Source organism: Python bivittatus, unplaced genomic scaffold (assembly GCF_059951505.1).
Source record: "Python bivittatus isolate LINGU-HERP-01145 unplaced genomic scaffold, Pbiv_v1 ctg000570_np1212, whole genome shotgun sequence".
In the NCBI taxonomy this organism is placed as follows: domain Eukaryota; kingdom Metazoa; phylum Chordata; class Lepidosauria; order Squamata; family Pythonidae; genus Python; species Python bivittatus.
In genome coordinates, this window is record NW_028277097.1 from 4,624,719 (window position 1) to 4,913,076 (window position 288,358).

Sequence of the window (288,358 nt, forward strand, 5' to 3'; positions counted from 1 at the left end):
TCTGTTTTTACTTTCCCAAGCAGACTTGGGAGAGGTTAGACTGCCTTTTCCAGGGCAGAACAAGATCTGCTGGAAAAACAATGGGATTCCCCCACCACCCCCATCCACCACCCCTTTGGCTCCATCTGTTGATTTCTTAGAGAACACTTCCAAAGGCCCATCAACTGGATATGGTGGCCTTATGCTTTTCGAAGGCTCTGTATGACCATGCAAGATTAAACCGATTTTAAACCTTTGGGAATCTTCTCTCCTTCAGTGGATTTTTTTCCTCTAAAAGTGGAGAATGATAGAGTTTTCACTGTAGATTTTTAAAAGTAGTTTTGAAGGTAGGTAGGAAGGGCATTTTGATTGCATGGTCTAGAGTAATATTCCCTTCAGAGGTGTTGAACAAGTCCCAGAAGCAGAGCTCTGCAGGGAAAAAGGAGGACCAGCCTTCCCCCACCCCGTGGTTTCCTGGTGTGTTGTGCTAAAACTTCCAACAGTCAGCATAAGAGGTTCTGATCATCCCAGCGCAATACTGGTGGGGGACGATGGGGGTTATAGTCCAACCCATCCGGAAGGCCCCAGATCCGGGGAGGCTGGAGCCTACAATACTGTGATCTCCTCTTCATCGAACGAATGGATCTAGGGGCCCCCACCTTTCCCTCCTCTCCAGTTGCTCGGCCGTTGATTCCCCCCACCCCCGCCTCCGGCTTCCCAGCCACTTTCTCTCGCATCCGCGCCGATCCCCCTTCGGGCGCCCCCGCGTCCCACCGGAAGCCAAGACAGCCCCTCGTCGTGAAGGCTCCCTCCCCCGCGGCGCTAGATCCGTTCCGCCCGCGCACCCCGCTCGGCTCGGGGCTCCGGGGCCCCCGGAACGCTTGGGCTGTGCTTGTTTCGCAGCTCCGAGCGGCCCCGAGGTTGAGAGGCTGCGGCGCTCGTCTCCTCCCTCCCGACCGAAGGTGCACGCTGAAAACAGGCTCATCGAAGGGGGGGGGGGGAGAGAAAAGGGGGCGAAGGGATGAACTGGGGTGATTGACCACCAAAACGGGGGCTGTGGGGGCAGAGCTACACCTTAGAAATCACTGCAAACGCAGGAGAGAGGAAAGAGTGGGCGGATGGAAAGACAGAGGACTTTTTCCCTCTTCGCCGTTCCGCTTGCACCGCGGCTACAAATCGGGCTCCGAGTCGGAACAGCTCCAAATATGCTTCTTTTTGTTTCTATCAATAAAGGATTGTGAAGCCCCCAGAGATTTTTCCCCTTTTGGAATATTTGTGTCGGGCGATTGGGCGGAGTGAGAGCAAGGAGCCTTTCGGGGCGTTTGGAAGTTGGATCGCGCAGATCCTTTGCCGATTCTATGGGGGGGCTCCAGCCCGCTGGAGATTTGAAAAATGTCTGATATAAGCAGTCGACGGCTATCTGTTGTCCGTCCGTCCGTCCGTCCGTCCATCATCTATTTATCTTTACACACACACACACACGTATTTGTTTTTCTATTTGTATTCCACCCCGCCTCGGTTTTAGCTGGATAGAGAGCAGGTAGGATGGAAGAAAGTTGTAGGCCTGGCTTTGGGGAACAGGAGGGTCACCTCCCCTGTAAGCGCGTCAGGTCGCCCGCCGGGAATGGGGGGTGGGGAGGGCTGCCTCTTAATTCCCTGCCATTCCCGGCCTTTGTATCCAAACAGCAGGTGCATTTGGAGGTCACTAATTGATCAATGGACCTTCCCCCTCCCCCGTTCCTCCTCCTGCGCCCCCCCCCCCCACCGCAGGCGAGAACTGGAGGTGTGTGGTTTAAACTTGGGAGCTGGAAAGATCACCTCGGGGTAGGTCGGTCGCTGTGGTGGAGCGAAAAGAAAGTACTTCGAGGCTATCTCTTACTTTTAATTCCGAATTGTTCTCGTAGCTTTGTGGAAGGATGCGCGCCTGTGGCTTTAGTTGGGCTCCACAGCTAAAAAAATATTAGCCATGGGAACCAGTTCGGGTTTGCTTCTGTTCGGCGTTCTATGTACAACCTGGCGCCTTGCTTATTTACAAATCTCTCAGAATAAGTCCTTGATAATGATAATAATGATAATAATGAAATAAAAGCTTCCCCTTTGTTTCCAGTTACCACGTATGGCTCCATCTGCCTCACATAAACGAATAATCTCGGTTGGCCCAAGCCTTAATCCATTTCTTTCTCCCCCTCCCGCATTTTTTTCCAGGGAAACTAAGCTTGGGGGGAAAGATTAATACTCTTCAAACATGGGACTAGTTCTGCTTCTACCTCCATTTTTTTTTTTAATCGACGGAGGATCACTTCACTTGAAACAGCTGCTCTTTCCTTATCTCATCTCACTGAGGATAATTTCGTAAAGGAAAGGAAACCAACGACCCCCGAACCTCCTGCCACTATTACTCTGCCAGACTAAAGTCACCTGATTCTTCCAAGACCGAAAACGGGAATCTCATCTGCAGAGAGCCGCTTTTTCCGACCGGATCTATTTGTGGACTACACCTCCCATCGCCTTCAGCCGTGGGGATGTGCGTGTGATGGAGAATGCAGTCCCAACGGTCTGGAAGCGTCAGCTCGGAGTCGGCTGGTTTACTAACCAGCTTTCTTCCTACAAACCAGTGCGGAGTTCGCGCCGAGTTACTTTTGCACGCCGCTGACTCCCAGGGCAGAGGGGCCCGAGGCGGCGAAGGATGCTTGGGCGCAGGACTGGGAACCCCTTGGCTCACCTCCAAGCCCAGTTGCAGGCTGTCGAAAATTCGTGTGTCGGCGAGTGAGGCGCCTGTCTCCCTGCGGGAAAAAACTCCCCCCTCCCGCCCCGCCGCCAAGAAGCCCCTTCGCTTGGAATCGGCAAAACTGTCCACGTTCCCTTTCTGCTCTTTTTCTTTTGTTAAAAGCTCCGCGGTCGTTTCTGTATGTATCTGTATATACATATACCTACCTACCTGCATACATACACACACACACACATATATATATACATACATACATGTGTGTACATGCATACGCGTGTCCACACTTAGGCGGAGTGGGAAAGCCTACTTCTCAATTAAAGCCGCTTTAAGAAAATAAAAGAATATATCAGTGAGTTTTCTTTCTAACCCCCCGCCGCCCCCCCCCCCCAAGCATCTTTCGTAGTTACCACCGTCACCACTGCTATTTTAATAGCTAAAGGCCGGATTCTTTTTTTTTTTTTTCCTTTAAATGGGCTCCGGTTAGGAAGAATCCGGCATGAGTTGGATTGAGCGAAATAAGATGCGGGTCTTTCGTTTCATCAATAGAATCCATTTAAGAAAACTCAGAGGAAGTTGCTTGGGACGTTGAGGGAACAGGGATGAAAGTCGGAGAACATAATTGAATATGCTCCCCCCGACCCCAAAGTTGAAGAGTTGCAGGGCTGGACCTTCTGGCAGCGGTAACCCTCCGAATTAAGACAGCACAGGGCGATGGAAATGGGCAATCAATCCTGCATCATTGTTCCGTCTTCATTTTAGTAGAATAACAATAACAATAAAGGCGAACTTTAAGAACCTGAAACAAGTTGTTAAATCATCATCGTCATCTTTGGGAGGGAAAAGAAAAGCAAGTTGAAATGAATGCCGTGGAAGCTGAAAAATCTTAGACCCGCCCCGGGCCTTGTCTTCTAAGTACCTCCATAATGAAGCGGGATAACCAGGACTTCTGCAAAGAAGATCTGGTAGAGCTTCCAGCGAGGGGGAAGCTAATTTCACTAGCTTTCTTATTTTTGTGTTATGATTTTAACCTGGAATTTTTGCTTCCGACCCTCTAGTTAATCCCCGCGCCTGGGAGAAACAGCCTCAACGTCCTCTCCCCTGGCTGAACCTTTGCAGCGTAATCCCAAATTTGTGAACAAATTTGTAAAAATCTCGAGGCCAAGGGGACTTACTCCAAGAACGTGCTCAGGGAAGTAAGAGGGTCAGGCGGCGTTTTCGCTCGGGAGGAAGCCCCACGATTTTGTCGAGATTTCGCCGGCCAGGAACTAGGAGCATAGTCGCCATGGTTCTAACGGGACTCGCAATGTTCTCTCTCCCTTCTGTTTTGCGTTTTTTAAACAGAAGCCCAGCTAAGGTTGCCCAATTCCCGCCCGCAACCCTAGAAGGAAATTCTGTTTTGCTGGGGGGGGGGAGGCAGAGATCTTCTGGCAGGGTTTTTTGGGGGGGAGAGGGATATTTGGGAAGGAGGCACAAAGTCTATAACAGATGCCCATTCGCCGGCTTTTCCCTCTCGACTCCTTCCCCCCTCCCCCATAATGTCAAACTGACTTAAGTGCTGGTTCATCCGCGTTTCTCTTTGTCCGCACCAGTTGTAAATAATGGTTTCGAGATTAGCTAATTAAGGTGCATTAATCATTGGTAGAAAGAGAATAAATCAAAATGCCTGCTCCGAATTTACAAACTCTCTCCCCCCGACACACAACCCCCGAAGGGAGAACCGCTGACTCTCTCTGGAGCGGACAAGTAAGGGTTGAAGGACCGCCAGCTGAAAAACGCCCTTATTTTCACCATCAAACTACCATCATCGTCGTCATCGAAGAATACCTACCACTTGCACGGCTAAAATCACCTGGAAAGGGGAAAGGGAAGGGGGAAACATTTTATAGTATCTGAAAAAAAGCCAAGACAATCGATGGGAAGGAAGGAAGGAAGGAAGGAAGGAAGGAAGGAAGGAAGGAAGGAAGGAAGGAAGGAAGGAAGGAAGGACTCATCCGATCTGGTTCTTGCGTTGTCCATACTTCTTACAATCCGCCTCCTCTCCGTCCCAATGCTGCTTTCCTTAAACCTGCATTTGACAGACAGTCACCATCTTGCGATCCCTTTGCCCTCAAGAAGCAAGCCTACCGTCCTCCCCACTAGCCTCTCCCTTTCTTTGTAGCCTGCCCTCCCCATTCCCGCTCGCCTCGCAGTCCGGTGTCTACATCTGACTTGTGAGGCCGCGACCGAAAGGGCGAGAAGACACGGACTTCGTCCGGCTCACTTTTGTGGATGGGGTCCGCCCAATCCGGTTCGGAGTCTCATCCAAGCTCACAGCTTGGCCAGAGAAAGCCCCCCCCCCCCGCCCCATCACCATCACCATCACCATCACCATCACCATCATCATCATCATCATCATCATGCAACAATTCCAACAATCACAGCAGCTTAAAAAGGCAGCTCTCCCCCGCTCGGTAGTTAACTTAAGCCCGGGGGAGGGGAATACCCCTCTCCTCCCCTCCGCCCTGCCCAGCCCCCCCGCCCCCCGAGACTCGCTCTTCTTGGCAGCCCCCTCGCGTATCTCCTCTGGAGCAGGAAGCGAAGAAGAGGCGAGGCTAGACGAGAGGCTGCAGCCGGACCACCAAGCGCTCGCCGCCGGTCCCTCCCTCCTTTCTGCCCCAGGCCTCCGGGCGACAGCACAATGCCAGCGGTTCTCCTGCCTTTGGCTGGGCAGCAGCCCCGCTAAGTGCAGGTGGCTCAGGCTCTGAATGCCCAGCCCGCTGAAAAGCCCAGCCGCCCCCGCTCCACCTGCTCCCCCCGCCCCCACCCGCCCGTCCGCCCGCCCGTCCTTCCTTTCTCCTGGTCAAGAACCTTGTAATTAATTTTAAGTTAGTCAAGGTACCGTATCATTAAAAACAGGGCTGGCAAAACAGCGTCAGAGACACAAGGAGGAGGGGATGGGGGTGTTGGGGGCGGAACACAGAGAGGGGAAGAGAAGGGGGGTGAAAAAGACAAGAGGGGCGATTTGCATAAAGCTTTGTCTTTTTAGCGCCTGTAGAGCTGCCAAGGGTTATAACGCTAATTGCGCAAGATCAATGGGACTATTGTTGTCCGCGGGTTTCTAGGATTTTATTTTTCAAATGGCTCTGTGTGGGGCGGGGGGGGGGGGAAGACCCCAAGTTGTAAAATCCCAGATGAGGGTGATAGGGACGAACTCTTTCTGCCATAATAGCTCTCGCGTTCATATTAAAAGAGCCGTTTTATGGGACAGGTGTTTAAAATGTGCTTCTACCAGTAAAAGAAGTGACCTTCTCCCACCCACTCTTACAAGCACAGAACATATTAAGCTTGTTTTAGATTAGGCGGGTATTTGGTGGCGGTTACAAAGTTGTGTGACAGTGCTTCTCAGCGGCTGGAATAGGTACTTCAGAGACAAAGTGGATAGATCAGAGAAGCAGTCTTAGCATAGGACACTGCTGTCCCTTAGTGGACTGAGAAGAAAATGAACAATTCTCATCTGTGGCAAAGTGAAGATGTGGCGGCCAGACTGGGAAGTGGTGCCCCACCAAGGGCTGAAGTTGGTCTGAAAAGTCAGGGAAAAACTTGTGAGCATTTAATATGCATTGCTTCACAAGAACCAGCATGAGTTTATCAAGAATACATCTCATGAAATGAATCTGATCTCATTTTACAGATCAAGTGATCAGTTTAATTGACCATGGGATGTGATGAACATAGTCTGACTTCAGCAAAGCACGAACAGGTTCTTCCATGGGATTTCAATAGACAAAATGCAAAAAGTGGGCTGGACTATGCTACCATTGTTGGATACGAAGCTGGCTGACAGACCAACCCACTAGTGTAGATTGATGGTTTCATGTCAAGCTGGAGAAGAGTGTTGAGTGGCAATGTTTATGGCTCCATTTAGGCCATGTACTGCTCAATTTATTTACAAATGACTTGGATGAGAGTTAGAAAATACAATTATCAAATGTGCCAACATCACAAAGATAGGAGGGATACCAAACACCTCAAAAGATAGTATCATGATTCAGGAGGAACTTGATTAGCTGGAACAATAGAAAGAAACGAGGAAGAGGGATTTCATCAGGGACAAAATCCAATAGGAAAAATCAAAGGCATGAATATAGGATCAAGGGACCATTCTGGACAGCAGTGCATGTGAAAAGGATCTGAGTGCCTTGGCAGATCATAAGCTGAACATGAGCCAACAGTGTGATACAGCTGCAAAAAGGTCAAGATTTACAGAAGTCATTGTTCCTCTCTAATCTGTATTGGTCAGACTATCCCTACACTACTGCATCCAATTCTTTTAGAAAGGACAATGACAAACTGGAGGATGTCCAGAAGACAGCAAACAAGACAAAAAGGGGTCTGGAAGGAAAACATTGCAAGAAAAGATTGGAGGTGCTGAGAATGCTTCACTTGAAGATCAGTAGACTGCAGGGAGTCATCTTCAGCTATCTTCAAGTGTCCAAAGTGCTGTCAGGAAGAAGATATAGAAGAACTGTATTTAAATGCTCACTAGCAGCAGTGTTTCCAGCACTACAATATCATACCTTTGGATGTGGGTAGGATGTCATAACACACATAAAAATGCTGTGATCCAAGTTTGGGGTGCCAGCCCCCCTGTACTGTGCATCATGGCAGGCAACATAGTGATCCGGGTGTCTGCTCAGTTTGGCACTATGGATTGATATGTAAACATGAATGGTTGAATGGCAATTTCAAGGTCCTGTCCTCCATGTTAATGGTTCTTTAAATCAAACCTGAATTTGGCTGCCCTTTTATGGAGTATATCTTCAACTAGAGAATTTTTCCTTGTATCATTGGAATCTTGGCTACCTTGTTGCCTTGGGAGAATTCTACAACAGGACAGATCTCAAGTTGGCTGGAGCATGTAAAGAAGGCAAGATGAGGAAGGAAGGAAAAAAGGAAGCAGGGGCGTGGTGGGGGTCAGATTAAAAAGCGAAGATGGCAACAAAGTTCACATGATTGAAGTCTCACCCTTTTTGTCACGCAACCCATGTGAAAAAAGGAAAGGGCTTTGACCATCAAGGATCAGCCACCCTTAACTCAACACCCCCCCCCCCAAAAAAAAGCTTCAGGAAAGAAGAAAGGAAGATTTATTATACATCAGTGTTTCTCAACCTTGGCAGCTTTCAGATGGGTGGATTTCATCTCCCAGAATTCCCCAGTCAGCAAAGTTGAAGTCCACTCATCTGAAAACTGCCAAGGTTGAGAAACACTGCTATATATTCATTTTGCCACTGTAAAGAATGTCTATATTTTACTGGTGTGTGTTCAAAGAATCCCACTAACACTCCTCTTCCAAAATCTTTTACTGACTGGTTGGGGTTTTGGTTCATTGGATGTGTTTCATATAAGTTCCTTGGTTTTTCATGTGCCAAAATTTTAAGCAGCCTAAGTAATAGTGATGCATCACGATTAACTGGCTTGGTGAAGCTCAACAATTCAAAAAGAGCTGCATCCTGCAGTTTAAAGCTTGGTCTTTTGACTTCTCTCTATCTGGCTATTCCTTTTCTGGATCGCTCAAAGAAGTGCCTTTATTTGGAAAGACCTGGCAAAAGATATTTTGACTCTGTCTCTGCAGAGATTTTGCTTCCTGTTGTTACCTGAAATTCATGTTAGTAACCTGAAAGAGCTGCAGCCGAGTGATGGAATGCAGTTCTGCATGCAGATAATTTGTGAATGGCTCCGGGCTGAAACCTGGTAGAGCTCCAATCACAGTGATTGCTGAACTGCTATTTTTGACATGACCCCACCCCAAAAGTGTTATCTGAACTGAAATATTTTCATTACATTTTGATTCAATTTCTATCAAATGAAACTGTTTATCCTGGTCCCATCCTTTTTTTTTTTTCCTCCTGGCTGCATCTATTTTGGGGAGTTTGGCCAAGGGTGGTTCTCAGCTCAGAAAACCTTGCATACTCTAGGTCAATGTTTCTCAACCTTGGCAACTTTAAGACCTGTGGACTTCAACTCCCAGAATTCCCCAGCCATCCTTGCTGGCTGGGGAATTCTGGGAGTTGAAGTCCACAGGTCTTAAAGTTGCCAAGGTTGAAAAACTCTGCTCTAGGTATTGTTCATACTACATTACATGGAGTAGTGGGTTGACTCAGGAACCTCGTTTATCAATCCTCCAGACAGGATAATGATCACAGGTGACTCCATAAATCCCTTCCCAGGTATCCCCAAATGCCTGAAATTGGGATATTCTTTTCTTGTGCAAGCTCACTGCCCAGTTGAGTAGCTGAACCATAATCCAAAATCCTTTGAGAATCACTCTTAAATAGACCCACCTTCATCTGCCTATATCATGCCTACAATTCAAGATCTTATATGCCTCCCTCCTGATGGTTCCACAGGTACCAGTGTGTGTCCCTTCTCCCAGATAAGATGCCCATTTTAAAAGACATGCTCAGATTTGCTTTGCAGCTTCTCAAAAGTTTTCTTCCCCTGAAAAACAGGCTTCTGTTTTTCTATCTTATTCTCTGAATGCTGGAGGAATTCTTTTAGAATTTTCTTGGGATTTTTGAGTTGACGTGATGGTTGGAAATGACAAAGCGATGCTTCTGCTGTTGTTTCTGTTTTTGGTGGTATCTCTTTCTGTCAGGCTGGGGCCTCCCTCCCAGGCTACCCACATTTTCCAATCTAAAAGAACCAGATGGATGGAATTTCCTTGTACTGTAACTTTAAATGGGAAGAAGTTTGAAAAATAACATGATGCTGTTTATGATTTTAATTTATGCTTCCCTTTTTCTAGTTTTAGATACACACACACACACACTTGGTTCTTTAACGTATTTATGGACAAACACATAAGGAATGCTTATGGCAATGTAAGAGATCTATCAGTTGGGTACATGTAGACGTACACTTTTGTAAGGAGATGATGACATCTTATTGGCTGAGAACCCAAATGATTTGCAGCCAATTTCAGATGGACTATATGATGCAATGAGGAATACAAATCTATAAATTAATGCAGCAAAATTCTGTTTGACAGAGAAAACTGATGTAATGATTGCATGTTTATTTATTTGTCAAATTTATATAGACACCCATCAAACAGTGACTCTGGGCAGCATACAGCAAAGCTAAAAATAATTAACAATAAATACCAAATAATAATTAATATTATTAATATTTAAAAACATTAAAAATTGTAAAAACAGCTAAAAGAAGAGAAATATTAGGTGAAGAGATGTTAATAATAGTATAGCCACCTCAATAATTCACCAGTCCCCTGGGGTCCCCAGGCCTGATAACTCATCCAGGTTTTGAGGGACCTGTAGAAGGATGGAAGTGATGAAGTCAGCCTCACTTCGGGGGGAGGATATTCCACAATGCAGTCACTACAACAAAAAAGGCCCACTGTTTAGGACCCCCCAAATGTAGCTTCTGAGCCGACAGGACCCGCAGTATGCCCCCTCTGCTGGATCTAGTGGGAAGGGCAGATGTAATCAGGGAGAGGTGGTCCCTCTAATAACCCAGTCCCATGCCATGTAGGGCTTTAAAGGCCAAAACCAGCACCTTGAATGGGACCCGGAAACAGACTGGTAATCAATGCAGCTTGTGGAGCAGAGGGGTGTTCTACTAGGAACACACATAACTACCCGCGCCATTGCATTTTGCACCAGCTGAAGCTTTCAGATATTCTTCAAGGGCAGCCCCATGTAGAATGCATTACAGTAGTCCAACTGGGAGGTGATTCTTGGATGACAATTGCCACACCTCCACCCCTGCCCCAAGGCCTTGGCTGATGCCATACCTGAAACCCAGCTGGGTATATCTCAGAAAGGGCCACTCTCCCTTCTGGGCCCAACCAGGTCTTGGTAATACATGCCAGGTCAGCCTTCTGATCAGCTCTTAAATCACAGATGAGGGAGGCCTTATTACAGACTGATCTGGCATTTAGAAGCAGCAGCTGAAAGCCAGGGCTCTGAAGGTTATATATAAATGGTTAAAAAAACAAAAACAAATTAGAGCAAGTAGATAAATTTGTGTCTCTTGCCTACTAAATATAGGCAAAAGGATGGAGACATTTTAAGATGCAAATGGGAAGGTAGTGAGTAGTATATGGTCTGTTGTGAGGAATGGGTATTTGTCAAAAGAAGCCAAAATGGCTGCATATATGACTGTTCCTCTGCCCACTGTTACACACGCTGCTCCCAGGTTCAGCTTATGGTCACTCACTCACACACGCACAGCCTGTTGAGGCACGCGGATCTTGTCAGCCCCCCTTGCTTTCTGCCTGGGTTTTCCAGATAGGTGCGGCTGGAGCAGACAGACACACAGCCCTGGTCAACAGCGGGGAAATAATTGGGGATACACACAAATCACTTCCAACTGAACACTGAGGCACAAGACGTTCTTTGTAATACACGGAGACCCAGTGAATTTAAAGTAACAGCAAAACTTTACTGGTTACAAGATACATTTGCTCTTCCTCATACACACACACGCACTTACACACGCACTTACCCACGTCCTTCCCAACTAGGCAGCCAGGCACTAGCTAGAGGGATGGAAGCCACCAAACCTGGATGACCAAGACGACTCCAAGTGGGCGGGCTTTGGGACCCCTTTTATCCCCAAAAGTCCTTGCTGGGTTGATTTACCTGTTGATGGGATTGGGGTGAGGGCTTCCATGTGCTCAGGCCCAACTTCCTCTTTCTGGTTCAGGTCCTTTGTTTTTTCCTTAACGACTTGCTTCCTTCTTATCTACCTCCCTGAAGGGATCTCATAGATAAGTTTCCTGGCTTTTGTCCTCTCTGCTTACTGCCTGCTTCATCTTTAGGTTATGGCAGCTTCAGCCTAGTCTCACACCACCTTGCTTTACTGAAGTGAGAGTTGATTATATCAGGAGATGCATAAATATGAACAGAATCCAGGGGCCATGTTGGAAGCAAGGATGGTTGGCTAGAACAGAAAGGTATAGTGAATGGTGGTGCTGTAAATGGGACTGTATTTTCTTTTCTTTCTGTATCTCATGCCTTTAATTTCTTTGGCTTATTTTTTCTTACTCCCTTTCTGAACTTTGTGTAACTTTCCTTACCCGAAAGGAAAAGAGTGGGACGGGAATGTATGGTCCAGAAAAGGAATCTCCTACAGGGCCAATGGATGGGCCTCTGAAAGGATTGGCATCTTGAAGAGAGCTGTCCCACCAAATGTCACGCTCAGACCGGCACTTAGTGAAGTAAGCAGATCCTCAAGCAATCTCACTCCAAGCCATTTAGAGAAGGAATGGTTAAGTAGCAATTACTCTGAGAGAACTGGCTACAGAAAGAGGTGTTCCAGCCTGGGTGAAATGTCATTCCAGTATCATGCAAGGATCACTTTTGCACAAGCTGCAACTTACAGACACTTTCAAGGGTAGCTCTGCTTAGGCTGATGGCATACAAAATGCATACCCAGGTTGGTTACACAGATTGGTTAGGTTACATATAAAAAACAAACCAAGCTTGGTTGGTTTTAACCTTGGTTAGCTGGTTTATGTGTGTGTGTGTAGTGTGAATCCAAGCTGTTTAGTTAGTTTAGGGTTCCGTGCACTGGGCAAACTCAGCAAGTGAGTTGATTCAGTAAGCAAATTAAGTGTGTTAGATAAATACAGCCACAAAGTGTGATATTTATTGAGGTGGCAGAGTCCAAAATTCAGTTTTTCCTGGCAGGGCTCTTATACCCTTAACTGCTATGTTACAGACAGATAGAACTCACTCCATGGAAGAAAAACCTCACCTGCTGAATTTCAGCCTGCCCTAACTTGTTAGAGGCACAATAGACTGTCACAGTAGCTTCTTGAACTGTATCACTGCGGACTCTAACTGAAGGGTGATAGGAATAATAGGAAAAAGAAAGAAAAGAAGACAGAACTTCATCTGAAGAAAATTTCAGTTTATTGTAACATATGCAGCCCTACACTTTTTAAAATTAAGGTTTTTGAACTTCTCAAACACAATTGTGTTTTCAAGGGTCTTTTTTTATGATTGAGAGTTAAAGAAAATCTTTGATTCTCCAGATTGTAACATGCTCAAAGAGAGAGATGCCTTCCCCTGATTGCCTGTTGTGAAGTTAGGTCGTTATCCTTCAGAAATCAGTCCGAGGGCAGCCTGATTAATAGACCGATCCATCAAAATTGCTGGCATTGGGTCAATGTCACATGGCCAGGCAGGGAGAAGGGCCATGCATTATTCACTCCTCTTGCAGAAGGGCTTCAACCACAAAAAAATGAATGCATGATGGATGGAAAGAATTGAGATCTGCGAGAGGACAAAAGACCAGGCTTCCAGTTACATATATCCTAGCATGTAAGGGGAAGAAATGACCGTCTGTCCCCCCAAAATGCATCTAGGTTTCCCCCAGGTTTATATGAACACGGAATGGGTGAGGCCAGCAATGCAGTACAACAGTGGGCAACTGACTTGGGCGTGTTGTTCAAGAGCGGAGCCTGACAGGCACTCTGTGCAACTTTACGTGTGTAAGGATGTATGCATGTATTTTTATTATGCGAAGATGATTACCATTTGGATTGGGATCTTATTGGGAAGAACCACAATTCTGTGCAAGGACATATGATCTGTCTTCAGATCAACACAGGCATTTCAACTTCAAATCAATAAATCGTGTGATGCGAAAATGACCGTGAAGAACCACAGCTGGATAGAGGAGACTTAGCGGGACCAGATGAACAAATAGTCTGTCCAAATAGAAGATGGCTTCTAATTGACTTATTATTCATGTCCTATCCAAAATAAGAAATCTTGCTGGCTAGCTGGCAAACCTGACAGAAACTTTGGATCAGGTCCTAGAGCTTTTCTTCATTTGCTACCTATTTTGGACAATAATACCATTGGTATCTAGTTTTGGCAGCAAACTGTGTAGCAAACAAAGCAAGCTGTCCAGGCCAGTCTCAGATGAGATGTGTAGTTCTACATGATCTAGAATCCCAAAAGAGGGGATGTAGATCTGTTAAAAGAGTTCTACTTTGGTACAGCATGCCATCTGTTCTCTCATATCTTATATGTGATTATGATTATAAACCTACCTTCAAAGATGAGGATAATTTCAAAATGGCTAATGTTACATGATGCATGGAGAAAAATTAAAATATTTGCACAGACTGTCCTACCCATTTTTCTGTGGGTCCCTATCCCTCTTTTTTTTTTTTTTTTTGGAATGGAGCCTTTGGCATTCTATCCAAGGCTGGATGAAGGCTTCGACCCCAAGAAAAGTCACCCACTCCTGATTTGGAGCTGACAGGAAGTAATGCACACAAGTAGGGTCTAGAATTATTTCCTGTCCATAATATATTTGATCAATCTTCCTGCTGTTAAAACTAACAGTATTGCAATACACTTTTCCTGTTACCAAGAGCCACAGCAACTCAAGTTCACCTTGCAGCCTGTTGAATCAACATAAAACCTTGAAAAGGACAAGATACCATATATATTACCATCTCCTGCTACAGTCTGTGTCATCAGTGCTGAGTGGCAATTAAAGCATCCTGCCAGGGCCAGACTGAATGAACAAACAATTCAAGCTGTCACAACAATTGTTGTATTGTTGCCAAGAAGTAATGGGCAGGCTGAGAGGTGTGTCCTCGTTCTGAGGTCTTCTGCAACATTGGAAAGACAATTTGTTTACTTGCTTCTTTATCCTAAAACTTATTTGTCACTTGTTTCTCTGAGGACTTTCAAAGGTCACCTATAGTCAATTAAAATTAAAGCATTAAAACAACTCAATGAATCAAAGTTAGAGAGGAACAACTGCAGCAACAACTGTGCAATAATTAAGAAGAAAAAGTGTTCCCATAATGCATTAATTAGCAGATTCAGCGAGTGGGCTGCTAATTAATTGATTTTAAGCTGAAAGTTTAAAATCCCATTGTGAGGTTTTCTTTTTTCTTTTTATGCTGAAAAACAAATTGGGAAAAATGGAGGCCAATTTGTAAGATCTCCTATCAGTGCTTTACACAACTCCTTTGGTTTCTGTCTGTCAGCTATTATTCCACCTGAACTCAGTCATAATCACATGTTCATCCATTTGACCATGGCAGACTGAGTCCACTTTCTGGACCTTTACAGTCACAACAGATGGCCATACCTAGATAACCTTGGATGTTCTCAAAAACACCTAAGCATACAAATCTGTTAATAAAAGAGTGACTGCTAATTTGCTGATAAAAATGAGCTTTCTGATATTCATTATATCAGAGTTATATTATAGTTGTCCAATCAATGGATAGTTATGTTCCAGGCTTAGTCTTTAGTGCAGGGGCATCCATAGGGTGGGGATCAAAGAATCAAGATGCTGACCATGATTGTGCAATAAAAGCCCCACCTCTTTTTTACAAGCACTGTATGTACAATGCACATAAAAAGAAGTGTGGTTTTGATCACGTGGTCATGGCTGCCATATTAACTTTTTTGACCCCTCCATGCAGACACTCATGCCTCAGTGGGCTATTTTTTGAGAGGTTCCTTCCCTTAGGGGACCCCCCCTCAAAGGTTTTTGTCTTGCTTTATTTTGTTTTGATACTTCTGCAGATTTTGAAGTTTGCTTCTTGTGTATGGAGGCTGTACAGTTTGGTTTCATATGCAACAGTCTTCAGATCTGAATTTTGAAAATAGAAAGGCAGCATCAAAATAAAGCAAAAGTATTCAGTATGAAGGTCAAGAGTCCACAGATCAAATGTTCTTTTCAGCCCTTAGGAAAAGAAACACAAAATGAGATCACCAGTTTTAATTTTCATTATGCATACATTAGATGTAGGCAGCTGACCAAAAATATGGGTTTAATTAATGCTTGGACAGAGACAGGATGGCCCCAATGACTAGTGCTCATAATTCCTGTTAATATCCCTTTTTGAATAGTACCTGTGTACATATTATTTGTTCATATGGAACCTCTGAACAGAAGGTCAGATGAACAGGTGAGGATGGGTGGCAACTGTGGAAGCCCCAATATTGTCTTCTTCTCCATATGTCCAACAAACAACATTTGTTATCTGAAAAAGACAGTTGCATTTCTTCTCCCTGGGATTCATATAGTGAAAAACAAAATGTTATGTATGAAGTGGTTATTGGTACAGATGTTAGAAAGTGTGAGCCAAACTCATTGTAGACCATATGGCCGGGACTAGGATCAACTTAATAAATCCCTTTGGTCACATTTGTTAGCATATGTGTACTTGTAACTACTTTTGTTACTTGTTGTGTAAGACAGAAAGGAGGTAGGAAAATGGAAAATTTGTGAGATTTTCAATCTGATTTTCAGAGTATGCAATTTGCCATGTGCTGGAATAAAAACTAGGCTTTTGATGATTATCTGCACTAACTCCTAAATGTTTGGAAAACTGCCCAGGAATAAACAACACGTGACATGTGGCTGTCTTTAGTGAGTGAACTGAATATATAAATAATGATATAAATTTTGTTTGCATGCTAGCAGACTTATTTGTTGTGGGTCTTTGCATGTGTACAGATAAACAGCTAAGAATCAGTTCTGCTTCATAACAGGGAGTTGGGGAAAGCTATTTTAGCCCTGGGGTGAAATTGGCCACCAACAAACCTGTCTGGAGCATCTGGAGAGTAGTAATATGGCCACAGCTCAAAATAGGTAGAGACAAAATAGGTAGAGACACTCACTCACTCAAAGCCATGAAGGCCTTCCACGACACACTTTCAATTCAGCCTCAAGAGGCATTTATGATGACCTCTTAGGAGCTCAAGCAGGGTCATCCTAAATGATCTTTGGAGATTGCCTGTGAATTCTAGCATTGCCAACTAGACTTGGAAGCTGAAACATCCTGGAAAGAAGGTAATGGCAAATCACCCAGGTAACACTACTAAGAAAGTATATGAATGCAGTTACAGGGATCTGAGCTCCATTTGAGGACATCTCTACATACTTCCTCTCTTCTTCCTCTCCATGCTGCATAGGAGTGTTTATCAAAAAGTGTACATCCCTGCACTCACACACACATTTATGTCTATGTCTATGTCTATGTCTATGTCTATGTCTATGTCTATGTCTATGTCTATGTCTATGTCTATGTCTATGTCTGTGTCTATGTGTATATATATATATATGTATATATGTATATATGTATGTATATATACACACATATATACATGCAGACTATACATTATAATATATATGCACACATACATATACATATACATATACACATACTGTCTACACACACATACTGTCTACACACACACACATACATATACATATACATATACATATACATATACATATACATATACATATACATATACATATGCTGTTTGATAAAATTTAATATTTGTTTTTTGCCAATCCTATCTGTAAATGCAAAGGCAGAGTTTCATCCCTTGATGCAGTTATGCTTTGCATTGAAAGTAAAGTGTAAAAGCAGTTCAATTTTTAATTAAGAGTTCTAACCAAGATGGTGATGGTATCTGTCTCTAGCCATTTTCTTTCCAAAAGGAATGGATTTAAAGCTATGTGTCTAATTTTTCCTTTCTTTTCTTTTTTTGGGGGGGGGCAGGAGGGGAATAATCTGACTAATTTGACAAGAAGCTGCAAATTTTACTGTAGCTTCGCTGTGGTTTTACTTAGCCAAGCAATGGAAAATGCATCTGCCTAAAGTGATTTGATTTTCATTTTGTCTTATTTTATCTCTCTGTTCTCCTTCTTGTTAATGAGACTTTGATCTAAAATGTATGAAAACAACACTCTGGTGGTTGCTTACAGATGGCCTTGTTACAGGCCCTTAAAACAGAGCGCATCCATGTATTTCGTGGCATCAAGAATTAGCTGCCCATCCTTCAGGCCTCTGCTGATGCTGGCCCTCCGAAAACAGGATTTGCTGGCAAAAATCAACCCGTGCATGGGCTTTTTACTCCCCTCTCTGTGAATGTGGAAACTTAATGGAGATAAAGAGTACAGTAATACAGAAATTCTAACATCTTAAGAAAACCCGCAAAATCCATCTGATGGAAGATAAGAGAGGTGAAAGAAATGATCAAACTGATTTGGGGGGCAGGATTCTGGAACTGACTGTAGTCTGAGGTGGCCAGTGTGCGCATCCGCCATCCAGCAATTTGCAGCTTCTTGCCTCTCTCATTGTGGTTAAATGCCAGGGGAAGAAATCAACAGAGAAGTTCTTCTGTGTGGCTTTTTCACATCAGGCAGCGAAGGCAGCCAGGTAGCTGCAAATTAATGAAGAGCTATAAAGCAAGAAATGCAACACCAGCACCTTCCGTCCTCTTCCATCAACACGACAATCCAACGTGTTCAGAAGAAGGGGGAGTTGCAGGTGGTTTGAGAATGAGATTTAAAAAACCAGAAGCCCGTTTTACAGGGGAAGAAAAAAAATCAGGAGAGCGGAGCACAGACATATTAATTTCCAGCCTGCTGGCTGTCTAGGACTCTAAATAATAAATTTTGAAGGGGGCAATGTGGAAGGGGCACAAAAGGAGAATTTATATCCGAGGCAGGAGGTATGTGACATGGATAAAAAAGCCAGCAAATTCTTCTGTCCTCTCAGATTGAAAAAAGAGGCTGAATGATTTGAAGAGAACTTTGGTGAGATGTTCATGAAGTATGAACTATTGTGTGTGTGTGTGTTTAATATTTGAGATATATGTGTGTCTGTGTATCTCTCTCTTTCTTGTTCTCTCTCTCTCTGTACATAAACACACACACACACACGTATATATAGATATACACTTAATTTTGAGATAATATGAAAGGCAGTACTGTATATACATTCCCAGAATAAATGTATTGTCAACCTGCAGCTTTAAGTGGCTTGGGAGAATTTGGAAGATGGAATGCATTAATTCCCAGACAAAACCTAGTTAGTTGGACATATAGCAGTTTTGTTTTTTGTTTTTAAGTGAAATGAGGCAAAGTAGTACAATTTACAAAAATTATTCCAGTTTTAGAGTCTGGCATCCTTAATGCAGAATGCAGAATTCTGTTTTTATTATTATTATTATTATTATTATTATTATTACTATTACTATTACTATTACTATTACTACTACTACTACTACTACTACTACTACTACTACTATTTAGCCCTTTTCCATAAATGTATGGAACTATCAATTCACATTTTTTATTGTTGTTATTAAATAGTCTAAGATTTTCTACTCTGTATATTAACACATTTCAGCTTCTTGGCCTTTTCCTTCTCTTAGACTTTTTGTGTAAAAGCTCCAGGAAAGAAATTTGATTTCCCATCTTTGAGGTACTTCCCAGAAAACCAAATTATTTTTTCAATATCCAGAGTCTTTTAATTTTTCCATATTTATATTTAACAGTGCTTTATAGGCAGCAGTCTAATAAAAGCAATAAAACAAATTGTCTCCAACTAACAAAGTAATAATGCCACTAATAAATATACCTATATTTTTTTAAAATATTGCTTGGCACAACTGTCTGTTTAAAAAATCTCTACTATCCACTGATAAATATGCTGAGGAGTAGATTTTTCTTGCAGTGGTCTCAATAAACATACAATAGTGATTTAAAGCAAACTGCCATAGATGGCTGTTTCCTGGCTCAGGAATCCTGTCCGTCCTGTAGCAGACAACCAAATATTTTTCTTCTGACAGACTTGTGAAAATTTTAATTCAGTGGATGGATGCCCTTAAATTATTATTGATAGGCATTTCTTGGATGATATTTTTTAAAAAATTCAAGCCTTGGAAGTTGGCAGCCTCAAGAAACCACTTTCCATTTCTGGAATTATCTTTACTGCTAATAAGGTAATGCCCTGAATCTTGAAACTCTGCCAAAGCAATTCTCCAGATCAACTTATACCTAGCAAAATTAAGGCAGAATTATTCTGAGTCTCTTACTAACACTCCTCTCCCCACCCCACCCCCTAAATCTTTTCTACAACAATCCTACTCCCTCTTCTATATTTCCAGGGTCTACTAGACATGCCATCACAAAATCTTTCCTTTAGAGTGCAGTTAACCATTTTTGGAGACTGGGGACCAGACAGATTTGGGGGGGGGGGGAGAGAGAGAGAGAGAGAGAGAGAGAGAGAGAGAGATATGTTTGCAAACCAAGGACCAAAATGTGTAGAAGGTGTATGAAGTTGCATCATGATGATAATATATTGGGTTGGGGTGGTTTATGATTTTTTTTCTGGAATTCTTTTGAGGTTTTTATCCATGTCCCTCTATTAATTCTACCTTAGACTTACTCAATAATTTCCATATATATATTCAGCCTATCTGGAAACTGAAATTCACTGGAGAAGTCAACGCTGGCTATAAGGATACAGGTGGAGCTACTGCGATTCTTGGATATTGTGGATAAGTCCCATGATTTGTGATTGGCTCATACTTCACTAGGCCTGGATACAATATACCAGGAATGAGACATCTTCCTGATGCAAGGGGCTGCACTTTATATTTTGGGGGTGCCTGAGGGCCTGCTTGTCAGGACCATGATGCAAAGGGAATATAGTCATGGCCTATATATTAGCCGAGGAAGAGTTTTATTTCTTCCACACTGAATTTTTTTTTTAAGTTAAGCCATTTTTAAAGCTTACACTACAAGTTTCATTTTGTTTTCTACATCAGAATTCTGGACGCCAATAAAACAAGATGATAACCTATAAAAATAAACATAAAGCCCCATCTGTGGCCTCCACAGTCTAGTACTTTACTCACGCTTTGGCTCCTTCCACTAAATTGTACCCTCTACCCCAAAGGGCCAGTCTTTTGAAAAAACAACAAGAAGGGGACCATTCCCACCTCAGGAGGCAAACTCTTCCACAGAAAAGGAGCTACTACCAAGCAGGCCTCCTTCTTGGCCCCCTTTCCTTGACTTTCCTGGGGAGAGGATACTCAGCCTGCCTCCTTGGCCTATGCAGAAGAGACTCATGATTCCTCCTGGTTCAGATGGTCCTGAAGGTAACAAGGACCCAAACCATAAAGGATTTTATAGGTGAGAACTGATGCCATGAACTGGACCCAGAAGCATACTGGTAACCAGTGCAGTTCCTACAAAATTCTCCTGTACTCATATTTGCCCATCAGCAAGCAAGTGGCTGCATTTTGGACCAAATAAAGCTTCCAAATTGTCCTCAAGGGCAGCCCTGTGTAGAACAAATTGCTGTTGTCCAAGCACAAGGCAACAAGGAGTGTTACCTGACCTCTTGATCCAGGGTAGGCCACAGGTGGCAGGGCAGCCAAAGCTGGGCTAAGGCCCTCCCGGCCATGACTTCCATAAGTTGAGTTAAGAGTTTTTTCTTGGTGGTCTGCCAGAAGTAGCAGTGTCTACAAGGAAAGATCTGCAAGTGAATTAGCTGGCGAAGGAACTGAAAAATGTCAAGAAAAGGAACTATGCCGGATGGACAGCCTGGAGGTGGGTGGGTGGGTAGGGGGACTAATAGGCTAGAAAAGCAGGGCCCAGGAGGGCTTGAAAATGCTCCCTGTTCTTAGAATTTCAAGTCAGCATTAGTGAAAATGATCACAAGTTGTTTTCAAGCTGCTTTTCAAGGACTAGGGAGTAGAAACAGTGGCCATGTGCAAGGACTTTCAGTCTGAAATGTTCCTGTTCAGCCTGGGAATCAGGAATTGGCTAAATGTGATGCACATGGCAGCAACAAAATGGGGGTTAATTTGGAACAAACCATGCTTCTGCAGTCTTGATTGCAGCTAGCTAAATTTGTCTGGGCTGGGGAACTAAGCAGGGTCAGGCCTGGTTAATCCAAGGAATACCAGGGCTGCAGGCTAGACTCAGAACTGAGGAAACACCCCAGAAGAAGACAGTGCAAACCCTTTCCATACAGCTGCCAAGAAAACTACCTGATGTGTCCCTGAAATCACCAGAAGTCACACCTGAGACCTTACGTTTCATTAGGCTTCTGTGGTATGTGGAAAGATGCCTTTTTCTTGCCTCACCATTCTCTTCTGATTGCAATTTCATCTCCCCTGAGGGATTTGTTTTCAGTTGAGAAAATCATACAAATATCTGTATAACACGCCTCAATGACATCTGATTTAGCAAAATTTACCATTTTCTTCTAGCCTAAGTTGGTAGGATCCAAATGATGCCAACTATTAATAGTTTAATAACTGTGTTATGCTGGAGGGAGGGAGAGAGGGAGAGAGGGAAGGAAGGAAGGAAGGAAGGAAGAAAGGAAGGAAGTAATGAAGGAAGGAAGGAAGGAAGGAAGGAAGGAAGGAAGGAAGGAAGGAAAGATTAAAAGAGGAAGAAAGAGGAAGACCATAAAATAACATTATACTGAAGGTCTATGATGGCTGTATAGAAAAGAAAACCAAAGGTTAACCTTTCATTGGGTGCTATCATTCTCATGACCTCTAATCATGGTGCTTGTCATCAAGCCCTTTTGTTTCTAATTTTTCTTTTTCCCTCAGAAGAGCACCTTGTGCTTCAGGTCAAGATCATTCAACAATCTCATGTTTCAAATTCACCAGCTGAAAAAGTGTCATGTTGTGTTAGATTTGAAGAATAGGAGGGTGCTCATCAATCAACGGTTTTGCAGGGAGCTAATCCTCACCACAGTTAGCTGATTTGGCACTCTGAATTTTGACCACTGCTATGGTCAATCACTAAGCAGTTCTTTTCAACTTCATCACCTCCCTATTCTTGTCAAGGTTCCCCCCCCCCTCATTTGGACACCTAGATAAATAAAAGAGGAAGGTGGAGGGAAAGAGGACAAAACCATCAGAGTCATAACTACTGTGGAAAATAATATAGACTCATTCATCTGTGAACTAAGTTAGCTCAACACTATTTATAACTCAGTCTTTTTAACTTGCCTTTCTATTCAAGGAGCTCTTTCAAATAGATCCTTCCAATAAAACTTTGGTAATTAGTAGGAACAATGTAATCACTGGGAGAAGAAAAATAATTGATTGGGGATATATGACTATTGTTTTCAGGTATTCGTTTGTGAAGTTACTGTTAAACTAGACTTTATAATTTGGAAAACAAATCTTTTTACTGTACTTGTATATGTAAATTTGAAAATGGGTCTTCTCACATGTCTCCAATTCATGTTCTCTTGAAGTTCCACAGTGAGAATTTGGGGGTGGGAACGGTTATTTATTTGTAGAACTCTCTTGTGAAAAAATATTAATGTTGTTTCCTGGTTATGATTTTCCATGCAACATCTGAAGGAATGTTGTGTTGAATAACAAAATATAAATGCATAAATAAACAGATATACCACATGGCTTTTATAGAAATATTTTCACATTTGTTCACACATATTGACCTTTGGTCGGGTTACATTTGATGATTGTAATAGTTTAATCAGTTAAAATGGATGATTCTTTAGCTAGAATGCTTTTATTCATCAATAACTATTCAGTAGACTGTAGTGTATAAAGTCGAGGAACTAACAGCTAGCTAACATGTTCATAATATATCTTATTTTGCCAAGATTTTTGTTCTTCAAATTCCATTCTCATTCAGGGGTGTCCATAGGGGAGTAAAAAAAAGAAATAAAAATGGCATTGTGGCCCTGTGATCAAAAGCCCACCTCTTTTTTTACCATCTTTAAAAAGGAGCAGGACTTTGATCATGTGGTTGCCAACTTAACTTTTGGACCCCTTCCCCAGGGATTTCTCTGTTCTCATTCCTCTGTCCTTAAGGATGAATTCATTAAACAACTACCTATTAAGTCACATTTGCATGTATGGTATGTCAACAGCCACTACAAATTAAATCAACTTAACTGAACTGAAGTATGTTTCAGTGGGAGTAGTTTACATTTACATTATTAAGTAAGAATAAATCAATCAGTTTGTGCATTCATGTAGTTCCATGAGTATAGAAGAGGCTATTTCAACTCTAACAATAAAAGTCAAGGACCATAATGAAGAAAAATGGGACTAAAATTAAATATAAAGAAGGCCAAATTAATGACAAGTACAATAACCAGTCTTAGAATTTACAGTGAAGATACTGAAGTGCTTCATAGCTTCTGCCTTTCAAGATCAACCATCCACAGTAGACAAACAAGCAGCCAAGAAATACGCCATAGACTAGCATTTGAAACAGCAGCTATGAAGGCCTTGGAAGTCATATGACATGATGTGTCTGTATTTACAAAAATTGGAATAGTGCAAGCCATAGTATTCCCAGTGACTCTCTATGGAAGCAAAAGTTGGACTGTGAAGAAGCAGGATAGGAAGAGTATTGACAGTGTTGGAGAAGACTCCTGAGAATACCATGGATAGCCAAGAAAACAAACAAGTGGATCATCAAATAAATCAGCCCAGAGTTCTCACTCAAGGCACAAATGATCAAGCTCAAATTATCCTACTTTGGACACGTTATGTGAAGACCCAGCTCTCTGGAGAAGGCTTAGCACTGGGAAGATGGAAGGAAAGAGAAGAGGACAACCAGCAGCAAGATGGATGAACTCAGTTACAGTGGCAATGAGTGCACCATAGGGAGTCCTGAAATCTATCTATATAGTTGCTACGAGTCGAGACCAACTTAATGGCACATATTCAATCACACAATTTCAGGCAAAGTTATTTCTGAGATACATCACTCTGCTTAGTTTATTTATCTGTGCTCATGCATTTTTAGCACATATTAAACTGCTTTGATAATTTTTAATAAATAACCATTTTAAGGAAAATGGTGTCCTCCAGAAATATATTTTCTGCATTTTGTGTTTTAACCAAGGAACCAGCATAAGCATCTTAGCCAAGGATCTTGTTCTCTGTTCTTCCAAAAGGCATGACCAGAACCAAGTTAGGAAAGAACAGAAGAACAGATTTAAATTAAGAATTAGGAAAACTTCTTAATGGTAAAAGCCATTCAGCAACAGAAGAGCCCACTCTGGGAGGTGGTATATTCTTTTCTGCATTTATAGTTGGTGGCTAGATGGCCATTTATCATGGATGCTTTAGTTAACCCTGCACTGTAGTTCCTGCCTGAGGCATACGGTTGGGCTAGATGATTTTTACAGCTGCTTCCAATTCTATAATGTCCTGATTCTGTGACCTGGACACCTTTACTGTTGTACAAACATGCCAGGAAGTTGATGTAAATCAACTCCAATCTCTTCCAAATAATCTGTTTGATTCAGATTGTCTATTTGATAACAAATGGATTGGTTAACTTAGTTCAAAGAGTCAGTTCCTTTTGGACATCTGGTCAAATCCCCCTCAAGCTTGACCTCCAGACTGAAACTTCTGTATGATTAGCCATCGGATTTGCAGGCCAGCATACTTTCTTGGACAATGTAACATTTTGGGCTGGTCCCAACTGTTCTGCTGATCCAGCGGGATGTCCAACATAGAAGAACTAAATAAAGCTTTCTATTGAAACTTAGGCAGCAGAAATCTTTAGGGCTCCTGATGTTGTATTTTGTATTATTTATTATTTATTGTCTTAGCAGCAGCTTCTGTGTTTCTCCATCTCAGATTCTTCCAACCTTGATTATATTTTTGTTGTACTTTAGAGACATCTGGGCTGCAAAAATATGGATGACCAATAAATGGCAGCAAAGAGAATTTTGTGTATATATTACTATCCCCTTTGAGACTGTTAAGAACAGGAAGTCAGATTTGGTTTGGTCAAAAAATAAAAAATGTGTGGACTACAGTGACCTCTTGTGGACAATTAACTGAATGAAACTATGCCTTACAGATACTGTAGCTGAGCGAAGTTTGAAAATTATTCCGAAGAAATATTTTGGACCCACACAAGCACAATTTCTTTTTGCTATTGATTAAATCAGCGATATATTTTTCAGGCTTCTGGATGATTCTGGAAAAAAGAAAGGAAGATATTGCTACTTTAAGAAGTTGCTCCTTAAAGTAATAGCATCTTTTAAACTGTTCAGGTTAATGTGAATCTTAAACACTGACAAAATTTTCAGACTCATGTACAAACCTGAAAAAAGAGATGGCTTTTCTAATGAATGTGAGAGATACTTTGTTTGCACAAGATCCAAAACATTGCTTCTGAATTATTTCTGAAGTGTGTATAGCTGTGGAATATTTATTTAATTGGGAATTTAAATAACTAACTTTTGTTTGGTTTCAGTTTAGTTTTGCCACTGAATGGAGAATGTAGAACAAGCATGATGCCTTTGGTTGCATTTATGGGATATATAATAATTTTGGAGGCAATTCCAGAATTATTCATAGTACAATCCATAATCCAGTCTTCCCTAATCTGTTGCTCTTTAGATGAGTTGGATTACAGCCCAAAGCATTACACCAGTGTCTCTCAACCTTGGCAACTTTAAGATGTGTGAACTTCAATTCCCAGAATTCTTCAGCCAGCATGTACATCCACACACATGCATACACAGAGGCCACTCATGCTGGCTGGGGAATTCTGGGAATTGAAGTCTGTACATCTTAAAATTGCCAAGGTTGAGAAATGCTGTATTACACAGTTACTGCTGTGCTAGCCTGGAGTCACAGGAGTTGTATCAAATGCATTAGGAGGGTCACAGATTGAGGAACATTGCCTTAATTATTGACTATGCAGAAGGTAAGTTTGTGCAAACCTCCATCACGCGATGAATATCATGTGAGAAACAGCATATGTGCAAATGGAGCTGAATGTCTTTCATGAACATGGAGATAAACACATTGTATTCTGCATATGGTAGAATATGTGCAAGAGTTAAAAACTCATTCCTGTATTCCGGATTGTCTGCAAGGTAGGATAAAAAAAGTCGAGTTGATGACCACGATGATGTGATCAAAAGTCTTCCTGTTTTTATGTGTGTCCACAGGTACACTACCTCTACACTTGTTCAAGTTATTGTGAAAAGAAATGGTAACTCAGCTTTGTTGTTGCTGTAGCTGGAACACCATGAGATCATGAGATCAAGATGACTGCATTTTGTCAAAGTTATGCTTTGAACTAAAGATAAGCCTTTTCAGGGCCAAACATTTGGAACAAACTCTCCCACAATTCTTTTGCTTTTGTATTTCATGGGATTGGCCTGATTCTTTTTCTTTTTCTCACTTCGCCACACCAGACCTGGTCATGTTCTGTCAACTTTACACAGAGTTTTGCTACTGATGGATGGACACTTCCCCTCCCATTGCTTCTTTCCATCATTCAACTGGGTTCAGAAAAATAACAAGGTAGGCAAAGCCTGCAGAGCATGGTTTCTGGAATTCTTTCTAACTACTTTACCAGCAGGGGCCCTAGGAAGCATCTGTGTATGGAACCAAGTACAGCCTCTATGTGGTGTGGGTGTGTGGGCACGCTTATATGCACCTTCTCCCCAGAAATTAATCAGGGTGTATGCATATATGTGTTGCCTCTGTATGTGTGCATGTATGTATGTGTCTGTGTCTACTGAACATTTATAAGGCTGCAGGGCCTTTTAATACAGATTAAAAGCAGATACTGTACCTAAAAAGCAACATAATAGTAAACATAACAGGGAGGAACAGACATACAGTAACCAAAACAGACACAGCACACCAGAGGGGCACACCCTGACCTATCCCAGAACCTGGGGGGAAAAACAGATTATTTAAAGTCTTACAAGTGGGATGCTATTCCAAACAGCAGGGACTGTGACAGAGAAAGCATGCTTCCAAGACCTGATCAGGTGGCATTGCTTAATGATTGAGATATGAAGCATGTCTGTTTTGTTGGGTCTTATGGGCAGGCAGAAATGCCTTGAAAAGCTTTGCAGCACCTTGAATTGCATTCAGAAGGACGTTGGTGATCTGTACGGCTCATATAGCAGAGTGTTACATCGCATATCAAGGTGTGCCCATAACTGCTCTCACGGCTGCATTCTGGACCAGCTACAGCTTCCAAATGGTCTTCAAGGACAGCTGCATTTAGAGGGCATTGCAATATCACATGCGAAGTAACCAAAGCATGAGTGTTCATGTACAGCCTTGGAGGATACTGTATATAGTTGAGAGGTAAATGCCCAGGGCTAAGAAATTAGCCACTAATAATAAGGAAAAACAATATGAGGTTTTCTGAGCCTGCCATCATCTCTTCAGTGGAAAGGGGGTACAGACAATTAATTAACGGAGAATAAAATTAAAACTGGGCTTTTGTTTTTCTGTCAGCCTAACCCAAGTAAAAAGTAGGATATTGAGAACCAAGAGGAGGTTAATGAAGTTAGCTGAGACCAAATCCAGCATTTGTCATGCATTCTAGGCCCGGTATTGTTGCAAACTGAGTTGCTGACATTGAAATTTCCTGAATGCCTCTTGCGTGGGGTGCTGTGAGAACTCTGGTGTGATGTTGACATCTTCAGGTCATTATCAGTACATTTTAGAGAGCCGCTGAGTTTCCAGCGAGCTGTTCAAAGATATGCCTTACTGATGTGGAGCCAGAACTCTTCCCTATGACAACGCCTTCTTTTCCATCGGAATATTTTCATTTTTATTTTTTTAAAAGGAACATCTCATAATGTAGGATTCTGAAGTACAATGGTCCTGTCTGGAGTCGCAGAGCCTATTAGACAGAGGTTTACTTCATAATCAGAAGTAGGCCTCAAACATCCTGCCGCACTGCAAAAGTTGTTAAAGATAACATTGCTTCCCTTGCACTGATTAAAAAAAAACAAAAAACATGAACAATGCTGTAGCATGTGAAAGGTAGCTATGACCTATGGTACAAAATATGCATTCAATGAGCTGAAACCACTGAAATGCAATTGGCTGCATGACTGACAGCTCAAAAACAATTGCCAGAGTGTACCATTATGCTGCTTTGCACAGTGCTTAGCTAATCTGTTTGTGGTTCAGCCAACCGTGCAAATTTGGCATATATTGTTTAGATATAATTCAGTGTGACGTGTAAATATGTCATGTAAAGACAGCCCATAGTTGGTGGATTTCACTTGCTGCCTGGGTATCTGTGGGGGTGGGTGGGTTAGCATGTTGGTGGCCCCAAAAGTCAGGATGGCAGCCATGACTGCACAACTGAAGCTGACATCTTGACTTTTTTGACTCTTCCCCATGGATGTCACTACTTGTTGCTGGAAATGTTTAGCCACTGATGGTTGTGAAAGGACCAGATATGGGAAATCCACAGAAACTCAAATTTCTAATGAATCCCTAAACGCTAGTAGTAGTTGTAATGTATCCTCCATGAATTTGTTCGATCTTACTTTTAAAGATATTAAAAATTGTTAGCTTGTGACTATACCTTGTGCCAGTGCATTTCTCATTTTGCAAAGGTCCTTTTTTGTTGCTCCTTACATTCTGCTTGTAGGTGTCCAACTACAGCAAATATTAAAATGCCCCTGAATTCTTCAGTGAACTTGCATTCAGCAAAAAGACACATGGTGATAATGCAGTTTGGTGGTTCTCATCTCTTGTAAATTGAGCCCAAGAAGAATAAATACAAAGCAAAATCTGTCTTATAAGAGATTTAAGTAGTATAGATTTCAAAATCAAAATCAAATAAATGAGGAAGCAGCAGTAATTGGGTAAGTGCCAAAATCAGGAAGACTAGCCAGGTAATAATGACGCATTGCACACATGAACACTTCTCTCTCTCTCTCCATCTCTCTCTCTCTCTCTCTCTCTCTCTTTCTTTTGCTAGTTTAATTTAATTGTCGTTGTCCTCTATGCCCAGAAATGCTGACATTGCAAAGGAATTGAAAAAGATTAGAGCAGAAGGTAAAGGAATCACCAGAGACCATTAGAAATTACTGGAAGAGGCTCACAGCAGGTGTTCCTCACAGATTCATTTCCAATTTTTGGAAATTAGCTGGTTTAGTCCAACAGATGGAAATAGAATGGAATCTCAAAAAGCCACAGAACCCAAAAGCCCAATATATTAAGAAATAAACAAGGGCTTCTGAAGCAGAAAAATAAGTCTTTTCAGCATGTACTGGTAAAATGAATGGCTCAATCACAAGGGAGCTTGTAGGAATAGAACTCGTGATGCCTTAATGGACTAAAAAGGTAATTCAGAATGGTAACACTGTGGATCTTAAGGAACATTGTTTCTACTGATTGGGAAAGTCATATTTGGGATAAGCATCAAAACTGAAGGTCAACCATGGACAGAAATTCAAATTCCAACATCCAAATCCTCATCTCCACACAGATTCACTCATCTGCCATTATTATTCACATTTAGATAGTGTTGCTAGATTGCTGACATGCAGTTGGGGTTTCACCATTGCAGGGGCCACGGGATTCCTCAGGGCTGGGAGTTACAAGACATTTGATCCTAATGCGCCAGTCTGGGGTAGGCTGAGCTGGAAGATGAGCTATCTCCTTGAAATGGTTAAATTGGAGATAAAAGTCTCTGCTGTCCTTTTCCATTTCCAGATGTAACTAAATGAGACCGAGCTAAACCACTTGGGTTACCAAACATATCATGTGGCAAAAAGTAATGGAGAGCATTTTATCTGAGGCCTTGTGGGTCTTTGAGGAGAATCTATGCTTTGAAGTAGTTTTGAGATCAAAGCATTGATTCAAATCAATGGGGGTAGAATGAGACTGATTTATAGGCTCCATCAAGCACAGATCTAGTCATCTGTTTCTTCTACTCAGCAAGCATGAGGTTCTCTTTCGCACAATGCCAAGCAGGCATGGATTTCATTTTTTTCTCATTGGCCAAAGATATAATTGCCTTTGAATTGAGTTTGACTCTTGCTGGTGACTACTTGGACATGTCCATGTAGTTTTATGGTATCATTGCTGCCTTCTGGAAGTTTGTTGGTTTATTGATTTGTTTGTTTTTTAAATCCCTGCTTTCGTCTGCAGCCAGTGTTTTTGTAATGGTCCCCCATACAAATGCTAACCAGGTCCGATGCAGCATTTGAGGCCCATTCAATGCTGCCACTCACCCACATTCATAGTTCTTTGATAGAAAACTAATTCCCCCAAGAATGAGCCATGTTATTGCTGACTGACACTGGATCCAGAGCATGAATCACACCATTTTGATTTTATACACCTGGAACTTACTTTATTTTCTTCCTTTTAGTGTGCATGGACACTGCGTTTTTAGATTGTTAGCAAGCCTGCAGATGGAATAAGTGTTTGTTAAGCTGGATAAAAATAAGTATGTGTGTGTATATGTATATTATATATTATTTATTTATCAAATTTACAGTACTGTGCAAAAGTTTTAGGCAGGTGTGAAAAAATGCTGTAAAGTAAGAATGCTTTCAAAAATATATATTGTAATTGTTTATGTTTATCAATTTACAAAATGCAAAGTGAGTGAACAGAAGAAAAATCTAAATCAAACCAATAGTTGGTGTGACTACCCTTTGGCTTCAAAACAGCATCAATTCTTACACTTGCACCCTTTGTAGACTTGCACAAAGTCAGGGATCTTGTAGGATTAGAGTCAGGTGTATGATTAACCAATTATACTAAGCAGGTGCTAATGATCATCAATTTCATATGTAGGTTGAAACACAGTCATTAACTGAAACAGAAACAGCTGTGTAGGAGGCTTAAAACTGGGTGAGGAACAGCCCAACTCTGCTACTATTAAGGTGAGGTTGTGGAAGACAGTTCATGTCACAGGTCATACACCATGGCAAGACTGAGCACAGCAACAAGACACAAGGTAGTTATACTGCATCAGCAAGGTCTCTCCCAGGCAAAAATTTCAAAGCAAACTGGGGTTTCAAGATGTGCTGTTCAAGCTCTTTTGAAGAAGCACAAAGAAATGGGCAACATTGAGGACTGTAGATGTAGTGGTTGGCCAAGGAAGCTTAATGCAGCAGATGGAAGACACATCATGCTTACTTCCCTTTGACACTGGAAGATGTCCAGGAGTGCCATCAGCACAGAACTGGCGGAAACCAGTTGGACCAGGTACACCCATCTATTGTCCGGAGAAGTCTGGCCAGAAATGCTCTTCATGGAAGAATTGCGGCCAAAAAGCCATACCTCTGACATGGAAACAAGGCTAAGCAACTCAACTATGCACAAAAACATAGCAACTGGGGTGCAGAAAAATGGCAGCAGGTGCTCTGATGAGTCCAAATTTGAAATATTTGTCTGTTGCAGGAGGCAGTTTATTCTCTGAAGGGCTGGAGAGTGGTACAAGAATGAGCGTCTGCAGCAACAGTGAAGCATGGTGGAGGTTCCTTGCAAGTCTGGGGCTGCACTTCTGCAAATGGAGTTGGAGATTTGGTCAGGATCAATGGTGTCCTCAATGCTGAGAAATACAGGCAGATACTTATCCATCATGCCATACCAGGGAGACATGTGATTGGCCCCAAATTTATTCTGCAGCAGGACAATGACCCCAAACATACAGCCAATGTCATTAAGAACTATCTTCAGCGTCAAGAAGAACAAGGAGTCCTGGAAGTGATGGTTTGGCCCCCACAGAGCCCTGATCTCAACATCATCGAGTCTGTCTGGGATTACATGAAGAGACAGAAGGATTTGAGGCAGCCCAAATCCAGAGATCTGTGGTTAGTTCTCCAAGATGTTTGGAACAACCTACCTGCCAAGTTCCTTCAAAAACTGTGTGCAAGTGTACCTAGAAGAATTGGTGCTGTTTTGAAGACAAAGGGTGGTCACACCAAATATTGGTTTGATTTGGGTTTTTCTTCTGTCTGCTCACTTTGCATTTTGTAAATTGATAAACATAAACAATTACAATATATATTTTTGAAAGCATTCTTACTTTACAGCATTTTTTCACACCTGCCTAAAACTTTTGCACAGTACTGTATATGGCTGCCCATCTCACAAAAAAGTGACTCTGGGCAGCGTACAACAATGAAGTAAAACAATAAATATATAAAAATAATCATTATTAAAATATAAAAAACAGGAGATAGTGAATATTAACTACAGTGATGGAGCCACCTTAAATTGTCACTGGGACCTGAGGCCTGAGAACATAGCCACATCTTGAGAGACTTCCAGAACACTAACAGGGATGGCGCTAGCCTCACTTCAGGGGGGATGTTCCATAAGGTGGGTGCAACGGCTGTTTCTTGGCCATCACTCAGATAGTTTACCGTGTCATTTGAACCAGTTTTATCTTTTATTATCCAGATAATACAGTCCAAGGGATTAATAAACACTTTTGTTACCGCCCTGAGTTAAAAAAAAAATTAAATGAAACTTGGGAAAGAGAGGAGATGTAAGACAGATGTGGTCTTCTTAATTTTCAACTTTCTGATCCACTAAGGAATCTTCTGCACAACTGGCTTATGTATAATGATACCAAGAGAAGAGGATATGTATAGCTCAGGGTTGAACTGTGGAGTCCTTCAGAAGATGTTACCTAGCCAGGTAACAAAACATTTGCAAGAAAACAACCAAGCTCAGAGAACCCCAAGGACTCCACAGTATAATGATTTTGAGTCTGTCTTAGGAGGCAAAAGCAGCTGGTGACAAAATTTGCCCAAGTATGTCTATGCAAAAAACGGCATTTTCTTCTATTTATTTCCCAGTGCTGAAATTAGGATTGCCACATCTGCTCTGCAAAAATCTAGACAGAGTTCAAATGCTGTAGCTGTTTACTGCTTTAATGACCATTTAGGGTTTGCAGCCTGATGTGGTAGCCTTATTTAAATTCCCTGAAAAAAGAAGGTATCCGTTTTCTCATGGTGGAGAAAACAGATGTAGCAAACATAATGGACCTGTCTTTTGGATGTGGCCAGGGTCAAGCCCAGCTCCTCTCTTTGCCTAATCCTATCAGACCCAAATTGACCCTCCCTGCCCCCAAGCCCCCTGCAATCCCATCTAAACCAAAGAATAGAAGCTTTGCTCATCTGCTCACAGTACAGACTGAGGGCAGCCCTAACAATGGAATTGCAGCATAGTAACAAGATGAGAAATCAGGGGCACCCCCCCGATTATCTCCCAATTCCATCTTCTTAACCATGGACTCCCCCGCGCCGCTGCCTCCCTGAATAGAAATTACCCCATGCATGCTGAGCAGGACCCACATAGCTTCCCCAAAAGTTGCCAACAAACCATATTCCTAGGATTTCCTGCCCTGTAGCCCTCAACTTCTACAAAAAAGTTGCTTCCCATTATTTCCCCTCGTTCTTGTAAAGTTGGAACCCCACAACCATTGAATAAACAGATATTTCTCCTTAGGGTTGTGCTCCGTTCTTCTGAATTTTCCACGACACACTTCAATATCTTTACTATACTAAAAGGCAGATATTCTCTTGCTATAGTTCTTTTCCTATCAAAGGTTTGTCCATCAAGAGTATGAAAAACAGAACATACACTGGTATTAAGGCTAACTGCCCTAATGATGGAGAAATAAAATTCAGGAATTTTCTTCCTTCCATTCTTTTATGATTATTGGTTTCTTTGTGTTAGGTTTTGGTCCTCCAGGATGCTGGAAAATGACAGGGGGTAATTTCCAGTTTAGTTTGCATTTGGCACACTCCCAGTCAATGGCAATGCCCAAATCGGAGCAACCGCACATGCCCCTAGGTGCAGCTAGCAAAAAAATATGTACCTTCATGTTTGTTTGTTTATTAAACATCAGCAAACTAACTGGCAAAAATGGGACAAAAAGCAAGCAAACACAGAGAAGGGCAGAGGATGTAATATTAGCAGTTTTCATTATCTGCATCTGTATCAAAAGGCATAGAACTATCCAGAACTACTGGAAATAAAACTGTGGGTAATTAGTACGGACAGTCCCAAAGGGAGTGGCCTTTGGATGTTCCAATTTTAATCCTTTTAGGTACAAACGGAAATGGAAAATAGTATATTAGGTGATCGCTTACCTGTTTTGCACCATGGCGGAAGCAGTTGGACGGGGATGAAGTATCCAACCCAGAATGCCAGTTTAATAAGAGGACCCTCCAAAACCAGTTTCAGAATTACAGCATGTGTAGACTGTTCCTTCTGTTCCTGTGTTTCCCTGCAGAGTTTTAGCTTATATGAACGGAAGCACTGATAAACAACCGAAACCAAGCCATTATGTCAGCATAAGATTGGGGGGCGGGGGGGGGGGAGTGCACAGTTTCACTGAACTGCAGGTGCGCGTGTAGAATCATAGGTTTTTAGGGTTGGGGTTTCTCTAATTCACCCCTCCCTGAACCAAGCAGCAAAGGGAAGCCCACCGCTCCCTAGACCAATGCAGAGGGCAAATGTATATATCAGATCAAGATGGCTTTTTAGGGGTATGGTGTTCTCTCTCACTCTGTGAAAGACAGTAAAAAGAAAAATATATAGAAATGGGATAATACAAATATTGCATGGGGAAGTCTGATGAATAATATAAGACTAAAAGACAGTGGAAACTGTTCCATTGGGAGAAATAAAATATCTCACTTTTATTCTTATATATCAACCTGGATTAAAACAAATATAATGATGCTTTCACAATGGTGTTTTGCTAACCCACGAGAGAATGGAAGGAACTCAGGAATGTGGTAAAATAGATATGCCCAACCAAGTATTTAATTCCAAAAGTTGGAATGAAAACAGAAACAGGCCAAGAGGGGATTTTTATAATTTCTGTTTATGCTTCCATTTTAGAAACAAGCTCGAGTCATTCAAAACAAGAATGCTTAGAATTCCATGGGGCAACATCTCCTGGCAAGAGCACAAATAACTGTTTGGTCACAGTTTTAAGTACAACTGCTAGGCACATTATATAGCATTAATTATGATGCTGTAAAGCACTTATTATTTCAGGTCATAATTTCTTCCTAAGGCTTAAATTTAATTAACAAGATTAGTCTGCTCCAGCAATTAACCTATATGCCTAATAAAGGGTGTATGGAACAAATGTTTTATCTCTGCAAAACAAAAACTGGAATGTGCTATAATTGACCAAAATGTATACAAGTAGATCGTGCAGAGAAGCAGGCAGACAGCAGTACAAACTGTAAATTGTGCAGGAGATTACTAGTCCTTTCCCTAATTTTTGTTTCTACATAAATGCAAAACCTTACATTTCTCACTATTCAGCTGCATGTTGTTGGCTAGGGCTCAGTGTTCAAGGCCACATCTGGAGTACTGTGTCTAGTTCTGGCCATCACAATACAAAAAAAGATGCTGAGGTCCTAGGAAGAGTACAGAGAAGAGCAACAAGGAAGATAAGGGCTTTGGAGGCTAAATCCTATGAAGAACGGCTGAGGGAACTGGGTATGTTTAGCTTAACCAAGAGAAGACTGAGGGAGACATGATAGCAGTCTTCCAATACTTGAAGGGCTGCCACAGGGAAAGGGCGTCAATTTATTCTCCATAGCCCCTGAGGGTAGAACAAGAAGCAATGGGTGGAAGCTCATCAGAGGGAGAACTAACCCGGAAATAAGGAGGAATTTCCTGACAGTAAGAACTATTAAACAGTGGAACAGCTTGCCTCCCAGAGTTGTGGGTGCTCCATCGCTGGAGGTTTTCAAGAAAAGATTGGACAACCATTTGTCCAAGATGGTACAAAGACTCCTGCCTTGGGCAGGGGGTTGGACTAGAAGACCTCCAAGGTTTCTTCCCATCCTGTGATTTTTTGATTCTAAGTATTTCAAAGCCTTTTTAACTTTGAGTCTGTCTTCTGAAGTCTGTCTTCCCTCCCCCCCCCCCCAAATTGTGTTGTTTGAAAATTGGATGAGCATCACTATTAACCCCTTGTCAAAGTATTTCATGAAAATGTTGAAGACCATTGGCTCAGACAGAAGCCTGGGCTACCCACTTGCTTTCCATCCCTTTAAACACAATGTGTTCAATGATTTCACTTCTGTAAATGTTCCATGACCACATATTGCACTTCTGTTCACCATTTTGAACCTCTGGACAGACTCACTTTAGAAGGGCTGGATTCAAATGACATGAAACTTAACTAGATGACCTTAGAGGAACATCATAAAAATTAATTTGAGAAAATTTACATGTTTATCTGGGGAAAACTGGGATTTCAATGTATTTAAGTGCCTTTTATGCTGTTCCTGCCAGTTCTGAAACATTTTCCCCATCAGTGGCTCTATGATTCCATTCTTTCTGGTGCTTTGGATTGACAAATGTTTCAACTGATTTACTTTAAGTTGGCTTAGGAAAACTGTTTTTATCACCTTTTGCTGCTGTCAATGGTGTTTTGTTGTATACAGCAGTAGCATGTTTTAAAATTCTATTTTCTGTGTTGTCTTGGTAAGATGAAGGATAGTATAAAGAAGTTTTCAGATTCAAATAAAATGATCAACATATTCTAGGTATTGCAATAGGAATTTACTTCTCCCCTACTGTGCATGGTGAGTCTACATCTGTAGACTGTATTCACAGTTTGATGATGGACACGAGATTCAGTCCCTCTAGAGGCAGAAGACCAGGAGATTCAATTACACTCTCCATGCATTCAAATGCTCATGTATGTCATGGGAACAGATTCATTGGGTATTTAATAGGAAAAGAGCTCACAACATGTATGGAAAAGGTCCTGGATTCTATCTCCCACATCTCTCAGTAGGATTTTTTAAAAAAGTTTTAATATAAAGAAAAAAGGTACAAAAATGGGGAGGGGAGAAAAGCAGAGCATTCAGCTTTGATCACATGGAGTAATACTGATCAGTCTTTCCATTACATTGGTAGAGAGCCAGTTCATAAGAGGAGAGTGAATATGTATCATCAGTCCAAGATTGTAAATTTGGGGTGCCACTATCGTTCCATTGTAAAAGTATTATTTTGTTTGTTATGCCCCATGCTGAATAAATACCGTTCTTTATAAAATGAGAGATACCAACTTTTGGTATATAATTCAGAATCACATTCACATTTTAAATCATCCAACTTTCCCCAAAATCTTATTAACAAACATCTAAATATTAAAGCAAAATGCAGCAATAGTGGGACAAGCCCACACCATATGCTGAAGTATTGTCTCCATTATTTTGCACTTCCAGTATAAAGAAACTGACAGCCAACCCTTTCTAAACATTCTCTAAGGTGTCCAATAAACAAGAATTTTTTTTGTTGTTGAATTAGTTTCATCCTAAAATCATTAAAAAAACACGTATTTAATGTTAAGACTCTTAACCATTGATTTGTTAATATGGGGTACTCCAACTATTTATTCCACAGTTCTTGTAAATAATCAATATCCATCTTAATAATACTCTTTCGTTTTATGTGTGCATATGCATATGTGTATACAGACACAGAGCATCTATACACTGTAAAATATGATACACACACACACACACACTGTAGATATCTGTATTGATTTTTCAGAGCTGACAGTAACTTAGGAGTTATAGGCACTGCTAATGTGTCTGCAATAAACTGGGAAATCAAAAGATGTGTTAACTGAATACACTACCATATCAGTTTGTTTATTATGTATTTGTTTATTTGTTTATTTATTACATTTCTCCCCTGCCCATCTCCCCCCAATGGGGGAACTCTGGGCGACTCACACAGAACATTAAACCCATAAATATATATAAATACATAAAACATCAATTTAAAAACATTCCTAAAAAAGGGAAGGAGAGTCCAAGAAGATGAAAAATCTGGGGCTGAAGACAGCAGGCCTCTATGGGGCTAGCCATCCCCATGCTTGAGGGATTCCCTCCCACCCCAGGCCAAGTGGCAGAACCAGGTCTTCAAGTTTGGGACAATCTAAATTCCTTTGACAATAACTTAATTTGTTTTAATTTGGCAATAAGCTTATCTAAAGTATTAATATCCATATTAGCCCAAGAATTCTTCCTCTCTCCCCAGAAAAAGATTTACCTATAATTTTTAGACTGGGATCGTACTAACATATAAACTTATCATGGGAACAAGGGCCAAAACAATAATTTCATCGCAACGTCTTTATAATATATCTTGTAGTTTTTAATGTTGCAACATCTCCCAGTGGAATGGGGAAAAGATCTCACTCTGAAAAACTGAAGAGCCCGTTACTATCTGTTGAGACAGTGCTGAGCCAGACTGACCAACAATTTGGTTTGGAATAAGGCAACTTCTATATTCAGAATAGTGGCAGTAGTGATCCAAATGTATAAAAATTAAGAAATGATGCTCAGGATTCTGAAGTATCATAGGCATACATTCAGAATCTTACTGGAGATTGATACAGTATCTCAAGCATAAAAGGAGATCCCTTGGGAGCAGCAGGCTAGAAGTTGAGCTAATGAAATGGGTTGCGTTCACACAAGGTGGTCATATGTTCATCCACACACAAACTAATTAAGGTTAAAATTAACCTAGCATAGCATGTTGTGCACCATATGCTTTGAGTATTGAGCCTGTGTGTGTGTGTGTTTTCTCAGGAGCTGGCATGCCTTGAGGTGGGGGTGGGAGTGGGGTGATGGGGCTGAACAATTGCCTCAAAATAATCCTGAAGTTCCACCAGAGTGATTTGAACATGTTCCTAGTCCTGAATTCTAGGTTGGCACATCCCAGCTTATTAAATTTGTTTTTCTTGCTGTGAGCGAGGCCTTTTTGATGTTCTTCTCCAGAATGTCTAAAACAGTGTTGTCCAAACTTGGCCACTTTAAGATGAGCGGACTTTAATTCCCAGAATTCCCCAGCCAGCATCTTAAAGTGGCCAAGTTTGGACAACACTGGTCTAAAACAAGGTTTCTCAATCCTGGACTTCAGCTGCTGGCTGGGGAATTCTGGGAGCTGAAGTCCACACATCTTAAGTGGCCAAGGTTGAGGAACACTGGTCTAAAATCAGGCTTGGCTGTGAAATGATTTGCTATGTTTTCCATATAGCACCAGATAAACAGCACATTAGAACAAAGTCATGATTTATCGAAAGTAAAATCTGCATTGGCTACAACATTATAACTGTTACAAAGCTAATAAAAGAGCTTGAATAGCCATAGAAAGCTAGTGCAGCAGAAAGTGAATATAGAAAATATTTGGCCTTAGTAATCTTTTTGGCAATATTTATAGTATGTACAAACTGTTAAATATCTGTAATAATTTAAAGACACCATAGACTAAAATTGCAGGCTCAATATGTTTTGTGCACGAAAGTCGATATGGATTTGGTGTTGTTTCTTTTCTTTTTGCTTTTGCTTTTGGAAAACAGGCTGTAGGTTTCAAATAAACAGATGATAGTAATGCTTAAATAAATAAATAAATAGCTGTGTTTTTTAAAACTCAGAGATACAGTTAATTATCTCTAAAAAAAATCATTTTATAAAGTAGAAAATGATGCAGTGGTGGTATAGAAAGGCTCCAATTTACCTGAACTGGTGGCAGCAAAAAAGGTTTGTTACCTAATTACATTTCCAAACAGTTTCATCCTCTATATTTATTCTTTTCCTAATTATTATTAGGAATGTCCTTGTCTACAAAATGCTAATACTTATCTACCCTCGTGAGCTACAAAACCTTCGTGCAAAGTATTGTAGTAAAGTCCTGTCTCCGCTTAGACAGATTTATAACTGTAAAAACTGTACAATTAACGATAGAAAAACCCATTTTCTCTTCATTTCTAAATTGAATTCTATTTCCCCTCATTCATAAGAATATCCAGGGCCACAAATTATGAATAGGAGCTGATGGTCCACCTTCTCCCTTTTTCTCCCTATTCCAGGAAAGACACAGAAAGGAGTTGCAGTGAAAAGTCCACTGTAACTTATGTCAAATCTCCGGTTTTGTGGCTCTTAATCACTGAGTCAAGCCAATGTTAAACTCTGCAGGAATGGCAAACTTACCCTAGAGTGTTTACAAACCATTTCAGCATGTAAAAACCACCAATCTTGGAACAGTTCTGCAATTATATTATTTCAAGCAAATCTCTTCAGAGCAGAAATTGACAACTTTCCTTCGCTAAAGGCCGCAACTGACCTTCAAATTGTATGTTGGAAGCTGCGCTCCATAATGTAAACTGAAGCTAAATGTAATGTAATTTAATATAATTAATGAAATACTGTTAATATAGTTACTCACCACACATTTATTTGCTACTTCTTATTGTAAAAATTACCATATGACTTTTGAGAAGATTTGTGAAGCTGCTTCCGAGGGTTTGATGATGAGTCAAAAATGCTTACTTCAGATTTAGATAGGTCTAGTAACTCCAGGCTGAAAAAAATCTGACAGTCATGATGACATAGCAGGAAAAGGGTTTAGAAAACTCTTAATTCTTTGCTTTCAAGTAGTGGTGGTTCAGATTTTTGCAGCACAGTTGTAGTAGCTCTAGTTTAGGATGATATGACTTCATAGTATTAAGCACTGGAAAGACTCCTAATTCAGGAAACATCGGAGATGCCAGCTAAGCAAGCAAGGATAAACATCCCAAAATAGCACTATACAATTGAGTACTATTTTCAGAAGTCTATGCAAGTACTTCAAGACCAGGAAGTCAATTCAGATTACTATTTAAAAGGCCTATTAAAATCATTCAAGCAAGGCTAGACTCTTCAAAACAATTTCTAGTTCCTTTCACATTCATTCACATTCACATTCATTTGCTTACCCAAACAGAGCATTATAGGGCAGCCTTCTCTTCAACTGTGTATTCTTCAGATGTAAGCAACTTTCTCCAGCTGCTTTGATTCGGGACTAGATCTATTCACTGGTGAGTTGCACCAAGTGCAGGATTGCAGCCCAAATATTAGATTGTTTTTTCATCTAAAACGGGGGAAGCAAAAATGTGACTTTTGTGTCCTTTGGCATCTTCCAGAGTGGATGGGATCAACAACCTGAGTTTTTTCTTTGTACTGAAGAAGGAGAGAAGGGGTAAACACTGGCACTTTAAGCTTCACTTTTCATTCCTTCTGAAAACCCTTCCTAAAACAGCCACTGGTCCCACCCACTCTTGGAGCATGGACATTCCACCTAAAGCAGTGTTGTGCAAACTTGGCCACTTTAAGATGAGCTGGCTGGGGAATTCTGGGAGTTGAAGTCCACTCATCTTAAAGTGGCCAAGTTTGGACAACACTGACCTAAAGCTTTGGTCAGCCTTCAAACTAATGGAAGTTACATCTCTGATCTAGAAGTAATGCATGCAATGAAGAATTCCACAAAGCCATCAGGAGAATACTTAAACCCCTTTGTAATATGCTGTATATATTTCAGTCCTCTCACAAGATTGTAGCATCTCAGCATGGACACAGCTGAATGAGCAAGGTCTTCTTAGTAGAGAATAATTTTCCACATGCAGAAAAAGCAATTTCATGTTGTGCATTATGAAGCAATATTCTTTCTGATATGTTATGTCAAGAGAACTGTATCTCATCAATAAATGCATCAGCAGCTTATGGGATCATTAAAGCAGAAGCAGCATTTTTGAAGGGCTTCTCTGTTGTAATATTTATTGAAACAAGTGGCAGTTGAGTTAGGGTGGGAGGGAGAAAAACGTTTCTATTTTTGTATAGAGGCATAGCAAACCCACTAGTAGGAATTCTAATTCAAACCCCAGCATGCTGGCTAGGGAATTCTGGGAATTGAAGTCCACACAGCTTTAAAGTTGCCAAGGTTGAGGAATACTGATCTATATTAAAGATAATAGCTCTATAACTTCCTAAAAGTGCCAGATTTGTCATAATTTCCCTGGTTCCTGTAGCTTAAATATGCTGAATGGCAAGCACAAATTCAATAGTGCTGCCCATCTCGAATTTATGCCTGACATGTAGTTGCAGAAAGCATACAAGCCTGAAGGATGCTTTTATCTCTTCTTACCTTATGCCAAAAATTCCCTGAATGTTTTAAAAGCTCTGTGCATTTGTTCAAGCTTTCATAGAAGCTATTAGTATATCTATGTGTAACTATGAGAGAAAAGTAATTACATTTTTCTGTTAGAATCTTCAACCTTGGCCATGTTGTACAAGACTGGAAACTGGGACACTGAAGCTGCAGTGTGTAATGCAACACTGGCACAGGTCAGGGAGAATTTTAGCTTCTGGGGATAGGAACAGAAGCAGAGTCCTGCTGGGTCAAATCTGCTGGCCATCCTTTTCCCACCGCAAAGCAAATGCCTCTGGGATGTCCATAACTAGGACACAGGCTGGAACCTGTGTCTGATTCTTGGTCCCCAGCATAAAAACACTATGATGGTATAAAATGTATTGCAGAGGGGGAAGCATATTATGTTTGCTCCTGATGGACAAGTTATATATAGAAGGCTCATTTTAACGATGAACTAGAATGGTGTCCTACACAAATCAACTGAGATGATTTACAAAACATAACCAAATAAGGTTCTCACTTTTGAAATGCCATCAAGACCTGGCTGTTCCAGGAAGTCTTTGCAGACTGAAGGCAGATGGTTCCTCTGCAGTGGTTGTTTATATGGCTGATAGTTTTTGTGGTGCATTATCATGTATTATTATTATTATTAGTAGTAGTATTTTGTATTGTTTTAATCTCGGATATGAAGGTGGAAATTTTGCCCATAGTCAGCTACTATTGAAGCAACCCATGTGCCTAAGCAATGAAATAAACTGTCCCCCAGCTAATTTCTTCCATCAGATCGGTAAGGTCTATGAGATGGATCGATCTTGCCCAGGTATGGTCGTGTCACTTATGTACTGTGAAATGTTTGGACATTAAACCACACCAGAGGGAGAATGCTTGGAGTAAAAGTGAAGAGGATTCTGAGTAAGCCTTTGATAGAATTTTCACAGAAGCAGTGAATGAGAAAAAGTAAACCTCTCTCTATGCTAGTATTTTCCAATTTCCTTCATAATATTGGCCTTGAAATGGAATGCTGATTTAAAATCTACAAAGCCACATATGAGGTCTTTCCTTTATGGATGCATTTTTCAATTAAATGTCATAAAGCCAGCACATGAGCAAGGGTAGAGTGCCTAGAATGAAAACCTGCTTGTTCATTACCTAATATGAATTCTTCCTTTATCCAGTCCTGAAATTTCTGATCCAGATGGCATAGTGTATTTATGAACTACACTTAAAAGGCTAACAAGTCTGTGATTACTCAGATCTCTGAGTAAAAGAGCATTATCATGCCAAAAATTAATCCCAAATACCTATGGCTATGTGAAAAATAAGAAAATGAATGAGCATGGTTGATATTGTTTTAGAAGGAACTTTAAATGATGAAGAATGAAAGCAGCAAAGAGCAGCCAAGAACTGAATCTACAGAGAAGAATATTTGAGTTACTTTTTCCTCCCACCTAAAATGGAACCAACGATTGTGAAACTTTACTAAACTGGCATTCACATACCAAATCAGCATAGGCAACTGCAGGGGGAGGGCAGGTGATGAAATGCATGTTGCAATGTCACATTACAAACTTGTACTGCTCTGCAATGCCACGACACAAGTCCAAAAGGACAAAGCTTCTATTGTGGCATCATGATTTGTCATGTTGATGTCACTATGGCTAGGAATAAATGCCAATGCAAGTAAGCTATTGTGATCCTACTTCTGATTAAGCAACTTCCAACTAGCTATTAGATTGTTTACTTAAAGCTACATATAAATTTGATAATAATTTTTTTTTAAAATATAGAGATAGAAAGAAATAAAGAATGGGAGAATTCAATGGGGGAGCGACCACACTGGTAGAGAGAAGCTTTTGTTGTTCTACAGATCTTAGTGATACCTGTTCAGTGCTAAACTTGGTGGCCCTTCTATTACAGCTATTACACTTATGGGCAGAAAAGATCATGGAAAGTGAAGAATCATGGCTGAGGATAGGGAAAGCTGCAATTATCAATATCAATCAGTGGCAGTGGTGAAATGGTGGTATAATGCACCACCAACTACTTCATCAACTTACATAGTTAGAGATACACCACATGGTGCCAACCTAGTGTCAGCAGTTGCAGCTGAATCTGCCCATTCAAACTAAGCCCATTATCCTGGGAAGGAACGATGGCCAAGATTTAGTGTAAAAGTATCTACATACGATGGTTATATGCATACAAGTTGTATTTGGTATCCAAAATTCAGTTAAGGTTGAAGGTTGTATTTGGCAATTTTTAGCAGAGGAATATCAGAAATATTCTGGTTATTAGGCAGTATAAAAGTACAGTCAAACAATCAATAAAATAAAGGTTCTAACCTAATAAAAGAAGAAAACAAAGATGAAATTGTCATTCACAAATGGCCCTCTACTGTATTCAGAAAATGTCAGAATTTTCAACTGTTTACTGGCCACATAACATGTATTTTTATAAGAGAAGATTATCGCTGGATGTACTGTTGCAAAGGTACATTGTCACTTGAATCACTTACTACTCTGTTCCCCAAATAAAGCTAGGGGCTTACTATTCATTTAATGGCTTCTATATATTATCCATGATTTATAAAGATTCATAAATATAATGCCACAGACAAAGCTGATCTGATCTAACATCATCTTAAACACATAGATGCTTCAATATAGTCAGGTTTTTTGTTGTTGTTCAGTTAAAGGTGGTATAATTAAGAGGAGAGAAAGTAAGTTATATTTACGGATATGTGAGAGGCTTAGGTACAATAATGGCATTACCCCTTCATAGTCTGTTTCACTGTTGCCCTTTTAATTCTCTGAGAAAAAAATATGGCTGAGAATATACAGTGCTATATCTGAGAACTCTCCCAGCCAGCTGTTTACCCAGCTGACCATAGCTGTATACAGATGTTTGCTAAAATAGATTTAAACTGGGAAGAGGGTCATGGATAGGCATATATCATGAAACTAAATGCTTATAAAGGTACTTTAACACTGAATGTGTAGAATTTGAAAGATGCCCTTGTATTTTATAGCCATATTTGCAATCCGGGTAGAACTGTAAGCCATTTCAACTGAATATGTCTATATTCCCTTTAAGATCTTATGCTAAATATGCCAATGTTGCTTGGATGCTGGAATGTGTGTCCCACTTTAACTCTCTCCATGTGCAGCTAGATGTTCACATACACTCCTAATAGAAAGAGGTACAAATTAATGTGGTAAATTGTTGCTACAAGTAGTCCTTGCTTAATTACGGTAATTGGGCCTGGAATTTCCATCGCTAAGCAATGCAGTCATGAAGTGTGATGTCACGTGACCATGCTGCTTGGCAATGGCAGTTCTGGCAGTCCCAGTTACTGTTGTTAAGCAAATCACCGTGGATCATTAAGCAAGGACCTCATGTGATTGCGACTTCTGACTTCCTGCAGGCTTCCCCACTGACTTTGCTTGTGGGAAGCTGGCAGGGAAGGGTTGCAAATCATGATCGTGTAACTGTGGGACCCTGTGATGGTCAGAAATCTGGACCTGCTGCCAAGCTCCCATATCACAATCACATGACTGCACGGGCACTGCGATGGCCAGAACTTTGAGGACCGGTCGTAAGTACCACTCATTCAGCGCCATCACAAGTTTGAATGGTTGCTGAACAAGTAGTCATTCAATGAGGACCAACTGTAGTTGGACAGTTTCTGCTACAACAGTTATGTTCAACTTGTTTCTTCAACCATCACTGTAGACATCAACTGAATCAGCAAACCTGCTATTCTCCTGCCTGAATGCTCCCTATATTTGACTGATGTAAAGAAATGTTATCACACATATCAGAAAATACCTGTTTCCATGGACACTATAGTCAACTGAGCACCACTGTCCTATTTATTGCACTGTCTAGTTTAATCTAATGTTTAAAAAGTCACATAACATTTAAATACGTTAAATTAATCCTGTTTTATTAAAACAAAATTAATGGCAATGACCCTTCAAAGAGAATTTCTCACTACAGATTTCCCAACTAATTACCACAGGGTTTACCAGGTGAAAGACATTTGATTAAGCCACTACTGTTTTAGTAGGCAACATCAATATTGCTATCAGCCACTTCTGCTGAATTCTGGGTTTGTTTATTCGCACTAGGAAAACGTTTATTTGAAAGCTTGTTTCCCATTAGGCTAAAACTTTGCAGACATAAATCACTGATGGTTTCGCTGGTGTCAAAAGAAAATACATAAATAATAACAACAACCCTCAGGGTGAGTGAGAACAGATGCTCAACATCTTGTTGGTTTGGTCCCAAGATGTGACTGTTTTATCCAATACAGTGAAAACAAGACAGCAAACTCAGCTCCTAATGTGGTAGAAGTTATACAGTATTCTGTTTCTCACATTCTCCTGAGGTACACGCAATATATGCAATGAGTAGCAGTCTTGGAACCTTCAGGGACATAGATTCTTCTTTGTGAATCAAGATCATTGCAAGTAGGAACACCTTCTTGTTACCTGTATACCCTGAGCATGGCAATGGATCCATGCAAACTACTGTGTGTATGTGTGGGTCTAGTTCACACAGAGATTAAAAAACGGTGATAAAAAGGGCACACATCCAAGGCTCATTAGCTACCCCATTATGCACATATATGCACACACGACATGTGCCATGTGAAACAGCTCTGCAAATATGAGGGATGTGATTTTTACCTTTTACGTATGCACAGTGAAATAGGGAAAAAAAAATCATACATCCAAAAGCATGCTTTCATTGGGAAAAAGAAAAAAAATAGTAAAACTTTGCTCTGACTTGACAATCAAAATGTATTGAGGCTTCTAGAACACTTGCATGTATTTTTAGTCACACAAATATTGCCACATGCTTGCGGGAAAAAGTCAAAGGCAGCTGAACTTTTTGAGCTATAAAAACTCAGTGCTTTGCCTATGGTAATTTGAAATTTTCATAAAGGGAGCATGGACAAGATCAGATATTAGCTAAACTCTTATGCACTGACAGGGGGTAAAAAACTGTCTTCCAAAGACTTTAAGAGAAATGTATTGATTGAATCCACCAGGAATGTTTTCTCTAAAAACTCCACCTAAAGGAATATAACCTGTAAAGGGCCAGGTACATGCCGTTATACCCATAATCGATAAACTAATGTTTAGCGTAACACATGTATGTTATGTCAATAGAACAGAAAGGCATTTTTCTTTCTTGTAACATTTTGGATCCCATACATCTTCTGCATATAGTGAAAGACTATATTACAGCTAACCTATCCACCTCATTTATTAAATTTCAAGCAACCAATTCTTATGGTGTATTAAAATGTGAATATTCTACTCATTCCATAATATCCTATCCTATGTAGTTTCCACTTTTAAAAACGAAGTAGATGACTCTCCTTTAGTCATCATACATTTAAAAATATGGATATACAATAGTATAATGATCCAATTCAAATCTTTAATATAAAAATATCAGCACAAAACTCCTTTTCAAAGTATGTTTATTGTGAACAATCAAAATTTCTGTTTAATTATCAGCTGCATTGTATCAATAGACTCTGTCTCCCTACTGTTGGTTCCTTACACCTATATATATATATATACACCTATATATATATATATATATATATATATGGATAAGAAATACTAAGTAAGAAAAAAGTATTCAAAGGGTTAACTTGTTCAGGAAAAAAAAAACAATACGTTTTTACACTATGTCTTCTTCAGTTCAAAATCCAGCTTTGAGACTGAGGAAGGCTCCCAAAACACAACAAGGAATTCAGAGGTCCTTTCAACCAGTAGCAGTTTGATTACCAATGACTCGGAGGATCTCTTTATGGATGCTTGGCTCTTGAGTGTTTATACTTGTATCGCCTACTTGGCCATCTTCATAGCTAAACAAAAACAGAAAGTGTATAGAAAAAAAGTATTTAATATTTTTAACTCTTCCATATTATGAGAGACAGTTTCAAAATTCATCCTCTTTTCTGCATGTAGCTTTTATTTTTGTTTATCTTCTATATTGGGAAGAAAAGAGAAGATGTCATGCCAGATTTTTACTTTATGACCACTGATGAAACTGGAAAACAGAGAAGCAAGGTATTATTACATCACAAATGCCTTTACTGATCACTTTGCTAAAGGACGTTGCAGTAGAGTCTGTGGGTTTTACCAGGATCCCCTGAAGAAGATGATCAGAAGGAGGAACTATCAGCAGCTACCCCAAAGGCTGTTCCAATGATTCTTGCCTTGACAATCAAGCAATGCTGGTAACAGTAACAGTTCTAGTACTAATGGGTACTAACATACTAAAGTCTACTTTATAGACTTGTGGTTTTCCAACATTCTGGTCAATGTTACTGGGGATATTCCCCATTTTTCTGTCTGTGCTTCCTAGCCAGTATGATTCTACTGTAATTTGCTTGCTTCTGAGATCCCTGATTACCCTTGGGCTGAGTGTGTAATATTAATTAAGATGAGAGGGAAATTAGGGTAACAGTTTTTTAACAGCATATGATGATAATGTTTTTTTCTCCTTGATATTTAGTCAAAGATGAAATATTGGACTAAACACTAACTACAGTTATTGTACATATTCTAAACAAATGGATTTTAAATTTTTAATCCTAGAGGGACTCTTTCAAAATCTATTAAACTTCCAAGGAACCTGTGCAAGATGCAGAGAAATTTGGTTGCATTTTAGTTCCAACTGGGTAGTAATGGAGCATTTTTTGTCCTTATTGTCATTCCATATTCACTGAAAAATATTCTTTGTTGAATATTGCCAAGAAAGATCATTAGTGGTAGAAAGCTTTCATTCAGGAAACCTTGTCGGCCATCTCAATTAAAAATTATTGAAAAGTTTCTGAAATAATTGAGTCTTCTGTGAAGGTTTAAGTTAAATTAAAAGCATGGGGGACTGGAAGATTCCTAGTAGAGGCATACATCAAATTTAGATGCACTCTGGACATCTTGCATCACCATTAGCATTTTTATCCTACCATAAATCTGAGAGCTCAGAGCAGCTTGTGCAAGCATATCCTCAGTACAGTAACCTTGTAAAATATGTTAGGCAGAGAGAGAGAATGAGAGAAAGGAGAATGACAGGCGTGCTGAGGTCCATATTTAAATAAGAACATGAACATGGAACCCCTTGATCCAAGTCAGCATCTCAATCATTAAAACAACAAAGTTACAAGTAATTTCATTATTTTAAAGAATCAAAATATAAAGGAGCCTAACTCTAACATTTTTGTACCATTTTCCCATTGAATTAGACTTCAGTTCAATACATGGACATTTCTCTTATTTTGTAGTTATTTGGTGTTTTCCCAATGGGAAAACACAAATTTCAGATTAGACTCTTGCTCAGTCAAATCAGGAGCCTCTTTTGGGGTTATTTTTTTTAAAATACATGATTGGCTCCATGCAAATGTTTTGGCTAGTGATTTTTTTCCTAGGCACAGAAGGTTTTATAAATGGAAGGGAATGTTGCTAGGTTGTTGGAGGATAATGAAAAGCAGATAGCATTCTCTGTATTTTAGCATAAAAAATAAAGTTACAATCCAGTAAAAATAATTCAGCTGAAAGACCCCAGTACGTACACAAAGAAGAATCTCGTACACACATGATCAGTGTTGGGAACTACCCATATCTCCCCATGTTTGTGCAGATCCGGTGAAGTTATCACTAAAAGGAAGAGAGAGATTTTTGGGAATGATTAATATTTGGTAATCTGATCACAATGTGATGCATTCAAAATAAAATGTATTCTAAATTCTAATAAGTGGCTGATTATCAGAATATGACATTTTAATAATTGACGTTATTAATTGCAGCCAAGACTCTTATGGGTCAATGTCAACATTGTAAACATCAACATTAAAGGCTATATAATTTGTCACTGGGTTAACGACATCATATAAAGAGCCAGTTTGGTGTAGTGGTTAAAGCGGCAGGCTCAACACTACAAGGCAATGAGTTCTAATCCCATTTTAGGCACAAGGCTGCCTGGGTGGCCTTGGGCCAGTTGCTCTCTCTCAGCCCTAGAGAGAAGGTAATGGTAAACCACTTCTGAAATCTTGCCAAGAAAACTGCAGGGTATCGCCTAGGCAGTTCCCAGGAGTCAACACTGACTATCATATGGCAGCACCTAGCTGGCCTCAACTATCTAAAAAAAGCTAGGCAGGATCAGAACTGGTCACTGCTTGGAGCAGAAACCACTAGGAAATCACACAACTACAGGTTACACTGGGAGGTTGAAAAAGAAGAGAGCGACAAACCATTATTGACAAGAAAACTACAAAGTAATATTTAGATAATCCACAGGAGTTGACTTGAGGACGTTGTTGTTATTATTATTAATGCTACATACCAGAATGAAAATAATTTGTCAGATGACAAAAAGGGCCTAAACACTAAATGGCCGCTATTTTTATTTTTATTTATTTATTTAATAGACTTGTCCCCGCCCATCTCCCCACAACGGGGGACTCTGGGCGGCTTACAACAAACTAAAATCAGAAATACATAATTAAAAGTTATAAAAACCAGACATTACAAAGATAAAAAGGCTAAAAAATCCAAGAGGCTAATAGGGGCCACACCAGGCCGCTAAGGGGCTAGCCAACCCCATTTCTGATATCCTCCCTCCCCTCCCCAGGCCAGATGGCAGAGCCAGGTCTTCAAATCCCTCCAAAAGGCCTGGAGTGAGGGGGCCTGTCTAACCTCCAGGGGCAAGATGTTCCAAAGGGCGGGGGCTACAGCAGAGAAGGCCCGCCTTCTGGACCCCGCTAATCGAAGTTCTTTTACCGCGGGGATCCGGAGCATGCCCTCTCTGTGAGATTGGCTGGGACGGGTTGAAATCGTGGGGGCAAATTCTATTGCCTAAGAATATCAGTGGGTCTATATAGGTTTAGAGAAATCATTGGAAATAAAAATAGGCAAGATACTTTGCAGGATGCCAGCCTCCCAGTTATTATTTTTAATTAAATAAACTACAAAACATCTGACAAACAAGGACAGGCAGATGGCATGGTAGAGATCAAGGATTAATGTTTCCATTACTGCTCAGATGTACCGTGCTGGAGACCTCAGAACTAACGACCGGATAGGTTACTGAGCACAGTATTTCCTGTGAAATAGTAAGATCTTTAATCTGAGTCGTATCTAATGATTGAAGTAGCATAGAGGAAGTCGATAAAATTAATCTGATACAGAATCATAGAGCTGAAATGGCCACAGAGTCCAACCATCAGCTCAGTGCAGGAATTGAAATCAAAGCATCTCAGGGTTCTGCTTGAATAAATTTAGTGAAGGCCCTCTGGGGAACAGATTCCAATGTTTTGCTGTTATGAAGATTTAAACAAAAATTCAATTAGCATCTGCTTTCTTGTATTTACATCCTTTATTTTATATCCTACATTCTGGAATGAGCTTGATATTTTTTGTGTGTGTGATGTCCTTTCAGGTATTTGAAGACAGCTATCTGACTTTCTATTCTGGTGGCTAAAAAATCCCCAGTCCTTCAGTCTCTTCTCATGGGTCATACTACAGTTTCTAGTCTTCTGATTATCACCAATTTATGTGAATCCTTAAGTGTGGTGCCCAGAACTGGACAGAATATTGATGCAATATATTAATAGAAAGCATTAACTTTTTAAAGAGTAAGTTAATAATATGCTTACGAGTACCTCCTTGATATCGCACCTCACCTTCCTGATTAGATTCAACATTGCAGTAAACATTTCCCTAATTCCTCCCTTACTTTCTGTTCTAGGTTTTCCTTTCTTTTGTTCACGGTATGCTGGATATAGCAAGTATAATGAAATACAAGCATGAATAAAAGATTTGTCAATGTATAATAGTTACACATAAAAGTACAGTCAACTAAAATAAAAAAAATCAGTGTTTTGTCTGATAACACTGATCAGTTTAAATCAGCAAAATTAACAGATTACATTTTATGTAATTCAAGATGATTTCAAGGAAATCAAATGTAATTCAGCTATGTATATTTTTTTAAAAAAGTGCTTACCTTCACATAAGGCTATGCATTTTAAGTTTCGGCTTTGCAAAAATTGAGACTGCTGCCCCTTTTTTTGTAGCTATGAAAGAAAAGAAATTGGAAGTAAATGTTATATCAAATATGTTAAAAATAGTGATAATTTACTGAACTGCACACGAAAAGAAAATGATCCAATTTTTGTTTTTAAAAAACCCTTGGTTCATGAATCATTCTTGCTGGTAACACTGATACAGTCTCTGTTGTCAAAACCACAATCATTTTTTATAATATTACTCATAACTGTTCCTTCCAGACCTTGCTCCAATAATTTAGCGAATGTCTCCAGACATTATGAGGGCTGAACAATTTCCTTAAATATATTTAAATATATACAATTCTCCTTACAGATACAATCTCATTTCAGAAGCTTTCAATATATACATATAGCTTACCAGCCAAACATGCGATAATTAAACTCTAATTATCTATTGAGTTGTATGAGTTGCTGTGTCACGAGTTGCCAAATGTATTTCTATAGAAAATCAAAATATATTAACAGGTAGAAGAATAGGAGGACAGCATGCACAAAGAAACTATGATATGTCCTTATCAAATGTCAGTGCATTGGCTTTCTGAATCTGTCCTTTCCTGCATGAGTCACCCGGTGTGAACAAGGATGCTCTGGGGGTAGATTACCACTGTATCTGGCACCTGCCTTGAGCGAGAAGAGCCATAAAAAAGAAAATGCCTTTCTGAAGTGCTTCATATATTTCTTTACCTGTAATACACTGCTGTTTTTACTGCTTGAAGCAGGCTCATCCTTAGCTGATACCTTCTGCTGTTTCTTGTTCATCCCTAAAGACATTGGATTTACATCAGACATACTGGTGCGTAAAATATGAGATGTTCCACTTCATATACATAGAGAGTGCAGACAGATATTAATGTCATTGCTGATTCTCATTTCCGGTTGCCTACAGTTGAGTACTTAAGTACGTTTACACAGGTAACAATGATGACCTAATCATACAGTATTCTAAAACCCACTTCTGTTTCTCACAAATAATGGGAAGTTGCATGCTGAGCATAGCTTAAGAACCAGTCAAAACCGGGTTGCACATCAGTTGAGCCAATCTTAAGCTCATGTGTAAAGATGGCTAAACTGTAGGATGCCGTGGAATGCTAGTCCAGCCAATTTTTTTTTGCTGGGATCTTGGAGGCTAGTTGTGTCAGAAGCATTATGTGGAAGAAATCTGTGAAACTCTTAAAATCAGAAAATGCTGCTGCTCCAGCCTATGGCTTGTGAGTGGAAGCAGATTTGCTTTACCCCAAATGAGAAAAAGATACAATGTTTGCTCACCTGGATGAAATTTACTACTTGCCTTAAAAAACAAAGGCTATTACTGCCCATTACATCAGAAAGCCCACCTGGATTTTACACCTGGCTGGGTCTTCTGTTGGAGCTAAATAGACAATTTTTAGATGGGAGGTATTTCTGTAACTAGTCTTTTGTATCAAATGTGCCAGGAGTCTCAGAAGTAAATAGCTCCCCTGCTGTCGTGAACTACTGTTTCTAGTGCCCTAGCCAATATGGCCAATATTGAGAGGGGGCAGGAATTGTACTTCAGCAAACATTTGGAATCTCAAAAATTCCTCACCTCTACTGATATTCTTGGGAGAGTAGAAAACAATCTGACATTTCTTAATTACAGCTAGAAGGTTAAGCGTAATTAGTAAGGGAGTGAAACTTGTATGAGCAGACCCCCTGAGGCATCTTGATCTTAATTCAGTCAAATAGCTCATGGGGATATAAAGGAGATCTATCCTTGGAATATAGCAGGTTTTAGAAAGCAAGCAGGCAAGCAGAATAACAGATGAGTAATTTTGGTGCTTGTAGACAAGATGACATGCCTCATGAAAATTGAGAGTTTAACTACTGGCTTCTGTTAGCTTCAGGCCCCTGTTAGTTTAATAAAGTACAGCCTTTTACCAATTTATATTATACCTAATTCATTCCAGTACATGTTTTGTATGAAGGGTACCATCTACCTAGCAAGAAATAGTTTTTGATTTGATAAACTCTATCTACCTTTCCCCCTGCCATTATCCACTTTGGAATACAGCTACTTCAGGGTTTCTCAACCTCAGCAACTTTAAAATGTGTGGACTTCGACTCTCAGAATTCCCCAGCCAACATACTGCTCCTTGACCACCTTTATTTTCCTCTTGGCATGTTTTCTTTCTAAACTTTGGCATGCTGCATATGTAGAATGAAGTTAGCACAACCTTATTCAAAATGCAGACATTTACTACCCCACTCCCTATGGTATCCCCCCACATGGACAAAGGGATTAATATACATCACCTGAGTAACCAAAAGATATGCTTGACAATGGGCTAAGGTAAATACCACTTCCAAACATTGCACCATGGAGCTGAAAGTTAAAATAAACAAAAAGCTAGTAAACTCTTCAGTTGTTGCATTTTATCAAAGGTAAACTTGCAACATGGGACTTATGCTAATCTATGCCCAGTTTTGGCTGATGGATACATTTCAATTTACAAAAGGCTTGCTATGGTGGGTATGGCCACAAAACCCCCATTTACCAGAAAGCAAAGATGGTGAGGTGCTCCTCGCCCCCCATCTGGCATCTCAAGATGATCTTTATCTTCAACTTTTAGAGCACAGGGTGCTGGATATGATGGCCACTCTATATGGTATATGGTGAATATGTTTTTACTTTAGGAAGTTATGTTGGAATGTTATGATTTTATGTTTCAGTGATTTGTGCTTTTATTTGATTACCGTGAATTGCCTAATTTGTGACCGGGGAAGCCTATACATATTGAGGAAATGATAAATAATTAAATAAATGGTGGCAGTGGGGAGGTAATTTTCACTAAGTCTTCTGTTTACTTTTCCAGACAGTACTCTAATGCAGTCCATAACAAAACTCAAGAGAGTGAAAAGGGTATCAGTTAGGTTCCTGGCAAGTTGTGCTCCCCTGAGTGTAAGCTAACTCAAAGATTCCAGCTAATAATAACAGTGATGACTACGTCAACCGAATATTCATCTTTTTGGACAACTATTCTATGAAATTGGGGATTAGGCTGTCTATGGCTTTCAAAAGACATTCATATATTTGCTACTTTTTCTTCTCCTCACTTTTTTACCTGCAGCCTTGTATTGGAAGCAACCACTAAACCATTCCTCAGGATCGAGTGCCAGTTTTCAATGTGTGATCCACTTAAATGCAAAAGAAAACACAAACAGAAATCAAAGTGAGGAAAGCAATACAATTAAAAAGCACTACCAATTAAATTAGAATGGATCTGTATCGCTATCTCTGTTGTTTGGTAAGACTGGAATTCAGTGATATCTTTATTCCTATTTTTTATACTTACTGAAATGCAAAGGTACTTCCATAAAGAGTTTTAGCAGCTCTGAAATTGGACTCTTTGGCTGGTGGACTGCTGAGCAGAAGAAACTGGTGTGGGGTGTGCATAAATTTCAATTGCTGCACAAGAACAAAAGCAGAAGAGGGGAGTTTATATCAATAACAGACTGACATTCTCATGAATTTGTCATTCTCTTCATCATTCTATGGTCCAGGCCACAGAATAATGGATTTAAATCACAGTTAGGCAGATTACCTTTGATTTAAATTTTTCTTAAAATTTAAAATTAAATTTAAAATTTGAATTTTAAGAAAAACATTTCAACAGTAAGAGCAGTTTGAGAGTGGAACCAGTTAGACAGGGAGGGGGTTATAAGCCCCCTTTCCCTGGATGTGTTCAAGAAAGAGCTAGACAACCATCTCTTTGGGACCTTCAATTCGAATCCTTCACTGAGCAAGGGCTTGGTGTAAGTAGCCCCTTCCAACTCTAATTCTATACTATTCATTAGCCACAAACTTTGGAATGCTAAGGGACAAACTATGTATAAAATTATTTTTGAAAACTCCAACAATTTGAAATTGGAATTTGACACTGAGAAAATAAAGAGTTAATCCTTTCTAGCCCACACATTTGTCTTCACTCCGCATAGATACTATTTCTTCCAAAGGACAAAATATATCCATATTTTAAGTATGGGGTTAAAAATGGAAACCTTTCAAATAAATTCCAATCGTAGATGCTAATGGTTCTAAGCAGTTTGCAACTAAAAATATGGGAAAATGCTTTTCCCTATATGTAATCATCTTGAATGGCTAACCTGGTTGTTCCAACAGTAGAGAATATACTACACTCATAATGTTACCTCACCTAGTGACAAAACATCTGTAGGAAAACAACCAGGCTCAGAGAATATAGAATCCAACTATCCTGGTTGAGCTACAATCTAAGGATGTTTATGAGGAATCAACCAGGAAAGAGTCTTTTCTACTGCTACGTCCTTGTCTCTGGAATACTGTCTCTCCAGAAACAAATCAGCACTGATTGTGTTATAGTTTAGGTACATATGGGGGGAAGAAATGCCTCAACATTGAGAGAAGATGACAGTCATTGTTTCATTGATGGCCAATGATTATGCTTTATTTTTTGTTGTCTTAGTTTACAATGTATAGTTTATATTGATTTGTATTACTGTATACCATCTGGATATATCCTGTGTTGCAGGCAGTATTGAAAGACTGATCAACTAATAATCAAATGATTATAGTTGATAAGATACAAAGGCACATAAAGGACTTCCTTGGAAGCCCACAACAACATATACAAATATGCCAGAGTTTTCTCATTCCTTTCTTATTCTTTTCTAGAAATAACTCTGGATATTTCTATTGGGATATTAGAGCTTTCCCCAGTGTTGATGCCTCTTTCTGAGTATTTTGCAAAAACAAGATTTCTGTGGGAGACCTGGGGTTGTGACATGGAAGGCTGTAATAGCAAAGCTGATAAGGGTTGGGACTTTGAGGAATATTTTTCTAGACTTGGAGAACTTCCTAGGCTAAGCAGTTCATTCTTAAAATCTGATATCATCTATATATTCAGCCAATCTTATTTTATATATAATCAAAGACTGAGCCAATCATGTGTTAGATTATCCAGCAGCACTGCAACACAGAAAAAGTTAATAATGTAAATCCTTAATAATAGCATTTAGGGAAACTTGTCATTATTGCACTCTGGTTCTTTTGAAATAGCCTAATGGGAACATAAGACCATCTTCCACAGCCTGATGATCTCCATATACTACAACTCTCATTACTTCCAGCTAGTGAATAGAACTGGCACTGAATAGTTGCAATTTTTTTAAAGATAAATTTTATTTGTATGTGAGAAAAACTGGCAATTAGTTACAAATTACTTTAAAAAAATGTAGATGCAAAAACAAATTATATTTTCCACTAAATTATTTCATACAAATATGCTTTTTCATGATCGTCATATCATGTGATTTCATGGTAATCATATCATAGCTTTATTATCTGAAGATACTGTGATATTCACAGCAACGGTCAGAAGAATTCACTTAATGGCACAGGAAAACAAAATCTATTGGTTGATAAACTAAAATCAGTATTTATTCTTCCAAAATCCTACTTGTTTTTAACATTCAACTTACCCTGTTCACAGGTAACTTCACAATATGTGATCTATTACTGGAAATAACCCTGAAATAGAGTATACGTGAAATAAAATAAGTAACAATTTTTTTCTGCTAGCCCTGAATTCCAAAAAAGTACTGTTTGGGAACCTTTCTGCACATCCCCATCCAGGATATAATGTTATGAATTCTGAAACTCTATTTTGTGTTACAATGTCCACGTGTTTATTCAATGTCCCAATCCCTCATATAGGCAAGAATGCTGAATGAGTTTTTAGAAGTTGCACATGGTCTCCCTATTACACCAATAATGTCATTATCCACTGGGCCATTATTTATGATCTTAGCTGGGAAGAACAAAATTGGGTCTTCTTCAGTTGTAGGGGATTGTGCATCCTGTTAACAAGGTATAATTTTAGCTAAGGGGTCATCATAACCTTTCAGAAATATCCTAAATGTATTAAACAGACAGTATATAAATGTATGTATGATCTTTACCACTGTAGAAGAGGATGCGCAAGTGGGTCTTGTTTGTCCATCTGCTTCTTTATTTCTAAATAAGGTGCCTAGGAAATAATAACAGTATGATTGTCATCTAAGTGATATACTGGAACCAGATACAATCTAGTGTTGATTCTGGTAATTCTACCAACCCAAAAGACACTAGATCATTTTAGCAGGTCACCTAAAGGAAAGGCTATCACTTTAAGTAAAGTCTCCCTTGAGTCAAGCTCAATTTCTAGTGACCTCATGAGCACATTCATGTAGTTTCTTTTGTAACAATGTGGAAATGGGTTGTCACTGGAACATTCTGGGATTTCTTCTGACTTCTTAGTATAGTGCACAGCCCAGGGATTTTCTGGTGATCTCCCATTCAAATACTAACTAGGTCGGAACTTTTTATGATCAATAGGCTTTTAATAGGCTGCAGTTCAAAACTCTAGCAACAGTAACACGTTTTCTTCCAGGACATATTCAGCTGCATCCCATCCCTGGGTTCTGAGTTTCTTTCCCAACTATCTTTTACAAGGCATTTTCTACTCAGTGTGGTCAGTTCTCTATGGGTGTTTTAGAAATTTTCTTGAACCTGCTTGTGCTATCTTTATTTATCAGTGGCCCCATAAGTCATAAGATGGGCAAATCTTTTTTTTTTTGCTCAGTCATCCCATTTCTAAATCAGGTTAGATTTTATTAAAGTTAGCCTCTAAATCTATATGTATTTTCATGTACATTTACCTATGTAAGGTTTTGCATAGGCATTCTTTTTCCTATATAGCATTCTACATATAATTCTATGTAGAATTTTGTTAGCCTTCTTTATTCCTCCAAGTAATTCCATGTCTGTCTGTCTGTCTGTCTGTCTGTCTGTCTGTCTGATCTATCTATCTATCTATCTATCTATCTATCTATCTATCTATCTATCTATCTATCTATCTATCTATCTATCTATCTATCTATCTATCTATCTATCTTGCCTGAATTTGCTATTAGGAATAGGACAGCACTCTTAAACACCTATCTTCACTACACAGCTTGTTCCCCAGTTAAAATCTGATAAAAATATCCTCAGATGATGACAACCCTTGGTTAGTTTAAAACCAGAAGTTGATTATCTCTTTCTCCTGCCTGTGCTAAAAGAAGAGATGGATATTTGATGTTGCTCATGAACATGAGCTAAAACCATGGTTTAACTTTAAGATAAACTGGACCACTGTGGAGACTGTTCAGAGCAATTTTATGTATAATGCTTTCCAAGCATCTAATATATACTTCTTAAGGACTGATGCCAAAACACATGGATGAACGAAATACACAACAGATTCTATCCAGGTATACATCCTTGTGATGTCTTCCCCAATAATGCTATTTCAAAATCCTCTAAAATGCCATTTAGAACATCCTTGAATAGGGTGAACTGGGGGATGGAGGGAGACTGAGAGAGAAGAGAAATTCTTTTCCAATTGGGAAGAGGAACTTCATTAGCTTCTATAGGACCAGCAGACTTATAATGTTCCTTTTCTTTCCAACTCATATATTCTGTAACTTTCCTCAAAGAAAGTGCCTCTTCCTGGTTTTCAAAAAATTGCCCATCCCGTTGCAGCTCCTGAAGCTATAAGATACTTTATTCAGAAGGGTGCATTTTTAGGAAGTTGGGGGTTACTATGGGGAGATGGGCTGATAAATCTGCACATTCACAGATATGTACTGTGACCCAATTTTAAACCTTGAGGGAATGTCACCACATTTCAGTACATCATTTTGATTGCCCAATCTGAAGAGACACATCAAATTTAGCTTCAGCAGAACTTTCAGCAGAGTCACAATATAACCCTCTTGCTTTTCCAAATGCTCTCCTGTTTCACTTAAGTGAGCAAATGCTTTTACTTGCAAAACCATCATCATCTCTGCAGCAGATTGTCACAAATCTGTATTTTTCCCTTGGCAGTTAGCTTGGCTTGTTCCTAAGAGTGCATCCGAATAAAGAACTACACAAAAATGCAGCAAGGAGTTGCTGGTCAGTGCTGCATTCCCCAGACACTGGAAACAATCTATTTACTCTCGGGCCGCCCTGCCCCTATTTTAAAAGTTCTTATGTATTGGCATGTGGTATCAATGGCACCATTCAAGCTTTATGTGCCAATGTTCTGGTTCATTGATTTTATCTTGTAACTTGTTATTTGCACAAAGATTCTTTTGATAGGCTTCCCTTGCATGTTTCTAGTAAAACAATAACAGTACCACACAATGCTGAAAACTCATAAACAGATGCATCCTACTAACAATTTAGAACACAACAATTCATTTACTTATTTATTTTACCTACCTGTGTCATTTCTCTTATGGAAGTAATACTATCCAGTGCTTTCATGACTCGGTCATAATTCTTCTTCTATGGTGAAAGAAATGAGTAGATTAATTTCCTCCAAAGCATGTTCTAAAGTATATTACGTTTCAGATATATCTCATAGAATCATAGAATTGGAAAGGTCCACTTAGTTCCTGAATCCAGGTCCCTGTTCTATGCTGGCATTCAAATTAAGGCATTCGTAACAGAATGCTGTCCAAACTTTCTGCTTGAATATATCTTGTGAAAAGGAGCCCATGACTTCTCTGAACGAATGGTTTCACTATTGCTGTAGCTATCATAACAATCTCCTATAATTTTATAAAGAACCTGAAACTTTTAGCCCCTAGAAGCAATGGTATCCATCACAAGCCATAATTATATCAAAATGATATTGTCCTTATCATGACATCATTGTGCTAATAATGCAACTGACATACTGGTGTCAACTTTTGTCATGATGTCTGAAGCAAGTATGTCAATTGCATCATTTGCACAAAGACAAATGACAATACATTTCCCCACCCTGGCTCCGCTACAAACAGCAAGATATGCTTTATCCTTTGAAACCGCATGGGGAGATATTGCTACTTTCCACTGACTTTAGAATCCACTGCTGACTGTACACCAACAGCCACCGCACCATTCCTATCTGAAGCTCAAACTGCTATCAATACAGTATGCCTATCAACCAATAGCTATAGCCCCAAACATCTGGAGATCATCTGCCTCTCCCAAGCAATGTTTTCCAGATGTTTTGGGCTGAAACTCACATTATCCCTGACAATTGGTAATGTTAACTTGGGCTAATGGAAATTCTAGTCTGAAACATCTAAAAACAGCAGATTGGCCTGATGTTGAGCACTAAAGCAAGTGGTAACTACTAACATGCACTTTGTTTAGAAACAAAAATGAATGTGAGTATATACAATGTTTTATGTATACGCCAAGTCATTTTTTTCTGTATCCAACTCTACCTTAAAGTGAGTATTTCAGAAATTAATTACTGTAGTTATTCAGGACTAGATTCTTATAGGTATATGTTTGAAAACATCCAATAGCTCAGAGGTAAGGCCCATTTCTTTTTTGCTTTTGCTCTGAAATTTTCGTTAGAAAGATTTTATGCCTTACAAATACCTTTGCTTGAGACCTTGAAGAATAAACTAAGATTGAACTAAGCCATAATGTAGTTTGCTTGGTTTTGGTTTAGTGTATTATATGAACCCAGTCACTGACATCTATAAACTGTGGCTCATGGCTTAGTTCAAATCAGAAGACTTCTGGTTCAAGCAACAAACCATGTTATGGCTTCACCACTATGTGTGAACTGAATGTTTATGAGGTTTGATAAATTAATAAACTGATATCACCTATATCTACTCCTAATTTCCATAAGGAGTGATACTATTATAAGTAACCACACAGGGTACATTTTTTTATCTGAGCCTTGATCTCAGCCATCTTCCACTGCTGTGGGAAAGGAAGGGAGCAGTGTTCTTTGCCCATATCAACACTCTTTCCCCTCGCCCCCAAAAAAGAATGATACATACCCTGGGATTAAAGGCTAGCATCTGAGGGTCATTAGGATCTACTACTGAAGGATATGGCTCAAAAATGACAACTTTCCTGGGGGATTCTAATGCAGAACGGCACATGGACACTAGTAAATCTACAACCTAGAAAGAAAAAGAAAGAAAAGGCAAAAGGAAGTTTAAAAGGAAGACTCCCCCCTCCCCCAAAATAAATGCATAAATGGTTCCCCAACAGATCTGGAACAGAACCTTGTTGAAATTTACCAGGGCTTTCAAACTGAGAATTGTACCAGCAGGACTTGTGCAAGGAAGAAGCTCCTGCTCTGTTGTCCATTGTGCTGCAGTGTCGCCACTTTGACAGCAATTCGATACGAGTGTCAAGTGACATAAAAGGGCAACAGGACTGTGCATGATTCTATAGAATTTGGCTGGTCTGGCTCCTTCATTTGAACAACCTGCTCCTTTGAGAGCAACCCATTTACCTCTTCAAATTATTAATGGCATGGTTCTGATCATTCATTCAGGGATTCAGATTATTCATTCCATGAATATACAAGGGAAAAGCCAACAGGCTTTTTCTTTCCTTCTATGTGCACACATGGCAAGTTGAGGTGGAGTCCACATGAATATAGTTGAAATTATGGGGGTTTTGTTTATGCAATTATAAACCCAATGAATGGCACTGGGTACAAAGCCCCTGTGAATGCCTGATCTGATGCAGGATCCTCATTTGCGGGTCTAGTAATGGACTGACTCATTCTGCCAGAGATAATCCAGTCCAACTCAATACCGAGAACTGAAATGAGAATGAGAAAAATATTCACTTCTCCCATAGTCAAGCATAGGAAATATATAGATGATTTTAATATTTTTCCCCAGTCAAAATGGATGAAAACTTCATAAAAGCCATAGTGTGCGAGAAAATTAATTATGCTAAAATTAATAGGTATACGTGCCAGAGATGTACTTTAAAACAGGGGAAGATTTTTAAAAAACAAAACTCTTCATAAAGTCACTATTCCAGATGTTAGATGTTCCTTAAAAGATGTTCCTAACTATGCTTGATGGTGATGCCACCCTTTGTAAATAATAATTTCCTTTTTAAAAATATTTTTATTTTATTTTAACAGACACTAATGCCCTTGCCATCTCTCAGACTTCTGCAGCTCACTCTACATGGGGCTGCCCTGGAAATTTCAGCTGGTCCAAAATGCAGTGTATGTGTGATCAGTGGTCAGTTGCAGTACTACCATATTACACCTCTGCTTCATGAGCTGTACAGGTTACCGGTAGGTTTCCAAGTGCAATTCAAGATGCTGATTGCTAACTACCAAGCCCTGTATGGCTGGAGCCCAGATATCTTGGGGACCACCTTCTCCAGTAGTTTCTGCCCGTCCTATTCAGACAACTTGGGAGCAGTTGTTTAGGATCCCTTCCTACCAGGAGGTATGGTGGGAGAGGGGCCAATGATGGATGTTCTCTATAGCAGCTCCTCTCTACTGCAGTAGCTTGCATATGTGAAAAAAATTATTGCATTTTTTGAATATGAGTTATCTATTTTTGGAATCTATGCTGGAGTAATATGCCAGTGAAAAACATCCTGTACCAGTTTTTTTTTAATGTAATATTTGCAGGGAACCTGGTATTTATTTTCCATTGGTATTCCCATTGTTGCATATCAATTGACCTGTTTAAATTCTGCATGCAATCATACAATCTTTGATTTATTCAGTTTCTGAATCACATTTCAATAACAACTTATAAATAAGCTGCAACAGATGCTCAGAATTTTGTGTTACATGTTTTTCAAATTTGGCCAAATTTCTGAGTGTTCTACCTTGTTTTTATGATTTTTTAAAAACTATACTACTTATCTGAAGATACTGAAACCAATGAGGTATTTCTAAACGTTCTAAGGAAAGTGTCTTGAAAGATTTCATCTTTGGTTTAATCTTTAATCTTGCTATCTATACAAATTATTCCCTCTTCACTAATCAAATTCTTTTGTACATTCCCCTTCATGAAAATAAATATTTACTATAGCATTGAAGCAAGGGGCAATAACTTGGACTTACTCTTTTATATTTATCACATACTTTTAGTGTACTATTTATGATCAAGTAATCTCTTATAGACTTGGTACTTCTGTTTGTATATAACCAAAATTATTTGTGCATGCCTGCAAGTCCTTCTCCTTCAATAGAGGTACCCTGATCCTATGGCAATGTGATCCAATCTGTATTTCAAGTTAAACAACTGGCTTGATAATATAGTTTGAAATGTGCTATAGCCAGTCCACCTTGTTCTTTCACATCTTGCAAAATCCTAAATTTAATCCTTTGTCTCTGGTTTGATCAAATAAAGTTAGTTGTCTCTGTCATTCATTTAATGTCTTGTTTTCAATTCTTACTGGAATCATTTGAAAGTTGATCCTTGTTAAAATATTCATTTTTTACTGTTTATATTCTTCCTAACCTGAACAAGTTTAACTTCTTCCATCTTAAGATATACAATATGCCATTCTATTTTTCCAAGTCTGTGAATAATTACTCTTGAATAAGTCATTATTATATTTTGTTAAATAATTTCCTAGGTACTTAATTGATTTAACAGTGATAGGAAACCCTGTTATTTGCTGCAAATGTTGCTTTTCCTCTTCAGGTAAATTCCATGTTATCATTTGTGCCTTGTTTTTATTAATCTGATATCCTGATACCAATCCATTTTTGTACATGCTCCATTATTAATTCTAAAAAGTCCTTTGGAAGGGTAACTCTTCAGAACAACATAATCAGCATATAATTTATGTTCTTGATTTGCCAATATGATTCCTTAAATTATCTTTCTTGCCAATGGTTTTAAAGCCAATAGAAATAAAGGAGAGAGGAGATAAGTCTGTCTTGTCCCTTTCATTATAACACATTTGGCTATAAATTTTCAGTGGATAAACTAGAGGCCTAAGAAATTAATTTGCTATACCAGGTCAGCTGCCAATGCATCTTGTGAAGCCCAGTCATACAACTTCTCAGGATAAAAGACTAAGTACTGAGATGAAACAAATGATCAAACAATCTATCTCTTCCCTCTTATTTTTTCCCAGGCCATTCTGACTGGGCTGATGAATGATAATACTGATTGGAGAGGAGGTGTGTCCATCACTGAATCCACTATCTACTCTCACAACATGGTATTTTATGTAAAAACTATTTTAATTCTCTCTCTGGCTGCTGCGCTTCCAGAGAAATGATAGGACCTTCAGCTTTGTAAAGGCTGAGATATGAAATGAAAGGCTCACATCATCATCTAGGTTTAGATTTTATCTGATAAACATCCTTATACATTCAATAAATGTTTTGAAGTGAAGAAGGTAGAGGATTCTGGCCTTCTCAGATGCATTCTTATTGAGATATGGCTGCCAGAAAGCAGTGACACTAGCTGCTTCTGTGCTGCAGGCCCTAACAAAATTAACTAACCAACTTTTCCCAGTTGGATGCTTCCCAGATAGTTTGGACAAGAATGGGTAATCTGTAAACTACGGGCTTTATGTTCTCCCCAGCATTTTACTTGTCCCCAAAAATGTTTTAAACAAGTGGAGTTTTTTTTCCCTTTTGTATTTAGCAGGCCTTGGTGGGGAGGAGTGTTAATAGATAAAATGGGTGTCTCAATCCCACAGAAGATTAATACACACCAGGTAGCACTCCAAAACACAGAAAACTCTAAAATAAATCAGGTAATTTCTCCCTTTGGGTTTTGGAGATAAAAAGGGTGCCTTTTTCCCTCATACCATTTTCTTTTGAATTTGCTTTTTGTCAAATATTGCTGGGTGAGGAAATCTGAAGCTCTTAAAAATGTGCATATATTTGTAATCTTGAGAGGGTGTAATAATAGTTTTGGTCTACAGTTAATTTTGGAATATGCTGTATTTCGTTTTTTCCTACTCAGCAATGTGTACATCATAAAATACTCATGGAATAAGTGAACGTTTTTCCCCCAGGACCACAGTAAACCTTTCTGCATGAGAAGCAGGAAAGAGTTAAAACACCTAAAGCATTGTTGCTCAGTGTGAGCATTCTCCAGATGTTTTGATTTCAACTCCCAGGACTTCCAGCAATGACCAGGTAGCCTAGGGAATGATGGGAGCTGAAGTCCCCACATCTAGAAGGTGCCCTGTAGGGAAAGGTAAATATAAAAAATGTCAAGTATAAGCAATGTCTCAATGGATGACTATGAAACCTATATGTATTAATGACAACACTTCATTAGGAAAGAGCTATTCATGCTTGTTCTTATGCCTTCCCTTTTTTAAAAAAAAAGTGAGAAAGATGATTAAGATTTGAGAGCCAAACAGAGCTTATAATAATTTATGGCTTTTATCCCAGGTATTCAGATGGATGTTCAGAAGATAATAGCAAACCGCTGCTGGATCACCAATGGATGAATAGGAAGACAGCACACTGCCTGGGATGTGGGGAAAAGCTCTAAGTACAGTTGCACTGTTATTCTCTATTTGAGATCTTCAACTCCAGTATTGAAGCAACAAGCTATGTGCCAAATATTGAATGTGGGAGTGATCCAATGCTTTTCCTATAGAGTGGGTGAAATGGATTTGGGGGCTTGGGGGTTGGTTTGAGCTTTTCTTATTTCTCTAGAATAAGTTATCTGAGCTGTTCTAAATATATCCTGCCTTCAAAATAGGGACCAGAATTTAACAGGAATACCACAAATCATTTCCTGATCTGGACAAACCACTTCCAGAAAAAGCATGAGCCAGGAACACATGGATTGCCCCCATTATGGTGGGAGAAAAGGAGCCTGACAAAGCTGGATTAGTCCTGTAAAAAATATTTCATGCATCTTTAGGAGCAACAGTGCTGTAGAAACCCATGTCTCTGTGTCTCTTCTCTAAACTCTTGGTCTTCAAAAATACTGGCTGCTTTCCTGGTTTCCAACACCTTGTTAGCAGCTTGACTTTGTCTTGTCTTATGGACAATTTTCTGGTCTCTTGTTATTCATTTGATTTCATTTTGTGAAACAGATTGGTGACTGACCTTCAGCTTCACAGACTGTCATCTGTAGCCTGTGAGTAACACCTAATGCATCCTTTGAAAAAGCATCTGATTTAATTTACAAATGTTCAGACTATGGTCATGTTCCTGATATTCACTGTCTTTAAAAAGAACAACGTAAAAGTATTCCCATTAATGTTATTAATATTCCCTCTTTTGGTTGGAGATTATGATAAAATCCTGAACAAACATCTTTGGATATGTCAGAGTACAAATGAAAACTTTCTGAAATAATTAGGAAAATCAGCAACAATCTAAGAACAAAGATTACAGTTAAAATTATTTGACTACATCATGATACTTACTGTAGCACAGAAACACCTTAAAAGGGGCCATTCAACAATTATTCAAACATTTGAAGCAGTAAACATATTTTTATTTAATGGAATGCCATGAAATGAATTCTTTAGATCACAGCCGTTCCATCTTTCTGATAACAGTTCTTTGATTTAAAATGATTCACTCAGGGAGAACATTAAAAAGAGGTATTTGATTAATGCAACCCTCTGATTCCTCCTACAGTCCCAGATGGACTCTGACTCATACCAAGGTTAGTTCTAAAATCTTTATATTCAGGCCTCTGGAGGGAAATAAAAAAGATGATTCTTTCAAAAAGTGCAATGAAAAAGAAACATCAGGGAGCAAAAAATATCTAGTCTGCCTTCCCTTCTCTCCTTTTTTCTCACTTTTCATGAATGGGCAATCTTAGTACCAACAAGGAAGTGTGGTTCAGTAGATCTGAGTACTGGATTAATTGCTGCTCCCACCCACAAGACAAGGGTATTCAAATATCTGTCTAGCCATAATATCATTGCTAGAAGGCAGTAGTGTGGAATTTGTAGCCCTTGTAATGTTGCCAGGGTCCAATTCCCATTGGTGGGAATTGTGGCACAACACTCCTGGAGAGTCACTGACTTCTCATTCCTGCTATCAACATAGATTGGGGTAGCCATAAAGCTAATACCCAGCAGCTTATCTGAAGGCTGCCAATCTGCATACTCTTGATTCCTTGACAAAACTGGTCTTGAAGAATAAAAATATGGAAGAGCTAGCACATGAAGGAAGGAAGAGGTTTTGTGTGATACTGTAAAGGGAAGCTTGGATGGAATGGTTTTAGAATGAAGTTCCTACATACTATGACTGTGCAGTGCTTTGGATTTGATCTCCAGAAAGTGCTTTGCGGAGTTACAGGAATATGAACGTAGCACCTGATCACAATACCTTAAAGTAGCTGGGTCTTTCCCAGGATCATTCAGCAGCTCAGGAAAGGGCAAGTTGCTTCAATTCACTGCAGATAAGTGCTAGGTTCCTTGCTACTACGCCCTTTGAAGCACTTTTTGGAGACTGAATCCAAATTGCTGCAGAGTCCTAATGTACACATGAGCATTTAACTAACACAAACTATCTTATACTGACAAAATACAGTTCCAAAAGAAAATCATGAAAAGTTACTTTACTTTTCATTTGCTATACCATAAAAGTTTGGCATTTTTGAAAACACCAGCTATCCTGCAAAACCAAAGTATCACAAATTTTTGGAGCTTATCAAGAGACAATAAAATAAAGCAAAATGATGTTCAAAGAGGAATGCTAACTGAATTGGCTATATAAAATAATTCATTCTTGTACAAGTAAATTATTTGATTTTACCTGAGCCCCTGTTGCAATTTCATCTGCAGCTTCATTCATCACGCCTAGAGTTTGGAAAGCAAATACACACAGTTCCCGTTCACAGACAGTTGGCTAAAAGCAAAGGGGAGAAAATGGTCATTGTTGTATTTAGCAATCTTCACCAACCTGACAGTCTACACTTGCAATGAGATTGCACTTCTTAGAATGTCTATGTAGCCTGACCAAAGTCTGGTTGGGACTCTGGGAGCTGCAATCGCAACCAAGTTGAGTAGCACCAGTTCAGGGAAATGTGTAGATCTGAAGAACTGCCCACTCATTCTCTCTCTGGGCATGTGTGCTAATTCCATGTGAAAAAAATATTCAGGTTTCTTTGCCTATGAATTCTCATTCAGTTTGATGCAAGAAAATTTGCTTTCATCATTTATTTCAAAGGGGAATACAAGTTTGATGTTATTTTTGCCTTTTTGCATTTATTTATGGATTAGGTAGCTCAAAGCTGTTTATGAGCATCCCATCTTTTATGGGACAATCACCTTTAAAGTGGTCTGCAGGCTCCCTGGCTTTCCACATTTCAGTCTAATCCCAAGAGAAGAAACCATGAGGGGCTTTTCCCATGGAGCCTTTCCAGGAGGCCTCAAAATGTTGGGAAAATGTGTAATTCTTTCCCCAGCAACTACTAGCAGTAGCATCCCTACCCCCACACCAGCAACAAGCTCAACTCAAAGATACTCCCAAGAGAATTTTTGAGAATAAGATATAAAATCCAAAAACTATTATGCAGGAAAAGAAAACATTGGAGAAATTGTAAGGCAGATTTTAGCATAGTATTAATATGTGAAATAAATCTCTGTCCTTCTTTGTGCTTCTCCCTCACATTATTTCATTCAAGTGAGTAGGGAATGAAGGCCTGTACCAGACGGCCTTACCCATGTCCTGCTACTTATATCCTCATTGCTGCTTTCTAAAAATTAGAGGATGAAAGTCTGAGGCAAGTGGTGTATTATTTCAGTTTGTTCTTCTAGTAACATTCAGAGCCCTGAATGCCCAAAGTTCTATGATGTCTAGAAACCCTGAATAGATAACACAGGCTCTCTGTTTTAGACATTTGCCATCCTATCCACTAGGTCAGGGTTCCTCAGCGTTGGCAACTTTAAGACGGGTGGACTTCAACTTCCAGAATTCAACCTCCTTGCTGGCTGGGGAATTCTGGAAGTTGAAGCCCACCCATCTTAAAGTTGCCAAGGTTGAGGAACCCTGACCTAGGTCAAGATTGCAGACACTGTACAGAGCAAATAAGGTTCCTTCTCTTCCTCATTATGTGAATGACCGAACACACCATTCTATCTTCTCTGACCCATTAATAAAAACTAATGACAAGAGAAATTGATGGATAAACTCATAAATAAATGGAATTGCTGCTTCTTACATTATTTTGTTTCCAAGCTCATGTTGAAGTTAAGACCATTGGAACACTAAGACTCCAGCAGGCACCAATACTTATTTTGCGAGCAATATTCTTGGCACCAGGAACCCTGGGAAATGCAGAACCCTATCAGGGCTCCTATTGTCAGTAAAGATAACCTGGACTACGACTCCAGCTGAAGCTTGGAATAAATGTAGACTTCATCTACAACTTTCGTTGTCGTTGCTGAGTAAAACTGGTCAAGAGACATGATCACAGCAAGAAATATATAAATTATATAAAGTAAATATAGAAAATAATGTTAACTGCAAGAATGAATGAATATATATATTCATTCATTCATTCATTCATTCATTCATTCATTCATTCATTCATTCATTCTTGCAGTTAACTTTATCTGCAAAATAAACAGGGTCACAGATAATCCTGCTGAGTTCAGGATGGGCTACTGCTGAGTTCATTTCTCAGCCATTTTTTTTTTAAAAAGAACTGTATTATATCTTACACAGAGAACTACTGAATAGTTTACCATCATGATATTTTCTATCATGATGTTTTTCATGTTACAAGGATAACCAGTGAATCAATCTTACTTTGCTCTTTGGGTCATTTTCTCTAAAGAAATGAAAACTAAACAATAGGTTGTGCTTAGCATCATACGAAATACAAAAAATATAGAAGGAATTTGCTTTTTTAAAAAATTGCTTCATGGACATGTGCCTGCATCAACAAATTTTCCAGCAGTTTTGTTTAGAACATTATGCTCCTCCTCCTCCTCCTCCTTCCAGCCTCAGTGATTGTATGATGACTATGACTGAAATATTTTTGCAGTGATGGTTTTAGAAGATCCATTATGTTTCAAGTCCAATACAGCATTGCTCATTTGATATATCTCATCTGCTATGTTACATTGAATTAGGCAGCAGATGAAGCCTAACACTATCTAATTCACTGTACCATGGCACTCTAGACCAAATGAAAGAATGTATATTAACTCCACTGGTTCTCTTGTGGCCACATTTTAGGAAAGTGGCCTTGCAGGTGATACTCCCGTATATATTTGACTGATCCACTTCAGCGGGCTCAGTCTTCAGGTTGTCAGCTAGAGGGCTGTCCATTTAACAGGACAATGAACCCAACATGTTTTACAAGCCCGGAATTATCACAGGATACTCATCCCTTCATAGACCAACCAAACCAACTGTGTTCTGTCAAACAGGCTTGTTGATCAGGAAGAGCAGAAAGCTGGGTTTCTTTTCCAATACTCTGTTTATTCACCAGTGCAAAATTTTACCTGCCAGAAATTCCTTATTATCTTTGGTGACAAGGTAAATAGTTAAAATATAGGGCTGCAACTTCACACACTGAAGCAGTGAAGGTTTATTTTTAGTGACTGTTAATATAATTGCTCTCAAAGGTGAGCAATCTGGAGGCTGCATTGTGGTGTTGTGCTCCATCTGGGGGCTGTAAAAAGACTGCCATAATATCACCAAGACTCGCATTTTTGCCTCCTTCCCCCTTTTTTGGGAGTGATTCAGGGAGGGTGTTTAAGGATAAAAATCAGTAACTTAATACCTCCAAACTTCAATATGGCAAAGGAAAGCAACAATAACAACCAAAATATTCAGTCCTCTTCATTTGTGGGGCTGTAAAAGCAAAAAATAGGTCACTGGTAGGGAGGGACATGGGGTTTATGGTCTGCATCTCTCTGCTACTGCATTCTTAACATCTTTGTTGTAAACATGTGAAGAATATGGAGCAGTGCACACAAACCTTACTCACAACATCTCCATTCTCATTGATGACATTTCTGGATAAAATATGAACATTTGAAGAAAGATTTGACATGTGTTCAGCTGAGTTTGCTTAGAAATCTTTCTACAATTGGGGGCCCTAAAAATAAAAGTTTCCTGATTGTAAGGAAGCTTCTAAGTACATTCAGGTGAACAAGCCTGGAATCTTATTTCAGGCATTCATGCCAGTGAATGAGCAAAAGTTGGAGGTAAAGGGGCAGGAGTTGGAGACACAGACACACATATATATGCATGCCTCAAGGCCTCTGCACAGTAAAAATTACATACACTTTGCTGGTTTGTAAATCAGTGCTGGTCATTGAACTGGAGAGTGTCAGGCAAAGAAGAACTTCCTACAATTTATCAAGGGAAGTGCTCAGCAAACTGGGAGTGGTCCAAGCATGGCTCTATTTCGATCTGTGATCTGTTAGAGGTGTGGAAGACTGAGGGTTTAGACAGGCTGTCAAAATATCCCTGGCATAAGAGCATAATGTTTCCCTAATTTATTGCTTCCAATTTTCCTTCATATTAAAGCCAGCCACTCAAAGCAAAAATACCATCTGAGTAAGTGAACCAGTTTATTCTATCAATTGCTCAATCCTCTTATGAAGCTCGAACAAGGAAGGCTTAAAAGATACCAATACGGCGAACATTGTCTGGCATTCTAAACTTCTCTTGATCTGTAAAGAAAATGGCATGTTCATCTTGTAGCAGATGCCTCTATCAAAGAAAGCATTTGCAATGGAGTTTAGCCTTGCAAGTATTTTAACAGTAGCCACAAATTCAAGACATGGCCATAAATAAATAAGGCAAATGGTTCCTATAAAAATAACTTATTTTGCCCTTTCTACTACAGAACTAGCATGTTTCTTCAAAGCTATTTTTCCTTTTCAGTTTTTCTTATATGGATAGAAATGTTTATGAAAGGATTCTGTTAATGAAACAGTATTCTAGCCACTTTTATTTTGTCTTTTCCCAGGGCAGGGTGACAGGGAGGAAGTGAATTGGATATACTTGTTTGACACTTTATCGATCAACCATACCCAGGGACAATGGAAGTTACAATTCAACACATCTTGTTCCGGGAGATTACTGTGTAATCATTTCCCTCTCCATTTGAAAATTGCATAACTAAAGCACTGTGCTTTGGGTGTGTGTGTATGTATAAATAAATAAAGGTAGGCAAGAAGTGTGTGTGTGTGTGTGTGTGTGTGTGTGATAGCATCACTGAAGCAATGAGCATGAAACTGAGCAAACTCAGGGAGGCAGTGAAGGACAGGAAGGCCTGGCGCAATATGGTTCATGGGGTCACGAAGAGTCGGACACGACTTAACAACAACAATATATAAAAATATAAAAATAAAAAGAAAGGTAAGCAAGAAATCTAACTGATTTATGAAAGTCTGGAATCCATCTTCTGAAAGTTCCTAATTCTAGGAGATTCAGCCAAAGTTAAACAGATCACAGAGAGATGCTGTGCATCTTACTGCCCTTTAAAATTAAATAAAAGCAGAAAGCCAAATAAAACAAGATAAAAATGATTCCGTATGTCTATTTGCCAGAATTGCATGGGATTTCAGAGGAAACTCAGAACTGCTGGGACACAGAAGAGTAAGGTAGAAAAACTGCATACAAATCTATAAGGAAACTGCCGCTCCAATCTATACCATCATTATGCCAAAACAGCATAAAACCACCTGAGCGCATAAGAGCCAAAGGCAATGAATTCAGATGGAACACTGAGATTTGCCTTCTTTCTGGCCTTGAAAGAACCCTTGGGAATGGGGATGGAAATAGTTTAAGCAAAACAAACAAATAAACAAGAAACACTGAGCCCAGATGCAATTTTGTGTAGTAGGAAACAGAAGCAAAGGGGAGTTCACTTAGCTCTTAAATGCTTTTCATTAGTATTCTCTTCCTATGTATCACATTTCATCCCAGGAAAGACTGTGCAAAGAAACAGTGAAGCTGCATGCTATCGTATTACACAATTTAAAAAAGCAAGTCACGTCATCTTGAGAAAATGGAGCCATGGGACCAAATCAGAACAGGATTGGTTCCCTGCATCTATTACTTGGTAAAATCCCTCTTTGTGTCCCTGCCCATGACTGCTATTCACCCCAGAGGTGTTGTCTGCAGTAAACAGAAATTTTAGGGGCAAAAAGGAGCTGAGGGTCAGACCCCATTCAAGCTCTTTAAGGATTTGGGGAAAATGAGCTTTTAAGAAGGATTTGGCTAAATCAGAACTGGTTCAGTGAAGGGCAGCAACAATGATCAGGGGAATGAAAAAAAAAAAGTCCTAAGGAGAAAGAGACTGCAATCTTTTGCTGGTAGAGAACCAAACACCAGTTTGTGCCAACAACTGAAAACAATGATCACTGGCAGCGAAATAAATCATATTTTGGTGACAGACAACAAAACATCATAGTAAAAAGGTCAGTATTCTACAGCTAGGGTAACCTGTAGTTTGAATCAGAGGCTTTTGATCTTATAGACCATGTTTACAGCTATTAAATTATATTGGCCCCTTTGCCAGATATATGCTGATGTCAGAACAACCGGGTTCTGTGGCATCTTTGTGAGTTTCACTGCCAATCGGCTTTAACATGAAAGAAGAAAAGTGGGCTGACATTTTGACACAAGATGGCACTGTAGAGGACGTGTCATAAATGGAAGCAAAAATCATTGTGGCAAATTTCATGGCTCCTGGTTATCAATCATTTCAAACGAGTCTTATTCCCCTAAATAAATGATTCAGAACTACTTCTGTGTGAATATTTGACTCTGTCATCTGATTTAGTTTGGACTAATTTGGTTACCTTTCATTCATGCACATAGATGTTTTCAGTGTTTGAATGGATTCAGACTGATTTAGCTTGACTGGGATGATCAAACTGGTTTGGATATATGAATTGAACTGAATCAGTCTGAACCATTGGTTTGATTCAGGTTGTTCCAGATTGTTTCGAATGTGCATCAAAGTTAACTGCCATCTTGCCTGTTTTGATCATCCCCTCCCCACTGCCCAGAGACACCACAGATGAGTCTAGTACTTATGCTTTCAACAGAGTCACTGTTGTGAGATGGGCAGCCATATAAATAGTATAAACGAACGAACAAATCAAATGGCTTGCAAAATCTCAAAAGCCAGAAGGAGAGAAGAATAGGAAAAAAACATAAAAGAAAGAGAACTTGGGGTCAAGTATTTAACTTGGTGTAGGAAGTGGATGATCCCAATGGACCATGGAGAGGGATTGGCAAGATAAAAGGGGTTTGCCAGACCATTGTCACCATGGACTCAATGTACTACATTCTTCCAACTGTATGGCTGCATTCATACAAACCACTATGCTAGACTAATGGGACAGATCTGTTTGTGAGTCACTATGTGGTAGGAAGTGAACTGTCGTCTTAACAGGTTGTGTGAACCAGGATAGTCTTGAGTCATAGTAGGCCACAGTATAGTTTATTACGTGAACACAGTGTGTTTGCTTTTTGCATGAAGAATATCCCTGACTTAAAGAGAAGGAATGCAAACCACTTCTCTAAAGTTCACCCAAAAGAGCACCCACAGGCTAGAACTAACTAATAGAGCACCTAAGTGTCTCTTCCTCTTCTTTCCCAACTCATATTTAACATCTCATAATTCCAAAGCTTCATATTACCAGAGTATATTTTCCTATTCTTACTAGTAATATTTGAATGAAGATTGCTGAAATTTTAACTATATATTCTACATGCGCTTGCACGCTCTCTCTCTCTCACTCTCTCTCTCTTGAAAGAAAATGACTGACATGTTAGAGCAGTGTTTCTCAACCTTGGCAGCTTGAAGATGTGTGGACTTCCACTCCCAGAGGGCTGGCTGGGGAATTCTGGGAGTGGAAGTCCACACACCTTCAAGCTGCCACTATTAAGAAACATTGCATTAGAGAAGCATGGGAAAGGAGCAATTAACCCATTTCTTCTGGCTGGATTCTGACTTCAAAATTGCCTTCTTCATCTTCATTTCTGCCCATGAAGGAAAAGGTATATGCACCTCCCTAGCCATAGAAAAGTAGCTACATGGCAGAGATTTTGAAAAGGAATTGGGAAGGGGGGATTATGAAGCCACTTTTCCCCTTCTTCCATTTTTTCTTCATTCCAATACGTTGCCAAAGCCACCAAAGATTAAGAAATGGAGAAGAGGGATCCAAATCTTGCTGCTCTCCCACTCACGATGGCAACAGTGACAGCTCCTGATTTTCTATTTATTTTCGTTCTTATAACTAGTTTTAATCAAGTAGTATTAGTACTTTTCCTGGTTTTATTCAATTCCTTATCTCCCTTTTATTTTTATTTATTTTTAATTTTTTTTAGTAATTAGAATTAATTTCTAAATTATTTTTAGGGGTTTTTTTTTAGTACAAGTAGTCCTCATTTAACAATCACAATAGGGATCAGAAATTCCGTTGTTAAGCGGGTGGTTGTTAGGTGAGTCATGCCCAATTCTATGACCTTTTTTGCAGCAGTCATTAAGTGAATCACCATGGTCGTTAAGTGAATCACATGGTCGTTAAGCAAATCACACGGTTCTCCATTGATTTTGCTTTCCAGAAGCTGGCTGGGAAGGTTGCAAATGGCGATCACATGACCCCAGGATGCTGCAACCATGGTAAGTACGGGTTGGTTCCCAAGCATCCAGATCGCGATCATGTGACTGCAGGTGTGCTGTGACAGTTGTAAATGAAAGGAGAGGTTGTAAGTCCCTTTGTTCAGCACCATTGTAACTTTGAACGGTCGCTAAATGAATGGTTGTTAAGTGAGGACTACCTGTAATTAGAATTAAGATTTGCGGATATCCTAGAATTTTGTACGCAATTTAAAATGCTAATGGAGGATGTGAAATTATAAAGCAAGAACAAAAAAGAACCTGAAAAGAATGATCAAAGGGAGGAACAAGCCTGAGATTCAATAGAGAGGAAATCCCAAAGAAGACAAGGCTGCAATGACTTCTAGCCAACCAAAGATAAAGACTTATTCCAGCTTAAGGACACTACATGTAACTCTCCCTCTCCCCTTGTAACCTTGGTTAATAATTCCTACCCCTCATTAGATGGGAAGTAGATGACTGCCCTTCCTCTGAAGATAAGGCTCTAATAGGAGATAGAGGGGAGGATGCCATTTATGCTGAGAATAAATTAAATGGAGACCTGGATTTGGTTGGTAAGAATTGCCTTTAACAGCTCAAATATAATCACTGCTATATTAGATCAGCTTCTGGGTGCCAATAAAAAAATAGATGAATTAAAAATCTTAATGGAAAACTACATTTCCAAATCTGTTATGAAACCAAATAGCAACTCGTATGTTTCCAAACTTACCTCTAACCCATGGACTGTACAGACTGTACAAAGATTCCCAGGTAAAGAAGCCAGTGTGGAAAAACTAATTTTGCAGAGACAGGGGATCCTGCTTCAAGTTGCTGATAGTCCTTTATATGAGGGCAAGTGGCACAACAGACCAGCAATATTACACTCCCTTTCACAGCTTCTGCGCTGTAAAGTACGCTCTAATGAGCTTACAGAAATCTCCTGGCTTCCTAGCAGGCATGGATCTAAAAGGATAATGCTAACTTTCAGGCCGTTTATTTTTCCCCAAAGTTTTCAAACTTAAGAACTTTTTAAGGAGGTTTTGTCTTCTCCCAATATGTGTTTTTTTATAACAGCTGTATCTAGCCCTTGCTAAATTCTGGGAGGAGAGCCAAACCAGCAAGGGAGGATGCTACAAGCTCTACAGTTCCTAATCACAACCATCCGCTATCTGTAAAATGGAGAACTGCTTCAATTTCAAGGTCAAAACAGGATAAACACAGGGAAAGAAATACCTTAGCTGTAATTAAAGGAAAGATACAGGTTTCAGATTACTTTCTGGAAGATGAGGAAGATTCAGCTCAGTTGTTTGCCACTTTCTCCCCAAGGAATGACAATTGATCTTAAGCAAGTTGGAAACAGTTATATCTATGTTGCAGTCAGCCACTGCTGCAACTGAGTCTCTTAACACCTTACTTCCCTCTCGTTGCTCCTCCGTGGAAATGCTACTAAGCCCAGCCTCTGAGAGCACAAAAGTCCCAATAAATTAAAAAAAGGTGTTCCAGACCAAAACTATACCAAAAATAAAAAATTAAAAAATATCCAGCTGGTCAATGTAGTGCAAATGTCACATGACTATCTGGAGGATAAGTCAGTAGCTGATGATTTATTACAACTGGCTCCCGAGGATCAGTCTGCTCTATAGTAGCGTTTCTCAACCTTGGCAGTTTGAAGATGTGTGGACTTCAACTCCCAGAATTCCCCAGCCAGGATCTTCAAGCTGCCAAGGTTGAGAAATGCTGATCTATAGAAACATTTCCATCAGCTGTCCCCAGCAACGACCCTAACCCTGACCCCACTCCCTAAATGGATGCTGTACCCACACCTTGCCATTCATTATTGCAAGTTAACTCTACCCACAGGAACCTTGAATTGGGGCAGCTTTCTGCTTTCAGCCCTCAATCTGATTCTATTTGCCCTCAAGCCCAGCAATTAGCAAATGAGAGGGATGGACTGAGTTTATTGCCACTAGCAGTAGCCGCTGGGCCCACAGACACAGAGTCTCCAGTACCAGATCAGAGTTTGCTCAACACTGATTTTTATGATAAAGAAGAACAGTCACAATTTAGAGAGGAAAGTTGAATTTTATAATAACTGTATATACGAAAACACTGATAATATTGTTCCAACTCCAGAAACAAATTGCCCAAGTCTTCATCCTCTCCTCAACTATCCCATCCAGAACATTTTGTCTCAAACTGATCTATACAAACTGTAACTTGGAATGTAGCTGGCTGGAAAGAGTCTACTGACAGAGTGATTTGGTGAGATTTCTTTCTGAATTTGAGATAATAGCTTTACAAGAAACCTGATTAGCAGAAGAGGATGACCTAGTACAATTCCCTGGTTTTCAATGCTGGTAAACCCCTGCTCAAAAATTAAAGAATCAAGGTCAAGCCTTGGGGAGCTTATGCATTCTTACTAAGGAAAAACTGCAACGGCAGAGTGAGAAATTATAGAACTGGGATAATCTGCTTCATATACTGGCCATGAAATTCAGATATAAAGATTCTGAGATTGCACTGGTAAATGTTTACATTCCACCAAATACATCCTCTTATTACCATTCTGACTATTGGATATGTTTAGAAATAATATTGGAAGAAATAATTACTTTGCATACCCAAGCCATAATCATTTTACTTGGTGAGTTTAAGGCTAAACCAGGCCAATCTCTTCACGATTTTGCTCGATATAGTGGACTCCCAAATGGTTTTTTTTGATAATCACCCACATTGGTTTTCAAGAGATATCAAAAGTAATACTGCTGGCCTATACTTGGTATCGCTGATTTTTAAGTGAAATCTTCAAATTCTAGAAGGCAAAGATAATAATGATGTATATCCATACAGCTTCCACTCAGGTCACTTGACCAGTGTGCTAGATCTCATTTGTGTATCGAAAAGTAAAGTTGACCTTTTTTCAGAGTCATTGTCTATCCAAGATTATCAGCCAGTGAGTGTGAAATTCCTAGGCCGTTTAGATTTAAGATCATATAACATGGCTGATAGGTGGGTTATATAACAAACTCAGAGGAAAGGTTTACGGTCCAAAGTAGATACCGAGGCAATACAGAAGAGCCTCCAATCAGAGAACACTATTAGTTGGGCCTTAATAGTCTAGTCCAGTGTTTCTCAACATTGGCCACTTTAACATGTCTGGACTTCAACTCCCAGAATTCTCTAGCCAGTATTTGGGGCCGGAATTTCCGTGGCTAAGCGATGTGGTAATAAAGTGTGACCGCATCACTTAGCAATGGCAATCCCTCAAGTCCCGGTTGCCATTGTTAACCAAATCCCAAAGTCGTTAGGCGAGGGAACTTTCTGCTGGCTTCCTGCAATGAAGTCAGTGGGGAAGCTGGCAGGAAGTTGCAAGTCCCAGGTGGCTTGCAAGCAGGCCAGCAAGCAGGTAAATGACTGCTGCTGGGTGCATGAGGGTGCAAGAAAGGCATGGCGCGGGTTGGGGAGGGTGCATGAGGGTGCATGGAGGTGCGCAGGGTGTGAGTGAAGCTCAGTGAAGCTCAAGGAGGGTGCACAAGAGCGCAAGGCAGGCATGGTGAGGCTTGGGGAGGGTGTGCAAGGGTGAGCAAGTAGCTGATACAGCATGAGTGCAGAGGGGTTAGGGAAGGGTGCATGGGTGGGGGAGATTTACCCCAGCGACTTGTGACTTTCCCTGCTGGCTTCCCCACTGACTTTCTGGGGAAGCTGGCAGGGAAGGTCACAAATGGCAGTCAAGTGATTGTGGGGCGCTGCAACCAGTCCTAAGTGAGAGCTGGTTGCCGAGTGCCCAGATCATGATGATATGAGTGCGGGAGTGCTGGGATGGCTGGAACTCTGAGGACCAGTCGTAACCACCATTCATTCAGCGCTGAACTGAACAAACTTCATGAATGAATTCATGAATGAATGAACTTCGAACAGTCGCTGAACAAAGGGTTGTAAGTCAAGGCGTATCTGTACATATACTACCTAAGATGCTATCTCTAAGAAGAGAATATAAGAAAATAAATAAGCAAGCAAGGAAGCTGGTTCAGTTTGGTCAGGACTTGAGCTGTTAGCAAGAACTCATAATTTGGGTATATTTTGGTGCTCTGTAGCTGGAATCCTGAAAGAACGGAGATTCACATTCAATAGACTAATCTCTGCTGAGGATTGGGAAAACTATTACCAGCACTTGTTTGCTCTCTCAGAAGCTGTTGAGAAACAGTTACTAAATAGTGATTTACTACCTAGTGAAGCTACTTCCCTCTGGCCACCAGTATTAGAAAACAAGATCAAATCTATTATAAAAGGCCTGAAGAATAATAAAGCCCCTGGTGAGGACTTTCTACTGGCCAAGCTATTCAAAAAATACCCTGACTGGTGGGCCCCTCTCTTGGCAGGTTTATTCACACATATAAATAATACCTGCCATATCCCAGTTGGGTGGAAGATGGCAATTGTAGTTTCTATATACAGAAAAGGGAATAAAAAGGATCCTAGCAATTACAGGCCCATCAGTCTAACAGATATTGTGGCTAAAATATATTCCAGGTTCCTCTTGAGTAGAGCTGAGAGCTGGGTAGCTGAAAAGTGCATTCTCGCAGAAGAACAAGCTGGCTTTAGACAGACTCAATTCACTAATGACTATTGCTTTGTCCTGAACCATCTAATTACAACATATGTCAGAAAGGCTGGCACTTTGACATGGATGAGCTGCTATGAACGTACCCTCCAAATTGCCAAGTATTTAAAGACAGAAATGCCCAAGCATCTTAGGGGGGTATTTACTTGAGCAAGATTTGAGCAGCTGGACACATGGTTAAACGTGCAAGGTTTAACCAAGTCCCTTATGATGAACGTATTTGTATTTGTGAAGCCCCTAAGACAGAGGACTTACCACATATATTACTTGAATGTCAATTGTATAAGCAAGAGAGAGAAATCAGTATCTTGGACCGGACATTAGACGAACATGTGTGGCTAGAACCCAAAAATTCCATATAATATGGCCCTTTATCTGAACAAAACAGTACAATTAACAACTGCATAAGTGGATCTGATTGGGGTAAATTGTAGGGGTGACACAGAAATATGATTTGCATTTTCTTTTACTTATGTCTTTTATTCTATTTTCTAACATGTGGTCTTATTACTGTTCTGTATTTTATATTTTGTATTCTGATATGGCCTAATGGATAATCAATAAAATATTTTTATTATATGCAAATTTTGCCAAGCTGGTCCTTGGGATATAGGAATTCAGCAGGTGGGAATTAAGGGTGTGCATTCATTTAATCCAAAAGGAGAGAGGGAAATAATAAAAGGACTCATTTTTATTTAATGTGAATCTATTGAAATTAATCAAGTACTTGAAATTAAGAAGTTCTAATGTTCCGATTTCTCTTATATTTGTAGGGTTATTTTGCTTTAGACAGAACAGGGAGGAGATCTTCCAACCCTATGCTTCTATGAAATTACTGTAAGGCACTAAGTCCAGCTTCCTGCTCAATGCAGGAATCCAAATTACACCATCCATTACAGATAGCCATTATTATTATTGGATGCCTTTTATTGCCACTAATTTCAGGGGCAATGGAGGAGTGGAAGGAAGAGTAGCTAATCCCTGCCCCAAAGTAACCTTAATGTGTAGGATGGCTTTTCTCTCACCAATCATTCCAGAATTTTAAAAATTAAAAACAATAATCAGACTAAATCCTAATTAAGAAAACATGGAGTGCATTTTAAAGCCATTTCAAAAATAACCTTAAAACAGAAAAAGTAAAGTAAAGAAAAAGTAAAGACTGCTTCTTAGCCTGGCAGTGATTAGAATGGAGGATGTGGGTCACAACTGATGCCTACCTTAGAGAAAGAGACCAAAAAATGGTATGTCTCCCAAACACTGTGCCCAGAAAAAAAAAAATCCAGCCTTTAAATATATTTCTTAATTTAATGAGTGCTACTTCTTGCCTTATCTTTGTCTCTTTTAAAGGTCAAAGCATAGGCCATTGGGTCTGTCAGTCTCTTTCTCTGGAACGACAGTGTGCTTGTCCAAATTCAAATCTATTGTAAGGTCTGGGGATGGGAAAACCATTCCCCCAGTAGCCCTTGTTTGTTTGTTTCCTTGCTTAGGTCCAGCTGTGAATTCTCAGTTCTTCAATTCCTAATCTCCTTCATTGTTATTCTGGGATTCCTTTGAAGCTGTTTATCTAAAGAGAGAGAAGGGAACAGCTAGCTCACTCGCTCTGCGATGTGCTAAGAAGCTGAAATGAGGTATCCAGCCTCCCTGAAGTTGCACTCAAAGAGCTATTCCTAATGGGCAGAAATGAAATGACTATAGCTCAGAAAGCTCTGCTTGAATAGAGATGGAAAATGGGGTGGCGAAGGCAGAAGAAGATTGAGAGCCAAGCTGTTCTAAGTCTGGATGGTCTTTCTTTGGAACAGAATGGAAGCCAGAGATTTGCAGCAGGATATTCATGAAGACCCTAAGATGCCTTATGACTGCAAGAATTTCACCAAATCTCTCTTTTCTTCTGAAAGAAAACCTGAAAGCCATTTTCCCCACTTAAGTGAAGGAAGAAAAACAGCCGAAGACATTTTCAACACGGCATTAGTGTTGAAATGTTGTAGTATTAATATTATAATATTAATATAAGATTATGAGACAGGCATTCATAATGCATTCAGTGACTGCATGTGAGGATTCTCACATAATGCGGGCTAGCCCTATCCATCCTTAAAACCTGACATATTCTTCCTTCTTCTCTGAAAAACCATCACTTAATTTTCTTCAAGGACTTGAACCAATGGGCAGGACTTGTTGCCCTCCCATGTTCTTTCAGTACATGTAGAAATGCCTCATTATTCTTATCCATAACCATGGACTGGAGATACAATTTGAGGAGGGGGGACTCTGCAGTATTTATCAAGGCTGACCCAGTGTCTATGGTGCCCATGCACCACACTACATTTCCAGAAAGTCTGGCCACATACTTAGAATCAGTGAAGCAGTCACCTTGAGGGATGGACTGAAATGGATGCCAAACTAGAGTTATGCTGCTACCAGTCCATCACACAAAACAGCCACCCAAGATGCACAAGCTCTTCTATCAGTGCTACTTTGAGAAGAACCTGGGAATGATACCTTGTGAGGTGCCCATTGTGTCTTCAATTCAAGTACTAACCAAATATGATTCTGCTTAATTTTTTCCCCACACATCTGCAAAGTTGCTAAACTGTGTATCTACAGATAGTCCCCAGGCTAAGAATGACTGGTTTAAGGATGACCCATAGTTAAGAACTGAGTTTATTGTAGCAAAATTCGAGTTAAATACACAATAGTTCAAGTTAATTGCACAATACTACTTATATGGTATTATACAATAATACTGTTCTGGCTTACATACAAATTTGACTTAAGGATAAACCTTAGGAATGGAACTCATTCTTAAACTGGGGACTACCTGTATCTAGTGTCTCAACTTATGATTTATTGCCACAGCAGAATGAAGGAACTAGCTGGGAGTTGGAAGTGACCATTACTCAGTACGTGCAAAAGTTCTAGGCTTACTCCATGGCATCTCAAATCCACAATAAAAAGACTTCAGCTGAGACAGAGTGTACATGCTTACCTTCACTGTCCTATGTTGCTACACCTAATACTAAACTGGTGCAAAAGACCTTGAGATCTGATCTTGCCTGCTCAGACAATCATTTTTCTTTTAATTTTAAATATGCATTATCTCCTTTGCCTCAAATAAGAATCACAGAATCAAAATGAAGAACATGACAAGCTTGATAAACAAAACTTTAAATCACAGCATCAGACTATGTGAATTATATGATCCTATTGTATCCTCCCCTGTAAACTTCCTAAAGGAGCACATGCACACATATCACACCAAACTATATAGTTTATTGTGAAGTTTATTTAACTTACCCTGAGCATGGGTCCATTCTGGAATACGTGTGGTTCATCACAAACCACACAATATTCGTTTAGTACTGGTATCCGCTGCTCGGCAAACTCAATTGTCTGAGAACAACAGAAAAGAGAATAATACAATCTGCTTAAAATAATTAATAAGCAGCTCAACCTCCTCCAGGTTTATGAAACTGATTTGGCATTCTGTCCTACCTGCACAAGAAAGCCATGGTCTCTTATTGGAATAGATTTTGCACCATAATTTGGCTGTTTAAAAAGAAAGAAAGACAAAAAACAGATGTAACATCAAGAATGTTGTAAGTTGAAGATGTATTAGCTTTAATATAATTTAAAGAACATAACCATGTAAACTGAACACTATTCAGTTCTCAGAGGGCATTCAGAACTATTTGCTATTTCACTGGAATTCAAATGGATCTTTTTAAGTAGCTCTCTACCCAGTGCATTCATTCATCAATATACTAGCAGAAAAAAGTTGAAAATAATTCATTTGTAAGGGGAAAAAAGTAACAACAATCTCTCCTTTTTAAATGCTGCTTCAATATTCTTAAATAATAAAACCCCAAGAGAAACTTAAAACCAATGCTGATCAGGCTGGCATTTCTGTTGCCTGGTTTCATATTGATATACAGGGTCAAAAGGGTCCTGCGCTAATACAGTACCTGCTGGTGAACTGCTGAGTAGCATAGCACATGCTTTGAATACATAAGATCCCATTCAGTGACCATCACTGTTAATTAAAGGAAGTGTAGGAAAGACTTTTAATTGAGATTTTGGAATTTCTTCCTCCAATCAAGACCATATTTGGTGACAAGAACCAGTGTCTTAATTCTTAATAAGTTTGTTCCTCATTTTCTTTCTCTTTCTTTCTGTCTGGTTCTCCATCCCTGCTGTTATTTCAGAATTACTGTGAATGTCTGGAACACCTTTTTATATTGGAGGAATACAACCTGAAGCTTCAGGGTTGCCTGTGGCTCCAAAAAAGGCTTTATATCTAATGTTAACATGATGGAAGAGGTAAAAAGTTAAATACATGAAAAGCAATCCTATTAACTGCGTGTAATTCAATTAATATTAGGGAAATTAAAGCACAATTTGATTTTGTCTAAGCTTTGCCTACTTTGGGGAAATGAATCCCTTAACAAAGTGTCACCCTTGACCTGAAAAAGCTTATTTCCTCAGCAGAGGTGAGCCCAGATCAAAAAAGCTTTAAATCAAAGTCAGCACTAGTGTGCAAGGAAAGTTCAAAGTCTCGCACAAGTTATGAGCATTTATCTGTCTCGAACAGATTTCCGAAGAGTCCACAATGAGACTTTGTCAAATGAGCTCAGTTAGGGTGGGAAACTTTGTAAAGCCTGTTCCTCTGCTTCCAAACCACAGAAGCATCCTCAGCTTTGTTCTGTGGATTAATTCTGGGAATCAAAGCTTCATAGCTCTCTCTGAGCTGTGAGCAGCCAGAGACTCAGACACAAAGAGGAGGCGGCGGCGGCGGAAGAGAAAGAAGACTATATTTTTTATGTGATTTCCTTAACTGTTTGTCCAAAAATGTTTTCTTCCCTGAAAGTGGAGCTTTTGAGACAAAGCATCAAATCCTGTAAGGAAATCACTGGGATTTATAAATTTAAATAAATATATACTGTAGAAACCCTTTTGGAAATATGTCTGACATGGGTCATTGGTCCCTATAATAACAGGCTCAACTAGTGAGTGTCAACAGAAATGTAGCTAGAACTGAGAAACAAGAGAGAGAGATCAACATGTTCAGAGAAAACCAAAGGCAGACATAACAACAACTTACACATATGAGGGCTATATCTCAATCAGCTGAACATGGTCTGTAAAATCACTTGGGGGTGGGGAGGGGAACCACAAAAAATGAGTCACGTGGGAATGAAAGGCTTCTACAGGAGGACATGATTGGATAAGAACACTTCTGTTAGGAAGTACAACATTTTGTTTAAGGTTCTTGTATTCTCTTATTTCAGTGCCTCAGAGTAATGAATTGCCTCAAGCTTGGTCCCCCCCTCCCGCAAATATAACACTACTCAGAATTTATCCAGAAATAGAATAGTAATAATGTAATTCTTGGGTCACAGCTGGTTTGAGGCTGCAAGGAGATATGGGTCAGAAGATTCTTCTAGGTATGCAGAGACAAACTATTCACTATACATCAACACTTAGGTGTGTAGTCAGAAATTTATGAGGAATTCTAGTGTGGATCACACAGAAATAATGCACCTCTAGAGAGATCCTTCCATCATCATCATCATCATCATCATCATCATCATCATCATCATCAAATCCAGACCACTGTAGTTTGCACCAAAAGCTAAACTCACTTTCTCCTAACTAGGTACTTTCCAGAGGCACTGGGACTATAAATCTGAAGATTCCCAGTCAATATGACCAATGGTTATGCTGGTTGGGAATTCTGGGAACTGCAGACCATAACAATCTTTTTCTCAATTGTTACAAATAGGAATTATATTGGTGCATGCATGCTAATAACCACTACATTCACGTATGTTTCCATTCACATATTATGTCTTATATACACTAATCACCACAAAGAAGTAATAGTTCATAGCATGAGAATTTAAAAGTTGATTGTTTGGTGTAAGTCATGACAGAGCTTATTCTATGATCATTTCTGCTTTCACTGTAGGAAAAAAAGGCAGACCATTTTATTCTCAGTACTAAAAATTTCCCATTACATTTTGTGGCATTATTTAGTATATCTTTGAGAGCTATTTCCCAGAATGTATTGTGTAGGAAACAATGCAGGGTTTCTCGACCTTGGCAACTTTTAGATGTGTGGACTTCAACTCCCAGAATTCCCCAGCCAGCATATGCCAAAAGCATTCTGGATGTACGCATTAGCGTATGACACTGATAAGTTACAGATACTAAACACAGACATGCACGCCTACCCACTGCATATAAATACTACTTGCTGAAGAATCCGCTCGTCCAGAATTGATATGTAGAACAGCACTGAATGACTGAGTCATATAGTAACACATTCCCTAATTTTACCTCCTCCAAACCCTTTCAATTATGCCCTCCAATATTTGCCAAGAACAGGAGGTTAATTTAATTCAGCAAGGTTCATCAGTATAGATCAAGGACTGGTAATTCAGATCGAGTTATATGTCATCCCTGAAACAATAATCACATAATGCCCAATGAAATTAAAATAACGTTCAAGAACGTGTACAAAGCTCACAAGCTGGGCTCTCCCATGAAATTTCAGGTCATTCATTGGCAGTGGCACCTGGACCATCATGCTGAATGGTATAGTGATACCTGAGGCTCGCAATGTTTACCAAGTCTGTGGATATGTAGAAGGGGAAAAATAAAACTTTCCAAGGTTGCGACTTTTTTAACATGATAAAGTTCCCTGAGCTTTAGCGGGATTGGACAGCACACCAAATCTATGAACAAAGACACTGACTTTCTAAGAGTTGGTTGCATCTCTGTATGCGCTTGTGTATTTAATCATTCCAAAATACGCGGGGAGGGGGGGAAAAAGCTCACAGAAGAAAACTGTTTACGCACAGCGGATGGTGATGGCGAAGATGTGGATGGTGTTAAGATACCAATAAGCCCTGAGGTAAGAGAGAGTCTCCTGCCCTCTGCTATTGTGGGTTCTTTGAAAAGTTCCATTTTAGATGATTTGGGGGCACTGGAATAACTCTTGCTGAGTAACTTGTGGTTCTTCAACCCATCTAATTCATCCATCCTAAGATTACTGGAATAAGACCTGCTTAAAAGTTTGTGGGGCTTCAAAGTACTGTTGTGCTCACATCGCATATCCCCAGAGCATGGTCTACTCAGCAGTTTGTGGGGCTTTAATGTGATGCATTCATCCTGCTTGATGGCTGCAGAGCAAGAGTGGTTCAACAGTTTGTGTGATTTAATGGTCATTGTGTGTTCAGCCCTGGGATCGCTGGACAGCGAGCGACCAAAGGTTCTGTGAGATTTTGCCACACATGAGTCCTCAGCTTTAACTGTGCTAGAACAAGTCCTCCTCAATAACTTGTGGGTTTTTGAGATACCATCTTGTTCAGGTTTCAGTTTTGATTTGTTTTTCCCACAGCCTGGTGGAGGATAACTTGGCGACCTTAAAAATAATCAGAGAGAAGAATTAATTAGAGTACAGATGGCACTAGATGACTATGAGAAACACCAGCATAAAAATGGTTTTTTCCAGGTCTGAATTGTAGCTCTTCCATATAACCACTAAATACTGTATATATGACCTGGAAATGAATGGTCTTCTTCTGTTCTTACAGTCATAGAGCACATTCAAACCAAGTGAATATAAAGAAGTATTGCTTGGCATGTAAGTATGTTTCTATGTATATACAGTTTTATCAAGTTTGATCCCAAGTTTCAACAATTAAATGATAAAAGTAGAAGCACTGGCTTTGACATAGGTTTAACACACACAGCAATGTATAGATACACACACTAACTGTGACTGGATTTGGGAAGGATACAAATGTAGGAACATCAGAAACCGTAATGTAACACACATCCCTAATGTATGGCAAATTTGTGGAACTAACTGTGATTGGATTTGGCAAGGATACAAATGTAGGAACATTAGAAACTGTAATTCACCCAGTTACCCTTATATTACATACACTGACAGGCAAACATTTTCCAGAATTTAAGATAGGAGTCTTTCTTGCATTATTTGAATATACTGAGGTGGAACTTGCTGCGTGTGAAGCAGATGGAAGATCAGGAGAAGACTGGTTTATGGTTGGTTGTGATGAGAATGGGGTCAACTGGAATCATTCTATGAATAGCAGATAAATTGGTAGTCCAAAAAATATAACGGGCACCAAATTGGAGATTTTTGGGGCAGGAAGGGTGCCTTTGAGTTAGTGTTGACTGCTAATGACTGCCTGGACTAGTCCCTGTAGTTTTCTTGGCAAGATCTTTGGAAGTGGTTTGCCATTGCCTTCTTCCTAGGGCTAAGAGAGAGTGATTGGCACAAGGTTACCCACTTGGTTTCAAGCCAAAGTCAGGACTAGAACTCATGGTCTCCCAGTTAACACTACACCAAACTGGCTCTCAAATATTTGACAGTGAATACTTGTCAAGTGCCCAACTGCAGTTTATTACTTAAACTAATTTATTAATTAAATAATAGAAATCATGTAAGCTTTCTAAATCAAACCAGTAATTCTAAGTTCATCCCTTCCTTATTAGACCAAAAATAGTAGAAAGGATAACAGAAACAAAAGTTCTGTTTGCTCATGTCTTTTGTAAACTATATTGATTACTTTATCCAACACCCATTTTCTAAAACTGATGGTGAGACACTGGCCCTATAGTTTCTTACATAACAAAGTCAATGGTGGGATTACAGTAGTGCCTTGTGGGAAAACCAAAAAGGATTTCATGGACTCAGTTAACTATCCTACAGGGGATGGAATTTCACCTAAAACAGATTCAGTCATGCATACCAATTCCACTCAGTTGACCAAGTCATATGACCATCTAAAACAGCCAGATGACCCTACTCCCCCCAAATAAAGTGTTAGAGAAGGAGGAGCTGAAAAATCAAGACTGTGATGGATCTATAATGGAATTCTGAGTCAGGGAGTAGATGTTTTTGAAGTCCAGCACAACTAGAAGAGATGAACATTCTTTTTTGTATCTTCTAAATGGGAAACCACTTTCTCCAAGTCAAGAGAGAATTAGAAAGAGGATCAAAGGCATCAAGGAGGTCCTGCCTTATCTTACTCACTGATTAATGAGAACTAAAATACACATTTCCCATTTTCAGGATTCCATAATTTAATCCCTCTCTTCTTGCCATCGACCTGACTAATGTGACTATGAAAATATAGCCTTCTGGATTATAAACTGTGGTTGGGGGCTTGACCAGTACTTACTGTCAAGGTTTGGTACCATTGATTGTATCTCTCAAATACCGATTGGCTGCAGTGGTTGCATTCCTAACCAATAGAGAAGGGGTAATGATAGTGCGAATCCTGACAGTACTCTGGGGACACAAGAGCTCATGGGAAAACCAAGCAAATCCTAGATAAAGTGTTGGGCTCTGTATTCTCAACATGGTAAGACTTTTTAAACTGAATCAGTATGATTGTGTGCTGTCAGAACCACTAAGTTAATTTGATTGTGTTAGTGACTATGTTGTGGAAGAGTGTCACTGAGGATTCCAAATAGCACTGCCATTGTCTGACTTTCAATCAATTAATCAGTAGAAAAAATGCTTATAAATTAGTATATGGATAATATAGTAGTTCCAAAAACATGATTTTAATGTTTACTTTGTAGCAGGCATAATCTTAGAAAAGAAATTCCTCATCTCTGTAAGTAAAATAGAGAGAAGGAAAGAGATGCAACTTCTAAAAGAGCACTTTCTATCTGCAGTACTGTTTATCTTTTTAAAAAATCCCTTTTTAAAAAATAAGGAATAGGTTGCCTCATTAATTGGGAACAGCTTTTCAGCTGAATGGTATTCAATTGATTAAACAATTAAATTACACAGCTGCCTTTTTTAAAACAAAAGTTTGTTAAAAAGAACAACACAAGAGAAGAAGCAAGGTGCTTCACCAATTATGCAAATCATCTATGTTCAAATATGAACAAAGCTTAATAGTTATTTCATGCTTCTGTGAATTTTCTCCATCAAGTCATAAGCAGATCTGCAACCTCCCTAAGTAGTGAGTTCTTACTAGGTGTAGCTGAAAAATTACAATCTTATTTTTTTGAAGGGTCCACTATATTTACTGTGCTGCTAATAGATCTCTGCGAGGCAGTGGGTGAAGGCCATGAAGGAAAGAAAAGGAAATTGCATGTGTGGATCTGCAGAACTTATTCTATGAAAAAAAACTGACAAAAACTATGGTGTAATTTTCTCATCAATTGATGTGTTGCATCTCTAGTCAGTGTGAATTATTTGGGGATACACACACACATTTAATAAAGGGAACTACTGAGACATTTTGGACACACAAAGTTGCATGCATTTTGAGATCTGTGAAAATAATGAATATTAAAGGATATTTTAATTGGCCCAGAATTTCTATTAGCATGGGGAATTCCAGTACATGTATACTTAAAATCAAACAGCTGGGATCCAAATAAAAGCAACTACAAAAACTGCATGCAAATTTGTTCCTTCTCAAGTCTGCAAGATGTAAAATCATGTTTTTGGAACTACTATATTATCCATATACTAATTTATAAACACTTTTTCTACTGATTAATTGATTGGAAGTCAGACAATGGCAGTGCTATTTGGAATCCTCAGTGACACTCTTCCACAACATAGTCACTAACACAATCAAACACAAATGCAAATTTGTTCCTTCTCAAGTCTGCAAGATGTTGGTCTTGTGGGTGGAGGCACGGCTGAGATCTAGATATACATATATAGATGATATAAAGATATATAGAATCTGCAACTTCTTCACAGAGTGAAACAGGAATGGGCAAATGATTATTCTTTGCATAGCATGTTCAGCCTTTGGATATGAATGATCTGCCCTCCATCAGCAGTCCACTAGGCTGAGTGGAAGATACCAAGAATGAGATTTCACCCAGTCAGCCAGGGATGCCCCCCCCCCCCCAAATTATCCCTTAAAGACTGTGGCCATCATTTGAAGAGGGGACCATTCCAATTTGGGGTGCAGAGGTCAGATTATATCAGGCATAATTTTCTAATATTGCTAATATTTATTTTATTTTAAAACAAAATCCAGAGAAATATTCACCAAATCAGAGAGGAGCAGATGGAGGTGCTTTTAACTTCCCACCCACCCCAAATACAGTACACTAGGCTTCTTCATTTTTTCTGGCACTTCCCAGGTTGATCATATTGTCACATTCTCATATAAGAATATCAGGAGAATTAAGGGAAGGAGCCTCTATTTTGCAAAGAGCCTGACATTGCTGCAAGCCTTTATCATAAATAAAAGATGGAGGGGACCTTTTGCCTATCATCATACATTTCAGAAATGAACGCAACCACCAATCACTCCTGTTGTGGTTTCTTTTTCAGGAAATGCAAAAGACTAACTGGACTTTGTTCCTTTCCTTCACCATGGATACCTTGGGAGCAAAATACCAAAATTAATTACTAGCAGGATCCATGGCAAAATTCTTTTAAATCCCTAGTTTGTTGAAAGAAATACAGTTAATCAACATGCCTGTGCTGAAAGTATGTGACAAGATTTGAATAAAACCCCTATTGCAACCCTGCCTTTTTGGGGGGCGGGGGGCAAAGCAACAAGGTATTTCCTTTTTCACTTCCTCCTACCTGCGCAATGTAGAAAAGATGTGCAGGGGAGATTTCACTTTCTTTTCTGACAGTTTTTTGTTGTGCATACTGTTTGATTTCTCTTTGCCATTTTTCCATTGCTGCGTAACAAATGTTTGCATAATTCTGCAAAATATGAAACAAACAACCACTTTGGGAAATCTGGCAGTATAGAAAATCAATCAATCAATCAATCAATCAATCAATCAATCAATCAATCAATCAATGTAGTGCATGCATACCTTACCATATTTTCAAACAGTGGAAATTAAGTCTAAAACGACAATGGGAGTCCTAGAAATCTATCTTCTATCTCAAACTGGATTCGCTTCATTGAACTGAAATGCTCCCACATTTACACTTTCCTAGTAACCGGTATCTTTAGTTTTTATCCTAGAAGCTAGTATAAAAGTATATACTTTTATCCTAGAAGCTCTTTAACACATGTACTGTATGCTCAAAGCTGTTTGCAACTCTTCCAGCAGTTGAAAAAAAGCACACAGAAAGGCAGGTGCAACAAGCATTGGAGCCCCATTTCACCACCCTTGATTTATTCTGCTGAATACGGTCTACGGGCAGCATTCTTGGAAATGATAAGGAATGGGTTTTTTACTTTCTACTCTATTCTGCAGTTCTGATATTCCCTAGAGCTTTCCCATTCAAATCCTCCCAGTTAGGATATCCCAAACCTCCACTCCAAAAAGCAGCATGGCTTCTTATTTTAGGTCTATAAATAGGGCAGGATTCATCAGATTTTCTTTTCTGTCCAAAGCATAAAATTCATAAACTCATCTTAAACTGGTCTAAAAGTCTTGGCTTCTTGTATTTTTCAAGAGACCAACTCTAAGAAATGCAACTGTGCAATTTAGGAATTGCTGATTTAGCATTTGGGTTTATTCATGTCCACTATATTTATATAGGATTGACCTTAAATACCCATTCATAAATTGTGAGAAAATAAAAAGGCAAATTATTTCAGTTAGTTACAGTCAGACAAGGCGTTCTAGTATCCAAAGATAACCATTCTTAATAATATTTAGAGAAGTGGAGAAACTACAAAACAATTTTTGTTACATAGATTATAAAAAGAAATGGTTGATGCATTTTTTTAGGGTCATCAGAAACTCTACTAGAGCTGTTAATAATTCAAAGTGCATTTGCTAGAAAACACTGTAGCCAGAAACAATACCTTACAACAAGAAGCAAATAGTTATGCATAACACATTTATGTGTCTCTTCAGCAAAACTTACTTCTTTAGCTGATGCCCCAGTCCAAATCTTTCTTTAGTAGAGATCTGAAATACATCAATGGTGGGCACTGTAGAATAGAAGAAATTGTTGAAAAAAACAGGGGCACAGACATATTCTTTAAAGCTCATTATTAATTCTACTTTATGGTATAGTTGGACAACCCATGGCTCTGGGTCACATGTGGTGTCCTAATCCTCATTTAATGATACCCAGAGCACTCCCAGATTACACTCCTAAATTTGGCAACAAAAATATCAATTTTCAGTCGCACTTTTCACTCTTTTGGGGGGAGAGAGAGATAGAGAAAGGGGAAAGCATAAATTAAGACTCTGCAAGACAAAGCGCATCCTTTTCCACACTAAACTCTTGCTGATTCACCTCCAAATGCAGGTAGTCCCCAGTTTAAGAACGAGTTCCGTTCCTTAAGATCTGTCCTTAAATCGAATTTGTAGGTAAGCCGGAACAGTAGCATCGTATAATACTGTATAAGTAGTATTGTGTAATGAACTTGAACCATTGTGTATTTCATTCAAATCACTGTGCATTTAACTCGAATTTTGCTACAACAGTCTCTGTTCTTAACTATGGGTCATCCTTAAACTGGGCGTTCTTAATCTGGAGATTACCTGTGTGATGGAAAAATAATAAAATAAAGCTGGGCACTCTCCCCCCTCCCCCTTACCTCTCCTGCAACAAACTCTTTACTCCCCCTTGCCTCTCTTTTTGCCCCCTCCCCTTGCCTCTCCTGCAATCTCCACCTCTTTCTGCCATTCTTTGTTCATGCAAAACAGGATCAGCTCCAGGCTATTGCATGACCCAAGACTGACCATGTTCCACTGCCAAAAATAGCCCTCTTAACACTATCATACTGAAACAATGGGAGGGCTATCACCTGTCTGCTTAAGGGTTTGCCATGGTTCTTATCTCACAATAGAAAAAACCATTTATCCCCTAATTAACACCTATCCAAACCTATCCTCAAACAGATCCCTCAGATTTCCAGCTTCAACCTCAAAAGTGTTTAAATTCTATCCTTTTCTATTGTTCAGGGTCCCTCTTTCTTGGAAAGCAGGCACCCAATGATCATTGCAATAAACATGGTTCTTCTCCTCAGCACTGTGCTCCTGTCTTTAGCAAAAATTCCACAACATCTGGAGTGAAAACCTTTGAACCCACCCTTCTGATAATATTCCTACATCATCAGAAACAACTCCATCGCTCCCATAAGCTGTAAAAAAAAAAAAAAAACTACAGCAAAAGTTCCACTCACTAAAGTTTTCCCACTGCTGTTATGTGGGCAGAATCAAGTATTCATTACAATTAAGGTTAATTATGTATTAGAAAGAACACTTAGAGGTGTGTGTAACAGTGAATAAAGGAAGATCCTATAGCTTCCATGCTAGCAACTTTTCCACTGGTAAGCATAGTACTTCTAGACAACTATGAGTAACCTTTGGGACTGATTTGGAATGGAATTACTTAATTGGACTTTATTCAGATAGATGCTGAATTTATTCAACTGAATTTCACACCCATCTAAAATTCCCACAGTCTTACTGCTCACAAAGCAAGAGCTCCTCTTCTCGCCACTGCTTCCATCACTAGCATAAACTTAAGAACAAGTGATGAGAATAATTTGTAATGATGTGTACAATCCATGTGCTATTCAAACCAAGCAAATTATTCTAGATTGAAACCTTGGACATAACTGGAACTCAGTTCACTATTTACCTAGGAAATTTATGTTCCAGAATCTCCCCAATTCTGATTACAGCATGAGTTGAGTGGAAGATAATTACTGGTCCCATCACAACACTGACCCCATGACCATGTCATTAACCCAAGTTCCAGTTCCCATCTTTGGGTGCCAAGCCTATTTGTTCAAAGGAGAAGAAAGAATGGCCCATGGAAATGTCCTGAGACACCTCCTCTAAACCGCACAGATAGAGAAGCCAATTTGATCCATAGTTCTCCAGTCAGAAATTACTGTAGTTGACAATTCTCCCCTCTTTTAATTATGGAAGTCTTGCTCACCAGAGGCAGAAATGGTGATGCAGAAGAACTTGCTACCTCTATCTGATTTCATTAGTTCTTAACAATATTAAGGGCACCAGCTCTTTAATTAATGTTTTAACCTGAACTTTACATGGGACTATCCAAGATGCTCACTTGTCAACTCGTCTTACTGGCTTTTCTCTTCTCTCACTGAAATCAGATCCTCTTTTCACTAAAGGTATTTTATTTGTTTTGCTGACTATACCCCTCTCTTCATACTTTGACAAAACCCTGTCTGGCTGAGATCTCTGGTGCAGAATAAAGCAGACTGCTTGTCTTTTTCCAAAGTCTTCTTCAAGACCATGCCTTTTTCACCATTATGGAACTGGGGACAAGGCAACTGCTGTTCTGACATGTGGTAAATTCTGGAGAAGGAAAGAAATGGTTAGCATTTCTTGCAGATTTTCTTGCCACACTTGGAAGATTTCTGCAAGCTAGAAAATATTTCATTTTTCTCAAGCAATCATAGGGCTTGGAAGAGAGGTGGGGATATTTATTCCCTTGGAAATAAAATGGTATTATATCTACCGAGGAAAGGAGGGCAGCTTGGTTGGTGAATCAGCCTATGACAGCAAGTCAGGCAGGAATGATCTGTATGCCTTACCATTCTCTATTTCAACCCTGCTACTGGATACAATCCAAAATCCACAGTTTTGGGGTGGATGGAAACATCTGCAAACTATGTAGATTATGCAGATTCCAAACACTGGAACTCTTTCCTACTCTTTTGCCAGTAAGGGGTTAAACAAAACAGGAAAGTGAGCTATGGGAGGAGTGCCATTTTTAGTAGTTGGCACGTTCGTACTTTTTGTGCCCATTGGACATGTCTGACATTGGATCTTGCGGAATTTTATTCAAGCCTTCCTTGGCCATAAATGAGTTTGACTTGCAGGGACATTGCCTGAAGACTTAATGTAGCTGTTGGAGAAACGAAAGGAAAGAGAGCAGAGGATACAGAAAGAAAGATAACAATAAAACAGGGCAGCCGAAGCAGAAACATTTTGTACCCATTTAGGAGTGTTTCTTTCCCTATTTTTGGGGTGTATGTATATGTGTATGTGTTGTTCAAACTGGAAAAATATTAAAGAAAAAAGACCCTCTGGTTTGTTTTTAAGGAAAAGAAGAGTCTTATAAAAGGTGGTGGGGAAGTATTAATACTGCTGGAGAGAATTAGAAGCCTGGGCTGAAAAGAGACTTAGGAAAGTGTAAAGTTTTCAAAGGCACTAGGTTAAACAAGCTGGCATTACAGAAGTCTTCTCCCTGGCTACTCTTAAGGCGAGCATTATTATATTTTTCTGCACATGTTTTTCAAATTTCTGTATCTGTGCAATAAAGTATGTTATATAATGATGGCATGTGTATGTTACATAACTGCGTTCATGATCATGGCAATAGCAATGAGGCTCTTATCCCTTGAAGAAAGCCTCAGAAGTATGAAAACAAGGCACGGGTTGGATTTCTCACAAGAAGACAGCTGATTTCTTTTATACCAGGGGGTTCTGTTTGAAAAAGTTACCAACCTTGGAAATCATAGCTAGATCATTTTAGAGAAGCTCAGTGAACACGCACTTGATGTAAAAAAAAAAAAAAAAAAATTCTTAAAATGGGTTACATATCAGCATTATTTTGCATTAGTATAATTAGCTAGTATAAATTACAATAGTTCATAAAACTTTAAAAAAACGAAACTATTAAAGAGAAGAGAGAATCATTTTACCAAGTGATGAACCTAATTATGATTCCGAAATTTTGGCTTACGGAAATTAAAATAACAGCCTATCAAAACTTAAAACTAAATGAAAAACAGTATAAAAGGGCTTATAAGGACTTTTATCTCGGCAAATATTTAAAGTGTAACTTAATTGGACCTAGTTAAGATTTTTTTTACTAAATCTCTAATACCATCTCTTGCTATTAATAGAGAACTATAATTTTCTCTCTTTATTCTTTTCTCTCCCTTGCCATATTAATATTTATAAATATATTTGTATACAAACATTATTTGCATTCTTAATTGCTTGGGTACAATTCAAATCACCATAACAACAACTGGAATAATCATCTAAGAAAAGAAAACAATAGGTGGCAATATGCAGCCTTTTTGAAGTGTTGCTGTTGTTGTTATGGAGCGATATCAAAGAACACAACCATATTTGCTGGAATATCTAGTGATTAACCCTAATTTCTGCCTCAAATAATGATACTAATAGGAAAAATTACTTGCAGTCTCAGATGATCTAATGTTATAAATTAATTTGTAATAATGTATTATATACCACAAGTGAATTATTTAGTAAAAGTGAAAATGATTACTCAAATAATTAATTAAACTGTATCACCAATTTTCAAATTGACTCATGGCAATATACTGTAAAAGATGTCCTTTGAGACAAGCTTGATTTCTAGTGACTGTATCCATGCAGTTCTCTTGGCAGGATCCATAATAATTTGCCGTTGCCTTCTTCAGGGAAGGTTTTTTTTTTTTTAAGTTTCCAAATCTAGTCCACTAGTCTTGAATTTCTGGTGGTCTCCCATCCAAGCACTAACCAGGGCCAACCCTTATTAACTTCCAAGATCAGCTAAGGTCTATAAAGTCATGTTTAGGTGGAAGACTACCAGGGAATATTAGGGGAGTTGGTTAGACTGAGAAATTGAAATATGTCTTGGAAGCAGGCAGTCATCTTTTTGTCAGCAAAAATTCATGCACATGCCAGGAAGTCCTCAAGAGTGAGTTAGTTAGCTAGCTTATTTACTTACTAAGGTTTACATGCCACTCTAATCCAAAAGGACTCTGAGTGGTTTATGTTCCTCTCTTACAATAAGGTTAAAAATCAGAGTAAACAAAGCAATTTACATTTGGAATTGAAATTATACCTACGGATCAAGCATCAAACGAAACCTCTTAGTCTTGTATATTAATGTTCCCATATAGCAGTTTACCCAGCTCCCAATTTCTAGAGCTCAATCTATTTCAAAATCTCTAGTCTCTAAATAGTATTTGTGCTGGCAGATATACTTAACCGTGGCAGCTGCAGGGCTCAGACAACCTGGGAAACCTAATCCCCTGGGATAACCTGTTCCCATTGCTGCCAAAGAAATTCCAAGGCCTCACACCATCTGGCACACAGCCACCCAGTCCATTTTTGCAAACCTCTGGCTGCTGAAAATCTGTTGTCAAGATCTGTCCTGGTTCCTGGAAAGTCTTCATGTGAACTGGATGGCCCGCGCACTGCTGCTGACTCTGAACGATATCCTCATCTCAGGGACACCTAACACCATCACCCACCTAATCCATGGCTTCAAGCACCTTTCACACTTCATGTGGCCCAGATCTCAATCTTCTCCTCTTTCTTCTCTTCTCTCTTTCTGCCTTCCAATACCCTAAAACACCGCAAACACTCTCCTTCTGCCATCCCAAACACCAAACCCTCCAAAATCACTAACATTTTCTTCATTTCCAATTGCATCCAATCTGACCCACTAACTTTTCCTGCACATTCACTGCCCTTTCAATAATTTTTACTACTCTGCTTTGCCTAGCTTCCCCTTCCAAAGCACCTTACTACTGAGCATAAGTTAAAGAATACTTTATTTTTAGATACTGCTGTATTTCAGTCTCTTTGTATTACTAATTTGTAATAAGGTACTGGTTACCACTTAGGCTGAACACAGCTGTCATTCACAGAAGCACCCCTGTATTTTTTGTTCTCTTCTCCTCTAGGATGGTATAGAGTTTAAAGAACAGGACATGGATGGGAGACACTCAGGTTCAATTTGCCTGACTGCTGGACCACTTTCACTTTCTCTCTCAGCCAACCTGCTTAACAGGGTTGTTGTTGGGATAATATTAGGGGAGAGCCTATGTAAACCTCCTTCGGCTCTCAAAGGAATGGAGGGATATCAATGAAATATTTATTTATGTACCTGCTGCACATTCATATCAATACTGCTTTAAAAACAAACTAAACAGTTTTCAGTCATGATCATGAAAACACTCCTATGTTAAATAATGATTTTAAAAAAAGAGGATAAAACCATCAAGTATTTTAAACAATGAAACAATAATTAAGGCAGCTGATATAATCAAGGCAAATAAATACATAAGTTTCTCCAAAAGCCACTCACCATGAGGACCTGCCTATTCTCTATCTGAGCTGGCACTGCTAAAGGAAATATTTGCCTCTTTTCCACAGTTAAGGCAGGATACACCAGGGCATCTTCTGACTAGGTAGGACTGTAGTTCTCTATAGTATGCAGTTCCAATGTGTGTAATAGATAAGGTTCTAGACTATTCCCAGGTAGACCGAGGTTCTAGACTCCCCACAATGACAAGAGCTTACTGGGTGACTTTGGCCCAGGCACTCTGTCCCAACTGAATGTATCCCACAGGATTAATGTTGTGAGGAGAAAGGGGAGTAAAAACAATACAAAACAAAAACAGTGAATGAGCCACTTTGACCTCCTGTACAAAAGGTAGAACATAAATCTAACAAATAAATAGCCTACATCATGTATGCCTATGAAATGTATGCATCTGAAATTTCTTCCCTTCTGCAAGAAGCAGCCAATCATATGGGGAAGGGTTTACTGAAACCTGAAACGTTTCACATTTTGTAGCATTACACAAAAGCATTCAGATCATATTCCCAGGATCCCTAGAGCTGTCAGAGCATGTTCAATGACAATAATGGAGAAGAACCTCCTCAAAGGACAGACTTGGTATATCAAGTTAGAATTCTAACCGTGCTCCCAATTCATGGCTCCGCTGGCCATAGAAAACTATGCAAGCCTGTACAGTGGTGTTAGAAGTAAAAGGAACCAATCCACGCCAATGCTTTTGAGCTTTCTTTAACCGTTCTCACTGGCACGGAAAACCAAACAGGAGGCGGTGTAGACATATCTACCATTATTGATTTTCTCAAGTAAAATAAATGACAGGCAATTCTGAGCCCTATATGCAGTCAAGAGCAGTTTTAGAATATCTGCTAAGTCTTAGACTCCCTGCATGACTCAACAATTCCTAAGGAGACAAACTGAAGTAGAAAAGGCCTTCTGGAGGGTCGAAAGTTAGAAATGGTTTGTCCTATTATTTTATAGAAAGACAATGTGATGAAGGGAAAACGCCAGCCTCCTTAAGTCCGCCACAGCTACTGACTATAAGCGCCTGTGGACTCAGGGCTGGCTAAGCCTAGAGGCTGCTTTGTGGAAAGGGCAGGCGTGGGGGTTGGAGAAGAGGGTGGAGGGAGACAGCAGATATTAGAAAACAACAGTAGCAACAAAGAGAAGCCTGTGTGGAGGAAGCACCAGCTGGAATTATCCTTATCAAGAGCTGTATAAACAGACTGTCCTGCCCTTCTATGCTGTCTGGCTGAGACCCAGCTCATTTTTCAGGCACAGAATAGAGCTGGTTTCTCATATTGGAAAGCCTTACTTAGAAAAAAAGGAAGGGGCCAGAGACTTCCGAAGAGGGGAATTGCCTTTATGCCAAGGTTGGAATGCCCACTGAGTCTGCTGGTGCAAAAGGAAGATAACCAGCCTCAAACTGCTGCAGCCTGACCCATTTTTTTCTTGGTGTGATTTTTTTTTGTGATGAAAATTACTTTTGAGTTCTTGGTTAGGACTGCTGACACTCCAAAGAGTCTGTTTTTGTTTTCAACCCTTGACCCTGAATGCTTAAGGGTCTGAGAAGAATAAACTACAGCAGGTTTTCTACATCTTTGGAGAGTCCACTATTTGTTTTCTTTTACTCCCCACCTCTCTTTCTACAAGGGATTTTGCCACAGACATTTAACCAGAAGACAACACAAAATAATGAAGTCATCACTTTTCTTTACTAGCAATCTGCTCTGATTGTTAACAACACACACATTTGATAAGCTTAGTTCTGGAGTATTACCATCTACCCACGCTATTTCTACATAGTGCTCACATGTATTAAATAATCCTTAAGAATCCAATACATCTTTTCTAAGAGTACAATTATGCACCACAATTAACTCTTATAATTGCCTTGGTGAAGAAAGCGCATCACAGACTCCATGGACAAAACTCCTCATGAAGGGATCATACAGGAGAAAGACAAATGTAACTTACCAGGGCCATTTAAGTATTGTGTGAGTGAACAGTGCAAACGCACAATTATAGGCTCTGTGCGGATTACATCCCAGGCCACTGCAATCTCTTCCTGAATCAAGAGCACAACAGAACCTGTTAGCCATTATCAGCAAGTTTACACTGGAGATTTTGTACTTCACAGCTGGCAAAGGAAATGGAGGAGCTCACCTAGGTTTCTTTCTAAACTGATTGGCCAAGGCAAGTGTTGCTGCATCAGCTGCTATCTAATATACAAAAGGTCAGTAATAACAGAAAAATGGGACTTGAACAGGAATTGCCCCCACAAATTGAAAGAAATGCCATCTTTGCATAGTCATAATAGTATAAAATTTTTGTTCAGGAAGCTCTGGTTCCCTAAGCTTCCAGAAATGAAGCGAGATTCAACAACCATCTTCCCATTTACATTTAGGAAGGGATACTTTGTACAGATATTCAGTGGTACAGTACATCCTTTGCGTGTGATAGGTTCCAAGTTCAGTTTCAAGTATCCCCAAATTGGGCTGAAAAAACATGTTTGTGACATTACAAATCACTGTAAACCAGGAGTGGGCAACCTTTCTCAACCAGGGACTAACTTAATGCTTGGGAGGGAAATAAAGGAAAGGTCCTACCACATATGTGGGCAGGGAGTCCATTCTCCTCTGGGAATTTTGGTGGGTTTTTTTTGAAAAGCTGGGTTTAGTCTATCTGAGGACTTTGATGCACTCTATATACTTTCCACCTGAATATGTTGAGAGTGCAGGATCATACCACTGATCTTTAGCCATCACCTTCAGAGGTGGCTCTGAGGGCCATAAAATAGGGGCTCAGGGACTGCACTGCAGATTGCCCACCTGTGGGGTGTAAGCAGCTAGAGGGACCAATGGTCTAACTTAGATGATACAACTTCCATCAGGAAGGTGTGAATCAGTATAAATCCAACCTACTTTACAGTCCATATTTTTATTTGCATACAGAGCTTTTGTACAAAACTTTCCCTAATGTAGTTTTTCCAACTCAATGCTCTAATATATCTTCTTAATACACATTTCTTGAATATTATTCTTTATTACATATACTTCCTTAGTGTAAGCTTTTTCTTCTTAAAAACACAACTATCCTGCTTTTGTATAGAACTTTCAGAAACATTCAGAGATGTGCTCTTTTTCAGACACAACTGGGAGAATATTTTTGTCCAAAAAAAATTATTAATTGACCCTAATTCAAGGGGTTTCACAAAGGACTTAGTTTGGGCAGATCTCACAAATTTGATTCCAAAGAAATCCAGGGCATGTTGCTTTTATAGTCCTAACCTCCACTGGATTTAACCTTTGGAAATCATCCTGCAAATATTTCCACTGAAAACAGAATCATATCCTCCCCACCCCAATGCAACAAAAATTTATGGAGTTAAAAAAGAAGGTAACTGCCTGTGAATAGTTGACTTTATATCCTGCTGAAAGACAGAGGCAGATGTTTATCAACCTTCATTATATAACCTTGTTATTAGCTTACTGTTATTAGTTTACTTACATCAAGAAAGCTAACATCAATATGCAGATCAATATCTACATCATCAATGGCTCCATATTCCCTGAAAGGAAAGAACATTATATTATATCTAAGTCTGATACTCTTACCAGCTGTCTGAAAAACGTTTGAGTAGAAATACTGTGCTTTTATAATAGTGAAGGGGTTTTGGTTTGCCAGTGGATTAGGAGAAATCGTTGCTTAGTGGTAGAACGAATGTCCTGTATGCTGCAGCTCTGATATTCATAGCCCAGCAAAACCTTGAAGAGGGTATGCTAGTGAAAATAGACAGTACTGGGCTAGATGAAGGAACAGTCAACCCTAAAGTGCACAAAGAATGAATGAGCTAAAATAATGGCATAGTCAAGCATCTCCTCCAGTATGGAAACTTTGAAAAAAAAATTATAGCCAATGGATAGTATTTGGGAATGTGGTTCCACTGAATTCAGTGTTTGCTTGATGAGTTAACATTAAGCAAACATGAGTATTTTTTTCAAGCTCCTCAATTATAAACATTGTTTAAGCTCATTTAAAGAACCAACACTGCATTCCCACAGACTTTTCATATATGAGAAAGCTGTACTTCAGAAATGATCTATCAGGAATTTAAGAGAAAAAAGAGAAAAAAAGCACACATTTGGTTCTAATGTGTGCTTAATGGCAGCCTAGAATTTATCCTCTAGAATGACTCTGGGTGGAACCAAGAGTTTTGTTCTGTTATTCTCTCAAAAGAAAGAAATAATAGCTTTTCTAACTTCCGTGACAACAGTCCTACCTACCAATTTTCAGGATAAAGGAATTCTCCCATGGAAACCACCCAATATTCTACAATTGCTAAAATACCTATCTTTTATACATAAGGAAAAGCACAGGCTTTGGATGAAAATCCACATAACATTAATTAGGCTGCAAACTTCTTAAATAGGTGGATTCATTTAGAATAGCAATATGCAGAAAACACATTCATTTTTTATCTACATCTTATGAAAGAGAAATTGCTTTTGAAATTCCATTTAAAGAAGGAAAGAACTTTGGTAAAATTCTCGTGGGTGGTCTTCTTGCATTTATTTTAGTTACAAGGCCAAGGACTGTGTGTGCGTGAGTGTCCATTGTACAATCATCTCTCTGGCAAGCTGCAGTCTTCCTGGCTTCCTCTAGTTCACTCACTGCCAAGGGAAGACACCATAAGGGAACTCCTCCAATTTGGGGGAAGGGATTAGGATATGTTGATAGCTAGGGAAGCTTCAGAAAAGAACATCACCAGCAGTTGCCTCTTCTATCATTTCTAAAAAGGAAATAAACTCAAAAGCATCAAGAGAAATTTGAAAGAAATTCTCAAGCACCCCAAAAATAAGGTAGAAAAACAGACACCTCCTTCATAACTGAAGAAAAATTTGAGAAGTTGCAGGCTGCTTTTGACACAGTATTAATTTTGAATCTTCTTACTATATTGTAGGATTTTTCAAAAAAATTCCAATCAAGAAATGGATTCACCCATTCCCAGAATGTCTGCCACAGTTACAAAACACCAATGAACCAAAAGACAAGTTGATTAAGCAGAGAGCATATTCTATCCTCTCTTCCCCAGAATTTTCTTTATTACCCCAGATTACTTTGGTTTTTGTAACATACTTCCAAACCAAGCATTGGCTGTCAAAGAAGGCCCATGTGGAGCCCAGAGTCATTCTTGTAAATACAGATGCTGCTAGCAGCTGACACTTTGTTTTGCAATGTTTCAGCTTCTCATTTATTTTTTGTAATTAAAAAAAAAAGTCCAGTAGTGCAGACAGTCTGATAAACACCAAGAAAAAGCAGTTCCTTGCCCATCTCTTGTCTAAATATAAACATCTTTATGTTACAGGACTATGTCATGGCAGATTGAAAAGCACTGCATGTTATTGATTGATGGGGTAGAGTGGGAAGTGGGAATGAGGCCTCCTACGAATGTGACCCTGGAGTAATTTACAGTGATGTCCCAGTTGCCAGACTAGGTTATGGAAGTTGGAGACTAGCAATAAAGCTGAGAATAAAAATCAATCAGTATTCAAGGGAGCATTTTTCGACCACTGGGGAAGTTAAAACACACTCACCAGTGCGCACACAAGAGTTTTTGTTTTTTTTAAAAAAAAGAAAGTGATGCTTACTCATTTATTTCTTGCAAGCCAGAAACAGCCAGCTACCTAATGAATTGAGTCTCAGAAGACAATGGAGCAGATACTAAAGAAATTAAGCACACTGATATTTTCTATAAGAAGTTACATTTACTTTCATAGTCTGCAAACCCAAAGAGAGCTTATTATGAAGCTATGTAGAGCTTTTCAGCTATAGCTGTTATTGGGATATGCAATTAAATGATTATCTTATTCATTTCCTCCTTGGACTTTAATCTCCAACATTCTGTATACCCAATGAATTTCCACTTAATTCAAACAGCATGTAATGAAAATATTTTTTTCTGTACATATTGTCTAAGGAACTGGAATGTACACTTGCAATTCAATCTGCATGTCACTGAGCAAATGGAATGAATGTTAAAGTATATTAATTTTACTTCACTAAAAGGTCTGGATAACTGGAGTGAATGTCAATGAAATAGTCTTATAAAGTTATGTTTAAAAGGTGACAATCAGATCAAGAGAAAGACAAAGGCCATAATCTGCAAGAGCATTGCAGTACATTTGAACATACAGTACATTTGGATTTCTAATGAGGACTAGTCCATTGTAAAGTATACTATAAACCTGATCCATGAGATTTAAGTGCCACATAAAGCAAGTGCAAAAAGTAATATGGGCATTATTCAAACGAGTTTTGGCAATTGTTTTTTTCCTGGCACTAATTTATTTTGGTTGATTCGTGTGGAATACAAGTGTGCAATTCGGTTCATGAATAAATGAATGTACTGTACTGTCAAGATTCTGGGCCAGCCTATACATGAGAGTTGCCAATTGCTGCAATCATGTGAAATGACACTTGGTTAAAGGAGGAAAGGCATTAACATATCAGTCTACAACAGTATGCCAAAGACGCTCAGCAGGAACTGGAACTGAAGGTGCAATCCTACGTATGCATATTACAGGGGGGAAAATCATTCTTAATCCTGCTACATCCATGATATTTGAACTACAGCTTCTAACAGCCTCAGGAAGCATGGTCAGATTCTATGAAAGGTCAATCAGCGTGATTTACAGGAACACAGCTTCCCTTCCCTCTTCTAAACTTATTTAGGATTGTAGCTTTAAACTAATCATTTAATTGTTGTTAATATATTTAGAAGTAATGAAATGACTCGCTAAGTTGGCAGTGAAGCTAAAAACAATATTTTAAGTATGAATAGCCTTAATAATAACTATTATAACAATAAAGTTCACAACACTGATCACCTAATTCAGTTTTTGCTTTTTCATCTCATCACTCCAGTAAATAATCCAAGGCATGTCTCTGAAAAACAGATTTCCCATAGAAGCCTGGAGCCAGCAACTAGGACTTTTGTGTAGCTACTTTCAGATTTAGTCTCCTATTTAAAAAGAAGAAGAAGAAGAAGAAAAACTCCAATATTCTGAGCAGCAATGAATATCTAAATCTTGTTGCTATAATTACTTCCCATAATGCTCTGATGCACAAACAGTTTGAGGCATTGTGGGACATTTAAATGGATTTTGGAGAAGTTCTGGCCAAGATAACTTTGCCCTGAATCTCTTCAGGCCTACAACCAACTCTGCCTAAATTGATTTGACTAGTTCCCATTAGGATGGCAAAATAGAAAAGATTCTGTTTCAAGTACTGCCTGGTCCAATTCCAGTTTGACTGAAAGAAAATCAGGGGCTTTGAAATGTGTCTCAAGACACTATCTAGATCACCTAGTTAGAATTTTCCGTATGAAGAAGAGAGAATTATATTTCTACTTAATTATAATTATATTTCCTTTTTTATTTATTTAATGTATATGGCTGCCCATCTCATAGCTGTATGTCCATACTTTATGCAAATATGTTCTGATTTTTGATGAAGCACTTTCTCTTTTTTGTTAATGTGTAAATGGCCAATTTATCCTCAAAAATTTTACCTTTTCTCAGTTACATAGCTATTCTTAATACTAAAAGAAAGAAATGAAAAAGAGCAAATATTTAACACCCTGAATTCATTCAAAGGATGAAGTCATTTAATAAAGGGAACCAAAGAAGTGAATTGATTAGTCAAACTGAACATACCTGAATTTATTGGGATTGACTGGGACAATAAAATGTATGTACCAGTATTTTGAAGATCTAAACTGGCTTAAATCCAATCAGATTTGGAGACTTGGACAGAACTGATTCAGATTTCTGAATCCAAACAATTTTCTGAATTCCTTTGAATCAGTTTGAATGGAATCCATTTGTACGCCCCTGATAGGAAGGTAGGTAATTAAGAAGATAGGTAATTAAATAGAGAGACAGACAGACCAACCTGAGAGATACTGCATTTGGCCCATAGATTTCTCTTACTGCTGCCAAGTCAGCTTCCAGTTGTGGATGTTTGTGAAGTTCTCCATCATAACTAACCTGCAGAGGGGGAGTGGGGTGGAAGAAAGATTTTCTTTAAGATATCACAAACTGAATAGCAAAGGAAGGTTTTCCTTCTCCAATATCTCACTTTCCTTTTCAACACCTAGTTCAAACTTGAGATTGTCTTGTCTCAAGAAGTACAATATATAAAGGGAAGCCACTTAGTCCTGCTGAATATGCCCTCCCCCATTGGAAGCTCATTCTGCTATATGGCATCTTGGAATTCTGCTCTTAAGTCCTGCCCTGGGAAACACCACTGAATTCCTTAGTAGATGAAGCCAAAATGTTAATTCTGTTTCCAACAGCACCCAGAAGGAAGAGCATAAAAAGAACATCCCTTTACTATTGTTGCTCCTGAGAAACTGTAATTCAGAGCTATACCATCTGTCAACACGGCCATTGCGTTTACTCCTCATAACAAACAAGGACAACTAGTCTTTGATTGACTATCTTCATGTAATATGTGCGACCTAAGATAGCATTTAAGAAGTCATTGTTACAAAATAATCCTACATGGAGGTCAACTTGCATGAAAAAGGCAATGGAAGCAATGGTGTATGTACAATGTTGCCCCTAAGGTTTCTGTACATGCTAGCCTGCCCTCTTTATATCTGCCCTTATCACATTTTACAGCAAGATTTTAAAAAAAAATTAATTGCTTTTGCATGAATGGAAGAAATCATCTGTATGATTACAAATCCTAGTGGTTATTGAATGCATGCAGACCTCTATTCTATTCATGAAGATGGACAGGTGCCTCCTTCAAGTCTCTTCATTCAACATGGGTCTGACAGGATGGAAACAAGTGGAACAAATCTTGCCCAAACCCAGTTTTAGTTCTGGTGTGATTATGTAATTTTAAGCTAAGTTCCTTATCTAGTATCGAATTAAGTAATATCTGCCTGGGACCTCAGAGAGCTATGAAAGTGAGAAAGGACATTCTAATGAAGATGGACAGGAGAGTCTAACCTGTCATAATGTACCTGTCCTAGAGAAGTTGCAGTGGTCACCCTTATAACTCCATTCCATAACTTTCCAGGAACATAGGAGAGAAAGGAAACAGTGATATGGTTCCCTTCTTTCAGGAGAGAAGAATGCTAAAATGGGTAGTCACTGCAACATTACCTCTCCCACATTATCTCAAATATTTTTACTGTAATGATTTGAGATGCTACCATACTGAAGAATGAATGACAACTGCAGAATTTCTGATTTCAGATTAGAATAACTAATAGTGGTGGATAACAATATGGGTAGCAAATGAGAGGAGGAAAGGGGGTTAAGTGAGATATTTAGAATGCAAATATCAGCAACCTGTTCTCTCCTGTTCTTGATGATAGAAAACCACCTGCTGGTATGGCAAATGCCCAAAAAGTATGCATTTTTTCCACAACATTCTGTGAGATACATGATGCTATTGTTATTTAAAATGTACATCGCTTTTCAAAACAGAGTTTAATATTTTTGAAACTACAACAATTGATCTAAAAACAATTGATCTATAAACAGTAAAAGGACAGAAAGTAAATATAGAGTAGTTAAACACTTTTGATGCTATATGTGTGTATGTGTTTTAAAAATTATTGTATTTTTTAATTAAAAGGCCAGAGCAGAAAAGATTGGCACCAGAAAGATAATACTAAGAATATTTTGTTATTATTATTTCATTCATCATTGAGCATAATGTATAACACTATTATAATTTGTTGTCCAACAAGCAACAGCTAGGAAACAGCACACATGGATTCTAATTTATTTTTAATTTGTATTTGCTGAATTACTACATCTATGTTTTTCATTGTCTGATTTCTTATTTCAGAAACCATATTATTCGAATCTGCTTGTGACAAAAGCAAAATATGAATGGATGCAGAACATGTTAGCATACTATGCTGATATAAATTCAGAAAGTATGTCTTTGCTTAGTATTACTTCTGGAGGAGGTATGGCAAACTGAAAACATCTCCACTAAAGTGGATCTGATGACTACAGCAAAGACCAAGGAACTGGTGAGTAGACCAGTTCCTTGTAATCTCTCTGGATGAGGAGAGGACAGGAGATCACCCACGTGGTCTGGATGGCTGCTCCTCACAAGGAGACTGCAGACCAGTGGTTTTCCATGGGTTTGAGCATCGGGAGACAAAGGGATCAGCCATCTTATTTGCAACCATGGCGGAGCCTTTTAAAGGACACTAAGTTTGCAAACCTCACTTTCTAATCACTTTTGGAAATTGCTTATTAACCATCTTAAAGCTATCAGAGACCTTTGGAACAAGAAGTCTGAAAACTCATTGGGTGAGTTTATCTTCAGCTTTGAACAACAACAACAAAAAAGTATAAGCTTAATAACTTAAAGAATTTAGAATAAACAGCAAAAAGCTAAATAAGATTTTTAACTAAGAAAGTTATAAATGGACTAAGAGTTCAGATAAATTTGGAATATTGACTTTTCCTATAAGATTCTGGAATTAACTATAAAAAATAAATAGCTTCTCATGGGAAACACACTTATTTTGGCTCTCCTGGCTATTGTATGTCATAACAATAGGTTACTTTATGATTTTAGAAACTGGACACTAGAGGGGACTAAAGATTCTAAGCAGAAGGGAAAAAAATTATAAGCCTGTTTTTGATGCCAATTAATACTGTGTCAGCCTTACCAGGTAGACCAGACAGGAAATATGACCAGATAAGCTAATTCTACTTTATTGTAAAGCTACATTAACCAAATCTTGCAAGCCTGAAAGTACAATTCTCCTGCCGTCTCCTTTACCACCCAAGAAACTAGGGAGGGTCCCTTCTGAACCTGTTGCCCCACCCATTATCCAGCTGTGGGCTATGCTCTCTCTTATCTGACTGTTCCCTAGGCAGCATCTCTTCGCCCCCTCTCCCAAAGTCTTTCCCACATACCACTACATCCTGGGACTTACAAAATAATATAAAACATTATAACATTGGAAACATTAAAGGAAAACTTTGAACAATGGAGCAAGAAATTAGTAACTACAATATCAACACTGTCAGTAACGATGTCTGCTTCTATGGATAGATTATGTCCAAAAGATGTTAATGAAGGAATGACAGATGTCAAACAAATTTTATCTGACAAGACAGAGAAAGTACTGAAGATGGAACTACAAATGGCAGGCCAAGAGAATGATTTGGAAAAGGACGCTTCATTGCATACTGTATGCAAAAGTAACTGGCTGAAGTTTTAAAAATTAAAAGGGAAATACAAATGATAAACCAAGAGATCTACAAAAGAGGCTTGTTAAAGCCTTGAAAAAATCTGTGATGGGATAAAAGAGAATTGAAGAGAAATTAAATTCTATGACAATATTTGATTGAATTAAAGATTAAAACTGTTAGATTAAAAGGAAGGGATATAAAGTTGATTTATTCAATCAAGGTTAAAATAATACTTTTTTTTTTTTTTTTGGCAAAGTTATGTAAAACTTTATGGACTTTTGCTGACACCAGGATTGAGAAGCTGATGTTTTATGGATTTGCTTATAGATAAGGGATGGGATATGGGATGAAGAAATACCTGTTTGTGACCTTATAGGGGTTGAAGAGTTACTAAATTTGTTTATGCTTGTGGTGGTGAAGGTTGTAAGTAATTTCTTTATATATTTCTTTTCCTTTATTATATTCTTTCTTTGTTCTTTTTCTTTTTTCCTGCACTTTTTATTTTTTTTTCTCTTCTCTTCTTGTATTGTAAACGAATACAAAGTTTAATTTGTATTACTTTCTAACTATTGTAATCAAAATTCTTAATAAAAATTATATTCAGAAAATGCTTAGTATTAACAAATTTCATAATCCATAACAGATACTTTGTACATCAACAGTATCCCAGGCAACCGTTCATATTTCTACTTTATGTAAATATTACCTTTTCTAATAAGTCTATTTCATAAATATGCTGTTAGCCAATGCTAAATTATCACTCATGATTTTATCTTATAGTCAAAATCAGGATCTATGATGTCAAGAAAACTTTGAATGAGATTTCTTTAAAAAAATCAATCTATTGGCATTTTAGTAGGAGACCTATATGATATAAATGGTTCTGACTGGAGGCAAAAACTATCATGCTGAAGTTGTTATATAAAAACAGAATTAAGCATTAGCAATTAAGCATTAGCTGTTCCACTTTTTCCCTAGTAGAGACCATTTCTTCCCAGTTACTTTATAGCAGCATTAAAAATTTGCATTGACTTTAATGGAGTCTGAACTGAGCTTTTAGATTCATTTGCAAAATTCCTTTAGGCCTTGTTGAAGCACGAGGGATAATGAAAGATCTATACAGTTGAATGGTACATTGCAAGTCTTCAGACTGGTATAGGGGGAAACTAGCAAGGCATCTGAAAAATTAAACAGTTGTGAACTCCTGACAGCTGTCTGCAATGTGCAGTATCATATTTTACAAAGCAACTGGATTTGCTCAAGCCCATGGAACTCAGGAGAATGCATCTGTCCAAGTAAAAGATTTCTCTTTTGGCTGATCTGCTCTTATCCATATTGAGTCTTGATTCCCAAGGACACTTACCCAAAGGATATAAGTGCCAGATTTTAATATTTTTTTCTCCCTATGTATGCTTGAATAACTGTTTCTGTTGAGTGTTTCTCATCTTTATATCCTGTGTTTCTTCCAGGAGCTCAAGATGGTATGCCTAACAATCTGTCCATTTTCCCCCACAGCAATAACCCTGTAGAGTAGGTGGGGCTGGAAGAAAATGAGTGTCCCAAAGTCACTTAATAAGTTTCTGTGGCTGAAGATGAACTTGAACCTGGGTCTCCCTGGTCCTAGTTCCATGCCTTACCTACTACACAACTCTGTAGCATGTGAGAGGAAGAAGAGGTTTGCTGTTGCATATAAGAATACCCAGTTGAGCATTCAAAAGATGAACAAAAATGCCTGGTTTCATATCAAGCCATTTCAGAGACTTTCTGACATAACAGTTCTACTGTGTGAGAGTACCAATTCAATGCTGGCAAATGCTAACAGCAGCAGTAGCAAATTTGAATGATGGAGTCCTACATCTATTCTTTGATAGATCCAAACAGCGGCATGACAATAACTGTTAACACTTTTTGTCTGGGCAAATGCAGTTTTGCTTTCATTTCCAGAAATATTATCATAATGAAAAGTGAAGTACTCAAAAAGATAAAAGGTATCTCTTTCTTGTGCCTGAAAACATTGTACTTAAAAGTGATAAACCATTAAATTGAGACATGATACAGATTTCTGGTTGTGGTTTGTGAAGGGAAAAAAAAAACATTTTTTTCTCTGAAAAACTCTGTATAGGTGACTAGCAGGAGTAAAGAAACTATCAAAGATCAAAGCTGTTTTCTTCCTTACCATCCCTGTCTTCTAATCGTTGAATTGATCATAGTCATTCATCTCTGATCTATTCAGTTCCAATAACTAAAAACACAAGACTTATTTATTGACAAAGATTGATGGATCCATCTATTTCTATTCCTATCCATTTTGCTTGGCTTTATTTTTAGATCCATTCAAACCTATTCCTACATTAATTGCAATTTTTAGAATATATTTAAATTCATGCTTATTTATGTCATTTGCTCAATATATTTCACAGAATGCAATAATATAAAGGTAACAAGACTGATTACAAAAATTAGTTTGAAAAGTGGGCCTAGAAAGGTGTTTGACAGAATTCTGATTGAAAGGGTATAAGAGGGGATAGTAAAATACTGGAAATGGAATCAGGCTTTATACTGGCAGGGATGGGTGTGGGATGCAGACCAGGTGTTCGCTTTTCAGTAGGTCACTGAGAAATGTACGAATGTGAGAAAGTTTAATGCACATTTGCTGAATAGAAGAAAATGCATGATAAAGTTGAGAGCCTTGGATTATTGAATGTTATGTGTGAATAAGGAATTGAAAGTTCTTGCTAAATGCAATAAAAGCAGTTCAGAGAAGGTAAAATATGTGTCATTATAAATTAAATGCTTAGCAAATGCTTCAACACAGAACATGGAATAAGCCAAAGCTGTGTGATGTTTAATATATTAATGGGTAAATGTATAAAAAATATTTACAATGATGTTAGAGGTGTGTTGGTTGGGGACATGTATTTGTATACATAATTTTGTATAGAAATTATGTCATGCTGTTCCTACATGACACCATGAGGAATATGAGTCTAAAAATTAATATATCAAATACCAAGGTAGTTGTGTTTGCAAGAGAAAATGGAGTGTATGATATGGGGGAAAAAACTAGATCAAATAGATGAATTTTGTGTACTTTGATAGAATGATTACAAAGATGGGAAAATGGATGGAGCAATTTTAAGATATACAAATGCTGATAGAAAGAGTGTCCTGTTGTGAAGAATGATGGCTGTGCACAAGACTGTACTTCTGTTTACTTTGTTAAGTGGAAGTGAAAATTGAGTGTGCCAGGAGAAATTTAAATGCAGCAGGAAAGGGTTATTTAAGAAGTGTGTGTGATAGAAGAAAATATGGTCAAGAATGAATGGATGATAAATGAATGTGGACTGAATACAAAAGTAAGTGATCAGTTTGAAGGTAGTACTCTGAGGTTTGGTCATATAGACAAAATGAATTATGATCATAATTTAAAGAAAACATATGAAGAAAACTGAATGGCTTGAGAAGGAGGAGAAGACTAAGAAAGTTGTGGTTTGCCTGAATTGTTGAACTGTGAGAAATTTAAAGACAAAGGCAATGAGGTGCATAGTAGAAGAACTCAGGATGATTAGCAAGGATAGAAAGGTATGGAGAGAGCTATAGTGAATTATGTTGGTGTAAACTAGATTTAATCAGATTTCCTTTCCTTTTCTCTTATTTCCTACATTTAATTTATTTTGCTCATTACTTGTTACGCTTTTTCTGAGCTTTGCATAACATTGCTCATCCTGAAAGGGAATAGCATGATGAATATGCAGTCAAGTATTTGTCTACTCAAGAGTCTCACTGAATTTAATGGAGCTGACTTCCACATAAGTGAACATTACTGTTCTGAAAATGCAATTATTTATTTTTAATAATAAAATGCAGCAGTTTTTTTTAATAATAAATACATATTGTTGTTTCAAAATGCATGTTACATGTTTATAAAATGCACTTATGACATCACAACTTTGGGAAAGCTGAGAAGCCCAAAGGACAATTATTTATGTTTGTATTTTATTATATTCCAATTTGCATGCAATCCTAAGAGGATAACTTCCAATTAATTCATTCAAAAATTCCTCAAGCATTATTAGAGATAAGCATACATTTAATTTTCTTTCTTTATTTTGATAATTGTTTTGTTCTTTTAATCTTATTTAAAAAAACATTAAAATGTTGAGCTGCCTTGGTGGGTAAGTCGATTAATAAACTATGTATACCACAACTTTCCAAAAAGTTCCCCCCAAGACAACTCTCATCCATCACCAAACCACAATCAACACCATCACAGAAACAGCAGAAAGGTAGGCTCCAACAGTGGCCTACTTAAAAAAAAAAATCCATCAGAATATTATTATTTGAACTGATTTCTGAACACTAAGGATAAGCTGGATCTCTTGAAATGAACAAAGCCTTCGCTATCTGGTGCCACTGCTGAGAAGCCCTCTACAAATACTGTATATACATGCCAAGTACAAGGAAGAATAGAGTTTCTACTAGAAAATGAAATATATTCAGGAATTTGTAGGACTGGGGGTACTCCTGGAGATATCCAGGTCCCTAAAGTCATGGAGGGAAAGTCTATATGAAGCTTGAATGGGTAATTTGATTTAACAGAGCTTCAGCTGAATCACCTCATCAAAGCAACTTCAATTTTATATTTGCAGAAGATTGAGGAGGACTGATGGTATGACACTGATGAGATTTTTCACCTCATTAAATTCTCCGTTGATAGAGCTTTTTGGGGGTGGCAAAGCTAACACTACTTTGAGTTTCAATCTGTTTCTCAGCTTCAGCCTGTGGCTACCATAAGCCCCAACTTTGTTTTCCTTCTGTGAATGGAGAGTAACATTTCTGTGAGGGTCCCACTAGCACAACTGGGAACTCAGCTCAGCTCTCAAATTTTAAATATGGGTTCCAGGCTTCTCTTAGTTTGAAATTCTGCACAACTGGGGCAGGTTCAAGTCTCGTGACAATGACTAAATGGGTGCCATTTACTGGCTCAAACTTTCATGGCTCTAAAAAAGGAGTGGGGTGGTCAGGCTACAAATGACAATGTCTCTTTGCCAGCTTTTTCCTCTGTGGATTTTCTCTGTGCCACAGTAGCCCATTGTACCATCCTGTTTGTGTTGCCTTTATTAACTAACTAAATAGCTAAGTTACACAGTACTGAGAACAAGTGAGAATTCTGACATAACCAATTTCTGCTAATGATGAGCAGAACTTTCCCCAGGAGGAATCAAGCTTGCCAACCAGCTATACTAACCTTCCTGAACATACACACACACACACACCCTGACAGTGTTCAGAGACAACAAAGTCATAAGGGCAAATCAGTTTTCATTCTTTTGAGTCCATTCTAGAATAAGCCAAACATGTACTGTCTAGCAAATCACCCCACTGAAGTTACTGATGAGAGGTGATCATCAGTACCTTGCCAGCCCTCCTGGCACACCAGAAAACCCAGTGATCAGAGGCAGCAAACTATAAGCTTGATTCAGACTTCAAGGTTCCTATAATGTAGGGGTGCTACCACGCAAGACATTCTAAGAAGGAATGTTGTGACATTAGTATGGCCAGTTTCAAAGACAGATCACTTCTGGAATGCTCACAATGGTTTGTTCTGAAGTTAGAATGGTCTGTTGGGGACCAAAGTGTTCCATATGTTTGTGACTTTTCTATCCTTCACAGATAAAAATGTAACTGCCTTTTTAAACGTTGAAATATATCTACATATTCATATACCAATGGACTTTGAATAATGCCTCTCTGAATTTTATTTTGTCATTCTGTGATTCTGAGCATGCTGCTTTCACTTATTAACATCCACCCAAAGCGTTGGAACTTGTTCCTAAGCTGAAGTGTGATGGTCAATATATGAAAAATCAGACACGTGTATTGGCATTTTAAGATTCAGATCAATGAAGGATAAGAAGATAAAACACCTTTGGCTGATTTTTAATGAATAAATATTATTTAAATGGAAAGGAGACTTCCCTAATTTTTGATCATGTACATATCTAAATTCTTAAACATGCACAAATTTTAATAGTAAACATCAAAAGCACCCTAAAGCATAGATACCACAACAGGAATCTAATTCACACTACCAACTTCTACCGTTTAGAAGGCAACTTGAGGATCACTAAGTGTCTGGGATGGTAGCTGACTGAAGTTGTAGTGTAAAACTTTTGGTGCAAAATAGCTTTTCTTTCGGAGCTCTATGCAAACACACACAAAAAACACAATTCTGTAATACAGAATGTATATAAACTGAGAACCTAGTTTATAGCAAAACCAAGACTATAATGCTACCCCACAGTTTTTTGCACAAACTGTACAGGCCCCACTAGTGATGAACAATCACCATTTGAGTACTGCAATAATGCAACTAGATTTTAAACATCCAGTTTTGATTCCCTACAAATACTGGGCCTCTAAATCTCACACAAGTGATACCATTTTTATAGATCTTCCCAATTCCATCTTAAAAGGTAACTATGAAAATACCAAGATTTTATTATCAAACTGCTACATACAGTCTCCTCTAACCTCAATCTTTATTAATATTATTTTTAAATATACTGAGGAATCAAGAAACTGGAAGGTCTTGAAAAACTCAGTTTAAAAAAAATTGTGAATTGACCTTTAATATATAGTTGATTTGGGGGATTTTTCTTATGGCCAACAAAAGTACTGTTGCCTTTAGTATTTTTAGACAATCTCTATCAGCTGGAAATTCCACTAAATTGCTAGCTGTTTTCAGAAATACTTTCTAATGACAATGCATCTTCATAAAGCAAGAATAAGCAATGCACATATTTTTGAATTCTGAACAATTCTGAAGTAGCAGAAGCTACTGTGAGCTATTATGGAAATTAGAGTCCAACTATATTGGGAAGAGTATATGTTACTGTGTAATGGTAAGAGGAAAAAAGAGAACTGCAGAGTAGGGGATGAAGACTGTCCATCTCATCATGTATAGATTGTATACTGTATTTAAATTCCATCTAGATGGCTGATCATTGTTTACCTGCCCTCCATAGTAAAACTCTTCAGAGTCGTTGTCTCCTTCTGAATCTTCTTCAACCACACTACTGTGTCTTGACTCCTGATTATAAAAAAAAGAGAATTAAGCAGGTTTTTTCTTTGTTTAAATATGTGTTGTACTGGGCTACACAGTACTCCAGATTCAAAAGCAAAAAGGTTTCGAAGTATGCAGCACTGTAACTGTAGCTCTTAAACCAAACATGTTTTCCCCCCAGGATTGCATGGCAGCTATTCTATTTATCTATAAATTGCTTCCATTTCCCAGTAATTTTCATACCTTATAATCTAATAGGTAGGTAGAGGTAAAGGTAGAGACAGAGTAGAGACAGAGGTAGAGGTACAGATACATATGAACTCTAAATCAGGGTTTGTTCATGAGCTATACCGTACTTGATTGGCAATAATCCAGTAATCCAAGTGGCTATGTTATTACTTATGTGTCAATTCTCTGAACTGTTTAGATCAGGAGTTGTAAATTGTTTTTGGCTTGAGGGAGCTGCACTTTTTTTCCTCCAAGAGCAGTTAAGCATGGCCAGGTTATGAGATGACATCACTGAATGAAGCTTGTCAAGCACGGAAGTGTGGGACTGCACTTTTTAAAGGTGATAATAGATAGTGTAAGGCTCAACACATTCATTTGGACCATTCATGTTGCCAAAATTGGACATTTTCTGCTTTCAATAAAACAATCTTAGGATGGTTTGGGAAATGCAAATGAGGTGCTTGCATCCACATATGACCCATGGACTACCCACTCCTCGTTTAAATGCTCCCACCTGAAGGAAGAGCCAAGCAGTTGAGATTAAGCAGTATGTCCCATCAAAAACATGTCTCTGTAACCACTGATGCCAACACAAAGTACATTTCATGTAAGACAAATAGGGAAACATTTCTGTTGAACAAAATCAAAGATCTTTGTAGATATGGCTTTATAGGGCAGTCTGGATCCAAAGACTAGAATGCATGGCTATGAAATCCAGATTAAACTGGTACTCCTAATAAGCTAAGGGGTTTGCCTTACGGGATTTGCCTGAATGTACTGAGGAATACAGTCATCTAAAACCTTTTGCTATAGCCTCTGGATCCCTTTCAAAAGTAGTGCTCAAATTGTAAATTTTAATGTTAGGAAGCATGAGATCATTAAATATATGAAGACATTCATATAATTCCATTTGAATTAAATTAAGACAGATTTAATATTTGTCCAGACTCTGCCAACTTTCTAGAATGCTGTGACTAAGGCTCAAAAGAATTTTTTTACCAAGATAGAACATTTAGCTCAAATAGAAAAAAATATAGGTAGTTCAGGGTTGAACTGTGGAGTCCTTGGTACTTTTTGAGCTTGGTTGCTTGCTTACAGACGTTTCATTGCCCAACTAGGTAACATCATCAGCTAATGATGTTACCTAGTCAGGTCACAAAATGTCTACGAGCAAACAACCAAGCTCAGAGAGCACCAAGGACTCCACATTTAGTTCAATATCCCCCCTGCATTTTGCTTCAGAAGGTTTTTTCGTACGTTTCTCTATGTTTTTAAGATCATTCATAAAAAATAAGCGAAGAAATCAATACATAATCAAGTAGGGATTCTCACTTCACAATCCTAGAAAAAAAATTAGCTGTTTCAAGGCATTCCAGAGAACAGCTACATGAGTGCACCCACCCATTCTGAAGCACCTCTTTGCCTTTGGATCTAAAGCACCGCACACCCTTGATTTTAACTATATTTGCTTTTAATTAAATTTAAAAGAAATAGAATTTAATTTTTATCCTGGCTGCACGCATTTTTTTTTCAGAATGGGGCCTTGGCAAACTATTCAAAGGTCAAATGTGGCCCTCAAATCAAAAAGATTTGGGAATCTGTGGCCTAGAATGATTTTTAGAAGACTTTCTTTATGGTACTGGCTATTAAATTAGGAAGCAACAGCTTCTGGGTCTACAAGCCCCCCCCCCCAATTGCTGATTATATGTAGGGATGGTGCTTATCTGTTGGTATCCATGAATGCAGCTAACATGAGACAACTATAAAAAGCTGTACCACAAAAATGTGAGCAATCTCATTTCTTCTGAAATTCTTTGGTAGGAATGAAATACAATGCCTGTAACCACAGGCCTTCAAGAAAAGCTTCAAGACTCATTTATTTTCCATGGCCTTCTGCTGAGTTGTGCTTTTTATAGAATTGTTAATGGTTGTGACTGCAACATTTGGCTTGTTAAAGTATTTTAGGGATGATAGGCTTGTTTTGTTACATCTGTATTTTTATTAACTCTATTCTTTATATTTGCATTGTTTTTATCTTTTGAGGGGCTTGAGAGGGTTTTTTTCCTTCTCATCATAAAATATGACTTAATTTTAATAAATTAAAACATATAAAATAAAATAAAAATAGCCAAGTAAATATTTTACATACTTAATGGAAAGATCTTGGAAGGAAAATTGTGTCCCTATTTATTTTTATTTGAAATATTACTAATTAGGCTGTTTTCAGATCCCTCCAGATAAGAGAAAATGCCTGTTACATCCTGCCAAATAATACATAAGATAATGAGATTTGCTAGTAGAGGTTGGTGAGGGCCACCAGTGCAGATTCTTTCTGAAAGAAATTTAATGAATTTGTGAAGATAGGTTAAAACTAGCAATGGCTACTGGTTGCAATGGCTAATTTTTACATTCAAGATCACAGATGTCTTTCATTATCAGTTGATAGGGAACAAGAAAGTCTGAACTGGTCTCTGGCTGATGGACTTTTTGCAGGCATCTAGTTGAGTGTTCACAGAAATGGATGCTGGACTAAAGAGGGCTTTGATGTTCCAATTTTCATGACTCTATAACACCACTTGTATATATTTTTGGACCATGCAGCTTTTACTTACAACAAAACTGTCAAGCATGGATGTACCCAAATGGGGGCAAATGATGACTTGCGTGGCATCTGCATGATGTGACAGGCACTTGCAGGAGATGTCTATCTGTACATAATGATGCACATACTGTAATTCTGACATCATTGCAGCTTATTACAGATGACACTACTGTCAGGGTTTCTTATTTGGATGAATTAGGGCACCTGCAGATTCCAATGAGCATAAAATTACTCTGTTCATATCACAGTGGCAGCTTGTATATGATTTAAGCAGGATACCTTGGAGGAACTTTTCTCCAGTGTTAATCTTCTTTTTGTTCTGACACTTGCAAACACGTATTACCAATTTTTAAAAAATACTGTACCTCTCCATTTTCTCTTTGTAACTTTGACTTTATAAACAAACAACAGTTGACATCACTTGTTTTTCGCAATTCTAAAAAAAAGGTAAGAAAAAATGATAAAATTAGCAGGTTACAGCATTTTTCAATGTGTGTAAATAGTTGTCATCAGTGAGAAGCTCTTCGCATTCTTGCACTGTAGATGCCAGAAATATTTGGCTTAGGCATGAGGGTCTAATGATGATCTGTGTGACAATGTATTCAAAGTGTTACAAAGACGGTTCCGATGATCTAGTAAGGAGGAGAATGTTTTCAGAAGCATTTTCATCAGAAGTGTATGTCAGCTGCCCTAATAAAAGTTTTCATTTTGTATTTTTGCAAATTCCACATTTTGTTTTCCCCACCAACTTCTGGTAACAGTGCTATTAAAAAAAGAAAGAAAGAAAGAAACACTTCTAAGAAAAGTTGCAATCTCATCTGAGTTGTATATTTTAACTATTATTCATGTGAATTAAATTAAACAAATATAATGTGACTTTTTATTTATGGACAAAAATAATGGTTATTTACTCTTGATAAGAAGTTCAAATAAAATGAATAAACTTGTGTATAAAGAGCACAGTCTATGTTTACTAGGGATAGCCTGACTGCATTATTACAAGTGTGCTGTGTTTCTTTGAAACCATTATCTTGAAAGAGGAAGACTAAGACCAAATGTATGCTTATATATGGACAACTAAAAAAGCTACTTCTCAACAATCCAGTCAAGGTTTGGGATTTTTAGTGCCTTACATTCTTAAATTTGATTTTTGCCAGGGGCATAAGTACAGCTTAGTTGAGGGTAGGTGAAGTGAAAGGACAAGGAGGATCATACCACCATTTTTCCCCCACTGCTGCAGCCCTGAGTCCCATGAAGGTCTCCCCTCATCTCCTTGGTCACCCAAGGTATGTATGCATGTATGTAAGTATGTATGTATGTATTTATCAAATTTGTATGGCTGCCCATCTTACAAAATATGACTCTAGGAGGCATACAACACTTAATTAAAAACCAATAAATATATAAAAACATTCATTATTAAAACTATAAAAAACACAAGAATAAAAGAGGATGCTGTTAACTGCAGTAAGGGAGCCATTTCATGATCTCCCTGGGACCTCCAAGCCTGAAGGCACAGCCAGGTTTTGAGAGACCTGCAGAATGTTAAGAGGTATATCTCCTTCCTACTTCAGCTTGAGCTTCTGCACCCACCCACCCCCCTCAGAAGATTCCCTGTTTCCCAGGGGCAGGAAAGCAAAGAAGAAAAAACAACTCTAGCTCATGTAATGGTCGTCTGGATTTTTGCAGCCTCTTCTTGACCCCTCATTCCTCCACAAGGTAAAAGGAAGACAGAGCGAGTAGACATAAAGAGTGTCCAGCTGTGGTTCTGAGGAAGCCTTCAGGGCCTCTGAGGGCTCTGCTTCCACTGCATATTGTTGCTGCTTTTTGTTATGGCCCACAGAGCCCCCCAATATTGTGCCACCCAAAATTCAGTGGCAAATTACCAAATAATGGTGGTGCTTTAAAAGGGGGGAGCAGCAGCAGCAACAACAACTCGTGCTAAGTTAGGCAGGTTTAGAAAAGAAAGAAAAGCAAAAAACTACTCCTAAATCCTGGCTAAAAGGAGGGGAAAATTAGCCCCACATTTCCATCCTCATCCTGGCCATGTCTGGTAACAAACTTAACGATGTTGCCTGTAATAATTTAAAATATGTAATTTCAGCCATCAAAATACTGTTCATCTTTCTTTTGGTACTCCATTCAATACAGATCACAAAACGTTCTGAGGAGTCTAGCAGAGTGAGAGGTCCTAAGACCCACCTTCTGTTTCTAGCTGGTCTACTTATTCTTAGGGTTTTTCTATACCACACCTGTCAATAGCTACCATGTGTATTGCTATGGCATATGAATACATAAATTCAGACTCTTTGTAAATCATACAAAGCAATAGGCACAAAGAATAGTTAGCATGTTTTCCCCAATCTGGTGCCCTCCAGATGTATTAAGATTACAACTCTGAGACCTCTTAGCACTGGCTGAGAGCTGACACACAAGGGAAACAAAAGGTTGTTGATAGGATTGTAGTTTAACGATCCATTTTTACTATGGCATTAGGTATGGTCTCTTCTGCCTTGATCAGCCTTAAGAAATACTGAACGTATCTTCCTTGGCTTCAGGAACCTCTGCTGGCAAAGTCTGCATAGTCCAGCTGTAGGAGAAACAAGCCACATGCTGCCCAGTGTAATAAATTAGATGATATAAAACAACATCACCTGTAGAAATTCGGTGGAAAATTACTGGAATTGGCTCTGTTGTAACTAGTACATCTTCATCATTATCTGAGCTGGACACATAGGTATTATCTGCAGTAAGAAAATGCTATATTTAATGCAAATATAAAACCATAATGAAAAATCCACAAGCACATCCCATATGTCTTTCTCTGCAAAATATCTTACGATTTCCAGTTTTTAAGGTAAAACAATTTATCTCTCTCTCTTTCTCTCCCCCTCTCCCCCATTTTTTAAGAAAGAAGACAGGAATCATATCTTGTCAAGCTAATACATCTTACACAAAAATTCCTAACTAACTTTTTATTTCTGAAAGTGGGGGACTATATCTGATTTTTCTCAATAGCAGAAATGGGTATATAAGTTCTGCCACCTTTATCTATCTATCTATCTATCTATCTATCTATCTATCTATCTATCTATCTATCTATCTATCTATCCATCCATCCATCCATCCATCCATCTACATTTATATGTCTGCCCATCTCACCATAGTGACTCTGGGTGGCTAGCAACAGTTAAAACCCAACATAATATAGACCACAGCAATAAATATACAATTCACAGCCAAGATAAAACCCTCATTCTGGATTGGAGTTTTGCTCCTACATCCTTTTTGGGCATCCTGAACCCTTTGAGAGCCTTTGAATCTCAGCCAGCATGACATGACACTATAATAACACAATGCACATTTTTTTGTGTAGAATGTTTACTATATCTTTTTTCCCAAATAGCAGAATTGATTCTAAAAACGGAAACACGTTTCTAGTCACTGTAATTACAAACTAGCCCTGGAAATCCTGAGCCTGAATCCAAAGGAAAGGGAATATGTCTTCCGCACTACTCCCAGTCATCACTTAGGACAGGAGGAAAGCTTACCCAGAGGCCTCTAAATCTTAGAGCGACAACAAGATGCAAAATGGAGGCAACAAGTAAACATCAATATTCACAGGTCTCATGGAGACCAGACCAGAGGCACGGCATTAATAAGCCAGAGTCAAAAGGGCAAGTGTTGCCTTGCCTCTGATGAATTAATGATAAAAATGTACTCAATAGTTAGTTTTATGGGTCTAGGCTGTAATCCATAACCCACTTAGTCAAGGCCTTAAACTATCTGTTTTAACTGCTCATCGATTTTCAGTCCCATTTGGAAACCTGAAAATGCTTTTTCCTAGCCTATTTCTCTTTCATGTGGCAACCATTAATTTGCTTAACCCTTCATCAGGCTATAAAAAAAACCTGAAACAAAGATGCTGATTACCTTTTATTTACTGTGACTCATCTCCACGAGGCCAGGCCGTGGCCAGTGGCAGGCAGGTGGCCATAACTAACCATTTGAATGTGTTTGTTGAAGGAGAAAGTTGTATCCTCTTCCACCCCAACCAGTGACTGATCAGTCAGAACTCCACTGTGGGGAGGTAGGAAGCAGAGAGGGTAGGCCTTGGTATAGCTCAACGTTTCTCAAACTTGGCAACTTTAAGATGTATGGACTTCAACTCCCAGAATTCCCCAGCCAGCATTGCTGGCTGGGGATTTCTGGGAGTTGAAGTCCATACATCTTAAAGATGCCTAGTTTGAGAAACACTGGCTAGCTCTTCTTTCTAATTCAGGAAGTTCAGACAGACAATTGGCTTGCCATTACTTCATGCTGTTACTCTTTGGAACTATGTTTCCTAAAGGAGTCATTGTGTTGTATAATGTATTGATTCCCAGTAATGGACCTTTTAGTCTTTGCACTGTATATTGGAAAGTATTTTTCTCCTTTTTTGGAACACTGGCTTCTATATCAAGCATATATTTAGGCAATAGATACAATAATAATTCTAGAATATGCTTGCAACATGTATTGGAAGAAGGGGGGGTGGCTGTGGAAATGACCAAAAGGCCATTTCAATCCAAGCTTTGCCAGAGCTCCCCTTCAGAGCAATGGGGTAAATCAAAGCTGCCCCCATTCTGAACCAGTGAGAATGGATTCTCCGCATGTACAAGGATTTCTGCACATGTGCAGAAATCACTCTCATCAAACAGAGATAAGGATTGGCCATACCTCAATTTTTAGCAGGGCAGGGAGCATCCCCACTATTAACACTGTGCAATCTGCACAGATCATATTCAGAGATAATATGCAACACACATGCATGTATTTTATATATACATATATAATACACATGTGTGCGCCTTCCTATTTTTACTTGCAATGATAATGATATAGATGGTACGTGTGCTACATGTATGGCTGTTTTAGTTATATATTTATTTAAATGATTTATAGAGCTGCCCATCTTACAGAACTGGTTATCATTTCCCTATTTGCAACGTGTAGGCATTTGCTTGCTTTTCAATCACTTATTCTTCTTCCTAGATATAATTTTCAGCTGATTTGAGACACTTGGGATAATTCCAAACACTACATCTATCTCTATTTAGCAGACAGAGTCCATGTTTTCTAAAGTCTATCCTTCATAAATCAGTATTCCTGCTCTAGTAGAGCTGTCATTTTGGGGGGATTATCGATCTATTGACTTGCTTAATATGATAATTAAGCTTTTGGCTAGGTATTTATTGAGGGACTGGACTGAACAGGAGAACCATTTAGCAGAGGAGGCTCGATTTAGGAAGGCTCACACCACCACAGATCTGTTCTTGGTGCTATAACATCTGATATTTAATGTCTACTTAACTACACTTCTTCCTGTACCCATCAAAAAAGAACAAGCAAAATCGCATCTTAGTCCCACTATTATTTAATCACCATTTAAACAATTTGGTAAACTACTTAAATGATTTGAACTTTCCCTCTCCTAAAGGGAGGAAAGATCAAGGATAAATCTGTTAACATATTATTATATACAGATGATGCAGCTATCCTGAATCCTGTAGGACTCAGAAGAGCCTTGAGGGCCCTCATGTAGTTCTGTGAAGAAGGAAGTTGGAAATTAATTATCAAAAACCAAAAATTATTATATTTGCTAGGAGACCTAAATTTCATACCTGGTAAATAGATGAGCATCACTGAATAAATGACATGTTTTAAGTAACTGGGAGTGGTGTTTCATTTATCTGGCAGCAGGTAAATATATACTATATACTCTGCTCATAATACCCACATTAACCGCTCTCGTGTTTTTTATGAACTAAATATGGTAATTACATTCCTGCTGCCATAAGATTTTTCAAGTAAAGACATTCCCATGGATGCTCCAGGGTGAATGCTTGTTGTTGGCTTATTTTGCTGGAGTTTATATATTGCTCCAATCCAGAAGGACTCTCTGAGTGGTTTACATTTCCCACTTTCAGTAAGAAGATTGAAAAGAAAAAGAAAAGCAGTACAATATAATAACCGTTTGCAATTACAACTGGAATTACATGAGGCTTAGGCATCCAAAGAATATTCAAACATCTAAGCACAGCCCGTAGATTAGATCCTATTCTTGACTTTAATCCATTAGAACAAGTTCAGTCCAAATTTTTAAGAGGAGATTCCAGGTTCCATGTAGTGTTAGAAATGCTTCCTTGTATTTCAAGGCTATTATAGTAAAAGTAGAACCTAAAATAGGGATAGCTATACTTAAATATTGGTTACAATTACCCTACCTCAAGGTGGGCCTGGCCCTTCTAACTTCAGAGAATAGTTTTCAACATGAATGGAAGAGGGAGCTGCTGCTGCTGCTGAAGCTGATATACTTAGGGCTAATGTCCCCTAGACAGCCAGTTTGGCGTAGTGGCTAAGGCATCAGGCTAGAAACCAGAAGACCATGAGTTCTATCCCACCTTAGGCAGAAAGCCACTTGGGTGAACTTGGGCCAGTCACTCCTTCTCAGCCCTAGGAGGCAGGCAAGGGCAAGCCAATTCTGAAATCTTGCCAAGAAAACTGCAGGGACTTGTCCAGGCAGTCACCAGGAGTCAACACTGCCTTGAAGGCACAGACACACACAAAAAAAGTCCCTTAACCTAAAGTCCTTGGTATAAGATAAGGGTTGCTTTGTGCTGAAATGGAGAATAACAGATGTGCAGCAACAGACTGACCTTGATAGGATGCCTAACCTTCTTTTTCCAGATAATCAGACAGGTGATGTACAGTTAGGAATCCTAAAAACAGAAGGGTCTTCACATTGTTGCAATTCAACATCCTCCTCTTGGCTTTTCTTTAGATGAGATAAACTAGATGCAATATCTAGAACATTTGTGCCTGATTTAAGCTGGGCAAATTTATCTGTTTAGCACGTTCATTTCTAAAGTTCATTTCTACAGAGACATCCAAAATGCCTTTATTTCTCCTAAATAGTTAAGGCTGTCAGGTCATACTATTTCTTTTTAAACTGTAAACTCCCCAGGGCCATTGAGGAGTCAGGCAGCCCAAAACTGAATGAATAAAAATAAAATAAATACTGCTCAAGCTTATTTTTATTATCAGATCTCAATTCCACAACGAAATGCAAAGTTGTCTTGTTTGGTGTTACAGCCTACAAATTCAGACTGAATAAAAAGTAGATTAGGGGATCTAACTAGAATGTCAATATTTTCTATTATTGTTGTTTAGTTATAACAGTGTTACAGTATTCTCTATTTTATATCACCCTTCTAATATTTTTGTAATTGCAAAGGGAATATACTGGAGGATTACTTCATACGGCAATGTGAACATCTCTAGCGTTATGTAACGGGGGCATTCAGTGGTGTATGGTTTTTATGACAGTATTTTATTGAATGTAATTCTCACAATTTCTATGCTTACAGTGGTCTGTCACCAAAATAAAGATTTGAACTGACGTGAATTGATTCTCTCAAAGAAATGTATTGACATTTGATGGGTGAAGTGTGGTGTTCTTGCATGCATTTACCAAAAGGCATGCATTAATGCCTTTATTTTTCATTGTATAATCCATTCTCCAATTCAGTTCAATCTCAAGGGAAGTTATGACAAGGAATTCCTCCCATTGAGCTATCTCAGCCCAGGAAGCATGGGATGAAATGAGGGAAACATCCCCCACAGAAAACAATGTTATCAGCAGGAGCACCTTCTACCACTTCCAACAAGAAAGGAATCTCAACAACAAAGGCAAATGGGGGTGAAGGGATTGGGCTCTTAATCATTCTGAGAAAGAAGGCAGAAAAACAGAAGCCTCTCTCGCAGGGCAAGAAAACGTCTAAGAAATTGCAGGGCAGTTTTCAACACGGTGTTATTTTTAACAATCCATGAAGATGAGAAATTCCCTTTTGTTCAGAGACCACATCCTTTAGTTACAGTTAGCACATTATTCCATCAGCAATAGTTGAAAGCAGAGAACATTTTTGGGGTTGGTTCTCCCCTCCCCTCCCCTTCCCCCCCCCCCCCCGTGCCTCTGTGTGCTGTTTTTATATAAAGAACTGATTCACATCAGTTCTTTACATAAAAGGCTTTTTTTTTTTTTAACACAGGCAAGCCACATTCTTTCTCTGTTGCACTGAATTCTTACATTCTCACCCTACTTAAGAAAGGAAGGCTAAAAAAGAGAAAATAAAGGGTGCAAATGAGGTGGCTAATGAAATGTGATTATCACAAAGGTAATCCTAGGGCACAGTAATAGAATTTGAAACCTCTTCTGCTGTCAGCAGCACAGAAAGTCACACTTTACCTGGGTAATCCTCAGAGACGTGCACCGAATAGGATATGCTGTTAAAAAGAAGAAAAAGATAAGGAATAACATAAGAGAAGCAGAGGAATAATTGCACTGTCCACATTTATTTATAGATTTTTGACAGCTCAACATAGCAGTTACTTTACCAGATTTCAAAGGGCCTAGTACAAATAAATAAATAAACCAAGATAGCAGAAGAGCTCTTCCAGCTTTCCCTCCTTCTCAAAGAAATACCTCTCTAATATAAAATTGTATTTTGAGAGGGGAAGCAGGAAAAATGAGAATCAACACTGCTCAATTGTCCAATTTCTGTACCATTGCTTTCCTTCATCCGTCCCCATTTCTATTCTGAAAGGAAAACATATTACACCTGCAATTTACAAATCACTTACCAAATTCTATCTAAGATTATTTATGAAGTCCTTTAGGGTTACTCTCCTGCAGTCTAGAAGATGAGGTTTGTCTACTGCAGAGTTTGGCACCAAGACTCCAATCTATTTTATGCAAGAGTAATTTGTTCCATCGACAATTGTTATCAAACACTTAGCACTTTCAGGGTATTGTTATTATTTCAACAAAATGAAGGAACTATTTGAAATGTGTGCATGGCATCTTTTTTAAAGGATTCACATCAGTTCTTTAGGGGTAGTCCTCACTTAACGACCACAACAGGTACTGGAAAATTTGTGGTTAAGCGGGGCAGTTGTTAAGCGAGCCATGTCCAATTTTATGACTTTTGTAGCGTTCATTAAGCGAATCACTGCGGCCATTAAGTGAATCACGCTGTTGTTAAGTGAATCATGCAGTTCCCCACTGATTTTGCTTGCCGGAAGCCAGCTGGGAAGGTTGCAAATGGCGATCATGTGACTCCGGGACACTGCAACTGTTGTTAAGTGTGAGCTGGTTGTCAAGTGCCTGGATTGTGATCACATGATCGTGGGCTGCGGCGATGGTTGTAAGCACGAGGACTAGTTGTAAGACCATTTTTCAGCACTGTTGTAACTTTGAACAGTCACTAAGTGAATGGTTGTTAAGTGAGGACTACCTGTATATAGAAGGCTTCACCTATGTTCTTGGTCTTCTCCACAATCATTTCAAGAATAGCCATAAATCAGTGAAAATATTAAAGAGCCTGCATTGTAACATCCTAAACCAGGAGCTGGGAATGTATTTCCTTATTGACATCAATATTATCTCCCCTGGCAAAATGCTCTCTGATGCTGCATCCACGTGTTCAAGATAACAGTCAATGAGACAATACTGCTGCCCATCCATGTGAGAACCAGCCTGCTTATTAGTCCAGAGGCAAATCTGGGCCCAAGTTTCTTTTTGGATTATCAAAGAGAAGAGAATGAAGATGCATAAGGAAGCAAGTAGGACTTACTGCTCCATTCCCTCTCTCACCAGGCACTATCAAATTTCTGAACATATAACAGATGCCTCCAGCTTTCTTTAAGACAACTAGAAGGTTGTAGCTATACAACATTCCATTATGATTTAAACGTGGGATTAGCAACATTGCTTCCCAACCTCCTGGAAAGCTGCAGAAAACCATGATAATGCTCCTGGAAGGGACAGTTCTAATTTTTTCCAGCTACTTTTTGTATTTAGTGGGATTAAGGTGGGAATGGAAGTGGGAGACACTGGGGAACAAGCCACTTTCCATTGATAACTATAGTCCCTCTCCTCTGCACAAAAACGATAACCACAAACCTTATCACCGATTTTTGGAGCAAAAATGGCTGCTCCACTCAGACTGTTTTTTGTGTTTGTTTTTGAGAGAGGTTGTTTTGGGGAGTCTGTTAGGTTTTAAGGGTGGGAATGGAACTGGTTTAATTCCCAGAATGCTTGGTTCCATTGCCTTATAATTTGTTTTTACAAAGTGGTGTTGAAAGCTGGCTATACTGTAGCCAAACTTTGGCAAGATCATCACAGATTTCACAGACTACATAATCTTTATCTAAAGCAGTGTTTCTCAATCTTGGCAACTTTAGGATGCTGGCCAGGGAATTCTGGGAGTTGAAGTTCACACATCTTAAAGTTGCCAAGGTTGAGAAACACTGATCTAAAGCAATATGTTCAGAGTACCCTTACTGAAGAGTTGGAAAAGGCCACTGAGGTCAGTACATTCACTGTAGGAATCCCATTTAATGCCTTCACAACAAATGTTTATCCAGTTTTTGTTGGAAGATATTTAGTGAAAGGGAGCCCACCAATTTCCTAGGTACAGGTAGTCCTTGCTTAACAACTGTTCATTTAACAATGGTTCGAAGTTACAATGGCCTCAGAAAAAGTGCTTTGCAACCTGTATTCACACTTACAACCGGTGCAAACTGTTGCACTACCCCCACTGCAGACATGTGATTGCAATTTGCAACCTTTTTGACAATGAACATTAAGTGAATCATTGTGGTCATTAAGTGAAACATGTGGTCATTAAGCGAATCACATAGTCATTAAGCAAATTCCGGCAAAAAACGTGCATTGGGGAAGCTGGATTTGCTTAATGACCACAGTGATTCTCTTAACGATTAATTGTTAAAATGGTCATAAAATTGGGTCTGGTCACGTGGTGACTCTCAACCGCCTTGCTTAATGACCAATTTTCTGGTCCCTATTGTGATTGTTAAGTGAGGACTACTTGTAATTAGTATGCTATAAAACTTCTGTATTTTTACATTTAGGCCATTTTTCCTTAGATTTAACTGGAATTTGCCTTCCTGTCACTTAAAATTTCTTGTTCTGCACTCTATGATGATAGAAACAGGGCTTGGCTTTCTTTTATGAGACACATCTTTAGGTAGTGAAGACTGAGACAATATTTCACTTTAATCATCTTTTCTCAAGAGTAAACATTCTAGTCCCCCCAGTCTCACTTCATAGGTCTTAGTGTCAAGAATTTAATAATGAAAAAATGTGCATTGCAAATTGGCTCTTTAGGTAAGAACTTTTACTTCCTAGCTGGCACTTCATAATAATTCAGTAATAAATATTTCTAATGCCACTTCTAATATTTACAATTCTTATTGTAATGTATTTTAATTAATATTTATTCTATTTTAATTTATATTTATTTATTTTATTGTAAACCACCCAGAGTCGCTCTGCAGTGAGGTGCGCGGTGACAATTTTGAAATATAAATAAATAAATGCTATTAAAATGTGTTTGCTCATTGAGAATTTTTTTAAAGATACAGACTACTATGTTAAATCAATCATTGCAAAAAATTTGCTAAAATTTGCAGTAGCTTTTCTAAATAACACAAATGGCCTGGACTGTTAAACTGATGATACCCACTCAGTCTGGCCTAAAGCTGCTGACTCTTTCTGCATGGATATTTATACAGCTGTTGGCTGCCACCATTTCCTATTTTTGCTGTTTTTCAGACTTGTTATTGCTTAGTAGAAACACTGTGCTTACTGTGTGGGCTTAGAGAAAGCCCACAGAATTCTTTACATTAAGGATCAAGCACATGCGTGATATTCCCCCTCTCACCAAATAAACTTTGCTGTTTCAGCACCTGACAAAAAATGAAAATAATTTGCATTAATCACTTTAAAGAGGATTTCTTTTTCCTCTTCTACATGTATTGTTCTGATTCAACAATAGAATACAGAAGCCCCAAAGCAGAATGTAAACATCTTTCTGCCTGGGTTCCCCACTGAAAGTCATATTGCTTCCAAAATTAAAAGTAATATAAGGCCATCATGACTAAAAACCACTGATTGCTTTATTTTCCATGAACTGGTCTAATCGATTCATTCAGTTTTTAAAATTGTGAAATCACTCCATTTTCTAGAAAGAAATTCATTGCTTAATCTGCACGATGTGAATAATGCTTAAAACAATTCTCAGAACATCTTTGTATATGGATGACATCAGCTAAACTGATAAGCTATGTGGCTTGCAAAGGGTTCTAATTCAGTGCAAACAGCCAGGCTAGATAATCAGACTTTAAATGAGGTGGTTCTATACTTTTCTTGATGATAATCATGTGCATCAGTAAACAAATACTGTAAGGGAATTTTTCTAACCTGAGAAAACTTTGTGACTAGTGTTACTGGCAGTTAATGATTGAACCAAATCTCCAGAGTGTAATCTCCCGTAATATACTGTACAGTTTATTTATAGTCCAACTTGCTCCATAGAGAAAGCATATCAACAGCTTGAGGTCTCACAAATCTGACATCATAGCGCGAGTTCAAGGAGTTGAGTTAGTCCTTATTTTGAGATGGCACAGGCTGGAAAATACAGTAGATTACGCTTTCAAAAGAAATGCATTATCCTTTGGATTGATGAACTAAAGGGAGGCTGTGTAAGATATATGAACAGTCAGTCATGCACTGAAGATTGTACATCTTCATTTTTCTTATGAGTTTCTCAGAGAAACTTGAGTGCTGAGTCAAAGGCAATGAATATTTGCATTTTTCACTAAGAATAATTCTCGCAGCTAGCTCATCCATGTGACTTGACCACAAATGAGCTAAGTAGCAAATATCATTTGTAAATTGATGCTTGAATTAACTTGCTATGCAAACAAAGTGGTGGCAAGACGTTGCAATACTGTCATCCATGCTTTGCAAAGATTCCATTGCAAAATTATCTCACAGCAGATGTTCTTTTACAATCCTGTACCTTACACCACATTCCTAACAGTCACTTGTTCAGGATATTTGGGACAACAATGTCTTACAAATGCAGTAGAAAGGGTTTGCTAGAGTGGTAGAAAAAGATAGCAGAACTTCTAAAAAATCCTGCACTGCACATGATCTCCTTTAAACAAATCCATCAGGAGTTAGTGGCAGGCCAGATATTGCTGTATGAGTCTTGTCTAAGCCTCAATACATACCGCCTCAGTAAAAATATTTAAGCTTTACTTATATCTTATCTGTCTATTAAATGTATCCCAGCAATAGTATATTACAGTACAAGCACAATACCGTTATTAACAAGAAATTTCTAGGGGAATGATGATGATGATGATGATGATGATGATGATGATGATGATGGGACAACCCAAAGAAATACAACAAGAATGCAGCTTGGATAAAGGAGGTAGATAAGAATAAAAAAGGAGCTGAAATGAAAGAACTCGTAATAACAGCAGATATGATAGAGAAAAGGGCAAGGAAGATCAAGAATTGGTCGGCACCAGGGGAAGATGAACTGCATGGTTTTTGGTTGAAACATCTGACTGGTCTGTACCCATTCACTACCAAACAGTTTAACAAGATACTGCAAGGAGGAAAAATTGAAGATTGGTTAACATCTGGCAAAACCTACCTGATAATGAAAGATCCAGCAAAAGGGGCAGCACTAGGCAACTACAGGTCAGTTACCTGCTTGCCAAGAACTTTCAAATTGCTAACTGGTGTGGTAGCTGATGCAATCCAACAGCATCTAGTTGAAAACAAGCTCTTTCCATCTGAGCAGAAAGAAAACCACCCAAACAGCAGAGGGACAAAAGATCAGCTGTCACCTAATTGACAAGATGATTTTGGAAAACTGTAAGAGAAGGAAGACCAATTTGAAAGATTACAAGAAGGCATTCAACTCCCTGCCACATGACTGGATAATCAAGTGCCTAGGAATAACAGGATCCAGAAGAAACATCAGAAGCTTTGTGCAAAGATCAATGGCACAATGGAAGACACAATTGCTGGTCAGTGGTGATAGACTAGGAGAGGTTAACATCAAGAGAGGAATCTTTCAAGGAGACTCATTATCACCACTACTGTTTGTCATTGCACTGATTCCTCTGTCAACAATACTGAACAAGTCAGGCCATGATTATCAAACATCAAAAACATCTGCCAGGTTATCCTACCTCTTTTACATGGATGATCTGAAGCTGTATGAAAACATCATCTGAAATGGAATAACTGCTCAGCACTGTCCAAATATACAACCAAGATATTGCAATGGAGTTTGGACTGGACAAATGTGCCACCCTGACCATCAAAGGGAAAAAATAGTGAAAACTTAAGGAATCAAGATTCCCAATGGAAATAACATCAAGAGTCTGGATGAAGATCACCACAAATACCTGGGTATCCTTTAGGCTGACAACATCAAGCACACTGAAGTCAAGAAGAAGGTTAGTAGTGAATACATCAGAAGAGTGAAGATCTTAAAGTCCAAAGGCTATTAACACCTGGGCAATTTCAGTCATTAGATATACAGCTGGAATAGTGGACTGGACTCAAGCTGAACTAAAAGCCCTGGATAGGAAGACCAGAAAAATGACAATGAATCATGACCTTCATCCATTCAGCAATGTTGACAGACTCTACTTACCAAAGAGCATAGGTAGGCATAGGTAGGTGTGGAATGTTATAAGTATACCAGACAGTTGAAGAAGAAAAAAAGGCATTGGAAGAATATCTGAAGGACAGTGAAGAAGATACACTGAAGTCAGCACACCATGAAGGCTTATTGGATACTAAAGAAACCAAATTGGCGTATAAAAAAGACCAAATGAAGAACAGAAAAGAGACATGGCAAGGCAAAATATTACATGGCCAGTACACAAGAAAACTAGCAGGCAAAGCAGGTAACAACAAGACCTGGCACTGGCTAAGAGCAGGAAAGTTGAAGAAAGAGACAGAGCGGCTAATTCTGGCTGCACAAGACCAGCCTTAAGAACAAATGCATATAAAGCCAGAATTAAGAAGACAGCAACAGACAGGAAATGCCGCCTCTGCAAACAAGAAACAGTGGACCACCTAGTTAGCTGCTGCAAGAAGATCCCACAGACTGACTACAAACAACGCCATGACAAAATAGCAACAACACTGCATTGGAATATCTGCAAGAAACACCCTTTGCCTGCAAGCAAGAAGTGGTGGGACAACAAAACAGACAAAGTAATAGAAAATGAAGAAGTTAAAGTGCTCTGGGACTGTAGAATTCAGACAAGCACCTGCCACATAACACCCCAGTCTTAACAATTGTCGATAAGAAAGACAAAAAAGTCTGGATAGTGGACATTGCAATACCTGGAGACAGCAGAATAGAAGAGAAAGAACTGGAGAAAATCACAAAATACCAAGACCTGCAAATAGAAAGAGAACGACTGTGGAAAAAGAAAGCAAATATAGCACCAATAGTAATAGGTGCCTTAGGTGCAATCCCAAAACATCTGGAGCACCACTTGAACACCATCGGCATTGACAAAATCACATCAGTCATTTGCAAAAGGCAGCTTTACTTGGAACAGCTCATATCCTGCGATGATACCTTTAACACCATCAAACAACATCTGTCTATCCCAGGTCCTTGGAAAGGATTCAGTAGGTGGATAAAAATGTCAAATCCAGTCTAAACATCTGGCTGACTGTGCGACCAACAACAATAATAATAAAGGTTGTACAGTCCTGTGGATTCAAGGGGAGAATATGCTTTGTAGTATTCATGCAGCAGCTATTGCAACTCCTTAAACTAAATGCATATTTTCCCAGGATCACATGTAACTACGTAATCCCAGGAAAACACACAGCTGTTTTAAAGAACTGCAGACACATGCTTTGTGAGTGTCCTCTGAGAGATCTGTTGCACCTTTTTCTCTTTGAATCAGAAGGGCTGCACAGAAGTAACAAAACTACTAAATTCTGGAGCTGTGGCTCCTATCTGAATAGGACACAGAGGCTGTGGCCAGAAGAGTGTTTGCACAATTACATTTTGTGATTCAGCTGCAGGTATTTTTGGAACAGGAGGTCACTCATGTCCTTGTCGATTTGCATCTGGATTACTGCAATACATTCTATGTGGGGCTACGTTTCACTGGTTCAGCATGCAGCAGCCCAGTTATGGGTGTTCCTAGATTCATCCATGTAACACTAGCAAAAGCAGTTGGTTGTCATCTTTAAAGACATATATGGCTCATGGCCTAGATGTTTCTGAGACCATCTGCTCCAGTTTGCTCTCAGATCTCAGGAAAAGAAGGCTTGGATCCAATAAGAAAAGGGTCCCTCCACTGAGAGAATGGCATCTGCAGGGACTTCCCAGTTGAGCCTTCTGATGGACACCCCTCTTATGTGGAAGTACTTGCCCCCAGATATCTGGACCATTTCCTCCTTGTTATGTTTTCAAAAAGCTGTAAATACATGGCTCATGGCTCATATAGAAGGCTTCCAGAGATGAGTAAAGATTATAATACACCTCAAACATTGGGGATCTGGCTGAGAGGCATTACCTGTTACTGGATTGTTTTTAATAGGTTTATTTAAAAAAATAAACTGGTAGGGTTCTAGCCCCCCCCCCCATTGTTAGCCACTCATTAGGACTGGAGCAGCATACAAACATAGAAATAATACCCAGAGACACTCTGGGCTGCACAACAATAACACTGAAAGCAAGATGCAATGGCATGTGGGAATGACCTTGGGAGACAGGAGGGAAAAGGTGCAGCCTAGACAATGGTCTGATAAACTAAATTTGAGTCTGAAGGAGGAGGGGTGGACAAAGTGTCTCAAAAGGGACCCTCCCTAGTTTTCAGGAAGGAGAATAAACATAAGAGACGGGAGGGGTACTTTCAGACTTACAAGATTCTGTTAATGTAACCTTAAAGCAGAGATAAAGCTAGTATTCATTGCTGTGCTTCTTGTCTGGATTGTCTTGAAGGGCTAACCAGTTTTGCAAGTCTGAAAGTATCCCTCCCGTCTCTTACTTTTACTCTCCTGAAAACTAGGAAGGGTCCCTTCTGACACACTTTCTCCATTCCCTCCTCCTTCAGACTCAAACTTCTTTTATCAGACTATTGTCTCCTGTCTCCCAAGGTCATTCCCACATACCATTACACAGGCTCAATACTGTTGGGCCCTAACACATCCATTTTCTCTATAGATTGATGCTGGGACTGTATGTTGTTGCTATTCTGAGATAGGTCATTTGAGAGTCCTGGGCTTCAGCTTTAATCTGCAATCCTAGCTCCACTATACTATAGAGCCATGATCAAAGGATTTCTCATACAAAGCTTTTTTCAGGTAGTATACCCTGAGAATCCCTGCTCTGGAATGATTAACTTCTTAAGGCTGTGACACAACCACAGTTAGAGCCTTGGAGAGGCATATTAAAGTAATTCTCTTGGGAGCTCACGTTGTATCCTACTCTTGGCTGTTGAGTACTGCAGGATTGCAGCCTTCAAAAGGCAAATAGCAAAACCAGGTGCAGTAAAAGGGATTTTCAAGTACCTGATTTATAAGAATGGAAATTTTATTTTTTTTATTTTTATATATATTATATATATATATATATATCTAATATATATATAAAATAATGACCACAGCTAGCTGCCAAAGCATAAATAGGTCAGACTGCAGCAGGAGCATATGAATTCTGCAACTGCGTCACAGAATCATAGAATACAACACTGTGCAATATACACGATGCAGTGACTTAAGAATCCCAGAAGTATGTCTTTAGCACAGGCTTCCAAAATGCCTCAGACAAGAAAACAACTAGAATGTTTTGGAAATGGAATTGTGTCAGTTTGCCCAAACTCCGACCCATTAAAACTTAATACACAAGAGCTAAAAGTGCACAGAGAAAAGCATGCAGAATCTTCTACAGACCAGTAAGCAGTGCTGATGAGGGTTTCTATGAGAATTTATCCACATGCACTTAAAACTACCAGTATGATCATATGGAGACTTCAGAACTCTGTTCACTGAGAAAACATTATGCACAAGGGGGAATGGGTGGAATGTGCATATGCACATACACATCAAATGTGATCAGGTACTTGGCATTGTGGCATCATCCCATTCACGTGTCCTGAATGTGTGCAAGGATGATGGATATAACTCTTGCTGTAGTTTGTAGGATATAAACAACAGTACAGATAGTCCTCGTTTAGTGACTGCCTCATTTAGTGACCATTAACAGTTATGATGGTGATCAAAAAGTAACTTCGCATTTATGACCTTAGCAGGTTTGTAAAACAAAGGAAAGCTGAAGTAAGATCATAAGCACAATCATGGTTTCATTTAGTGACTGCTCCACTTAACAAACAAGTTGCTGGTCCCAATTGTGGTCACTAAATGAGGACTACTTATATGGTGGCTTGTAATATTGTCTTTAGAAAGCAATGCAGGGGGGTTGTTGAAAAATGGACTGCAGGTGTAGATTGAGTAACTAAAATATTAAAAGGTGGGTGTGGCTTGCCTATAGAGTGTTATTTGTTTTATGTGTGTGGGAAGACTGATGACTGGAATACCACTGTTTCTCTATATAATGAGAAAGTTAACAAGAATGAAAGCAAAAACACCGAACAATTAGTCTAGTATGCGTGCCTGGGACGAAGTTTGGCAGAATTCTAAATGAAAATATAAAAGAGGCAATTATTAGTAAAACTTGGGAAATTTAGATTGTATCATGCAACAAAGATATGGATCTAAAAATTAATGTGCACATTACAATAAAATACATATATTTATGTATTTATAGGTACATTATTTTATATGACTAAAAATAACAAGGAAGTTATGCTTCACGTATGAATGCTGATAGAAACATAATGATATGTTATGAGGAATGAACAAGCATTTGTCAAAAGAAGCAAAAATAGCTATACATATGAACATGTTTCTGCCCACTTTGGACATATGGAAATAAGAGTTGGTACACAAGGGCAAATTTGAATTCAGTGGAAATGTGTTGTTTAAGATGTGTGTGGTAAAATTAGAAGCATTTGAATAAAAAATGAACAAGCACTGAAAGTATATGGATTGAAGACAAAAGTGAATGACCAGTACAAAAGAATTTACGTTGATGTGGCTTGGTCATCTAAAAAATGAGGATCACACCACAGAACAAAATTATGAAGAAAAAATAAATGGGTTGAGCAGAACAGGATAGACTGAAAAAGCCAGGGTTAGAGTTGTTGAAAAAGAAAAAAGTTCAAAGTTAAAATTGTAGATTTGTTTGATTTTCTTTTGCTTAGTATTTCTTACTCCTTTTTTGGCACTCTGCACAGTGCTGCTCATGTCAAAAGGGAAGAACATATGATATGGGTTTGTATTATTGTATGTAATTTCCTGCATAAGAGTTTCAAGCCTGCTGCTCTAGGGCAATAAAAAAATTCACTCAGGGAAGAAAAGAAGGAAGGAAGGAAGCTGTACTGTACAAGACTAATATGGACTAGTGTGGACGTAAATAGCATAAAAGCAGTTCATCGGGGTAAAATAACTTCCTGTAGTGCCATAAGAGAGCAACTGTTCCAATGATGCCATTCTCTACTATGACAAAATCTAAACAAATTATTCAAGTCCAGTTAAGTAGAGATGAATATATTGACAGAACAGAAAAATCTGTCCTTCCCACCCACCCCCCAGTTAAAAACCTGGTTCCAGTTGGGTTCCAGCCCAGGTTTGGATGCAACAGCTCCTGCTAGTATAGCAGGTGGAAACTCTGAGGAGACAGACTGCTGCCCAGCTTCAGCTGGTGTACCAGTTGCAACTGTACCTGAAGCAAGAGACCTTTCCTACAATAACCCAGTGTGCAATTTGGGGGTCTTCCTAGACTCGTGACTCCTGCTCAAAGAGCAGGTGGCAGTCATGGCTAGGAGGGCCTTCGCACAACTCTTTGCTGTGTGCCAATTGCGCTCTTTTCTAAATAGGGAGATTCTGCTCAAAGTCACTCATGTCCTAGTCACCTCCGGATTGGACTACCATAATGTGCTCTACACAGGGCTGCCCTTGAAGAATATCTGGAAGCTTCAACTGGTGCAGAATGTGGCAGCGCAGGCAGTTACATGTGCTCCTAGAACAGCACACGTTACACCTCTGCTTCGCGAGTTGCATTGGCTGCCAGTTTGCTTCCAGGTCCCATTCAAGGTGCTGGTTTGACCTTGAAAGCCCTTCATGGCATGGGGCCGGGTTATTTGAGGGACCGCCTCTCCCCGATCACATCAGTCCATCCCATTAGATCTGGCAGGGAAGGTATGCTATGCGTTCCATCAGCCAGGGACTTGCATTTGGTGGGTCCCAGGAGGTGGGCCTTCTCTGCCGTGGCTCCCTCCTTGTGAGACATTCTCCCCCCCGAAGTGAGTCTCGCCCCTTCCTTGTTGTCATTTAGGAAGTCCCTCAAGGACCTGGTTGTGTTATCCGGCACAGGGGTCTTTGGGAACCAGAGACATTCTTCAGTGACCCCACTGTAACTGATATTCTGCTCTCTCTGTGGGGTTTGTATATTTTAAAACCTATTTTTTAAAATGTGTGATAATGTTTTTATTCTAATAATAACTTATTATCTTTTTATAATGCCTGTTTTTATTCACTTGTTATTTTAATTGTTGTATGCCACCCAGAGTTCCTTTGTGTGAGATGAGTGGCTATATAAATATGATGTATAAATAAATAAAATAAATAAAATAACCCATACTCGTATTACCACTCAATTTAGGCTTCTGCAATGCCCTTTATATGGGCCATAGGCTACTGCACATGGAAGCTGCAGTTAATCCAAAATGCAGTAGCCTATGGATTAACTGGTTCCTGTTGTGGGGAACATATTACATTTATATTGTAGTCCCTGTAGTGGTTATCAATTAGCTTCTAGCTGTAGATTTAAAGTTCTGGTCTTTGCGTGGTACCTGAATACCTATAGGACCGTCTGCTTCATCCTGAATCAGTCCAACCTATTAGTCCCTCTAGAGAAAAAACAACTCCTAGTGCCCCACCAACAGAAAATATAAAGGGAACTGAAACAAAAGAGCCGGTTTGGTGTAGTGGTTAAGGCACTGAGCTAGAAACCAGGAGACCGTGAGTTCTAGTTCTGCCTTAGGCACAAAGCCAGCTGGGTGATCTTAGGCCAGTCCCTCTCTCTCAGCCCTAGGAAGGAGGCAAGGACAAACCACTTCTGAAATCTTGCCAGGAAAACTGCAGGGGCTACAGTCATCAATGACTCGAAGGCACACACACACAGAGAAACAGGGAAGCCTTTTCAGTGAACAATCTCCCAGTAGAGATTAATCGGGCACCATCACTGTGTGCATTCAAGAAGATGCTTGATGGAGCTGTTCTGGACCATGTTTTAATCTGTTAGGGGCCATCTTGTGTTTTATTTTTGTTTGTTTGTTTTTATTCCCCTGTTATGAAGTTTTGTTTTTAAGCTTACTGTTTTAAATTTGTTTTCTACTATTTAACTGACAAGTGACAAATTAATTGCGACAGGGTACAAAAGAGAGACCGACAGACAGACAGCATTCCAACTTATGTTAATCAGAATTTGTTTAAGTCCCATTAATTTTAATGACACTGCTCTAGGTGTGACAAATTCTGGAACCAATCCCTTATTTTTTAATATACTGCACTTCAACTGCATCAATGCAAATGGCTATTATTGTTGTTATCATAATTTTAAATGCTGGTATGTTGTTCTAGCAATTTAAATCCATTTAAAATTTCTGGTTGGAGCACAAAGTCCTTTCAACACAAAGATTTTCAATTCTTGAAGAAACAGAAGTGGCATTATTCTTATGCTACAATCAAAGAACCCAACAGCAGTTGATAAACTGGAAGTCTGCATTACACTGTTAGTCACATGGATAAATTATAGGGACCGTCCAGGTCCAAGAATGAAGCAAAATATTGCCTAAAATGTTGACAGCAAATTCCAGGCGCCCCACTAACAAACATAATGTGTCAAACACATTGGAGAGAATTCAGAAAGGCAAATGTTTCTCAGGGCATGAGATGGACAAGGGGGGCATCAGGCGGGGGGAAATAATGGGCACAGAAGAAAACAAATCCAGAAGACAAATACAGGTACTGCGGACAGCTGATATATGTCAGTGGTAGACATCACTGTGCTGAGATGGAAACTGAGAAGCACACAAGTATATAAAGATAGAATCCTAGCCTTTCCCTCTTTGCCCTCTTCTCTCTTTCTGAAAATGGGATACACAATGAAAAATGAAAGTTCCCAGTGATTGCCATGAAGTGCTACTGGGCTATCAAGCCATTGTCATTCTGTGGTTCGGGCGGGGGGAGGATGATAACATGTAGCTAGTGTTCTTTAGGAGCCGTTCTGGTATGCTATCTTATATTCACGCTGAAAGTTGACCCCCATATCACATGTGGGTTTGACATGGTCAAACTGAATTCATTCCATCCCGTGCTAAAAGTTACTTTAGGAGAACATTTGTTTCAGGGTTATTTCCTTTTGCAGTCAAACTGGTTTGGCCCAGAATGGACACGCCAGGGGGAATGATGGAGGTTATAGTCCAACATCTCTGGAGTGGACCAGGCTGCAAATATTCCCTTAGCTGACCATTTTATTTAATGGCATGCATTAAAATCACTAGTACTCTCTTTCTACCTAAATTTGTATAATTTTCCCCCTTTGCAAACTGGGTATTGGTATATACCCAGGTGCTGGGTATCTTTTCAAATGCTTCCCCATATAAAATCTTCCTGTGTGAGATAAATTCATAGACTCAAATAAGACTTTTTCGTGTATGGGTTAGTTTCCTTACGTATGAAGCAGGTAGATTTTTATGTCTGTGTATGTATTAATTGCTTTTAATAATTTGTTACTAAAGGTGGAACAACATTAAAAACTCTGTCCTGTTACCACTGTCTGAAGGGCGCAGTTCAAGAATCCTGCTACCTACTTCATTTGGCATGCATGCAATAATTAAGGCAGGGGGGGCAAACGGCAGTTGTTTCCCTATTCTCACTAAAAGTAAGTGTTTCACCACAACTGCATTGCACAAGGAGTGCAATATGCACACCTCACACTACTTTGGCATCTCCTGATATAAACCTTGTTAATGAAATAAGCAAGTCAGCTACAGCCCTTTGGCTTATGATCTATTTGTTATGTGGCATTAAATGATGAACAAATTTGCCAACCTTGATATGAAAATCAGGAAAGATTTAGCATATTTACCAGACGCCCCGAAGGAGAAATTAAAGACAAGCGTAATAGATCCGATGGGAGCAATCAGGTAATGGAAAATAGCCTTCCCAAGAGAAGTAGTGGAAGTGGCATTGTTCAATCACATTAAAACTGCGAAGAGAAAATGCTCTTCAGTATAATTAGTGAACCAGTTCTGCACAAGTAGAGTCATGAACCAGGATGATTCCCATCCCTAATTCTGAGGATACTCCCTTTGGAAACACTGTAAGAAACCAAGAGACAAAAGGCACAAACTTAATTGTTCTGGAGGTGACATCTTACAAAAACTATTAAAAGGAGAATGAAAGCAGACTTTTCCACAATACCTCAGTGACAGACAGAGTATGATCAGGGCACTGATAATATCATTAATAATACTCAGCATAAGAGCCCAAAAGCACAGTAAAGATCTGAATTGGCAGAAGCCATTGAAAAGTAGGAGGCAGCTTCCTCCTTCCCATCCAATCTGTATTCAAATTAATGCTTGGAAATTAGTGACCCAAAGGCTGAAACCATCTATTTAAGCAGTATTAATTTTTTTATGTATTGTCTTTCTTGCAAATAAAGACATTAATTCCTCACTAGCCCCATTCTACCCAGAAATAGTTTAAAATTTTAAAACCTCTCTCTTATGGACAAACTGATTGCATCAATCAAAAATGCCCAACGTTTCTTGCAGCTAAGGGAGCGAGAACAGGGCAGGAGGTACGCTGTCTTCCAAGAAAATTCTTAGCCTTTGAGTGTTGCAAGAGGATAGGGGTAACGTGACAAGATCACTTTTACCCTTTGGGGAATTTGATGGATGATGTTTACCTCAATGTAAATGTATTAATCTTACTGGAGGCTTGATAACCTTTTAAGTCTTGCTTTTTTATTTTCAAAAAAATAACAGGCCACCAAATGTTGACAACTTGTTGCCAGTTTTTGGGAGCATGATCCTGAAGGGCTTCAGAAGCTGCAAGTATGGGGATGGCGGGCCATATGCAATCCAGCCCTGATACGGATGAAACAGAGAAAATGAGAAAGTTCTTCCATCTTGTCATAGATGTTGTTTCAAGCATCTTTTGCTTTCCAGGCAATTGGGGCAAAACAAGGGGTCGGGGGGAGTGGGGAAAGTAGATTTTTCTCATCCCAACCATTTGCAATATAATTTTATTTCAACATTTGATTAGCATAAAGTAAAAAGGCTATGAAATTAACAACTATAACATAAAAACAGCATATGCCTGAAAACTGTAAGGACAACAACTATAAAGTTAAAAGATGGAGAGGTAAAAGCCATCAGTCTGCTGTAAAATTGAGATCTGTACTGTGCAATCTAAAAAATTAGAAGAACAAGCTACAGCAATAAAAGCTGAAAAGCTGAATAAATGGAGCTTAATAACAACAGCAGAACAGTTAGGCATAAATTGGGTTAAAGCTCATTGGCTCTACCTGGCAGTCAGTAACCAGCAGATTTTGCATGCTGCTCCTCAGAACTTGGGAACATTATATGGTGTGGGTGGTGGTGGATATAGAGAGCGGCAGGGAAGAAAAAAATTACAGGTGGTCCTCATTTAACGACCACTTGTTCAGCAACTGCTTGAACTTATGACAGAGCTGAATGAGTGGTAGTTACGACTGGACCTTGTACTTATGGCCATTGCAGCATCCTCTGGTCATGTGATTGTGATTTGCAACCTTCCCTGCTGGCTTTCTACAAGCAAAGTCAAAGGGGAAGCTGGCAGGAAGTCAGAAGTTGTGGTCACATGAGGTCCTTGCTTAACGACAGCAACTGAGATTGCCGGAACTGCCATTGCTAAGCGGCGCAAGTCACGTGGTTTTTCAACTTACGACCGTGTTGCTTAATGATGGAGTTTCTGGTCCCAGTTAGTGTCATTAAATGAGGACTGCCTATAGTCTGCATGGCTTGGCTATCTGGGGATTAGTTAGAGAATATAGATGTTGCAATGCCTCTGCAAAATGACCAGAAGAAGCCGTGCTCAGTAGTTTTAATTTGCACAGCATCGCAGCCACACATTTTGGGAAGGGGATTTTTCTGCAGCTTTCCTGGTGTATGGTGAAAAGAAAAAAAAGGGTCAAGATGGTGGCTGCAAGAGGGCAATCGAAGCCAGGCCCATTTTAATGCACATAAAAAACAGGTGTAGCTTTGATCACACCACTATGGTCACCATCTTGACTTTTCTTGTTTACAACACCCTGCTAACACCTCTGGCTACTTCCTCAATAACCACGTGGGCAACCTAATGTTTCTTCCAGGAGTGTCAAAAGAAAAAAGGTGAAGGAATACAGGCACACATATGTGTATGTGTATGTGTATATGCATGTATATGTATATAATTGTGGTCTAATACCTGTAATTGTAAAGTTGATGATACTTAGAGGAAATGGCTCTCCATACCAATGTGTAAGTAGTTTGGAGAGCTAATGTCAAGTCTTCAGCTGGAAAACATGCACAACCCATTCCAGAAATGTCATATTGATTCTTTTTAGTCATCCTAATTGCACAACATGGAAACAGGCTACAAGGGGAAGTGACAGACTCAAGTTTTGTTCCGATAAGATATATTCCCAAAGCAATTGTAACTGTTTCTTTTTCAGCCTAGCATAATTGATAGTAACTTGACATAATGAAATTCTGTCAATGAAAATTATATAGATTAGCATCTGTTGATTGGCATACGGGTAATATGGTTGTAATGCATAATCGAAGGAGAAGGATAACTGTAAGTCATTATTCTGAAGGCTGGAATTAAAAATGTGTTACACCTGATGCTTGAAATAGCCTCTTCTCTTACTAATCTAAGGAAAATTCTAGGATAGGGCTAAGCGTGGAACCAACTATTATTTTGCAACTGAGATGACACAACCACACCATATCTCCTTGGTGTATCCAAATCCAGGAACCTTTCTTTAGATGGCAAACATTTTGTAACAGTGCCAAAGATTAAAAAGCTAAAAAGCAAAGTACAATAGATGAAACTGTGTCTCAAATCCCATGGTTTATACTACCTAAAAATATATTATATTGCTATTCCATGCAAAGGAAGTGAAAGAATGATTCAATGGCATTCAGTAATCAGTCCAGCATCAATCCAAGGGAGATTCAAAAGCAGAATTAGGAAAAATGAAGGAAGAGTATTGGGATCAAAGAACTGTGATTTTTTTTCTGGGGGGGTGTCCCTGGTTTTTTAAGCCCTGGGATTTCTTTATTTTAAAATACTGCTGTTTATTTTAGGGTTTAAATAATAGAGAACAGGTTTCATTTGTTTCCCACTTCAAGGAAGGCATGGATGGATGCTCAGGAACTGCAGCTGGATGGATTCTGGAAAGCAAAAAAGAGGCTGAATGAGGCCTTGGGCACTGGGTTATCTACCCTGGCTTAACTGGTACTGAGGAAAAGTATCAATCAATCAATCAATCAATCAATCAATCAATCAATTAGAATTGTAGAATACAGCCTGGGTTCTGCTGCTGCTGCTGCTTTATAATTCTGTACAGGTATGATGACCTATTGGAAAAACACTATTAATTGAAGTAATCCTTTAAAGACTACAACAGTGGGAAGATTTTGGAGGTAAAACTTTCCACTAGTTTATATTTATCTGCTCTCAAACATCTTCAGGGAGACTGAATTGGTCAATAAAGTTCTTCTTGTCCAGTTAACATTGGGGGTTATCTTAGGGTTTGTTTTCATTCTGACTGGAAAATCAAAGCTCCCTGTTTGGTACTCTGCTTTAGAAAGGTCACTAACCTCCCATCATCCAATAGTATCATTAAACTCAGGAGAGGTAGAAATAAAGTGTTTGGAATTGCTGCCCAGGGTGAAATGAAACAGTAAAGTAGTGCTCACTGTTTGCACTGGGAAAATTAAGGTGAAAAATACACTTTTTCCATGTAATCTTATGGATAGCAAAAGGCAAAAAAATACTTTAGTGTGCTGCTTTCTTTAAAAGGTTCAGAATGACATTTTCTACTTGCACACATAATGACTGCTTAGCCGGAAGTCCATAAAGCTACATTTCAGAAGGACTGATAGTTGTTTCATCTTAAAGCATGATTCATTATTTACTTGCTTATTCATCAAATAATAATTTTTCTAAATCATATGCAATAGTCCACATATTCTCAAATATGCTTTATGCTCTCAATATTTATCACGCTTAACATTTACTGTGACAGTCCAGTGCTCCACTGAATGTGATTCGGAGTTAATCATGCAGACTATAGAAAATAAAACATTTACTAAAACCTTAATCGTTGCAGAATCAATTCACAAAATTAACTGCCATCGATCTGCTGTTTACAGAACCAACATGTGTAGTGATTAAACCACTGGAACCTTGGAGATCCAGGTTTAAGTCCAACCCAAGCCATAGAAGCTTGCTAGGTTACTATGGCTAACTATCACCTCTCAGTGTAACAAGGTTGCTATTGTGCAACAAAACAACAACAACAAAAACACTGAAGGAAGGAGCGCTACAAATACCAGCATCTGGCCCTGGAGGAAAAGCAGTTCAGAACTATAAATCTGAATTTAACCAATAAATATCTGAGACCTAATTTCATCATTCAGATTTTTTTTAACAAAAGCATCTGCAACCAGAATCAGAAACAGCAGTTATAATGTGGAATGTTGTCAAATCTTGATTTTAAATATGAGATAGTGTGAATTCTTACATTTGAAGGATTGTTTTTATTTATACATCAGACATAAGACAAAGAAGACCTTATGTCATCTATAATTTACAATATTAAAACAAGTTGTGAAGTTACATTCAAATTCTGCTCAAAATCCCCTGCGGTGATATATAGGGTTTTTTTCAGAGGAGGGGAAAGGTAGAAAGTTCATTGAATACTTCCCTGTCTTCCTTTTCTTGCATCTGACATAAGCATAATTTTCCTTCATTTTTCTTTTTCGTTAGGAGTGCGTGCAGAATTTTGAAGTCCTGAAATAGCTATTGCAATTTAACTGATTAGTTTTGCTACCATCAAAGAAAAACAATGATCTATCTGATTATTTCAAATATTAAATTATCCTTCAAACAGTTCCCTCTCCAGCAACCCATTGCCCCTTTTTAAAAGGCATTGTCTAAACCAGGGTTCCTCAACCTCAGCAATTTTAAGATGGGTGGACTTCAACTCCCAGAATTCCCCAGCCAGCCATGCTGGCTGGAGAATTCTGGGAGTTGAAGCCCACCCATCTTAAAGTTGCTGAGGTTGAGGAACCCTGGTCTGAACTACTCCCAAAGAACCCAGAAAAGCACACTGAGAGGGGAGAGATTTCTTTGGTTCAATTTTTTTATTTCAACCTATCACATTATTATATTGGGAGTCCATACAGTATCTATATCTTTACTACTGATAAACTCTGTATTGGCCAAATGGCAGATTAACAGAAATATGCATAACTATGCATACAGTTTAAAATAGTTGTTTAATAAAAAGAGTATTCAAACTGATGCAGAAACATCATTTTACCTAACCTCTTCTTTGTCCTTCTCTGCCTACTTTTAGAAGTCTAGCCCCTAGGTCCTACAAAGGCCACATTTGGTCTATCTGGAAAAGGTAGTCTACCTCCCTCTGCTGAATGGGAAGGTATCATCCATCTGAATGCAAAAAAGGACCCTTTGTGTGATCAGTCCCTGAAAAAGCAGTATTTCCAATTATGCGGCACTTTCTGCACCCATTCCAGAACACAGAAGAGCTAGCTGATCTCCCCACTCATGTAAGAAAGGTGGGAGCAGGATGGTAATCCCCTTTTATGCAGACTCAGTTGTTGAAGACTGAGGTTCTTTTTTCCCTTTTCTTTCATAAATAAAAAAGAATGAACAAAGTACATCTCATCAGCCTGAAGTCTGCTTGTCTTTGGCCTGTCAGTGGTCAAAATATTTTTCAGCATGAGTGTTACAACTTGCTTTCCTCTGAGGCTGGTGGGCTTCTGTTTGTCAGAGGCATGGGACTGAATTGGGGGGGGAGGGAGGGTGGCACATTTTGGGGCACATCCCCAATTCCTTGGGTCCCTTACCTCTGGTGATCCTAGAAAAAGAAGTGCAAAGTCTGTTTCAAAAACAAAAGATTGGAAAAGCTCCAGGTCCAGACAGTGTGACCACCTCGTGTCTGAAAGCTTGTGCGGAACAACTGGCCCCCGTTTTCACGCAAATTTTTAATAAATCGCTGGAGACAGGTTATGTCCCTTCTTGTTTAAAGACCTCTACAATCATCCCAGTTCCTAAGAAATCCTCCATCAGCGAGCTGAATGACTACAGACCTGTTGCACTGACATCTGTGGTCATGAAGACCTTTGAGAGGTTAGTGTTGGCTCACTTGAAAGCCATCACAGATCCCCTGTTAGACCCATTGCAGTTTGCTTATTGTGGAAACAGGTCAGGAGATGATGCTGTTAATATTGCCTTACACTATATTCTGCAACACCTTGAATTTCCGGAGTCTTACTCACGAGTTCTTTTTGTGGACTTCAGCTCAGCATTTAATACTATTACACCAGAAATTCTTTACAACAAACTGATCCGGCTTACCATGCCTGACCATACCTGTAGGTGGATAATCAGTTTTCTAACAGATAGGAAACAACACGTGAGGTTAGGCAAAACCACATCCAGTACCCGGTTAATCAGTACAGGTGCCCCTCAGGGATGTGTGCTTTCCCCACTGCTTTTCTCCCTCTATACCAATGACTGCACTTCAAAAGCCTCTTCTGTTAAAGTTTTGAAATATGCAGATGATACAACTGTAATTGCTCTAATTCGAAATGGAGATGAGTCAGCATACAGATGGGAGGTTCAAGAACTGGTCTTGTGGTGTGGTTATGATAACTTGGAACTGAATACTACTTAAAACGTGGAGATGATTGTGGATTTTAGGAAGAATCCTTCTAATACCCCTCCCCTTATCACACTCGACAGCCCAGTATCAGTGGTAGAGTCCTTCAAGTTCCTGGGTTCTATAATTTCCCAAGACCTGAAATGGATGCTTAACATTACAGCCATCATTAAAAAGGCACAACAAAGGATGTTCTTCCTGCATCAACTTAGGAAGTTTAAATTATCCCAGGAGCTCTTGGTACAGTTTTACAGGGGAGTCATTGAGTTTGTTATCTGTTCCTCTATAACTGTCTGGTTTGATTCTGCAACCAAACAGGACAGACTCAGACTCCAACGGATAGTTAAGTCTGCAGAAAGGATCATTGCAACCCGCCTGCCTTCTATAGAAGAACTGTATACTGTGAGGGTCAAAAGGAGGGCAGAGAGGATATCTGCAGACTCTTCCCATCCTGGATATAAACTGTTTCAACTTCTTCCTTCAGGACGGCGCTACGGAGCACCATATGTTAAAACATCTAGATACCGTAACAGTTTTTTCCCTTGTACCATTCATGATACGATAAGTGCTGGACAGTGGCTTCTCCCTTTGAAAAAGTTATTTTACTGTGTAGTGTTACTGTTTGCTATCATTCCTTTTTTTGCTGCTATCCAAACGCACTGTTGCTCTTGCTGTTCATCACCGAAGACAAATTTCTTGTATATATTTTATATTTGGCCATTAAAGTATTCTGTATTCTGTATTTTGTGATCTGGGGGCCAGAAAGCTTATGGGTGGGAATGGGAGGATTCCATCATCCTGAGTTATGTCCTCCCCTCCTTCTAAAGAGTAAAGCAAATTCACTATAAGGCTTCACATTCAAGGTCTTCTCCAGTACTTCTACTAGCATAAAAAGGGCTTTTACAGTGTATATGCAGAAACCTTTTCTTGTATTCCCAAACCAACTACTAGAATTGCCAGAAGTGGCTTCTGGACATATGAAATTGGCAAAGGAGATCTCCAGTCAATGTAAAATTGCTTGATGAAGTGAACAGGACTACCTCTTGACTGAATTGCAGCCTGAATTGAAAATAATAATATCCATATTATTTTCACAAATTATAGCCCCATGTCACTACACTGGAATTCAGTTTTATATCAAATCTCAGTGGCAAAATCTTCAGATACTTCAGATCCCGTAAAGTGCATCCAGCCCTGTCCTAGGAAAAGATCTTTACTGAATGGATACCTGTGAATATCTCCCTGCGTTAATATTTCTCCCCAAAGGAAGATTCCCTCAAATGTTAATGCTCTTTTGGCAGCATACTACATTTTAAAACAGGATTACCATTGTTGCCTGTACTTCCAAACTAACAGAGATTCAGAAATTAAGATAAGCAATAAAGCCTTCCTAGATTAACTGGACCAGTTGCCTTACTAAGGTAAAACTCCAGTTAGTTTGTTTCTTGATGACTTAATAAACATGTCTCTGCAGAGATCTTAGCAACAATGAGGAAGTGGTTTGCCACTCCTTTCTTCAGGATGTTTTTCAATTTCTGAGTCACTATAATAAATTATAAATGTTGACAGGCAGCCCAGTGGATGATCGGGGAACATGAAGAAGTCTGACAATATTTAAACTGAGCAAGTGTGGACCTGATCAGCAGTCTGGGTAGGATTCCATACAAAGACAATATGCATATAAAATAAAGAGGACATTAAATATATAGATTGTTGTTTTGACTCACAAAAGAGAGGAAAACACCAACGCTTTCTTATTCAAATGGTTATTCAGAGATCTAGCACTGTTGGTAAATAACTGAAATTAACAGTGTGCATAAAATCTAAATCTTTATTTGGATGTGTCAAAATGTTTGCACCAACAGAAATGCAAGCTTAGAAAGGAAAAAGGCAATATAATTTATTCATATCAGCAACATTTTGCAAAGCAATTTAGAAGCATAAAAAAATTGTAATGTCTCCAAAAATCCTGTTGTACTTTATACTTGATCATGCACCTGCAACCTCTGAACACAAAACACTAACATAATTTATGTATATAGCAGAGTACATGTTTTGTACAAACAGTGTCCTATGCATGTGTATCAAAAGATATTGTACTTCAAATGACTTTTTTTTTAACAAGAATGTCAATTCAAAAATCCAAGATAGCATTCGTAGGTTTGATACTACTATCTAACATTACTACACAAAATTACTATTACTCTTCAGAACTGTCTATGACACCTGAAAATCATAGCAATCTGATGTGAAGTAATGTGAAAAAGCAACGCTTGAGTCTTTGATCAAATGTTAAAAGTGAAATCCATTAACATATCTATGATTGACCTATTCTTTTTATTTATATTGTAGCAACCACATGTAGAGTGAAAAGGACAGAGCTAAAAAATTCAACACAGAGAAGGAGGAAGGAAGTGACCCTGTGGTTACGCTGAGTTATAGAATGAGCTGTGCTGCTTTTTCCAACTGATACCTTCCAGAAATGATGGCCTACATCTTTTAGAACTCATGTTTGCTAAGAATTCTGAAAGTTGTAGTTCAACATTACTGGAAAAAGACAAATTGGGGAAGACTGAAGTTCAAAAAAGCCATGAGAATTAGAAGATGCATTAAGCTTATAGGGGTTTTGAAGAGCAGAAGAAGTGGCACAACTCAGTTATTCTGGGAGGCAGTCTCAAACCTATGATAAACCGATAGAGAAAGGGCAGTGTCTTTTGAAGGAACAGAAGAGCTTCCATTATGAGGAAGACTGTGGGGATGGAAGGGTAAATATTCAGACAGATAGGAAGAAGCCTTGGATAGACATGAAAGGACCAAGGCACAACACTGCAAACTCAGAGCAATGCATACAAATGGACATGTTAGAATAAGTCCAGAGGAGGATGAAAAAGTCGAAGAGCTAAAGAAGAAGTCTGCACAGAAAAGTTGAAAAAACTGGATATGATTAGCCTAGAAAAAAAACTTTTGAGAAACAGTATTTGAAGGACTATCACATGTCTGGTATCATACCAATGATTTAGCTTCCTTTTTCTTAGCTGCTGTAGACAATGGGTCCAGAACTATTCTGTTGAAATTATAAGAAACCTTTAGAAAGAGGTTCTTGAAGATATAAGTGGTCCAGCAACCCAATAGGTTGACTCAAAATTGGGCACTCTCTGTCATTCAATTGTGCTAAGCAAAGGATGAAGAATCACATATAAGGAATGTTGTAACAAAACATTGTAACAAAACTCTTATCTGCGGTGGTGGAGTGGAAAGATGTCCATTGAAGTCTCATTCAACTCTATGATACAATGTTTCTACACTTTATTTTATTTCTACAATATTTATCAGTATTTTACTAATTTGAATCATTTTTGTTTGTTTCTTACTTAGTAGTAGGATAAATGCAAGAGTCATGAAGGATGCTGAAAAAAGTACATTTAAATACTGGAAACCTTGCCCACCTATTCTTTTAGTTTCTAAAAGCTCCATCCAGTAAGAACCAGAATCTTGCACTTCTTTTTCAAAGAAAAGCTCAGATTCTTAGGAAGCTAAATTGGGCATCAGGTGTCTCACAATGCCAGTTTTCAGAAACATCCTAACCTACAACTAGTCTCACTTATGAAGAAGACAACCCAGTGATTTGTGAATATGTCCACAAAGCATTATCATGGGTTGGGCTGGCATTACCTTTATACCCTATTCCTGAGGTCCAAAGACAAAAATAATAAACTTTGGGGATTTACGAGCAACCTTTTCACAGGAATAATGTGGTGTGGGGGGGGGGGAGTGACAATTTGCCTAAATTGCTTTGCCCTTATATCATGCAATAGATAAAACAAAAGCACTGGAGGGCTTGGAGAGTTCACTTACATCTGAAAGGACTGTGGGCACATTAATCATTGTACAAAGCTCCTAAATAGCTACTACAGAAGGCTGAATTATTGTCCTGAAAGAAATACCCTTGACCTCAATGAATTAAAAATTTGGCATTGCCATGGAAAGTACATACTGTAATGAGCTATACTCCTGTATGGCATCCTGTACAATTTAGTTATTCCTGCAGGGAAGGGAGGGGAGAGCAGGAAGCAACAAGTTTCAATAGTTGTAAAATAAAATATTGAAACTTTCCAATAATAAACGGACACTGATACACCAGCATTTATAGAGTCCCTAAAGTAATAGAGCTCTGTCCCCTCTACTGCGTCTCCACAGAAATGTTTAATTCATTGAGGTCAAGGGTATTTCTGTACCTCTTCAACCCACAGACAGAACATGGGGTATTTAAAACCCCACCACCACAACAACCCCTTGTATACAATAATTCAACTAGAACCTTTCTAAGGCTGTCCTTATAAATGCTATTCCTACCTGAGAACTAGAAAATGCCTTCGACCATATTAGACGATTTGCAATATAGCGTAGCAGCATCTGCTCCAAATTGTACTTGCTTTCTGGGGATTAGAAAAAGGCATTTTTCGTACTACTTATTATCTTTTCTTCAGATTACTACTTCCTGATCCTAGCTGGAATTTAAAATAATAACGGTACAATTAAAGATGTCTCAGGTAATCCTCGTTGCTGTAGATCAGTGTTTCTCAACCTCAGCAACTTTAAGATGCGTGGACTTCAACTCCCAGAATTCCCCAGCCAGCATGGCTGGCTGGGGAATTCTGGGAGTTGAAGTCCACCCATCTTAAAGTTGCTGAGGTTGAGAAACACTGCTATTGATGTTGTATCTTCATGTAAACCAGGATCGGCTCTCACCTGGAACTGCTCTACATGCTCATACAACCACATACATGAATGAATTCCAATTCAGAATTATTTCTTCAAGTTCACAAACACACACAAACACACTTTTAACAAATGATGAAATATTATAGTCCTATCCTGCCTGCAGGAGGAGGCAGCATTATAACTTAAGACATTTTTACAATCTCAGAATAAGTTCAGGTGAGGTCACCCGAAATTTTCTGTCTCTCTGCAGCCATCCAAGCATGCTCTCCATTGCATAGATCACTTACATATCATATACTAGCCTACATGAGGCTAGAGAGAACAAACTGAAGCATTTTGATTCATTGAATGATTTGTGCAATCTTTCTCCTAATATCATGTGCATTTTAGATTTTCATGCTGTAAACACTCAGCAAAAGTAAACTGCATATTGTTAATGCTTCATATTGTCAAACCTTCTGGTTCTCCGCACAGCTTGTCTATGTCACAGCAATCCTAGGGAAGTTGTATTTACAAGGCAGTGCTTTACTCCTTCTCTCCATCTCTTTATCCCTATTCCAATTACTCAAAAATATTCTTATCTCTTATAAACTTTAGCAATTGAAGTCATCCCTCAGAATCTTATGTTTGCAAAATTCTGTCTTCATACAAAGCAGGATGACCTGCTAGTATAAACCGGCCCACTTCAAACTGCAGGTAGAGAAATCACATGTCTGAAACTGTTAAACAACCAGAGCAGCAAGCAATGAGCTGCACTTGAATGTCTTTAATTCGGTCTCTGCAGTGGGAGATTTTGTTTTGTTTTGCATTTGCTATACATTCCAAAAATCTACCAAAATGGTATAGCTGGGGCCAACCTCGTGGCATCTGCAGATGTCACTGTCACCCTGGCACCTCTACATGGCCCCTACGTAAGCCCAACATTAATTAAAAAAAAATTAATGTGAAATTAAATATTTCAGCCATTCTTTGGGGGCAAGGCCATTCCACATTACACAATGGAACCTCTCAACTGAATACTCTGTCCCCAATCTAGTCCTTCGGATCTTCCAATGACCCATTGCCACTGTAACTGAATCCATCCATCTTGCTGCTGGTCATTCTCTTTTCCTTTCTCCTTCCACTTTTCCCAGCATTACTGACTTCTCTGGAGAGCTAAGTCTTCACATAATGCATCCAAATACGATAATCTGAGCCTAGTCATTGGTGCCTTGAGTGAGAATGCTGGATTGATTTATTCTGCAACCATAAAGCATTAAGTCTCTATTGAGTTGGATTAAAAACCAGAAAAAGATAGTTTTCTAATAGTATACTGTTTCAGACAAGCTGCTCTTATATTTTGTCACAGCAACCTGGCATCCGTATGTACAACGCAAATGTCCGCGGGGAAGGAATCTTCAATTATACTGGTATACAGGTGAAAGCTGTCTCCCAGACGCACAGGCAGCGAATATGACTTGTCTCCGGGAGACACATGAACTATATATGAACTGCAGGTTCCAGCAGTGGAGGCGATGACATCAGAGTCATCAATCTTGTTTTGACGGGATACATCAGATGCACCCAAATAGGGCTATTGTTTTACTAATATATGTGTGCAGCTCTGTTATTGATGGAGCACTTTTGAGAGACAGAAACTCAGAACAGGGGAGGGGAGAGAGAAGAGCTGAGCGTGTGCACATTGCCACATTTATTCATGCCAAAGGCAGCTGGATCAGTAAAATATTGCACAGAAAAAAAATCTACATAACCCCGATACAGTTGCAGAGATGTTCACAGCAAGATTGCCATACTTATTTGTTGGCTTGGTTTATTCAGTAGGTTATAAATGCACATGCATATATCAGCAACACAGAAGAACGGAACGTGCAAATAAACTGAAGGAAATTAAGACCAATGCTAAATGCACGTTTTTAAAAAAAAAATTATTATTTATTTATTTTTCAAATTTATATATGCTGCCCATCTCACTATACAAGTGACAAGTAAAATTGGAGTATAAATGCATGTACTCCAATTCCAGAAATAACTTTAGAAATTGTGTTAGTTCAGCCAAAATACAAATGCCTCATGAGTCAAGCTAGAAAAAGAGTAAACGGTGCAGCAAGACTTTTGTATGCACAATTTTGGAAAACCCAGACACTACCAACAATACAAGAATGGTTGTTAAAACTGATGGAAATGGCAGAAAATGATAAACTGACTTGTTTATTAAAAGAAAAATCAAATAATTATTACCTTAAGGAATGGAAACCATTGATGGACTATTGGCAAAATGCAGGTGGGGCGAAGCTTACATGGGGATTTGAAGATTAGATTATAAATGTAATGGGATATGTTTTGACAAAGAATTATTCCTACTTAATGCATTAAAAACTAGCATCTATGACACTCTTACTGTTCTTAAGACCAGAGATAGATTGGAAGCTATCTATTTTTCATGTCTTTTTTCTTTTTCTTTTACTTTATCTCACTTTTTCTTTTCCTTTTCTTTATAATTTGTATTTTCAATTTTCTTTTTCATTTCTAACTTTTAACTTTGTAATTTTAAAATCTCAATAAAATACTATTATAAAAAAAAAAGAAAGAAAGAAAAAGAATAAACGGATGGAACAGGGACGCTGACAGAATCTGAAGTATAACATTTTATCTGCATATGTATAGACATCTGGGAACAACCCAAATTAATTGGTTTTTTAAGAAAAATCTTTGCATACTAAAGATAGCAGGTCTAATTCCCAGCATCTGCAGGTAGGGCTGAAAAGGGGGCCCCCATATGAAACTCTGTAGAGCTGCTTCGGACAGCAGTTCACAAGAGGGAAATGCAACACCTTTCATTGTTTTTAGCAATGCGTGGAATCCTCCGGCAGCCTCGTCTACTTTATTTGTTTGTTTATTAAATTTTATCCATCACCTGCGGCTGCACCTACTTATAGTTAGGGAGCTTCCAAAGGTTTTCACAACCACGAATATGACCCTTCTTGCAAAAAAAGAAAAAGATTGTCTACCTTTGATGAAGTGACAAAACTACACTAGATGATCACAGTAACTAAAATTATATGATTCTCTGGAATAAAATGAGGTGTCTGTCCCAAAAAAGTAAAACACTTTTCCTCCAACTTAAAGGACTGTTAAAATCTTTTCCACATCAAATTGTGTCCAACGTCCAACATATATCTTCAATCTATATGACTTCCAAAATTCACTTGAACATATGAACATTGAGGACAATGAAGCGAATATGCTACAAGCAAAGAATCAAGGTCGTAGGATTAAAAAGTGATAGGTGTGATTTTTATATTGCTATATTCTCAAGAATTCATCTGTAAGAAACTATGTAGGCAAGGCTAATTCCAAATATCCTCACTTATTTCTTAAGTAAATATTTCCCCTTCGGTAATGTCTGAGTATGGCCAGTCATGAAAAATTATGATAGCTTGCTAATTACTACTTCAAAAATGTTGGTACAATGCAGAAATGTAAATATACTGCGGATACATTATCTCAGAGAGCCAGATTACAAAGGGGAACCCTATTAGACTGTATATAGCAATTAAAAAGAAAAAGAGAAACAAAATGTTCTTGTTATGGCTTAGAGGCAAATTTGCTTGTTGAGGCATGAATTGATCCTTCAGGCCAACACAGCAACCCACGTACTGCCAACTACGATGTTCACAGGGTCACTGTACACAAGCTTGTTTGAAGTAGAATATGAGCTTTCTTGTTTTCTAAGGATATTTGCTCTGCAGAGAATGATGAGTTTTGGCAGAGGTAAGATTGAGGATCCTCCATACGCTATGCTTTTGATAACAATTCCCATCCAGGAATGGTTGCTATCACGTCAGGTCTGATGTGATACATGCTTAAGACCAACAGACTCCTCCTAGACCTCTCCACAGATCTACCTAGCCCAGCATCCTGACTGACACAGTGGCCAGCCAGATGCCTTAAAAAAATCTTCAAGCTCTTCTCTGATAGTTAGAGGTAAGCTAAAATTGAACTAATGTATCTATTCAATCTGATACTATTACCTTATTTGTGGAGGGAAGAAAAGAGCCTGGTTTGATCCCTGTGGAAGAACAGCCTTACAGTGGCCAGTGGACAGCCATTCCTTCTCTTTTTCTTCCCTGCCCTAGCCTTTACACATCTGTGCTCCAATTATAAGAGGAGGAGGTATTTGGGAGAGGAGAAGAGATTGCAGTTGTATGGAAGAGCAGAGAAGGTTGCAGATAAGGCAGGAGTATAGGTCAAAGTCAGCCTGGTGCAGCACGGGCAAAGCGGATGTGGAATTCAGATGAAGCACATCCACACAACTCTTCCAGAATTGCCAATAGTCAGCTAGCAGCTGGTAACAAATCTTTCTGATAAAGACTGTGAAACACTAACATCTCTGCAGCAGTTCAGGGCAGATGGTCTGGTACTTGGCTGAAAATCCTAGCAAGTCAGCAAATCTAAGGTGGCTAAAGAGTGGCTAAGAGGTGACCATAACTGCAGCTGAGAAGTTTTGCCTGCAATCCACAGCTGAGAAAGCAGCCAAGCTGTGCCTGTTGTTTTATGCAGTATGGGCAATTCAAGCTGGTTTGCAAAGAAGGAGGGGGAACAGAGAGAGAGGACAGGGGTATCTGCAGGCTATGATACACATTAAAAACACAGGCACCGTCAGGGCCACTATCTTGACTTTTTTTACAAACCTTGCAGACACCCCTGGAGGTTATGAAAACCAATTGTAAGAGTAGATAAGAATCCTTAGAATCAGCACATAGCACATACAGAAATAGGCGCATAGGTAAATGGCTATAGGCATAGCGATAAGAATTAGAAATAAGTATCGTAAGTTCCGTTTAAATAAAAATTGGTATTTCTATATAATAAAACCTCCCTTGTAACAGAATTAAAACTACATCCCTTGTCTGTGGTCTACACCATTCCCCATAAAGAACCCATCACAGTCCCTCTATGAAGAATTTTATTCAATAGATTCTTTACTTTTGGCTCACGTACCTTCAAGTTCCCAAACCTCTGAAATAAACAAACATATTCTGGAACTGTAACAGAATCTGAAAAGAAAGTCCACATACCAGAAACACTCAGTTCCTCTCAGGTGTACAGAGATTAAAAGTTCCCTACCACCAAATAATTCCATCCACATGTGATGTTGAGCCATTTGAAAATCAACTGAACAAATCTAGATTAGAAGCAATTCATCACCTCAATATTACACCATCTAGCAACATAGAACTATTAGGGTTACAGTTGCTGTCATTCCAACCTCATTCTCTTGAGCTCCATCTTAGATTGGGAACTGTTGATTTGCTCCATCTTAAAGATTACAAACTCTTGATTTGTTCAGGCATTTTTAGTTGTAGCACCAATAAGTGGCTAGATTGCAACAGCACAACCTCCATTTGGTCAGACATCACCTGGAATACTTGTCCAGTTCTGAGCACCACGAAATAGAATGAATTCAGAGCAAGGAGTTTTCTCAGGCAGGACCCACACTTTATTTTCTAAAACAAACAGAATGTGGTGGTGAAACAGTGATATCCCCAGAGGGGCAGAAGATAAACACTTGGCTTTAAAAAAAATGAGGGAAGGGGATAAATGACTTTAAAGAAAAATAGGTAAGCTATTCTGCTCAGAGGGTTAATACTCCTACTTTTCATGTTTGTGGTTAAAAAAATGAATGAATATTGTGCCACTGAATTGTTGTGTTTTTCTACCAAACTTGAGCAGGATCAGAAGAGCTTAGTGAATAGCAAAAATGGGGCTGGAGTTGTATGTGGCTCAAGAAGTGAAGGTTGCCCTAACCAGATGTAAAGGACAACAAAACTGTCATGACGCTTAGGGGCTAAACACAAGTGAGAGTGGTTGAAGAAAAGAAGAGTGCTTGATTTGAAGTAAACTCAGTTGAGAATAATTGAATATTGCCTTCAAATATGCAAAGGCCTGTCCTCACAGAGGAGAACACTGATTTTTCTTCCCCATAGAGCAGGACATGAATATAAATCACAAGAAAATACTGATAATGGTGGAAGGTGGAGAGCTCTTTGTTAAGGTTTTTAAGCAGAATCTGAATAGCCATATCAAGGATGCAGTACTCACAGATTTACTCTTTAAGCACAGAGTTGAACAAAGTGATCCTTTCAACCTACCTGATTAAGGCTCCTCAAACTGTTAACACCTTTATCAAATTAACTGTTCCTTTTTTATTATAGAGCTTACTTTCTTTCTGAGGTCTTTTTTTAGTGATGGACAAGTTTCCTGGATTGTATTGCAAGGTAACTAAAGAGAAGCTTAGGGATCTCCTGGCTACCATTAATTAACTGCTTCATTTTAATTTCAGAGTCTTGAAGGAGCTTGCAGAAGACATATTGGAGCCCCTTTCTGTGATTTCTAAAAAAAAATTGTGAAGGACAGGCATAGCTCCAGAGGATGTAAGAAGGCGAACACTGTTCCTATCTTCAAAAACGAGAAAAAAAGACGATTGGGGTAACAACAGACCAGTCAATCTGATACCAATACTGAGCAAAATACTGGAACAAATTCTTTAATGGTTTGTGAGCATTTAGGGAAAAAATGCATTACTTAATGAGAGCCAGTGTATAAAATAATTATACCAAACCAACCTATTTCTCCATCAAAAAAGTTTAGCTAATCACAGAAATGTGGCGGACATAGGTGTGTCTCCACTTCAGCCAAGCATTCAACAATATCCCTCATGAAATTCTAGTATAGAATATGGCAAACAAAGTAAGTAATGTCATCTAGGAGGACCCAGGAAGCAGCCTTTTCTGTCACTGCATCTGCCCTTTGGAACACCATCCCCTTTAAGGCCCCTTTAAACTGGAAAAGGGATATCGAAGGGTGGTGTCTGTTTTCCCATTAGCTGTTGTTTTATGTATGGTTGTTGATTTTATGTAATGTTGATCTAAGTTTATGGAACCACCCAGAATTGTTTTGGGATAGGGCAGCCTAGAAATGTAGTAGGTAGGTGGGTAGGTAGGTAGGTAGGTAGGTAGGAAGATAAAATGTAAACTGGACTATGCTATCATTAGATGGATAAAAGCTAAGTGAACTCTTGTACTCAACCAATTGCTTCCTGCCAAGCTAGAAGGCAGTGCTAATTTGAGTAGGGGAGGGCTCAGTTCTAGGCCTTTTATCATTTAACATATTTATAAATTATTTGGATTTGGTGTTAGAAAATATGATTACTAAATTTGCAGAAGGGATGGCAAACACGTTACAGCACGGTATCAAGGTTCCAGAGGATAAACTTGAATTTCTCCATATAACAACTATTTTCTATCTGGAGAGCTGCTCAACCCTTTGACCAAGCAGGGAAGATCGTTCAAGGGTGATGATTGCTTCCCCATGATACTAAACTGACACCAGCAGTTCAAATTTTTCAAGAGGTCCCATGTCAACTATACTTGTTGAGGAATATGGAAGTTGCAAATCAATAGATTTGGAATACTAAAGCATCTCCAACTTCTGACCTTCTACATGTGTTGGACCAAGTCACAGAATTTGAAGTCCACATGGCCAAAGCAATTTTTAAGTGGAAGACTTTCACATCCTTTCTTCCTTTGCCCAGTTGCAGAGGTCAGGCACTGAGACTCTTAACTATCAAAAATTCCAGTTAATATTCTGAAAATATATTAGTCAATACACTGGACAGAATAGTGACCTCTTTCCATTAAGGCTTTTAAAATCATTACATTCTAAGTACTGTCTACCACTTTTCTTTTTGAAAAGTATCTCAATAATATGCAACTGAAGAATTTTATCCACCTTCCATTCTGTATCACAATGAACCACAAAAGACTGATTTAAGATTCATGGCAGACTGTAAGGATGTGAGATAATCTAAAACAGTGTTTCTCAACCTTGGCAACTTTAAGATGTGTGGACTTCAACTCCCAGAATTCCCCAGCCAGCCATGGGAACTGATCTAAAACCTCTGTCAAACAAAAATGGCAGGCTTTCTCTGCTGAGCTAATTGTCCCAGTGTTTCCAGCATCTGTACTCAGGCTATTATTACCCGACAAAAGCTTCTTTTCTTTGCAATTCCAGTTCAGAGTTATGGCCACTTAAAACTTCTGAAACACAGATTGTTATATAGGCAAGCAAAGCAAAGTGTTTTAATTCAAGCATGACTGCAACAATCACTGTGACAAAACAGTGCATTTGGGCAACTCTGCAAACTGTATGTATATCCAGGAAAATAATGGTTTTACATTCAAAAACTTTAAAAGGCAAGAGGAACGACAAAATACTGATGGGGGAAGGGGGAAATAGTTTCTAAAGTTCATATTCAAAAATGTTAATAAATCAAAGAAGAACGAATGGCATCTGTCCAATTTTCCAGGCTTGAAAAGGTTTCCTTGTATTGGCTTCAAGAAAAAGATGCAAGAAAGTGCTAGATTTCAGCCTCTAGCAATTTATTTAGAAAAGTGACAGTGTACGCTATTAGGAGAGGACAGAGATGTATTGTACCCTATTGCTGTATTAGTAAGCATAGAATATATCTAGTAATCCTTTTTTCTGTGCAGGCAGAGGTTGTGCTCATAAGCCCAATACTAACTTTAATTATTTGCTTCCTATATGTTGACCTCTCAGCGATCTATGGGCATTTGAGATCTCTTGCAAACTATAAGTGAGAGCATCTTTCTTGAGATCAAGGAAGGAGCGTGCAAAGCCGTGGAGCTGTTCATTGCCTTCTACTAGTTTTCATTGGAATAAAGATTTGCCAGTTCCTCCCATTCCTTGTTTCAATCACATAATTATTCTTTACTAATCGCCAATAATGGAACTGACAATAGACTGATACTCCGTTTGATCAGCCAAGAATGAGAACGAGTTAAAATTTGTACGTCTAGTTCTTAATAAATTCAGATTTAATTTCTTTACCTGAAATGAAAGTGTCTTGAGCTTCTGCCAAGATTTAATCAGGTTGTCCTGTTAGAATTTGCTACTGACTGCAAGAGTTGCAGTAGGACAGAAATAAAAAAGCTGGAGCCAATTCCATCAGTGATTTATGTATCAATGTGATTCAATTAATCAAAGGAGTCTGTCTAAAGAAAATTAAATACTTTTTTTGACATTTGGAAAAGTCTACCATGTAATCTACCTCTAGAACAGTAACAGTAAGTACAGTATATGCCAGAGAACCCTGGATTCCTTGGAAACTTCATCAGTGATTTTTTCTTCTATTGCAACATTCAAAATAATGAGCTAACTTCAAAGATAATGTCTGCCTAGTACCAAACTTTTCCTTCAATGTAAAATAACCAGGGAGAATGGCAAACATTATGGACAATGATAATTCCAGGTTGGTTTTTTTCAGAGATGGGAAGGCTTGACTTATCTTAACAGATGCACTTTTTAAATAGCCTTATCTACCCTTATTTCTTCTTGTGCTGCTGCTTTCTGGAGCCCAATGTGGATACATTTCAGAGGGAGAAGGCATGGGGAACAAAAGTTGCTATCTTTCCTTTGCTCTAGCATTTCTTATTCTTTTGGAGATGTTATGAGAACAGGAGAACATTAGGTGGGGAAACTTGTCTTAGTATCTTAAACTGTAATGCCGACTCTATTATCATGATAAAAGATAATCATTACAAACAATCTAAAAACAAAGTAGTAATTCCAAATCAGGCCTATATTGCATTTTTCATATTGAAAAATATCATGCATTTTTCAAGAAGACAGATATTCCCTTTATTTCCACATGAAAGGCTGAGGTGGTAAGAAGTGGAATTTCATTTAGCACAGACTCCACGTATCACTCTTTAGCAATGGTTCTATTCAAGCATCTACAGATGAAAATGCAGTTTGTTGTGTTTGACCAGAGTTAGAGGTGGTCCCAAATTTGGTTTTCAGTTTATATTTATCCCCTAGAGGACATCCAAAGCAAACAGTGAAATGTTAGTTTATTATAAACTCATAAGCATGATAAATGCAACCATGTAGGAAGAGAGCCACGGTAGTCTATGGTTGCCAAAAATCGGAAGGAATAGTCTGGAGGCACTTTTTCAATAAGTCTGAAAAGATGTTACTAGACTACTTCTGAAATCTGGCAATGGTACCACATATTTCCTATGATGCTTGTACCAATCCTTGAGTGTTTTACACCATATAATTAAATGTGAAGTACACTCAGTTGAGACACACACCAGAGAGCAACGAAAATTATGGGAACATTTGCATAATCAAATTGACTTTTAAAGATCTGCAGCAGAAAATGATCAAATGATGCTATTCACTGTTGAGAGGCCCAGATGTCCATGCTGATACAATACAATGTCATTTTATTGTGCACAAGAAATAAACAACATCCTCAGAATGATTCAGAGATCTTAAACATAAGTGACTGCATTTGTATCATATGGTTTCTGAGTTTCATAAATTCCTGATTGAATTATGCCACTCAATTAATGTAATTGTCCATCTGTGAAATATAATTTCTATCTTGTATGCTTACTTCTCTCTAACAATTTATGAACTATGTCTGAGAAAAGAAAAAATACATTTACATTTTAAAAAGTTGTTTGGAGGCTAATTCAGGCAAGTTTTATGATGGTATATCTACACTGGCCACTGAATATGCTAGGCTAGGGACAGGATAATAATCATTTTGTTTAATAGATGAAGCTACTTTTTTAAGGTGAATGATTATATGTCAATGGAACTTCAGAATAGAAGCATAAGCAAGCAAAGAAGTATTCGGAAGTACTTAAATTGCCGTTACTTCTTTATAAATGCTTGGTAATAAATGCTACTAAGGTCTGATTGACTTCTAAAGAGTTCTTTGAACACCTAGAAATAAATAAATTCACTTAGACAGGCTAGTCCTTAACAATTTGTGCAGCACCTCACAAGCCATTCAGGCTCCCTTTGACCTATCCAAAGAGCTAACCCTCACCCCAGATGCTTCCTCTGCTTATCAATGTCATTAGCTTTGTTCTTGTTCTGTAAAACTGTCTTTGCAGACATTTTTCACTTAGCTGTTCGTCTGGCTATGGGCAGCAATGGAAATGGTATTGAAATTCTTCCTTGAAAGCTCTAGAAGCCATATCAAAATAAGCTTGAATGCATATGAATTCTCCATTATCTCCATCTTGAATTTTCTTTCTATCATACACCAAGATATGATTAAGTATTAGCTTTAGACTTAAACATGTTTATACCAAATAACCTGTATGTTTACTGTATTTTAATTCCTTCTCAAATCATACCTGAGAACTGTAGTACATTTGCAGTAGCATTATGAAATCCCTAATGTAGTGGCTTCTATAATAAAAACTGTAGGTACAGGTGCAAAATTATATTGGATCTTTGCAAAACAGCTGATGGCATAGAACAAATATCAGTACAGATGGAACTGAATGAAAATTGAACGGGCAGATGGATTTTGCATGGTTCTCCTTCATTTGTTTCAAATCCAAGAGGAACAGAATGTGGTTTGAATAAAAGCCTATAAAGTTTTGGAGAAATAAACTGAATCCAAGCAGAGCAGGTAATATGAAAACTCATATGAACCAGTAAGCATGCTTATCCTGGATCAGATATCACATTTCCTTTAAAAATACCCATGCAGCCTCAAATGTATCCATGGCCAAGCATTCTTCTTTTGATTGTTCCTTGAGGAAGACCAGACTGAGAACTTCATTCTTGGAAGAGGACCTTTTAAGGAGAAGCTCTACAATTTTAAGGTTCTATCTTAATGTCCTCCAGCAATAGTGAGGGTGCAACATTTAAATGAGGAATAGTTCCAAGTGGCTTTCAAAAAAGCTATCATGATAGCTAAGGAAATATGGAGGATGAAAGCCTTGGGCAGCAAGAATGACTTAGGAAAATTGAAGGCTGACTTTCAACATGAAGGAAGATGGACATGAAGAAAAGTGCACGATGAAAGCCTTAGGCCACATAGGAAAATTAAATGCTGACTTTCAACATGAAGCAAGAAAGGATAAGAAAAGCTTCACTAGAAAGTCAGGTATAACAGACAATTGAGAAAGCACCAGATCTTGATGTAATACAGTACTCAATGAACTGTTGAAAGCTGCAGGAGAAGAACAATCAAAGCACTAACAGTTCTATGACAACAAATATGGAACAAGGCTGTGTGGAAAAGATCGGTGCACGGACCTATACTGGAAAAGACGATAATGCAAATTACCAAAGCACTGCACTAGAGTCACACAGGCAAAGTTTTGCTTAAGATTTTACAGAGCTGTATGTGGAAAAAGAAATGCAAATTTCAGAAAAGGCAAAGGGGCACGAGATCACACTGTTAACGTAAGATGGATAACGGAGAGAGCAATGAAGAGGTTTGGCTTTGCTTCATCTGCTACAGCTAGGCCTTGGATTGTGCAAGTCTTAAAGTTTGTAAAGCGGCATACAATCTTTGCCTCCCTCCAAAAGGTCCTGCACTTGTGGGGCTCAGGTGGGGCTCCTGCCTCAATGTGATTGTTCCCATTTTGGCTGCTATCAAGCTCCGAGCTCTGCTCATAAGCAGTGCCGCCACTGAACACTCTAGCTGAGCTCCCAAGCAAAGCTCCAGGTAAAGATCACACCACACTGGGCCACTTACTGTAGCTTGTGGTCCTGGCAGTTGATTAGCAGCCTTCTTGCTCGCCTGTAATGGTTATAGCTGCCCACAGGTCACTCCTGCTTCCTCATCTGCTTGCTGTCTTCTCATCGCTTTTTCTCCTACATACACACACACACATGGTGTTAGCTTTCCCTTTTGTAGGCTAAGGGCCTGGGTGGGTGAGGCTGCCTATGGATGTTGCCATGTTCCTGAAAACACCAAGGTGTGGCTCAGTTAGCCAGACAGCTGGAACATCAGCATGGATACCTGTGAGTGTACCATTTCTCTTAGCAAACTGTGTGTGTGTTTGGGGGGGGGGTGAATGAGCCCATCTCCTCTCAGATTAAGGCTCGAAACGGGAGACCATGAGCTATCATCCCACCTTAGGCATGAAGCCAGCTGGGTGACCTTGGGCCAGTCACTCCCTCTCAGCCCTAGGAAGTAGGCAATGGCAAACCACCTCTGAAAAACCTTGCCAAGAAAATTGCAGGGACTTGTCCAGGCCATCACCAGGAGTCAACACTGACTCAAAGGCATTTAAAACAAAACAAAACAACTTTCACAGCCCTTTGGGGAAAAGGGATGAGCTGAGCCTAGCCTTGGGGAAGCGGGGGTGGGTAGTAGTAGTAGAAATTAGAGAATTAGTAGAAAGTAGTAGTAGTAGTAGTAGAATTCTGGACAACTATCAATCAGTATCCAACCTTCCCTTTTAGGAGAAGGTTGTCGAGAAAGTGGTGGGTCTGCAGTTACAGAGTACTCTGGAGGAAGTGGATTATCTGGACCCTTTTCAGTCTGGGTTCAGGCTGAACCCCAGAACAGATTGTTCACTCTAGTGGATGATGTGTGGCAGGACTGGGGTATGGGAAGTGCAACCCTCCTGATTGCACTTGATCTGTCATCTGCCTTCATCACCAGTGACTGAGGTATACTTCTGGACTACCTTCAGGTCCTGGGAGTAGGAGGCGCTGTTTTATGTTAGTTCTTCTCCATGCTTGGGGGAAGTTCCAATCAGTTGGAGCAGAGATGACAAGCCATAATGCCCTCCACTGTGGCAGAGAGCTCAACATTCTCTCTCCTGTTATTTAACACCCCTGAAAGAAGTGATCCAGTGGATAGAGTTGATTATAATCAATAAGCTGATGATATTCATGTACACATCTCCTGAACTCCAGGAGATGAAATGGAGATTCTGTCCAGTGCCTGGACTGATATTTCATATTTCTCTTTGATGAAGTTGCACTTCTTAGAGTAGAGTTGGTCCATAATCTTTCTCCTAGACTCACACCTCCTCCTTTAGGAGAAAGTGGCAGCTGAGGTTAGGAGGGCCTTTATACAGCATGCATACCCTTTGCAGATTTCCTGCTCTGGGAGGCCCCATTCATAGTCATACATGCCTTGGTCACCTTTTATTGGAACGTTTCACTGCCCTCTGCAAGGGGTGACTCTCAAAGAGCATTCAAAAACTGCACCTGGTCCAAAACACAGAAGCTTGGGTTAGGGTTAGGGCATGCTACTATGTTTGCCCATGCCACACCACTACTTAAAAGAACTACACTGATTATCAGTTGGTTTCCAGGTGCAAGTCAAGGTGTTGGCTGTCACTTTTAAAGCAGTAAATGGCTCAGGATGTGGGCATATTTGGGACCACCTTTGCTCCGTGGCTTCTGCTTGTTCTATAAGATGTAAGATGGTGGGTTTTCTCCAGGTCCCTATCATCAGGGAATGTTGAATGCAGGCCTTCCCACACCACTGTTCCCCCAGCCTCCCAGAGAACATATACATTTGGGGTTTCAAAAAGCCATCAAGGCTAGTTGCTTCAGAAAATCTTTAGGGGCTGACAGATAAGAGATCTCCTCCTGTAGGGGAATGGCTATTGGCTAAGTGATTTTTCAAGCACTAAGATTGTTTTTAAACATTTTGTTTTAATTGATTATTATTTGTAAGGAAATGTTCCAAGTCTAAGAAACAAAATGAAGTTTTTAATTCTTTTTTCAAAACATGGCAAATGAAGAACAGAATGCACTCACTAGATGACAACTTGATACTGAATGTAAATATAAATTGTTCTAATATTCTGATGATATTGTGGCTATCCTTCATAATTATGCAATGTTACTACCAAAGGTTATTGAAATTATATAGCAATCTGGTTTATTCTTTAGTTATTACTGGAACAAATCTAATCTGTTGCCTTTGGGATCCACTGTATCTATAAACTCTTGCAAGAGATTAGGATTCACAGTGTGTACAGATTCTATAAAATACCTGGGTTTATATATTTCTCAAAATACATAATAATATATTGAATTAAATATGGTTAAATGTATAGCCGTAATTTCAATAAATACAACTTGATGATTAAAACTTTCATTAAGTCTTTAGGGCAAAATTAATGTTGGCAAAATGAATATTACATCAAGATTACTGCATATTTTAAGAGAGATTCCAATGTTAATCCCTATCAGATACTTTATACATCTAGATACATTAATGAGAATGTTTTTATGGCAGGCTAAAGCCCCTTGAATATCTTTGGCCAAACTGAGGTAACTTTATGACGAAGGTGGCTTCAGCCTACCAGATTTTCAACGATATCATTCAGCTTTTATTTTAACATCTGTATTTTGGGGGAAATGAGAGTTTTTATGACTAGTTCCCTATTTGGGATTGAAGAAGAAACAATGGCAAGCTTTAGAGCCAGGTATGTTAAACTAGGATTTCCATTTCTAGCCTTGAAAGATGCCAGTCACATTTGGCCATTAATAATCAGTGATGGTTAGGTTTGTAAGACAAACACAGCTGGATGGCATTTATCTAACTTTATTTCACAGAGCTTTATTTATACTTATTTCTAAAAACTTATATGGGGAAACTAATTTTTGTGTTATTTTATTATTTTTAGGCTCCTGTAGGAAACGTAAGGACTCCATTGTACTCTTAAAACTAGTGAAACAACTGATCAATTAACTAGCAAATTAATAATTTTAATTAATCTGTCCCTAATAGTTGGGACTGTTCTGAGTTAACATAAGCTTTAATATTATGAGGTTTAGCAAAAGAAATCTGAGTGTCCCCAAAAGTCTTCATTCAATTAATTCAAAAGCATGATGACCAGTACAACTGTAATCTTATAACGGTAACAGAAGAAATAAGTATTAATACGTATTTATCAAGTAATAAATATGCATTACTTGATACATATACAATTGAGTAAGATGACAGTTTCTCTATAAGTGATACAAATTAGCACTGTTAGTATAATGCTTCCAAAATTTAATTTTATACTATGGAAAATCTTAAGTAGCTTCCCTGGAATGAAGAACCAGCAGCAAATCAGGACAAACATCATAAAGCATTTCTTACAATCCCTGTTGTCATCTGAAAGATTAAAGGCCCATCAGTACTTTTTAAATCTAATTTCAAGATTTCAGCTTTTTACATACACTTTTATGTATATCTTCAGCTTAACAGTTATATAAAAATATGTCTTTCTATATTTGCATTTCTGTAATGAGAATGTCAGTGCATGTGAAACAGAATCTATTAGAAATATTGTAGTATTATTAAAGGTGGAGGCAGCAGGATCTAAATTTCAGATTGTATACATTGTAAATACTGTTCCGTTCTCTTCATGAAAGGTAATGCATTTCTAGCATTTTAAATTCATGCAACACAAAATGTGAATTGTTGTATACAATAATGGATTGAGGAGAGAATACAAATGTGTGTTTTAGTCTATCCTTCACAAATAATAACCTGCCATATATCAACATGACTATAAACTTGACTTATACTGCAATCATTTTACTGAGAAAAATCTCCAAATCTCAACTCTAGATTCAGTTTACATCCTTACAAATTAAGTTCATGAAGAAACAGATGTGTTTAATTTACTTTTATACCTATTCTAAGATTTCAAAAGTTAACATAGAATTAATTTCTAATAAATATTCATGCTTGTCTCAGAATAGGAATAAGATACACTTAAAAAAAATCTTAACCCTATTTTTGAGACAACTGCTATTGAAGCAAATCAAATAAAAATTTTATCATGGTCATTGATCAGAAAGCTGCTATTTTGTAAATTTAGGCACCTTTTAAATATTTAATAGTGTATTACAATTGTAATGGTATTTATTGTAATAGCTATTACAATAGTAATAGTATTATGGAAACGTTTTCATAATATTGATTTTAGTATGTCATAGTAATTTTGATTCGGTTTAAGAGGAGAGACACATCTCCCACAGAATATTAGAACAGTTATGATAGTCTCTTATAAAAGAATAATAGTGTCTGATCAAATTAGTTGACTGAATAAAACCTGACAGTGAACCAATTGAAGTGTTGGTCTACATGAGGTCCATAGTTAATATCTCAGACACCCTTATGGTGATGTTACAATCAGGGTTGTGGTTAGTTATATTTGTAAACTGCAGACGATATGCTATGAATTCCAAAAGTTGTCCCAGGGTTTCAAGAGATCCACAAGATACTTCATTCCTGTACCCACTTTGAGTACAACTCCAGTCTGTCTGTGCTTTGCCCTAATGGTAAAGTATTTGAAGGGGGTTGCTAAAAACCATCATGGACTCTTTTAGCTTATTGTTGAAGAGAAGGTTGGATCTGGCAGATGGGTAGTAGAGAAACTCTTACCTAGCAACAGCTTTCACTGCACAAGTTGCCCATTACAAACAGTGGATTAAGGACCCTTAGGCTGGCCCAAAGGATCCCACAATTGGATGATGGGCCCAGGAATGGAACTATGTCCCCTCCCCAGGAACTGGGGTGTTGTTAGGTTCCTTTGCATTTATATGGATGGTGTGTGTAGCCAACTGGCTAGTTATAATATGAAACGTCACTTTAGTGGCATAATTACTTTGTTACAAAGCCTGGCCCATGGATACTAGGGCTATCAGATCAAGGCTACGAAATCTGAATAATCACTTCATCCAGTGATCACCCAGATGTTTGGGGCCCAAATATGACACCTTAAGGGATATTCAACCTGTGATACTCCAAGTGTTCCTGAGTTACAGCTCCCAACAGAAGCAATCAAAATGGCTAACTGTAACAAGCACTGGAAGCTACAGTTCAGCAGTATCGGCTACAGATTGCATACTCCTGGAATTCTATTCTGGTGAACACATAAATCTAGTTAACTAATGTTTCTCTCAAGCTTTCTGCAATCATGGACCACTGAATAAACATTAGGAAAATATTTTAAACTGAAATGAAACATTTGTAAACTAAAAATTGTATTACAAATCAATCCATAATTAAGTAGGAATTTACCACTTGCAATATTTTATATATCCCATGGGCATAATAACAATTCTTAGCACAAACATGCTAGTCAAGAAGTTCTTCAATAGAAATCTCTTAAGCACTTAGGGGCTACAAGCAAGTGGATCTCCAGCCTAATGAAATCCCATTTTTAAACATTCAGTGCTGTATTTCCCATTCACATGCTTCTTTTTGGACCACTTGTGCACATTTTCTATTCCCATTTGCACAGCACATGTGGAGTCACAGTTATTATCTATATCTGAGACCTGTTCACAATTGTCAGTTTTCGGAATTTTAGTACTCATGTTGCTATTTACAGCATTATTTGTATGTATGCTTCAGTAAACCAGTTTTCACCACTGTTCACACACGCACTTCAAAAAACAAAGAACAGAAACTGATTGGTGATGCGTGCAGGAAACGGGCTGAGGCACAGGCAGGTTTTGCCCCCTTGATGGGCAGTATATGGAGACAGGATACAATGGACCACCAGCAGTCCATGGACTACAGTTTGATCATCATTGCCCTGGACAATCTTAGCATTAGATATATTACTCAGCTACTGACGGCCGTACAGTTCTAAGATACAGGGAAAAGGTGAACTAACCACAGCATAAGTTACCACAGCAGATCCATCCTGCTTAAATAAATAATCTTTTAAGGGAATTGCTCTTAACTACATGTCAGTACATGTACAGAACTGCATTCTGAAGCTTGTGTGAATATGGGAAACATTAACACAGCATGCTAAACTGAAGGGAGGAGTTCTTGGGTTTTGTTTTGCTTTGTTTGCTGTTAATGAAATAATGAATATAATTATCAGACCTGGGGAGCAGGAAGAAGAGCACTACATAGAATCTTAATAATAAAAGTCCATTTGCACAAATATTATGAGACAGGGCAGAAAACTGCCAGTGATATTCCAATCAGATTAGAGTAAATGGAGATGAAGTTAAATTTGATTTGTTGTTTCTTTCTACCTTATAAACTTCCAAGGGTCAAAACAAAGCAACTCTGAATTCATTCACAAGAGGCTTTAGCAGGTTATTTCTTTGCATTAAAAAACTGTTTCTCAAATCATAATCTGTACAGTCATTAGCTAATCCAGCTATAAATATCTTCATGTGGGCTAGAATTGTGTCTCCAAAGTACTCCTAAACTACAGTACTTGAAGGAGAATCCCAATATTGGATGAATGAAGAGCTCTGGAAAAATGCATTTGAATCTCTTAGCTGAGCAGTTATAAAAACAAACAAACAAACCCAAACCCCAAAATCCAAAAATCCCCTAAAAACTTAATTGTGCGTTGAAAAATAAACCCGGAAGTGCAACTAGAACTTCAGGGCGAACATCCAAGCTTCTGGAGATCATCCTAAATGACCACCAAGAATGGCAGGCAGTTGAATCTATTTGCAGATGCTTGTTGATTATTTTTACAATGTATTTTTTTATTGTAATCTATTGAGTGGGTTGCCTTATAGCAAGAAAAAGAAATAGTCGTCATTCACTCATAACGAAAGTAATATACGTAGCCAAGTCTATGCTCTACAGATTTCCTAGATCGTACTTAAACTACACAGTACTTGTAGTTAAAAGAAGGTGAATGCCTTCCTACAACCAGAATTTCAGTGTGGTAGACTCCCACACTCACCCTGCCTCACAAAAAGAAAGACACACTAAATAAAGGAACAACACTTTCTACATACATATAACACAATCTGACTATGCCTGCTTCAAAACTGATTCAGAAGAACTGCTTTGGATTTTTTTTTTACAATTTTTTTATCCCCCCTTTATTATTTTTATAAATAACTCAAGGCGGCGAACATATCTAATATTCCATTCTCCTCCTATTTTCCCCACAACAACCCTGTAAGGTGAGTTGGGCTGAGAGAGAGCAACTGGCCCAAAGTCACCCAGCCGGCTTTCATGCCTAAGGCGGACTAGAACTCACCATCTCCTGCTTTCTAGCCCGGCGCCTTAGCTCTCCATATCTTGTCAGCAAAGCAATTCTCTGTTCTGCATTAAAGCAGCTCAACATTTTTAGGTTTCTGCACAATCCTTTAAAAAGATGTCAATGTTCATAAAGTTAATGTGACTTGTAATCACCCACATTTTTTAAAGATTTGTGCAGCAACATGAAAAAAGACTGTTTTAATGCAAAGGAAAGAGGCATCGTGCTCAAGTGAGGTCCAAAGTACTTCTGAATCATTTCCACAGCATACACAGCCCTATTACGCAAAATGGAATCCAGAGAATTCCTGGTCTCAGGAGTATTCATGGACAGCAGTTCAGACAGTTAATTCATGGACAAATGATTTACCCATGGCTAATGCTAGCAGCAGTAGAAATAGTGACCTAAAAACATTGAGGCAGAGGAGCAGAACGTAGTTGACTTCATGAGCAAGAACATGACATTTCTGCCTTCTTTTCCCTGCTATGGGCTTCCCAAAGACATATGCTTCTTGGTTACTGGAAAATCAGAAGCTAGATTTCATAAGAGTTGGGAATAATCCCACAAAATTGTACACACATGCATCCTCCAACAAGCTATATTATTCACATTTAAGTTATTTAACATTTAAGTCAGTTCACTTAGCAATAGGAAGAAGAGACAAATTAGGTATATAGACTGATACATACAATCCATATGTCTAAATTGTCCTTCAAACAGGTAAAAATCTTGCTCAAGTACAGAAAGAGAGATGAGTTCTTCAGACCACCTTAAAACTGAAGAAAAGTGTCCTTCTAGCCTTGCAGCATCAATCTCTTAATGACTATAAAGGTATGGAATATCCAGTGCCATTATCCTCCTGTTAATTTCTAGACTGTTGGTATATATTTCAAAAGAACACAAGTAGCTATAAAAACCCAATGAATCTCTGAAACCAAAATTACTGTATGGATTTCTTACCCGAAGGCAAACTCTGTTAGCACATGATTACATCATTTCATATATCACTCTCTAAGAAGTAGTAGTTTTCATTGATTTGTTCCTCAAAAAATGTACGTATTCTCCCATTCAGTTAATTCAGCATGATCACAAGCACCACAATCTCAGAAACAATGCATTAATTTTCTCCCAAATCTCATTTTAAATGTGGCCCTTGTATCTCTATCTATGGCTATTTCAAATAATTAAATACATTTAAATACATTTTATCTATTATTTCTAGGTATCCTTAGGTGGAGATAAGTTAGGGCTCTGGGCACTATCAAAACTATCTTAGGAGTAGTTGTTTTTAACAATACAGTAGCCCCAGAATCATCATCTGGGTATGATCTAAGCGCCAAGCAGGTATATTCCTTTCTTTCTGATCCCAGGGTGTGCATACCTTTCAGGTTTTTCTGGTTCAGCATGAACATCTCTGAAGCATACCAAGATGTTAGGAATGTCCAAATCCTTTTTTTGCCCAACACATTTTGCAGATAAACACCTAAATATTTATATGGAAGAACAGAATAGGCAAAAGAACAGCATTATTCATGAGTCTGCACGTGCTAAACTTCATTGTTCAGTGAAATGCTGGGAATTTCTAGCAGGCAAGTCACATGAAAAGGGTTCCCAATGAGAGAAAAAAGTTTGCATGATTTACTCAGGCAGATCTAAGGCCTGACTCAATAAAAAGTGCCTTCAATAGTTTACATATTATATTTAAAATATTTTCGACATAACTATCCTCAGCACAGTATATGAGCTTGGGAAAGGAATGTTTATGTTTTCCAGAATGCAATTGGTTTATCTAGCCCAGTATAATTTGTACTGATTGCAAGTGGCTTTCCAACACTGGAACATTTCCAAGGCTGTAATCTGATAAAACAAGGGCTGAAACACATTTGTTTTTTTGATCAAGTGCATTAGCCCAAAAGCAGTATTCTAAGGAAATTCATGCTGGTCAGTGGGTAAGGCTGATGTCAGCGAAGGCCTAAATTAGTTAAAAAGGATAAAGCTACATGTTTTTCTTTCTCTCTTTCTACCACCTGACTCTAACTGCTTGCAAGCTCTTGCTGAATGTCTAAACTAGTTGCTTACAAAGGGCTTTTAAAAGTGGCTGGAGTACAATCCTAATTTACTCATGAAGTTTACTGGATTAGTTTGAATCAGTCATCACGTCCCCTCCCTCACAAGGTTGTTCTGAGGATAAAATTGAAGATGGGTCACGTACATCACCTTGAGCTCCTTAGAAGAAAAGCAGAATATAAATATAACAAACAGAATGAATGAATGAATGAATGAATGAATGAATGAATGAATGAATGAATGAATGAATGAATGTTAAAATGGCCTTTAGTCAATCAACAGAATACAATAACTGGAGTATCATATTTTCAATAAATGAAATTAACACTGTCAGTGTGGTTTCATCAATAACTGAGCTCTTGTCTTAATAGCAATATAAAAGAATTTTGCAACCATATTAGTTACGTCTGGGCTCACATCTGCAAGACAGTAAGTTACATAAAATAAATAATTTATTCCTAATACTTTGAAAGTAAAGGTTTATAAGTTCCTTCCTCATAATCTGACAGAGAATATAGTATAGGAAAATATGTCTCATGATTTCCAAGGCACCAAAATATATCTTACTGACACATTGCACCAGCACAGCTGGCTGTCCAAGAATGAACAAGTCAAAGATCGTTAAGTATTCTGAAGAAAGGCACAATATATACTTTTTAAAAAATACTCTGAAAAGGTAAGGAAAAATGCAAATTTGTATCTCAAAGAACAAAACTGAATCCATCTCCATGGAAGCTAGGATAGATCTGTGCGGTAAATCAGTTTACTGCAACTCAGTATTGTTGCTAAACTTTTTTTTCTTAACAGCATTATTTTACTAAACAGTACCATTGAATGAAAGGAAAAACTGCTTGCATTCCAGCGATCAATGGAAACTTGCACTGAATTTTAAATATTCCCAATGATGCCAATTATCAGTTAGTATGTGGCCAACCGTACAAACTAATCTTTAAAAAAAGTAGACTAAAGATCCTTAGGTTAACTTGGGTCATTCACATGGCATTTCAAAAAACGTTAGGCACTTTTTAAACCAGCTTTCCCCATTCAGCTATGCTAGCATGGAAACTCCCAGCCAGCATGGCCATAGCCTGGGAATTCTGGGATTTATGTATGTACGTTATTTAAAATCCTCCTAACCTGGAGGATGCTAGGCAGCATCACGCACTACACGAAATGCAATATATAATTGTATAACTCCAAACATTTAATTTAGGGAATTATAACCCCAACCGAAATAGAACCCTATGGGTCATTTTCTGGTCTAAACCTTTGATGAAAAAAATCAGAATTATTTTCAGACTGTTTCTTTGTTGTTTTTAATGGCAAAGTTTTACAGCACAATTTTATGCATATTTATTCGGAAACAAGCCTCATTCTAGTGGGCTGTATTCCCAACTAAATGTACATAGAATCTCACAGTTTTAAGTCTACTGAACAGAGTGAGGCTTGTTTGCAAAAACACAAGGTTGCACTGTTAAGACTGAGCTTAAATCTTTTACTGATATCATCAGGACCTAACCAGTGCTTACTCTTGTCTGAATTGTGTCCTGGGTAATTAATCACAAGTGCATTGTAATTGCTACCAGCTGTAATAAGCTTGATGTTTTCTAGTTGGTACAGTTGTTGCTATGGCAATAGCCGATCATTGTCAGTGGTATTGTAACCCTAGAACTCTGTGAAATCAATTAATCAAATAAGAAAATTAGCAATGCAGCAAACAGATCTGATATTTTGGGGTTGTCTAACATATCAAGCCAACACAGAAATGAAATGTTAAAATATGTCACAAATCAATCATTCTTGGCAGGAAAAGTTTTCATTTCCCCATTTTGAACAACAGCAACAAAAAAAATATATAAAATCATGCGACTGCCATCAGCATATACGTTGTTACCTTATTTTGCATAAATAAGTAAATGATTAGCTTTTTTTAACTCATTAAGTTGGTTGTTAATGCTGAAACACTGTTTTCTCCATATAAGTCTTAGTGGCTTCAATAAGTCATCTTTCCTGTCCTGAAACAATGATCTAATTTTTATTGCTGGAAAAACATTTTTAGAAACGTGCATAGTGCAGTTGAGCAGCTGAGAAACTAGAATTATGAATTGCAAGCATCTGATTCAAATCTAATCATTATGATGTAATCTCAGTTCCCTGTTACCAATATGGGCATAATAATACTATATTATTTTGCAAAACTACTGCCAGGATTGCAAATTGCAGTTAACCTGCGTGACTACATGCTGAATGGTCTCACTTGCAAATGCAAAAAGTTAGAGTTCTTTTGTCAATAAATCCCCAAACTTTTCAAATCTCAAAAGGGAATGAACAATGATGTCAAGATGTCATGTGGGACACTCTGAGTGGCACAAAAATAGGATTTGAGGAAAAGAGTACTTGAGGATCATAAGGTGTGGCTAGCCCAGACCTCATTTAGCTTCACAGATTCCACCTAATTTCAATCTGCATATCCTAACAAATGCAAAATTCCAAACTATCCTATTGCATTTGTTATCTCATCCAACTTGACAGTCTGCTCCTTAGATTTCCAGACACTGAAGCTCAGCTTGGATAGTGGGGAGTGTGCTGTATCCAGAGAGACTCTTTGTACAATTTAGATACAAAATGAGTTTTGTGTAGTGATGACAGACAACTGATTGATAAAGCAAGAGAAAACACTGGTTCAAGTCTCACATCCCCCATAAGCTCTCAGGTTGGTTGGAAGGTGGCTATTCTCTCCCAGTCTCCCCAACACATAGAAAAATGGGACGTTCCAAACCCAGTCTGCTTCAGATATGCTGGAACACAGTTTCTACCACACCCAACCCTCCAGGCATCAGTTCAATATATTTGAGAGGTATCTAATTGGGCGAAGGATTGATTGGTTGAGAGTGAAGGAAGCTGTAGTCAAACATATCTGGAGGTGCTGGTTGGGAAATGCTACTTTATGGAATAATCTTATGGGTAACAACTAACTAATCTATTTGAAACATAAACATAATGTGTGTCATGTTCTTTACATCACTTGAACATGGATTTACTCGAACAATACTATATAAATGTTCAATATAATTATTAGTGTCATCTGTATCTATTTTTATTCCATTTACTTATTAACACAACTGTATACCATGTGACGCTATGGTCTTTTACTTTTTGCTCCCATTCTATGATGCTGAAATTGCTCTGACAGAACCAAAGCTGGAAAAGAGTGACAGTTTTTCCAAGTTGCAAGATTTCATTCCTTGCGTGCCCATTTATCAAAAATCAAAAATTCCTGCAGCAGTGGGGAATGCAGTACTGAGAAACAAAGGGATAACTTACCATCAGCCCAAGGCTCATGACTATTTCATATAAGAATTAAGAACTGAAGATAAAGGGAAAACAACAAAATCACTTCTTATTTCAGATTCACTGTAAGAGTTCAAAAATCTTGGACAAACTACAGTAATGAGGTGGAACAAAAGGGAAGAGAATTCCTCAATGAGTCTACCCAAGCTAAGTAATTATTTCCTCAACTCCCTTAGGAAGCAGAAAAGAAAGAGAAGAAAAGCACCTCCCCCCTGAAAAAAAACCACCCTATAGGTATCCCATTGATGGGATATCAAAACTATTATCAAATCCTCATTTGAGGCAATATCCTTAATCTCAAATGTGCAAAAGAACTCTTTATCAAACAAACTGATTAAAAACTAAAGCAGAAAAGTAGACAGAGGAAAGAAAAATAGATGTGACTGATGTTTAATCCATATTTGCATCAGTTACACCTTTAGATCGAATGCTGGAGTAACTCTAAACATGCCAATTAAGTCCTAGCAGGTACAATAGTGCTATTAGGTTACACTGAGGTAAAAGAAATAAGGAAATAATTCAGTCTCCCCCTCTCCTCCCCCCTTCGTTTTGAAAAATGTAAAACCCATTCCCGTTTAGCACTCAGAAATTTGGTACACAAGTAGATGAACATATCCTGCTTATCACCAACATGTGATGCAAAATTGGACCCAAATGGTGCTTTACAATAGTCACTGAACAAAAGATCGAACAGAACACTCTCAGACTTTCTTTCCTCCTGAACATTCTTGATGCATCCTCAGGTTTGGAAAACCAGAATTCCTAGTGTCAGGCAGGAAGATACTTAATGTAACAAAATACAGGCTCTATTTACTTTAACATTATGCATTCCTTTTTTACAGCAGGGTCCTAAACAGATTAAATGGAAATAAACTGCACTTTCACTTTTGCTTAATTTTAAGCAATAGCCATCATTTGAAGTTTTTTTCTTAATGAATTTTTCATTCACCTTCATCTGCTGCCATCAGTTTCAGCAATATAGATTCTTGTAGCTTACTGACTGCAAAGTCCATCATATTTTGTACCCCATTCAGGCAATCTAATTCCTCACAATTCTCCCCTTGGCAACATCATAAATCAATCCTCACTAGGAACAAACAAACAAGCAGTATGATAGGAAAAGTATTTGGAGAACAGTAGACAATTAAGGTTTCAGCAGTCAAAATCTTATTCATGCTGAGTTAAATAAAGTACATAAATCTCCATGATATCCCATGGTGAACAGTAATAAAAATCGGCTGATATCCCATTTACCTTAATTTATTACATAGTTTTGATTTGCAGTGGAGGATGCAAGTTACATGACAATGCTACTTTGGGCCCCTATGAAATGCGCAATCCAACCAAAACAGCATTGGTTTTCGTTTTTGAATCTGCAATACTTCTTGAGCAGATATAAGGTACCATCCTTATCTTCAACTGTCATGCTAGAATTGGGCTTCCGTGGCCTGGTGGATTCTGCTCCCCCCCCGCCCCTTATACCTTCTGATCCAGAAATACGGCCCAGCTAATTCAGGGGAACTAACAGGCACAGGACTGCAGCAACAGTATGCAATTGTACAGATGTTTTCCTGCAAGCAGAGCTGGTCCAAAATATATATATAGCATACCACCAAAGGTATTCTGTACTTTGATCCACCCAAGACAAAGTACAGTATACAGTAATACCTCGGTTCATGAACGCTTCTGTTCATGAACAATTCAATTCACGAACAGCACCATTCGCAAAATTTTGCTTCCATTCGCAAACTCCGCATCGAGTGACAAACACGACCCGTGGCCATTTTCCCTGCTGTGACACATGGTCGTGGCTTCCTGTAGGCGAGGGGGACTCTCCCTCCAAACAATAACCGCCTCCCCACCCGCCTTCCTGCCCTCCATGCCAGAAGTCACCTCAAGCAAGGTTAGTGTTCTCTCTCTTCGTACTGTACTGTACTTTCATATTTTTGTGGTTTAAAACAAAATACATATGGTTCAGAATGGATTGACCGTATTTACATTGAACCTTATGGAAAAATTGATTCGGTTGGCGACCAAAATTGGTTGGCGACCACATTCATAGGGGTCAGAATGGATTAACCGTATTTACACTGAACCTTATGGGAAAATTTGATTCGGTTCGCAACCAATTTGGTTTGCGACGAGAGTCGCGGAACGAATTAAGTTCGTGAACCGAGGTATCACTGTATTTAAAATTCAGAAATTCCCCCCCTCCCCGACATGAAGCAGAAGAAACATTGTCATTCCCATTTCAGGCAGCTAAAAAAAATCAGACTTGAACTAATTATTTGCTGCCCTTTCATAACAGTCAATATCTATCACCTGAGGCATTCACCTACCTCTACTTTATTCTAAGGGCAGTCCAGTCTAGAAATATGTTTCACCGACTTGTGATGCATGTTATTAGGTTCAATGTCTACCCAACATGACCTACCTCTCCTTTGATATGTCATATATACTCTGAAGTGCTCGTCCTCCAGACGAAATGCAGAGAGACTTTCCAAAATGTTTCTTTCAATGACTTTGTGTATATTATGTGAGGAACATGGAATGTACCTAACAAAACCAAAACCATTTGTCCTATGTAATAGTTCTGATAGGATGGAAACTTTAAACATTTCCATCAGGGTAAACACACAAACCTACAGATTTGAATATATCATGCAGTCAACTCTCTGGGAGCTCCTTCAGCTGCACTGAGCTTCACTAATGAGGCTCCATGGCATAGCACTTCAGACTAATATAAGGAATGTTCTCCCTTAGGCTACAGAGTAAAAGAATTTTTCAGTTTAGCAATCCCTGAAGTAGCGGCATCTTTGTTTTTCATTAGCAACCACCCCTTAAATGTTGCACCAATATTCTCTCATTTGAATGGATGACCTCTATTTTAGAACAGGCTCTCAACAATTTATGATATGCTAAGTTTAACACAGGTAATTACGTCAGTAAGTCCTTCTTTAAGACACCATTCTCTGGCAACTCCCTGACTGAAACAATCTTTCTATGTATAGTAAGGATATCCTTATTATTTTGTTTACAAAACACTATTTGATAAAATTAAATGTTATGAAAATCAGGCATCTCTTTAGTTTCAAACTGTTCCCACGAAAGAGCCAATCGACATCTTTTGCATAAGGAGTTCCATCTGGCAGGACCCAGACAGTGAGCCTTTTCTGCTGTGGCCCCCACCTCTGGAACATCATTTCCCCTGAGGTGAGGTTGGCCCCATCCCTACTTGCCCTCCAGAAAGCCCTTAAAACGTGTTTTTTCCATGAACCTTGGGGATCCCAGGGTGAGCCTGCAAGGTGACTGTATGATGTCAACTGACTGTTGTTCTTCCACAGTCTTGGGTTTTTATGTTTTCTTTCTTATTTATCTTTGAGTATTTTATGTTTTTTAAAAGTGTCATTATGTTTGTACACTGCCCAGAGTCATATTTTGTGAGATGGGCAGCTATATAAATTTGCTAAATAAAATTTGCTAAATAAATACAGGTAGTCACTGGATTAAGAACACCTGGGTTACAGATGACCCATAGTTAAGAACAGAGCCCACTATAGCAAAATTTGAGTTAAATACACAATGATTTGAGTTAAATACACAATGTTTCAAGTTCACAATACTACTTATACAGAATTATACAATAATACTGTTCCAGTTTACATACAAATTCGACTTAAGGACAGACCTTGGGAATGGAACTCGTTCTTAAACTGGGGACTAACTGTATAATGTTTTCTTCTCCAAATTATAAGATTCATTTTCAACTATAATTTCACATATAGAAATTAATCTGAACCTGGTATGGGTTTAATATTAAGTAACAATTAATTACAAGTGACTGAATTGACTTTGCTTAATCATTTAACAAATTGCTTTCCCCAAAAAATAACTCTATGATATCCTACTCCTCAAGCACTAAGGCTGAAAATGTATTAAAAGGAAAATATAATTTTCACAAGTGTCTTTTCCAGCTAGCTCTGTCCTTTGAAATAGAAGAAACTTGATAAGAATGCATGAAAGGAAATCTGCTTCCTCAGATAAATTACAGGTCTCTCATTTTTGAAAAAGTACTCAAAAACAAGAACATGTCTCAAAAGACAGCAGTTATAAAAAATGATAGGACACATCTTGGTTGTACTGCTATGAAAAATTACCTGAGTTTTGAGACACTGGAACACCCAGGGTCAAATACACCATTCCATTGTAACAGAATAAATCTGTTGCACCTCTACTGCATCATATAACAAAAGAGCAGAATTTAGACCAAAGAAGTGATTTCCCCTCCATTAGGCTTATTGTCAAGATTGAGGTTCCTTCTTGTGATGTGACACAAAAGCAATTTCATTTAACATTATATCTTCATGGATAAATAAAAATATGGATAACTGAAATGAACCCATGTCATAAATAAATGAGACAGAAAGAAGGAGCAAAAATGAGAAGTGAAACAGGAAATCAAATATCCTACCAACACCACAAAACTCAATGACCCAGAATGCCTTAACTATTCTTTAAGCTGTCTGAGTTTACTAACAAAATATCCCCAGCCAAAGTGCCACGTAAGTCAAAGATAAAAAAAATATTTCAAAATGTTAACGTTTATCCTCTTCCTGGTGGTTTCCCCCCATCTCTTTTCATAGGAAATTATTTATTTTTAATGGGGAATTATTTAGAGCAGTGTTTCCCAACCTTGACAACCTTAAGATCTGTGGACTTCAACTCTCAGAGTTCTGGCTGGCTGGGGAATTCTGGGAACTGAAGTCCATACATCTTAAAGTTGAAAAACACTGATTTAGACCACAAAAGCCAATGACCTAAATTTTCTTCTAGACTGAGGTTCTGGAAAAGGGATGAAGAGGCTTCAGCTCTTCCCACTCTGGCTCAGTTCTGGAGCTCCTACTTTGGAGCCTTCCCAAAAGCAGGATTTCCCTATCTGAAATGGGCAATCTAAAAAACTGGTGAAGAGGTAGGAGGAACTGATGTAGAATTTCCCCTCCAAAATCTGAGCCCTGTCTCTACCTTAGGAGGGGGGGGGGGAAAGGTTGCTTGTATATTCTGAGTTCAAGTGTTGCCTTTGCATGTTTACACCAACACAAGAGGAACATGTGCAGCTCCACTACAGTTATTTTTAGTGGGGAGCCTAACTCTACATACGATTGCTTCTATGTGAGTTGCATACCTCCACTATGAGGATTCAGCTTACATAAAAGAGACTGTGTACAGAATTAGGCTCCTTACTGCAGACAAAATATGCTGCAAGCATGGTGACAATTTTTTCACTTACCGCACCCATCTTAAGAAAAACGAAGAGCTCTCTTTGCTCCCCCCATGTTGGACTGAACATACAAACATAATGCCCAATAGAGCTATTGTAGACTGTATTATTATTGTCTATTAATGTTATCAAATATTTTTCTGGCTGAGAGTCTTCAGTCTTCCATGCACGTATTTCCTATATTAGCTCCTATGTGCCTTCAATGCAGTCCAAAGAAAATTGCAGAGAAAACATCCTTATTCAGAAGCAAATAATTAGGTCAGTCTTGCAGAAATAACACATTAGACACTTCACAGGAATTGGTTTAGTTTCTACTAGGTCAAAATAATTTGCTGTTTTCTTTTTCCTGGTTGTAATTCACATTTCAAAATTTATATTGCAATAATAAATGCCATTGACACAAGATAATCAAGATAAAGTATTACCTCTAGGAGAAGCTATCAATGAAGAGTTTGAGTGGAAAGGAAACACGCTTCATTTCCTGCTCATCTCTTTTAAAGCTCTTTTCAAAGCTTTTTTTAAGCCATCACACATTCAGATATCAGAACCTAGTTACTGACAATCTTATCAAACTGTTGAATACAGGTGTCCCCAAACTGATGCTCCCCAGATGTTTTGGGATGACAACTATCAAGAATTCCCAGTCAACATAATTACCACAGAGGACAGACACACCACAAAGAAGCCATTTCTCTCATGCCCTCTCTCATGCCAGCTTTACAGACAGGTTCATACAAAAGCAGATGCTCCATCAAATAACATGATTGCAAACTGTTTCAACACACAAAGTATGATCACCAGCATTTTAAATTAGGCTTAATAATGTGGTAACAACTAATGCAACTCCACAGATCAGTTGTGCAAGTTAACAGAGGCTGGAATTTGCACCAGGTGAGCTTCTAAACCATCTTTAAAAACAGTCTCCTATAGAGAATTCTATACAAGTCCAGCCTGGGTATAATCACAGAATATATGACTTCAGCAAGATCCGCTTTCTCCATAGAGGGATGTAGATGGCAAATCATCCAAGCCTGTTAAAATGAACTTTGGTAACTAACATAACCTGGACTTCCACAAGAGAATTTCCAGGATGCACTCTTGTTCCTTCAGGGGCAATGCTACTGCCTTTGTAAGAATAACAGCATCCAAGTCAGAACATAATTCAGACAGTTTTGTCTAGAGAATGTCTTTCAAATTGGTTATAGTGAATCTCCATCTGTTGTATGAATTTTCAGAGAGGCAAGCTTTTGACCAGATGAATAAACTCCACAAGCCAATACTGTGCATAAATAATTTGGACAGTGAACTAAGTTTCCTTATTACCATCACTGCTTTGATTTAAGCCCTGAGATGTTCATGATCAAACCAAATGATTGGGGAGGAGGGTACCTATATTCTCATTGTTGACTTACTTGTTCCACAGGCCTGAGCTCCTTAGAGTTCCAAGGCACTAACAGAGAGCCAGTTTGGTGTGGTGGTTAAGGCACCAGGCTAGAAACCAGGAGAATGTGAGTTCTAGTCCCGCCTTGGGCACGAAACTAATTGGGAGACCTTGGGCCAGTCACTCTCTCTCAGCCCTAGGAAGAAGGCAAGGGCAAACCACTTCCAAAAACTTGCCAGGAAAACTACAGGGGCTAATCCAGGCAATCACTGGAAGGCAACACTGACTCGAAGGCACCAAAGGGGGGAAAAAATAGATTTTACAATTGGGTCAACCATGAGCCACAATCAGCTCACATTCAAGCAAAGACAAGTCTCATCACAGACCTGTCACATACAACTGCAAAAAAAAAAAAAAATCACCCACAGGCCTCAGTAAACAATCTTAATCCATCTACTTTCAGACTAAAACTAAGAGTAGTCAATAGGTCAAACTTAATCAGGTAATTCTTTGTTTATGACAGTGTAAGCAAAAAAGGCCCACTGGCCACACTTTGTCCTCCCAGCCTTCAACTGAAGCCCTGGGAGCAACCCCAGATTGTGCTAATAAATTTAAATTTAAATTATGACATTGCTGGTCTTCTGTTTTATCTCCCCAAAGATGGGTGCTAAGCTTCTGCCCAAATCACAAAATAAGGCACACATGCCTCCTGCAGCCTAGGAGGCCAACATTTTTTTCAAAAATTAGGAGCTATCCCTGTTGGAAAAAAAGTTGCCTCCACCTGATTTCTCTCTCGCTCGCTCTCTTTCCACTGCTCCAGAAAGCTTTTTCAGGCAGCATGGATGACTCCAATTTCTACCTCTTGAATTTCAAACTATATCAACTTCATCATGTGTAGTGCACTCCCAAGCCCCCTGAGTTGATTGAGGCTCACTCCCTAACAAGTATACTATGAATAGATGCTTCCATCCAGAACTGACTTTGCTGTCCCACCAGAGAATGTTTGCCCACTTGTTCATTACCTTTTGCTCTGTTGCTCAAACATTGGCCAACCCATTTCCCTGGAAATGAATTTCTATCAAAAATATTATTAGATTCAAGTGCCATCCTTCTATAAAAAAGATTATCTTAAATAATCTTTTAATAAAAATAATAAAAGTCACTCCCTCTCAGCTGATCTACCTTTGTAAATTCTTTGAGGAAATAAAATGGCAGATGATGAACTATTTTCCCAAATTATCTTAAATCCCCTAGTGGAAAAGTAGGATTGAAAGTAATAAAGTACAAGTATATATTTGTACACACTCTCTCTCAATAGATGAGAGAGAGAGAATATTCATTTTAGGAATTGGTGATATTCATACTAATGAAGCAATCTGAATCAGAAATAATGGAGACTATGGTCCAGTTAACATTTTGATGCATTTTAACTTCCGTTTTCGTTTTCAGAGCCTATAAACCAGTGTTTCTCAACCTTGGCCACTTGAAGATGGGTGGACTTCAACTCCCAGAATTCCCCAGCCAGCATGGCTGGCTGGGGAATTCTGGGAGTTGAAGTCCACCCGTCTTCAGGTCACCAAGGTTGAGAAACACTGCTATAAACAATTCAGAATGAAAACTGAGTGGGATCCAAAAATGCATAGTTTTGCATTATTCAGATCTTCTTGAACCAAAGCAACAGTGGGCAATTGCCATTTCTGTGATTATGATACACAGAGATACTCACCTTCCCTGTCATCTCCAGTCCACATCAAAGGTAGATAAATCTAACAATACAGTACAGATGGACTGGAATTTGTGATAGGGTGCAACAATAACTGAAGAGTCCCAGCTTACCTGAACATGTTCTAGCCCCATTTTCTCATCTGAAATTTTACCTCCACATCCATGCCTAAATTAAGCTTCCAATTTTATAGTATCCATGAAATACTTTTCCTTACCTCGGGGAAACACACACTTTTAGTGTACTTTTGCTCAATCCTAATCCCAAAAGGAAATATTTCAGATTCTAAAGAAATGTGCAGCAAAATTTATTCCATATCAGTCTTCTCTTTTAACTCTTGTAACTAAGAAGGGGCTCACACATAATGCCAAAGCACAAATAAGGGAGGTACAAAACAGCCTTGTGTTTGCAAAATCCTCTGCACCGCTGCACCCTGAATTGCTCATTCAGGGTGCAGTAGTTAAGCAAGACGTTAAGCACTTGAAGTTAAGCAAGAAGGAGGTTCCAGATCCAACTGTGATTAATATGTGATTTCAAAATAAAAAATTGGAAATAAAAAACTCTCAAATATTAGTTTTCTACTTTAGATGCACCAAAAGGAAGTGGTTTGGAACGTATAACTAAAAATGCAAATGAAGAAAATCTCAAATAAAAAGCTTGTTCATGTAATATATTATGCTTGGACATGATGTTTGGAGCAATCCTGTGTGCCTCCATCATTTCACTTGTATATCTAAAAAGGGGGGTTTTTTTCCAGGCAGTTACCAAAACATAAAAATTTCTTCTCTTGGCCTTCTGATTAACGTTTAATTTCCATTCTGAGGAAATGTATATTAACTATTAAAGAGATTCTGATGTTCTTTCTTACTTCTGGTTACTAGTCAAGTCTAGAAGAAATAGATGGTCATGCTTTATTGAAACTTGTGTAAAACTTTATATACAGATATAACAAAATAACTCTTGTCATTTTACTTTCTTTTTCTTTTCTTTTTTTTCTTTTTTGTACTGTTTATTTAAATAAAACAAATATTATCCAGTCCTTCTAGTCTGCTCTTGTCAGCTCCAACTGGAATTGATGCTTCTCAGCTCTGAGCAGTTCTGATGTTCAGTACTGATCTACTAAAGGCAAAATGAGCCATCAAGTAAGCTGTATGGTCTACTAACAAACTATTTTTAATGGCTACATTACAGTATTACCAAGTCTGCAGCATTTAATCAATGAATCAATTTATTCATTTGAAAGCTTTTGGAAATCAACTGAAAGGCATCCCCTATTAATTTGGGCAGTAGTTTTTATGTCATTGGGCATAACGGCAATGGTTATTAATTAGGCAATGGCTTTTATGAAAACTATTTTGTTATAGTTTTCATATTTTTAAAAAAACTGCATATGTCAGGCAACTTTTTAAGAGGAAATTTCTATTTTACTCTTCTACTTTCTTATACGTATTTCTTCTAAAGCAGTGCTTCTCAAACTTGGCAACGTTGGGATGTGTGGACTTCAACTCCCAGGATTCCCCAGCCAGCCATGAAGTCCACACATCTTAACGTTGCTAAGTTTGAGAAACACTGCTCTAAAGGAGCATCTATTGAACCGCAGACATGCATGATCCAAAGACAAAGGTATCCCCTTAAACATTGTTTTACTTTTATGCAAATACATATGGATTTAATTTCCTTAACCAGAGTACATTTCGTTAAAGTAACACATTATTAGCACTGGCAGACTGATAGTCTTTGCTTTGTGGCTGCTACAACTTAGGGGTTGGGTTGTAGTGGCTCTCGTTAGCAATCATGCTGATTTGGGAGGGGGGTGTCATTGGGAAGCAGACTGCTGGAGACTTGGCTCCTTAGCCCTGCAATAGCCCTAGAACTGTGAAGAGTATGGTGGGCAAATGCTTGTGTTTCCCAGATAAAACTTGACTCTCTTCCCATTTTCTCTTTTCAGTTTTCTTAAATCGCTTGTATTACATTACTGTAACACCTCACAGATGCAAGTTTTGTCTTCTGTAGTTTCCTGTATGTTTTATTTGTTTAATTTCATTTTAAAACAAGTCTTGCTCTTGTAACTGTTTCAGCTGGTACCTCAGTTTCTAGGAAAATAGCCAAGAAGAGATGTTCCCACTCTTGAATACCATTTGCATACTTGTTTTATACTATAAGCCATAAATAAGAATTGATTATGATCGTTTATCATATGAGCAGTTACCTAACTTAATTTTTGTAATTCGCATCTCTCTCCCTCATTCTCTCTTTCACCATTTTAATTTATCAGTACTCTAAATACTTGATGAGTTCAAATAGTCCTTGCTTAACAACCACAATAGGGACCGGAAAATTGGTTGTTAAGCGGGGCAATTGTTAAGTAAGTCATGTGACCAGACCCAATTTTTATGACCACTTTTATGTTGGCTGTAAAGCGATCACTGCATCGTTAAGCCAATCATGTAGTTGTTAAGTGAATCCAGCTCTCCCAATGGATGTGTTTTGTTTAACAACCATGATTCATTTAATGACCACATGATTTGCTTAACAACCATGGTGATTCCCTTTATGAGCATCATAAAAAAGGTCATAAATAGCAATCACGTTACTGCAGGAGGTGGTGCAATGGTTTGCGATGGTCATCAGTATGAGTACAGGTCGTAAAGCACTTTTTCCGAGGCTGTCATAACTTCGAACTGTCATTAAACGAATGGTTGCTAAATGAGGACTACCTGTATCTGGAATGCAATGAGAATAATAGCCAGAAGTAGGTACTCAACCAACTAGCCCCTTCTTGGCTATAGGCCAAATACTAGAATCCTTTTTTGTGTTTGTTTTGTTTTTGTCAACGTACATAGAAATGCTTGCTTTCTTCCTGTATAAAACACTGATCATTCCCTTTAAACTCCACGCAAAACTAAAAAGAAAAAAAAAAAAGAACTGGGTGTGCAAAAGATATGGCAGCTCCTTCCAGCTTGCCAGTTATGGTTAAGTTTTAGGCCACAGCTGCATCACTCCTGGACAGAAGACTGAAATGGCTGGAGTATAGAGTCCCAAACAAATACATGTTTGTGGAAGGCTGCTGGACTCTACTATTAAATATGAACATGGGAAGCTCAGTCTTAAATGGCCACTTAACTATGAGGCATGTTTCTTCCCAAGTCTTTTTACTGGAGAAGCTTGGAATCAAACTTGAGGCATTCCCATGCAAACCAGTGTCCCCTCCTAAGATAGAGCAACAGGTTATCCTTTCTCATTCATTTTCTCTGCATGTATATTTATTTGGATTTTTCTCCACTATAATTTTGTATATTTTTATGGGCAGTGTCATACAAAAACATTATAAAAATTCAGCATGGACTTTACTAAAACAGGAATAATTGTGATGTCTGGTTCTCTACAAAGTTGTTGAAAGAAGTCCTTTCCAGAAATGCTTAATAAAAATAAAGAACTGAAATGTGAATGACACATAGCCCCATTATGTGATTCAAAATTTGTGCAAAGGGAATACAGGACCTGGATCTTATTTAGAGGCATATATATATATTTCCACAGTGAAGATGACCTCAGTTCTTCTTTACATGATACTCTGCAAAGATGGAAACTCTTTTGTCACCTTTCGGTGTATTTGAATCAAGACCAGGTACTTTTCCTAGCCATACCTAATTTCCTTCTTTCTAGCCATACTGGTTCATGACTGTTGCTAATGTGCATATTACCCATAAAATAATGTAGAGGGAGACGAAAGTGTTAAGCAACCTTTTCCTAAAGAGCTGAAGACACTTTTTTCTCCCCACAATACTACAAACTGATGCCACATATATTTGTTATACACACCACAATACTTATACCATCTCTCCTGACTAATGAAGCCATTGAAAAGATTTGATTTACCATGGTAACCATGGCACGGACGACAGGTTTCTCTATTCCAGTGCACTTGATCTGCTGCATGTAAGATCACATGGCAAATTCAATTAAGCTGTTGTAATGGATGATCCTTAAAAATCCTCTCAGTATCTCACTGATGACAAGAAAATTAGCAGATGAGAATCCACTTATCCTGAAGTTGCTGTGGAAGGAAATCTTGCTCCAAGACATCCAGGAGACTACAGATGTTATTGATCTGTCCAGGGTCCTGATACAAGTTCAAGTGTATTCATAACGCTGCCTGTTCACCTGATCATAGACAGAAGATGAGGAGTGCTCACGCTATGTTGGTTTCAGAGCAAACTGCTTTGCAGCATGTTACTAAAAGTCACAAGAAGCAGCCATTGCTTAAAGCAGGTTCCTAGACTGTGGGCTGGAGCTTACCATGGCCAACACAAATGCCAGTTTGCAGTTAGTACCAAATCAGAAAGTACTGTAAGGATTTACCTAGCACCAATATCCTAAAGCAGTGTTTCTCAAACTTGGCAACTTTAAGATGTGTGAATTTCAACTCCCAGAATTCCCCACAGTGAACAAAAGCCTAATATTGCAAGACACATCATCAAATACTGTATGGCCCATTTGCTCTCTCTTCAGAGCTTGAGAGTTAGTTAAAAAAAATTAAAAAAATCTGATGCCAGGACTGCTAATTTCCACTGCAGCCTTGATAACTGGCTTTCCCTGCATGTTTGAAACTTCCATTGTTCTTATCATTCTTCTTGTGCAGGGAGAACCCCATAATCCAAAGCCACTGAGTAGAGCTAAGAAATTTTTGCTGACAAAGTAGAAGAACCAGTAGAAGTGGTGGTGGTGGAAGAGGAGGAAGTGGTACATTTGACAGTCTCAAATTTCTGAGTTACAACCACAAGAGAAAGGTACACAGGTTTAAACAGGAGCCTTCATTGCTGTTTAGACAGGCCTGTGTCCAATTTTTTTTTTTTTAATCTGTTCAATCATGTCCGGTTCTCGGAAACTACCTGGACAAGTCCCTGCAGTTTCCTTGGCAAGGTTTTTCAGACATGGTTTGCCCTTGCCTCCTTCCTAGGGCTGAGAGAGAGTGACTGGTTCAAGGTCAGCCAGCTGGCTTCAGGCCTAGGTGGGACTAGAACTCCTGGTCTCCTGGTTTCTAGCCTGGTGCCTTCACCACCACACCATACTGGCTCTCGTATCCAATTACTGGGGCAGGAAAAAAAACAATTAATGCTGCTATACCAGACTTCCTCTCCTTTCCCATAAAATAAGTAGGAAAAAAAGCCAAGTGCAATGTTATTTCAAGAGGAAGGGAGAAATACAGCTGAAACACCCACAACCTGAACAATCTCTTCTACAATCAAGTTCCCTATTAAGAAATTACCCAGAATACAATACAATTCTGTGGCAGCAAACTGTGTACCACTATAGGTAATAACCATCGTGCTAACCACACTATGCAGCAACATACAGTATACAATTACAGTAATAGATAATAACAAGAGACTTCTTTTGAAGTTCTGTCTATTGACACTCCATACCACCAAAGGAAAAACACCAAAGTGGTGGTTAAAATTCAATTTGTTAAGTAAAAGGAAAGCTTGATTGCTTTTCTTTAAAGAAAGAAAGCTAAGCCTTTGTTTTATATAAACCAAGTCAAATATCTGGGGATTCCAGAGTGTAATGTAGCAGCTTTATAAAGGTGCCAAATCAGCATTCTTTGTAGTCTGCCATATTTTGGAACAGACAGCAGGTTCAAAAATAATTTATTTTCAAATGATTAATTTAAATAAATAAATAAATACCAGGTATCCTTATTACTAAAATTCTAATATCCTAATATCCTTTTTATATCTGCAGTCAAAAGGTGAGAGAAAGCAAAGGCGATTCTTGCATACTGATAGCAGCGGTGTTTCCCCTTACTGAAAAAGTCTCTCAATTTGTCTAAGAGCTTTTTCAAAAAGAAATTAAAATTATGCAAACGCCTATACTGTCTGTTCCATATTTAGTGCCCAGATTACCCATAAAGTTATTCCTAACTCATACATTCCTAATTAGCTTTCCTAAACCAGCAAAGAGTGCAGTGCAATCAAACAGTTCCAATAATCCAGAAATCTGAAATAAATGGTTTTCAGGGAAAAAAGATGAAGCAGTGATCAATCAGCTCAACTCCCAGCCCACCAAAATGATTCTTCAAACCTCACAGCACATGAATTATTTATGATAATCTATGCAATTCACATACTTGAGCTCCTCATGAGGTTTTCATTTTCCCTCCTTCGATTTTACTTTTTTATTTATTTATTAACTAGATTTATAAGGCTGCCCAACTCAAACCATGTAAGTCCAGGTGGTGTACTGAAAGCGTGTGACGGTGGTTTTGGACAACTTACAAACTCCAAATGCTATTTAGATCCATCCAAAGCTTGATTATCCCATAATTTTCACAACAATACAGCAATATGTCATTTGGGAAGAAGTGTGCATTTAAAGATCTGACTGCCAAAATTTCATGCTGGACTCTATAACAGGCCTAGCAGGGAAATGACAACAAAAGTATAATTCTTGATCATATGCTTGAATTCTCTTCAGGATATATTATTCCATAAGCAAATTCTGACCAAATAATTCATGACAAGGGAAACCCTTCATTCTTTCAGGTTTTGCATCCTCTGCAGGATGTTGATGGTGAATGGGGCCAAAGCAATTTGGATGAAGGCAAAGCCAAAAGTGGAAGAAGGCAAAGCATTTTTCTCTCTCTCTCTCTTCCTCTTCCCAGAGGTATAGGAAGACAGAGATATGACCTGACTATCTACAGGTTGGATTGTTTGGTCCCTCTTGCCCAATATTTTCTACTCAGGCCGGCAGGGTCTAATGCAGAGATCCTATCCAGCACCTGATACTTGTTTAAGGTTTTAACTGCAAATGCCCTAGACTGAACATAGGAGCTGATGCATGTAAGTATGAATTCTGACATATCATAGGCTAGAACACTGTTTCTCAACCTCAGCAACTTTAAAATGTGTGGACTTCAGCAACCAGAATTCCCCAGCCAGCCATGCTGGCTGGGGAATTCTAGGAGCTGAGGTCCACACATCTTAAAGTTGCCAGGGTTGAAAAACACTGGGCTAGAATGTGATCAGAATATTAGGTTTTCGAAGTCTATTATTCCACATGCATTCCCAATATATATTTATTTATGGAACATATTTCTATGCCACTGCAATAAAAATGACTCTCGGAGGTTCACGGAGAAAAAAATATAATACAAAGCAAAACCCACAGAAAAATAAAAATACAACCGTACTGCAAAAATACAAAGAAAATAAAAGATGCCAACAGCAAATCCAGTCAGGCAAAGGTTTTCCGAAACAGCTCAGTTTTTAAGAGCTTTTGAAAGACCAGCAAAGAGGGAACAGGCCGGATCTCCACTGAGAGGCTGTTCCACCATGTTGACTGTGCAACAGAAAAGCACTGCCTCCTTGCCTCAGACCCCCAAACTTCCCGAAAGTCTGGAACTTGCAACACATTCTCCTTGATATATCTAATCAGTCAGGCTGAAGCTGGCTGGAGAAAGTAGTCCTGAAGATATCCTAGTGTTGTACTATGAAGACTTTACAGGTCCAAACCAGCACCTTAAATTGGACCCAGAAACGAATTGGCAACTGATGCAGAATCTGCAAAAACAGTGTTATATATTCCCAACATCAGGAGCCCAAAGGCATGTGGGCTGCTGCATTTTGAACCAACTGCAGTTTCTGAATATTCTTTAAGGGTAACTCCAATTAGAGCTCATTACAATAATCTAGAAGGATGGTGACAAGAGCATGAGTTAGGATTGCCAAGTCCTCCTGCCCTAGGCAAGGGTGCAATTGATTCTAGAAGGACCCTCGTTTACCAAGCCTATCCTGATTTCGCCAAACTACTGTGCAGAATGAAAGAAGTTCTTGTGATTCAAAGAAGTACTGTAGGAAAACAATCAGGTAATGCAAATATCATTAGGTTCTTATGGAAGAAGAAAAGTCCCATTTATCCATTTGTCACCACAGCATGTATCTTTAATACCTATACTCAGCAGCATCACCTACTTGTATCTTTTGGTCCTAAGTTTTCAGATATGCTATGGATTTCTGCCTACAAGACAGTAAATAGGAAATTACCCACTTTCCCATCAACTGATATGAGACAGAGATTTAAGCAGGCTGAGCATCTTGCCCCTTATGAATCTAACCAAAGCCACCAGCAAGCCAAAAATACACATCAAAGTCACATACCAGAAAGCCTAGCCTGTATTTGTTCTGGCAACATGAGATACATGTCTGTACAGAGTCAACATCGTCCATCATAGCAAAGATGTCATTTGTCAGTGAGCTCAAAATTCCCTTTGTTTAGAAACCTAACTAATTTTCAAGATAGTTTTTTGTTTTGTTTTTTAAAGACCTGGCAGGTGTTAGAGCTGAAGAGAAGAAAAGCAGGTCCTTCCAACAGGCATGCCCTCAAGGGAGGTTGATGATCTAAAGGTGAAAGTAAAACAAAGTTCGCAAACTTTTTATTATATGTAGGAACAGAATCTACATCATTTCATTTTTTTTCCATTGTTCCCCTTCAGACATCTGGCTGGTTGCCGCTTGGAATGTGGTCAGAAGTAGAAGCTGAACTGGCTAACTTATGGTGAGATACTAGAATGTTGTCAAGGGGAATGTAAAATAAAATCAAGAGAAAAACTGGTGGCAGAAGGATATAGTTGTGAATGGTTCTCTTATTTACAATTATTAGATAGATTCAAAATAGACAAAAGAGTTTATGGTTTTGAACATTGTAAGACTGAGTTTGAAATAGAATTGTGTACAAATGAGGAACATTAATTGCTAAAATGTATAAACTTTTATTGAAACTTGAAACAGAAGAACAAGTGAAGGAATGGAAAGTGGGCTAAAATTTTGGTTGTAATATACAGATGGAACAATGGGAAAATATGTGGCTGAAAGGACTGAAATTTACACTATGTTATAATCTTAAGGAGAATTTTTATAAAACGATGTACCATTGACATACGTCACCAGAGAAATTGTCTAGAATGTATAAAGCCACTTCAAATTTATGTTGGGAATGTGAACACCAAGAAGGGACATTTTATCATGTTTGGTGGACGTGTAAAAAGCTAGAAAATTCTGGATTCAAATACATACATTGGTTAGAGGATTATAAATATTTATTTATTTATTAAATCAATTTATATAGCCACCCATCTCACCACAGGCAACTCTGGGCAGTGTACAACAAAGCTAAAAACAGTAAAATACATTAAAAATATATAAAACAAAATAAAACTATTAATAAAATAAAATAACAAAATGTTAATATACAATTGAAACCAGAGCTTTTTCTTTTGGGATTGATGGACAAATAGTTGGAAAAAAGTTAGGGGACTTTGTTTTCGTACATGATAACTGCAGCAAGATTATTGTATGCGCAAAGATGGAAAGATTCAGCACTACCCACAATGGAGCAATGGTTGGTGAAGATGATCGAACTTGCTGAGATGGCTAAATTGACTTTTTTGATCAGAGAAAAGACAATATATACATTTATTGCTGACTGGAAACTCCTAATAGACTTTTTGCATGAAACAAAAAAAAATGAGTTTATGATTTATGGTTCTGATGATTAGACAGGATAGATTATAGAAAGAAGAGAGTTATGTTACAACCATAGAGTAAGAGGTAAATTTATAATTGTACTTATAACTGCTCCAAAGAAGATTGGAAGCTACTTCTTTGCATCTTTTTTCTTTCTTTTCTATTTTTCTTTTTTTTTTTTCCCCCTTTCTTGCACTTTTAGCTTTCTCTTTCTCTTTTTTTTCTTTTTCTTACTTTACATTAGTTTGTATTAGTTTTTATCTTCCTCTTAAAAAAATCTTTAAGATCTTTAAATTTTCTTAAAATCTTAAAAATCTTTATTAATCTTTATTATTAACCCTAAGATTTTCTTACAATCTTAAAATCTTCTAAATAAAATTATATTTAATTTTTAGATTAAATATATTAAGATTAAATAAATCTTAAGATTAAAATCTTCTAAATAAAATTATATATAAAAAAAAAAAAGAAGTGGAAGCTGAACCATCAAGGTAGCTAGGAGACCCGTGCATCGGTATGCCATTATGCCATTGTTTCTGGAAGAACAGCCTGCATGTACATTACAGGCAAACACTCTTCCTCAAATGATTCAGTTTCTAGCGTATTAAAACCTTTTATTGCCAACTCACAGTCCAACCCACGCAGGAGGAAGTAACTCCTTTTATCTCATGATTGCCTCCAGAACAGTGATTTCCTCTAAACTCCCCTCATATACCAGAAGAGCAAAGTTCAGGAAAGAGACTTAGGAAATATTGCACCTTTTTAAAAAAGAGTTGAGTTCAGGGGAAGGTTCCTTCTTTTTCATTTTGGCTTTCAGCTCCTCTAGAGTCCCTTACTATTGCCCATATTACCTGAAGTTGATAGGCATTAATATTCAAATCACTTGAGGGAATACCAACTTGTCAAAATAATTAATGAAATATAAAATGACCACCTGGATTGACAACATTCTTCACATATTCTGTTCCGGTGTAACCTGGACAGAGGAAATGCAAGATGAGAACAAAAGGTTTTAACACTGGGGGAAGAAGTTAGAAAGTCTGGATTAACTCTAAGAACGCTTTCTTGAGACGTGTATGTGTGTGCGCACGCACGCACATATGTGCGTGCATGTGCATGCATGCCTTCAAGTCATTATTGACTCCTGGCGACTGCCTGGACAAGTCCGTGCATTTTTCTCGGCAACATTTTTGGAAGGGGTTTGGCCCATCCTTCTTCCTACAGCCAAAAGAAAATAACTGGCCTAAAGTCACCCAGCTGGCTTCATGCTTAAGACAGTAGTAGAACTCCCAGTTTCTAGCTTAGCGCTTTAACCACTATACCAACCTAGAGACCAAATGACAACAATTGGTGGGGCTCCCAAAATCCCTACTACTTCCCAAGTACAACTCCTCTGTGCTTTTCTGCTTTTTATAACACTTCATCTGACAGGACTCTGGAAGACCAGAAAGCTTGCATTTTACTTTTGGGTTAATTTGGTTGGCCCTAATAAAAGTACTAGACCAGTGTTTCTTAACCTCAGCAACATTAAGATATCTGGACTTCAACTCTCAGTCTAATGGCTGGGAAATTCTGGAAGTTGAAGTGCCCCCAACTCAAAGTTGCTGAGGTTACAAAACACTGTACTAGGCAAAACAATGTTTGTAGTTTTGCTCTATCGCACCAACAACTCAACATGTTATCATTGCAATAATAAAAATGCATGTTTTGCAAATAATTCCTTTCTCTGGAATGATACATCATCAGAATGATAACAAAGTCCTAATTCTGTGCAGAAGAATGAACCACAACTCTTAATATCGCTGGTTGGTTATGCACACATGCTACCCTTCCCTCCAAGAGACAAGGATGCACCCTAAGATAGAACGGCTTAGAAAATGCCAGCAATGTGAAATGAAACAATATAGAAATAGCCACACAGGCAGTAAAATTATCAAGAGGAAAGTGAAAGTGGTAGCAAAAATTTTTAATGGTGCTTTAAAAGAGTCAAGAGTCTTTTTATGCATAGTGCATTACAAGAATTATCCAGAGTCCTTCCATACAAACATGGATAGACAGAAAGAATATATAGAGCAATGACATGTCTGATAAAATTGTCCATTATATTGCAATTTTGTAAGTTATATTGTTTTTATTGGTTAAAAACCTAACTTCTTTTTAAAAATATTTTTATTAGAATTTTTCAATATAATAAAAGTATAAAAAATTAAAAGAATACAGAAAAAAAGAAAAAAAGAAATGAAGTGAAAAAAAGAAATGAAAAAAGAAAACATAGAATTATGACTTGCACACTTCTTTCTATGAAGTAATTGCCATCTTATTCTTCCCCCTTCGTCTTTGACCCTTTTTAATCCCCCAATCCATAAATCATCAATTTGGTCTTTTCTTCTTTCAACAAAAAGTCCATATAAGGCTTCCAGCCTTTTAAAAAAGTCTTTTTTAAACACTTTTTTCCCTGGCCAAGTCAAGCCTGACTTCTGATGACTTCATGGACACATCCATATAGTATTTTCAGAAGCTATACAGAAGTGGTTTGCTGTTGTTTTCTTCCAGGGTGATTTTGTGACTCCCCAGTCTAGGTTTCAGCCCTGGTATTCCCTACTAGTCTCTTAACCCTTCAAGTCTTTCAGCAAGAGACTAGGAGAACTTCTGCTGCTTTTACAATCATAAACTGCTGTCAGCATTCTCAGCAGTTGCCCAGTTCATACATTATCATTCTCCATGCAAACGTATCTTACAAAACTGCTCACATGGGAGCAAGTTACACAAGTGATGCAATTGCAATATAATGATTGAATAAGAATGTAAGCAGAAAAGTTCTCTGCTCAAGTCTCATTAGAGCCAAGAATTAATTACATAGTCATAGTCAAGTTAGAGCCTCTTGGGTTTAGTTCCCTATCTCTACCATGAGGATAATCTTCTTTACAAAACTGAAGATTAGTCAGATAGGTAGGTAGACACATACATACATACATACATTACTATAAATTCTCAAAAAAGTGCATATATAAACATTAAATTATCATATTTATCTATTATGTGAACCAAAACCGAAGATGTTTTGATTTGACAGACAAGGGTCACTGCCCATTACAGATGCAAAGAATGAAATTCTGACTTGTAATTATCATCACTAAGAGCCAACCTTGCACATTATATGTCTAAAACAATAACACTAAGAAGAAGCAAAACAAATTCTTAGGACTCCATATATCCATTGGAAATTTTTGAAGAGTTTTAATTAAAAAATCATATAGTATTAAAAGGTCATTAAGCCCTGGCCATAAACTACTGATTGTTTCTATGAAGCATCATTGATGAAGAAGCAAATCCATCAACTTCTCTACTTATAAAATTTAGTTCTAAATGTGGCTTGAATTTGTTTTGGGTTTTCTGCTTAGAGCTACTAGGTCAAACTTTCAAACGGATCTTTCTAACACCAAAGCTAATTTATTTTCCACTGAATAAACACTTTTTAATCCTATATTGTATACTCATTACTCTATCTGCATATACACACATAGATTAAACTCTAGTCCTTCACCTGAGTTAAGTACCAACTATTTACTCCTTACTATCAGTGGAATGAAGGCATGAGGAAACATGTTTGAATTAAAGTTATAGTCTTTATTAACCATAACCAGGATATACAATAAGTGTAACGTCACAACCCAAAATCACACTGAGCTATCTACTGTCTCCCAACTTTGAGTGAATCTTGTAAAGTTGTTATCAAATGGCATTTTTTTCTGTGACTGAAGGGGAAAATAATCAAACACATGACTAGAAAGTAATAATGTTTAATTAAATATAAATGTAAATAAAGGGAAATAGAAAGTTATTTTTGTCTTGGTTTTTTCTCGAATAGTTTTTAGAATGTGGCCATCAACATGTTATCCAAAGACAAAATGTAGCCCAGACATAGCTACATATACCAGACATAACATAATGAACAGACACTTTCCAACCTAGGCCTCACGTTTACAAATCTTAACTCTTATATCAAGTCCATACTGGCACTAGCCACAACCCAAAATTTGATTTGGGCTTTTAAACAACTGTCCATATTGAAGACAGTCAAAGAAGGGTTTTGGCCTCCACTAGGTATCTGCACTTGGTTTAACATAAGAATTGTTCTATCTTCTGAGGCAGACAATGTTTCAGAAAAGTTAAATGAATCCCAAGACCTGTGGTGATGCCCCTTCCTAACATACAACATAGATAGTTTTGAAGGAAATGTCCATGGAAGTCAGGACAAGTCACAAGAACCAGAGATCAGTGGTAAATCAGCCAGCTTGTATTTACAAGTCCCTAGATTCAAAACTTGGCATCTAGAGTTTCAATGATCAGGTAGCAGGAAATGAGGAAAAAAGAGTCCTCTATCTGTTATTATCTATCTAGTTGACAACATTTATTATTTTGACTGGAGAACTGCAGCCAATTTCAACAGCAGTCAAGAATAAACTAGATGGACAAACGGATAAGTCTAAGGCAATTTCTTATACAATACTGCATTTCTCTGTGTTAAAACTGCCATAGCATCAAAAAGATAAAGTTGGAGCTAAGGCTGCTAAGAAAATCTCTGAAATAAATAGTATTATTCAAATAATGATTCATGGACAAGGAAAGTGCTATTGTGTACTGGCCCTGATTGTATCCCCAAAGTGTGGAACAATTTCATTGTGAAAAAGATTTAGCTTGTCTTTCTTATTAATCTTGATTCAGGTGAATCTTCAGTATTGTCATTCTGCCAATTTGTATGGCTTTGATAAGGCTGTCCACTGCAGTTCCTTCAAAATATGATTACACAAACATTTTGATATTGTTATTTTTAGTTTGCTGAATTTTGAGACACTTTCTATATGTTTTATATGCAGCTTTGAGGATATGCATGTGTCTATGTATGACTCTATGTGTAGAAAAGAGCTTTCAACATTTTATATACAAAAGCAATAAACCATATTAATCTGGCCCTTGTGGAAAATGAGATGATGGGTCTGATTATCCTAAAATGATATGATGATGAACCAGATTTTCTACCTGAATATAGAAAATTCAAGCTCATTACTTTTCACTAAGCTCAATAGGTGAAACTGGGTAATTTTCAGCCCCTCATGACTAGTTTAGCTAAGCAGATCTCATGTTTTATGTTTCATGCCTTGATCTCTCAGTACTTCATACTCTTAGATCAATAGGTTTATAAAGATGAACCTGGAATGGCTCATTCCCACAAGCAGGTCATTAGTGCAGCCATCAAGTGACGACTGTGCATCTCTTGAATTGAGCTTCAGTTTAAGCTACCTTGCAATATTGTTGTGAAGATGAAATGCATAGTACACCAAGAAATCTTTGGAGAAAAGCCTAGATATGAGTTCTATAAACAAATTGTGCTGTGTTTCATTTTGCTCTAAAGCACTTAAGAAGCAGTGCTCTAAACCACTGGCCAAAAAAAGGAAACACCAGAGTGGTCTTGAACAAATGTTAGAAACTCATTTGCATCCCCCATACCAGTGCTACAAGAGTAATCAGCACTCATTTGGAAGACAAGGTAGCCTTTAGGCAAACTGCAGAAATGTCTTCTGGCATGCTACCCCATGAAGTGAACAAATAGCTCCTCAATTACATGTATTCACCAGTGACTGAGCTGTTAAGAGGCAAACGATATGAGTTACTGCCAAGCACACTTCATGCAAGGCTCCATAAACATGCTCTAATACAAGCCTAGTTATTACCAGGTCACCTGCAAAATAGGTGGAATAGGTAGGAAGTCAAATTCTGAAGTTGATGCATTTAGGATTAGAAACACCTATTGCCTTAAATATTCAGCAAGTCCAAACTAATCTTAACTACTGTGTGGTCAGTTCTAGGCTGCTGATCCAATAAAGAATTCCCTTAATGTTTCACAACAAATTCAGCTTCTGACTCACAGGAAGGACAGAAATCCTTTTGACCCAACTACACCTCTGAATAACAAGGTTCAAAAGTACATGCAACTGGACGTCTCTGAAGCAGGCTGGTACTATGCAGAATTAGGTGTGTTAGTCTAAACTTATTAACACACACATCAATGGATTTAAATATGTCTTAATTCTGCATAGGACTGGAATATGGAAGGGACTAGAAGTATCAACTGGTACATGAATCAGAGTAGCCTGAAATATATGGCAGACAGGGCCAAGCAGATGAGATGGCAAGATACACAGATAATAGTCCCTTGATCATTTAAATGCAACCCTGTTATAGGAGGAGGACTGCAAATTTGAACAAAGTAGTATATATCAAAAGAGGCTTTAAACTTTTTCCAGCAGAACCACTCTCACAATAAATACAGACCTCTGCTCTTGTCCCATCTGTATGGTAAAAGGCCTGTGAATCTTTTTGCTGGAAAAGAGCTGAGGGCAGCAATTTTGAATGTAAATTTTTTCTTCTGGAATATTTCCCTTAAACCTACCATGCCCCTAGCTGTCACAAAGGCTTTTTAAAAAAGAATCATACAACACAATGGATACAGACTTCAGGAACTATGATCAAACTAATTTCCAAACTGATCACTTGTTCTTGATATTTGATGTAATTCTACCTAATTTAAAATTCCTAAAAAAAAAAGATGAGCAACCATTTGTAGGATGAAAACTCCAGAATCTTCCAGAAACTCCAGTTAACAAAGCATTGCCATTAAAACAAAAAAAACACAGACCACAAAATGTATTAACTTATGTGAATATTTGTATCATTGGGACAACGTACAGAAACCAGATACAATTTTTTTTTTAAAACTATCAAATTTCATTGATTCAGTGTTTGGTTCCTACAGCAATACTTCTTATATGCACTATAAACTTTACTGATGCTATTTTTAATGCCAATTAGTTGTTGTATTAACAAAGAATATACAAACAGGTTCACATATTGCAATCTCTTTTTTCCATAGTACTGTGTTGTTGAGATAGATACCAAATTCCATGGCTGGTAGCATTCAACATTGTCTGTCCTGTTTCTGCTTCATATTACACCTAGCCTATAGGAATTTTTTTTTCCATGTCCCCCATTCCTCTCCTACCTACCTTTTACATGCATCAAACGTAATGTCTAAAGTCTGCAGATCGGAGGGAGACAAAGAAAAGGAAGTGCAGAATCAATGAACCTCTGATGACTAATAATCACCCTACAGAACACCTGTTCCAGGCCAATATTTCTTTGGAAGGAAGCCTCGAGGCATCACTAGCTGGAAATACAGGCTGTCTTCCAAGGGAGGGACAGTGAGAGCAACATTCCGAACTTATTCAACGCAAGCAGCTTACCAGCAGCTTTTGAATCACCAGCAAGTGAAAAGAAATACAGCTATTTTAAAGGGTGTTCATACCTTTTGGATCCTCCAACGTAGGTGAAGGTAAAAGTGGAATCTGCGTATCTGAAATCTGAAATGCAAAAGAGATGTATTGCTCTTGATCAATTGTGCCTGCTTGCCACATCTGTCTGCCTGGTCTGTTAACCTCCCCACGCCCTCAGCTCCCTCCCCAGAATGGCACACATATAGCACAAGGGATTAATTTAAGCCAGGAAATAAAAATAGCAACAACAACAACAACAATAATAATAATATAGCAGGAAGACCACTCCAGTCTACCCCTCCCTGCAACAAGTGCTCCAGTGCTATGGCAACGGAGAGGATTTCCATTATCAGTGGAGGCAACAGGCAGTAACCGACAAACTGCTCAAGGCAAATCAAACATGATCAGGAATGATTTGAGGACAGCAACATCCCCAAATATTGAAGATTTGAAATAAGAGGGCAGGGAAGGAGAGAGAGATTGGGGGGAAAAAAGAAAAGGTAACGTAGATAGGCACATTTGTGTACAATATCACTAAGTTCCACCCTAGGAGGTATACTTTTCACCACCACCTTCCCAGGCATGAAAAATATGATGGACAGACCCAAGCGCATTGTTCAGGCAAAGGTTTAAAAACATGGAGGGAAATTGTGTGCATGAAAAAGAAGGCTGAGGTGGATGGTGGCTTAGCTCTAAACTAAAATGCATCCTAACTAGGAAACCAGTGAGCAGAGATCCAACCTGCCCACCAATTAAGTGCCACAATAGCCACCTTATCTATGATGTGTAGGGGTGGAAAGGGGGAGGGGGTCTTCACATGAAGAAGAAGAAGAAGAAGAAGAAAAAGAAGAAGAAGAAGAAGAAGAAGACCACCACCCTAGAACAAAACGCCAAAGGATTCCCTCCAAACAGGTTCAGCCACCCTCCCATCAACATGTTTGGAGCCTCCTCCATCCACTCGCCCTCCCTCGAGAAAAACCGTCCGAAAGCAACTGAGTCGGGATAGGAAGAAAAAAACCAGGCTGGAAAACTCACCTGCAAACAAGCAGTCCTTCTCCGCCTTGCACTTTTGGATCACTATGTCAATATCCTTCTGAATCCTCTCTTGCCTTGAACACATCCCCATGAACTGAATCCCTGGGGGAAGGAAAAAAAGAAAGCTGCCTTGGGATTCCTACGCCGTCTCCCTCTAGCTCGTTTCCTCGCTTCCTTTTCGGTTAAAAAAGCGGTTCAAAAATGGAACCCTTCTAGGAAGACTGAGGGCTCAGCCAGAGAAGAGGAACCGCTCTCCTTCCTGGATGCGCGCGGAATCCGGGAAAAATCGGCGTTGCATGCCCAGATGCGCTCGCCCAGATGTTGATGCCAGTTTTCCCTTCGGGCTTGGCAATAGATCCGAGAGGGGATTCGGGGTGCTTTCGGCGCCGGCGGGTGCGTCGGCTGGCTGGCTGGCTGGCTGGGGAAGGGGAGCACCCCGGAGATCGAGCCCAGCGACTCTTCACTCTCCTCCTCCCCCTCCGCCACCGCTGGGCTGCTGGAGTGACGGGGGGAGAAAGGAGATCAGGCGGCGGCGGCGGCGGCGGCGTATCACAACAACCCCAGCGGAGGCTCCAGGCAGAGAGCGAGCAAGTCACTCCGCCGCGCGCGCGCGCGCGCACACACACAAACACACACACATATACACAGGGGCAGCTCCCCGAGAGGCCGACACTTCTGCAGCGACGCCGAGCCGCAAACCCCTCCTCTGGCCGCCGCCGCTCCCAGCCCAGACTCTCCGCCCGCTACGCGTACTGTTGCTTTCCGCCCAGCAGCGGAGCTGGAGGCGAACGCCGAGGCGCTCTTCCTCGGCGGTTCCTGCCTTCCTGCCTGCCTTCCTTCGCGGAGCCGTCCGCGGCTTCTACGGAAGGGTCACCGGCGGCGGGGAGCGGCTGCTGGCTGCGTGGCCTCGTCGCGGGGGGCGGGGGAGTAGTCTCGTCGCCTCCAAAGACCCGCCGGGTCTTGCCCCGCTCGCGCCCCTTTCGGGCTCAAAGGTTAGGCCTGCTCGGGATTGGAAGCGGGCTACTGCAGGGAGGGCGCCGCACGTGCCCAGCCCCGCGCGCCCTTGCCCCGCGCCGACTGCCCACGGTGTTGACGGGCGCTTCTCAGCAACGCTGCCCTGCCTGCTTCTGCGTGTAGACTTGGCGCGCCGGCCGTCGATGGGCGTCGCTGGTCGCGACCGAGCCGTAGAGGTTATGCTAGTGGGATTGGCAGGGTGACAGATCCTAGGCTAGGGAGCGGGGAGAAAGCGGGCTTCTGGATCCACGGGGAGGTCCCTCGGCCACCTTGGTCTCAGCCTGTCCAACGTCGCAGGGTTGTTGTAAGGGTGAAATCCTCCTTTGCAGGGTTGTTGAGCAGAAGGAATCCTCAACTGGATATCTTTGATGAAATGGAGGAGAAATGGATCGGTGTGTTAACATTGACATCTTAATGGTTCCACGTGGAAAGTTAATATGTAGGGAAAGGCATTTAGGGGAGTGCTGCACACAGATTTACAAAGTACCACAAGGTAAGCAGAAGAGCTAAAGTAACAATGGAAGGCCTCAGCCAGATAAACCTAATGAGTGAATACAATCTACTATGACTAACGGCGTTTTAGGTAGAAGGGCTATTGCATTTGTTATTTTATTAACCTTATAACCTGCCATTCTTTCAGCACCTCAAGGTGACATACCTTGAACACCTCTGATTTTTCCCCATGGCTGTGAGTGACTGGTCCAAAGTCATGGATTTGAACCTAGATCTTCCCAGCCCTAGTTCAACACCTTAAAATGCACCCAACATGTTTGCATGTGGCAATCATCCATCTGAGTTACTAATTGCTCTGTTAATTCTACAAATAACTAAACCAACCCAGGTGGCAAATGTGTTGTGTTTCCATATGTTGCAGGGTTAATGTAGCAAGCCCATGGTTAGCAGCTGAAGTTACATCTGTTTTAAGCCTCCATTATGAATGTACAAATAAAGCAGTTTTAGTTTCCTCAATTTCTCATCTTCCCCATCATTTTCCAGTTTAATTTCTCTTATTTTTGCATCAGTTTAAGAATTGAAACCAAACAGTTCACACACAGCTTTATGCATCCTTGTATACATTTCTTCTAATATCTGTGTTTCCTTTTTCTTAATGTGTTTTTGAGAAAGTTTTTTCCCCCCAATGCACTATATTTATGTTTATTTTCAGTGAATATGCACACTTCTGTGTATGTTTTCCCTCACTACATGCATTTTTATTGGGGAACTGCCATCTCACAATTAGAGAATGTAAAGTCAGGTCAGATTTCTCCGTCAACTGAAACTTCAGTGGTGCCTCAGTCCAAAGAAGCAGAGCATCTAAGACTTTGCTGAGATTTTGTACATGACACTAACACATCTCCCCAGTATCTGGGTCTGCAAACCCATTTCAATATCCCCAAATGTCCCTAAGGGATTATGGAAGAGTTATACAGCCACTACTGCCAATTTATTATTTTGTAGATTTTTTCTTGCCTTTCCTTGAGGAGCACATAGTGTTGTACTTCCACCAACTTTTCCAACTCAAAATCCTGGGAATTTGATCTGAGAAAAAACTACTGGTCAAATGTCCTCCAGGAAGCCTCACTTGGTTTGCATGTGATCCTAATCCAATGCTTTAGCCCCTGTACCATAAATGGCCCAAAAACCAATTGGTGATTCCAGCAGGTCCAAATCCAGGTCATTCCTTGATTTCTAGTTAGCAAGCCATGAACATGCAGGTTTGAGTCTGCCTCTAGGCCATTTTTGTCCATGTAGGAAGGTTGCTAAATTTAACTAGAAAAAGATAGAACCATTTAAAAAAAAATGTATACATTTTAATCAGAATGGGTTTGCATCAGAAAATTGTGTGTGTATATGAGGAGAGAGACAGAGGGAAGAACGTTAGACTATGACTCAGAAGATCAGACTTCAGATTCCTGCTCAGCCATGAAGCTCATTGGGTTCAGCCAGTTGTTTTACAGCCTTGCCAAGTGGAAAAGGTCCTCAGTCAGTTTAGGCTGAGGTATCATCAGTTCACTGGTGATACTTAATTGTGTGTTACCACCCCAGGCTAAACTGGAGATGCTGTGGAAGTTCTGATCCAAGGTCTGGAGGCTGTGAGAGTATGGATGGGTATAAATAAGCTCTGATCAAATCCCAGTAAGAGTTACTGTTCATCCAGAAACGTTCTGGCTTCAAAATTGTACCAGCATTGGTTCTGAATGGGGTCGCTTCCCTCTGAAGAAGCAAGTCTGCAACTTGAGGATCCTCCTGGACGTGCAGTTCCTCTGGAACTGCAGGTGGGAACCATGGGGAGGGGGTGCCAGTTGTGGACCTATCTGTCGCCTTAGTAACAGTGACTCATACCCTTTTCACCAGGAGGTTATATTATTGTAATGAGATCTACATGGGTCTACCCTTGAAAATGATTCAGAAACAGCAATTAGTACAAAATGCAGTGGCCAGGCTTTTAGCAGGTGGTGCTCAAATTACTGCATGGTTTTTCAGGATGCTTCCAAGTGCAATCCAGAGTGCTGGTTTTGACCTATAAAGCCGTATGTGGCTCTTGGTACCTTATGGCAGGGTTCTTCAACCTCAGCAACTTTAAGATGAGTGGACTTCAACTCCCAGAATTCCCCAGCCAACATGAAGTTCACGCATCTTAAAGCTGCCAAGGTTGAGAAACACATGGCTGGCTGGGGAATTCTGGGAGTTGAAGTCCACCCATCTTAAAGTTGCTGAAGTTGAGGAACCCTGCCTTAAGGAACTGTTTTGTCCAAGTGGATCTGACCAGCCTGTGTGTGCTCGCAGTGGAAGATGTTGAGGGGCCTGTACCTGTGAGAAAACAAGGATGTGGCCTTGATCTTCTCTTTTATGGCCTTCTGTCAGCTCTTGGAAGTAGTCCCGGCCAGGGTGCAAACAACACAAGGATTACTGCACTGTATTGTTATAAAGTACAATAACAAATCTTTTATTTAAAAATAACATGTCTTGAAAGCCTGCCACAGTAACCTCTGCTCCTCTCATACTAAACAGAATCAAAGCAGATTTATCTTGAGTTTCTTTCTCACACCTTCTTCTCTCCCAGGACTGAGTTGTTTTCTTAATGGTGCTTGCATTCCTTCTCCAAGGTTTATCTCCATACTCCTCTGCAAGCCTTAGCCTCCTGCAAGGCAGGGAAAACTCTGCTATTGGGCATTCATGGGTTAGGTGATGGGTTAGATTTGGTGACCATTTATATTTCATTGTTTAATTATGTGGGGGGGGTTATTGATTCTGTTTTTATTCTTCACTGTCAGGATTCATATTGAGCTGGGCAATATAGAAATGCCTGTAATAAATGCATAAAAAAACAGTGGTAATGGTATTTTTATGAGGACATTTTATCAATTAAAGCTCTCCATATAATAAACATGCTTGTGAATAGATGTATTTCAAAGTTTGCATTATCAGATATATACCTGAAATGTCTCTGGTATTCCCCTACAACTGAAAAAGTCCAGCAAACCTGACTGGCTGTTAGTACAACGTGTGTGAGAGTTTTAAGAGTCAAAGAGAAACAGGAAGAAAGTTTTCCATCTTGTAACTGATTTTATATATTTTTTTATTTATATATATATATATATATATATATATATATATATATATATAAAAAAAATCAGTTACAAGAAATACATATATTTCAAAAATACAGGAAATGTATGTAACCTTTGAAAACTCTGTACTGTATAAAAATATAATGAGACTCTATTAAAGAAGAGGTATTAGAACAGCAAATATAAGATGTGGTCATGAACTCCATGGGCTTACTTTTGCACAGATGTGTTCAGGATTGTGTGGTTGGAGAAGTAGTGAAATTAGACTACAGCCGGCTATAACAATACAAGAGGAACAGCAACATACTCAAAGCAAGGTGAAAACGATGTTAGTTAATGTTGGGGGGGTGTAGGAAATAAAATGTTTCCTGAAAGTAAATTCAAGTTTTGCAGAAGTCTGACTGACTTGTTTTCAGGTGTGACCATACACACTTTCCATTTCTTAGCTGGGCTGAATATGCTGCCTAGAATCTCCCAGCTGTCTGTTTTTCCCCTTCTGAGCAGGTCAGCTGGCTCAGTCTGGCCAAGTCCAAATTCTACAAGCATTTTTCTTTTATATAGGGCATTTATTTTCCCTCGCCTTTGAGAGGTCAATGCAACATACAGGGAGGTTTCCCCTCATTCCCCCCCCCCCCAATAACAAATTTGTGAGGTTTAGCTGGGCTGAACAAGAGTAACAAACTGAAACTCGCCAGTGATTTCTGAATGAAAGTTTGGCTCTGGGTATGTCAGAACCACCTTCAGTGCCACCTTTACCACAACGCCACATTGGCTCTGGCTACAAAATAGTTATTTCTGAGTCCCATCATGATGTTCATTTGGCTCTGTCTTTCTCTTGGGATATTCATTTCTGGTCAGTAAAAAGTGACTCGGTGGCAAATGGAATATAGAGGATTACGAATGTAAGAATATAAACAATTTATCCACTTCTGGCTGCTAATTATCAACATAATAGACCTGTTGTATCACATTCTAGAACAAAGGAACTTTGAAAGTAAAGTCCAATATGCTTAGTTGCATCTTATTAAAAAGCTCAACTTTATTAAAAAAAAAAAAAACCTATTTAACTGGGTCTGAATAAAAACATGTTTCCTATCCCATTACAGATGTAAACCCATCTAATTGTTTTCTCTCCAATTACAGCTACTGAGATTATTTTTTTTATCCCAATCATTTCAGCCACAATATAATTATTGCAGACAGGGCACCCACAACCATTTAATTCTATTCTGTACAACCTCTCCCACTTTTCCCTGTTAAATCCATATATGGAATGATAGCTGAGAATCCCAGGAGAGAGAGACTTCAGTCTACAAAAGTTTATACTGAATAAAGTATCATAGTACTTAAAAACTAAGAAGCTGATTATCATGTAAGCTTTCAATTTGTCCAATACATAACAGTGTCGCTAGTTAGGTAAGTAGGTTAGAAGGTAGGTAGGTAGGTGGATGGATGGAGGGATGTTGAATTTAGGAGCAGGAAGGAGGAAATGTAAAAAGAAAAGTGAGAGGCAGATGTAATAAAACATCAGGTATGCATTTTTTGCACTGATGAATTATTTTACAACTTCATTTAATCATTTTGTTTACTTCTAATCCATGCAATAATTCAAGTACTCTCTGCATATTAAGTTACTAAAATATGTTTAAAATGCAAAACCATAAAAATAAAAACAATGCAATTAACAGCACAGCAATAATATCAGACACATAACATCCATGATAGCATGATTGGACACCTTGGTCTCTTTAATGGTGAGAAATGGCATTAAATCTAATGAATTCTAATTCAGCTTTGTTGCAATGAAGTCAGTTTTCGAATGTCTCTCTTTGGGACAGTTGCGATTAGTGGTGTTGTCCTAAGAAGCCAACATTTTTCGTGCTGGTTTTTGAAATCTGCCATTTCTGTGGTCAGAGTTGTGTCCGCATAGAAGTTGAACAATTTGTAGTAGGGTGTTTCTAACAAATCTCACATCATTGGGAGACGAGCCAATGTTCCCATAATGTTGCGTGTGAATTTACTCGGGCTTGTGGATGATACTTCTGCTGTTGTAAATAGCCACTCAGTTTATCTTAAACTATATGTAGCATCGTCACAAACTGCTCTTTTGTTTATTGGTTTGATCTTTGGACCCATTTTTCTCCTTTTTATGTATCTTTATGCAAGAGATGAACTAGAGTCATTTAGTTATGTTACCAAAAGAATTATGTTACAAAATATTAGTCAGACTTTAAATTGTTACAAGACTTTTCCTGGTTTTTGCTATGATAGAGTAATACAAGTTTGAACAATGAGAATCCAAAGCCTGCGTCTTTCCCAGATGGATCAGACCAGGAAATCAACTCCACAGAAAGACTAAAACTACTTTTACTGAGATTGATTATAATAACAGAACCTTGCAAGTTTGATTGTGCTGGCTGGTGTGGGTCTTCCGGGCTGTGTGGCCGTGTTCTTGAAGTTTTGTTTCCTAACGTTTCGCCAGCACCTGTGACCGGCATCTTCAGAGTGCAGGAGCACAGACAGGAGCAGTTCTCTCTGGGCACAGAGAGAACTGCTCCTGTCTGTGCTCCTGCACTCTGCACTCTGAAGATGCCGGTCACAGGTGCTGGCGAAACGTTAGGAAACAAAACTTCAAGAACACGGCCACACAGCCCGGAAGACCCACACCAGCCATCGTATGCTGGCCGTGAAAGCCTTCGACAATACTTTGATTGTGCTGTTGTTTCTCCTCCTCCTCCTCCTCCTCCTCCTCCTCCTAGTTCAGTGAACTAGGGAGGTCTGCCTGAGCCGCTTCTGAATGTTATCTTCTTGTTCTGGACTTAAAAATGCTTCAGCACCTTTTGCCTAAGTAATGGTTCTTGCATATCTCCATCAAGGTCATCTTCCTTAATCTCTACAGCCTGGGTACTACATGATCAGTATTTTTTCTCTCAACTATAGCACAAAGCAAGTTTGAAGGGAGCCAATCTTGGGTGAATGTAAGAAGAATCTGGATCACACTAAAGAGCTGCTTAGTTCCTAGTCCAGCAACATTTTTCACACATAGGCCATCCAGGTTGCCAGCTTGGGAATTGAGAACTGCAGTATACCTGTTCCATGGTGCTGTCAGATCTGTGCTGCAAAGATCCAGTTGACCACTAGATGTTAGCAAAGAGGTACAGGAAACATTAAATCTTGGTGGCATCTAGTGATTGTCTGTGTTTTTGCAGCCCAGATCTCATAGCTGCACCCATTCACAAGTGCAGACCTCATTTATCTCCCTCCTTTTATCCTAAGAAGATTCCTGATGCTGATTAGGCCAAGGACTTCTTTAAACTAGCCTTTTGTGTCACACAATAGCCACTCATGCATGTTATACACGGGCAGGATGGTGATGGCCCTCTTCCACTGTTGTTCCCCAGCTAGTGATATTTAAGCTATGCTGCCTGTGAATCGGGAGGTAAAAAGGGATCTGGCTTTCAAAGATCATCAGCTTTAGTGTCACTGATAGCCCATTCCCTTTTAAAACAATGGAAATTGATAACATGCAAAAATCACCACATATCACAACGATGCAGGCCATAGGTTAACTTTACTGTGTAAAGAAATATTTCCTTTTATTGTATCCTGTCACAAGCTTACCTTCAGCACATGACCTTTTAACTGTGGGAGAGCAAGAGGAAATAAGAGGCATGTTTTCCCTACAAACAGGATTTTATATATCTCTACATGTCTCCCCTTAAATGCTTTTACTCTAAACCGAAGAATCCCAAACACTGTAGTTTTCGTCACGGGGAGTTCAGCAACTTCTGCAGTAAATTGCAATGACATGATGCTGTGTGCGTGGTCCTCATGTAAATGCTGCAGTCATATTTGTGTCCCAATGTCTGATACAACTACAGTATTTAAGTTGTGGCATTTGCATGAGTACATCATCATGCACCCTTTGTCATTTCCCACCATTACTGTGGATGCTCATGGGTGAATTGCTCTACAACTGCAACATTTTAATTGCCCTTTCCTTTCCTTTCCTTTCCTTTCCTTTCCTTTCCTTTCCTTTCCTTTCCTTTCCTTTCCTTTCCTTTCCTTTCCTTTCCTTTCCTTTCCTTTCCTTTCCTTCCCTTTCCTTTCCTTCCCTTCCCTTCCCTTCCCTTCCCTTCCCTTCCCTTCCCTTCCCTTCCCTTCCCATCCCTTCCCTTTCCATCTTATCTTTTCCTTTCTTTTCCCTTTTGTCACTACAACTGATCTGGGGCCTAAAAGAACATTTCCTTCCATGACTTGAAAACCTGGTTAAAACCAGAGTTAACTGCTAAAGCCAAGGGTGCTGTAGTTTAGTGGCTCTGGTGTAACTTAGCCTTTAGTGATCTAAGAGGTCTCATTCAACTCTAAAGTCTGTGGATGCATTAATTCTATGCATAATTTGTTACCTCTATCGTAACTGCCCTTTGCTTTAAGCTAAAAAGAGCTTCATCAGGGAACCCTGACTGCCCCTTTTTACATCTTTTCCAGATTTACACACTTTTCAGGTGTGGTTAACCAGAACTTTATGTAATGTTCTATAAATAAATGATGAGTAGTCTCACCATAGATTTATAGAATAATATTAAGAGATTCACAATTTTATTTTTAATTCATACTGATGATTCCAGCCATGGAATCTGCTTTCTTTTCAGTTGCTATATATTCTATTGACATTTTCATTTAATTCTCTATCGTGCTTCCAATATCTTTTTTTTTTTTTTTTTTGACCAATCACCATCAGCTCAGATTCCATAAGCAAAGTTTAGGCTTTTAAAATACATCACAAACATCAGGATCTGTATGATTGCAAAAACATTTGGGGGAAATCCTAAAATGGGGAGGGGGCATCCAAAAAGTTCAATGAGGAATAAGCGTGAAATATGAAACGTTGACCAAGTATTGGGGGAGAAATGGAATGCAATAATTGAAAGAAGTCATAGCTGACAATCAGAGACTTTGAACAGGAGCTCTTCACCCAACATTTTGCAGCAGGTCCTAATTTTGTGGTTCTGAAAGCTAACGGCAGGAAAACACAGCTATCCTTGCTGCGGTTTATTTGGGACTTTGCCTAGGCATCTGGCTGGAGATAAATTGATCTAGCTAGACCGTGATCTGATCCAACAAAGCAGTTCTGGCATTCGCAAGCATGTTTTTATTACTGCATAACTGCATATGTGGACAGCTCTCCATACTTGCTTTATGCTTGGCTGCAGGCCAGATTTCTTTGACCCCAGCTGAGGGCTTAGTGAAAGTATTATTAATTCTGAGTCTCCCAGTGTCTGAAACTGCCAGGGCAGGAAGATAATCAAATTTATCAAGGGAAGCTGAAAGGAATTTGTGGAGATCTAGGAGAGCAGGACGGTAACACAAGGTGTGGCTACATTGGATTATAACAGAAAAAAGGTGACAAAAGTCTTATAAGACTCCAATGAATAGTATCAAATGTATTACTAGCAAAGTTTTTGGACTGCAGCCCACTTCATCAGATTCATCAAGATCATATAAATTATAGTAGTGCTATGAACACTGGCATAGGGGAGACATATTCCAGTCATCCCCCTTGGGCTACTACTAATGTCATGTATGCATAGGACACCGAAAATTCAACTAAAGCAACTGGTGGCAATGAGGATGTGAGCAGGATGTTAGCCCAGGTTCAGTGTGTTGTGCAAAATGGATTAAAACAACCAAATTAAGTGTGATGTACAAACACAGTCCCTTATTTGTAAAAATGCTTTTGGGGCTCTCATGTATCCAACTGGAAAGGTACAGTAGAGAGCATTCCCAGAGATTTGATCACTTTCTGGCCAATAACAGCTATTTTCTTGAATAGTCAAATCTCCCTTGGTAACTATTTTGTGAGTGTAGCCCCAAAAGCTCAGAAATTTTGAGATGAGGCTGGGCCAAAAAAATTGCCTAGTCCTGATATAGTTTTTATCCTGAGAGGAGGAGGAGGAGGAGGAGGAGGAGGAGGAGGAGAAGAAGAAGAAGAAGAAGAAGAAGAAGAAGAAGAAGAAGAAGAAGAAGAAGAAGAAGAAGAAGAAGAAGAAGAAGAAGAAGAAGAAGAAGAAGAAGAAGAAGAAGAAGAAGAAGAAGAAGAAGAAGAAGAAGAAGAAGAAGAAGAAGAAGAAGAAAAGAAGAAGAAGAAGAAGAAGAAGAAGAAGAAGAAGAAGAAGAAGAAGAAGAAGACATGTTTTGCCAATGCCCTAAGGCCTTCTGTGATGGCCAAAAGATGCCAGAATACAATATCAAGGTACAGTTCTCTTCCAGACCACAGGAACTGTCAACAACTGTCACAATGAAGGAGAAGCTGGTAAACCCTAAAATAGTCCATGGGCTGGAATAATTCTGCTTGCATAAGTCTGGTGATCTATCATAACATCCAGAAAAGGTCATGCAAATTAAAACATCTTTTTACACTTTCAATTATGACATGACAGGTAATGATTCTGCCACAGCTTTCATCAAGGCATGGTGTTTAAGGTTGATGGAAGGAATATTTTATTAAAGAAAGAGTGTCATTGTAAATTGATGTTTCAAAAAATGAAAAGAACAATAATTAAAGCATGTGTTTTTCCAGACAATCCATAGATATAAATATTCGCATTAAAACTTTGGCTTGATCACTCAATTAAAGAAGTTATATACCCAAAAGCATATTAAGGCAATGGGTGATCTTAACTCTACAAAAGCATTTTATTTACTTTTCATCGGGCAAGATGGTAAAGAATAGAATGAAGAGGTGGAGGAGAAAGAGCTGATTAGAAGACATGCAGGGTGTCTAGTCAGTATTTTCTGATGGCATTGACTTTTTCCAAGTACTTTAATTTAAATTCCACATTATCCCTAAAAAGAAACAGTGATTGATCCTCTGTATTGTTATCTGCAGACATACATTGATTCTGATCAATTCATCATCCTATTAATGTGTGGCTGTGCATAGATGGTTCAGTAGATATGGATATGGATATGGATAGTATAATTAGTCCCATGTAAACTCTTCCTTCTGTGCTCTGTTTACTGTATGAACCTTTTTTGTTTGTTTGCTTGTTTTTGCTATTTTGATTTATGGTGTTTGAATAGTCTGGTGTAATAGCTCACTGTTTTGTTGAGTTCACTTTCTGTTTTGCTATGCAGGTTGTAAGATCAAATGATGTGATTTGGGGCTTTGAAAAATTCAGATTATTAGAAAGCATAAAGAAGGATCCTGGGCATTTACATTTATAGCACTCCCAGGTTCCATAAACAATGGATTCCCTAACCTGATGATGAAGTGATTTATTATCTTGTCCCCTTTACAAGGAACACTATTTTCTCAAAATTGTTTGAAAACCCAGTAGTTTATTACTTAACGTTGTTTCTATGTAGACTCTTCTTCAGAATCTGAGAGCTTGGGAGCAAAATGTTCTACTTAAACCTCCTCAGTTTTTCTCAGCAAATCCTATGTCAATGTTATTTATTCTACATCATTTTTTAGCAATAGAAGTCAGTGGAAAATAAACAGGATATGTCAGGAGATTCAAAATTAACTCTTCGGATTATATTTTAGCCAATTTATTTATTGCCAGGAATGAAACATAACAATCCATATAATCATTCTAAAGAGTGGATCTGTATGGGAATTGGTCAATGCTTTCCCACAGAAGTTCTTATTTATATAGTACAAGTAGCATTTCTATGGTTCCTTTCAACTACTGTGTTTCTGCTTTTCATTTGTAGCCAAAGAACAGTTGTTATTTCTGAAAGTTGATGCGTGCAACGGCAATGGAGAACTATTACTGAGAAACAGCTGCCTAACAGTTTCCAGAAGCTTAGCCAAGTTAGCCCATAGAAGTATGTGTGAAGGGGAAGGTGAAAAGCATGTTTACTTTAAAAGAAAAGAAAAGAAAGTGGGAATTGGAAGGGACCTTATTATTATCTAGTCTACCCTTCTGCTTACTGCAGAAATCCACTAAACATCTCCAACAAAGAGTCCAGTCCCCTTTGGAAAACTTCCGGTGAAGAATGATACATGACCTTTCTATTGCTCAATAGCTCTTGTTGTCTGGAAAATCCTCCTAATATGTAGCCTCTTTTATCTTTTAATTTCAACCTGTCGGTCATTTTGCTGCTCTTGGTTTTGACAGTGAACAGGTCCTATCCTCCTCTTGCGCATGATTGCACATGATTGCCTTTCAGATATTCCTGGAGCACAATCATATCTCTCCTTAGTCTTCTCTTTTGCAAGCTCAACATGCCCAGCTCTTTTCATCATTCTTCATAGGGTATGATTTTTCGACACATTTTCGTCCTAGTAGTTCGCCTTTGAATCTGTTCCACCTTCTCCATGGGCCTTTTAAAGTGCAGTAAAGTGCAGAATGGGCACAGTATTCCAGTATCACAGGCTTCATCGAAGCCATTGCCATTCAATGCAGGGCTCCTTTAATTAAGACTACAGCTTAATTAATTTTGCTTAATTCATGATTAATGTTGGCTGTCATCTAGCATCTAACCCAGTGTTAGAAGATTCTTTGAAGAATCTTCACAAAGTTCATTTCATTCAAAACACCATGGCTAGACTTACCAGTGCTGTAATGGTGCCAGGTGCTGGGTGTTGTTGATATCATCATCATCATCATCATCATCATCATCATCATCATCATCAAAGATGCTGGGTCATCAACCACTCCACTAAAGCTTCCTTGACTGCTGAGCTTATGTGAAAAATCCTCATTCTAGTTTTGGAAGAAGGAGGATTTTTCCAGCAGGGCTGGCCTTATTGTAATGCAAAGCAATTTGAGATGGCTTGGTCTTGAATGAGCAATTAAGACCTATTCACTTGAAGAAAACGACCATGTTGGATGCCTCTCTGAATGATGAGTAATGAAGCTGAATGGATAGACTGAATAAAAGGAATAGGACTAACATCCTAGGAAAGATAAAATGCAACTATCTTACATCTAACTTTAAACTGCAGACCTCATAACATTTGGCCTAATTTTTGAAATGCTCTCCTCCGCCTCCTCCTCCTCCTCCTCCTCCTTCTTGCTTTGAAGCCACAAACTAGCCAATCACATTTTAGCCTTGTGTTTTGTGCAAGCTCAGCCTGTATGATTAGTTGTGTGTCTTGCAGATACCAGTCTAGAAACATGGAGATGGTGAGTTCTAGTCCCACCTTAGACATAAACCATCTTGGTGACCTTGGGCCAGTCATTCTCTTTTAGCCCTAGGAAGAAGAATGCAATGGCAAATCACTTCTGAAAACTTGGCAAGAAAACTGCAGGGACTTGTCCAGGCAGTCACAAGAAGTCAACATTAACTTGAAGGTGCACACAGACACACACACACAATCATATCAACACGGCCAAAGAATTTTGGAGTACTTGAAATCTTGCACACTTTTTTGCATTATTTTGGTTATGCTATATATTAACCAACTTCACGTATCAGAAAGATGCATTTCCATCAAGGACAAATGCTTGGACCCTATGAGCTTGCAAAAAAGGATTCTAAGTTATTAAAGATTTCAGATATTTGCTGTCAGAATTATAGATTACTCTTTGTGGGAGTTTATAATGAAAGAAAAAAAGAGGAGAAAGTGGAAAAGGAAAAGGAAATTTGTGGGAGAAGGTATCCATGCCAGCAGCTAACTAATAGCAGATGATGTAAGAAAATGTAGAAATGAATGAAGTTAATTCTAAATGAAAATGTTCAGGTTTGTTCTTTTTCCCTGATGGAGAGTTGTGAAATTAGACTCTCCCAATGCACATTACAAGGACACAGGAGGGGACAAATAAACAGGAAAAATAATAAGATGGATCAGTACAACTGTATGCATTTTTTGGGATTTTTCTTTGACTCTGGGGAACTGTCTCAGTCTGCACCTGAACTTCAAAATGTATTAATGGAATGGACCAAGGCAACATGAAGATATCTTGCCCATACACCTTTTACTCTTAATAAATGTATGAAATCATCTTCAAGTGCTGGTTTTAACTTTTGACATTTTCCATATTTTTGTCTCTGTATTCTTTTTTGAACTGCCTTATGAGATCTTTGCCAGAGATCCCTAACCTTGTCAGAAACAAGGGAAGTAGCATGTCAGTCTTGTTTTCCTTTGAAATGAATGGAGATTCACTCTCAGCGGCTAATGCCTTAGGTGCTACCAGTATAAAGTATAAATAGTTCAGTGTTAGTCTGTAAAATTCAAACAGGCTTTTATGCTCACACCTGGAAATCAATTACTATCTGCCTAAGCGATTGCTGTAAAAAAATTGCAAATAAATTAGTATATCATGAAATATTTGTTTTAGAATTCAAAGGAATATTTGTAGATTCTGCTATCACCTCCTTTATGTTGTATTCACCATTGAATCCAATTGCCTTAGTGCGTTTTCATTAGGCTAGTCTACATTAATCATGTATTGCTAATGTCAAGCACAGGAGAGCAAAGACATTTTCCTAAGCACTTAAAAAGTATAAAAAGTATATATAACAAAAGTAGTGATGATGTAGCTTGACGTTTATTCCAGTGCAGTCTGCAGAATTAGACCACATACTGTATCTGTTGAGGTTTGAACAGACTATTAGAGAGCAAACCTGTAGAATTAAATGTTGCTGGGGACTGTTCTTATTCATTGCCCCATCTGATGGAAGTACTCTGGGGCCACGCAAATCCCATGAAAAAAGAGTTTGGGGACCTGCAGGTGTGCAAAGGAAGAACCATTGTTTGAATTGTTAAATCTATTGTGTCTTTGTCCAGGCAGCTCCCATGATACATGTAGAGACAACCAGAAGCAGCTGTGTGAGTCTGGAAAAACTAGATATGGCCGCTTTAATGATTCAGAATGAGGTGTTTTGAATGTACTTTTGCAGAATATTTTCCCCCTAAAGCAAGTAAGCAGCTGCAGATCAAAGCATATGAAATATTTCAAATTGTAGACCAGGTTGACCATGGCTTGTAGTATGCCGCAGTGACTCCCTCACTTCAGTTTAAAGCTGTGGGGAGCTCTGATAGAAACACATGCTTTATTTATTGACCTTAAACAGAAATTCATAGGTCAAGTTCAGAGAACATAGTGGCTAAGGCATCAGGCTAGAAACGAGGAGATCATGAGTTCTTCTCCCACCTTAGGCACAAAGGCTGCTGGGTGACCTTGGGCCAGTCCTTCTCTCTTGGCCCTAGGAAACAGGCAATGGCAAACCACTTTGGAAAATCTTGCCAAGAAAACTGCAGGGGCTTGTCCAGGCAGTTGCCAGAAGTCAACACTGACTCGAAGGCACACACACACACACACAGGCACACAGACAAAAACAAAAATTTGTAGGTTGGGTTCACAAACATATTGAATTTGAATTAAAATAAATACAATTGCTGTGTTAAGATACCATGCTGCTCCTCCCTCCCACCTCCACCCCCAAAAATAAATAAGCCACATAACTGGGCTAGATGGTGCTTCAGATTCAACAGTCCTGATAGGTGCAATGTGTATACCTGAATGCCCTACAAAGCTTTTTTCTCCTTTGAATCTGAAGCCCTAATACTAAGACAACAAATGGATTCCTACAACGCACTGAAGCACATATTACTGCTTGCATTCAGTTTAATCTAATATGTGTCTATGTGTGTTTATTTATTTAAGTAGTTTATATGACAGCCCATCTTGTGCTGTTTTTGTGTTTTATATTGTTCTTTGTCTTTAAATGTTTTTAACAATTGTAAACTGACCAGAGTTGCTGGGAGTTGGGCAGCAGATAACTTTAATTAATTAATTATTATTAATTTTAAAAACCCAAACTGTATGTTGGGTCAACCCATCTGTTTGGTCAGAAAGACTCAGATTCTGGCTTCAGTCCCAACATTTCTCCTGTTTATTAGGTAATGCTCTTAATGGTGAACTCCTCTTTGATTGAAGGTCTACAACTCCCCAAGCTACATGATTATGGTCAGTGAATTAGTTCTGGATCTCCTGAAACAGAATTCTACCTCTTTAGATGAGACTTCTTAGATTAATTCCCAGGATATAGACAGTTCCCCTCTGTACTGGATCCCAAGCTGAACGCTGTCTGAAGGAGGATAAGTCTCTTTGCCACCCCACCCTTTATTGCCAGTGATATATTTTCTTGTTCTTAGTGTTTAACCCTGGATTGTGGTTCTCTTGAACAGGAATAACCCTATCTTAATCAAGGTATTTTGGCTTCTTTCTGATATATTGCCTGTCTGGACCAGGTGTGACAGGAAACATGGTGATCCAGCACTGAGAAATACCCTAAGGAGTCCTAGATACATCCTAGTCAGAGCTGTCAGAGCAAAAAGCATGGCTGGAAAAGTCAATAATCCAAATAAGAGGCCTGGGTGACTGTGAGCCAGGCCTCCTAGTCCAGGAATGGGCACAATTACCTATTATTATACTAAAACCATTTTGTGCAATGGGGAAAATCAGCTGTTTCTTAAAGGTTGGGATCCTATAAAAAGGCTATTAGTTACATGTATATCTGTGTATGTGAATATATCTATAACATCTATATCTATATCATATGGAAAAACAGGAAGATTATTTCCCTAGAGAACATGAAGAAAAATCCAAGTGTTCAATCCAAAATGGATTTCACTATATGGATTTCACTATATCATATATATTTTTTCTTCCTAGAGTTTTCCCCCAGGTGCAGGGGATTTCAAGTTTACCTATTAACATAAACTTGAAATCTCAGGATTTTATTTATTATCAGAAATTCAAATACAACATGAATGATTAATTTGAATTCCAGAAGCTGGCAATATGTTATAAAACACTCTTCTCTAACCTGGTGCCCTCCAGAGAGGGAGGAATGCAATGTGCAAATTTCCAACCAGTCTAAGCACATTTAGAAGGCTGGGTCTGGGCAGCTGCTGTAATGATAACACCAAGTAGAGGAATATCCATTCAGTGTCCCAGTCGATGCTTTCTCCATATATCATTTCAATTTCTATAAGAGCAATCAGTGGAGGAATGGGTGTAATGTAAGCCCCATTCAGAATCTTTGGGCTGGAACTGCTTATAGGAACTAGATGACTCCCATTTCACAGCACCTGGGGGAGGCGGGGGGGGGGGCAAATGGAAAAGTAGGTCTGCCATCATCCTGCAAAAACTGAAACAGACATACTGGTGTCCAATATCAGGACTCATGTATGCAATAGTGATCTCTGCTAATGCTGTTACCATGCATATACTATCATTTTGGGATCACTGCAATTTACTGTGGATGGGTCAGTCCCACTAGGTAGACCAGACCAAGAAATCAGCTCCACAGAAAGGCTAAAGCTACTTTTATTGAACTTGGCTGTAATAACAGAAACTTGCAAGTCTGAGTGTGCTGCACCTCCTCCCCCTTCTTATACTCCAGTGAATTAGGGAGGCATCTGTGTGAGCCCCGCCCAAATGTTGCCTCATTGCCCTGGACTTAAAAAAATGTTTCAACCCTTTTGCCTAGGTAATAGTTCTTGCATGTTTCCATCAAGGTCATCTCCCTTGCATTCACTGCACAGAATGTCACTGGGCTATTGATCTATTTTAGACCTCATTGAGTTATGATGTTCGTACTATATGCAATTCCAGCAATGTTTATTTATTAGATTTATATCCTGCTTTTCCTCCAAGAGCTCAAGGCAGTTTGCACTGCACTCCCTCCTTTCCCCTTCCCCCACAACTCTGTGTGAAAGGTTGTGCTGAGAAAAAGTGACTGGTGCACGGTCATCCAGTAGCTGCCATAGCTAACAGTGGGCTAGAAGCTGCATCTCTCCAGTCCTAGTCCAACATTTTAACCAACACTGGCTTTCAGGCTGTTTGAAAGTCTACATTTGTTGATATAAGGCTGCTCAGATGTTAAGATCCTTCGGAAAAAAAATCCCTCTTTCAGCTCTATTTCCACCAGAGCATATTTTGTAGGGATGTGAGTAAGGCTCATCTTTGTGGTTATTCCCAGGTTTTCCAACTGCCTAACAAGGTTAGCCCCTTCCATCATCAGACAACCATTTTTGGCATCTAAACAGATCTTTTGCTAGGATTTTTTTTAACAAGGACATGTTTTCAACTGAGGCTTTAAATTATGGCTTATTTTATTTTGATTGTTCATTTTCTGTTTTGGTGGAATGGTAGGATATAAATACAATGAAATAAAATAGACAGGTGAATAAAATGTGAGTTTTTTATCGTGACTGACTATACATTTACTCCATACTTATTTTCTGTTTGAGTATAGGTGACAAAGCAGTCAGAAAATAGTTGCACTATATAAATAGCAGAGGTCAGTTATACATTGAAAAGACTGGCCTTCATGTCTTGTTTTTTTTTTAAAAACCAAGTTTAGCAAACAACACTTCCAAACTCAAGGAAAGGGTGATGTTCTTTTATTGTTATTGAAAATATACATTTTAAAAAAGAGAGAAAAAGAGACTGTTCAGGGTTTAACAATCTTTTACCTCATGAACATTATGAAGGATTTATTTGTGTTCTGAGTGTCCAAGGCAATCAGAGCACAATCCAACAGCATGGTTTCGTAAGTCAGAGCCTTTAAGAATTTTCATCAGTCAACTTCTCACCATGTGACATTACTCAAACAGTGGCAAATAGCTTTCAGTCCATGAAACCCTTGTCAACTGCATCCACTTATCCTTGGGTTTGAGTCTGAGAGGTGACTTCAGAAAGCAGCATCATATTTGTTGAAGGGTTGTTCAAAGCCAGAAGCTTCAAACATTTTCACATGGAGGTTTCCATGAATCAATGAAAATTCTTACAAGCCTTTCAGAATGTAATTGTCATTCCCTTCTATCTGGCAGCTCCTTCTTTACCTTGACCTTGTGAGTCCTGCCTACCTTTGTTCTATTCTCATAATTATGTTTTTTTTAAATTAGTAATATTACCAAACTTCTTCATGTCCAGATTCAGAAATGGAATTTGGCCAGAATCACACACAGAAATACAGATGACTATTTGTCTGTCTGTCTGTCTGTCTGTCTGTCTGTCTGTCTGTCTGTCCGTCCATCCATCCATCCATCCATCCATCAATTTATATAGCCACCCACCTCACAAAAAGTGACTCTGGGTGACATAGAATGATCAAGTAAAAATAGCACTTATATAAAACAAACATTTAAAAATATAAAAATTCAGCATTAAAAATTATTAAAATTAAAAATATACAAACCCTAGGCAGAGAGAGACTAAGTATATCCACCTCCATAGTAGAGCCATCTGAACAAGTCTCCAGTTCCCTGGAACCCCCAAGCCTGGTGACATAGTCAGGTCTTGAGGGACTTCCAGAATAACAAGAGGGTGGAGCTAACCTAATTTCGGGGGGGGAGAATGTTCCATAAGGCAGGCACCATGGCAGAGAAGGCCCGCTGCCTGGGACCCACCAAGTGTAAGTCCCTGGAAGATGGTATCCATAGCATGCCTTCTCTGCCAGATCTGATGGGGTGGGCTGATGTAATCAAGGAGAGGCGGTCCCTCAGATAACCTGGTCCCAGGCCACGAAGGGCTTTAAAAGTTAAAACCAGCACCCTGAATTGGACCCAGAAGCAAGCTGGCAATCAATGCAGCTTGCAGAGCAGAGGTGTAACGTGCTGTCCTAGGAGCACACATAACTGGCCGTGCCATTGCATTCTGTACCAGTTGAAGCTTCCGGATATCTTTCAAGGGCAGCCCCATGTAGAGTGCATTACAATAGTCCAAACTGGAGGTGACCAGGGCATCGGTGACTGTGAGCAGAGCCTTCCGATCCAGGAATGGGTGCAACTAGCATGCAACCCGAAGCTGTGCAAAGGCCTTTCTAGCCACCTGCTCTTCAAGCAGGAGTCATGAGTCTAGGAGCACCCCAAGATTGCACACTGGGTCTGTTTGGGGCAGTGCAACCAAACAGCACCAAAGATGGCATAGTTCTAGAACCAGAGGAGTTCAAAACCCAAAGCCACTCAGTCTTGCCAGGGTTCATCTGAAGCCTGTTGTTCCCCATCCAGACCCTCACAGCCTCCAAGGCATTCACAGCATCAAGTATTCAATTTGCCAGGAGCAGAGATGCATAATTGGGTATCATCAGCATAGTGATACCTCACCCCATGGCAACGGATGAGCTCACCCAGCTGCCTCATGTAGATTATTATCTTATTAACTCCTTGAATAAGCTCCTGCATTTCAGCTCATGTTCATTGCAGTGAGAATGGTTGGAGAGACTTTTTGGATCTTCTGTTTGGATGTTCACAGGGAGGCCTTCCTTGTTCTTTTCTTCTTTTGATTCTTCCTTCTCTGAACACTTGAAGTGGAAGCCAGCCTTTTGGGGGGACCAGCTGTAGCTTTTCCCAGTGAAAGATAATGCTCCAGTTATAAAGTCCTGGATCTAGCTAGCAAATCAGAAATCATCTAGGAACTAAACCCACCTTTCTAGTGACTTTTAACTTTTGCTAATTGTGCTTATATGTAAATGGAATTACAGTGGTACCTCTACTTACGAACACCCCTACTTGCGAAATTTTTGAGATACGATCAGCTCCGGCCCCAAAAATTTACCTCTACTTACGAACTCGCCTCGACTTACGAACTGGATCCGCGGCCATTTTCCACCCGTTCCACGTGGTCCGCGGCCATTTTTCTGCCCGTGCCACATGGTCTGTGGCCATTTTCTGCCCGTTCCACGTGGTCCGCGGCCATTTTTACGTCTGGGCCACGTGGTCCGTGGCCATTTTCCGCCCATTCCACGTGGTCTGCGGCCATTTTTCCACCCTGCCGCGTGGTCAGCGGCCATTTTTCCGCCCCTGACGCATGGTCTGCGGATGCCGGAATGGATTAACAGTAATTACATTGAACCTTATGGGAAAATTTACTTCGACTTGTGACCAACTCGACTTGCAATCAGAGTCACGGAACGGATTAAGTTCGTAAGTAGAGGTACCACTGTACCCAGAGAAAGGTCTTTTCAGAAAGAACTGTTTTAAGGGGGTGCCTCACTGGAAATAGCCCATTCATTTCACCTCTTATGGACAACCTGTGGGCAGTCAGTGTCGGAAGCAGAATGCCGTAGTAGATAAAACTTGATTCACTTAAGCAGAGCTTTTCTTATGTTCTTTCTTTTTCTTCCAAGGAGCTGAAGCTATCTTACAAGTCTTCCAGAAGGGCTCCTCAATACACTCAAGAAAGCTGTTACTGTTTCAGGAACAGAATGATGGTTTGCATTTCTTCTGGAGCAGGCTAACAATTTACAAACCTGACCCAAAGCTTTCTGTGGGAAGTCCTTCTCTGACTATAAATGCCTGCTTATACCAATATGCTGCTACTGTAAGAAGAAAGGGAATTCTCTTCCTTCCTTCCACCTGTTCCAAACACTGGCTCTCTCCTCACTTCTCTTTCCCAATACTTTAACACTGAAGTGCTGCTATTGCAGCTTGCCAAATGCAAAGGATGCTAAGGAATATAATTTTCCCAAAGCCAGAGAGAAATGTATATTTCTCCATATTATGGTGTCTGGAAACTGAAGTTTTGAGACTTGGGCATAGATCAGTAACCTCATTTCTAGCTTTGATAGTCATTAAGCTTTAGGGGAAGAAAATCTGAAAACAAGACTTTGTCTTATATTTGAAATAGGGATTTACATTCTCTTCAAATATTCGAGAATAAACTTGATTAACTCTAAGTACTTTTAAAGTATATAGTTAAGATGTATGCTTATTTCCAGGTTGAAGTCTAGGCTTGGGATTTAGACATAGACTTAAATATAAAATTGGCTTGACACTTAGACATAAATTTAGGCTTGGGGCTTAAATACAGTTCTAGAAAATGTTTAAGGTTGTGATTAAAGTACTTCATTTTTATTTCTGTTTATTTATTTATTAGTATGGCTGCCCATCTTAAACACAACTCTGGGTGGCTCACAACAACAATAAAACCCAGTAACAATAAAATCAGAATCCATAAAGCCATAAAATTGTAAAACAGAAACAAAAATCCAGTGCCTCAGTCATCCCCTTGGGATGCCCCCCAACCAGCTCAGATGTCCTCATTCTATCTCAGTGCCTGGGTAAAAAGTCAGGTCTTGATGGCCTATCAAAAGGATAAAAGGGTGGGGGCCTGCCAAGCCACTAGATATATAACTAGAGAGCCAGTGTGGTGTAAAGGTTAAGGTACTGGGCTAGAAACCAGGAGACCATGAGTTCTAGCCCCGCCTTAGGCACAAAGCCAGCTGGATGACATTGAACCAGTCACTCTCTCTCAATGGCAAACCACATCTGAAAAACCTTGCTAAGAAAACTGCAGTGACTAGTCCAGGCAGTCTCCAGGAGTCAACGATGACTCGAAGGCACAATATCTATATATCTATAACTTGAGATATTGATATCTAGAGATAGAGATAGAGATAGAGACTAGATAGACAGACAGACAGACAGACAGATAGATAGATAGATCTTAATAAATTTAGCTCTTATAGGATTAGCTTTTTATATTCAAGTAATGTGAAGAACTGAGTCAAGTGAAAGATTACTTAGTATATTTTAATTTAAATGTATATAGTATGTAGAAGAATGTTAAGGAGAAATCAAATCATTTAACCAATTACACTGGTGATTCAATTACCTATTTTGATATTTATATAGGGCCAACTTGACAACTGTTTTCTTTTTACTTATTTGAGTTGTCCTCTCAATGCTTCTAATGCAATCGTAGAGAAACTTCCAGACAGGGTTTATATAATTGTCTAGTGACAACCTCTAATATAGTATCCTAGACAGAGAAATTTTCAGTTTTTGTTGATATTATCAGTTCATGTAATTACCATACTGACCTTTAATTTATCTTAAATAGTTTAATGCTTTTAAGTTAAATCCTGAGTTTCTGACTGTGTACATCTCTCTTCAGAACTGGCTTGGTTACTCTCTGGAGTGTTTTGTACCCAACTGGTCTCAATTCAGAAACTGATAAGTTTTAGGAATATTTTGTCACCAATCGGGTGCACGGTCACTAGAGATGCCCAGGGTATGGACTTACCCTGTTATCTGGGAACAGTTTGATCCTGTTGAACCCGAGGAAGTAGACAGGGTCTTCTGAACAGTCAATGCCACTATTTGCCCGCTAGATCCATGTCTCTTTCGGCTGGTCAAGGCTACTTGGGAGGTGACATGTGGGTGGGTCCAGGCAATGGTGAACTCATCCTTTTTTTGATCAAAACTTTTATTAAGATATATAAAAAGTACAATTAAATACAAATCAGAAAGTATGGAAGAGAGAGAAGATAGAACTAAAAGAAAAAGACAAAAACTAAAAAAGCGAGATCAAGTAGAAAGATGAAACAGAAAGTGACTTCTGACTATCTCCAATACAGATATAAGTACAAATTTTTAAAAATTGATCTCTTACCACTATTTAATCCTAATTCACATTATTTCTATCAACACAAACCATCTAATCATTAAATCCCACAATCAAAGCTTCATTTTTTCCCAACCCAAGCACATAATCTAGGAAGGGTTGCCATGAGGAGACAAATTTAGAAACAGTATTATCTCTTATTAAGGCTGTTAGCTTCGCCATTTGAGCCAAGTCCATTAGTTTAATAATCTACTCTTCCACTATAGGTATTTATGAGTCTTTCCATCTTTGCACATATAACATCTTGCAGCTGTGATCATATATAGAAGCAAAGATCCATATTGTTTCTCCAGTCCTTTCTCCATCAAACCCAGTAGGAACAATTCTGAATTCACTTTAAGAATTTTTTGAATAGCAATGCATATCTGGTCCCAACATTTTTTAGCCTTTTCACAAGCCCACCTCAATGGTGAATTCATCCTTGAAGGAGGGAGTGTTCCCAGCTGCTTTTAAAGAGACACTGGTGCATCCCCTCCTCAAGAAGCCATCACTGAATCCCGTCATACTGGACAATTTTCATCCAATTTTCAGTACTCTCTCCACTACTTTTTAACATCTACATGAGGTCGCTGGGTGAGATCATCTGTCACCAGGGGATGAGGTATCATCAATATGTATATGATACCCAGTTATACATCTCCATCCCTGGTGACTTGAGTGATGCCATAACCACCCTTTTGTGGTGCCTGGAGGCTGTGGGGGTCTGGATGGGGAACAACAGGCTTCAGCTGAACCCTAGTAAGACAGAGCGGCTGTGGATTGGAGGCCCCTCTGTATCTGAGAACTTACCATCTTTGGTTTTAGACGGGGTTGCCCTGCCTCAGACAGACCCGGTGCGTAATCTGGGGGTCCTCCTGGACTCATGACTCCTTCTCAAGGAGCAGGTGGCAGTCATGGCCAGGAGGGCCTTTGCCCATCTTCATGAGGTGCGCCAGTTATGCCATTTCTTGGATCAGGAGGCTCTCTGGTCAGTCACTCATGCCCTGGTCATCTCTTGGTTAGACTATTGCAATGCGTTCTATATGGAGCTACCCTTGAAGAGTATCCAAAAGCTACAGCTGGTTCAAAATGCAGCCATGAAGATAATATTAGGGAGCTGCATTGGGTCCCAGTTTGCTTCCGGGTCCAATTCAAGGTGGTTATCACCTTTAAAGGCCTATATGGCATGGGTCCCAGTTACCTAAGGGACATCTTGTCCCCATTACATCAACCTGTCCCACCTGGTCAGGCAGAGAGGGCATGTTGCGGACCTCATCAGCAAGAGAGTGTCAGCTGGCGGGGCCCAGGAGGAGAGCCTTCTCTGCCATTGCCCCCGCCCTTTGGAATATTCTCCCCCCAGAGGTGTGGCAAGCCCCTACCCTCTCGGCTTTCCGGAGGGGATTAAAGACCTTTGTCTGCCAGCTTGCATGGGGTGATAGGAGTTCTAATCATCCCTGGGGGTGGTTAGTGCCCTGATGACACTCCCTGAGTTATTCGCCAATTCTCCATCATTCTTGGAATTTATTTATTATTAAAATAGTTTTTATATTGTATTTTAATTTATTTTATCTCTTCTGTAAACTGCTCAGAGTCGCTTTCAACTGAGTGGTCGCAAATTTGATACATAAATAAATAAATAAATCTGGGTTTTTCATTAATATATTTATCATGGCTTAGAATAAAGCCCATTGCATTCCCAGCACAAATGGCTAGTGGTAGTCACTAGTGATTTACATCCTTTGGTGTTGTGAAAAAAAAGATTTATATTCTATTTTAAAATGGTTATTTTATGCTTAGACATTTATTTAAAGGGTGTCCAAAAGGTTAACCCTGGAACCTGAAATCTAAGCAAGGTGGAAAAATTTACTTGGGGAATTCGAAACTTAGCAAACCACTATTTTTCCCCAATAATTTATTAAAAGCAGCCATAAACATACAATCCATCAACATACAAAAATTAGCTAAACATCCAAAATTATTAAAAATAAGCAAGAAGGCAAATGAGCTTCTTGAAGTCTTGGAACCACTGCTTCAATGGAGACCACACTTGCTCAAAAACATCTGTGGTAGCCAAGCCTTTAATAATCTCAGACTGACATGCAATTTATTCAAGGTTTATATTCCACACAGTAGCATACCAGAGAATCTTGGACAAACTTGATTCTTTCCAGTATCTGGCCACACTCTGTCATGCAACCAACAGTAACAAAGAAAGCAGTTTTTTCTTTCTTTTTAATATTTCTACTGTAGTCCTTGTATAAGTCCAATAAACATAGTCCAATGAAAATATAAGTGGTTTACAATAGAAATATCACTGTGGATTTCCTAACAAAACCTAGCAATGGAAGGACATTTCCATCACATAGGCTTATATGTGCCCAGAGATTGACAGCGGGTAGAGGGCATGTTCTCAATAATACAGGCTAGTTGCAAGGGACCTATGGTGAGCTTTTAAAGAGTTTTCTAAAGAAAACCACTATTTTCATTCTGACTATGAAAGATCTTAGGAAAGCTGAAGTGGGTAAAGGAGAATTTAAGAAGTCAGAAGAAGAAGAAGCCAGGATAGAGGCTGTAGAGACACCATCAACAATAGGAACTGAGCTAAAAGCAAAACAGCTAGAAACTGCACTGTCAACGGATTATGATAAAGAAAGGGCTCAGTCTTGAGTAAAGAAGGAAAGGAAAGCAATATAGTCAAGTACTAGATGAATTCATTTCTCTTGCTATGTTGGAATCTTAGTTGCTATTATGGTTAAGTACTGTACTGTATCGTTTGTATTATTATTTGTACTGTATTAAAATATATTGCCTCTGTAAATGTTAATTAACTGTTTAGTTGTGCCAACGTCCCTAAGAGAATAACCTCTTTTATAAATAAGCAAAATGACGCAAAAGAATTCTTCATCAGGCAAGATGTTGCAAAAAGCAGGGGAATGCAAGACAACTCAGGCATTAAGCTAGTCACCAAGACTGCCGTTGAAAGTCACCTTCAAGGTAGTGGCTTGATAGAACGCATGCTTCAGACAGTGATCGGTGTCAGGTTAATTATGTTATGGACCAATATGGCCTTCATTCTTCTTTATGTCACTGACATTGTTCTTTGTGTTCCACCTTTAGTAACAACTAAATCTAACATCCTGATTTCCACCACACATCTAATTACTTTTTCCATTCTCTCCATACAGTTAGTTGGCTGGGCCTTTATGGAAGTTCAAAGAAGATGACAGGATGACAGAGAATAATGGATGATTTAGTCAAGGCAGTTTGGAAAACAAAAGACAGTCAGTTGATGGCACTAATGAGAAGCATGAAAGGGCTAAGTCAGCTGGTTTGATCTCCTCCCTCTCGCTGTGCAGGCTACAACTTGTGTCATGACAGCTCTCTTAATAACCCAGCCTTTCCAGTAGATGAACCTGAGAGTCTTTTGTTCATCTATCAAGTGGTCAAATTCTCTGTATTTTCTTGTCCTGGTGGAATTGTACTTAATAAAGCTGTGATTTCTTTCAGGAACCAGTTCTGGGTTTATTCCCATCCATCCATGCTTTCTCGCAGCATGATTTCCACTGAGGAAACATGCTTTAATTTTGTCTCTGCAGTAAGATTCATGCTGAAGATTTTCCTTGCTATTTCTTCAGTTTCTAACAGATGCAAATCATAAAAGGAAAAAATAAAGCCTCTCAGGCATGGATAAAAAGGGAGAATATTGGCCTCTTTTTTTATGTAATAGAAATACTGAAGTAACAGAAAGTGTCATGAGTTTGTACTGGCTTTAGCAAAGCAAATCATGCTGAGTTTCTTTATGAATTGTACTCCAGATGTTTACCGTTTTTCAGTTTTATATAAATGAAAGACAATTTGTATTATGTTATGTTCTAGTGTGATGTATTATGCTCTAGTGGCTAAAATGGTCAGAGTGAATCTCACAAAAATAGCAACAAACAAAAAAGAGAAATAATAATAAAACCTCCTACCAGGGCCCCCAACAATTTTAATAAAGGATACATGGAAACTGAGACAATAAATAATTGCATTTATTTATTTGCAAACCTATGTACCTATTACCATGATTTAGTTAAATTATGTCAGTTTTCAGTAACAAACATTGCATTGCATTAAAGCACAAGCAATTCAAGTTGCCAGTCATCATAAATCATAATAACCATGATCAGTGGTCATATTAGATATGATATAAAATTGCAGAGGGATGCAAAAATGGAAAAAGGCCCTTGCCTCATCTGTAATGAAATGCTAAGAACACCTAGGAATGTGCTTCAGAAGAAGATCTCTATATTTAGCAAGGTTCACGCAATAGAAGGCAGTCTTTTCAGTAGTAGATCCTAAACCATATATGGTTTTGAAGGTTTAGAAAGGCACTTCTGAGCTGTGTGTGTGTGTGTGTTTTTTTTAAACAGCTGTAGAGTGGCTTTCTGTTTTTAAGGTCTGGGTAAATAAGAAAAAAAAATCGTCTTCTTTACAGGATATCTGAATCATCAAGTATGAATTTCTGCTATATACCTAAGTACTGTATGTTATGTCTATGTTTGTGCACTATGCATTTTGTCATATAAGACAGGAAGAACAAATTAAAATTAAATCCAGAAAAGAAAGACAGATCATCAATATAAAATCACTCTTAGGCCATGTGATTCAAATTCTGGTTCAAAGCCTAACAGTGCTTCTTAATCTGGCACCATCCATTGACTTCTATTCAATTGTCAATTGTCAATTACAGCTGGTCTCTGCTTTTAGAAAAGGTGTCAAGACATAATTTTATATAAAAACTGAGTTTAAAGTACTTGATTGCATTTTTTGATGCATGGCAAAATTCACCAAGGCCTAAGTGACTAAGATGAATTTCATTTATTATTGCTAAGCACACCACAACATATCCTATAACAGCATCTTAGAAATGCAGAAATAATTTAACAATGACAGTTGACATAGTAATTAGCTGATTTAAACTGTTAGCTCCTGTATCAGCTCCTACTTTATATCAAATATTTTAAAGAACCAGCATTCTCTGCTATAGTTTTTGGCTACTTGAAAGAAAGGTGACTTCTCTGAACAGTGGGAAAATAGTAGAAAATCGTATTAAAGTACTTTTGGATCACTGGACAAATCCAAAATTCACTTTCTAGACTTAAAGAAAAGTCAGTATCTCTCTCCTCAACTTACCTCACATGGTTGTTATGGGAAAAAAAAATTGGAGAATAAAGTGTTATATAAGATATCTGAGTAAGATAGATAGATAGATAGATAGATAGATAGATAGATAGATAGATAGATAGATAGATGATAGATAGATAGATAGATAGATAGATAGATAGATAGATAGATAGATAGATAGAGGATGGATGGTTAGATAGATAAATAGAATACTGTATGACACTTTTTAAAATGATATACCAAGCCCTGATACATTAGCGAACAAGAGGTATAAAATATAGAAACAAATGGTTAAAACCAAGCAGTACTCTCTCTCTCTCTCTCTCTCTCTCTCTCTCTCTCTCTCTCTCTCTCTATATATATATATATATATATATATATATATATAGACTGCAATATAATCTTAATTACAGGACAAGTGAAAAAATTGAGTCTTTCTGTGAAGGTATGCACAATATTTCCATACCTAAGGTAGGTGGAACAGGGCAAAGAACTGGATGGGATGAGGTCAAAAGAAAAATGATTTATTTTAAATTAAATTTAAATGTAGTACATTGGGAAATATCTCATCCCAGAAGATTCAGACACAAAAAGTTCAAGGGAAACCTAATTCTGCTTTGTCAATAAAATTTAACCTGCTAGTCCAGATAGTGGGCAGAGACAAAGTCTGAGAAAATCAAATGCTAAAGAGTTAATCAGGAGCAAAGTTCCCCATCAGATTGACTTTTAAAAAGAAGGAGCATTTTGTCTTTGTTTTACTTTTCCTCTCATGGGAAGAACTGAGTCATATTTTCCTCTCTGGCTCCAAGCCTGAGGATGGGCTGGAGATCTGGGGAAAATAAAGCAATCTAAGGAATTTTGGAGCTAGAAGTAGATAAGAATGTTTACAGATTTTATTTTATGGAAAATTATTTGAGCTATGTGACTTTGTTCCACTTGGTCTACTTGTTCTGATGGTGTCTGTGTCCATCTGTGTGTATTGCTGGCTAAGGAATAGCCATTCAGATAAACCCTGTAGAAGTCTTTACTGGGTTTTTTTTCTCCTTTTGGCTTTCAAGTCCTGTACAGTTCCTTAATCTTGATCTTGAATTCTTACTGAATCACGGCACTTATTTTAAAAGAATTGCAATTGTAGTACATACATTCCTACTTGCTTAAACTACTGTAACAAAATGAAGGAAAGCAGGACAAGGAGGTCAGCACTACTTCTGAATAGTTCAGTATTAGAAAAGATTTTTCTGGGAAAAGTTGTTAGTAGCAGCATACCAAAAAGGTTGTTCCTAAGATGTGGGAAGGTACAGGAAGAAGTGTGTGGGGTCTTAAGGAAGGAAGCAGAGGGGTACATATCTGAGGCCCTCATAAGTTCACATGTGTCATGTTATGGTATACTAACTGTATTTAAGATTATTATCCCTCCTTGTTTAATTATTTTCTCTTTCTGTCACATTTAAAGAAGTTGGATGGCAACTTCTAGGGTATTATCAAGTTCCCAAAGCTTTTAGAGGCTGCACCTTGCCCTAGGGATTAAGGTGAGGACCTCTGTCTTAAGGCCTGCTTGCTTTGATGTGGCCTGTTGGTATTACCTATATTCCATCTATGTGGGAGGGGAAAATCGCTTTTGAGGACACTCTATCCTTGAGCCCGACAGTATAACTTCTGTTACAGGCTGTCACTAAAATAAGATGTCTGAAGCTGTAAGAAAATGATCAGATATTAAATGGCCCTCTGTGAGTTACAAGCAGATTGGAATATATGAACCAAAGGCAACTATTCCACTGTTTCTTAAGTACTAAGAAAAGCTTACAGGAAACTGCATATTCAGGTCATACAATTTTCCAGTGGTTATGCTAATCAATCCTCTGCTGAACTATCTGTAACAGTCCTACAACAAATTAACTAAGCTAAAGATAACCAGGACACCCATAAATATCCATTAGAATATACAGTTAAATATAGATGAGGTTATTGGTGTTTATGACTTCTAAACTCTTGTACTGTTTTTGTATTTAATTATAAATGTTCTAGATTGTACTTCACCAGGATAAGTCTTTTTGTAGCTTTTTGTTAAGTTATTAACCTCATTTGAGCAGGTTTTTTTGCTTTCAATAGGTCTGTTCGCTTACACAACACAAATGAGAGAGAACAAATCTTTCTTTACCTGTAGAGCAAAAATTATTGCCAGTAACATAAGTAAAGGTGGATTGAGGGCTATTACTTTATGGCACAGATACATAGCCTGAGCTCTCAGATTCATATGTGGACTCCCAAAAGTCTTGGATGCAACTCTCAGACCTCCATTAAAAGTTGTAACCAAATGATAATTTCTCACACAACAGAAAGTGGAAATGTATACAGAGTAATCACATTACTTCCTGCATGGAATCTGACTTTATATGGTACTTCACCCTATGCCTGATCTGCCATGGGCATTCTGCTTCATATTAGGAATTTGTGTACATGTGTACCCCATGTGCAGAAATGCCTGTTATCCAGCAAAGTGAACCATCACACACTTCTACTTTGCTATTTAGAGACAGGACACTATGTTGCTTCACAGTTTGGCTTCAAACGATGTTTTCCTCAAGCCTTCTATGATGCAAGGCACCCCTTTGAAAACCTACATGGCTCTAATTAATTAATCTTAATTCAATCTGAATGATATACAATTCATTTTTTGTTTTTGCCCCACCTACTACTCCTCAGAATGGGATATTGGATGAAAAAGTTGTATACCATTGGTTTAATAGCATTCATATAATAAAAAAATAATAAAGAATGATCCCAAATCACCTTATTCTTTCAAATCAGTTTTGGCCTAGTTGCTGTTATCTAAAATATCTAAGAAATTTAATTAAAAAAAAAAGACTTTGGATGTAGTTTAACATTCTGAGTACAGTAAAAGATAAAGATGGCAATCTAGCTAACCTTGTCAAGCCTCAGAAACTAAACAAGACTAGTCCTAGTTAGTACTTAGATAGTACTGTTTCCATATTTTCCAAGAAAACAATGTAGACCCATCCAAGAAGTCATCTGGAATTAAGTTGGACATAAGGAAACAATCAGGTAAATCAGGTAAACAAATTCCCTCTCCCTTCTGTTGGGCTCAGAAGCAAAGAAAATGCACCAAATTACATATAGCTTAATTTGCTTTACCAGGCTGATTAACTCCCTGCCTGCAAAAATAATGTTGCTGCTACAATGTCAGTGTGTGCCTATTGCTAAGTATATAGTTGTTATTAGGTTCCCCATAGAGTTAATCAAGGGCTTCTGTTACAATTTAACTGGCAATTTCTCATGATTAGTTTTTCTTGAGCCTTCGGATCCTCTTTTCCCTCTCTGCAACCTGCCCCAGGTATATGTGATCCCATGCTGCACTATTCCTCCCTTCATAGCAACCTCTTTGCCAACTCCTCTTCAGTGACCTTGAATCACTCAGGAATCAGCATCTCTTCAATGTTCTGAAACTTTCTAAATCCAACTTTGCTTGCTAATCATTTCCTCTTTATTTGATCTAACAACAACTCTATTCCTGCCACCAATTCCTTAGCCCATTTTAACTTCCCTCCTTCCCCCTAATGAGAGACTTATGTGTGTGTCTCATGTATGTATGTATGTATGTATGTATGTATGTATGTATGTTTTAAAACTTTAAAAATATTTTCTTCCATCTTTTTCCTAGCCTTAGATTATCAACTGCAGGTACAATTTATATGTCTGGGAGATCACATGACGGGAAACAGTATTTATCATCTCCATTCTGTCATATGCTGCTTTTTACTAAAAGTGTGCACACTCAGTTAATTCCTGGTAATTTTCCGGTTGCCACTTTGCCATTCACAAGCTTTCCAGAGTTATCAGTGATTTCCTCCTTTTTTTTAGGCAGCTAGATCTGCTTCTGTGCAAAGCACTGGACTTCAGCTTTCTGATATCTCTGCTTTTTAAATACATATCTATGCCTGGCATTTCACTAAAAGGGTTTCTGACCACCTGAAAAACAAGCACATAAATGCAAGAGATCAAATAAATAACTTAGCACATGCATACTACAAACAAGAGATCCAGTCTAAGCCCTAGCTAGTTTTAATATTCCCTCCTTTTTTTCTTTCTGCAGCTAAAATTTTAATTAAAACTAAGTGCCACTAGCTGTACCTTATATTACTGCTTTGCTTTCAATAACCTTGAGGTGCCTAAAAGAGATGGGGGGTATGGAGAGGTGGTTGGTGGGTTCCCACCCCCTTAAAAAGTCCCACAAAGAAACTAAGTCCCTTTGCTTTTTAGGATGACTGAGATAAAAATCAGGGTATCTAGGAGACTAGCATAATTCTGTTAATGCTTAGGCAAATGATGTTAGTGTTCACATATGTTATTCTATTTATGCATTACATTTATCCATAATTATCCCCAAATGTATGAGAGCTTTACAGTATTTATTGCAATAAATCCTTTCCTTTCCAATCCTGTCACCCATTCTTCTATAATCAACAAAAATGGATCTGCTGGAGCCCACAGTTCTCTTGGATCAAAACACAAATTGTTCTGTGAGTGGTTAAAATAAAAGATAAAATGTTATGTATATATAAAAATTTATGTGACTATTATACATATGAGAGGATGTTCATCATTTTACTGATTTATTTTTTTATTTATTTCATTGGATTTCTCCGCCGCCCATGTCCCCCACAATAGGGGACTCTTGGCGACTGACAAAAAACATTAAAACTATAAATACATCTAAAACACATAAAACATCCAAAATTTAAAACAATACTAAAGAAAGGAAGATCCAAGCAGATGGCAAATCAGGCTGCGGAGAGCTGGCCACTACAGGGCTAGCCATCCCCCTGCTTGAAGTATTCCCTCCCCACCCCAGGCCAAGTGGCAGAACCAAGGCCCTTCGGAAGGCCAGGAGTGAGGGGGCCAATTGCACCTCCGGGGGCAGAATGTTCCAAAGAGCGGGGGCTACCGCAGAGAAGGCCCATCTTCTGGACCCCACTAGATGGAATTCTTTTACTGAGGGGGTCCGAAGCATGCCCTCTCTGTGCGATCGGGTGGGATGGGTTGAAGACATAGGGGAGAGGCGGGCCCTTAGGTAACCTGGTCCCATACCATGTAGGGCTTTAAAGGTGATAACCAACTTGAATTGGACCCGGAAGCAAACTGGTACCCAATGCAGCTCGCGGAGCAACGGTGTTATATGGGCCCTTCTTGGGGCTCCAAAAATAGCTCGCGCAGCCGCATTCTGGACCAGCTGTAGCTTCTGGATAGTGTTCAAGGGTAGCCCCATGTAAAGCGCATTGCAGTAGTCTATCTGGGAGATAACAAGAGCATGATTGAAGGGCATCCCGATTCAGGAAAGGGTGTAACTGATGCACAACCTGAAGCTGTGCAAAGGCCCTCCCAGCCACGGCTGCCACCTGCTCTTCAAGCAGGAGCCATGAATTTAGGAGGACCCCCAGATTACGCACTGGGTCTGTCTGGGGTAGTGCCACCCCATCGAGCACCAAAGATGACAAAGTCCCGGATACAGAGGAGCCATTAACTCACAGCCACTCCATCTTACCACGGTTCAGCTGAAGTTCCCCATCCAGACCCTTACAGCCTCCAGACACTGAGAAAGGGTAGTCATGGCATCACTTACTTCACCTGGGATGGCGATGTATAATTGTGTGTCATCAGCATACTGATGATACCTCATCCCCTGGTGGCAGATGATCTCACCCAGCAGTTTCATGTAGATGTTGAAAAGGAGCGGAGAGAGAACCAAACCCTGCGGCACCCCACAAAGGAGGGGCCGAGAATGGGACCTCTCACCCCCTATCAACACCAATTGGGATCGGCCCTGAAGAAAGGAGGTGAACCAGCACAAGACTGTGCCGCCCACCCCCAACTCCCTGAGCCATCCCCAAAGGATACCGTGGTCGACGGTATTGAAAGCCACTGGGAGATCAAGGAGAGCAAGGATGGTCGCACTTCCACCATCCCACTCCTGCCAGAGATCATCCATAAGCGCGACCAATGCTGTTTCTGTCCCATAACTGGGCCTGAAACCTGACTGAAAAGGATCCAGATAATCCATTTCCTCCAGAACCCTTTGGAGCTGTGAAGCCACCACTTTCTCAACCACCTTCCCCAAAAAGGGGAAGTGGGAGACTGGATGAAAATTGTCCAGTACGGTAGGATCCAGGGAGGGTTTCTTGAGGAGGGGGTGCACCAACACCTCCTTGAAGGCGGCCGGAAACACTCCCTCCTGCAAGGATGTAGTAACCATTGCCTGGATCCAAGCACATGTCACCTCCCGAGCTGCTTTCACCAGCCAGGAGGGGCATGGGTCAAGATGGCAAGTAGTGGCCTTCACAGTCCCTAGGACCCTGTCCACTTCCTCAGGAACAACAGGATCAAACTGTTCCCAGATAACTGGGCAAGAATGGTCCCCCGGTACCTCCCCAGACCCTGCCCCATGCTCGGAGTCTAACTTGGAATGAATCTGAGCGACTTTGTCCTGCAGATGCTCTGAAAATTCCTCCGCACGGCCCTGAAAATGAACCCCCACATCCCCCTTGTCAAGGAGGGACCTAGTGATCCTAAACAGGGCCGCCAGGCAGCATTCTGCAGACGTGATCCTTTGAAAACATCTATAAACTTTGTTGCTCTTGGTATCATTTTCCAGAAGGAGGGTAAGGAATAGAGGTGCTTAGTCTACAGAGTTGGATCCTGGTGCTTAATGTGGCATCTAAGGAAGACTAGCATGGAGTAGCAGCAACACTGGCTTCCAGGCAATAGAAAGCTCTTTGACAAGGAAAATCACATTGTCTCTTTGCTTTGAGAGGAGAATCCTGTTGCCTCCATGGTGTTAAGCACTCATCAAAGTCAGTTTAACATATGATGAGAAATGGTGACTTTGGGATGGATCTGGGAACATTAAATTGAATTTAGAATACTTAAAGGATGGAAAGCTGCTATCAAGACTGAGCTATTCTATCAAAGAATGCTGTTGGTGTTGGCCAACCACCAGAGTCATACAGTTGCAAGCCAGATCAGAAGTTAGCTGTTCTGTTCAGAGCTTTACTGAGGAACCAGTTGATGATGATGACCATGGTAGGGTGAGTTGGAGGGAACAGATGGGCAATAGAAAATGCGGGATAAGCATTGCAGGAAAACCCCTGAAGTTCAAAGCTGGATGGATGGCAACAGTGGGGAAAGAGAGCCCATCTGGAAAGGACTGAGGAAAGGGTTGGATGTGAAAGAAGGTTAGAAAAAGAACAGAAGGAAGAAATAGATAGAGAGCATTGAAAGTGAATGCAAAAGTCAAGATGCACCAGGAAGAATAAGGAATTCAACCAAGCTCCAAGCTGTCAGAACAGCAGGGCTGACTGGGAAATGAATAAATAGCATCAGATGCAAAGTGGCTAGGGACAATGATGAGGTTTGATAATATTTCCACCAATCTCCAATGGCCTGCTGGAAGGATGCTGCCATTAATGTGGCCGCTGAGGGAGGAATAAATTTGATGTCAGTAGAGAGTGAATTGTGGTCAACAAGAGCAGAGGTAAGTAGATGGACTCCTGGACACCACAGATCCCATGACAACTCAAGGAATCCCAGCTGCTGTCAGAGAGCAAGGTCTAGTAGGAAAGTGGATTGGAAAAGAAAGTGAAAATTGGAGTAAAGGCTGGTGACAATAATTCACCAGATATCAGCCTCTTATTTGGGGTGGCTGACAGAGAGAGTGGATGTAGAATGATTGATTAAAGGGAAGATTGTGGATCAAATCTCCTATCTCTTTTTACAGTATGGGAAGATTAAAGATAACTGTGTAGAGGGAGAAGGAGATGATATATTTTCATTGTGACAGGTCATAGGAGCTATATGGGGGAGGAGTTAGATAAGCCATTCATGGAAAAGGGAGACCTGCAAGTTAGAGCTTGTTCGCTCTTCCAACCGAAATACTCCATTCTGGATCTAGGTGATTGGATTGTTAGTGACCTTGACTTCAAGCTATCAGTGATGAATGCCAGGTTCTTTTGCAATAAGACCTGATTATCTGTTTATAGATGAGCAATCAGACCTGGCATGCATTACCAAAACCTGGTTGGGTAATGTGGCCTTCTCAGAGATTTGCCTTTGTGGGTTTCGGTTCTTCAACTGCTTCAGCTCCAGGGTGTGCAAGATGGTGGGGAGACTCAGAAAGTAATGGAAGGCAAAGTAGACATTAAAAATTAAGAGATAGATTAATCTATTAGCAGCTTTTCTTATAAACGGCAACTCAGCCCAGGTATAAGAAAACATTTCAGATCATTCAGAGAAACTCTTTCTTCATGAACTTGCTATAAATGGGGGCTGGAAATTCCTTTTGCAGTTTCCAAGATTCTATATTTATCCCAAGACCAGCATTATAGATACTTTACTGCAATCTATGTAATTCTTGCTTCCTTGATCTTGCTCAGCTGTGTGGGGCTTATCACAAGAAAATCACAGGTTAACAATACTGATGAGAGGTACTTTGTCTGTGATAAGGGTTTCCACTTGAGAATTAATGAGATATGAATGCCTGTGTTTAAGTTGGGCAACAGCGACAAGTTTACAATTCTGCTTGTATAACAGCTGGCCAGCAATACAGGTAGTCCTTGACTTGATCATTTGTTTAATGGCCATTTGAAGTTATGACAGCACTAGAAAAAAATACTTATGACTGGTCCTCGCACTTACGACCGTTGCAGTGTCTCCATGGTCACATGATCAAAATTTGGGCACTTGGTAACCGGCATGTACTTACAATGATTGCAGTGTCCCAGGGAGAACAGGAAGGGAAGGAGAAAGGCTGCCAGACTTTCAGGATTCTGTTATTATAGCCTACATCAATGAAGTAGAGTACTAGTATTTCTTGTGGTGCCTGTTTTCTGGTCTGGCCTACCTCAAAGCCCTGACAGATACCATCAGTATCCTGACGATTCTCAGATGGACATATCTGAGCTGGAGATATCACAGAAATCTTGAACTGATATTTGTAGGCTTCTGAAATCTGGATGGGACAGAATAGGCTGCAGTCAAACCCAGGCTAGACTGTGATTGTTTCTCAGCTTCCGTGATAATACTAGACGAAGTCCCACTCCCTCTAAAAGAGCCGATATGTAACTGGAGGGTCCTCCTGGGCTTATGGCTACTGCTTGACAGGCAGGTGAAAGCCAAAGCTGGGGGTCTTTTTCCAGCTATGGCTGGTATGATAGTTACAGCCCTAACTATGAGTGGGAGGCCCTAGCCCCACTTATTATCACTCACCTGGTATATTTCAGATCACTACCTTGCTGAAATATCCAACCTTTTCTCTGCTTTATTGAGTCTACCCATTCAAATCAGACATCTTACAGAAAAGAAGGCTGAAGGTTTGGAAATAGCCTTCACAGCTCCCAAACGTGAATAATCCTGAAAAACCATGGAGAGATTTCAAGCACAGAGTTAATGCAAGGAGACCTAAGAATATGTGTGATCTAGAAGACTTCACCAAAGAAGAGTGGAAGAAACAATCCAAAAGTAATAGCAGGAATACCCCTGGCTATAGGAAATATTTAAAAGGTGTTAAGAACTGCACATAAATAGTAAATATGAATTCCAGTATACAGAAATATGTCATGTCTCATTTCGTATCATATAGAGGTTATGCCAGCTTCTGCTTACTTAGGAATTCAGTGAAACATAAAATCTGACTAGGGGTACTTAAATTTCTGAATGCAACTGCATTTGCAAAAGTGTGTGTTTTCATTTATGTTTTTTTTTTCTTCCTGATGTTATCCTTTTTATTTTATTTTTGTTATATAAACCACCAGGAGCTATTTCTGGAGTCCAGCTGTGTACAATAAATAAATAAATAAATAAATAACCATATATGACAAATTCATGATTGAAGTACCCCTTTAATTGCAAAGCTCTCAATTTCTAACATTCTCTCTCTCTCTCTCTCTCTTACTCAGTCACTTACTATAGTACCTCTTGCTCCTCTGAGAACAAAATTTATCCCATCTAGCTTAAAGTATGCTTTAAATCCAACAAGTCAAATAGACACATGACCTCCTAATAACTTTGGGCACAGCGTGAAGGGTCCTTTCAAAGTTGCCACTAAATTTCCATTTTTAATGTACAGAACGATTAAATTAATCCAGGGGGAGTAACTATATTGATTCATATTTACTCTGTCTTTGCCAAGTTACCTTTTTATCCTGGCCATATATATTTTGGAGAGTACAGCTCCCTAGTGTAATATTCAAAGGACTGGTATGGTTCTCAACCTCTCCAAAGGTTGTGCCTCCTTGTTTTAGATAAATAAATAAATAAATGTTACTGAAATAAATTCAGTAATATTTTGTCAAAGAGAGCCAGTTAGGTGAAGTGGTTAAGGCATCAGGCTAGAAACCTGGAGACCAAAAGTTCTAGTCTCACCTTAGACACAAAGCCAGCTTTGTGACCTTGGGCCAGTCACCCTCTCTCAGCCCTAGGAAGGAGGCAATGGCAAACCACTTCTGAAACCTTGTCAAGAAAACTGCGGGGACTTGTCTGGGCGGTCGCCAGGAGTCAAAAACTGACTTGAAGGAGATATATATATGTATATACAGTATACACACACACACACACACACACACACACGCCTCATGGAGAAAATCTATCTTTGTGTTCTCTAGAAGTCAAAAGTGACTTGATGGCACATAATCAATCAATTAATCAATCATCGTAACTAAGTTAATAACAAAGTATTGAATGAAATTCAAGGGCAAAGACTCTTCATCAATATCTTCCCTGCCTTGCTTTTAAAAAATTTACTACTGAATATGCATCATTCACCACACTTCCTTTCTTAGCATTGCTGGTTTTAATATAGTCTCACCCCACTGACTGGAGCTTTGTTGGATGAGAGCTCTTGCGGAAGTTAGTATATGAACTAGCATGTTGATATAGAGCATCTTTATAGCTTGCTCCAATCTAATTGTTCTTTGTTTCCAGTCACTCTGTTTTGAGAAAAATCACTCACCTGTTCTCAGATGCTGGCTACCAACCTCCTCTCCTTGAAAAGGCTGACAGATCTTCTCTGTAAAGCAAGAAGCATAATAGATAACAAGGGCAGTTTCACATTGCAATATTGAATGCAAGATTCATGTTATAAATGGCATCTGGGATACCACCTGTCCTAGTTTATAATAACTCCACCATCACTCCATATTCATTCTGCTAGCCAGAGTGTTTAAAAAAATAAGTGAATTTCAAATTATTGTTACTGCTAGAGAAAGAGTATTTTAACAATCATTGCCAAACCTAAAAGAGAAACAAACTGATGATAAATTACACACATAAAATTTTCAGGCAAGCTGCTGACAATAGTATCACTTCAGCAATTTTTAGTGAAGCTTAAAAACAGTCAGTGAGCAGAATTTTAGATGCAGCTGTTATTTTGCCTAAATAACTATTGTACTATCACATTTCCATCACCCAAGACATTATTTCCTTACACCTCCTGTCAATACTCAGTTGAAATGTCATGAAGCAAAACTAGAATTGCCAAAGAAAGTTAACAAGTTAGTCTGTTAATTCTGGAAATCTTAAAATGTGGCCTGATGACTAATTTCATGATCCCCCACTTCTCCTCCCTCTTCCTCTTTCTCCTCCTCCTTCTCTTCCTCCTCCTCCTCCTCCTGGAGTGAAAAGAAAACAGAGTTTAGCCATCTTTTATTTTACTGAAGTGATGGATTTTGTCAAGGAAAGGAATTTTATTTTTAGAGAAGGGAAAGTTGAGTACATTGTTTCTCTCAAAAATTGCAAGAAAGATGTGCTCCAGCAAGATGCTTAATAATTCCTATGAGTAAGAGAACTGATGCCGTTGGGCTAGTTTGGCGAGGCAAGACCAAGGAGATGGAAAGGTCAAAATATGGTTGGATCAACAGTTCTGCCAGGTCTACCCAAGACATTTTCTGCCTCAGGCAAAGGAGAAGACATCTCTTTCTCAGACAACAGGGAACTGCAGGAAGAAAAGAGAGATAACTAGGAATTATTTACAAGGAAAGGAAAAGAAAGAAGGAACAATACAGCCCCCTAGGTCATTTGTAGGCAGGGGCACCTGAGGAGTGGGGTGCAAAAAAAGGAAAGGTGACTGCCATGACTGCACCATTGAAACGACGCCCTTTTAAAACCTATATTTCCTCTTTTCCTGTTTTATAGAGATTTTTAATCTGAACTGCTAGCTATGTTCTTTGGGCCCTCCTGAAAGGAAGTTTTATACTGCAGTTTTATTTCTTAGGCAGATTTTAATGGTTTATTGTATTGTATTTTTCTTTCTACTCTGTAAGTACTGTGGAATTATTTCTGATGGGAGTATATATAAATGAAACTGATAAATAAAGAATACATAATAAATAAACAATACAGTTGGATGGCATATGCACTTAATGGAGGAGGAGGAGGAGGAGGAGGAGGAGGAGGAAAGGCAGGCATGATGATGACAAAACAGATCTCTTTTGGGGTCACAATGTCAAGCTAGTGCCTGGCAACAAAATGTGAACTGAGTAGAAGTGAAACTGCCGAGTGTGTTTCCTGTCCAAATTGAGCTTTCCGAAATAGAAATGGTCTGCCTTGTTAAGAAGCATGAGAAAGGAAAGGTTTTTGTTCTCAAGCTTCAGAATAAAGATATAAAGCAACAGCAGCTGGATTAATTAACAGCAGATTTACTAAATATTAATTATTTAAGAGACCTGAAACATATAGTTTCAGCTGATTAAAGCAGTGAAAAAAGCAGAAATGGGCAACATGGGCCTTACAAAGGCCACTGTGCTTGTGCCATGCCATTACTTATGGCTTTGGAGGACAGAGAAGAACCAGGAATAACTCACAGTGCTGGATTCTGTCCACCTGACGTTCCCTTGAATGCTGTTTAGATTTCATGTGGTCCCAGAGACATTATTAAGGAACATGGGTAGTTGAAGTACACATGGAGATAAGGGCCTTTATGTGAAATCCTTATTCTACTGGGGGTCATGGCTTGTGGCAGCCATTTGCTTAATGAATGGAAGCCTATTTATTTGTTTGTTTGTTTATTTTGTATAGCTGTCCATCTCACCAGCAAGCGACTCTGGGTGGCATACAACAAGGCTAAAAACAGTCAATAAATACATTAAAAGATATAAAAACCAACTAAAAAAAAAAACAGACAAAGGAATGTTAAAAGTAACAGAGCCACCTCACTAGCTGTGTTTTATGATAGTATCCACAACACTTTCTTCAAATTTCAAATATAACCACTAAAAAAAGGTTACAGACCCCTGGATCAGAGAGGTGAGGGCTGGGAAGACTTGAGATCAAAATCCTGCTCTTTTGTATTTTACAATTGTCAGAAACTTCCTTGACAGTGAAATCCTTAATTCTCTGTGTTAACGCCTGATCCTCCATCTCAAACATTTGTAAACACTTCAATCACGTTCTGTCTCAGTTGCATTTTTTCTTGACTAACGACTCCTAAACATTCTAGCCATTTCTTTCTTCAAGCCCCTGATAATTTGGTTACTCTCTTCTTCATTTTATAATTCTTTTTCTAATGTGATGACCAGATCTGTACACTGTATTCCAAGTTTGGACATACCATATACCTTACCAGAGATTTATATAAAGGCAGTACTACATTGGCAATTTTATTTTGGGTCTGATTTGTAATGAGCCCTAGTATGGAGCTTGCACAATCACTGTTGGGTTTCACTATCCTTAGTTTCATATCATCTGTAAATTTAACCAGCTCACTGCTGTGTCAAAGTCATTTACAAACAAGTTAGAAGCCCTGTGCAAGCCTAGGTCCTTGAAGGATGCTACTCCTAATCTCCTTTCACTGAGAAAATTGCTAATTTATTCCTAAATTTTGCTCTTCTTCTACGATAAATACTAAGTTTATTCAAGAAACTTTGATGAGTTACTTTGTTAAAGGATTTTTGAAAATCCAAATAAATAATGTCAATAGGGATGTCGCAATCATGTTACTTTTGACATTCTTTTTTTTAAAAAAAGCCTGCTGGTAAAGCAGAATTTACTTCTGCAGAATCTATGTTGATATTTCCTTAAATTTTTAGGGTTTTTAAATTATTATTACTGTTTCACCAATTTGCCTGGTATAGATATTGAGTTGATTATCCTATAATTCCCTGTATCTTCCCTGATTCATTTTTTAAAATCTTTTATCAAATGCATACATGTATGGTGGGGGGGGGGGCTTCGAATCAGTCTCGACTTCTGGCAACTGCCTGGACTAGTCCCTGCAGTCTTCTTGGCAAGATTTGCAGAAGTGGTTTGCCATTGCCTCCTTCCTAGGGCTGAGAGAGAGTGACTGGCCCAAGGTCACCTAGGGGTGACCTTCATGCCTAAGGCAGGACTGGAACTCATAGTCTCCTGGTTTCTAGCCTGGTGCCTTAACCACTACACCAAACTGGCTCTACATGTATTAGAGGTTCATACACGCACACGCACACACACACACACTCATACATATGCTATATATCTATAGTGTGTTTTTGTGTGTTTGTGTGTGTGTATATATAGTGTGTTGATATATATATAGTATACATATAGTATATGTGTGTGTGTGTGTGTGTACTGTGTGTGTGTGTGTATACAGGTAGTCCTTGCTTAACAACCATATATTTAGCGACTGTTTAAAGTTACAGTGATGCTAAAAAAAAGCTACTTATGCCCAGTCCTTGCACTTATGTCACAGTCCTCCATTAGTCACGTGACCATGATCCAGGTTGCTTCCCTTAATGATCACCTCCCTTAATGACTGCCTCTCAAACGTGTTGCCTCCCTTAATGACCGCCCTGCTTAAAGCTGAATTTCCTAGTCCTTATTGTGGTCGTTAAGTGAGGACTACCTGTATAGTGTGTGTGTGTGTGTGTGTGTGTGTGTGTGTATTAGCAGGAGGAAGAATAGTCATCATTGTTTTACTTTCTTTTTTCCTTTTTTTTCTATTTCCTTTTTTTCCTTTTTCCTTTTTTTTCTATTCAGTTTAATAAATAAAAGGGTGGTTCTTTTTTTTTTTCTTTTAAAAATGTGGTGTCACATTGATTATTTTCCAGTTCTCCGGCACTAAGCCTGTTTTGAAGGACAAGTTACATATTTCTGCTAGGAGGTCAGCAATTTCATATTTGAAATTAAATTAAAAACTGTCAGGTGGATGCCACCAGGACCCAGGGATTTGATGCTATATGGACACCCAGAATATTCTATAGTATCTTCTCTTGAAGCTTTAGTTACTCCAGTTCTCTCCCTTAAAAAGTCAAGCTCAAATATCTGTCCTGCATTATCTGTGGTAAATGGAGATGCAAATAATTCATTTAATTTATTTGCTATTTCCCCATCTTCCTTGAGCATCTCTTTCATTTTTCTGTCCAGTGGCCTAGACAACTTCCTGGTTTTCTGCTTTCAAATATATTTAAAGTTCCAATAGAGGTAAATATGTGTAGCTCAGGGTTCAGCTATGGAGTCTTTTCTTGCAAATATTTCATTACCCGGCTAGGTAACATCTTCAGCACTGAAGATGTTACCTAGCCGGGTAATGAAACATTTGCAAGAAAAGAACCAAGCTCAGAGAACCCCAGGGACTCCACATATTTAAAGTTCTTATCGCAGATTTTTTATTATCACTTTATACTTTTTCTGCCAGAGCTTTTGTTCTCCTTATTAGGACACATTTTCCCTGTCCTGAAGGATGACTTTTTACAGCTTCCTGGACACTACTAGACAGACATTCTGGCCAATTCTTGACTTTGTTTCCCATTTCTTATATTATGGAATGCATTTTCATTGAGCGTCATTTATTGTGGCTTTAAACAACCTCTAGGCACTATGAGGAGATCTGAAGTTCTTGACTTTTCCAAACAGTTCCTTTTTCATCAGTTGCTTTATTTCTCAGCAGTGTCCTTGCTTATAGTAAAATCTGACTATATTGGATTGCTCTGCCTGGATGTATGTAAAATGTGCTATTGGTTCTACAACAACAGTTAACTCAATCAGTTACCTTTTACAATTAAATTTAAGTCTGCCTCCCTTCTGGTTGGTTGATTTCTAGCTGCTCTTAGACAGTCATTTAATTTCTAGATATAAGGTTCCTTCCTCATGACTTGAACATGAATGCATCCTGTCTGTGGGCAATTCCACACTGTAGTCAAAGCTGCTTGTCTCCCTTGGTGTCCCTGTCTCTTTCTTCAGCCATCTTCAGAAACTCCAATCAATTGCAGTGGATTGGCAAAGGGACTGGGCTGGTGCTTGTTCTAGAGTAGGGCCACAAAGCTTGACTGGTTGTTCCCTGCCCCTTGCCCTTCCTGTCTGCGCATGGAAGGCAAGCTTCACCAGCTGGCCCCAGTGTGGACAAATCTACCTTCGCCTGTCTTTTCCTTTTAGGGATTGCTCTTTTCTCACTAGTCTGCAGGACTTTTCCTTTGCTTTCCCAAAGGTTTGCACACATGAATGCCTTGATACACACACATACACACACACACATACACACACCCTTCCCACATTATCTCTTTCAACATTACCACAGATCCTTTCTATTTTTCTTCTTCCTTTTTCTCCTCATGGTCACGTTGTAGCTCTAATGCTGCCATAATCAAAGCAATGGGGAACAGGTTATTCATTCATTCTTATGCTCCTTTGTAGATGCATGGAGACTTTGTTGTAAGGAAGAACTTCATAGAAACAAAAGAGTAAGGTTCCTACAGTGCAACTTAAAGATTAAAAAAATAATAATAAAGGAAAGGGAAGCTTTGTAGTACTGGAAGCAAAGGATGGGAAAGCAAGGGGACCATACTTCACCCAGCCTGAGCAGAAACTGAAAGGGTGTCCGCAGGGAGACGTAAGATCTGAATGGGGCATGAGCTTTTAGGATTGAGGAAAGTTCATTGACTTAATGGGCCATTGTTGGATCAACCACTAAACAGAGATAGAGAGATGATAGAGAGATGATAGTTAGAGAGAGAGATGATGGATGGATGGATGGATGGATGGATGGATGGATGGATGGATGGATGGATGATAGACAGACAGACAGACAGACAGACAGACAGACAGATCGATCAGCAACCAGCAGCCAAGGATGAAAAGGCTGTATAGGACTGCAACCAGCTGCTGGAGGAGAGGAGACATTGCAGCTAATTAGAGTTGGGGTTGCTATTATAATGGAATAAGCATTGGGGACCATCTGCTCTGAGGGACAGTTTTGAATTGAAGCTGAGTGTGTGTGTGTGCTGGGGGGAGTACACTTGTAAAGGGCTGTGGGTGGGGATTTCTGCACCTAGGATGTAATGAGTTATCCAGACTGGCACTGGGCCTGGCAGAAAGTGCAGATCTGCCTTATGAGATGGTATCTGAACTCCCCCATTATTATAACTGCTTTGCATGCCTCTCTGATTTCTTTCACCTCCTCAAGCATTTTAACCAGCTGAATTATAGCTCTCAATCTAATTAACATTTGTAACCAGTCATAACGACTGTATACTATTGACCACTTTATCTTTATTCTTGATACAACCAAGTATTCTAACTCCCACATCTTAGCTCAGAGACTTCTAGCACTACCATAGGAAACATCGTTTTTCGAATGTTGTAGGTATAAGTCTTTTTCATGACTTCTTTGTCTCCTTTTCGGCTTCTGATTGTCACATCCATTCATCAAACCTGTTCCACTATTGGCCCTTCCTGACTACTCTCATATCACTAAAGGTACGTATGCCATACTTACATATTCATTTTATCCTTATGTATGAATATCAGTAGAGGGGAAAAACAGCATTTTAGATCCTGCTGTAAAACAATGTCATGCTAGATGGCTTTATTTCATGCTGGATTTATTCATTGAATCATCTTGACTAGTGCCGTTTCGTTGCACTGTTTATCACAGACATAGATTTAGTGCGGAAGGGCCTTCCAACCATTCTTGAATTGACAGAAGTCTGTACCAGAATGAAAGTGGTTTGCATTTTTGATTCCTGTCTTACCTCTATCGCCTCAGTTTCAGGTCATTGCAGGTCACCTGAGTATAAACTCAGGTAAGGTAATGGGTGACAAAGCCTTACACACTTTGGAGTTATCTGTGGATTGTGTTAGAATAAGGGGGGAAATGCTACTTTAACACTGATATAACTTAGTGCAAGATGAAGCAACATCATGGGGACACAGCAAAAAAAAAAGAAAGATATTGCCAGGTCATATTTATGCTAGAGTTAGGTACAAGTTGAGAATGGCCCTGACATGGAGCCTTTCCTTTATCCACCATTCTGGTGACTCCAGTGGGGTTCTCAGATATCTGAGCTCTGATTTGTGTAAGTATGTATATGGATCCTTTCCAGAATAGACTCCCTTTCTACTGCTGCCCTTTCAACCCTTGGGTTTTTTCCATTCATTCTAAAGTCTTCATCCCCAGAAATTCATTTTTATAACACACAAATTTGGGTGCCACTGTGTCTGATCTTCTGATGTTCCCCTGAATGACTTAAATCTCTGCTTTACTGTATATGAGCTTAAAGAGAAAGGAATAATGAGTGGTTGGTTTTCTTGGGAATATATAACTGATTTTCAGACAAGTAAAATTGACTTCTAGATAATTGGACCACTATTACACTATTCTATCAATAGATAGAGAAGGGGAAGAGAGATGGGAGGAAAAAAGAGACGTTGAAGAAGGAATGAATGTATGAATTGAATGAAGGAATCCTGCCCCCCCCCAAATAGTGAACATAGGTGATATCTCATGATCACATACATATCTGCTTAAAGGTAAGTCCTAATGAGGGAAGCATAAAGTAATTGGATGAAGACTTAAGGCATGATATATTACATGATATCCACAATCTGTATCAGTGCTTGAATGATGGGGTAGGGGGATAGGTTTGGGGATCCATAAGACAGCAATGGAACACAATCTCTGACTACTTCAAAGCTCAACAAGTCTCTGTCACACTATTCTACAAGCTGCACCTAAATAGATGTCACTAATGCTAAATGATTATTGAATTTTTGGCCCTTATTATAAGTTGAGCAAAAATCAGTACTGTATCATTACCTCCGTTCAAAGAACTAGGAATGAAGTACAATTTTTCATAGAATGTTACTGTATTAGGTTAAGAGGAGAATAACACGAGATGAAAACCAGCTGACTGACAGCCCATATTACTTAATGACAACATGATAGTAACTCTTAGTTTATTTAGAAGTATAATTCCTTGGATTCCTCCATGGGAAGCTCAGTAGATTAACTACTTGAAAGACAGCTTGTTAATGTATAGGTATTTCTTAGGCAAAAATAAGCAGCTGGTTGCCTGTGAGTTTTTTCAGATGCCAATCTCTGAAATCCTATACAGTATATTAAAGAATTTGGATGATCATCCCTGATTCATTAGGGCAGTTGCTTGGTTTGCCTTTCTACCTACTGACATGGAAAATAGTGACCTATTGTTCGTATGCTCAAACCATATTAAAATGGGCTTTACATGGGCATTCATGTCTACTTTCCTATGAAAAAGTATGGCTACAAAAACCATTCCTACTAAATATGTTGGTGACAAGGCATTGGTATAACCCATATTGTTTTGTAACTATGGAGACAATTTGAGATACCCTGCACAATACAAGGGAAGCCATTTGAAAACCTTCTATGCTAAGAATAGGCCTTAGCACAGGTATGGCCAACTTACAGCTCTTGGAAAATCCAGTCAGCATTGCCAGTTCTGAGGAATGTTGGGAGGTAAGGTTTAGCATGTTACCCTTGACCTACTTTCCTAAGTCACCTGCAAAGTAACTATTCAGACTTTTGGTAAGAGTGGTCTATTCCCCCATAGCAACCTGTTGCCTAGGAAGTTAGAAGGAAGAAGTAGGTGGAAGGGAAAGGATAAAGATCATCTTGTCCACTTTTGTCTCAGGCCCCACCTACAACTGGTTTCAGAAGTACCTACAGCCAGTGTGATGATGTTGATAATTCATCTTTGAGGGAAATTGGCCTTTGGTAGAAGAAGAGTTTCTCTATCACTGTTCTAAGGTGGTTGCCAGGACTGCATAAAGTGGAATACACTTTGTCCAAGGATTTGGTACCCTGCTTAAGTATAAAATTCAGCCACTGACTTTTAGTGAGCCATCTCTGTGTCTATTCATTGTCACAAGAGTGACTGGAAAGGCAAAAACAGTTGGCAATGCATGTTAATTGAAATGCAATGGAGGAGGTTGTGGGGCACATAGAAACAGAGTCTTAACCCTCCTTTGAGCATAAGCAGATCTGTTTTGGGTATCTTGGATAGATTAAAAACTATTTCCCCCCATTTTATTACCTGCTAAGGTTCCTTCTGTGCCTTGTGAAGGTACAAATGTTTTAAGTAATACCCTTGCCACAAAGATAGTCTTCCCTCCTCTCCTTGTCTTTTAACTGACCAAAGACATCACTTGCCTTGTCTGGGTTACACTTTGATTTGTTTGCTCTCATCCGGTCCATTACTGACATGAGACACTGATTTAGAACTTGCACAGCTTCTTAGGATTTAGATAGAAAAGAGAGATAGCCTCAGTGTCATCAGTATCAGAGATACATTCAGCAGGGAACAATTATGTTGTATTTTCACTTCACTCTGAAGTGACATTTATGTTTCTGCTCACTTCAGAAAGGGAGAAACAGTTGACCTTCTCTTATCATTCTAGACTCTCCATCTGGGCAAACCATCAGACCAAGCAGTGGCTATTTCAGGGGACTTTCCGATTTGCTCATTAGCAGAGATGTCTAAAAACAGTGTTTTTATTTCCTCAAACTTTTTACACTTTCCTACACACTGGCATCAAATGTTCAGGGTGCTCATTCACAGCCTTCCCTTGCGCAATTTCAAATCACTGTTGCACAGCACATGCTTATTATGAAGAACAATTGGCTTAACTGCCCATTCTGCTTCCCCAGTTCAAAAGCACACACATTTTGCTAAGTAGTGTAATGCTGCTTGAATAATTGCGGCGCATCACACGCACATTTGGCTTTATTGTGCATCAGCTGGTATAGCCAGCCACTACTTTTTCTCTCTTCTCTTTTCTATGGGACTGAGGAGGGTAATTTGAAAGTGACAGTCTTTTTTAGAGCACTGACTATCTGAAACAGAGAAACCTACAGTTTAGGAGGAGAATATTAGGGCTTGCCAGATCTCTAGTCCTTTGGCTGAAGCAAGGCAGGACAATATACATTAAAATCTTATTGTGTCAGGCTAATATAAGGGTGACAACTTACAACCCTCTGTCTAATTTCATCATTCAAAATTCATTATTTGCCCATCTTTGGAATAAATGAGTTTCCCTCCCAGACCCCAGCATTCCATGGGGCAGAGAAGAAGAGAAGGAGATAGAGGTTAGCGCACCCTATTGTGCATATACACTGCCAGCAAATAACCTAAAGACACAGATAGTGGCAGGACATGCCTTACATTGAGAAGGAGCCTGAAAACATCAGCGGAGGGGCGATGATTTATATTTCTGTTTTCTGAGTTTTGGAAGAGAGTTTTGTCTCTTTTTTTAAATCTATTTTAAACTTATGTAAGGGCTAAACCCACATTTTTCATATGTTTCCTACCTCATAGGTTTCACAGTTATGGTTAGGAATTGCTATGGGGAACACCATAAGAGCGCTCAGTAATACACTTTGACCCTAAAGTCAAGGTTGGTTATTCTTGCCCTAGGGTCTCTGCCCTTTAACCTCAGTGCTTGGGTACTAAGCTTACTCCCATTGTAAAATATTGTAGTTATTATAGTTAGAACCAATATAATTATTAGGAAGATCAACATCTTGAAAGCTGACCAAGGAATTTATTATGTAAAATCAGGAAAAATGAAGTTTCCAGCTGAACTTGTTTTCATCACTCTCTAAAGCTAGAAATGCTAAAATAGTGAGTTCTACAGAGTTACGGCTTTTAAAGAGAGATAGCACTCATTCTCAGAGCATTATGCTTCTGATAGAGAAGTTCTCAGTGTCAAGAATAAGGGCCTAGATAAATACTTAGACAGGTGTCTGAGACTATGGAAAAATATTGTAGCCTCTCAGATTGGTCCACCTTGTTCCCTCCTGATATGGTGGGATTACAACTCCCAAATTTGTCAGATAAGCTGGTTGAGAATGCTGGAAGTTCATGAGAGACCCAGCTTGGAGGAGATAAACTTTGCTAAATAAGAGCATACTTTCTGGGTTAGACTAAAGGCTCTTCTCCTCCAGTGTCCTCTTTCCAATCCAATGCTTTTGATAAGCCCAAAGTTTTGAAAGAAATTATCCTTCTCTGCAGTTGTTTCCCAGCAAATAGAATTCAGAATACTGTCTCTCCAAGAAAAGGCTTCATAGAATTGTGGAGATTTTTACCCCTTTGATTTAGACTATCCTTTCAAAAAGCCCAATAAAAACAAATATAAGGCAGCTTCAATTGATCATGGGGCAGAAGTTCACAACCTGAGGAGGCCTGAGTGGTTTGGGATGGGGCTACATCTGAACACATTGGGTGTGGTTCTTAACAGACCTCCAAATCATTAGCAAATTGTAATTTAGAATATATCAGGAGGAAAATATTACATGACCATACAATCATCACAATAACTATATTTAATTTTAGTTACATATAAATGAAACTCAAATATCATTGCATTTATGTTCTGTTCCCATCTGCTGCATTTTGACATATGGCCATGACATGTCATTGAAAGGCCAAGTGTGATCCTCAACCCAAACAAAGTTGTGCACCTTAACCTATATCATAGACCCTTTATAAAAGACAGGAACGAATAAAACTTGCTGAATAGATACCTGCTTATTTATTTATTTGTTTTGATTTATATGGTTGTCCATTTCACTAATGTGACTCTTGATAGTTAACATGAATTAAAATATAATATAAATGCAATGTATCGTGCAATATAAATACAAATATATTGTGAGAGCCAGTCTGGTGTAGCAGTTAAACCATCAGGCTAGAAACTGGTAGACTGTGAGTTCTAGTCCTACTTTAGGCATGAAGCCAGCTGGGTGACTTTTGGCCAGTCACTCTCTCAGCCCTAGGAAGGAGGCAATGGCAAGCCACTTCTCAAAAACCTTGCCAAGAAAATTGCAGGGACTAGTCCAGGTGGTCGCTGGGAGTCAAAAACTTACCAGAAGGCACTACAAAAACAAAAACAAAACAAAACAAAACAAAAAAAAACCCCACCAACCCCAATGTATATTAATTTTTTTAAAAAACAAACATTAATTACCTTTAGGACAAGCTTCTTCAAATGGAATCTACTTGCTCAGTATGTGTAAGTTTAGAGGAAGTGTTGCAGGTTCCTTCCCCACCTCCAGGAAGTGGGGGGGGGGGGCAGACCAGATGATGGCCTCATTTCGGAGCAAGTTGTCACCTGCAATAAAATGTCCCTTTCTCTATTATCATTTAGTAGATCAGTAGAAACTGTACTTTTCCACCTGGCCTTTGGAAGAGAGAACTTCACACATGACTGGCAGCAACATAAAAGGTCCCTTGATTATTTACCAGCATTATTTGGTTAGGTTTTTATGTTGATTTTATGCAAGTTTTTATGCACTATGAATTATGCATCTACAATTCCTAGAGAAGGCAACATACAAATGTTTGCATGAAATACTAAACTAAACTGAACTAAACTAAACTAAACTAAACTACAGGTAGTCCTCGGGTTATGACCACTCGTTCAGCGACCAATAAAAGTTACAGCAGCGCCCAACAAGAGGGACTTACAACTGGTCCTCGGAGCTCCAGCTGTTGCAGTATCCCTGCAGTCATGTGATCACGATCCAGGTGCTTGGGTGCACAATTTTGAGCATGGGACACTTCAAGAATGTCCAAAACACCACTGGAACACTTTAGATATTTAAATATAAATACCAGAATCATGCTAAATCAGCTTCTGTTCACTTAGGGGTTCACTGAAACATGCAATGTGACTAGGAGTGCCTGAACTTTTACAGTACCTGCAAGTGTATGTATGTATTTGCACTATGAAGATAAATGTTAGTGGAAAGATACTGGCAAGGTTTGTACATCACAGGAAGCCGTGATTTGTTTTAATGAAATATTGTTGAATAAGTTGAATAAGTTAGAATCGCCTGGTTTATACATGGGTCCATTCATAACATTAAACATAGTTTATGATACATAAGCCAAATGGCTGAATTTACCCCTTGCACTAATTAAAACACATAATATTATGGTTCAGTGCAGTGCAAGGCTCCAGCAATGTTAATTGCCGTTAAAGCTAACGTTACTGTTAATGCTGAGATAGAGAGAGAGACAGATGAATGATTAGGTAACAAATATTGGACAATATCTTCACCTGACACTCCTAAACTACTGTTTAGAGCAAACAACGGTACAACGAAGAGACAAATTGTTTCTATATGGCAGCTTCCTCTAAATGACATAATTCAGGATACATATTAGTGAATCACTCTCTGCTTTTCCTTGTAGAATTGGGATTCTTTGCAGAGATATGAATCTCTCTACTCCAAAATAACAGGGGGAATGTTCTCGTTTTCATGAATTGAATCAGAAAAGCTATGCTGTGGGCAGAAAGAGAAAGCCTGGGACACTACATGATTTTCAGCACTCTTTGACGCATGCTGCCAGTTTAAGAATCTGACCTTTTCAGGCAAATATGTGTCTTTCATTTTTATAGCCTCCGCTGCATATGCACGAGGGGTGGGGGTAGGGATTTAAAAGCATCTGTTCAAACACCCGTCCACTTCATGATGCCGAAAACTGAGCAGAAGTTCTCCGGGTAATCTACAATTTTCAGAAGAGCAGAAAATTAACTGAAGAATAAAACGATGCCCTCTCAGAATGCATTATTCTGCAGGTTTATGGAGTTCCAGCAGCAGCAAAACCATACACAGGGTTGTCATTTTGGTTGTTCCCAAAACATGGATATAGGGGAAAGGACTAGAATTAGGCAGTGGCACGAATACACGAAACATTTGTGTTGCAATCTGGTTCTAGCCTTCAAGTGTTCACTTGAGAGCATGAAACACAGAAGTGTGTAGGATAGTGTTTCTCAACCTTGGCAGCTTTAAGATGTGTAGACTTCAACTCCCAGAATTCTGCAGCCAGCCATGCTGGCTGGGGAATTCTGGGAGTTGAAGTCCACGCATCTTAAAGCTGCCAAGGTTGAGAAACATTAGTGTAGGATATGGATCCAAAGCAAGAAAGTTGTTTTGGATCAAGCAGAAGCACACTTGTTATATTTAAAGGATATCTCCTGTTTGAGATCCAAATGCTACGTGCCACATAAATATCAGGGGGCAGCCAACATTTTTATTTCTTGGAGCTGGACAATGAAGTAAAGATTAGCTCACCTTAGATTTTGTTTTCTTTTTCTCCATAAATTTGGCAAGAAATATCCAGGGATTTACCCCAAACTTCAGCAGCATGATCCTGGTGTCTTCTATACCCTACCCCACCTCACCAAAATTGGAGGGGGGGCTATAAATGGCTCACTCCGATACATATGCAATTAATTTATCTGAGCGCTGTTTTATCTTGGCGAATATGATATGTCAAGGTTCCCATGGTAGGTGTAACATTCCACAAGTATTTCATAATGATATAATAATGTCTGTGCCTCCTTAGGTATTCTTATGCTATTAATAGCAATATCTGATCAGGCCCTGGGATGTATTATGTAAAAAAAAAAAAAGCTTACAAATTCTAAATTATTATAAATAAACATACAAGAGGGTTTCTTATATATAGTGTGTATGTGACCCTTCTCAGGATCCTGAAATAAGACTTTTAATTTGGAAAGCAGTATCAAGAGTAATGACTATTTATTTATTTATTTATATATCAAATTTGTCACTGCCTATCTTGTTGAAATGACTCTGGGCGGTTTACAGCAGAGATAGCAGAGACTGTGCTGAGAAAGAAATAGAGGGAGGCTTTCTTTGGGTTTATAATGGCAAATGTGAGAACAGGGCAAATGATGACTAGCCTGCAAAAATGTAACTCAAGGCCCTTTCATCAGCCAGAATATACAGAGAGACTTGTACACCCAGCCTTCCTTTAATTAAACAATAGCCAAACGGATTATATGTCTGCATGCATGTGGAGTATGGTTTTGTAGTCGTCTTGCCAACGGACAAGAAGGAGATGGGCTTGTTCTTTTGTCCCTCTGCCATTAAGAACAGCTTGCTTCACTGAAATGGGATGGAAGAGAGTTCTGCATCTTGGATGCAAAACCGAATGAGCGTGTGGGTGTGTGAGAGAGGAGAGAGATCATTCTTCATGGTATAAATAACCTGCCCCCAAAACTCGGAGGACTCTGGGTGGGTCAGAGAGACCTGTGGAAAATTATTAAGTACTAGGGCTTTGTAGTGCTCTAGATTCAGTCTCCAAAAGTGTTTTCATGAGAACTGAAGCATAAACATACTACGGGTCTGCAATGGTCTGAAGCAGCTGAACGCTTTCCTGAGACTGTAGTTCAGCAGTTCAGAGGTCAGTCAGGTATTTGTGAGAAGAAAGGCAGCTGCTTTGCAGTGCTGCGGGTTGCATAGCCCCATTAAATACATGGCAAATGATATTAACACTGTGCATTTTAATGTCATTTACATTTACACTTAATCACATTTACTGTCAGGTTTCTCCCAGCCTATACTAACACTAGAAGCCTTATGGGAAGTATTTCGAGGCTGCAGTTCTCTGATAAGTGTGTTTATTGAAAGGATTAAGGAAGCTGTTAAAAAGAATTCCAGCAACTGTCAAACATAAAATGCAAGCCCTGTTTATAATAGAGGGAAGGTTTCGTTCTTGTGCTCCTTTCTGGCCTGGTGCAGTGGACTGGAGGCCTCATGGTTTTGGGTGGGAAGAGCGGTAGCCATCAGTGCCTTGTTATTGCAACAGACCAGCCGGGACTCAGGCAGTTTAGTCTTGACCTTCCCAGAACTACCCCATGCATTTAGGGATGATCCCAGTTCCTCCCATTATTTTGCCCCAGCCCAACCTACCTTTTGGAGCACAGCTTTAGCATGACATGGAAAGGCCACATGAAACTATTGGGCTCAGATATTATGTAGTTCTGTTGTAAAAGATGAGAAAAACTAAAGAAGATTTACAATAAATCTTGACGTCAAAAATGCCAGTTCTGACAGATAACTTAAATCTGTTCATGCAACCTGTATGTGAAAAGGGGAAAGGGAAAAGATGGTGGGACGGTGTCTACTAGTCTTCCCACCTATATTTATACCTTTTTTAAAAACTGGAGCATACCTATATCTACACAATTTGAAGTACCTACATTCTGTCTCTATATGACTGTGAGACCAAAGCAAATATATTTCTTATATTTTCTTCAAGTCGAATGGTCCATTTTGAACTAGAAAAGTAGCATATGAATATATTTAATTAAACAAGATGCGATGAACACATGCACACTTTTATACACGAGTCCTGTTTTGACTTGAATAACATTTCAAAGTTACATCCAAGGATGTGGACACAACTGTGCATCGTCCGACCTCTATAGGAATGAATAGAATTCTAGGGATGAAGTCTCACACTGACTTAGTAGAAAGCAAATCCAACTGAACTTAGTGGGACAGAGATCCATGTATTTTTCTGTATTTATAAACTCCTATCCACTTTTCACTTACAAATAGGTGTGTGTGGGATTGTACTATGACATTTTGCTAGGACTACTTCCATTGCTTGTGAAAGTCTGCAGAGAAGCAAAATGTTGGTCTTGAGAAAGAACAGATTCTGGTCTGTGAGGGTTCTTTGTTTTCCAAGGACTGGGCACACCAGAGCGTAGTGGATAGTTTTACGCAACGTACACACCTTCCCCAACAATAGGCTGTTGCTCTGGGTTAACTCCACCTTCCTAGGCCTTGCAAGTTGATCGTTAATACTCAGTCCTTAAAACAAACAAAAGTCTCAGTGTCTGCAAAGTGGCCTACAAGCTTTGCCTCCCTCCAAAAGCTCTTGCACTGGTGGTATTAGCTGCTGCTTCAGTGGGGTTGCTCCTTTCTGGTTGCTACTGAGCTCCAGGCCAAGCTCTAAGCCAAACTCCAGGCAGGAATCACAACACAATGTGCTGCTTACTGCAGCTTGTGGTCCTGGCAATTGACTGATCGCTCTCTCCCTTGCCTGTAACATTCCCAGACATCACTTCCCACTTCCTCGCTGCTTGTTGTCTTCTTATCCCCTTCTTCTACACATCCTCACTTTTGTAGGGTAAGCGCCTGAGTGGTCGGCATGTTCCTAAAAACACCAGGGTGTGGCTCAATTAGCCAGACACCTGGAACACCATGTGGATGTTTGTGAGTAAACCGTGAGTGGGGGGAATGAATGAATGAATGAATGAATGAATGAATGAATGAATGAATGAATGAATGAATGAATGAATGTGCCATCTCTTCTCAGGTTTCTGGGGCTGTAAACTTTTATGGGCCTTTGAGAGAAAGCATGAGCTGAGCCTATCCTTGGGGAAGTGGGGGTGGGAAGTTTTTCTGCCTGCCTGCCTGCCTGCCTGCCTGCCTGCCTGCCTGCCTGCCTGCCTGCCTGCCTGCCTGCCTGCCTGCCTATCTATCTATCTATCTATCTATCTATCTATCTATCTATCTATCTATCTATCTATCTATCTATCTATCTATCTATCTATCTATCTATCTATCTATCTATCATATTTGTATGGCTGCCCATCTCACAAGAAAGTGACTCTGGGTGGCATACAACTGTCAATTAAAAAAGAAAACCAATAAATATATTAAAAAGTGATTATAAAAAACTATAAAAACTATTTAAAAAGCACACAAGCAAGAGAGGATGATGTTAACTGCAGAAAGGGAACTATTGCAAGACCTTTCCAGTCCCCTGGGACCTCCAGGCCTGATGGCATAGCCAGGTCTTGATGGACTTGTAGAATGTTGAAAGAGATGGAGCTGACTTCACTTCTGGGGGAGAAGGTTCCATAAGGCGAGCGCCATAGCAGAGAAGGCCCGCTTTCTGGGATCTGCCAAGTGTAATTCTTTAACAGATGGGACCCGCAGCATGCCTTCTCTGCCAGATCTGAAGGGACAGGCAGATATTATCAGGGAACGGCAGTCCCTCATATAACCTGGCCCTGTGTCATGAAGGACTTTAAAGGTCAAAAACAGCACCTTGAATTGCACCTGGAAGCAAACTGGCAATCGGTGCAGCTCATGGAGCAGAGGTGTAACTTGTGCTGTTCTAGAAGCCCACGCCACTGCATTTTGCACCGGCTGAAGCTTCCAGATACTCTTCAAGGGACATTGCAGAAGTCCAAACAGGAGGTGTCCAGTGACCAGTTCCCCCCAGTCCAGGAACGGGCACAACTGGTGCACAACACAAAGCTGTGCAAAGCTTTTTGAGCAGAGTCGTGAGTCTAGGAGGACCCCCAAATTGTGCACTGGGTCTATCTGGGGCAGTCCTGCCTCATCCAGCACCAAAGACAGCATAGTTCTAGAACCAGAGGGGCTAAAAACCCAAAGCCACTCAGTCTGGCCAGGGCTCATCTGAAGCCTGTTATTCCCCATCCAGACCCTCACAGCCTCCAGGCACTGGGATAAGACGTTCATAGCATCACTTAATTTGCCAGGGGCAGAGATGTATACCTCACCCCATGGTGACAGATGAGCTCACCCAGCGGCCTCGTGTAGATGTTAAATAGGAGAGGGGAGAATACCAAACCCTGCAGCACCCCTCATAGTAGGGACTAAGGGTGGGATCTCTTCTTCCCAATTATTACTGACTGGAATCAGCCCTAGAGAAAGGAGGTGAACCAGCACAGCACCCCCAATCCCCTGAACAAATCCAGAAGGATACCACGGTCAATGGTATCGAGAGCCGCAGAGAGGTAAGTAGGGTAAGGATGGATGTACAACCCCCATCGATCCCATATCCAGGCCTGAATTCTGACTGAAAGGGATCCAGATAATCCATTTCATCCAAGGTCCTCTGAAGCTGCTGCACAACCACTTTCTCAATCACCTTCCCCGAAAAGGAGAGGTTAGATACTGGATGGAAATTGTCCAGTATAGTGGAGTCCAGTGATGGCTTCTTGAGGAGGGGGCAGACCAAAGTCTCCTTCAAAGGTGAAGGAACAGCCCCCTCACTCTATGAAGAATTAGCCATCACTAGAATCCAGTCACACGACACCCCTGAGTCCGTTTTAACCAGCCAGGAGGGGCAGCTGAACTCATATCTGAAGGACCCTGTCCCCTTCCTCAGGTCCAACAGGTTCAAACCATTCCCAGATAACAAGGCAAGACTCCTCTCTAGGCATCTCCAGCAGCCCGGCAGCAATGCCGGTGTCCAACTGAGAACAAATCCGAGTGACTTTGTGTGACAGATGCTGAGCAAGTTCCTCTGCATGCCCCTGCAGGAGATTCTCCAAGCCCCCCCCCCCTTTACCCAGGGCCATGGGCGGCTATCTGCAGACACAATAAGAATGGAGAAGTAATGACTCTTTGTTGCCCTATCCCCACAAGGTACGCCTTAATAATGGCTGTAATCTGTGTTCAATCAAATTCGTCCCTCATTGAGTGCCAGCAACACTATAGATATCTCTTCTCTGGCTTCATCCCCCTCAACTCCTCCATAAACTACAGGGAGTGCTGGGATCCCCAAGAGGGGAGATGTTACATGGGTACAATCCAATCCAAAGTCTCAGCCACCCCCTTATTCCAAGCAGTGACCAGGGCTTCAGATGGACTATGCAGCAGACCAGCAAGAACTAGCCCCAACTCCCTCTGGAACTTATCCAGGCCCATTAGTCACCGGGGGCTGAACCAATCTAATGGGTTCAGCCTCCCTACAGTGGATAGTAGTGCTGGGGAACCCCATGGTAATCAGGACGTTATCTGATCATGACAAGTGGGGACACCAAAATCTCCCCCAATTTCAGATCACATAGCCACTGCTCTGACAGAAACACCAGATCTGGTGTATGGCCACTGTCCTGTGTCGGGCTCTGAATGGTCTGGGATAGGCCCATGGCTGCCATGGTGGCCATGAACTCCTGAACCACCTCAGACCCCACTTCTAGAGAAGTCCCCCAAACCATCAGTCCTGGGAACTCCACTGCCAGCCTAGAAATGGCATCAAGGAGCTCAGCCAGGGAAGTTGCTGTGCAGCAGGGAGGCTGGTACAACAGCAGCGATCCCAACTGATCCCTAGAGCCCAATTTAAGGAACAGGATCTCGCATCCAGTGACTGGGGTGCAGCGCCCCGAAGGCCGTAAGGCAGTGTTGTCCAAACTTGGCCACTTTAAGATGAGTGGACTTCAACTCCCAGAATTCCCCAGCCAGCATTGGAGAGTTGAAGTCCACTCATCTTAAAGTGGCCAAGTTTGGACAACACTGCCGTAAGAGATTCCCAGGTTAATTTTCCCAACCCCGGACGGCAACCCCAGCTTCCTTCCCTCAGATGGTCAAAGCGATTTGCTTTCAGAGTAGCAACCAGGGAGATTGGCTGGCAAAGACACAGCACAGTAGCTGTAAGGAAAGAAAGTACTGTATAACTAATTTCACTCTAATTGCTATTGATTCCTTTGTTTACAGCATCTATGTGACCTATCAATTGTGGATGCCAATAAGAACTACTCTTTGTATTATGGCTTGGCCTCTGGGAAACATTCAGTTGATTCTGTTCAGGGTCACTTACAGAGTCCAGGGCTGAGAAGAAAGTGCTGTTTGATAGACCCCTTCCTGCACTGATACTTCCTTGGCTGTAGCTTTACTTTAGAGTAACGACTGGTTACTTTAAGGTATGAGCCAGTATTTCTCCAAGGATTTGTGGTAAATTAAAATTGCCATTCAAAACAGAACAAGATTTTTTAAAAAGTATCCTTCAGGCACACTGGGATACGGACTCTGGAGCCCTGTAGGAAATTTAAAATGGTGGCTTCCCAAGCCAACACTCCTGGATAGCAAAGCTCTGAATGGCCAGGAAACTGTAGCATAGAGTTTGTTTTCTCTCTCACTTTGCTGCCATCTAATTGTTTTCCAGATTTTTCAGCTCAGATCCGATAGCCCTGATCTTTTTAAAATGGAAGGTAATGTTTGAGTCTGCTGGAGCTCTTGAAGATGCTGGTTGAAGACTTTCATATTTTCTCTTTTGTCCAAAGATTTTTGGTTCAAATTTGGGGTATTGGTTAGACAATTTTTGCTTAACTTATCATTCATGAACCTAGATATACAATTTATCATCAAAGATGAACCCAAAGTATATACAATATACACTAGAGGTGTGCAGCATTCAAATCTAAAACAGACAAAGATGCTGGTCTGGAGTGGTTCTCATCTGGCAAAGGTGCCGTCTCTGGACCCAGTGTCTGCAGCTCCTTAAAGAGGCCATGCCTTTTCCTGAATTTGCATGGTATCTTTTCTAGCTCAGGAAAATGTGTGTTGGAATTCAGGAGTTGTGTAAGGTAGTGGTGAAGGGCAGCATCACCCTGTCACCACCTCTGTAATGCAAACTTCTCCATTTGGAAGAGTAAGAATATTCATTTGAAAAGTTCAGTTTGTAGACAATTTGGTTCAATTTCTGAATCAAATCGCTTTCCAAATTGAACGGTCAAATTAATTCAGAGCATTGAATTGAATTGGTTGCCTACAAATCAGTTTGATGGGCTTTTTCACTTGTGTCAACCTTTTTTCTATTTCTAAATCAAAATGATTAACAAAACGAGGAAGCATGAGTCTGCAAGAGACAATATACTCAAAGGAGAAAATGCATACTAAATCTACTGTGTCTGACCTCAACAGAGACACATTATTTTTCCTCCTGGGAGGGAGAAGGGAGCTGTAAGTAACCAAGACTTTCTACAAGCCAGCACAATTTACACCCCCACTCTGCCACCTTGTGGTAATTTGGAATATAGGTACCAATAGAGGCGAATATGTGTAGCTCAGGGTTGAACTGTGGAGTCCTTGGGGTTCTCTGAGCTTGGTTCTTTTCTTGCAAACATTTCATTACCCGGCTAGGTAACATCTTCAGTGGAATAGAGGTTCTTGGCTTCAGGTAGGGTGATTCAGGCCCTTCTGCAGGTTTTTGTTTTCTTACCCAGGGAAATATTGTGACTGAAACAAGCTAACCAATGCCATAGGAATGAGGAAAAAAACGTGTATTTGTTCCCCCCCCCCATGTTGCTTGTCAACATTTGAATTAGTTATTGGTTTCCTGACAGGAATTTTGAGTGATGTATTCCAATTTTTGTGCTTCTTTTATTTATAAATGTATTTTTATTGTGTATGTTAATTGTTAAATTATATGGGTTGTCAATACTTGTATAATACAGAAGATGAATTGGTTTTTCTATTTTTATTGTTGTTATTTTCTTTGGACCATTATGTTGTCACTATTTTTTTTTGTATTTTTGTTTAATAAAGCACAAAAGCCTGTGGTTACAGTCTGTACATTCTTAAGAATTGTCTTTACTAACTGCAGGTGTTTCCCTAGAACAGTGTTGTGCAAACTTGGCCACTTTAAGATGAGTGGAGTTGAACTCCCAGAATTCTGGGAGTTGAAGTCCACTCATCTTAAAGTGGCCAAGTTTGGACAACCCTGCCTTAGAACATCTCCCCCTGTAATGGTATGTGGAAATGACCTTGGGAGATGCTGCCTGGGGAACAATCAGATAAGAGGGAGCACAGCCCACAGCTGCATAAGGGACAGAGAAAGAAACTCAGAAAGGAACCTCCCTAACTTATCAGGCAGTGAAGAGATAGTGGGAGATTTGTACTTTCAGACTTGCAAGATTCTGTTGATGTAGCCTTACAATAAAGTAGAATTACTTCATCTGATTGTGTTTCCTGTCTGGTCTACCTGGGAAGGCTGATACTCCCCAGTTAACCATACTTTCACATGACAGCATCAAGACTCTTTGGGGGTCTGCATCCATGGAAGCTGCTGAGACTTGGAGAAATAGGAAAGGGTAGGGTGTCAGGGGGTGTGGAGGGTGGGCAGGCAGTGTTCTGCAGCCTCTGATTAAAGTCTTGGACTATTACCTCCTGTTTAGGAGTCTCAGCAGAAGGAAACAGGCTAAGGAAGCTCTTTTCTTCTCTTCTTTTTTTAAAACTATGCTAAATCTATTTCATCTTCGTAGAATGCTAACAGGTGACAATGAGAACTCTTCCATTCATGTTTTGCTTCAGTCTTCTCAGAGGGGAACAGGGTTTACTGGATCTAAGCACAACAATTAATAAATGGAGGGAGTAGCAGCCCAAAGTAACGAAAGAGATGGAGGGAGTGAGAGAGCATCAGGCTACCGTGAATGAATGGTAAAACCAGACCAATTACATCCCTAAGTCTTGAAGAAGCTCACAGAAGCTTATCTTGGGGCCCTTTTCTATGATTTCTGAAAAATCATGGAAGATGGGCATAGTGCCAGGGCACTGGAGAAGGACAAATGTCCTGTTTTCGAAAAGAGGAAAAAAGAGGACCTGAGTAACTACAAACCCATCAACTTGAGCAAACATCTTAGAGGATAGTAACATGATCCTAACCACTTCTTGCACAATAGTCTGTAAGGAAGGTGATCTTGATATTAGCTTTTGGATTGCCTGGGGACTCCAGGGAATGGGTGAGCTAGCGAGGTGGCGCCATTATTTTTAACATCCCTTCATCTGTTATTTTTTGTTTTAGTTGGTTTTTATATCTTTTAATGCATTTATTGATTGTTTTAGCCTTGTACACCACCCAGAGTTGCTTGCTGGTGAGATGGGCAGCTATATAAATTGTATAAATAAAATAAAATAAATCCTCAACTGTAGGTTATCTACTGTATCTCAGTCTGATGGTATCATTCTTGAGACTTTCATGTAGGAAAATTCCCAGGATATGCCATAAGTCCCTCATTAGGAATACATCAAGCTTACAGTACAGTATTTAGGTCTGTTTTTCAGTGTCTTATGTCTCAGATCCATATAGCAAGACTGGCAGGCTAGGGTCCAGAAGATTTCTATCTTGGTTTTCACTGAAAGCTTTTGTTTTCTCCACAGAAAGTGGTTTAACAATCTAAAGACAACAGGCTGATGTAGGCAGTGAATGGCTTATGGCAGTGTTGTCCACACTTGGCCACTTTAAGATGAGTGGATTTAAAATGAAGTCCACTCATCTTAAAGTGGCCAAGTTTGGACAACACTGGCTTATGGGGTGCAGATACCATCCCTACACCATTATTTTAAGTATCTGGTTGTGTTTGGTGGACACCTGGGCTTCAGTTTAACAAATGAAGCAGATTCAAGTCTGATGCTGTCCAATATGAAGAAGAGGTTTTTGAAGCAGACCTGGAGTTACTTGAGCCCAGGGAAATGAGAATTGGACCTAAATTTATATTTGTTAGCCACGTAGTTCTATATATTATATTTGACACTGAAAGAATTTGACCCCTTGACTTCAGCCTGACCCAAAACCAGAGTCTCCCAGTCTTGCTTGCTGAAAGGCTTATAAGATGTGCTGTAAAGAGGATTTATTTTGCCAGAGGATTCTGTTTACTTGTAAAGAGAGATTATTGGGTTGATTTGCAAAATCTATTGTTGTAAAAAGACCAAACTTTCCTCAGGTCATGCATTGATCAAAGGAAGACATGATTGCTTTAAAAAGATTCTTTTAGCTAATTGAAAAGTTGGAGAATTCTTCCACTGGTTTCTCAGGTTAATATGTAAAGCTGCATGTCAGCAGAAAGCATTGTTTTTCTCTGTCTCTTGTTAATTGACTATTGTTTCCTGAGTTTAACTACAAAGGATCTTCTAATAAATGCTTGGATTAGTTTAAAGTTTTCCTTGAGGCATCCTTACCTGGCCACCAACATACTCTAATGCAGATTAATTCTTTGTTTTCCAGAGAGTTAGATGTGTTAGGTTGTTCTGAAGCAAAACCCAAGAATATCATATCACTTAAAGATTGGCAAATGTATTATTGCATTATTGCTTTTATGGATCATGAAACATTATTCAGTAATAAATGTGAGAGTCTAAGGTGACTTTGGGGTTTTATGTTTTTAATAATCCATAGATATATGCAAAAAGTAGCATTCATGGGGGGCAGGGGGTCAAGCAGGGACAAAATGATGAAATCAGTGTTATGCCACAATGCTACAAGCCCTACACCTTTTGTAAGTGTGTCATAAAGTCATACATGTCTCAAAGAGGTGGAGCTTGTGGTGTGACAGTGCAACACTGCTTTTGTCACGTTAATGAAAGCAAAGACTCATGGTCCAGAATAGGAATTGGCTTCCAGAAAGTCACCACCCAGAAATAACTGGATCAGCATGGTTCAGAATACTTAGGTAAAGTTTATTAAGTTATCTAAAACATGATTTCCGTGATTTATTTAAAACTGATATTTGATTCCTCTTTTCTGGATGAAGGCTCTGGATAAGTTAACCCAAGTTAATTTGTTCCACCTAATATCTCTCTGCCTAATGGATAACTGCTAGTCATAAAGAAGGCACCATTTTGGCTGCCAGTCAATTATACTGAAGAATCTGATATTCTCAGAGAATGTGCTTCTTTGTAACAGGTCCTACCATCATTGTCTACAGCTCAAGACTCTTGGAATCTTAATTGTAGGTTTCCACTTACTGCTTGCAGCAAACAACCACCCCCTAGATATGTTGGAATGTAATTTCCATCTTCATCCCCACTTCTCATTTGCAGGTTCCCCAATTCTAAAATCCTTTGGCAACCCAATGTATTGTTTCATCCCAGGCCATGATTTAAAGGTTTTGTGCCACTATTTCATGCCCTTCAAAACATTGTTTTCTTCCTGCTTAAAACACTGAGGCATGGCGCATAACCTTTACTGACCTTTCTCTACTTTCAGGGAAGGATTTACGTGACCACACCGGCCCTGATCAGAAGAGCTGCACAGATTTTTGAAGGTGTGCCTAGCTTTTTCAGCTTGCTCAGATCTCTGAGAGAGCATGGAAACTGCAGTTAGTTAAGCACACTGGGCAATCAGAGTAGGTTGGCCCTGCCTGCTTTGCTGCAACAAGACAAAATTAACACACTTCTACAGTGTCCAACATCACATCAAAGAAGATTATAAGCAGTCTGCTCATCCCTATTGGTTAGTCATTAGTAGATTCTTGGGAAGGTGCTTTATCTTTAGAGATTGAGAAATATACATCATAATTATTAGCATAATTAATAATTATAATAATTTATAATTATTAACATATAAATATATGTTATAATTATAATAATTATAATTATTATTAGATAATCGGCCTACACCAACCAGTGTCGACTCCCCCAAGGAGGTCCTCCTGGATGAATCTGCTGGTGACGCCCCATTTTCTTTAAGCTTCACCTAAAATTACTGTCTGGCTTAGCTAAAATAAAGGTTGTCATATTCCTTTAATTCATTTCATTCTTGGCAGGATAGAGAATGGGAATTATTGGTCTTAGTGTTCCCAGAATTAGGAGAGATGATCAGTTTTTCTGTGTATGAATATTAGATATTACTGATATCAGCTACGAGTAACTACCACATTTATTTGACAATCTCCATCTTGAGACTGACATAAATTGCAGTATTGTGGCTGAAATACCCAGCTTATTTTTAGACTTTTTTTTTTTAATCTTGTTTTTTGTAATTCCTGGAGAACTCAAAATCTTGCAGCCTGTTTTATGTTACGGTGCTTGGTCATAGTAAAAGTATTGTTTTACTGTGGAAATTAGGCTTTCTTTCCTTCCATGAACCCATACTACTATCACTGCTTTTCACAAGTATTAAAAAGCAAGAAATGTTTGAAAGTAACCTCAGTCAAGGAAGAAGTCACAGTGCACCCCCGCCCCAGGCTAAAAAAAATTGCCTTTGCTAAGAATGCCCTTGAAATGTTTTCTCCAGGTCCTCAAGTCCCACATATTTCAGTAGGAGAACTCCAGGGACATGATTTATTCAATCATCCAAAGACTGATACAATACTTTGGGTAAATTTCAGACAGACTACATCTGTGTCATTCATTTTCAAACCAAAATGGATTGAAAAGCAGATATGCATTACTGGGTCTTCCTACTCACAATTGTATTCATCTTGCTATATAGTGATTGCTGTGCCATTTGAAGGACAAACCTCCACAGCGTGATGCATGTGATAGGTAGGTAGGGTCTAGGCCAGTGTTGTCCAAACTTGGCCACTTTAAGATGAGTGGACTTCAACTCCCAGAATTCCCCAGCCAGCTGGGGAATTCTGGGAGTTGAAGTCCACTCATCTTAAAGTGGCCAAATTTGGACAACACTGGTCTAGGCATTGAAGAGGGAGGGATGCTACATCTCTTCTCCCACTCCTACATAAACCTCTATAGGGTTGAGAAGCTTCTGTGATGATGAAAAGCTTTCAGTGAAATGACTCTAAGAGGATGTCTGCCATAGGAATCAATCCTGGGTCCTTTGCTGTTTTAATAACTTGGGTGAAGAGCTGGAGGTGATTCATACCAGATTTTAAGATGATATAAATCATGGGTGGGATAGCTAATACCATAGAAAATAGAAATAAAATTCAAAATGATGTTAATAAGTTAGAGAAATGGACCAAAAATATTAGAGTGATATTTAACAGAGACAAGTGCAAAATTTTTCACCTGGGAAATAAAAATCAAACCCACAGGTACAGGGTGGCAAAAAATAAGGAGGAGTCTGGCTGTACATTTTCTGACTGTAAAATTTTATTAAACGGCATAAACTTTTGTGAGTTCAGGTGCCTCACAAAAGTTTGTGCCTTTAATAAAGTGTGTCAATCAGAAAAGGCGCTACCAGACTCCTCCTGATTTTTACCTCCATAAACTAACATGGCTCTCCTCCTACAGGTACAGGACTGGGTATACCTGACTTGGTATTCGCATTTTGTTTATTTAAAAAATTGGAACAATAATTGATTGCAAACTGAATAGAAGCCAGCACTGAGATGTGACTGCAAAAAAGGCAAATAAAAATTTAAGCTGCATTAACGGAAGGATAATTTCCAAATCTTGGGAATTAATTGTTCAACTGTATTCTGCTTTCATCAGATCCCACTGAGTAACTTTATCTAGCACTACAATTTAAGAAGGATTCATGAGATTGGGAGAAGGGAACAAAGGTGGTCAAGAGACCTGAAACTAAGTTCTGTGAAGAGAGCCCAAAGAACCTGGAGACATCACTCTGCTAATGTCTGAAAAGATGTTTTATATAAAAAGGTCAAGACTTGCTCTTTCTTATACAGAATGCAGGACATGGAATATTAGAAGACAGATTCCAGTTGAATGTGAGAAAAAAAAAATCTTAACAGTAACAGCAGTTTGACAGTAGAACTGATTACTAGAGTAATGGTGGACATTATTTCACTGTATGTTTTAATTTGGATTTCTGCTCTGAGCGTGATATTGGATTCAGTGGCTGAAATGGCACTGTCTGACTATGATTCTAAGAATGGTCATATTTATTTATTGCATTCATGTTCTACCTTTCTCTGAGCAAAGGGTGGTGCACATGGAGATCTCTCATAATTTTATAATGTTTTGGTCCTGAGACATAGGCCATAATAAGTGAGAGAGTCTGGCCAAAAATTATCCCATGAGCTGTATGGTCAAATGAAGACCTGAATTTGGGTTGTCTTATTTCAAGTTCAAACCCTTCATCACTGTACTATACTTACATCAACTACCACTATTTATGCATTCACAAAATATGAAGAACATTCCAAAGATAGAAAACATTTTATTGTACTCAACTTCATTCCAATGTATGACAGATGGATTATCTTGCCTCCTATTCCCCTATTTTTGAAGCAATTTTGGGTTTTTATTAGTTGTATCATTTGCCCACTAGGTGGCATAAATGTGAATCACACTGAACACTTTAAATGCTTGTTTTTCCATAACAAACATTACAGTATAAAAATGTGAGATTAATCTTCCCTATATCCATTTTTATTGTCGTGTGCACAGTCCTTTACCTGTACTCTTTGATGAAGTTAAGAACTCCCATCTCCAAATGATCCTTTGAAAGTGGAAATGATGTTGCTGTGATAAGAGCAGATTTCTTTCAGTGGAAGGACTTTATATTTAGTTCGTAGATTTGTGAATAAGACACCCTAATCCTTTTTTCCTTTCTTGATTAATTAGTACATATTAGTTTATAGGCTATACAAGACAACTTCTTTTATTATTCTCTTTATTGATGTTTTAAGCTGTTAGCATGAAGGAACTTCCAGCCATTTCCATGGGCCTTTCAATCTGAACCTGAGCTATTTTAATCCCTGATTAATTATTTCTTTCCCCCATCCCACAAATAATTTCCATTTGTCTTGATTCACTGCTATTCCCCTTATATATTTGATAACACATGAGTCTGACTCCAAAGGATAGCAAATGAGTTGTTTAATTGATATGCTTATAAATAAATGTCAGATGGCTTCAAAACTTACCATGGCTTCAAAACTTACTAAGAAAATAATGTATCCTGACTGGATGTAGCAAAAAAACAAAACAAAACAAAACCAATAATTCTACCGAATCATGATCTACAAGTATTCCTCATTTAGTGACTGCCTTGTTTAGCAACCATTCGCAGTTATGACAGTGATGAAAAAGTAACTTTGCAACCAATCCTCACATTTACAACCTTTGCAGGTCTGTAAAGCAAAGCTGAAGTAAGTTCGTAAGCACAGTCAGTTTCACTTAGTGACTGCTTTGCTTAACAACCAATTTCCTGGTCCCAGTTGTGGTTGCTAAATGAGGACTATCTGGCTTTAAATATTATACATTTTGGGGAACATATAGGTAGGTCTACAAAGAGAAAGACAAAAAGACAAAGCATTCTGTTTTTAATGTTATATCATATTTAATGTTTAGAATATTTTCACCTTAAGGACATCACAACATGCCCACACTACCTATTACTGTCCAGTTCAACTCTTATTATTAGTATTACCTTTTGGCAGTTATGTGTCATACTCTGTAGAGTTATTTATGGATCATTTTTAAATAATGTTATTTATAAATAACTTATTTCACTATTTACCATATTTTTCCATTAATAAGATGCCCCCATGTATAAGAAGACCCCCACTTTTCCAACCCAAAATTAAGAAATCAATATTTTAAAGATAAACCAGAACACATTTTTATTTAGTAATTAGGTAACATTTACATGATACACTCAGTGGGAGGAGGTCCAAACTGTCTCTCTGCAGCTCTATTTCCGTGCTCTTTTGCATAACTGACTACATTCAGCTTGAATTTTGCAGAGTAAGGCATTCGCTTATTTATTTTTTTATTTTCCGACATCTTTATGGGCTCAGAATGCTCTGACATTACCAGTCCCTGTCGCATCTGCGCACTGCCTACACGCTCTCCACCTCCAATGGGATGTGTTCCAATTGGTTTGTTCAGCATCAGCTGACGTCAGTTACATAAGGCTCGTGATTGGAAGAAGTCTGTTTGCAGAGACACAGTATGGGCAGTTTCACAACCCCGCGGTTCTCTCCTTGGCTCACTTCCTTGCATAAGACGACCTTCAATTTTTAGTGTAATGGTTTTAGAAAAAAGTATCGTCTTATACATGGAAAAATATGGTAGCTTTATTTATTCAATTTATATGGCTGCCCATTTTGCAGTGTGACTCTGGATAGCTAACACTTCATTAGATACAACAAATAAAATGGGAACAAAAACTAAAAATATATCATGTCAGAGGCCATTCGCCTATCTTCCCAATTAAACACATACACACACACAGTTTTTCTGGATGGAGAAGGCAGGCAGGCTTTTTATTCCAGAAGAGCTCTGTAATGCTTCACTTTCAGTGTCAAAAAAGGCGCTTCTGAGCTTACAAGGGAGCAAATGTGGCACTGAAACTCTTTAAAATACCCATCCCTTCTCCCAGAATCATGTGGCAGCTTTAGATGGCAGCTGCATGATTCCAGGGGAAGACACGGCTGCTTTAAAATATTGTAGGCAGAAACTGTATTAGTAGTCCCACACCCTCTGAAGCACAGTTCTGGAATAGAATTTGAAGCATTGCACAATGCCGTAGTCATGGGAAGTCCAAAGCATTTCACCTGTGTACATGAGTATATCAGTGGCAGCCTTGGCTGGATGGAAATGGTTTGGTACCACTATATGCACATTGATAGTGATATCAGTGATAACACTGACATGTTAATTTGACTAGTTCCATTGTATACTGACTCTTGAAGAGTGTTCTGAATCAGTGATTGATTGATTACGTGCCATCAACTCGTCTCGACTCCTAGCGACCACATAGAAAGATTTTCTTCATGATCTGAATCAGTAGTTAGCACAAAATGTGGGTGGCAAGAGTTTTGAATAGGCACAGAGCTTTTTTTAATTGGGCAAGCGCTCAAAAACTAAACTAGCTGCCTGTTCATTTCCAAAGCAATAGAAGATGGTGTAGGATTAGTAAAGATGGAACCAGGACAAAAATTAAATGTGAATTCACTGCAATTAAATTTAATATGATTGCCTTCCAGTTATATATTTTATAAATTATGCCATATTATAAATTAAAATTCTTAGCAACTGTTAGAGATTTGGGTGCTACATGTAGCCTGAAGCATCAGGTTATGCATGCCTTGAGAGGATTTTGCTAATTAGAGACTAAAGAATATTTAACTAACTTCCATAGCTCACTCCACTGTCTACTTCAATGGTAATAGAATGATTCCTCATGTCAAAATGGACTCTTGCTGACTTCATGGCCATGTCATTTTGCTAACAATAATACAGTGATTTGCCATTGCCTTCTCCCAGGATGTTATTCTATGAGCAAATCCACAGAGACTCCTTGCCTCATTGTAAAGACGGCCCACTAACTATTGTCCAGGCACATGCCTTCATGCCTCCACCTGTATCTTAGTGTCCTCCCATTACTAAGGATGGCTTCAGGCAGGATTGTTTTCATTACCAAAGATGACTTCAGGTGCTATGCTCCAGATGTGGTGTTTCCCTTACTCTCCAAAATACTGCATGCAGGTAATGACGTGCATCAGGAAGGCAGCCTGAAATGATGTGCATGTGCCATCAATCTTATAGCTTCATTTGGTTCTACCTGTGGAACACTCTCCCTCTTTAGCCTGTTCCCTCTCCTCTTTGAATGGCCTTCCACCCTCTTTGGATTCCCTAGTGCCTATGATCCCTTTTTTCTTTGTAAATGGACTGATGGAGCAGTCATTCAGTCAATGCCCCTGACATTGACTATGCTGTCCTTGATTATGTGAATTCTTTGGGAAGTGTGACTGAAAAACCTGTTTCTTTGGGTTGCTTCTGCATTTTTGTTTCATCATGAAGTTCACCCTTCAACCTAATAAGGGGTTGAACAAATAGCCCAGAAAAAAAACAACAGTATAATTTATTGCTGCTACCTAGGAACTGAAAGGTCAAAAGGTAAACCCAAGAATGTGAAACTCTTGCAAGTCTAAGTGAAATGATTTAATTGCTATACTTCTATAACTTATATGATGGGAAATTCTCTTCTGAAGGGCCACTGTTCCAGAAAAACCTTCACTTCCTCTCCTCACCTAATGTTTTTGAGATGGTTTACAGTTCCTATAACTTTCCCTACAGCAAAACCTCAAATCCAGCTGTTCAACAACCACCAGATGGCCACCAAGAGATACAAAACAGTCTAGCTCTTTGCTGCCACCTAGTGGTTGAAAGGTTGACCTATAGCCGTAAGGAATGGCGGGGGGGGGGGGACTGCAGCCAGTGCAAAAGAACAAAGAAAATAAAAGGCAGTGCACAAAATAATCAGACAATGGAGCATGGCAAGCAGAGGAGGCTTTTCATGTGGAAGATGATGTTGGGCAGTGCTGGCCAACGTCAGCTGAGGGGACCCCCAATCGTGGCCCTTGGAATTATGTGGCTTAAAGCTGCATAGACAGCAGCTCAATAAGGCCCCATTCCAGGTGCATAGTAAGGGCAATCTGTGGGGCAGCAAGATTTAAGGGGGCATGATTTTGTACCAGCTTTGGGGGGGGGGAGCATAGCAAAGGTGCTGTATAGATGTGGCCTAACTACTAGTCAGTTTTGACTCTACTGTCTCGCCCCCCCCCCCTTTTCTGTGTGTGTGTGTGCCTCCAAGCCATTGTGGACTCCTAGTGACTGCCTGAACTGGTCCCTGCAGTTTTCTTGGCAAGTTTTTACAGAAGTGGCTTGCCATTGCCTCCTTCCTAGGGCTGAGAGAAAGTGATGGCCCAGGGTCATCTAACTGGCTTCATGAGGGACTGGAACTCATGGTCTCCTGGTTTCTAGTCTGATGCCTTAACCGCTACACCAAACTATGAAAGAATTACATGGGAGCAAATTGAAAGCAAGCATTTCGTTGCACTTTCCATTCACAAAAAACACCTCTCCTTGATTTTCAGATTACTTGACTGCAGTACATATTTATTAGCCCTTTTTTCTCTTTCGGGAATAACACTTCCAGTACACTTCTGACCTTAGAGAATAAAATTTTACAACTCAACAGTATTGAGATAAAGCTCAGAACTTGAACATTGATGGCTTATAATTGCAGCTCAGATAACTATATTAACACAATAGAACAGTAAGAGACCCCAGGGCCATAGTCTAGGCAGCTGCAGATACTGATCACTCAGGAAGTAGCAGCAGATAAGGGTTAGTGATAAAGAGATCAGCACCAGGACATCTCAGGTTCTTCTTGGGCTGATGCTATTCACTTCAACTGAAGAAAGAAAAAATGGATGTGCTGTGTTGGTGAAAAAGGGGAAGGATATAATAGAAATGAATGAAGGTGGTTTGATCATGGGAGCAGCGTTGATGAATACATTGAGGGAAATGAAAGCATAGATTTAATTATGAATGAAAGGGCTAATATATCAGAAAGTAAGGTGTCCTCAAGTTGTGGTGGGTGTTTAATAAAGTAGGAATCAATATGTTGGTGAAAGTTGCATGTCACACTCCAGTGAATGGTGATAATATAAGAACCAGATATGAGTTTTGAGAAAAAATCATTCTGCATCTGTGTGATCAAGGAAGAAAAGTTATTCTGTCAGATGGAATGAATACATGGGTGGGAATGAGACAAGCAAGTACAAAAAAAGTGATTGGGCCATTCCTAGCCCTAAGAATGAATAAGAATGATGACTAGTGAGTATCTGCTTAGAAAAAGCTATTTATTTCAAGCACATGGTTTAAGCATAAGTGTATTCATGTGTATAGCAAAAGAAATAATATAAATTTAAAAGCATGGTTGGTTTGATTGTTTATGATGCAGGAGGAGAATGTGAATCTGAAAATTAATACATGAAATACGAAGGTAATTGTGTTTGATAGGGAAAATGGAGTGAACTATTGCAAGTTATACGTAACTGGCAAAAAGCTGGATGAATCTGGGTACCTTCGTAGAATGTTTACTCAAGATGGGATGGGGAAAATGACAGAAATGTTAAGATAGTGCAGATGTTGGCAAAAAGATATTAGGCAATATCTGATTTGTTGCCAAGTAAGGTTTATTGAAAGCAAAAATTTCTGTGCATAAGAAAGTTCTGCTCTCTTTGTTAAATGGAAGTGAACATTAGCTTTATTAGGAGAAACATAAAAATAAGATGAACACAGTGGGAATGGGATACTGGAGAAGATTGTATGGTTAAAAAAAGGATAGGGCCTTTTTGAATGAATGGGAATTGAATACAAAACTGAGTGATCACTACAAAAGATGTACATGGAGATCCTTTGGTCATATAGAATGAATGAACATCAAATTCCAAAACAAATATATGAAAGAAAAGTGAATGTGTTCTGAGGAAGGGGAAGACTGAAAAGTTGTAGTTGGATGAAATCCTGAAAAAGGGAGAAGTGAGAAGTTAAGAGAACAAAGGACAATATATGAAGTGGTATATGAATGTGATAGAAGCAAGGATGCTTTGCAGAGAAAGAATATTATTGAGAATTCCAATGAATGGTGGTGTTGCAAACTAGACTTAGCAATATTTCCTTTCCTTTTTCATATTGCATTCCTTGATTCCTTTGGCTGATTTATTTAATGTGCTTTCTCTGCATTTTATATAATATTGCTTACACTGAAATGAATAGAGAATGTATGCGTTAATTTATGTGGCAAGGTATGGAATGTTGTTAGGGACGATAGATGATTTAGATACAGGTACAGAGATAGATAGATAGATAGATAGATAGATAGATAGATAGATAGATAGATAGATAGACAGATAGATGATAGCACAATTAACAACTGAAGTAATAGAGAGGGGTAACTTCTTGCAAAGCCATTAATCCCAGATCTATATTATCTATTTGCATTATTCTGTTAGTTTTCTTGTACTTGTACCTTCCTAAATAGCACGTATTCCTTTGTTTTGCTTTTAAAGTCCTTCTTTGATTACCTGTTATTCCTTATGCAGCATATACGTCTAATTATCTGCAGTTTGCTGTTTCAGCACTAAACCATTTTTTGTTGTGGAAGAACCATTTTGTTCCCTGGGGGAGTGTTTCCAGCATATTACGATCCAGGTTGCTGACCACACGTGTGGCGTTTCCACACAAATGCTTGAACAGTTAGCTACATGTACAGCAGGAGGGAGAGAAACAGCTTGTGATTCGGTCATCTTGAATTTTTTTTAAAAAAATGATGCAAATTATTAGGATCCACCTCCTGCTTTAGAAAACTGGTATCATTCGACAGAGGAGGTATCATTGCATGTTACTTTTGCAGGATTTTGCAAAATACAGTGAGTACCACATTAATTGCCTCTTGATGATCTATTAAAGAGATAATCCTCTGCATTTTTTATAGATATTTGGATTGTTATGTTGCTTTTTCCCACTGGCAAGATAATTAAGAAGAGGTTTTTCTAGAGGCTGCACTAGTATGTTGTTTCTTCAAATTAAGACACAATTGGAGTTTGAAAATTGCTTTCTAATATTTGACTCCTTTGCAGACTTACAGGCAAAGGACAGGCAGAAACTAGATGCTAGAAGGAAGCTGCCTCCTCCAAGCGCTGATGGGTATCTCACTGGTAATCCACAGCTATTAAGAACTCCATCTCTTAGCCATTATCTCCCATTCTTGAAGCATCTAGCAGTTTCCCATTGACTGTTAATCAGCAATCTGGCTATGAAAGGAAAAAGCAACCCGCATCTTTTACAGACCAGGCCCACTGAATCAGAACTTTCTGCTGGCTATTTAAACCTGTAGCAGCAGAAACAGTACAGTCCCATGGCAAGCTTAAATGTTCACACATTTATTATGACATAAACTTTCAAGGACAACAGGTGACAAAGACATGCAATAGTCTTTACTGACAAAACACACTAATCCATAATGTGGTTTTGATTTTTGTATGAACCCAGTCAAATAAACCCAATTTTCAATAAACCATAGTTAATAAAAATGTGTAGATCCAATGATACAAAGTGTGTCTTTTCTGCTGGTCTTGTTGCTAAAATAACGTTAAGATGTTACAAAGGCAGCATCTTTGGGCAGAACCACACCTCCAGTTTATCCCAACATGACAGTGATACACCCACCATTTCTGGAGAGCAGGAACATATCACATCATCTTCAACCAACCCCCAACCAAACAACTCTTAACACAACTCCTGCTGCACTTCAATTCCTTGTAAGCAAACTCCTGCACTCTAACTGACAGTTGTGCCTGTAGTGGGAATACCCCCTACCCTCCAGTCCAGTGTTTCTCAACCTTGGGGACTTTCAAATGTGTGGACTTCAACACCCAGAATTCCCCAGCCAGCATGCAGCCAGACATTCAGCCGCCATATCTTAAAGTCGCCAAGGTTGAGAAACACTGCTCCAGTGACTAATCACTGCCCTCCAATTTTTTTTTTAAATAAACAATTTCCTTGGTGGAATAGTGCTGGTTTGGATTTTTTTTATCCAGGTGAAATTGACAGGAATTCTGCCACTTTCCCTTTCAAGCTCTAGCCACAAATGGTAATCCTATAGTCTCTTCTCTTCTTGCCCAGGACAGAAAAAGAAATAGGAGAATCTACCAATGAGGGCCATTAATAAACATGGTGCAGACAGAACATCAAGCAAAAACAAAGAAATGAGTTGAAATCCAGAAAGGAATTTCTTAAACTGGCCTCATTTCCAACCAGTTTATGCACAGGAGACAGGCCATAGAAGGCTGCAGTGTAGAAAGGTCCTTTGTCAGAAATCAGCATGCTTATTGTCCTGATCTTGGCTGCCAAAAGAGAAAGGTAGTGTTTTAATCCAGGTTAATTGCTGGGAGGAAAGAAAAGGAATATCCAATGGCCTAGGAGCAATTCTTTCTGAGAGCTATTTTGACAATGTAAGAATAATAACTCCTTCAGCGCTCAGCTCCTAGAGACTACATGGACAAATGCATGCCAAATACTGAAGTGGTTTGCTACTGATTTCTTTTAACTTCTCAGTCTAGTCTAAAGCTGGTGGTCTCTTCTCCAAGTAATCTTGTCTAAGTCTTCTCTAACCAGGTCAGACACTGCTTAACTTTTCAAGATCCACCAAAGTTAATTAAGTACAATGCATAGGACCAAATCCAGGTTTACAGCTATTTGTACACCTAACAGAGTGATCAACATGTGAAACTCTTTTTTACAAATATCTGTCACATTTTAATTTACATATCATCACACAAAGGTCAGGCAACAATTTGTCTGGGGTGCTATGAGGATTTCTGCCCTGGGCTGGACCAGAAGATCTCTAAGGTTCTTCTGCTCCTATGATTCTGTCATTCTTTTATTCCTGAAGCAATATGCATTTTCCTTTTTCACAACTGATATAATGGTTTGTGAATACCCTTTAATTAAAAGAAATGAAAAACAATGCAAAGAGATTCCAGCTTGAAAGCATTCATATTTAACTTCAGTACTGAAACTGCAAGTAAATTTGAGTCCCAACGTATCTAGAGAAGACTGGAGGAAACATTTCTGAGGAATGGGATGAGACAGGAGTAAAGCACTGGAAAGATTTTTAAAAACACACTAGCTGTGTTGATATATGAGACAAAATAAAATTCCAAAATCTAGATAGGAAGAATTTGAAAGGCAGCAAACCCTTTTATGCCATTTTAGTTGATCATTATAAAATTATTATCCAGTTGTGTATCAGGGATTTTTCCCCCACTTGGAAAAACACATGATTCTGCAAAGGCACAAAAAGAGTACCTGCTGCTGCTGCTGCTGTTGTTATTATTATTATGTTTATTATTATTCCTGACATATTTAAGACTAGGCCCTAAATTTAATCCTGGTGAGTGCACTAAGTTAAACCTAATCATAGCCCAAAGAGAATAATTCTTCCTTTGTCTTAACTCTTAGCTCAGAAGTATTGCACAATTTTTAATCTCTTATCAAAATATACAGTTTGTTACCTGAGGATTGATTGAAAGTTAACAATTGTGATGCTAGGTTTTATTTGTATTGAAATTTCTGCCCTCCTCTTCCTTATTACAGTACTTAAACAAGAGTTTAAGAGAAGTCTTCAATAAGAGAAACAATGTCTTGTCTTATCTACAGTTACAGGATAACAGTTCCCCCACCCCCCCCAAAAAATTTGGCACAATTCAAGTCCCATCCAAGTAAATTTGCATATGATTGCAACACAGGAACATGGGCATTTGCAGTAACTTTTCTGGGGAAGAGGGCGTGGGGGGGCGGTATGGAAAGCTAGCAAAATAGGATGTGACTGCGATTTGTAGGCATACTCTTTGCACTACCACAACATACCGCTCACTTCTGATATGTGAGCGGTATGTATTTGTTCTTTAGTGTCATTTCCCATAACAGCAGTCAAGCATAGCACCCTTAAGAATGACACTGAAGATTTTTGGCAACCTCACCTATTTTGTAAGTCTGACAATTTTACATAATATTCTCATTTTCTGAAATAATAATATGAGAAGGTCTCTTACACTGGGCTGGACCTTGGTGCATTCAGTTCAATACTGTCTCAGCTGACTGGCACCAGCTCTACAGGTTTCGGGTTGGAATCTTTCCTAGAGATTAACCCTGAAATTAATATACTTGGCCAGGATTTAGACTTATTTTACTTCACACAGTTGATTTGACTTTTTTTTTTAACCAGCTAACACAATACACTTTTACATGACTTGAATTCTATACTGCCAAGGAGAATTGCACATTTCTTCCTGGAACTGCAAATGTTGTGCCTGTTGGACATTTAATTTGAAAAAAGACCATTTTTAGTCTGGGTCTGGAGAAGCCTGGGCCACAGGACTGTCAAGCCTGATCTTGAGAAATTGCTATATTATGTACACCTTTTTTTTTAATGGTTAAACTCCAGATCCAGCGAATGCATTTTTGCTTTTGGCTAAAATCCTGAAGGGTTAAAATCCAAGGAACGTCTTCAAATTCTATGACAATGTCTGATATCATCCATGGACCAGGTGAAGATAAAGCAAACTGATGTTTAACCCAGATCAGAGAGATGCTCCTGGTCAGTTAAAAGGCAGGTCAAGGCATCGTTAACCATTATGAACATTATTTTGAAAGGAGAAGACATAGATCAAAGACATGAATACATACTCTGCTTGGCTACCTCTTGGTCTAACATGTGATACACACTAAGCTCTGCCCTCTAAAATGGGAAAGGGCAAACTCTCTCAAAATCCAAGCCTGACTCCTAGTGACTTCATGGACACAACCAGACAGTTCTCTTGCCATCAAACCAGGTCAAATCCTGGTTAGTTACTCTGAGATGAGCTGAAATCAGCAAGATGGTCTTGTTTAGGTTTGATAGGAATGGGTGGAACTTTGAAGCAGCCCTTGGGTTCAGTTAAGCTTTGATCTAGCCTGACTGAAGCAGACTTTCCTTTGAAGTGCTGGGTTCAGTACTGGTCTTTTCCACAACCAAGGAAAGGACATGTCAGCCTGCTTCAACATTTTGATTCAAGGTGTTGAAGCAGAGCAAGAAGGATTCTGAGTTGAGAGGCCAGGTCGGTTTATTTTATTCTGATGGTCCAGATCACAGTGACACTCTAATAAAACAGTGTTTCTCAACCTTGACAACTTTAAGATGAGTGGACTTCAACTCCCAGAATTCCCCAGGCAGCTGGCTGGGGAATTCTGGGAGTTGAAGTCCACTCATCTTAAAGTTGTCAAGGTTGAGAAACACTGCTCTAAAATGTGCGGGCAACAGTTCTGTACATCTTAAACTCTGCTTCAAAACCAAGACCTGTTTTAAGACAATAGGAAGAGACCCCCTTCCTGCAAAAGTAAATGAAAAGAAAACCTGCAGGCACTTAAGATGGTATACACAATACAACTTTCTAATCTTTAAATTCATAAATTCATAAGTGTAGGAGAGGAACCATTATAGTGGCAAAACATTCAAAGCTTGGTGGCATTTTTTCCGACTAACCATTTTTTTATGAAAAGGC

At 39.0% G+C, this 288,358-nt stretch overlaps 1 protein-coding gene across 2 annotated transcripts; it reads right to left on the reverse strand.

Moving 5' to 3' along the window:
* Positions 1 to 47,767: 47,767 nt before the first annotated feature.
* On the reverse strand, positions 47,768 to 208,611 carry PARP8 (poly(ADP-ribose) polymerase family member 8). Of its 2 annotated transcripts, none has more exons than XM_088152720.1 (26): positions 207,832 to 208,611; positions 206,829 to 206,883; positions 129,834 to 129,871; positions 124,201 to 124,290; positions 121,912 to 121,982; positions 118,666 to 118,743; positions 108,364 to 108,458; positions 103,918 to 103,978; positions 102,385 to 102,475; positions 94,237 to 94,303; positions 92,986 to 93,111; positions 88,239 to 88,803; positions 84,873 to 84,926; positions 84,675 to 84,770; positions 68,932 to 69,024; positions 62,234 to 62,359; positions 60,663 to 60,728; positions 58,337 to 58,404; positions 57,857 to 57,905; positions 55,693 to 55,805; positions 55,462 to 55,534; positions 54,653 to 54,722; positions 53,066 to 53,142; positions 52,318 to 52,387; positions 49,909 to 49,970; positions 47,768 to 48,175 (listed from the first exon to the last, which is right to left on the reverse strand). In XM_088152720.1, exons 1-26 carry the CDS (start codon positions 207,920 to 207,922, stop codon positions 48,170 to 48,172), a joined length of 2,451 nt encoding a protein of 816 aa, XP_088008846.1. In that variant the 5' UTR covers positions 207,923 to 208,611; the 3' UTR covers positions 47,768 to 48,169. The 2 variants fall into 2 exon arrangements, with proteins under 2 accessions (XP_088008846.1, XP_088008845.1); XM_088152719.1 differs by having other exon boundaries at positions 47,770 to 48,175; positions 49,886 to 49,970.
* Between the last annotated feature and the right edge of the window lie 79,747 nt (positions 208,612 to 288,358).

What these genes read in the sequence shown, in the direction of transcription:
- PARP8 (XM_088152719.1), bottom strand. Translation starts at nt 207,922, where the DNA reads ATGGGGATGTGTTCAAGGCAAGAGAGGATTCAGAAGGATATTGACATA. An exon ending in AAATTGCAACAGGGGCTCAG is followed by an intron (nt 62,360 to 68,931) that starts GTAAAATCAAAT and finishes TTTTCTTTCTAG; the next exon opens with GTTGTAGATTTACTAGTGTC. An exon ending in ATGCATAGCCTTATGTGAAG is followed by an intron (nt 49,971 to 52,317) that starts GTAAGCACTTTT and finishes TCTTCCTTTTAG; the next exon opens with TGATAACTTCACCGGATCTG.